The sequence below is a fragment of the Catharus ustulatus genome, chromosome 4, assembly GCF_009819885.2.
Source record: "Catharus ustulatus isolate bCatUst1 chromosome 4, bCatUst1.pri.v2, whole genome shotgun sequence".
Classification (NCBI taxonomy): Eukaryota; Metazoa; Chordata; class Aves; order Passeriformes; family Turdidae; genus Catharus; species Catharus ustulatus.
This window is the reverse complement of record NC_046224.1, coordinates 13,940,228-14,194,791: the sequence shown is the minus strand read 5'-3', so window position 1 is coordinate 14,194,791 and position 254,564 is coordinate 13,940,228. Positions and strand designations below refer to the sequence as shown.

Sequence of the window (254,564 nt, the reverse complement as noted above, 5' to 3'; positions counted from 1 at the left end):
GCAAATATGTATTTTTTTCAAGGAAAAAACTACTTTTAAAACAAAAATAGGAAATCCTGGAGGAGTTGGGGTGCTGCTGCTCTGTCATCCTTTGCTTTGTGAGCAAGGCAGGGACCTGAAAACAGCTGCCAAACAAATCCAGGGAGTGTGAGTCCAAGGCATGTGGCAACCACAGTTGGCACCATCTCAACCCCAAGGCTTTGTTCTCCTGGGACTGTAAATCCTTTGGGTGGGTGTCTCTGACTCTGGTCTCATATAAATCACTATAAATCAGACACAAATCAGACACACAGTGACATTAGTGCCATCTGTACCTCATTCCTCAGTGTCTCATATGCCATTTCCCAAGGATTCCCTAACTTCTTGCTGCAGATCTCCTTCTCCGCTCATTTTAAAGGAAGTGAATTAACCTGAGGCTGTTAATGTGTAAATCAAGTTGAAATATTTGCTGGTAAAGCACAGTGCTCAGGTTGATAAGGACAACTGGAAATGGAGTTAGAGCAAATTGTAGCATCTGGAAACACAACATGTGGGTATGCACACGAGGCTGAGTTGGTTTGATGGGGAACATTGATTTTCCCCTGCAGTCAATTGCTGCCACACGACTTCTCAAACACTCCCTGCTCCCACTTTGTTCCAAAGCTGAAAGCCACCTGCAGCCCTGGGGAAAGGATAGATTAAACAATATCTGTTTTTGTCTTTTCTGTTCTTGGCAACATGGGAAGAGCAAATTGTGAGGAAAAAAAGAAAAAACAAATACATGTCTGCCAATATGAGGTTTGTTCTTTTGGCCAGTGGGCTGAGCAGAGCTCATAGCATCTTCTTCAGAGGAATCATGACTGCAGTGAAAATTACAATGCTGGTGTCAGGAAATTCAAAGCTTTACCACATGAAATGACCAGAGGAGATTTTTTAGTCACTGAAGACTATTAGCTTCTTCCCCAAAGGCAACACAGGATTTAAAAGTGCAAGCAGATTTTCTCAAGTGACAGGACTATATAAATCTCTGTCTCAAGGGCAGTAGAAATGAAAGTACCTCAAGTGCAATTGGAACATCTCTCATTGTTTCTTACTGGGTACAACCAAACAGAATTAAATGTCTATTTTTTTCCTTACTCAGGGCTGTGCATCTTGTAGATAAAGGAAGATAAATGTACAGCCATCCACCTCGGGCAGCTTGTGTGGTTGCTACTCTGTGCACAGGGGCTGTAGAAAACCAACTTCCAGAGTGAACCAATGACTCATCTGTACTGAAATCAGGACCTGTTTTTTCTTTCAGCTAGGGAAGATCCAATATCAACATTGCTGTCATAGCAGCTGCACACGGAAATAAGTGATTTCCTGTCTGAGTGTGTTCCATCACTCAGCATTTTATTTTTGTGCTAAACCAAAGCCAGGCATGTCACCCCACCCTGTGCACTCTTCCCCATTCCCTGCCAGTGGAAGGGCACTGGGAAAACATCACAGGGGTAAAACCTGACACAAAATGCCCACTCAGTAGTTGTGTCAAATGTCTTTTCCAGAAGTGTGTAGCCAAGACATTTTTTTTTTACTTTTGGAATAGCCAAAGACTATTCTCTCAGCATATACCACTTTCTCCCAGAGCTGTCAACCTGGTCCTGGTTTTGACTGGCATAGAATTTTTTCTTAGTAGCTGGTACAGTGCTGTGTTTGGGATTTAGTGTGAGAGCAATGTTGATAACACACTGATGGTTCAGTTGTTGCTCAGTAGTGCTGACCCCTAAGTCAAGGATTCTCAGTGTCTCAAGGTCTGCCAGGGAGCAGGTGCACAGAAACCAGGAGTGGCCAGGACAGCTGACCCAAACTGGACAAAGGGATATTCCATACCATAGGATGTCGTTCCCAGTCTGTAAACTGGGGGGAGTTGGCTGGGAGGAGCCAATCACTCTTCAGGGACTGGTTGGACATCGGTCAGCAGGTGGTGAGAATCTTATTGGGCATCACATGTATTTTTCCCTTGGATTTTATTCCTTTCACTCTGCCTCTCTTTTGCTTTCTGCTCTCTTTTCCATTACAATTGGTGTTGCTAATATTATTATTATCTTTTACTTTATTTCAATTATTAAACTGCTCTTAACTCACAGGCTCTACTTTTTTCAGATTCTCTTCTTCATCCTAATGAAAGATTGGGAGGTGAGCAAGTGGCCATGTGGGGCTTAATTGCTGCCTGAGGTTAAACCATGACACCTTGGCACAACTTCCAGTCTGAACTTGCTCCAGAACCCAGGAGATAATGAAACCTTCTGTCTGGTTGTATAAATAATGGAGAAAAAAACTCAGATATTGTCTGCTCTTAGGTTGTTTTTTTTTTCCTTTCAGTAGTAATAATTCTTATAATAAGACAAAAGGGTTAACCTAAAAGCATCTTGCTTGGGCGCAGTGCCTCTGACGTCCATGAGAGGGCTATGGGCAAGCGCATTTGGGTGTTTCACACTAATACAGGAATACAGAAATACAGAAATACAGAAAAACGCGCTGCTAGCTGCTTGCAAAGTCCATGGGCACCCCCTGCTTCTCCACAGGCCTTTGCACAATCTCTGCTCACACCGAAGTGCCCTGGCACAGGCTGGAGCAGGAGGCAGCAGCTGGGTGCGATGTGACCTCCTGTGCCCACAGCAGCCCTGGCAGTGCAAATTCATTTAATGATTTGATGTGTCGAGGGGTTCTGCTCCCACCCTGGCTCCCCACAGGCTTCTGGGTAATTTTTTGCATTGTAAGAGTGTTTGAGACAAGTGCCAAAACTTTATTTTCTTAATATGGCAATTGAAAGAAACTTCATTTTTATCACACACAGCTGAAAGATTTTGGCAGGTCCAAAATGATAGGTTTTGTGCCTGATCAGGTTTGAATTTATTCTCATTAAATAAGGCACATTTCAGAATAAAATGTGCTTCCACTGTGGAAAAATGAGAGCACTTGAACTGAAAATATGTAAAAGTGGAATCTTGTCTCTAAATAAAAATATTTCATACTATTTTCTCCTCTGTATATATCATACCATTACCTTATTCCAAAAGATGCTTTCTAAATTAGATACAGTTTTTGGCCAACACCAGAGAGGTTTTCGGTGAGTAAGTGATCTAGAAGAAGTGGGAAGAAAAAAAACAAAACAAAAAGAAAACACAAAACCTTTTCTAGCTCTGAGATTTTGTTTCCATTCACTTTTGCAGTCATGAGAGCTGTTGGCTCTTCTGGGTGTATCTTGAGGGAAATTCGATCCAGTCCCGAGGTCAACATGAATGTCACCATTACTAGATGGACAGGTCCTGCTCCCTGCTTGGGAGGCGCATGATCTATGGACTTTGCTGGTTAATTGCAAAGGGCTGAATGTGCCCTTTAGATTGCTCCTTCATCTCATCTGAGACTTTGTACATTATTTTTGGGACATTAAGCACAGCAGGATGAGTCCTCCAGGGAAATGTTGCAGCGTTGCCAGCATTCTGATGGCTGGTCCCTTGGAACACGATGTGCTTCAATCTCCAGCTTCTGGAGTCATATGATTATGTGAGGATCTCAGCTTTCATGACAATGGAAAGAAGGTTTTTAGTCACTGAGACTGGAGAGAAAAGCTGGCAAATGTGACCTCCAAAAGGTAATGGAACAAAAAAACAAATAAAAGGAATCTCAGTATATCAAGTGCCTGAATTTTAAATGCACAGCTTTAAAACAGCATCATTTTGAGGACCAACTGTTGTATTTTGAATACTTGGAATTTTTGTGAAGACAGAAAAATTGCTTCTTGCTTTTTCCTTCTTCCCTCCTTGTGCTTCTTCCTTCCTTTCTAAGGCTCCATCCTGCTGCTTATGCTCCTTGATCGGTCTCAGTCTGGAGCTGCCCCAGTGCAGCAGTCAGACCGAGTGTGAGCACTGGGAATTTTCCAGGTTTACAAAACACTGTCCTTGCATCTGCCAGAGCCAACGCGGCCGTCACTGAGCACGTGCCGCTGGAAAATCCCGAGCAGGAGGGCTGCCAAGGATGCGGAGCTCTTTGGACCGAGGCACGGCAGGGTCTGGCGGGTGTGAGAGGGCGCGGAGCTGCCAGGGCAGCGCTGCCGGGCGGGCCGGGCACGGAACTGCACGGAACCTGCACGGAACCTTCACGGAACCTGCAGAGAACCTGCACTGAACCTGCACAGAACCTGCAGGAACCCACACAGAACCTGCAGGAACCTGCACAGAACCTGCACAGAACCTGCACAGAACCGGCACGGAATCTGCATGGAACTGCACGGAACCTGCAAGGAACCTGCACAGAACCCGCACAGAACCCACACAGAACCCGCACAGAACCCACAGGGAACCTGCACAAAACCCACACAAAACCCGCACAGAACCTGCACGGAACCTGCACAGAACCTGCACAGAACCCGCACAGAACCCGCACGGAACCTGCACAGAACCCGCACAGAACCCGCACGGAACCTGCACAGAACCGTGCCAGCCGGGCGGGCTGGGCTGGGTCAGGGCGGAGCGAGCCTGGTGCGAGGATGCTCCGCCGGCTCTGAAGTGAGCTTTACTTGTAATGGAACCGTCTGAGGGGAAGCAATGCCTTCTGTGTGGGCTAAACAGCCTCAGAGAATGGCTTGCTGACATTCAATCACAGTTCAGCAAGGGCATCTCCAGCACCCCTGGAACCTTGTGCCAAGCCATTTGTTGGAACCCAGAAATCTGGGATCTTTGAGCTTTCTTGCCTTCTGGCACTGACCCCCTGTAGAACACTGCTTTTGACCTGAGGCCTTGGAGAAGGCTTCCAAATTTGAATGATGGAGTTAAAATCACGAGTGTGTAGTTAAATAGAAGAGTGTGCCTTCACATGGTGAAGGATTTCAAATTTGAGGTTTTTATAATCAAGTAATAGGTATGGAACAAGATGGAGGATTTTGGGTGTTGTCTCCTTTCAGTGATTTTCCTTCTTCTTCATGGTTTCAGGTAGAAGTTTCTGGTTGGACAGTTTGTGCTGCACTGCAGGTCACAGGAGTTTGGTCATTGGGTCAAAAGTATAAACAATATAGGTGTTATTTCTCTATTGGACTGTTTATCTTTAAGAGACCGAGTAGCAGCTGGATGTCCCTCCATTTTGCCCACTTTTAGTTGGTGGCTAGAAGTGTTGCTGAACTCTCTGTACTTTAGATAAGATTTAATAAACAACCAAGCCCGAACATGAGAAAATTTGTCTCCTTGTTTTTTAATCCTGGCTCTGAGTGAAGACAGAAGAAACTTCAGCCAAGCCACTAATTAAGTGGTGCAAAACACCACCCTGTTACAGCCATTAAACCCTCTCACTTGGCAATGGGTGTTTGCAAAAAGAGGATAAAAAGGAAGCTACCAAGTAACCATATACACTGAGAGCACAAGAAGAAGAATGTCACCAGTGTGGTGTAGGTAATTTTAAATTTATATTGCCCATGTATGTCCATACCCTCTGGCAGTGCTCAAAACTGGGAGAAATAGATCTAAAAGTATGGAAGTTTTTGTCCCAGCCTTAAATGAGATGTGGCACACAGGATTTGGTTATTTGCTGTTCCATTTGTTATTTTTAATTTAGAGCAACTTAATGAAAAAAATCAAATGTATCTTACAGACAGTTTTGTCAAAACTTTTAGGGCCTAAATTCTGCCTTCCACTAACAATATGCATTTTGATCAAGTGCTTGAAATTCATATATTAATGTAGATTATGTGCACATATATTATGTGCCAAAGTCTATATATACCTGTTTGAGGAAGATCCTAAAAAACCCACACCGTCTGTTTCGCATGTTAAGCACGGAGAAAGTAGAAGTTTTAGGCACTATGTACAGCCAAGAACTGGTGCATGCTCAGGACAGAAGGGATGAAGAGAGGAAATACAAGTGGATTTACGGCTTTGCAGAGCCAGCCAAGCTGGGACAGCCTCGCAGTTTGCTGCCTGTGCCCTCAGAGCTTGTTGCAGCTTTATGTACTGAAATGCTGCCTGGGGCTGACAGGCTACCAGCAGGACTGATTAAACCAACTACTGGAAAAATCCCCAGGAAGCTGTCAAACACAGCCTTTCCAGTGCTGAAACACGAGCTGTGTTAGTGCCTGGAACTGACTCCTGGGTTTGGGGGTGTGGAGTTTGCTGGTCACACCCAGAGCAGCAGTGACAGGGAGGTGAGGTGGCAGCATGTCACTGGCGGTGCCCCCACAGCTGGGCACAGCTGGGGCACATCCCACAGCTGGGCACTACCACAGGCACCTGTTTGCTGAAGGACACATTGCAATGGCACCAGCTTGTGTAAACCACCCCAGAGTAACCACATAATTAAGAAACATAGATCTTCCTTCTAAGCTTTCTGTTCTTCAGAATTTTCTCTGGGTAAAGAACTCATTTACAAGTATGATGAATGGCTCATGAAATGGCTTGTACAGCAGGATGCTTACAATAAAATGGATTTGGAGCATAAAAGGCAGCATTATTATTATTATTATTCCTGTGCCTGGCTGGCTTCTTGCCAGCCTCCTGCTGCCTTCTATCTCCCATCACAGGAGGCTGGAAAAATTCCCCCAGGACTGATTAACATGAGAGACCTGTGAAAAATGGAGGCGGTATGAGGGAGGGAGGTGATGGCTGAAGGGAGAAACCAGGCTTGCCAGCACTGACACAAGAAGTTAAGTGCCTGGAGAGGTGGGAGAGTGATGAGAGTCTGCAAGGGAGAATGAGAAGGAAATCCCAGGCAGCTTCTCTCTCTGTGGGTGTTCCAGTCCTCCCACAAAAATGCTGCTTTGATATGAGAAAAATTCAAGAGTGGCAAGGGGAGGCACCTGCCCTCGAGTGCCGTCGGTCAGCAAATTGGTGAGGCACCAGGGCAGAAACTGGACACGTAGGCATGCTCCCAAATAATTCCCAGGCACGTTTCAGGCATGACAGTGTCCAGAGATGGTTACAGCCAGGACTCAGAGCCACCATGGTTTGGAGGCAGAGATTTTTTGAGCAGAAAGTCACATAACACCATGGCAGCTGGCTCAGAGTTCAGGAAGGCCCCTGGCCACATTTCAGTTGCTGCAGCTGAAACATCTTAGGAAATGAAGGTTTTCTGCTGCATTTTATACTACATCTCACTCTGCATTCATACTGCCACATGCCACATTAATAAGGTCTAGAAAGTTAAGAGAACTTTTTTTAAAAATTAGACAGGGAAAAGTCTTAAAACAACTTTTATAAGCGATTTCTAAATTCTTTGTATGCAGCCCAGCTTTTTACAGCTCTAGTACTTGAAAATCTGGACTTGTCAGGTCACATAAAGGAGATTATTTTTTTGTTTGGTTGTTTTCCCAGTGATATTGCTGTCCTAGGATAATTTGCCAACATTGTAAGATCTTCTTTCTCAAATGGTGTCCTCCTTTGCTCAGTTCTCCTGCCAGGAGTCATGCTCCTGTTGAAGCCTGCAGTGTGACCAGCAGGTACCAGCCCAATTCATTCCCTGACTCAAAGCAGCAAGAAAAGGCCAAGATCACTGTGTGCCTGCTTGATTTGCTTCTGCTGGGTGTCAAGTGCTGAAGCAGTCTTGAGGAAAGGTGTTAAACAAGCAGCTGCCAAATTGCAGTGCCAAGAGGACTTTTCTTGCTTTTTCTGTGACGATGATCTTGGCTTGCACCAGAATAGAGGTCACCCTTGCATTTGAAGGACTACGAACTTTTGGACTAAGGATTTATGAACTGAGTAACATTTGCATTTAATGACATTAAGAAAGGTGTTTTTCATTTATATAGGCTGCTTGGGGCTTGTTTAGTTTGTGTTTCATTTTAATAGAATTTAGTCAAGTCAGATAATAATGGAATTAACTAGAAAGCTAGTTTGTAGTTTTAGTTTTCACTTTACTTCTCATAGCTGTTTGCATTTTATTTAACCTGTACATATTTTTGCAATTTATGATCTGAACTGTATGACCTACCCAATGCCTTTCATTGCTTTCAATTTCTTAACAGACTCTGTAACAATATCTATTGTGTCTCATTTGGCAGACAAATATTACCTGTTTGACCATCTGCATTCATGTGCAGTTATTCCACCCAACTCCACAGACTTCCTTTCTCACCATTTAGAATAAGAAATACTTGTACTGTTAAATAGATTAATTTTTATTTTGTGGCCCTATGTCCATGACCTGGATTTTAGTTATAAACCTGACATTTGCCAGGAGTCATTACCCACTGATTGCATAAGCTATTGTTACCAGGATACATTTCAAATTTGTCTGAAAATCAGAATTAATCATTTGACCTGCTCTGCAAATAAGGTCAGCCAACATCTCCTGTCCTTAAGTTCAATAAGTTTGCTGCCAGACTATCTTCTGAGTTTTAGCTGCCTCAATTTCTGTTATAATCAGAAATATCTCATTTCAGATTCAAATTACAGCACTAACTCAAGTGTGTTGGCAAGTCTTTTAAAGACTCGCATATTCTAAATATGTGCATAGATGATAAAGTAGCAAGATCTGAAATAATTACTATTTATATCCTTCCATTGTTTTCTCCAAAAACAGTACTTTAGACTTAGATGGTGTTTTCAAAATGATTAAGCTGACTCCTAGAATGTTTTTCCTAAAATGTTTTTGTTTTTTCAAGTCCAATAATTCTTCACGACTATTTCCATCTGGTAGTAATAGTCCTGTTTATTCTGGAACATCTTGGTTTATATTATGCCTCTGTGTAACAAAATCTATTGAAATCATGCAAAACACCAATCTCTCTGCCAAAGTCAATAAAATTACTACTTGTTGAAGAAAACAGTAAACAACAGAACTTCATAATGGTGTCATTAGCACATACTTTGTCAACAGGGGAAATCTGGAACCTTCAAAAAAAAAAGAAGGAAAAAAAAGTAATGCATTCAGCTCAGTTGTATAATTAATTATACATAAACTTCTAATGAGATTTGGTTAAAAATGCAAACAATTTTATAGCAGCATTAGCTGCACAGCAGCATAGCAGCAGTGGTTCAGCAAATAGAGTGGGTGCTCTGTTTTATCCATCCATCAAATAAATGGGCACATTTTAAAACTTCTTTAGTACTGAGAGTCAGTGTGCTACAGCTGATGTTGAGTCCAGCTCAGGAGTCCAATTTGATACATTTGGGAGCTCCAAAGGCATTTTGTCCTGCCCTGCATTTTCTGCTGGGAGCAGAACTCTACCCTTTGTGTTCAGGTGCTCGTGGGATGTTCTCTCAAAGCACCTCCTGCTTTGTCCATGCACAAGGTTTTTTTGCATCCATTTGGTACAAAAAAGTACTATTTATGGGGTTTTTTTGTCCTGATCAGTTCAAATGTGTGACAGTATCCCCTTCTGCAGGAAAGAGCACAGTCATGGGCAGAGCAGGTTTATTTAGGTGTCAGTGTCAACCCAGCAACATAAAACGCCACAAAACCCAGGGCTAGGCTGAAGTATGAGGTGCAGACACTGCCTAAAGTGGCATGATATGGTCAAAACTTAATTTATTAGATTTGTACTCAGAGATTACTGCCAAGAAACGAAGAGGAGGAAAAGGGGGAGGGCTTTTCTGATTTCTAGATTCATCAAAAAGTAGATTAATAATAGCACTACAGAGTTGTGCTTTGCTGTAAGGTACAGATCATGTGCAGTACTAAATACAGTGAGGCCAGTGTATTTTCAGAGATGCTACACCAAACTTAAGTGGTCTGGCTGCAGCAGAGAATGTTTTCTACCCCCTTTCCACCATGTGGCAATCAACATCCCTGGCATTCTTAAGGGCTTCCCTTCATCCAGAAAATTCTGTGGGGTTTCAGAGATGACAAACATAAACTGGCAATAATTTATTCAATTAATAAAGGCCTGCTCATCCTGAAAATGTGCCATTTCCACTGTGTGCACTGTCTGAACACACCACTAGATGGTAGAACAGGACTCCACACAGCCCTGCAGCCGCCCTGCACGCACACACAAACCCTTCCAAAACACAGCTCCTGCCTCGAGATTCGTAACTCTACAGTACAACTTGGAATGCTTATTCCATCTGCATACATCATATTCTTTGTCCTTTATAGGTAATTGATATCTTCTAGAACTCTGTCTTCAGCCCTGGTTTTCCAAGGAATGCACAGAGAACAGGGCACACACCAGCATATTGCACAGGGGAGGTCCCATGGTACCCAACCAACATCCATTGAGTGATAAGATGTGGAAATCAAGCCACAGAATCCGTCTGTAAACTGTGATCCCATCTGTAAATCGCATTGCCCGGGAGGTAAGAGCAGCTATAAGAAGTTTCTGCTCAGAATCATCTTCCAGACAATCCACTGCCTCTCCGGGCAGGGCTGTGTTCCCTCTTGCCCTTTGGAAATGTGCACAGAAATGTGGGGGTAGGGGACACGACCCCCTGCTCTTCAGTGGCTTCTGCAGGTATCGAGGAGAATAAAGAGAACTTTTCCTCATGCAGCAATAGAAAATTTAAATTCAAGGTAGCAAGGATACAGTAATAGTTCAGAAATAACTAAGCTGCTATGAGTAAATGAGCAAGAGGCAGTGTAAAATTATTAGATTTTTTTTTTAATTATGTAATATCTAACTTGTATTAGCCACAGAACTTAGAACCTGTTTGTATAGGAAAGATGACTGGCACATGTGGTGAAATATGTTCCAGCACAGATCAAACACATTAAACAGTGATTTCCAAAGTCTTGGAGAAAAGGCAGAGGTGTGCTACAGAAGTCAGGGAAAAGGAATAATCTAACTTAATGTTGTTACTAGAGAGCTAACGAGAAATAAACTGAATAATAAATATACTTATGTCTAAAGAGGGGAGATTTAAAGCACCAGGGTGTACAAGCAAATAGAATTATACAGATACTTGAAAACATACAAACAAAATGCAGATCATTACATGACAAGGAACTCTCTACAGACAGTTATGTGGCAAGTATCTCTATTTACTATGGGAGAAAGAAAAGCACTTTCTTCACCTGGTGTTTCCAGCCCTGCTGAATAGACAGTGCTGTGGACAGAGCAGTCCTAAGCAATGGTTCCTCCCCTGACAGATAAGTATTAACTTAATCACCCACTCTTGCTTTATCTGTAAACAGAGCTCAGGACTTCCCTGAATTAATCCTTGTTTGCACTGCGTAGGGGATTGGATGGACAAAGAACACCACGAACTATCAAGGGTTTTTTCCACTGCTATCACAAACAACAATATTGCAAATATTCTGAACTCCCTATAAAACTACTTTCAGTGTTTGTCTTCTGTTGGAAGTTATTTTCAGAATCTCACACTTTATGTTCAATATAAGTTATATTCTTTGATTACATGCAGGATCCTTTTGGTAAAACTGTCTCTTAGTCTAAATCTCTGCCTTCCCTGTGTCTACTCCCTTGTGCAGTTCAAGCCAGCAGTAATACCCCTTAGTTACCCTTCATTTTGCTAAGAACTCAAGTCCTTTCAGTCTTAGAAAATGAGCTCTCTGTGACTCTTACTCTTCCAGGTAGTTTGACTTTATCTTCCACAGGCACAGACTGTTGCACAATGCTTCAGGACAAGCCCCCTCTCTCCTGGCTTGGGGACACAAGCACTCTGCTGTCTCTGTTGCACACACAACTCTGGGATGGACAGGAATCTCTCTGGTCTCCCCCACAGCTTTGTCAGACACCATGAGATCAGATATATAGATGCCACAGGTTTTTCCTTTTTTTTTAATCTACAAAGGATGGGATTAGGTAAACTGGCAAATTTTTTACACTAATAATACTGATTTTCAGTTGAAGTGCAGTCAGGTACCTTCTTTCTAATGAAATCAGTGATTACATGAGTTTTATATCCTTCTAGAGTCATCAAATACCAGGCCAAATACCTCACAGAACCTGAAACTACGTTACAGTGTCACATATTATCAGCCCAGTCTTTTGATCAGCTTAAGTATCAGCTAATCAGCCAAAAACTGATTCCCAAATGACTGTGCAGCTTGACATTAACTGTATTGTTCTATTTTAATTCTCCATCAAGAGGGTTCTGCATCAGTCACCTTATCTCTTTTCTTAGGAATAGAGATAAATGGACAGGCCTATATTGCCTCAGCAGTCAGACATCTGGATCTCAGTGGTTTAGAGATGACAGTCAGTCATTGTCCATATTGAGAGAACTTCTTTATCAGCCCTGTCCAAACTGGGGTTGCTGGGTATTGACAACTGATACAGAAGCTTTAGCAGATGTGACTCAGCACTCCCCTGAGCCCTACTGGAGTGGAAAGGATTTATTGTGTGATTAGCATATTAATATTGCCCTGCTTTTTTCCAAATACAGAATGCAATACTGACTGTTCCTGCTTAATCTTCTCCCCAGCTTTTTTGGGTGGGTTTTTTTTTTTTTGGGGGGGGGGGGGTTGGGGGATTTTTTGTTTGGGTTTTTTGGTTTTTTCTTTTTTTTTTTTTTTTTTTTTTTTTGGTAATGAACTTTTTCAGTACTTCTTACTAAGATTTTATCAGAATTGGCTTCAGATTATGAAATTAGCCATTTGGAAGGACCACTTGTATTTAAAATCTTTGGTAACACTTTGGAATTAAATCCACAAGCAGAAATGTTCCAAAATACTTTTAAACTAAGGGGAAAGATAAATTATATGGAGTGAAAAATTAAGAGCCTTTTGCAATTTTGAATTAACAAGTCCACAGCTAGGACACTGTATATACAGTAATTTCACGATTATAAGCGCACCATTTTGACTAAAATTTTGGTCCGAACCCAAAGTACGGCTTATAATCAGGTGCGGCTTATATACGGACAAAGAACAAAAAGTTGCTGTTTTAGTTTGGAGGACAGGTGTCTGCTGAGAAAGGCAGGAACTTCTCTTTGAAATGGAGAATGGAAACTCCCTCCCTCCAAATTATTATAATTTTGAAATCAAGGGGCTTTCAGGCAAAAATATGGGAATTAGGAATAACAGCTCTTTTCTAGGGAAATTAAAATAGAAATACAGTACTACAAAGAAACAAACTCCAAACCCTGACAAAGTCAGAGTACAACCTGACACCCCGTCAGGCAGGGTGTTGGTAGCAGTCCCATTAAATGGTGGCTGCATCCTCCTGCAGTGACAGATGTGATTCAGTTGAAGCAGTGCTCCTGTAGAAGGTGCAGTTTCCCTCTGGAGGTTCAGTGGTGATGTGGAGAAATCCCGTTTCCCTCTGGAGTCCAGTGGAGAAAGGGGCTCCCTTAGTGTCCCAAAACCTCTGTTTTTATCTTGGTAAGAAATGTTGGGCTCTTCCCCCTGGCTGGAGCAACTTCCAATGGGATGAAGTAATTTTATCAGTCCCACAGCGGGACTCAATGGGCCATTAGCAGAAAATGACTGGCTGGAGGAAGGATGGGTTGTGAAAAGATAAAGAACAATGCCCTGCCTGGTTTCAATGGATGGCCCATTAGCAGAATATCTCCCACAGAGATAAGGATCACTGCCCCCACCCTCAACAGATGGTGATAGAACAGATACCTTTTATCACACTCTGTATTGTAACATGTGGCTTATAATCAGGTACAGCTTATAATGAAAAGAATGAAAAGTTGCTGGCACCCGGAGGTGCAGCTTATACTCAGTGCGGCTTATAATCGTGAAATTACTGAGTACATCCATACTGGACATTTGACATCTGAAAAGGCTTGAGAAAGAAAAAGCATAGAAAGCAGGACTGAGAGCCTTTTTGAAAAATGCTTTAAATAATGAAATGGTTTTAATTAATTGACAAGTGGAAAAGCAGAATAATCAAACCAATGTCTATATGTATTTTTTAGGGAGATGCATTGCTTACAGGGTTTAAGGAGAATATGCAGAAGAAGGAAGACAGAAAAAATTACAGAGCCATATTGGATGAGAGGACCTGGAGTTACCTGATTCATTTAGGCTGAACTAAGATTTTACATGCCACCTTTATATGGAACAGATTTTCTTTGGCAGGGTGGATCTAAAGAAGATGAGCAAATAGACATTTCACCTTGGTCTGTCCCTGGTTTTGTACTCCTATTTTACTCCTTAAAGGCACTGGCTATCCAGGCAGCAAAGCTAGCCAAGGTGGCTTGAACCCTCAGCACTGCTTGTCTGGATCATGGTGGATTTTCTGTGAGATTTATGTGCTATTTAACAAAGCTGCAAAAGAAAGGAAAGCACCATCCTTTTCACAGCTTTAGCTTGGACTCTTTCCAGCATCTGTAGCAGCAGGCAGATGTCAGCACCTCTCTTGGTCATTGCACAGAAAACTGGGGTCAAAACTTCTCTCTGCGTTGTGTGAGAATGGCAGACCCTGTAGCCACTCGGGCAGTTTGCAGCAGGGCAGCCCCAGGCCAGCTGAGCACTGGCTTTGTTACCATTCTCAGAGGCAGTCCCCAGCCTGGAAGCTTCCTCCTGTATTCCCACCCTGGGCTGGCCTTCCATGACTCACAGCAATAACGTGTACAGAGCAAACTCAGTCAAGCCCCCAGCCTCCACAGCCCTGAGGAATCCTTCCTAACTGGTTGGTATCAGGTCCATAGAGCCACCTCAGCCTATCAGCCCCAGGACCAGAGAGCTGCAACCCCCTCAGCAGTTCCATCTGAGCCAAGGGAGAGCTGATCCCAGCAGTGCTGGCACTGAGACCCTCAGCACACCACTCACCACAGCTGAGCATGCATCTGCTGCCCTGTGGAGGCTGCTGGCTCCCTTTGACACAAGCTGCTGCACCTTGTAACTACACCCAGGAGCTGGACTCAAAGCCAGCTCTTCCACTGGCATCTCCTCAGCACCTCCAAGGCTGCCTGGCAGCAATAACAGTGCTCAGCTGGGACCCAGGACCTTTGGCCAGGATCTACTTACAGATCTTGCAGCTGCCAGATCAGGTGGATCCTGCTAGATGCAGCCACAGCCTCCCATAGCCATCCTTCCCAAGAGTAGCACCAGACATCCTGATGTTCCTCAAAAGCAATCCTAGAAGAAGCTCCTGCAGGATCTTGAACCAGAGCCAGGAAACTGTGGCAGTGAGTGCTGTGCCTGTGGCCACCTTGGCTGTCCATGGTCTCTGGCCAGGGAAGAGGGCAGCCCCTCTGACAGTCCTCAAATCTTCTTCAGCATGAGTTTTAGCTCTTCACTGTTACTGATGACCAGCATATCAACAACAAAGGGCAGTCACAGAAAACAATTCAAGCTTAAATGGTCTATGAGATTTTGGCAAGCACATGGATTGTCAGATGCCTATGCCTTGTTTGCCATCAAATCATCAAGCTCAAGGTACAGCACATACCTGTCCAAAGGTACACACGTGACTGTCCAAAGTGTGCTGGGTGGGGAGAGAGGAAGAGGCTGAGGAAGGGAGAGAGGAAGAAGTCGCTGCTGCATCATTGCCCCAAACGGCCAGCGCTGTTCCCCCTTGTGACAGCCCCTGCATCATTTCCCCAGACAAGGCCGGGGCTGAAGAGCCCCAGCTGAGCATCTGTGGGTGGGTCTATCCCCATCTCCAGGTGGGGGGTGTGGCAGGGGGTGCCCTTATAGGGAGGTGCTGGGGATGCTGCAGCAGTTCCCTGGGTTTGGCCTTGGTTCTTGCTGGCTGTCTTGGGCTCGCAGTGATGGTGGGCTTGAGAATGGATTTCAGCATGCTCCTGGAGCCTCTGGGCTTTGTTAAGGTCCTTGAATGGGTGAGTGGGGCTGAGGGGGTTGCTTCTCCTGCTGCCCCAGGCCTGGCTTTGCTCCTGTGCCTGGGCTGGCTGCCCTGGGGAGATGTGAGTCGCTGGGCTGACAGACCCTGCCCCGGGCTGCTGGTGTTGGGTGTCCAACACTGAGCTGCTCCTCAGCCACACCTTTGGACCACAGATATGTAAACATGTGCTGCTGGGTGTTGTGTGCTCTGATGGTTGGGGGTTTAGGGTCTGGATAGTGAAAAAAGGGAAAATAAGAGCTTTTTAGAGAGTCAAGTTGATGTGTGGTACTCTCAGCATGTACTTTCTAGTTATTTGAATTTATAGATGTGGATATGCAAGACTTGTAAAAATATTTCCTTTATCAACTGCAAGAAATACTATGCTGGCTGTTAGCATACAAAAAACCCCAACAAAATAAAAGCCCCCAAAAAATTTCTGTGCAGCTGTAAATAAAATAAGCAGAAAGCACTTTTAAATGGGCTGTGGTTAGCAGTGTTGCTTATGCTTTTGGATTTTAGAAATTCAGCATTTTCTTCTTGACATCAGTTCATACTTTAGCTTTTGCTAACTTTGTTGCTCTTTCTTGTCTTTAGCTATTTCAGCTAAATGTTGAGTTTGCTTCCTTTGAGCTCTAGTGGTGTGCACTAATTTATCTGTGTACCAATTCCTATAGGTTCTTGCCATCTTTGTTTTTGCCACATGTGGAGGCTTTCATGGTGAAACTGCTCTTCTAGTTTCCTGCAAAGATGTGGTAAACAAAACAATTACAGCTACTTTTGCTTATCCATTCAGGTGAGCATTAGCTCTTCAGTTATTACTTGATAATTACTTCCTATTTCCCTTTTCCCTATCTCCTCCTTATGAACTTACCGTGTAAGTAAAGATGCAAAACTTCTGGCTTCTCTGTAACAGTAATCAAAAAATATTTAGTTGTAATAGTTCATAGCACTGTAGTTGTTAGTGCCCTATAGAAAGAAGTAGGCAGAAATGGCAATAGGCTGTTATGCTCTGTATGGCTCTAGCTTAAGCTCTAGTCTAGCAGTGTGTGAATGCTGCAGAGAGTAATTAGTAAGCCAAAACACACAATCAATGTTAACAGCCTAATTCTTCATCAATTTATAGCTGCTTTGAAGGTCCAGGTAAGATTATTTTGAATGTGCCATTAGCCTATTTTTGTTCAAAGACTGAATGAAACCTCTTCTTCAGTTTATTCCAGTATTACCTTGGTGAGGATGGTGGGCACAAAATGCCTAAATACTTCAGTGCCATTGCAGTGCTCTTGCAGAGACAGGCCCGTTTCCTGAAGCAGGAGGAAGAAGTCTTCCTCTTTGCTCTTGCAACTGCACAACGACGATGGGTGCAGGGTTGATGTTTCATAAATGTTAATAAACATAATAACATAAATAAACATAAAATTTATTCAGTGGACAGCCAGTAAAAACCACTGCAACATTATAGAATTTGCTCACAAAACCCAGCACTGTAACAGCATTTGGAAGGGAGAATGGGGTCTGAAGTAACTCTGTGATGGTCACAGTGGTTGATGTTAGTCACAAAGCTTTATTTATTCAGCTTCAGTGCTTGTGGGTTTTTGTAGCTGTAATGCCTTTTAAGTCCTGATCACCTTGTTTAACTGCCAGTCTCTTAAGTAGTGTTGCTAAGTCTGCTTCCAACTTGGGAATTTTTTGTTCCACTGATCTAAAACGAGATTTGGATTATTCTCCTGAAGGTGCTGTTGTATATCTTACTGCAAGATTGGGCACAGTCTTCAGATAGCTTGACAGACCTTTGTGTTAGATAAGTGATTATTTACATATCTGTAGTGTATCTTTTGGAGTAAACGTGTACAATCAGAATTGACAAAACAACTGAAGTGTTGTTGCTGTGAAGCATGAAGTGTAATTTTGTGAAGCTCCCACTGTATAGCAGCTCTAACTATGTGGATATAATCTCCACAGGTTGAATACTGTTGTATTTAGTGCACCAGACCCAAAAGGCTGTGGTGGTACTTGGACTGATGTCCACCTCGTGGGCAACTTCTCCTCTCCTGCACAGTTCTTTGTTACACTGGCAGCGTTGGTGTTCCTCTACTGCATTGCTGCCCTGGTGGTGTATATTGGATATAACCATGTGTATCAGCAAAATAACAAGTTTCCACTCACTGTAAGTCTTACTGAGATATTTTAACACTTTGAAGCTACAAAGAGATGAGAGATGTTGCTAATAATTATTGGTGAATATTCAATAATTACAAAAGTTAAATGGAGTGTGAACACAGGTATGTCAGACTTGTATCCCTACAGCACTCAAGCAGAAAAGGGTCCCAAAGCCCTTGGCCATTCATGGAATCACAACTTATGCAGTTATTGAAGCAGTGGAATGAACTCCAGGTGAAGTGTATCTTCACCATAACTTCTCTTGTATCATGCATTTGAGTATGCAATTGTTCCGGAGGTGGGATCTCCTCTGTTAGTCTGAAAATTTTCTCTGTTTGGAGCACCTGCTGCAATTGGCAGAGGGGAATAGTTACCTTGTGAATTTTAGTCACCTTCAATATTGAAACTCTGAATGAGAAATTCCATAACATTCTCGAAAGTTGACTTAGTGATCTTTCAAGCCAAATTTTAGCCTGTCAGCCATCCAGATTTTAGTCCTCTGCCCTTCTCCCATCACCCTCACTTTACTGAATCTTGGCTTAAATTCTCATAGAATAGGTGTTAGATATCTTGGGTTAAGATTGTCTTTTGCATCTATCAAACACATAGTTTTGTAGCTGGTTATCAAAATTGAGTTGTGACTATAACATTGTTAGTGACTAAATTTGCTTGTGATCATTAGCACTGATGCAGTTATCTTGGTGATATAATTGATACTGTCTCTGCCTTGCTCTCATGTATATTCCTGCATTTTTTTAACCTATTAATGAGTATTTCTTTTGTGTAGGACCTGGCAATCAGTGTCTTGACAGCTTTTCTGTGGCTGGTCAGTACTTTTGTTTGGGCAAAGGTGCTTGCTGACATCAAGGTGTCCACAGGAGCCAGCATTATTCCTGCAATTGAACCCTGCAAAGCACCAGGAACAACTTGCCATTTTCTTTCTGTGACTAGCATGGGAACTCTGAATGTGTCTGTGGTAAGTATGCCTTCCGCCATATGGGTGCAATAAATGTGTTGGAAAACAGCAAATGCTACCTGGGAGTGCTGTTCTACTGATTGCATGTGTTGCTCTGTATTAAGATTTCTTTATGGGTTATTTGTCATTCAGGTCCATTAATACTGTGGTAAAACAGCAAATATTTCCTGGAGGGAACAAGTTTTCTTCTAAAGAAAATAGAGAAACAACTTGCAGGACCTACCTCTAGAGCTGTTACGTGCAGCATTTCCAGACACATTTAAGTGTCTATGCCTTTATCCAAGGCATAAATATCTTACTGAGCCACCAGTTGTTTTGATGATTGAAATAAATAAGGAGGTAATGCTGTGCTGAACCTGGATTTTTACTCAACTGTGAGCATTTTTACACATCAAACTGAGGTTCCTTGTAACATAATGGTATGAAGTTCATGTTCATACAAAGAACACTTCATAGCAGAGCAGATTAGGCTTATTGTGTGATCTTCCTTGTGAATCCTGCTTTTCAAAACTCAAGTTGTTATTCACTGCTCCTATAATAATCAGTCATTTGGTCTGAGAGTGCATATGCAGAGGTACTCAGTGACTGAAAATAATTTCTCTAGTTCTGCGCAAAGTATAGAGTAAGTCTGACTATCTGATCCACAAAGAACTCTGTTAAATAGCTTATATTACTCTGAAGAGTGTGGAAATGTCTTGTCAAAAGGGGTGCCAAAGATGGTGCTTGTTTCTGGTTTGCCTTGAAGAGACATTCTGGCTTTTTTTAAAAAGCAAAACTCAATCAAACAACAAATTTAATATTCTCTTCCCTCACCTTTTCTTTTCTTTACCCTACAGGTGTTTGGCTTGCTTAATATGATTTTATGGGCAGGAAATGTTTGGCTTTTATACAAGGACACCAACTTGCACAACCAATGGAACAGAATTTCTGATAGTCCAACTGAAGGAGTATAAAAACAAGTTGATATTTTGAAGCACTTTCACATCACACTACCAAGAGCCATTAGGATTCATTTCAATAATAACTGCTAACTCATAAAACTTCTATTCGGTGCTATGGTTTGATGTAAGGGGAGATGTCTGATATGACAAATTGTCCATTGATGTTGTTCAGCTCATTCAATGGGAACAATGTCTGGGTCTTTTCATGTGGACTTCTTTACTGAGGTGTCTGGCTCCCTGGGAACTGCCTAGAACAAATGTTTTGACAAATCTAATACAAAAGCTGTTCTGTTATTTTTGTTTTGTTCAAACTGTGATGAAAATAGACATAATAGTGTGTATATAATGCAAATTGTAATTGTTTGGTATGCTAGAGCTATTTATCTTATAGTAAACTGTAATCTCAGAATATTATAAAGTCAGTGTGACTGCTGCTGAAAGAGTGTGCCTTGGGTCCTTACTGCTGGAGCACTGGGTGCAAAGACATTGGCTTTGTAGCTTCTGGGGGAATGGCTTTTGCTATGACTGCCTGTGATGGCTGGAGGAGTTACCTGTGCTACAGGAGGGGCTTTTACACTGGGGCCCCGTGGTTTCTTTGTCTTTATTTAAGAGGCCTATGTATCACTCCTGCAGGCTACTGCTGCCCAGTGCTTCTTTGTGTCAGTTCAGAGTAGGAGCTTTTATTACTTACAACTATCTAGAATTTCATTGGAATTGCCTTTTGGGAGAGGTAATAAGTGCAATTTTCACTTGTTTGCATCACTAAGCAGGTTTATTTAAAAATACATATTTCATCCTAGAATCTAAAAATCCTATTTTCATACTGTCTAAGAGAAAAAAAAAAGGTAATTATACATGAATTAGGTTTTTCAATCTCTGGGATTTAAAGCTATGTATGATATGGCTAAAGTATATTTTTATTAACCTTTAATATTTTCAACAGAACTATGTTCCTGTCTATTTATCTGCTTCACTACTTTGTGACAAACAGACCTATTAGTCATTGGCATGGCCTGGTTATGAAATGGCAATAGTGTTTTTGCATACATGAGAGCAGTAATGGATTAGATCAATATAGGCCTTATTGATGGCTGAGGTCTGGCCAACAAGTGAAGCAGAGTTGGAAAGCTTAGCACACTGGGTTTTTTTCAACAAAAACTGAAATTTCATGCACACTCAAAAATACATCCCATGTTTCCTTAAAGCTGAAACTTACCCTTGTGCTTTTTGTAGAACAAGCAGGTGTGTCCCATCCCCAGAGTGCTTTCCTTTAAAAGACAAGGAGATGGAACATGACAGGCAGGATTAAAGCTGGTAAAACAGTCACAAACAAAGGATTGTTTTATAGGAATTCAGGCTGCATGTGTGCCTGTTCCACAGAGCTAAATACAGAGCCAGGTTGCTGTTAACAGGCCAAGGTAAGAGTGATGTATAGTCCACAGCAAGCATGATTTTAAAAAAGGAAAAGTAACCCCATGTGCACTTCTGGCTTGTTAGGATAAAGCTTGTTTCCCTTTGTAGGGAGGAGGGACTGATGCAGAACACTGCAGGCTTTGATGGCTGCTCGAGTCCTGCAGCTGAGATGAAATGGAAAGCATCATGCAGCAGGAGTAAGCAGCTGCTCTCATTTACCCTGGGCACCCACAAAGAGCTGAGCAGCCTTTGCCTTTGGATTAACATGGTATTTGTGCTGCCAGCACCAAAACATTCAGTGTCTTATTTACTCATGGCAGGGGAGGGGGGTGACTGTCTGATTTACCAGCTTTATCTTGACTGCACAAGAATCACCACTGCTATCAGGAGATGCAGTGTGCTTGATCCCTCTGTACTGAGGGAACAAAGGGTCTGGATCTCTGCCAGCTCTCTACAGGTTAGTAATCTTCAGCTGGCAGCAATTTTACTTGCAGCCATCAGTGGAGCAAGCTCATAAAAATTCTCATGCTGCAGGAATTATTCTGGTAGCAGGCTATAGTTATGCAGCCCTAGCAAATCAAGTGCTGTATGATCTCTGATCTGATGCTGTAGAGGGGGATTTTGATCAGAAACCCAGAGAGGGAAGAAAGGATTATAAGGTGATGGTGAAGGAAAATAGAGCTGAGGGTCAGCATGGGGCAACAGTAGAGAGCTCCTTAGTGAAGAATAGAATCCATTAGCATTAGGAGGTGTTTAAGGAAGCAAATACAGTGTGATTCAGGCTGCTGTGATCAGTGGTCTGGGAGTCAGGCCTCCATGACAATGCTGAGAAGTGCACATGCTAGCTCCCAGGAGAGTCCCTTCTGTGGGAGCTGGCATGGTGTCAGTGTTGGCTGAGAGCTTTGCCACCAGCCTGCAGGAAAAGCAGTAGGAAATTAAATCCAAGAGAGGTCTGGCAACATCAAATCCCCAAGAGCCAGTGCCAATAGTGCAGAATGGAGTCACTCTGGTGTCCATATGACTTTGGCCCTGTCGCCTCAGCAGGCAAATCCTTGTGCAGCACAGACTAGGGCTGGGACACTGCAGCACCAGCTGACAGCCCAGCACCCTTGCTAGAATGGAGCCAGACAGTGCCTTGTGATGGGTGGTGAATTCCTCAAGGCCCTGGCTCTGCTGCACACTTGGCTAGCAGTGGAAGATATGGGTGTGGAGTTCTCACTGAAGGTGAGAAAGAAGACAGATGCCACCTTAATGTGAAGGGCTGTGAGACTGTGGGTTCATCACCTGCCCATGGACATAGGATAGTTGCAACCTGTTTATTTTTTTTCCCCTATTGCCCAGAACTAACCAGTATGTAAAGCTGGGACCATGCTGTGCTGGTTTGGCTGCCTGCCCTCTGCCCTACTGCAAACTCCTGGGGAACTGGTCTGGTACCTCACTCTTGGAAACTGCCTGAAGACAGTCCCTCGTGTTTCTACAAAGACCCCACTCTTGAGCAAGTTATGACAGCACATCAAACATTCTGGATCATCATGGATCATCTACTTTTAGTCTTGTGGGAGTATTTAGTGTGTGTTCATTCCTAACAGATTTGCTGTATTGCCTAAAGCAAAGTTGTTGTCACAGAGACAAGAGTCAGAAGCCAGATTTTACTGCTTAATCACCTTGAAATACGAAGCTGAATAATTAATTAGTCAAAAGAATGGTACAGGATAGGAGTGCATCCCCATTACTTAGATACTAGGGAATGAGGGAGTTTTCTTCAAGTTTAAGATCTAGTCCCTGTGTATCAGCAATACTTCAGAGTTGCATTTTAGAGACTGACCCAAGTGTGGAATTCCCTTCTGTCATGTCAAGTGAATTCAAGTGTAGTTTTATAAACTGTTTTCCCACAGACTCTATGTATTTAGAGCAAGGAAAAGAAATTAAAATTTCAGCCTTGTTTTTTATCAATTTTCCTTTTAATTTTCAGTTGCAACTTCCAAAAGTTTGCCTGTACTCAGTAGCACTCTTCTTGCCTCGATATTTCATTCTTCATCCTGCATTAGGAAGGCAGCTGTGTTGTGCCATCCTTAAAATTTGTGCCCACACAGACATAGTCAGAAGGTTTGCCCTTTGTTTCAGGACAAGCACTCTAGGGGCTTGGGAAATACATGCCAACCCTGACCACGTTTTTCTTTCATTCTTTTCTTGAGGAAATCTGCCTCTGCCAGGTCTTATTCTCTGCTATCCATGTTTTCAGTTAATGTTTCACTGTGGGTTCTGCTTGATTGATACTGGAATTATCCCTCAGGGTTTTTTTTTCCCCTTACCTCAAGGACCAAACCCATAATACTCAATAAGAGTTTTCTTCTAGCTCTCTAAGTAGGTTCCCTCTCATTGTGCTACATTGGCATTTGTTGCAAATAGTAGGGGTGTATTTGGACAGCTGGTTCTCATAATCCATCAGGTCCGTGGAATCTGATTGATTACTGTTGCTGCCAGGAGATTGTACCTGCTGCTTGCAGGTACCTGTGCCCTGTCAGCAAAGGGTGGCTTGTACTTGCTATTACATCCTGTCAACAATTGAGCAACTCCTCATTTATTCATAAAACATGCTCTGTCTTTTCTTGGCTTGTGCCTTCATAGTATTGCTGCCAGCTGCTTTTCCTCCTTACCTGTCTGTGCAGCCATTTGGTTTAATGCAGTCCTGGAGGAGGCTGTATGCTGATACTTAACTCACAATCTGAGTAAAAACTGCTTAGCACAAGCTTTAATCAATTCATCCATTTTGTTTCAATTAAATTCAAAGTTTGAAGTAGCTTGTATTCAAGTCCAAAGCTGTTGCTTTCTGTGGTCCAAGATCAGCAGCTGAATCCCCTGGGTTATTTCTTGTCATGTAAATAATTAGTCATTTTATGTGCTTCTACCCCCCTGCCTTGGGATGGTATTCTATCTGTTGTTATACATGCTGATCTTCCCAGCTCCTTTTTATTTTCTCACTTATATCTAACATCCCCTAAATAATTTTCCTCTGGTGACTTCAAATCTAATTCTCTACTACTTTCTGCAGATACAGCAACTATTTTTAATTTTTGCATCCCAATCTGCTTTTGCAAGCATCTAATTTTAGCTTCACATTTAATATGATCAGTTTCCCTTGGAGCTCTCCTTTGCTCTGGGGTGAGTGGCTGCACTGTGCATGCTAATCCTTCTGCTGGATTCTCCTGCTTTGTGCTTCTATGGCTGTTCTTTTCCTTTTTCTGAATTGCAAATACTATATTTCACTATTACCTTTATGAGCCACTAGACTGTACTCCTTTTCAAGTTTTGTAGTATTTTCTTTTTAAACAGATTTTAGAGCAGAGAAATTATTTTCTGCTTTTATACTGGCTCTAGCAGAACAAAATGTTTTAGCTGCTCACTCAACAGCCACATTAATACAGGAATTGTATCCTCAGGTTTCATTTCATAATCACACTAAAATAGCTAGAGAACACTTATTCTATATTGTGCCTGATCCTATGAGCTGGAATAGCACACTTCTTTCTCAGAGGTGGCTGTAGCATGGGAGATCTTGGGGTGTTTTTTAATAGATTCTCTTATATTGCTTGGATTTTCAGTTGGCATTTGGGTGGCATTAATGGCTTGTTGAGGACTCTGCCTGCAGTGACATAAAGATTGCTGTCCAGCAAAGACTCAGAAGACTGGGCAAACTCTAAAGGATAGATGCAACAGCCTAGTCTGCACGCAGCAAAAGGAAGCTGTGATGCCTTGAGACTGAATCTGACCTACTCTTACACAAGGACTTTATGGAGTATTGCATCAGGAGCTTTCTCTCTCTTCAGAAGGGCCAGCTTTGGCTCTGGGCCCTTTACTGACATGGTGTGCTTCTACTGCCCTGGAGCAGGTCCTGTTTACACCATGGAAACGACCTCCAAGTCAGCTGGACATTTCACTGTGAGCTGACCAGCAAACAAAAGATCCCTGAGCAGAAGCAGAAGAGGAAAGGATATAATATTCTAATAATGAGTCCAAAGGAGAAAAATGGCAATAGAATCCTTCAAGCTGCAGCAGCTCAGAGCTGAATTTGGGGTTTTCAGAGGTTCCCAGTATAGACTGTGGACACAAGGTGTCTTTATGGCAGTGTGAAAGCGATGATCCCAGGCATAACAGCAGCAGTACCTCTGGAGAGGACTCATACAGAAATTGGTGTGATACGGGGGAGGTCTCTTCCTAGAAGATCATGAATGCAGGTAGATCAAGCAATTACAGTTAGAGAATAAAATAGTATGTGCCAGTGGAGGAGATGAGGGTGATTATTTTTAGCTTCAGTTTCCACAGAGACTGTGCATCAAAAGTAATGAGAAAGGACTGGGAGGCACAGGAGGCTTTTTGCATTCAGCTCCATGAAGAGCATCTCAAGAATGAAGATGGACCAAGAAATGAATTTGAGAAATGCTTTGCTAAAGTAAAAAAAGCCAAAGGGTCTGTATTTCCTTTTTTACCTGAGGCCCTGAGAGCTCTTAATCAAAGAAGTAATTTAATTTTGAACTTTACTGATTGTCTGGTTTAATATGTGGCCAATGTGAACATTTCAGAGCTTTCAACATTTTCTTGCTGGAAGTAGAGCAGGACTGCTGGAAACTTGGAAGATCTCTACTTTCTTCCTCAACACACCATGAACTTATTTTTGCATGAGCTGGACAGTTACCTGTATGGATTTACAGCAAGTGCAATAGGCTGGAGTGATGGAGTTTTACCGGTCTTGCATCTATGCTGGTGCTCCAAAATGGGCAGAAAGGATCAGTCCCTTCTGGATTAATCCCTTGAGCTACCATTCAATAGCAAGCACCTGTCATGACCTACAGCTAGCACAGCTGAAAAGAAAGTGATTCTTTCATGCAAGAAGAGCCAGTAGAGTGATCACAGCCAAGTTCTGGCTGGAGGCACCCTGGGGTTGGCTACTGCTTTATTTTGTTAAGAGGGTAAGTTCATGCCCTTTTAACTCTGTGGAAAAAGCTTCTGGTTCAGTGATGGGGCAGGATCTCTTCAGGAGCATGTAAGAGCATGGTATTGATTCAATGCTGGCTGTGCATGAGGAAATCCCTGTCCTGTGTGTCAGAACAACACTGAAATGCTGTCCTGAAATGTCTGTTACTTTAGTTCTTTGTTGGTCATCCAAACTGGCTTCCTCACTGCATGTGCAACAGTGGTGGGGAGGGGACAAAAGGGTATAAGGTACAAGCTGGAGCTCTGCTGGTCCTGGAGGGTGTCACGGGTGTGGGTTAGCTGTCAGCTGATCATCCACCCTGTGCAGACAGACAGGGAGAGCTGCACTAATGCTCTGTCACTTCCCCCTTGTTGACAGACCTTGTTGACAGAACAAGGTGTCAGACTTCTTCAGACACTTTCATAGCTGGGTAGCATCTGAATAGGTGAAGTTTTGTATCTGGATTTTAGTCCATGCCTTTTAATATTTTATAGCAAGCAAATACTGTTGTACTTTGGTATAGTGACTAGGAAATACCTTTTGGCAGAAGGTCACTGGCAGAAATTAGTGTCCATTTTGGTCTCTTTTGAATGCTGTCAATTTTCTAAACTGCTTTTTCTTCCCCTGGAATTTTGGGGGTGTCTGATCTCATAGACACCCTTCTCCCACAGGCTGCATGCTTTCACCTATGTAAGGACATTTCAGAGTAAGTGTATTAGACAGCTAGCTCTGATGCTGGTAGTTAACAGAGAAACCTCAGCCTCCTCTCTAGGTGTCAGTGTGGTTATACTGCTTGCATGAAGTGGGAAGATGTGATCAGACTGGATATTGCAGGGAGGAGCATTCAGAAATTCGGCGTGGAAATGGATTGAATATGGTTCCTCCTTGCTTTGGTGTCCGTGGCTGTGCAGAGAACTGCCAGAGCATCCTTCTCTGCCTGCCGGTTGCATCCAGTCTGCACGGATATGAAAGAGCAGGTGATGAAGTACAGGAGCATCTGTCCTGTGTCTCAGATAAACAGCAAGAACGGGCTCAATTCGATGTGGCGAAAGGAGGAGCTCAAAGCAAACAGAAAATAGGTCATTTGATCGTTCTTGGAGTGACCCAGTGTGCTCTACAGCAGATTAATCCTATAAGGGGATCATCTTCTCTGGATACGCCTGCATTGCTATGCTCCCCAACAGACCGGCTGTTTTCCCTTGTCTTCTCAAATTTACTTTTCTTTCTGCCTGACCCTCTCTCACGGGCCCTGCAGCCTCCGGAGCTGGGGCTGTGCGGGGCAGCCCGAGCGGAGCCCTGGGCCGGGCCGGGCTGGGCTGGGCTGGGCTGGGCTGGGGTCACCGCGGAGCTGCGGCGGCGCCGGGGCCGCTCCCGGGCCGGGGGAGCCCCGGGGAGGGCCGGGCAGGGCCGGGGGAGCCCCGGCAGCAGGAGCGGGCCCGGCGGGGCGATCCCGACTCCCGGCGCCTCCGCTCCCCGTCCCAGGCGCTGTCCGCCCCCGCCTCCCTCTGCCAGCAGCGCCTGGAGAGTTTCAGCTGTGCCGCTGAGGGGATGGCACAGAGCCCTTCTCTGGAAAGAAGGAATGGCTGGAGTGAGCTGGGACCAGGGCAGTGAAGGCGGCGCTGGGGCTTCTCCTCCGTCTGGGGCCGGTGGGGTGCTCCTGGTTTTACAGAATCATAGGAAAGGACTTTTGGGGAACATCTAGCCAAGGCAGGATCACCAGTATCAAGTGACACAGGAACGTGTCCGGGTGGGCTTGGAATGTCTCCAGAGAGGGAGACTCCTTGAAATCCCTGGGCAGCTGTTCCAGTGTTCTGACACCCTGACCATAAAGAAGCTCTTCCTAATGCTGAGGTGGGATTTCTTGTGGATTTTTGGCTTTTTTTATGGCCATTACTCCTCATCCTGTTGCCAACACCACTGAAAAGAACCTGGCACATCCTCTTGGCTTCAGCCTTTGAGATCTTTATGTTGAGATGCCCTCTCAGTCTTCTCTAGATTAAGAAACCCCAGCTCCTGCAGTCTATCCTCATAAGAGAGATGCTCCAGACTCCTCATTGTCCTTGTTGCCCTTTGCTGGACCCTGTCCAGCAACTCTCTTTCCACCCTGTCTCCTCACAGGGTGCTGTGCCCAGAGCTGTGCTTAATGTGCAGATACAGCAGCTTGTGAGTCCTCCAGCCCTGCTGGCCACATGGACAGGAGCCAGCCTGCAGCCCTCCCTGAGTGAGGTTCCTGTGCATGGGATACCCACAGCCCCTCTGGAAGCAGCTGGGTGTCACAGCTGCTCAACAGGCAGTGCTGGGCACAGAGGGGCCAATCCTGTGCAAACACAGAACTGCTGCTCCAGTCTGCATGGCCCCAACTGCTATCCACAGGAATAAAAAATGAAGCACAACTCCACGGCCAGACCAAGACATGCGTTGCCCATGTCATTCACCAGCTGCTCTTCTCAAGTTTCAAAAGTTAAGCATGGACCCTGCCCCAAAATCAAATCCCAGGCATCTATTGACCCACAGCAGCTGAAGTTTGGTACCAAATAACTGCAGCATGGAACCATTCTTGAATACAATTCAGAGTAAATGTATTTATCTATTTTGTTTGCAAATGTGTCTCTCATTCAGTAACACCAAGCCTGCTGCAAAAGCTTGCTGAAACTTGTATTTGACTTCTTTAATGTCCTGACCAGGCCCATGCTTTTCTACTGGGTTGCTTTGATGCACATCTCATGACATTTGCTTCCAGATGCAGAATTATCCTAAGACAGGTCCCAGAAAGCAGACCTGGGAGCACTGTAAAAGCATGGGATCTGAGCAGGCAGCAGCAGAGCCTGGCTGACCTCTGTGCTCTGTTTTCCACTCATTTTCAGCTTCCTTGGGCACTGGTGTGGTGGCACGGACCTGCCCTCACCTGAACAACCTGGGCTGAGACTCAGCTGATTTACCTTTGTGTGTACTCTGTAGGCATTGATATCTGATCTAGGCATGCAGAAAGAGCTTCTTCCAGGGCACAGTTCATCTGATGTCTGCTTTTCAATAAGTCACCCCCAGTGTCTCTTCCTCCTCTGTGACAAATAGGGAGCTTGCAGGGACTAGTTGAGATAAGGCATGTGCAGATGGAGCCCAGTGGGGGCTGAGCCTGTGCTCTGCCTTTCAGCTGGAGCTTTGCAAAGGGCCTGTTGTGGCTGGGGGTGTCAGACAGCTAACCAGCTGGGGCATGTGCAATATGCAGTTGTGGCTGCTTGCTGTTAAAATGTTAGTTACATTATGGTGTTGCAATCTGGCTCTCATGAAATAACCTAGCAGCCAGATTCTTTGCTCAGGAGGAGAAGGATTGCTCCCCTTGTCTGACCTGCCTTCTCTGAGGGGCTCCAAACGCCATCTCCTGCTCCTAGTGAGCAGTCACGAAGTGGTAGCCTCCTGGGCAGGCATTCTCCATCTCTGCAGCTGAACTTTTCTTGTGTGTAGGTCTCTTTCAGATCATGAAGGAATGTAGCATCGACACTTTTATATTCCTTGATATAAATGAAGTTACACTGCCAGAAGCTGAGACTTATGATATTTATTGCAAGTGCTATTTATAACACCAGCATAAAAGCAAAGCCTTTGGAGAAAAGCACAAAAACCCCAGTAACATGGTCACACATAAATTCCTTGGGGGAATTAGACCCTGTCAGGAAAAGTGACCTGTGCTCTTTCCTAATCACTCTTGAAACGTTCAGGGCAATGTCAATCCACAGATCTGGAAGCACTTCAGAGGTGTGTATTAGGGAGAGACACAGCAGTCAAAAGCTATGGCAGAACTCACACTGATTTTCGTAGACTTCAGACAAAATTATTGCATAACATGTAATAGGCAGCTGTAAGTCAGGAACTGCAGCCCCTAGCCAGTCTGCTTGAACCACCAGGTGCCTTTCCTCCTCTTCTAGTCTCAGTTTATAAGTATCATCACTCTAAAATAAATGGCACCAAAGTTCACATCTTGTATTTGTGTTCACAGAGACTAACAGAGCTGTTGACTAGAGAGGCTATTCTCATCATCTAGTCTGACCCTCTACAGCACACAGCAGCTGTTCTTGACTTCTGAAGGCTTCAAATGATGGAAAGGGCCCATGGTCTTGGCTAATTGTTCCAATAATCAAATGGTTTTATTGTGTAGAGCTGCACATATAATCTTTGCTCTCAGTCCATCTAGTGGCAGTTCCACACACTGACTCTGTGTTCTCGAAAGACTTCTGAATAAAAAAAAGCACAAAAGCTCCTCTGACAATTAGAAGAGGTTTCTAACATTTAAAGCTGCACTGCACAGTGTATTATAATCTCTATGTTATGATAAAATGTATGTTGCTTTCATATTCAAAGTATCTTTTCACATATTGTTTGATACAATAAGTAACAAACTGGGCCAACCAGTTCTACCTTCTCTGCTTTCATCCTACCAAAGACAAGCCAAAGCCATGACTGGATGTGCTTTGGCTCAATAAGACCAAGAATTCATTCTTGGTTCCTTCACAGGGAGGAACATCGATAGTAGAAGGGGCAGCTGATGGGAAAATGGTGCTGCTTTAGCATAAAGCCAGTGCTCGTATAAAACCTTGTTATTCCTTGATTTTGTAGATCCTAAGCAAGGGAAGTAGTCCTATGCATGTCTAAAATAAGGTTTTACAGAAAATATCAAGATGAAGAATGAGCTGAAGGTGAAGATCAGCATTTCATGTATGGAAGCAACAGTGTAAGGAAGGGTGAAGCTGTGCTTTGTGGCCAGCACACTTGTTTCCTCATGCAGAGAATTGCGTGGGACTTGCAGGATGCTTTATCTTGCTTAAACCTGCCCCCCAAATGCTGAGTACACCAGCTAAACCCACCTCAACTGGGTGCAGGCATTCTGGGCAGAGTTAGTGCTTGGATATGACATCTCTTACATGCATGGTTCCTCTTTGTTCAGCTGTCAGTTGTTCTGAGGCTGGAGTGTGAGAGCATCACTACAAGAGCAGCTGCTTTTCACCCAGCTGTGGGAGACCATGGCACCAGCAGTGCCGACTATGACATCGTGTTTGCGTAAATGAAGTTCAGAGCCTGCTGTGGTACCAGGTTATGCTGCTGTTGGGGTTTTTGCTAAGAGGGGAGGAAATAAGTTTGTGCAGTTCAGCAACAGGAACAGTAGTAAAGAAAGATGAGTATTCGTCTGCCTCTGCCAGTTTCCTGGCTGAAACTACAGCCTGTCTCTCCCTTGCCTTAAAAAAAATTATTTATCCATTAATCACTGAAGTAGAATGAGAATTATCAAGGAAGCAAAGTAGCTGTCCTAGAGAAATGCCCAGGAAAGTAAATACAAAAACCTGTGTGTCATCATGTCATGAAAATAATGCAGTTAACTTCTTCAGATAACAAAATTTAATGTCTTTAGGTGCCAGGTATGCCTATGGTAGTTTGGTGTCAGAGTGCCAGGAAACTGCAGTTTCTCTATGTCACTGGAAAACCACCTGAATAGAAATTGAATGTGCTGTATTTACAGCTAAAAAATGCAAACAATGGTGGGTTGGAGCACTGAAGGTGTGGCTGCCCCTGTTGGTGCTGGAGGGTCACACAATGTTGTGACAACTGCCATGGACACAGTAAAGTGATAACTTACTCAGAGAGTATAAATCACTCTTTCCTATCAGTATCACTGTGGTGTTCATTACACACCGGGTTTCTGATTGTGCAATGAAACAGCATTTGACTGATGATGACTTGTGTTTGTTAGGGAAGTTGCTTCTGAGCCAAGCCACTCCTTTGGAGCATAGCAAAGAGGTACAGCATCATAACAGGGATTTTTCTGAAGTGTAAGATCCTTGGTGAAATAACTGTGAATTTCTCCATCCAGGTCCTTCGTTGTATGACCAAAACAATGTATGTGAGAGACTGAATAAAATCTTCATTGACTGCCCTGCTCAACTTAAACTGAAATTTTCTTTTGCCATCTGATACCAGTCTCTCACTGTCAAAAAACTTTTTTTGCAATCAGGAAAGAAAACAAGCCAAGACATGGAGTATTAAGTCATCATTTATAATTATTTTTCTTCCAATTAAAATAATTTTTTAAAAATCTTGTTGAGTTTGTTTGTTTTATATAAGGTTTTTAGACAGTACTTACATTATACATGCTCATACTCAGAAAAGATTATTTCACCCCATGTGTTTATTGTCATTATTCTTCTGAGTATATTCCACTTGATTCTATAAAGCATTAAATGTGCCAGAGGAAATACCAAAAATGAAGAAATTGAATGCTCTTAGTGTTACAAAAGATAAATAAGCTGAAGGTGTTGACAGCCTGAGATACCACAAGAAGCTGTGGGTTTTCTCCACTCCAGAACTTCTTTCAAACCATGGTCTACCTACAGCAAGATGGGAGGGCAATGAAGGGCTGAAATAAAACTCTGAATGAAAAGAAAATATTTTTAGCTTTTACCAGCAAACCTTTCTACCCTGATGTGCTTTCACTCATCTGGTTGCTCAGTAGGGACAGGAGATCCCATCCCCTGCTGAGAAAGCACTTCTGTGTATGCTGCCATTCCCAAATGCAGTCAGAGGATGTGGCCGTGTCTGCCAGAGGTGGAAACTTTGCTGGAGGAAACTACCAGGGTCCGTAGGAGGCAGTGGGCACTGAATGCTTCTGTCCATGAGTCTGCTTTGTTTCCTCTTCTCTCCTGCTCCTACATGCACCTGCCAAAGGTACATCCAGATTCATCCTGCCTTTGGGTCCGGTTTACACACCTTATGCCCACCTTTTGTTTTACAGCTGAGAGAGAGAGAGAAAAATCACATCTGATTCTTTGGCTGTTCAGATTCTTTGGGGATCAGTTGGGAGGCGCCTTGGAGTCTCATGCACTCTGTCTTAATAGCAAAGCAGAGTTCATTTTGTGAGAGGAGGTCAGTTCCTGCCTTAAGGGGCTGGTGAGGATAACCCCCCATCCTCAGACTCCTCTTTCTTCTTTTGCAATCTCAGCCCAGCTTGGCCTGGTGATTCTGATTGCCCTGCTGAGGGCTTGGCAGCTGGCTTTGTTGCTGCAGTCAGCTCTTTCCTCTTCTCTGAAGGCTCTTTTTTGCTTGATGCCTCTGCTCTATCCATCCCTTGGCCACTGTTTTCTGTGGCACTGGGCATTGCCTGCATAGCCAGTACTGGCTGAAGGGGCTCATTGCTCTTCTTCCACCTGCGGGCCCCCGACCGGGTGTTGAACTCGTATATTCTGCCAGTAACTTGCAGGAACAAAAAGACAACAGATTAAAATCATTCTTGCTTTAGTAGATTAAGATATGACAGTACTCAGCATGGGATTGAAATGAGAAACGTGAAGTACTTGGAATTCAGCTGAGCTGGGGGGTGGCTCTGAGAGGGAAAGCTCCTTTTCTGTGGGGACCTGGGCATCACAGTGGCTGCTCAGAGATGTTGCCTGTTCTGCCACTATAAGAATTGTCTTTGCAGTTAGGGGAACAGAGATATTTAAAACATTGCCATTCCAAAAAAAATAACTTTCTTATCACCCTATAACTCTATCCAAGTTCCAGCTACCAGGGATTAACATGGACAGTGTAACAACACATCCTTAGTTGCAAAGACAAAACTTCTGTCTTTAACCACACTGAGCAAGACCACTGTATATATCTGTGCCTATTTTGTCATGTAGAGTTGCCTACCAGAGGAAGCAAAACCTGCTTAGGAGCAAAGTATGCTACATACATCATCCAGACCATGTCAGCTCATCTGGAGCTTGGAGATCCAGTGAGTCTTGGCTGTATGCATTCCTTCTCCATTTCTGTAAAATGCTTTCTTCAAGGCTTGATGTCCACTTTGCCATTAATAGAGTGAAGTACTGTGTGTTTCATACAAGTATATGATTCTCTCGTATATATAAAATGTTGATAAATTTGTTTTGCTTAGCACACATGGCTACCTTCCCTTGTCAGAAAGATTTCTGTCTCTATTCAGGTTTTATGAGTAGTTTCTACTTGTACATTAAAAGCAAATATCTTCTCTTTCAGTTCATTGCTACTTAGAGATAAGTAAAAATATTGCCATGTGTCCAGTGTGATCACCTCACAGTCTAACTCACTGTATGTTGCTAAACAGAGAATCAGGAGCTATAATGGCACTTTCTGTAATTAAACATTAGCAATAGGAGACAAACAAACGACCATTAAGGCTTGGGAAAAAACAATGGTTACGTGTTACTAAATGTTGCAGTTTGTATCAGAATTAATGGTTTGTGACACATTAACGCAATTTGAGCAACTCAAGATGAAACTGGATCTCTTTACAAGTAATTTTTTCTGACTGCTTACAAGGCGGGAGTATTAAAGCAGCCCAGATCAGGAAACAGCTTCTGACCATCCCCCTTAATCATATTCAACACATGATGTCCCAGGAATTATTAAATCCCATTTCCAAACCAGAAACCTTTGATACTCTGGGGTTTGTGATGAGCTGCAGAGAAGAGAGCGGGGGAGCGGGGAGCACACATTTCCCTGCTGGCACCACAGAGCTGTGTTAGAGCTCAATGTTTGTGTCAGGCATGACACATGCTGTGGCTCTGGATGACTGTTTGGATGGGCTCAGATATCCTGAAGTCCAGTATGGTCATGTTTGTTGAGAAAGGGAGCCCCAGCTGTCCTGCAAGAACACTGGAAAGCAGCTCTTGCAGTAGCCTAGAGACTACCCACATTTAATATACTAGAACTGCAGTTACACATGGGAAAAGCAGGGATTTTGGAGCCCATTCCTCCAGATCTCTTTATAAATAGCAGGTGAGCTTGGACCTGGATCAAACCAGCCTTGAGCAGCCTTGTGGATGGACTTAATTGCACAGTAGGGTCCCACTTGTTTGCCCAAATTGTACTGGAGTCTCCATGCCTAGTGTTTCCCATTAGCTCAACGCATCCAACAGCTCTGAACCAGCTAATAAGAAACACAAGTTACAGGCACTTGGGTGGAAATTGGCCAGATGAATCCAAGGCTTGAAACAACCCTGCCTTCTTCTGGTTGGTTTCTAGACCATTGTTTCAGATCTATTTTCAGATCTATTTGTTAAAAACTTATTTTGTCTGATTGTCACATTTTACCAGCCCTCCATCTCCATGCTGGGACTCTCAGCCATTAGGCACAGGGCTGGGCGCCCTAATTCCAGGCCAAGCATCAAAGTAAGGGGCTCAGGCAGGGGCTGTGTTTCAGGGGAATGAGGAAAGCCAGATCAACCCTCAATAAAGCAAAAATATTTTTTCCTGTAACGAGCCCTGCTGCAGAGCTGTGGCTGTCACTTGGGGAGCTGCCTGAGCTCCCCAGCTCATCCTGAGCTTTGTAGCTTTCAATTTATTCTCACTTTTCCCAGCTGGTGAATCAGATATGCTCAGAGTTTGCATAGCTGGAGCCTAGGGACACTGTAGCTGTTGCCAGCTGATGGCCTTTCCTTTTCTCCCCAACAAGCAATGCCTGAGCCTTGGATAAACAGTGGCAACACACTCTGTCTGTAAGGAAGGAGGTTTGTGCAGGAGCCAGCAGCTCACCCACCCACGTCTCCAGGGAGAAGTTTAGGAGATGAGGGCAGCACTTCTGCAGTGACCTTCATCTCCTGGACATGAGAAGGGTGAGACCAGGTAGCTATGACAGCACGAGAGCAGAAGACTTGCAACATTCCTCCTGCCCTCCCACCTTCCTACACCACATCTACACATTCCAGTTTAGCAGAGGAGCAGTGAACAGTCTGACCATCAGATGTGTGCTTCCAAGGGCTGTAAGAATATTCTACCATTACAAATGTTCTTGAAGCACAGTCTTGATTTTTGCTATTTGACATATAGCTCCCATTCTACTTGGAAACAGCTAACTAGAAATACAAAAAAACAATGCTAAACCATATTTAAATCAACTAATCCAGTTTGTTTCCAGGCTAATATTCATGTCCTCTGTTAATTGCTTTTTATTACCTGGGTCTCTGGCTTCTCCATCAAAGACAGTGTTTAGCTTTGTCATTGTCTGTGAAGAAACACAAAATGTGAAATGAAACCTGTGAATCAGTAAAGTCAGAAGGAGGAGCAGTGACTTGGAAATGGTGACCTATATTGCATTCCTTTAGGCTGGGTTTAATCTAAACTGGCAACAAGAGCGATTTGTGATGTAGGGTTGCGTCCCTAGATATTTAAAGGAGAATTAATAAGTTCTGACATGCTGAATGCCTTTATGTATGTAACCACAAGAGGGTCTTCTCCACCCAGAGCAGCCTTGGGAATCCCCTCTCTGAAAAATCTGGGCAGAGGAAGTTCACTAATCAAAGTGCCTTGCACAGATTCACAGAATATCCTGGGTTAGAAGGGACACACGAGGGTCATCAAAGTCCAGCTCCTGGACCTGCAAGGGACCACTCCAGGAACCACACACGTGCCTGAGAGCATTATGGCTATTTATGCAATTATGCAGCCTTTATGCAATTATGTCTATGAAAAGCAAGGAGCTCTGAGGTCCAGGAGCAAAGAAACATCTCCAACAGTGGAAACATCTATAACATTTTACTCCAAACAGCTTATCAAGGCCAAACTCTTTACAGCCTGGGCATACTGACAAACCTTACTGGTTGCACTCAGGTGGGTCAGAGTTGGCTGCACAGGTCAGTGGTGCCTCAGCAGTGCACTGCTGCCATCAGTGAGGCTGAGGCACTTGTCATCCCACCTCTGCAGAGCGTGTCCCTGTCATTGCTGTGGGCACAGCCTGTCTGACCTCCCAGGTGCAGCATTTTGGCAATGGGAAGCAAAGGGGCCCCAGTGCAGGTGAGCACCCCTCACACCCCATGTTGCTTCCAAACACAGAAGCCATGAAGTGTTTTGCACTTGAGGGCAATCATTTTTTCCTTGCCTATCATTTTTGTGTTTTCTTTGGAAAACAGACACCTTTCATATCATATTGTGTGATGGGGTTGGCTAAACTGGGGCTTCTTTTGCAGCCAGCAGTACTTACCACAACCACTTCTTTCTTAGGCTTCTTCTTTTCTACAGAAAGGAAAATGCACATTGTTAATAATCAAAATTTTCTGATAGTGACTGTAGACACTAAAGTCAAGATTTCCTCAAAGAAACAGACATTCTTTCTACTCAAATGCTAAGACATCTTAAATGAGTCTTATTTCTTTCCAAATATTGAATGAGAATTCACAGTTGCTGGTTACTAATCGAGACTAGCCTTAAAAAGTCAGTAATGAATGAATAAGAATGGTTATTAAACAAATTTCCTTTTCTAAATAATATGAACAAATACAGAAATTTACCTTTGGAAATATCTGTACTAGAAATGCACATTATTATTTTACATGAATGTTTGTGGTTGCAAAGCTTGTGTCAAATATCAGCTTGGAGACAAAACACGGAAGAGCTGCATTTTCAGTCAAGTAAAATTCAGATCAAGGAACAGTGTGGTTGTGTGTGAATTTACCACACTATTAACTCATCCCACATGCAAACAAATGCAGCAGCAGTGCCATGGGCATCTCGACAGCATGGATTTGTGCATGATACCCAAATAGTTGCTGTGATTTCTTCTTGCTCACTCCTTGCCAATTTGTTTAATGGCCTTTCTTTGGAGAACTGTGCCTGGCCACAAATGTGCTTTGCAGCCAGGTGTGCAAAACTCTGAAGTGCTGCAGGTGGAGCTCAACCTGAGCACTGATGGGAAACCTGCTCTCTCTGGCTTTTGCTGCCAGCATTTGGGAACCAGTTTTTCAGAAAGCAAAAAGCATTCACTTTTTGAAAACCAGCCAACACTGAAATGTCTCAAATTGGGCAACCAAGAGAACAGCTAATTTTGTGGGGTTTGTTAGTCCTGTGGTTTTTTTTCCAGTTGGGAGATACTGACTGAGGAAAGGGGAATTGCAAAAGCAGGGTCCTACTCAGCCCATATGAGCAATGCTTTCTAGCAGAAATGCAATGGCACTAAAAGGAGCAAGTCTGCCTAAAAAACCACACTTTTCAATGTGCAATTTATCTCCCTGCTAAGTTATACAAACCCCTTTAAAAGCACCAATGCTTCAAAATAAATCTTTATATATGTGAAGCAATGGTATCAAGGGAGCAAATGAAGTGACCAGAGAACAGGGAATTAGAGTGGAGAGGATTCCTGAAGGTGCTATAGATGGGCTGGGATTATTTTTTAACAGATAGCAAATAAATTGTGTGTGAAAAATAAAGTAATTCTTTAGCATCCATGCTAGAATACCAGACTACTCTGAATTTGGGTTTTGCCTAACAGTTAATAGATTTGAAGACTAAAAGGGCCATGAAATCACTTTGTCAGGCCTCTCATAATTATACAGGATTATCTAATCTCAGTACCCTTCATTGTGTCAAATTTACATCTAGAATTAATTTACATATTTTACACAGAATCATAAACAAAGTCTTGTTTTTAAACATTAAAATACAGAAAAGAGATACATACCTGTAGCATTTATCCTGTAATGAAAACAAGATTAAGAGTGTAGTTAACAAATGTCATGGTTTTCCCTATATTAAAAAAATCATGATTTTTATTCTCTTTCACTTGGCAAGAAGGGTGTGTTTCCTTGAGTTCTGAGATTTGTTTGATTTATTTGGTTTCTGATTTTGCTTTCACAGAAAGCCTGCATCACTTAATGCTGCTCTCAAACAGGAAAACACTCCTGAGCATTTCACAAACATTTCTTCAGGAAGGAATGCTCTTAAAACAATAAAGTCTAATTAATGATAGCATAATGGATTTATATAATCTGGAAAAATGCATTTTCAGATATTGTCATTTTGTTCCATCCTGGGAGGAAGGTCAATTTTTTGGATCTGATGTGCTCAGAGAATACCTTTTAAAATATTTGAAAGGTTGTAAATGTTTTTGAAAGCATAGAAATTGCTTTTTAATGGGAGACCCTGGTTCCAAATAAATTATTTGCCCAAATTATAAATAATAGCATAAATAATAAATAGTATCTTAGATTCATTTGTCATTTTTATCACAAGCTATTAATGTCTTGCACACACGATTTGAACTATAGTCACAGTCACATAGTAATTCTTTACATTTAATGTAACTTGTAAATTGATGTCCAAATCCTGAGAAAACTTGCAGAAATTATGTTGTTTTTTTTAAATCCCAGCCACTTAAAGGACTGCTTATCTTTGTTTTGTGAAGTACAAAGTCAATTTAGAGGCTGCCTGGCTCCAGCCCACTGAGAAGGCAGCCAGCAGGGATCTCTGCACTTCCCACAGTGACTCAGAGCTGGTCCCAGGTGCTTCCATGCCTTTTGCCAAGCATGAACATTTGAGGTAGGCTTTATGGGCCAGAGCCTTGTAACTGGCTTGGTAAAACTCCAGGAAACCTGCAGAAGTTTTGCCAGAACAATGAAATTGGCATGAGCACCAATATTTGCAAAGGACACTGGGATCTGTAGCTGAGAGGGAGGAAAATGCACCCAGTAATGACCTAGATGGGAGCTCCCTCAGAGTGGGGGTCAAATGCAAACCAAAATATTTGTGGTCAGCACAGTCTGGCACAGGGTCTGACTGAGCCTCATGAGCATAACTCACAGCATGGCTGCCTTTAGAGATTATAATTACTAATTCCATTTCTACCTTCTGCTAATGTTAATGTCCATTTCTACCTTCTGCTAACTAAACCCATAAAAAAAGTGCCATGGACACATTTCCTTGAGCTCGTATCATTAACACCCAATATCACTGTACCTGGTATTAGCATTTACCACAGCATGGGGCATGCCGCTCTAAAAGATTTAATACCTGAGCCACCTCTGTCATTGCCAGGTGCTGCTGGGGCCTTGCCAGGGTGCCTTTTGTGGGGGGACTCACCGAGGGGGGCAGTGGGTGCGGAGCCAGGTCAGCAGCAGGAGCCCCAGGTAGCCCAGCAGCCCGAGGAGCAGCAGACTGCCGAGGGTGATGACGAACGGCACGTACCACGCCGAGCCCGAGTACAGGTTCTCCTTTCGCGTCACAACAGTGAAGCCAGGCTTTTAAAACAAGATAACAGGAGTTCCTCAAAGCTGCATAGTGACACCAACATCACCTTTCATCTGGCTGAACTTCTGCACCCAGGCCCCAGGGCTATGCAGAGGACGGGCACAGGGTGGAGGGAGACGCTGATTCATCCCAAGGCAGCTCAGGTGGCTGGGATGGATCACTGAGCTCCTGGGGCAACCAAAGGCAGCTGAAATGGAGCCCACCCACAAGGAAAAGGGGAGGTTCCAGATCATGGTTCAATATCTTATATTAAAACAAGCAGGTCGTGGTAGAGTTTAAAAGCCTCAGGTTGCCCGAGAGGCTGTAAGCACACAGTTGGAGGGTGGGCAAGTTTGGGAATACTGCCATTACTGACATAATGTTTTCTTGTTACCTAAGGCAAAACTGGAAGTAGGTCATCTTCACTGCAGTGATCATTCAGCCTGCTTTGTAAGAGGAGTTGAACCCTAAGGAACTGGGTTATTGTATAAAAAGAAATGGAACTCCTTCTTTTTTACCCAGTGATTTGTTCCAGAAGGAAAAAACACACTTCCTGAGCAGTTGCAATCTCCCACATCTTCCTGAGTGTCAGGAGACACATCTCTGAGTTGGCACATCACTTGGTGCTAGCACCTCATTCATTAGGGTCCCACCATGAAACTATCCTCACACATTTCAGAAATCACTCATTTACTCTACTAGTTCATTACCTAGTGTGGTACTATTAGTTTTAGATCATCTTTTTATTTAATTTTCTATAAGACATTTGTAATCATATTGAGTATGAAATTGTGCAGGTACCTATTTCTTTCCAGTTTAAGGATAATTTTAAAATAACCTATTTAATCTTGTCAAAAAAAATACATCCAATCCTTAGAGATTGGATAATAATCTCAGTATCACCACCACCACTTTTATCCTCACCTGGACTGAAGTCACAAGTGACTTTTTGTGATGGGGCTTCTTTTCTACACTACCAGCTTTCCAGTTTGTGACTCATCTAGTTGCTGCACTGAACACATGTAAAGAGTAGTGATGGGAGAACTTGCTGTAATGGAAGTGTTCGTCTGGAAAATAGCCTGAAAGTGGAAGGCTGATATCTCTGGGGAGACAGATTTAATGCTGTGGTATGTGGTTGAAACTGTTTGTATTTGTGGTAAAGCACGGGAAAGAAATACAGAGTAAGTTTATTCAGCTTAACTTTTCATTTTCACATCAAATCCGGGGGGTAGAAGGCAGTGAAAAAATCATTTATTCCTTCCCAAAAGAGTACTAGATAAGAATAGAGTTATTAATCAGTCTGAAAATTTGGATCTAAGCATTTTCAGAGTAAAGAAACCAAACTTGTATGTGCTGTTTGCAGGATCCTTTGGTTCTGCTTCAGTTACCAGAAGCCTCTAGAAGATCTAGACCACTTTACAGCAAAGGCCCCTTTTACCACTTCACTTGGATACTCATGTTTCCATTCTTGCATGCAAGAGAGAAAAGGGTAATGCCATGTGCAGGCAGGCAGGGAATGGATGGACTGTGGGTGATGGAGGATGGTGCAGCAAGACACAAATGGATGACTGGTACAAGGATAGGGACAGAGTGGTCCCTTCCCTCAGGCTGTGTCACATCTACAGGCAAGACAAAAGAAAGCTTTCTGCACATCCTGCACCAGCCTGATGGAAATCAGCTTCAAAATTAAACTGGTAAGACTGAGCTCAACTGGGATGGCTGTGCAGAGGGGTGAGCAGTATTGCTGGGACACAGGGCCACTATTCCACAGGCTGTGCAAAGTTAGATCCCACCTGGGCTGCCAAAAGCTGTGCAGGCTTCCTCAGCTCAGATATGGACCATGACACGGGCATGGAGCTCAGGAAATACCCACCACACCCCTCTGGATTTGCTGTCTGAAACCTGCTGAAACCTCAGCAACACACTGAGGCTGTGCAACACTGATGCAGTTCCTGGCATGCTGCTCCAAATTTTACAGGACAATTACTTCAGGTGTGAAAAAGAGACCTTTTTAAGTGATGAGGATTTCTTCTTGTTGTTGTTATTGTCTATTTCAACTTTGATAGTCACAGATTAATGTGCTCCAATGATAAAGAAGCACACAAAACTGCAAGGCAGCTGGGGGAGTGAATAGTTATGAATAAAAAAAGAGGTAGTGCAAAATGCATGAGGTAATTTTAAGGTTCCAGGCAAAGGTTAATCCCTGCTCTTTCCTTATTAATAAAGCTGCCAAAATCTTTAACTTTCCAGTTGCATGGTAATGGCAGCATGCCCAGTTCTTTGGCTTCCTGCCCTTTTTGTTTTAGAAACTGGAATACAAAACACATGTTATGGCTCTGTACCTGGGACTAATCCTTCATGACACTAAGCACATCAACCACCTCTGGCTTCATTATAAGAGCAAAGGGCTCAGAACCCCCCAGAACTACATGCACTCAAGTTTTTTGCTTTCCTTTTGCATACATCTATCCTCCTTTCTTTACTCCCGTGGACATTACTCCATGAAAGAAATGCAGAACTGGACATAAGTTTTAATGAACTTACCGTAGTGGTTGTGGCAGTAGTTGGGTTTGGGATGACTCTGATGCTTAAAGTCACCGTTCCAGTTTTAATTAAGTGTGTGGTTTTGTCCCTGGCAGATACTAAATTGTCATCTGTTATGTGGACGTGCAAATTGTAAATCCACTTTGTATCAAGTCCACTCTCATAGTCAAACCTTGATGCTAGAATCAGACGAGATGTGTTGGAGCCAGCACTTGGTGAAAAGATGAAATGATTGTTCTCGTTGCCTGCAAACAGGTGAATGAAAAAAAAAATACTTTAATCCCACATTAAAGTAAATGTGTGTAACAAGTGGTAAGGTGTGGTGAAATGTCAATGGCAAGAAGGGCTCCTTGATCTTCCTTGTACCATCTAAAATAATTTAAAACAATACAGTCATAAAAGAATTGCAATCTAGAATAAGACCCTCTATGGGAACATAGCAGAGAGGAGGCTGTGGAAACACTTCAGAGCCATAGGGCACACAAGAATTCCTCTGAATGACCTGAACTTACAACCTGGGGAGCACCCAGCAACACCCAGCTGGGGTGAGGACCCTGCACTGTGGCAGGGCTCATTCTGCTACTGATGCTCCAGCCCCTCTATGTGACTTCTCCTTCTGCCCAGAGGCAGTGGCCTTTGAAGAGAGTTAATGACACTCGTTGCCTCCAGTGCTTTGTCAGCACCAAAGGGAGGGAGAGAGTTCAGAAATGCTGACTCCCCACCCCTTGCTTTCTGTCCATTGTAGATGGAGAGCTGCTCAGGGCCAGGGCTGCAGGCAGACCAGCCCCAGCAGTTAGGATCTGACCACATAGACATATACAGTAATTTCACGACCATAAGGCACACCGGACTATAAGGCGCACCCCCCGGGAGCCGGCACATTTTGCAACTTTGTACATCAGATAAGGTGCACCGGACTACAAGGCACACTTCCGGGTTCGAGGGAAAATTTTAATCAAAAGAGTGCGCCTTATAGTCGTGAAATTAATGTACATATACAGACATATAGACCACATATACAAGAAATCAGAGCCTTGAAAAGGCACCAAATGTGCTTTGGTTTTGCTCTTGTGGCCCACAGAGATCAAGGGTTGACATGTCCTTGAAAGCCATGCCTGTTCTAGAGCACAAAAAGGGCCATGAGCTGCTCTGTGGCTCAGAGGCCAATGCATGACACAGCCCAGTCTGTACCAGCAGACTGTGGTCAGTAATTTACTAACACAGCCACTGTATGGATTCATGTGTCAATACCATGTCTGCAGAGCTTCATCTGTGGCACCAAGGGGCTGCAGTAGGACAGAGATTCTCTCTTTAGACATTCACAGCTTTTTACTGGCACCTGGACAATCTGCTCCTGCCTTCACAGCAGCCACCTCAGCAGCTAAAGAAGGAATTGCCCCAAGAGAGTTGTTCCCATTTTTGTGAAGCTGATTGTCATCCCATAACACTGCAGTTCTCCAAGTGGATGCAGCTGATCATGATTTTTAAAATGAGGGTTTATTGCATACAGCATGGACCTACAACATGCAGGTTTGAGTAGTTGTTTTGAACGGTGCACCAGCGTCCATGTGATGATGAGATACACAGAGATTCAGAACTTTCCATTATCTCTCAAGATTTATTCAGCTGTAATTGGAAAGAAAATTTGACACTGAACACCATTCCAGCTCATTTTTGTGAAGTTCTTGTCTACTGTGTAATTAATAGCCAATTAATTATATGAGAGGCAATCCAGCCTTGCAAGGGAGTGGCTCTAGCTGCTAGCACCAGTAGCCAGCTTGTGGAGAGATGATCAACATAATGATGTGCAGAATTTGTGGATCACAGCTAGCTCACCATGAAAAGTAGTACACAAACCATGTTAGATTTTGTTTATAAATGTAAGTGAACTATCAGCATTCACCATATTTTTTTCACTGTCCCCAGCTTGCCCACTGTGACACATTACCTTCGTTAATGAAGTAACGGAAGGACCTGGGATCAGAATCACGATCTTGACATTCAATCCTGAAGCCATTAATATTGGTCCCAACAGCTAAATTGACTGGGATTTGAAGAGAGAAGAAATTGGGTGAACAAACTGGTTCTTCATCGTTTACTTCCAAAACATTCACAGTTACCTAGAAGAAAAGAGCAACAGCAAGCTGAATCTGCTTCAATGTGCTGAGACAGGATGTTGCTAATTTCAGAAACTGTTTGGTTTTGCCCATTTTGTTCTTTTGATCAACAACTGTTGAAGAGCACTGAAGTCCCCTTCCAACCTAGCTCCTGCCAGAAAATGTCTGTGATAATTTGTCCTTCAATTCTTCTTGTAATCAGCATTCTTCTGGGAACAGGTTCCATAACCTGAGCCATTTTCAAAAGTGAAGGGTTTTCAAGCTGATATGTCTATCTGAATTGTGTTATAGTTAAAATCAGAAATAATAACAGTACCATGCAATCATTAAACTCTCTTTCAAAACTCTCCATTTGCTTCACAATCATTAGTTAGGCTTCTTAGTGTATTTAATAACCATTTAGGGCATGAGCCATGGAAGGAAGAGTGTTTATAAACTGTTCCCAGTGAGAGAGAAATGCTGGTAATGGCCTCCTGTGTGGGTAGGAGCATCCTGAGTAGCACCAGATGTGTTTGATGTCATCTGGGATTAGCTAGCTAAAAGAAAAATGTTACCCTTCCCAAAATTCTTTCTTCTAATGTCTGTTAGTCAGGCAACAGATAAACTCGACATTGTTAAAAGCTTCTGATGCTAAATTGTCATTAATTGTCACCTTGAAACATTACAGATGCTCCTAGACAGCAGCTCTATGGGCGGTGCTTGGCTGGAATGAAAAGCAAGCCTAGTACCTGTGTCACCCCCAAGACAGGTGTAGAAAAAATGTAAAGCAGTCATGAGGGAGAAAGTGTGAAAAGAAGTCAAAAGGAGCCTGTCTGTGAAGGACACCGGGATTCTTTGAAAGAAAGTTCTTTGAGCTTTCAACTTCTTTGAAAGAAGTTACTACAAAATACCTTTGTGGGTATAGCATTTATACTTTTTCGTCTGAACCTTAGCCTAACCCTGCTGTTAAAGGTTATCTTGGTACCTGGCGTGGTCTTGGCTCCTGCCAGATAGCACCATCAGGAAAAAAGCAGATCATGGCCAGGGCAAGGCACAGCTCCAGCAGGGCAAGTAGACACAGCCACTGGGCTGGCCCTCTGACACTAACCCAAGAGCCCACCAAGCCCTCCTCCCATCAACATCCTCTCTGTACCACTCCATGAAAACACAACTCTGATATGCTGCAACACAACTCTCACATTACTTTGGACAGTTTGCAGGGAAAAAAATGACAAACAAAATCAAAAGTATGTTTGAAGGCCAAGGGACACTACACAGACTCCAAAAAGAATTTGCCACTAAGCATGGCTACAATTAGATTGTATTACCTGGCCTCAAGACCCTGTCCTTTTTCTGTTTTCTAGTACCTCTGTAGCCGTAAAGAATAACTTAAATTGTCTAGGGTACAGCAAACAATTTCACCCTCTGGATAAAATAATTAAAAAAAAGTCTGAGAAGCAAACACCACAGTTAAAAATATCAAAATATTATTTTATCCTTTTTGTGAGAATAAACCAACACTGAGTGAACAACACCTCTTTCATCTGAGAAATATATGACGGGCAGGGTTGCACTTGCCTTTTACAGACCAAAGTGCTTTGACCAATGTCTTACTGTTCTTGCTAGGAAGAAGAGAGAAAGATGTAGGTAAAGGTGAAGTAGTAGAGTGGATTTACTCACTGATGCTGTTGTAGACTTCTCTTGGTCTGAGGCCTGTACTGTGAAAATATGTTTCTGAGTTGTTTCGTAGTCTAATCTAGCTAAAATCCTCACATCTCCTTTCATTGGGCTGATCCAGAAGATATTTGTGTAATCCCTGGTGCCAGCTCCAGCTACAATGGAGTAAGTGATGACACTGGGTGGCCAGTCCTTGTCTGTGGCATGCACTCTTCCAATGCTAGATCCAACTGAGAAACAGAAAATCCATATTTCCTTAACATTTAAAGCAACAGAAGGTACAGATGAAACTGAACTAAAGGTTTGGTTTAGAGTTTTTCACACAAGACAATTAAAGCAAGGGTGTAAATAAGCACTATTTCCCTAGGGTGTGCTGTGGCTCCCCTGTGCATGGGCTGCTAGCAGTAAATACCAAAACCCAAGAGTGTGTAGAGAACCTCAGCAGAAGTGCTCTGTGTCTGGGCCAAGGGAGTCCTCACTCGTCTGTGTCAGTCTGTAAAGGTTTCTGTGCACCACCACAGTCCCTCTAAAAGGCTAATTTAGCAAGAGCAGAAAGATAGTCTAAAACTAGAGGCATCTGAGTTCAGTTCCTGGCACTGCCACAGATTTCTTGTGCAATTGCTGAATTTGTCTGTGTCTCAGCTCCATCTGTACAATTGGAGTTTTTGCCAGTTTAGTCTATTTAAGGGTAGTAGGTGGTTGTATGGTGAGACCCTAGTTGAACTAGAACTTTGAGCCATTTGCCTCATCTACGTATATGAAAATTCATCTGAGGCACAAAGGCACTTAGCAACATGACAACATTATTTCTACCATTTAGATGCTACTTACTGTACCTTTAGTAATTTCTGAAACACTAAATACATAAGATAAATTACGGAAGACTGGAAAAAATTCATTCACTGGCTTTATCCTGATATAAATGTAGATGATATCTGGAAATACAACAGAAGATTAAATCATAGTTAAGTATGGCTGTGAAATTTTCTCATGCATATATTCAAAATACACATGGTATTCCTCTCTCCATGCTGTTACAGCATAGAAAACTATCAAAAGAAATGTAAAAGGGATACTTGCTTGAGTAGTTAGGATGGGCAATATCTTGCACCCTGACAGTCAAAGTATAAACTTCAACTCCTGGATTGGCTGGGTTTTCAAAGTCAATAGTTCCAGTCATCTAAATAGAAGGGAACACAATCATATTTACACCTCCATATGTGAAATCACAGTATACATGGTGACAACTACACTTTTCAGCATTCTGTAAGTGTGATTCGTCCCTTGGGTTTATAGAACAGTTCTGTGGGAATAACACAGGCTAATACTCAATCCCAGGATTGAATTCCAGGCTTTTTCTACATGCTCACACTTCTGCCAACAAAATTTCTTCCCCGTAAGAGCAGAAAGTTTCATCATTTGGACGATAAGGCCTTGACCTTTTACCTAGTCAATTCAAAGCTTGTGTAATGAGCTGGTTATTTATGCTGCCCTTTCTTGGCTCAGCAAGGATCTGTGATTGCTGACAGTGATAGCTTGAGTTATTACTTGAGCTCATGCCTGCAGACATTAAAAAAAGGTATCAAGTCCAGCCAGTGTTTGCTCAGGAACCAAGCTGCTACTAAATGGTGACTTGCACAGATTTAAATCCTGATTTTCTGAGCTCTCTATCTCGCTGTGGAAGCCTCATAAATCTTGGGGCAGCAGGACTAACACACAGGCATCCACTGCTGGCTGTCTCTTCAGGGAGATTCCTGGAGGAACAGGTTACTCCATGTAGTGTGTTACGTTGTACATACACAGGAATCAAAGGCTTGACAACAATCATAGCCTGTGCAGCAAGGAAAACGCTTTTTATGTTGGCAGATGAAGCAGCTAAGAGTAGTTCTCATTGACAAGGAAACCTCAGTTCCAAAATTAAAGTAAACCATACAAAATCGTTTTACTGCTCCTGTAGCACTCTTGTCTTTTAGACAGAATGCCTATTTTTTGTTGTTTCCCTTTTTCTGTAGCTGCCCACAGTTCTTTTTAAAGTAAAGTAACAACCACCATTGCACGTGTCCAGGAACTGGTGGGGTTCTGGCCAATGCAAGTTTGCCAGCAGCTATCAGCAAAGAGATTCGTATTCTGACATGCAAAATCACAGAAGTGCAAATTCCACCATACTTATGTGAAAATTTGCCACTCAAAGTGGTTTTACAATTCTGACCAGTTACTGAGTTACTGAGTGTGAGATTTCTCAAGTATTTAAATTCTTCATGCTGAATAGCAAGGATCTTCCACAGTCTGTCATGAGTACATGAGTATGAAATGGCATCAAATTTCTCTGTTTATCCATATCAAAGTTGGTGCTTCACACTCCCTAAAAAAAGAATATTTTTTCAATCATATCTAGCACATTTATTTAAAGCTGAAGAAAACAGTCTCTGTTCACTAAATTCTGTAGAATCCTTAGAAAGCATCCTATCTAGGGGTATATAGTTCACAACCAGTCAAAACAGTCATTCTCCACATCATACCTACCGTGAAATGGATTACAGTAATTTTTTTTCTTGCACAATGAATTTAAAAGATCCCTTATAACATTTCATAAGTTAGCTTTTCTAATAGGGTAATCTAACATAAAACCACAAATGACTGACCACAAGTCTTCCAGACACAGTGGACTCCAGAGCAAAGTTATTGCTTCCAAAACCAGATAATCCAGTGAAATTAAATTGGTTGTTTGATGGATCAACATCAATATCTTCACAGTAATTTCTAAGATCAAGAAGAACTGTCCCAGGAGTTGTATTTTCATTTACTTCTCTCCTGTTTAAAACAAACACATTTCCTGTCAAAGCAACTTAAATTTCTCCTTTTGAACTCTTCATATATCACAGGCCAAAACATTGATTTATTCTTAAAGTGAAATCCTAGATCTAAATATGCAACAATGGAGGAAGCAACCCGGAATCTGCCCCAAGTGTGGTGATGGACAACAGCCCAGTACAACAGGCAGGCTGATGGTAAATGTGCACTTGAGCCTCCAGCTGTAGGTCTGGGCATGTGCCCTGGTCTGCACACTGGTCTGGGGCAGCAAGGCAAGGAAGAGACTCCATACCTGAAGGCAGAAGGGTTGCATTCTGGTGGGTTGTCATTGACATCTTCAACAATGATTGTGATCACCATTTCAGTGTCACGGCCGCTGCTGGGGCCGTCCTCCACCCGGACTGTGAGTGAGATGTTGGGATGCAGCCGCAGGGGAAGCGCGTCCCGGTCCACTCTCCTGGTCACCTGCAACACCCCAGTTCCTGCCAGAGAGCAGCCACAAGTCAGACATTCACCATTTGGGGAAGCAACAAGTGCTCATGGTGTATGTGCAAGAGGGCAGGGCAGCTCAACAGATGGGTAGCAGAATAAAAAGTCTTCTGTTCTGCACAAATCATGGTTGGTTTAGGTTGGTTTTTTTTAAGTGATACCAAATGGCTCTGAACATTCTGTGTAAGATTAATGGCTAGATACCATGAAAATTACGCCTTTGGAGGCATCAGCAGAGGGCTTGTAAAATTTAGGTTTCCCTGACTCTCAAGCTTAGTGCAAGCCAGAGTCGAGTGCATTCACAGAGCATCAAGGGCAACGAGCTGCTAATGCCTGTGCTGTCCTTGCTCCCTAGCTAGTAAGACAGCTTCACTTTCCACTGTTGTCCTTCAAGCATCTTTCAGCACCTCCAAATCTACTCACACATCAACAGAGCTGTGACAGACTGTGCCAAGTGCTCCGGTCAGCCACTCAATGCTTTTTTCACTTCTGTTAGCCTCTGTCAAAAATAGAAGATTTTTATGGCACACTACAAGTATTATTCCCAGAGCACAAAGGAGTTAAAAGAACGGTGCATACATCCTCTCCATTTTGGAGTGTAATTGAGGAGGAAGGTGGCAATACAAAGCCAAAGGGCATAGGGAATCCAAAGCATTTAAAGATCATCCTGATCACCCACAGCACTGTTTTGTGTGACACTTCTTACAACTGTGATAAACAGTTCTAAAGCAATAGCAGACAAGGAACAAAGCTGTCACTGAATGCCAGCCCCGGAGGAAAATCCCCTGGGGAACAGATGTACAGAGCCCAGAGAGCATGAAGAAGACAGGAACACCATGAGAAAGAGGACTCTTTTGGATGGTCTTGCCTGAGGAGGGTCGTGAATGGAACAATGAACTTGAGGTGTAGATTTGCTGTGCACCTCAGTGCTAGCGAGGATTTCAGACAGGAGGGAGGATATCACAGTCTAAATACCTGCAGCTGTTTCAAGTGCCCCAGAAGGGTCACTGCAGTCCTCAAAGATTAAAAATAAGCCAGCAATCTTACTTCCACCCAAGGAACCATTGCCCCCCAGCATATTTGTCAAGAAGTCACCTTTGGTCTACGTTCTTCAAGATAACTTCCCAAGTCTTGGTCAGCTGACTAAAGAATTTGACTCTAATAAGGGACTGAGCATTCCTTATTGTTACAGAGAGTCACTAAATAAAGTAAGTCTATTTAAAACTAAGGCAAAAATAATTTCTCCAAAGTAGACAAATTTTTTTTTTATTTTTAAGAAGTCACATTTTTATTTGTCTGACCTGGATTTATGGAAAAATGTCTGTCAGGTGACTGGATGCTGTAGAAAAGTCTGCTGGGAGAGCCTTCATCATCAGGATCTTCAGCTGTTATATTGGCAACAATGGTGCCTGGGCTTTGTTCCTCTGGAATCCTGTAGATTCTTTGTTTTCTACAAGATAAAATTCATCAAAGCATGTATCTTTTTTAAGGGCAGCTGATTACAGACTTAGCCAAGAAGCCAACAGTAGCAGCAGAGCCATGGCCATGCTGGGCTCAGAGATGGCTATTTGTATGTTTAGATAAATACCCCAGTCATTGGTTCTGCCTGCTGGACATGTAGCAGTAGCTGAGCTGGCATGTGTCCATAAAACATTACATGGCCACACAAGTAAGTGTTCTTCCTCTGCAACTTTTCCACAGTAAAAGCAATTTGACTTTCACAGAACCATGGAAGTTGAAGAGGTAGATGGTGATTAAGTCATGCCATCCATATCCCTACAGAGCCACCAGCTCATAAAGCCATTTGCTTTAATTCCTTCATTTTGCAAGAGAAAAGCAAAAGTTACATAAGTAGTGTAGTTAATTATCTTTTGGAATCAATGCTGGAGCCTTCTGGGGAGCCGCAGTATTACAGAAAAACTGAACTGTCGCTGCTGTAGGCGAAGGCAGGAAGGAGCACTCTTCTGGGTGCCTAACAGATGAACATGCCTCAAACTCCCAGCAGCATCTGTCATCTGATGCATTTTACATTGGGAAAATGGTTCTCTACCACTGCTCTTTGGTATGCCAGTGCTCCCAAATTTCCCATGAATTGAGTTTTATAGGTCAGATACAGCCTGGCAGGCAATTGTGCAGGACTGCTTACAGCTTGTACTCAGGTGGACAATTTTAGTACTTGAACAACATGCAAAAATAGGCATTGGCCAGGACACAAAAATGGTGCAAGGAATTTCAGAAGACTGATTTATATTACCCAAACACACATGAACACACACACATCTCCTGATTCTAGAACTCAAAGGGAGTTGAAGGTCCTCAAGAGCTCAAAAAAGCATTAGAAGTACTTTTAAAACACCCTATACCACCACTTAGGTAATTGACTGGTCTGTAGCTCCCAGCACAGGGAAACACGAGTCCTTTGTTGTTCTCTGAAGACAGACATCGTGAGGCACTTAACAATTGGAGCAGAGAATTGCAGAGACAGAACACAAGATCCCACATCTCAAGATCTCCACTTGCAGTTTTAAAAATGGTTATGAAGACACACTATCTTCAACTGCTCTGTCTGTTCATATGAAAAGAGGCAAGCATGCAGGAGAGAAATGACATAGGGTTTTCCCAGTAAAAACACCTAACTTACAGCCAGAATAGAACAAGGAGTTTATGAAGCCTGTTGTGTAAGTTATTTATGACGTGTCTATCTCTTGGCATTGAATCTCTTCCTTCCTTGTTCTCCTCTTGCTTCCAGAGTAATGCAGAAAGAAACAGATCTCATGAACTCCCACAGCTCTAACTGGTTTTGGTCTAAGGTAGGAAATTCCCTGGGTCCACTGGAACCCCAACTCCAACCTTTCTGTGAACAGCAAACTCACCATAGCTCCACCCTCACAGCCCTGCCAACCCTTCTACAATCGGGTTGTTATCCCATCCCCACGAGATATTTTGGGAAGAAGTGGAACATTATTGAGCACATCCCCATAGCACAAAGCACCAGTACAGTTGGCAGGCATGGGGGCCACTTCTTACACAGCTATGTCTGGGATGTGTCCTGCTGTCCATCTGTCTGCCACCTGCCAGTGGCTTTTTACAGGATGGTTCAGGCAGACCTTTTAGTCATTGCAATGTAATTGCAAAGGAAACATATGTTTGTTTTCTTGTCTTCTCCTTTGTTTTCCCGACTCCACAAGTTTTTCATTGATTTTAACAGCAACAATTTCAAAAGACTGAATGCCAAAGCAGTGTTGTGAACACCAAAACCAGATGTGCTTGCATATACTGTGGGAACAATTAAAAAGACCCTTTGAAATTCTGTTCTTGACAGCTATGATTGGGGTAAAATACAGGAGGTTTGCTAACTCCTCAAGTTCCCCCAGCACTAATTATTACAGCGTCAGGAAGTACTTAGCCCAGCATGCAGCTCACATTGTAGCAGGGCACAGGCCATACATGTGCATATTAAGGATAGATCATGAAGTGCAATTTAATCTAAAATTCTTTACAATCTGAGCTGCGCTTTTCGATCTGTGGTGTCATTCTAAGAAGGAGAAGATTCAAACAAATACCAGATTGTATTTGTGCCATACCAGTCTTAGAACTTAGGTGTTACAGATTCTCAAGTCACTGCAGCTTTCATTAATTCAAACAAGTAGATAAATATTTAAAAGAACTCTTTTAGCATTCCAGACACAAGGATAAATACACAGAAATAGCAACATTAGGAGAGAATAATCAGTCTAGGACACAATGTGCAGACATTGGCACTGGGAAGAGGATTTCTCCTGCTCACAGAAGTACAGTAACATGGAATGAGCTATTAATGTTCTTGTTTATTGCAGACGTGAGGTTCAGGTATTAACTAGGTAGTAAAAATAACATCATGAACAACAATAACAACACAACAATTCATGGCAATTTCTAACATTTAATTATTTTGTCTCTTCAGATTCTTCACCCCATTATCCATCAAGGTCCAGATTATTGGCCTCAGCCCAGGAGCCATGGGCTCTGGGTCAAGACAACACCCAGAAGATTGTTCTGAACAAGTGGCTGGAATCTCCTGGCATGGCCCCAGATGCTATCCTGTCTTCACTTTGGCAGAGATGGCAGGAGAAGAACCACCATAAATATTCTCAGCAGGGGCCTTGCAGAGTCTCACAAGCAGGAGACACAATGAGAGTACCTTGAATCCCATCAGTGTCTCATGCAAGTGACAAAGATAAATCAACAACAGAGTCAGATCAACTGTAATAATTGCCAAGCTCCTGCTTCAGAAACAACTGTCCATTGTGCTTTCTACAGCAAAACAGCCTGCTTGTAGCACATGCATACACGTTCCCATTTTTCCAAATTCTCAATATATCCTGACTCCATTAGTCTTCAAAAGCTATTTCTGACTTGTGTGTTATGACATAATTTCCTGCTTATGACACAGTAAGAGACAACAGTGTTTCAAAGATCTCCAGGATTGTTTACAAGTGTGTCTGGGAAGAGGAAGACTGATCAAAAGGGAGATCTTTTTATGTCTAGACATTTCTGCATGAATAAACACAATTATGGTGAAATGCACACCTACATAAGGAGCAAATTCTAAATGATTGTATTCACACCAGGTGAAATTAATCTCCTTGTCTGAACTTGTCCACAGATCTTTGCATAGCTTTAACCTCTGTAAATGCTAACAAGTAAAACAAGTTTGGCTGTTCTTAGCGTGAAGGTAGAGCCTGGAAAACTTTAAACTATTAAGAATACAAATTAGGAATATAATTAAGAATACTATTAAGAAAACTATTAAGAATACAAAGAGAATAAATGAGGGACATTAGGACAAAGCTTTCCAGTATAAGAATAGAAATCATAGCAAAATTAAAATACTTGTTCTCAGTATTATTTTGTTGTTATAGTTATTTGCTCTTATGTTAAACCCTCCCACTGGTGCCAAAGCAGTAAACCTGAGAAAACATCTACATTTTGAGTGCAATGGAAAATTTTTACTCACGTGGTAAAGTAAGGCCTTTCATCATTGGTGTTAATTATATTTATATTCACTGTTTTAGTTGAGTTGAGTCCATCTGGATCCGTCACTGTTACATTTAAAAAGTAACTGTTAAATAAGAAAAACAGAACAAGAATCATTCTGTGCATGTCAGAAAACATTTTTCTGAAAGCTAATAAGCCATGGGAATAAAATGCATTCTCACCAATGTGGATCTTTCTCATAATCAAATTCTTTTGTGGAAAAGATGTCTCCACTTTCCCTGACTGAGAATGGCACTGTTGCAGGATGCAGTGAATACTGAAATGAAGAGAACAAGTCTTTTTATCTTTAAACATCCCTCCATTCATTCATTTCTTGTCTTGTAGAAAAGAGCAAGTTACAGAGGGTCATGCACCATGCAAATAACCGGCAAAAGCCATGGAGCACATCTGTCCACGGATGTAACAGCACTTCTTTATTCATTCAGATGTGTCAGGGGTTAGAAGGCACATGGAACTCACTGCCATTGCTTTGCACACAAAGCAGAGCTAAACCCCCACAGCTCTGCTTCCCTTCTCTCCAGCTCAGTTTGATGGGCAAAGACTGAGGACAGACTTCAAGCTAATTGCTTTCTTGAATAGCACCAAACATCAAAGTAGCATCTTCGGGTTCAGTTCTTGAATGTACTGTATTTTATAAAGCCAAACTAAATAAAGCAAAGGTACAATATAATTCTTAACTAAGTGCAGTTACTTTTCTCCAGCTATAAACTTATCATTTTCTAAAACTTTTTCTGAATACCAAGAGTATTTTCGGATCAGCCAACACAATTTTCATAACTGAAGGTCACGGGATTGACCTTCAGCTTGACCTGAGTTTGCCCTCGGATTGTTGAAAACCTGATATTCATTTGCCTTGTAAGTGATTTCCTTACTGTCTCATTTAAAAGAATGTACATTTTAATACAAAAGGTTAAAAATTTTATTTAGTTTTAGTCACTCTCATCTACAAGAAACATTTTGTAAGCCTTTTTTAAATTTTAAATTCACAGTTTCTACTGTCTCTCTGATTAGCTATACCAAATTCTGCCTTCAATATCCCTTAATTTTGGAAGGCTGAGAACTTAAAATATAGTTTGTGTCCAAACATTAAGACTGGATTTTCTTAGTTTAGTATCGTGAATGCCTATTTTTTCCCAGATTAAAGCTTTTCCTGTGTTTCTGATAAGAAAGGAAGTTGTTGAAAGATGATGGCAATCCACATTTCAGACAGAGCAGATTGCATGATCTCTGGAGTTTTTTGTTTGATACGACTTACTTTGAGTTTCGCATTTTCAGGATCAGCTGCATCTACTCGGTAAATGCGTCCTGGAGGTGTCCCTTCCAACACATAGATGGTCACAGCTGCATGGATGTAAGTGTACTCAGTGTTATCTGGGTGAAAGTAAAGGGCACAGCAGCAAAGAGGCTGATGCACTGAAGCTGTCAGGATGTATTACTGCCTGCTGCAGCTTCTCACTCCACAAGTGTGATTCCAAAATCATCACAAAGATCACAAATACTCAAAAGATAAAAAGAAACCAACTACGTATCTGTAAACAGGCAACCACCACTGCAATATGGATTGTCCCTTCAGAGGAAAGACTGATCTTTCCTTATGGCCTATCTTGAGCTGTTCACAGTTTATCGAGTAAATTATGCATTTGGGCTACATCTGTGGGGTTTTTTACTATGCAGATGGGAACAACACAGTCCTGTGCTAGGTCCTCATGACCACCTCCTTCCTGTCCACAACCTGTGCCCTCCAGAAGAGCTCAGACCCCTTCCTCCACATTTCTGCTTTTCCTTTACACCTGTGGGGCAGATAAGTAGCAAATTGCACTGACTTAAATGTTTGCTTTTCTAGGGCTGATAATTCAGTGCAAGGTACGTTTCTCTCCATGCCAGTGATTCTCACAGCTGGGCTATCCCATACTGGACCACTGGCAACAGGCTTGTCTCTTCTTGGGCAGAGCAATTAACAGGACAACAGATCTTTAGATCACATTATTTGTTTTATGCTCTTTTGTGTCTGCTGGATCTGCTCTTTCTGGACTATTAATTTCCACTGTGACCCCTACTGACTGCTGCTCCTCAACAGAGCAGTGGGAATCCCAGAGCAGCATAATGACTTGCTCCCAGAGGACAACAATATGAATACAAAGTTTAATGAGAGGGAGATGCTTTTTCATAAACAGCAAATGCGCAATTAGTGTCTAATTGTGGCTGGTACTGTTAACTAAAGCCACACAGTTAGACAGATCAGACATCTGTGCTCACCAATTTATGGCAGCTCTAGCTGAGAGTTAAGCTGATGCCTTTATTTGTAACAAGCTCCCATGTAGTGTGCTTCATGCTGTGTCGATCCCTCCAAGTGTCAGATTTAATTACTATTAGATTCCAGTGGCACCCATGATATGCAAGACACCAGCTATACTGAGAAGACGACACAGCCTCTTCCCTGGAGAAAGATAATTTGCTTTACAAACTAAGTATTGTACAGAATCAGGGATGTCAATGTGCTCAGGAGGATCAGTGAGGAGGGCTGAATGTGAGCAGGCTGCTCTGAACCCATCCCTGTGCAGCAGGCAAAAGTCAGGCTACAGCTGGGTTTCACTGTTCCAGTGTTTTAGGTGTCCTGACCCGGGGGGCTAGCAGCCAGCTCCAAATACCTTCCACAAAGGGACCACAGTTCAGTATTTTCAGATTTTTCAAAACTGAATATTGAAGTATGTTTGGCCATACAGTGCCGTTAAGGCAGCAAATCTTCAAACACACTCTCAGTACTTTATGGAATGAACTGAACTGCTCTGTCTGCATCTGAGCACATAAAAAACAAATCATTATATTCTTATACATCTGGTACCATTTTTGTAGGTCTTCTTCATTAGTAAAGAAGCAAGATAAGATCTCTTAGAGAGTAAGGCAGTTATTTCCCATCCTATCTATTGATGGCAGGATCCCTAGCATCAGGTACAGCACGACATGCAAAGCCTACAGGTTCTCCAGCCTCATCCCTAAGGCTACTGCACATTCCTCCCCTTTGTATCTTTGCCCCTGGTTTAAAAGTAAACTTGGTTAATATCAACTGCCCCATGTAGGAGACAGAACTCTCTGCCTCTTTCCATTTGTGCCACCACAGATCACAATCTCTGAGGTCTTACTCCTAAAACTATTTTTAACTTAATTTCTTATGTGAAGGCACAAATGCAGTATGCAGATATAAAGCATCTGCCAAGAAAGGTTTTTATGGTTTTCCCACAGAAATTCTTGCACATACAATATGCACTTTTTGAAATTTATCTTGCTTGTCCAAATCAGTCCAGTTTCCAGCTAACTACAGAAATATGTGCAGTAATTTCATGATTATAAGCCGCACTGAGTATAAGCTGCACTTCCGGCTGCCAGCAACTTTTCATTCTTTGTCCACACATAAGCCGCACCTGATTATAAGCCACACGTTACAATACAGAGTGTGATAAAAGGTATCTATTCTATCACCATCTATTGAGGGTGGGGGCAGTGATCCTTATCTCAACGGCAGATATTCTGCTAATGGGCCATCCATTGAAACCAGGCAGGGCATTGTTCTTTATCTTTTCACAACCCATCCTTCCTCCAGCAAGTCATTTTCTGCTAATGGCCCATTGAGTCCCACTGTGGGACTGATAAAATTACTGCATCCCATTGGAAGTTGTTCCAGCCAGGGGAAAGAGCCCAACATTTCTTACCAAGATAAAAACAGAGGTTTTGGGACACTAAGGGAGCCCCTTTCTCCACTGGACTCCAGAGGAAAACTGGATTTCTCCACATCACCACTGGACCTCCGGCGGGAAACTGTACCTTGTACAGGAGCACTGCTCCAACTGAACCACATCTGTCACTGCAGGAGGATGCAGCCACCATTTAATGGGACTGCTACCAACACCCTGCCTGACAGGGTGTCAGGTTGTACTCTGACTTTGTCAGAGTTTGGAGTTTGTTTCTTTGTAGTACTGCATTTCTATTTTAATTTCCCTAGAAAAGAACTGTTATTCCTAATTCCCATATCTTTGCCTGAAAGCCCCTTGATTTCAAAATTATAGTAATTTGGAGGGAGGGGGTTTACATTCTCCATTTCAAAGAGAAGCTCCTGCCTTTCTCAGCAGACACCTGTCCTCCAAACTAAAACAGCAACTTTTCATTCTTTGTCCATATATAAGCCGCACCTGATTATAAGCCGCACTTTGGGTTCAGACCAAAATTTTAGTCAAAATGGTGCGGCTTATAATCATGAGATTACGGTACCCATATTCAATGGGTATAACCCCAGCAAACTTCAATTTTCCAATTAAAAAGAACATATGTATTTATTGGTATAATTTTTTTTCTTTTATTCTTCAGCTGTTTCAAAATGGTTAAATAATTTTTTAAAAAATTTCAAGCAAAATACAAGGGAATTTCCAGAGATGAAGCATACCAATTCTTTTTGTAAGACAAAGCTCTGATAAGAAGAGTGTCCTATTCCTTCCTTGTTTTCCTAAAGGAAAATGCCTAAACTATTTTAAATACAGAGCTTATTTTTTTAAGCTGATGTCATCTTTCCAAGTATTGTTCTTTTCAAATTCTACCATTATCTTACTTTGAATTGCCATATTTCCTCGAAATACAGGATGTTCATTTTTATCTTTTACTTGAATAGTCAATATGCTAAGGTCAGTTCTTCCAGCAGTATCTTCAACAAAAATCTGCAAATCAAAACTCTTTGGCATAGTTTCGTAATCTAGGACAGGGTTTCCAGTGGTAACAACCTGAAAATAAAAGATTATTATTAACACACAATGCAAGAGATGAAACTTACAGTCCAAGTGAGTGAGTACAAATAAAGGGACACTTTCAATCAGTAAAGAGTGAGTGTTTTAGATAATCTTTCACTTGTTGGCACATTTCTCATCACAAAATGTGGCAAAATGTGACAGAAACAGAGTGAAGAGACCAAAATGTTGTGTGGCTTCATGGAGTAACTCAAAGACCTTTTGTGTGAGGAGTATTTTGAGGAGATAGCCTGGAAGGAGCTGCTCTGCCTCACAGGCAATGCTTTGTCTTCAAGCTCAGGACTACATCTTGCAGGTACATGTCTGTGCCAAGAGTTTTCCTTTCTGCACCACACTCCAGGAGTGTTCAAGGTGTGATGAAAATGAGAATTCAGAGCAAGCCTCGCAAGACACAAGGGCAGCTTCACTTTGTCTGTGAATTAGGAACATGAGGAGAAAGATCTTTTACTTGAAACAAAGAGAGGCAGGAGACCATACAGTCTAGCAGCTACTAGAACCTTCCTTGTGTAACCTGTATTTGGAAGAAGACTTGCAGGAAAACCACAGAAGAAGGGAACTTCATGGGTACATTGTCCGAGAGACACACCAGAATTGCTTGGGGGAAATGCTGAACTAATTGAAAAAATAACTTCGGCCTTGAATTTTGCAAGATTGATGAGGCAAAAATTTGCTTTATTTTGTTTTGGGGATTTCAAAGGTTTCCAGCCTTGCACATTGCCTCTTGACACAGAATATGTACTAGCACAAGACTGACATTCTATGAAAAAAACACAAAATGCAATCATTCTGGATTTAGGATGATTTCAAAGCAACAAGAGGATGGTGAAAGTTGTATACCACAATCTTCACTGATGAAACCAATAATGAAACAAGATCTTTCCTTTCTTGGACAAGTTAAGTTTTTTGTGTGGCTAAAAAACTGAGACTTGAACTCAGTAGCAGGGTGTTGTGGAATTGGAGAAGGAGAAGAGTTGGGGCTCATGAGTGTATGTGACAAGTAGCATGTCAGTGTATTTACAAAACTGCAGAATAAAGGAGACTGAAGAGCATGCAGAAGGAGAATAATGAAGAAATCCTTGGGTGTAGTGATGCTGTGGGCCAGAGGACAAACATAAAAGTGATGTCAGCACAGTTAGAAGACAGAAGTCAAAAGAGAGACAATTAACAAAGAGTTGGAGGAGAGTGAACAGAAGAACAAATGTTTTGTGCCTTTTGGTACATAAGATAGCTGCTGTCTGGAACCTCACGGATTTTTTTCTTACAATACTGCAGGAGAAAATAACTGTTTCCTGGACATTCCCCTTTCCTCCTCTACTGTACAGATTCCCATAAAAGTGATGTTAACACAGAAGAAACATTCTAAAAAAGCTGGTCACAAAAGTGGAAAGCTTAATGTTTAAAATGAGTGTTTGATGGAGATCTAAACACTGTAAACACATACAATGAATTCAACGTTTTAAACTGTCCAGTTCTAAGCAGAAGTTATGTTTTCTGGATATTATCCCTCCAGTTCACAGCCAAATATATGTAACTACATGTATGTAGTACATATGTAATTGCAGCCAGACTAAATGTGTCTAAATACACATCTTCCACCCTCCTTTACAAAGCTCTTGGAAGTGTGGATCTAAATCTAGTGTGGATCTAAATGGTCTCTTTCTAGGTTGCTTTTGAACTTTTTTGAGAGTAACATGCCACTGGAATAAGCTGTGAGCCATTATTTGCCTTTCCTTCAGGTAGGAGCAAAGCTTACTGATAAAAGCAGAACTGCACAAACTTGAAGCAGCTACAGGCCTCATGAAAGGGGATCTAGAGTCACCCCTGAACTGTTTATGACTTGTTCCACATGAGAATTTCACTGCTTTCCGCTCCATCACCAGTATCTTCAGAGAGCACCACCAAGAGCACCCAGGTAGTTTCAGAGGGCAGCAGGTTTTCATCTTTTCATGCATTCCACACATCTTCTGCTCTTGAGAGCCTTCAAACAGAAGTAAGGTGAGGAGGAATGGACAGGACTGAGACCTCAAAAACTCTTATTTTCTCAGAAGTCTCAAAATATATCAAGAAACGTGATATTGCTTTCTGCTGCTGCAACAGGACTTAATGTGCTTCATAAGGACTGAAGAGCCTGTCCTAGCAGGTACTTAGCTAATCTCATAATTAATTCATGAAATATTGCCTTTTTCTATATTTTAGCAAAGATTTAATGGCAGTAGATAGAGCTGAGGTGTCTGGTTTTGGATCACATCATTTTTGTGAAATATTGTACAGATCCACTACAACATAGCATAAGTAATTAAAAGTAGCAATCCTCATCAAATAAATTAACTAAGAACACCCATGTATTTATCCTTGCTTTATGTCTTGTAATTAGCACTCATCTGCTAATTTGCAGAATTTTTATGTAGCTTGCTTATGATTTTTTCATGACTGGTACTCACTGGCTCAAACTCCTCCTTCTAGTCCTCTGAAAAGGAGGAAAGAAATGTTGAAAAAAGCAACAGTTCAGGCAAAATATAGAAAGGTTCATAGGCCATTCTGCTAATGTGGCTGTGGTATAAAATGGATACAAACTGGCACTTTGGAAGAAGCAGTCTCCAGTCTACAGCTTTTTTGGCCATCCATTTTCATCCTTGTGTCACCCTGCACTGTGCTAGAACAAGAATTTCTCCATCATCCCTGCCATGAAAAAAAACAAGAAGGACGTTTTGTCTATTATTTTTCTTTCAGTTTAATTTCCCAGTCCCACTCAACAAGCAGCAATATAAATTTTTATGTGTCATAACATAAAGATGACATGGGACAGGAGCAAGCAGGTGTGAAAAAGGACTATGTTTTGTTTTGCAGCAGAAGAGATCACTTTAATTCAAAATACCAAAACAAAGCTTAGGAAGGGAGACCTACATTATGGCTCTTCTGTCAGCAAAGCTGGTTTAACGGATGCATCCATTTCCTTCTGATTGTTACACAGGAGTGGAGGAAAGACCATGAAGCAGAGTTCAGGGAGGATTAGGTTAGATATCAGGCAAATTTTTTTCACCCAAGAAAGTGGCTGAACACTGGAACAGGCTCCCCAGAGAAGTGGTCACAGCACCAAGCCTGGCAGAGTTAAAGAAGTGATTGGACAATGCCCTCAGGCACAGGGTGTGATCCTTGGGGTGTCCTATACCAGGAACTGGACCAGATAATCCTGAAGGAACCCTTCCAATTCAGCATATTCTGTAATTCTATAAATCTATAATTCTATGATTCTGTGATCTCTTCAGCTGACTCAGTCCAGGCATTTGTAAAGTCCCACCCTGTTTCACAGGTGAAAGAGGGCTTTTTTGAGAGGTTTTCTGACCATATTACTGGCCTGGCTGAGGAGCAGTAAAGAGCCATCAGAGCTGGCACAAGTGAGCTTTGAAATCTGATGGGAGGCTGGAGCATGGGAGCCACAGCAGCTCCCCACAGGCACATCAAATCCATGAGCCAGTATCACCCTATCACCCAGGGCCACAGTCTTACTTTTCCAAATTTTCTCCCAGAGACACCAGCAAAGAGAAGAAGAAAAGAGCTGTTGTATCGATTCTGTGAAAATCCAAACTTCTTTGGAAACACACAGAAAAGGATATTCAAATCACCTTTTTAAGACTCTGCACCATTTCTATCTGTATCTATTAAAGCCGCTCTTCAGTGCCACTGTTCAGGCTCAGACACACAAGCAAGTGGCAATGGGATGACAAGTTATCACATATCTGAACACTCATTGCCCATGACAAATGTGAACTAATACTTGCTAATTTATTCAACAATGAAAATCAGCCTGAAGTAATTGAAATTGCTCTGCATTTGCCATAGAACAAGAACATACAGTGGATAGAGACAGGTCACAGATGTGTGGAAGGATGGTAACTTCTTACCTCAAGATAACTTCCTCACGTGTCACAGCCTTTGTTCAGAATTAAAAACTACTTTGATCTGATTCAGCTTCATTTATTTTGGAAGTGAGACAAATTAAAGTTAATTCTTGGTGAGAGTGGACAAACAGAAGCTGTATGTGGCTTAACTAAGGCACTTTAATTTCACAGTGACTTCATACATATTACTCTGGAAAACTACAGATAAAATCTCAAAACAGAAGCAAATCCTCCACATTCTTCTTCACTTCTTATTTTCTAAAAAGCACATTTTTTTCTGTCACAGAATTAAAGGAATTATTGTGATGACTGATTTTTCTTAGATGCAATTAAAAAGCATAATTACTATTGCTATTCATCTGTCATATCTATTACAGCACTTTTGAATACTACCACAGCCTGCATTTAAAATTCTTTTCTGATTAAAAGATGAGACACTCTGCACTGTCAGTGCTCAGTTATCCAGGAAACATCAGCTTACAACTGAAAATTACTCAAACTTAAAACTCACCCTGAATTCAAGACCTCCTTTTGATTCAATGTCAAAAGCTTCTGTGAGTGGATTCGAATTTACTATGGTAGGAAGAATTGCAACACCTTCAGAAGCCAATGGAGAAACAGTCACAGTAAAGTTATAGACTGAAACACCAGATGCTGAGTTTTCTTCAACAGTGCTTGTTGCAGGTAAGCCCTTCAGCAACTGGGTTCTTCTTCCTGCAAGATGAAAACGAAAGTAGAATTACTTCTGGGAATCTTGAGCTAACAAGGACACAGCTTTTGTCAAGAGCTGCCATAAAGGAACAGAAAATGCTCTGACTCTCTTTTTACCTATGAATGGGGGCATTGCAGGGTAGTAAATGCAGTGCTAATGGCAAAAGTGGTTATTGTTAAAGTATTATTTTACTGCATCATTTGCCTTCATATATGTCTTTATACAGAAGCAAAGAAGCCAAAAATGTTTCTAGTTTTTCATTTTGCCCCTGTACTAATTAGTACCTCTGTTCACTGTTACATGAAAAAGTATCTTGAATCATACAGACACAGATACTAAAGAAGTAATTTTTTTTGTGGACTACACTATCTGCAACACCTATTTCCTTCATTTTCCCTCCTCTAATTCTTTCTACTGCAGCTGTGTGCAAGCCTGGCTCTTGAGTAGTGTGAGTTGGTAACAATTTCAGGGGTGGTACTGTCGTGTCTCCTGCTTTGAGTACGGAAGAGCAACCTGGAGCCTTTGGAGAAGATGCAGGCCCACAAAAGCACACTCTGCATGGAAGCAGCTCACACTGGTGAGGCATCCAACAGATTTACACAAACTCCTTGTTTGTCCAGACCTCTGGACTCCCCAGACCAAACTTTGTGCTTTCTCTGGCATTTAGCTTCTAGTTTTCGGTATTTTTGACAAAGGCCTGTTGTGCTTCATCTTACAGAGTGTCTAGAAAACATAAATCAGGACTGATTTTGATGCCCTGAAACAGCACTTCAGTAATCTCACATCCCTGAGCCAGCAATGCACCTCGACCCCAGACTACAGCAGGGCTGACTTGGGGATGCTTCAGTGGCTCGTCCAAAACACCCTCCAAGAAAGCCAGCTGTGTTCAGCCAAACTTCCTAAGCACTCTGTTCCAAGAGGGAGAGAAATACTGCCCACTCTGGGTCTGGACAGGTTCTTCATACACCAGCAATTACTATAGCAAAAGCCCCATGATGTAGCAAAAGCTTCATGAAGTTTTGTTGGGTTGGTTTTTTTGTTTTTTATTTCTGCAGAGCTGCAAGGTGAAAAGCTGCTACAGGAACGAGTCTGAGACCACTAGAGCTGCAGTCTAAGGGTCCCTCTACAGCTGCATGGAGATTCTCATGATCCCACTCTGCAGATACAGCAGGTCCATGGGTCACTGATCCAGCTGGGATTACTATGGCATTTATGGAAAAAATGGCATTGGAGATACCCTGCAGGTACAGGCAGGGATGTGGGACACTCAGAGGTGGGAAGTGCTGAAAGAGTTAATCCGAACAGGTCAATCTGACACCCTGGTAGTTCATCTGAGCTGTTACTGATTTATGTCAGCAGGAGCAGGATCCAGTGAAGGACTAAGTTTTTATCACTGTTATTACAGATTCTGGAAAACATCATCAACAAAAATCACCCATGCAAATGAAGCTGGGCTGAAACGGGCTTCTGGAGATACATTTCCATATAAGTGGAGCTGAACATCAAATGTAATCTCCTGTGGACAGTACTTGATGAATTCAGCTCACTCATCAAGCCACAGTTCATTAATGGAAACCATTTATAAGAACAATAAAATAATTTACAGTATTTAGAAACGTAAAAAGCAGTTGTTATTTTTGTATTATCTCCAAAGATTTCATTGGCTGTTTATTCAGAATTTGTCTTTCTAAATCAAAAGTTTTTACCTCTCGCTCTTTATTTTTAACTGAAATTTTAGGTGCTGCATCTAAATGGCTTCTTCTTTTTCCAACCAATTTTACAAAAACTCTCTTTCCATATTCACAAATCCTTGCTTACTTTTTTACTTTACAGAATGAAATATTTCTGAAGAAATTCAACACATTATTTATCAGAATTATCAATGACAGTCATTGACAAATGATGAGTCCAAGACAAAGCAATAATGAGATTAGTTTGGAGAAGTTTATGCATATTTAAGGCTTATTTATCTGTGATGTACCAGTACATAGGGTGCTTGAGTAACACCTTCAAGATTTACTCTATCCACAACCATGCAGGTTAGAAAAACGCTTTTTTTCAAAGAAAGCTGAAAGTGGCAGCGAATATCCTAATCACAGCTTTGGGAACATCAGGAAAACTACCAAATACTGGCAGGCTCCTGAGGGATAGCAGAACTCTTACAGTTCCTTGAGAGCAAAATGGACCTACCTGAGCAAGTAGCTTACAGCAATGCCAGTGCTTTGTGTGCCATGCAGACTTCAGACAGTTTGAAGATCTACTAAGCTGCTAATGGGAAAATGCTCATATTGGCAAATCTCCCACATATTTACACTGATCAAAGTTAGTGATGTTATACTACTAATGCCGTCCACAAATTTCACAGAATCACAGAATCACTGGATTGGAAGAGACCTCCAAGATCATAGAGCCCAACCCATGCCCTAACACCTCAACTAAACCATGGCACTGAGTGCCACATCCAGTCTTTTTTTAAACACATCCAGGGATGCTGACTCCACCATCTCCCCTGGCAATTCCAGTACTTGATCACTCTTTCCATTAAAAAAATAGCGTTTATTTCTGTTTGGTCCTGTTTGGTTGCTTGTTTTACTTTATCAAAGAGAAATGTTATCAACATTTGAAAGGAGGATAGTGGAATATAACTACTAGTTATTGTTTCTTGGAGAGCTGACCTCCTTTCCCACTCCAGCGCTGTCACACTGAGCAGTGGTTATTAGAATTGAAGTGCCTCATCCAACAAAGTGTTTTAGCAAAGAGTCATATTCTCTTCATTATAGTGCTGTAACCACAGAGCTCAATCTATTTCAGTAGGAAAATAATTGTTACTTGATTTTTCCCATCTGTGTCTGATCCCTAAATATGTATTATAAAGTTCCCCAGAGAAAGTATAACAACCAACAGTGTTCTAATTTTAGCAGCATAATGAAATCATGTTCTTACCAGACACTGCTCCCAGCAAAATTAGGAAAAGGAGCATGCTCTTCATTGTCTTTACGACCCTGTCCTTCATGTTCCCAGGATGCAAACTGAAGGAAGATCACAGTATATTTTCCCCAGTTTACATCAGCTCCACCTAAATTCTTCCTCTTTTTCATGTTGTGCAGCGAGAAATGAAACAAAGGACCCATGTCTCTAAGGGAGTTTCCAAACACCGTCAGCTTGTTTGCTTGTCAGGGAACTGCTCCTTGCTGACACTTCATTCACAGCCCTGGTCTGTACTTGGGAAAACAGTCATTAATTGTCCTTTCACTATAATTGTCTTATTCAATGAAGCATTATGAAGAGAATCTAGTATGTTTTAAATCTGGAAATACCATGCTGCTTTCACCACTCTGGCCATGAGGTGTTCTCTTCACACACCAAAATCAAATACTCATGGTTTTTTACCCAAACCAAGAACCTGAAGATTTCTTATTTTTCTGACTACTAGAAAATCACTCTGACAAACACACTACATACTTGGAGGTGAGGCATGTGTACATGATGAAGTTTGTACCTGACACAGCTCTGGTGTAGCTGTCTCAGGAACAATGGACCCCCCCAGAAGTGCACTGGTTCCCTTAGATTAGGCATTCAACTTGCTAGCCCACAATACAACCAACTTTTCTTTAACTACGGGCAGTCCTAGTGTTATTTCATGGAGCATAGGAGAGAAGTGACACTAATACTGGAACTGGATGCAGCATAGGTGCATTAGAACGGACTCATAGAATAATTTAGCCTGGAAGGGACCTCTGGAGGTCACCTAGTCAAATATCCTGCTCAAAGCAGGCTTAATTAAATCAGGTTGCTCAGGGATTCATCTAGTTGATTCTCAACATCTCTGCACAAACTTAGCAGCTCTGCTAACAGGCAGAATTTTGAGATTCAGGTTTAACACAGCTGTGGAGAACCCGGACTGATTTGTGATCTAAGCTGGCATCTCTAGATGTCTCTGCATGATCATCTGTGGTTGTTCCCACTGAAAGCTAACAGTAGCTCAGAAAGTTCTGTTCCATGCTCCTTTGTTTTGTGCAGCATGAATATGTTAATGGAACATGCTGAACATGAGCAGCCAGTTTAACAGAAGGGATGGCATTGCCTATGCTTGCTGCATTCACACCTTAGGCTATGGTACCTCTGTGGCCTGGAGAATTCTGCTGACACAACGGACCTGGACAGGATGCATCAGTAAAGCCTGCTGATTGGAACTGAACCATACCTACATATCAGGTACTGATTTCAGGGATCATGAGAAATATTCATTTGATGGCTAATCTGCATCCATTTTAAACTGCTTCTAGGATCTTGTAATGGTTTAAAGTGGATGTGGCCACACTGTATCATCTGGGAACACAACCTGTAGCACCAAGGAAGCTGATCTTCCTTTGTCCCAGGAAACGTGCACCTAGATTTCATGTTAGTAAAAAAAAGTGTATGGCAAAGCTGACTCTCAAATCTGACCTAGTTATGCTGATAATAATGTAAACATATTTTTATGGTAAAAAAAAAATAAATTTTAACCTGTCCCTTTACCTACCAGACCTTTGTCCATCCCTCCATATGCATTTCTGAGTTCCCAATTTTTGATCTGACTGGACACCACACAAAGATGAGGTCTGTGTGCACAGGCATGAACCAGGCTTGTACAATGTGGTGTCTTGCACAGTGATCTTCTACTGATTACCAGAACACTGTAAAACTGCTGCTACATTTGTTCTCTCTTTTTAGTTGCAATGTATAATCTATCCCATTATAAGCCTGTTTCTTCAAGTCTTGAAAAAACTATAGAAACATCTGTGATAAGTTTTAAAGTCTTTCAGATACATTTCTAAATTTGTTTAATATCTACTTTGAGTGATAGGACTGATTCTGTCCTATACTCTGAATAGCCAAGCCTTCTCCAGAACTCAGAGGTCACAATTCCATTCTTTATTTTCTTTCTTTTTTGTCTCAGGCTGGGGTTTGGTGAGGAGGAGGAGGGATCATTTTTGGTGTGGCCTGAGGTGGTTTTTTCTTCCTATAAATACATTTCTCAGCTTCTTTGTTTTGACCCTCCTTCTGACAACATACACATATCTACTTTCAGCAAGGATTCCAAGTCCATAAACATAAACCAGATATTATTTATGATATAGACACTACAGAGAGATATGAGAGATATGTATGGGAAAGGCATCCGGAATATACACATGCTTGAAATGTTAGCCTGTCCCCAGCTTCACCTGGAAATGCAATGGGTAATTGTTTCAGGTACTAAGTGAATACCCACGGAGTAGTTAATAACTGCTTTCCCTCTAAATATGTCTCCAGGGCTTTCAAGTATTTCCTGTTAAGCCTCATGGTTCAGGCATGTTGTGAGGAGACTGTAAAGGTGACCATGGAGATGAGGGGAGAGCCAAGCACAGCATGCAGGAAGGAGAGTGTGGAGAGCAGCTCATATGGGTGGAGTAAGGGTGAGCAGAAAGAGTTCTGGTTCTTTCTTCTTCTTTGAATCACTTCCAGTTGTCTCATTATTTTACTTAGATCCCTCATTTCTTATATTCCTCCAAGTGGATTTCTGTGTTTCTCTGATTCAACCTGTCAGGCTGTGAGATATGAACTGAAATGGCAGCCAGAATTAAAAGAGAGCCAGAAGAGGTTGAAAATCAAGTAAAAAAAAGCACATGAGGAACAGGTGAATTAGGAAAAGCTGAGCAAGGCAGAAATACACTGGCAAGTCTAGCAACAGCAGCACTTACACTGCAAGGAGGTCAGGAATGAGCTTCCTGGGAATATAAAGCAACTAGACGAAGAGGGGTTAAGGCAACACAAGCAAGAACACAACTAGGGAGTTTTCAGGCAAAATACAGGGAAGATTAATTTTGGAGCAAATGAAGAGGTAAAATTAAAAAAGGGGAGGTGTAATTGTTTGGTTTCAAGATGATTTGCAACTTTATTTGGGTGCTTTGGAACAAAAAAAATTCACTTCTGAAAAAAATGTCTTCTGGATAATCAGATAAAGTGAAGAATATGATGAAGATGCAACATCTTTCAAGAGATTAAAGAATCCTGGTTCCAAGGAAAAGATCACCAGATGGGAGTATGATAGAGTGCATTGGTGTTAGGTTGGGATACAAACAGAAAAAACATAGGAATTGAGGATTATGAGGTGGGAGAGAGCAGAACTTGACACGCAAGCTTCCAGTTGCCTGTCCTCAGGAAAGTGAGAGATATCAACAGAGGCCATCTTCAGAGAAGTAATCTACTTACATAACAAAATGTGCAGGTTCAGGATGTTCAATTGTCTTCTATGCATTTAATTCTCAATTGACTTCCAGTCTGTCAACATGCAGAAAATGTTCTCTTACTTTTCAAACACATCAGAGGCTCAAGACATAATTTTCCCATTAATGGTTATTTCAGCCAGAGTAGTGGCTCTCCACTCTTTAGCCAACTCAGGAAAGCAGACGTTTTGCTACTATTGTGGTAATTACTCACCAAAAATGAAGCAGCCTAAGGAGAATTTTCATACACCTGATTCAACCTCAGTTTATGATTATTTATTATTGTTGTTTCATGAATTATAATACTGAAACTGTCATGTTTTATTTTCATTTGCTTTCTCTTTAAACATTACAGCTTCTCCATCCTCTGCCATGGTAATCTTTCCTGAAATATTAAACCAGTACCTTAGCATCCTACACCAGAAACTTATGCACCATTTCCTTCAATCTCTCAGCTAAAAACTCCCTCTGTACCATTTCTGAGTGGAAAGAACAAACTAAAAGTCATAGAGTACTACCCATGCTGCCTTAATCTCACCTAATGCAATCCCATTCTAGCTAGGTCAGTAGCCTATACAATTATGAAAAATAGTCCCAGGCAGGTATTTTTCTAGCACTGACTTGTAAACACATAACCCCCATTAGTCACTCCCTTGACAATTAAATTGAAGTGTTCGTTAACAAGAAGAGATTCCATCACACCTAGCTGTCTTTTGGGGATCCAGATTTAAGTAAAGAACAGCCTAAATATCTGGGTGAGTACACACAGAAGGCTGAATATGATGCTGTTGTCTGTGCTGAAAAGTCCTCCCATTACTCCAGCAGTTACACACTCAAGAGATGAAAGCATTTGCCAGAGAAGATAGAATCCTGAGAGTTTGTCTTTTATAACAAAGAATTTGAGCTCTTATTTTAGGACCATTGGGAATACAAAAGGCATTAAGTTAGCAGAGACTGTTCTGATACTTCCCATTCTCTCCACTCCATCGAGACAAATGTGAACTGAAGCAGACAGATGATTACAAGGACATGAATTCAAGAAAGCTCCAGAGGTACTTGAATGCTCCCTACATAAAGATCAAGTGATATCAGCAAGGCCACACAGAAACTCCAGAAAAGCCAGAGGTCTTAGTCCCACTCCAAAGTTCAATCATGGCAATTGTAAAACACAATGACTGTAAAAAACACGTTGTTGCTACTAGTTTTGCTCTTTAAGAAGTTACTTGGCTGCTTAAAAATATTACATTTTCTTCTGCCTTAAAAAATATGGAAGTCAGTGATAACAAGTTTTAATATTCATTGACCCAAACAAAAGTAGATGTTACCAGCAAGTATTTAGTGTTTTGTGATTTAAGATAATGTGTTGTGACATAGAACATTTGGTGTCTGCAAGAAATTATACCACTTATCCATACCAGATATGTATAACACTTGAATTTTAACAATTTCTTCCAAACTAATTTCTAGTGCCACTAAAGATGAAAAATGTGTTGAGGCCAATGAAGTCTTCCTTCTGTATTACTGGTTATTGGATGAGGGCCTGACCCCATGCAGCAATACTTTGTACCTCATGATACAGAATTTACTGCATATTACACATTTGTTATTGTAATTGCTCGGCCACCTAAGCTGTTTGGTAAATATACAAACCAGGCTGTGAATAGAAAAAGATGCAAATGCAACAAGAAAGAATGCTCTGGGAAAATATAGGTACACAAATTCTAAGGTTTCTATGTACACAGAGTGATACACCTCATTTAGTCAAGTGTTATATCTTCAAGAATTACTTTAACAGGCCTTTGCATGATGAAACATGAAATACTTTGCCTTTTATCAGCAAAAGGCATTTGATTATTTTTGCAAAAGTAACCTTGCATCTTAGCACACATGAAATATGTTCTATTGACTTTGAAAAAACAACCCACAGAAAAGTGTGCAACTAGCAGAAAAGGCTGGGCATGGGGTGAGAGCTGAGGTGGTGGAGTTTCACATGGAGATAGATGGGTTTTTACACAGAAGTTCCTCCATCCTTTGAACAAGAGGAGTGAGAATAATTCACTACTTCCTGACAGTGTGAAATTTTGTTTGTTTGTTTGAAGGACTTTGAGATCTTCAGCTGGGCTCTGGGGCTCTCTAGCAGACCAGAAGAGGAGTGTGGTATGTAAGGAGGGGCGTTTCACTCTCCACTTTTGTTTCAGAGTACTTAATTATTGGAAAATCATTATGATGATCATGATCTCACAAAAATCAATGACAAGCCTGATTTTGAAAGGAGCAATTTCAGTAGACCTGAACTTCAATAAAGTGGTACAAAGGCAAAAAATCCTAATCATGCAAAGGGATAGGCAATATTCATTGCTGGCCCTGTTCCTTTCTGTCTATGAGCTCTTTGACTGGAGAAAACCTTTAGAAACATCACACAGGGATAGGGTTAAATCCGTCTGGGTACAGACACAGAATTACTTTTTTACAGTTGCTGACTTTAGATTATGCTGATTTTATATAAGAACAAACATGAGTGGAAAAAATAATCCACTTATAATTGACATTATATCTGAGTAATGACTTGACTGAATCTGCCACCACATTAATACACAAAAGGCAGCAGGAAACCAGTGCAATATTCTAGATGTATACATTTCTTGCTTGTGGATTTGAGCATCAACATCATAGAACAGCCTGAGACCGTAAGAGTTTCCTTAATGAAACAGAAGATCCCACACAGTAAACCTAGTGTCCAATAAATGTTTTGACAGAGAACTGTGAAGCTGTAAAGGTAGGTGGATGAACGCACAGAGATTTTAAAAAGCCCTGCAGCCCAGACTGAGTTTAGTCACATAAAACCTGGCTGTTATAATATGAGCTATGTGGGTGATAACAAGGAAACAAGGCCAGGATGTGCCCCTTTGCTGTGTATGGCTCCCCTGACCATTGCAGGAGCTGAGGGAATATTGCCATCTAGTGCCACACAGAAATCCAGCTGTCTAAACAGAAAAGAGTAATTTAATTCATGCAGGCAATGGTTACAAAGCATCCTAAAACCCAGGGATATTATGTGTCAGGGATACCATTTTGGTCACTGTTTTTGCCAGGCTTGTTATTAAAAATGGTACATTTCCTCCTTTAAAAAAATGACTGTGATGTGGGAGCTGAGTCATAACACTTTGGAGGACAGACCTGTTCAGTTGTTCTGAGGATGTGAAAAAAGTGCAAAATATTTGCACAGCAGTTCAGCAAGTAGCTGCCAGAATGATGGGATGTTATTGAGAATGAGATTTATCTTGCCTGCCTTAAATTTACTAAAACATGGCCTGTATTTGTTGTATATGTTATGTATATGTTATTGTTCTCTGGTCACCCTAGGCTTCTTTTGGAAACAAAGAGGTGCTGCCAGGGCACAACTGGTGTGGCCAGCTTTAGCTATGTAATGCACTTCTGAAACATCTGTTTCTCTGCAGAGACAACAAGGGGGGTTTGGGATGTCTGGTTCTGATGTTTGCAGCCTTTGAACCTTCAGTGCCTGTCTCTCTGTACCATTTTTTAACCATTTTTTAAGATAGGCAATATAATTTTGAGGATCTGTTGGCAGAAAAAATACATACCACTTTTAGACTTCTAAATCCCATGATGTCAGTGGTGTGATTCTCATTCAGGTTGTGGGGACACATGTACTCACACAGGAGCTCCTGCTGGCCTGTGCCAGGGTGCTCTTGCTGCTGGGCAGGCACACTGGGCCATGACACATTTCATATTCACCTCTGTGCAGCAGCATTACGAAGTTCCTCCTGTTATCATGCCTGAAAGTGCCCTTAGGGGCGACAGAGCAGTTCAGTTCTCTTCAGCCAAAACCCTGCTGAGCCTGAGATGAGGGGGTTTTTAATCAGCACATATGTTTGAGATACTTTTAATGAGGCCATCAACTCACTTATCTACACTACCAAATACGTGCCAGATCATAACAATTTTCAGTCCTTGCCCATCTGGAGCAGATTCAAAACAGTGGTTGATTTTCAAAAGCAGTTTGAAAATCAAAATCAGTTAAGTAATCAAATCTTCCAAAGCTGCAAATAATGTCCAGATTTTAAAGCCAACAATACCATGTTTATAAATGTTGACTTAAAATTACTAAAATGTCCCACCAGTACCTCTGAGTTAATTGCCATGTTATTGCTTGTGGCTGTGACTTTCCCACTATTTCTGCCCCTTACACATGTAGAGGAAAGGATTAAATCACACAGAGAATCAGAGTCAATAATGTAAAAGAATATTGTTTTTCAACCTGAGAAAGTTTAAGACACTCACCACTCTTTTTCTTTCAAATAGCAGGAGTGCCAATTAAGCAAAAGGTTGCTAAATTGATTGGTTAATATTTTAAAAACACATCATTACATATAAATCCCTACATCAAATATAAATCCTTTCCTTTTCTACACTGATTTTAAATTTGCTGCAAAAAAAAAGTGTATCCAAAATTCCTCCAAATGAGGAATTGTTTAGATAATAAAATTACTCACAATAATAATAATAGTACTCACAATAATAATAATAGTACTCTATAAAGTTACTGACTTCAAACTCTGCCAGGATTTTTTGGGTTATTTTCTCTGCTTTTGCTCATTTGGCAAAGTTCTTAAACGTGGTATTAGAAAAGAAATAGGACACTCTCCTGAGTGTTCATAATGTGAATTAAAATTCAATCTAAAGAGGAACCTGAAAAGCAAGAGTTGTAGATTTATAAACACATTTTAAAGCACTTAGAAATGTGATTGTCCAAAGCCTTCACTCTTATCATCTCAGTTCCCCATAAATTAGTTTAGCTAAAGAAAATCTAAGCCAACAGTTTCTAGAAATAAATAGCAAGAAACTGGCAGCAAATTCTGGAACTTCCCCATACCTCTTGGTTCATGGGGGCACAGACTGACTTTTCAGGTGCAACACAAACCAAATTGATTTCCTCGAGCTTTTGCATGGAATGAAGCCTGATTCAGAAGTTTGGGTCTTCTAGGCAGGCAGGAAAGGATTACTAACATTAGCTCAATATCTTAAATGCTGTACTTCAGAGGCTGCATACTGCTGGATCCAGCACAGAGAGAAAGCTCTCATGGACTTCACTGGGATCTGGATCAGTCTTTTACAGTTTGAAAGAGCTGGGGAAGTGGCAGGAAAAATGGATGGTAGATTTTACCTGCTGGTACAAACTGCCAGGACTACGCTGATGTTTGCACAACATGAGCCTTTACACCAGGACATGCAATCTTATGAAGCTGTGATGTAAAATAGATTCACAAATTGTTTTCCTGTGCTAAGGAGCAGCAGCAAGATGACATGTCAAATCTCTTTAAGAATCAAGAGGTGAACACCCCAAAATGTTCACACACCCAGCAGTCCAGTTGGATGAAGTCTTAAAGCAAAGAAGGGTGATGTCCATTTCAATTGAACATCAGCACCTACTTACCTTTGGTTTCAATCAACATTAATGGCAAGCAGCAAGGCTTGCCTATTTTGCTTTACTGATATTTGCAAACATCTGAGACTATTTCCTTGAATAAAGCATTTTTCTGGGCATGGACATTTTTCTTGATGAAACCAGACTAAGCTGCAGAGTTCATTCAGTTGTGCCATATCAACCTGAGCTGTCTCAGGCTAATGCACCTGCACAAGTGCTGGTGTTGCTGCACAGGGAACAGGATCCATGAATTGAGGCTGGATAACTGAACATGATATGTACAGGAACAAATGGCCAGGAAATAGAGGTCTGGGGAAAAAAATCCTGTGGAGTACAGCCTGAAACATGTCCTTTGTTTATATTCAGAGATGTGGAGTAATGCTGGTCCAGTTTGTGGGACATACCTAGAATGGGTTTTAAAGGCTCTGAAGCCCCTAGTAGTGTTGTTGTTGCTGTTGGTTGTGACTACAGAAATTTAGCCTTCTGTTTAAAAAAAAAAAAAAAAAAGAGTGCTAAACATTATACTGCTAGCTTTTTTCTGTTGAATTAAATGCTCTGTGAAGTAGCAGAGGGACAGTCATCACATCCCAGCTAAATGGCTTGTTTGTAGTAAATTATTTTCTATTCTTAAAGAAAAAAAATTTAATCAAGTGTCAGAAACAAACTACATTTTGACAGATTAGCAGGATTGCTGCTGTTAAAATAAATTTGTTGCCAGATTTGTTTACAAAACTTATTTTTTCAGGGATGGGTGAACTTCCCGGAATTTGCCAGTCTTTTGAATAAATATTGTGGAGGATTTGTAAAATGAGAATTAATTAAAACTTTTCCTGTGAGTGCAAACCAGACATTTTGCTCAGTGTAAATAAATTGCTTGAAAGCTAAAGGGAAGATGTTGAGGGAGGTGGGTGGAGAGGCAAAGAAATTTGAGCACTGTCTTTCCTTTTCCAAACAAAATTTGGGGTATAACAACTATGACTAATACAGGAATTGTAATTTATATATTAGATTTGATATATCCATTTTTAACTTTCTTCGCAGTTCTGAACTGACCTCAAGGCATTTAACTTCAGCTTTCAAGCTCCTCAGAGATTTGTTTATTTTTCTACAAATCTTTTTGGTTTGGCTGCTTCTGTACAATACGTGGCAGATGTGCTCATTTCTGGATGTAGAGCTTTTCGATACTGGCTCCTATATATGATTTGTGTTGAATATACGATATGAATATATGATTTGTCTAAGAAGGCCTTTCAGTGTTAGCTCGGGTGGTATCACCAGCTCAGAGAAAGAGATAAGCTTACTGTCATCATCCACTCATTCTGCTGGGGAAAGGGAAAGAATCAGATAATGAATGCTTATCCTGGCCAGGGAGAAAACAAGGACAAGTATTTGCATTCCACTTTTTCATTCACTGCAAGTTGGTTTTATTGGTGGGATTTCAGGTGTTTTACTATTTTTGTAAGTGATTATGACAAAAATATTCTTCATCCATGAAACAGCAGACAGCAAACCTTCTACTCCGTCATGCACAAAGTCTAGGAAGTATCACTAAAGATCCTTAGAATGATTTTTCAGCCTTTGGAAAGGAAATCCAAAGACAAATTTCTAATAAAAATGCAAACATTCCCATTTAGACTAAGATTGTTTTGTTTTTTTTTCCTGGCAGAATGTCCCAAACTGGAGAAATTAGTCCTGGACAGATACCTTCAGCGCTACAATTTGGAATACATTGTTTCTGACAAAGCCAGGCACAGATACCAGCCTGGCAATGGACAGTCTGCAAACAGCAGAAACAACTCGAGGGACAGCCTCACTACCCAGGTGAATGAAGTACAAGGGCCATCAGTAAGTCCTACAAACAATTACAAAACAGTCCATGGATTTCACAGAACACACAGGATTTTAAACCATGCAGTAATCAGACAAACAGTCTTTGATTCTTTAGGCATCAAACCAGAAGGATTGATTCTTCCCAGACACCTTTCCCTAAACAATTTCCAGCTTTTAAAATTACCATGACTGGTCTTAAAGGTTTGATTAGTTAGAGCTACCACACACTGCTGCAGTACTAATTAAATTAAACTCCACTGGGTCCATCCTTCCAGAGCCTTGTGCATTTGAGCAGTGTTTCCCACGGTCATATGTATGAAGCTGCGTGTTGGCAGCATGGATAAGCATCTCTGCTTTAAAGACAGCCTCAAGCTTTTGCTTAAAGAGGCTAACACTGCCACTAACAACTAGGAAATCCTGGCAGATAGTCCACATGAATATCTCTTTCTATATTTGCACAATGTCAAGCACACTATCAGCACTGAATAAATAATAATCATAGAAACCTGGAGTCAGCCAGGAAATAGCTGTGAATGAGACATTCATATTTTAAAACCTGAAACTGCAATATTATCTTGTTATGATTCTGGGAAAACTATTCTTTTCCTTTTCCCCTCTTGTTTTCTTTTCCTAAAAAAAGAAGAAATGCTAACACTGCGGCTAAAGGTGCTAAAAAAACCCAACTTTATTTGGTCCTGTATTACAGAATTAAACATCTGAAGTGTTCTGCCTGTTAAATACACAAAATCCCATTAAAGAGCAAAATGGAGAACAGTGTTGATTTTAAATCCACAGAATTTATTTCTAAGTGAAAAAAAAAATAGAGGTGGAATACAACTGCATTACACGAGAGAAAAAGGAAGAGTAGCTGAAAAACAGTTTCACAAGACAATCTTGCTTTTGATAATGTCTTGGCAAAGCTGATTTTTTCCCTAAATTTAATTGAAACTCTCTGTTTAAAAGGATTTATATTAGTCACAAATCTTTAAAACGATGAGCAAAATTCATGAGGAATTCAGACTCCATTTCTATAGAAATAATGAAGGGCAACTCCCTGTAATAAAACTAGTTGTAATTGGTAACTCATATTTAATTCAGACTCTTGACAAACATTCAGGATTATTCCTTCTCCACAAAAGAATCATTTATTTCTCCTTTTCTGTTCAATTGAAGGGCTCCTATGGCAGACTAAGCATGTTTCAAGACTGTTATTTTTATGGTTACACATGAGAAGAAACAGATTCTTACTTTAAAATCTGGTTTTATAATTGCTGACAGGGAAACACACACAGGGGTTTTTTTGCATATATTGGTCACCTTGAACAGAAATACAAAAAGATGTGAGATCTGAGGGCTGTCTCAGTATAATCAAATTGCAATTAAGTTAGTCCAGAAGCATTTGTCAGAAGATATAATGGCAAGGATTATAAAGGAGAAGAATAAACTGAAAACACAGAATGCCAAAAATCACCATCTGCTGAGATGATGGGAGTATCATGCTCAAAGCTGTTAAGGTGTTACTAGAGCTGTTGTCTGTTACAACATTAAACAGTTAATTGCAGTTCATGGGTTTTAAGTAAAAGGACTGGGGACTGCTTTTTACCATAGCAACCACAAAAAAGAAATCTCTTCCAGCATGTGTGCAACACACGCCAACAAAAAAGCAAAGAAAATAAATATATTTGGAATTCAGCATTTAAACTATAATTATTTGGAGAAATTCCTCTTTCCAAATTTACATTCAGAGCATCCTGGAGAGAATTAGATGCTCATTCCAAATTTACCAAATGTCTTTCCTGAGGGACATGAAGATGTATAACATTCTGTATCTCTTCCCACAAACAACTGTTAGGATGACTCTTAGGTAAACAGAGCAGGGAAGTGAAAGGATACAAGAAAGGAAAACTTTATCATCTCACTAATGTGCTGCAGGCAGGGCATGGGTATAAATGCACCTGTCAGGATCACATGTGTACCATCACTTACCTTCTGCCACTCCAGCCATTTCTGCTGTGTGCTGAGGTCAGCCTACTTGCGATCTTCGAGCATGAGAAACATGTTATGGTGACAACACTTCTGATTGTTTAATCCCAGGTCAGGTCAAGTTTGAGAGAAGGACAGGACAAAAGGAAAGTCACAGTTACATCATCATCATGCCTTAAATACTAACACATAATATTTTGGTGCCAATGGAACTTCTTATCCACGTTACATTTTGAAATAAAATGTTGATGAATTCAACCATCTTTCCAGACATGGCTCCATTTTGATGGAATAGTTATTTTGAGACATTTTTCTGAAGCCTTTGCAAAGTCCAGACAGTTGCAGAGGCAGCAGATCAGAGAGGCACCCCAGCAAACTACCTGGAGCAGTGACCTAAAAGGTGAGCCAGGTAGGTGAAAAGCAATGAGCAGCTAGAAACAGGGAGGTCCTGCTGGCTGCTATCCCTAGAGGATGTCCTGAGGGCAGAAGAAAATAGGAAGGACTGCATTTCACTAGCCCTGAACTAACTAAAGGTTTGAATATGGAAATGTTTTTAAAACATCTATTGTAGCTGCTGAAAACAATTATGTCTGTGGCATCTGCCAACTCTCATAATTATCTGCTGTTGTTTTAAAAATGTGTATGGGAAATTTTGCAAAATCTAGGACCAATAATCCCATGGCTGACACAGCATGCTCTTAGACTCTTACACCACAAATGTAGTGTGAGAACAGAACAGAACAGTTGGCTACATTAAGATTCAGATTGACAAAGACAGACTGAGGGGGTTTTGTCAGATGATGTAAAAATTTCCATAGGCAAAAACATTAAACCCTGAGTAAATGGAGGAATTCACCCACATATGAGCACTTTCAGAACCCAGAGATGCCATTCAAGTTTTCCCTCTACAAATCCAGAAGACACAAGTTCATGGCTCAATGCACTTGTACGTTCTCTATACAAGACCATTTCTGACCCCTCCAATGTAGACTTACCTCTCAACTTCAACTCCTATTGTACTGCTATTATATATTGTGTTTATCAAGGCATTCTTGTTAGGTCTTGTCACCACCAAAACTCACTCTGTTTTCATACAACCTCCAACACTATTCTTTTTAAGAGTACAACATAAGTTTTGCTCCATTGGTTACAAACAGCTTTAGAAGTATTCAGAAGTGCCCAACTCTACTGTGACATGAACACATAATTTAATAAAATGCCACTAATTATGCTACTAACAGATTCCAGTGAGTTGTATCAATTGTGCTAATTACAATGATGTGTGAGGGTACAGAACAAAGGCTCCACTTCTCCTATAAACAAAAAAGTGGACCCTTCTTTTTATAGAGAACTGACAGTCAATATATGCTTGGACAAATAATCTACTGCAAAAATTTTCAGCACACTATACATAAAGAATTCCCATTTTGCCAGCTTTTCTATATCACAGTTCACAATTGTAATATTTTGAAGTCACCAGTAGCTGCAGTGCCAATACTCTTCTAAGTGCCGAAGGAAAAACAGGCATTGTATTATCAGATTACTACAGAAACCTTGAATTAATATGAATGCAAGTAAAATTGTAAGAGCTCAGATCTAATATACAGAGAAAAAGTTTCCAATTCCATACAAGGAGGAGTTCATGCTTAGTTAATGGTTTGAATTTGAGTATTTTCAAATCACATATTATTATTGTTATATATTATTCGGAGAATTAAACACAGACAGGGAATCCACAGATGTCTCCTAAAGAAAAAGCACTTTTTTATCTGTCAATTAGAAGATTTGGGAAACAACAGCCAGTTCTGTTTATAATCTTGGATCAAATGGGCATCCAAAGTTGAAATACAAGAGTCTTAAATGCTAATTTTGTAATGATCTTTAATTAATTTTTTCCCCCTAAACCACTTCACTTTTCATTGGTCTTGTAACTTTTGCATATACCAGACGTCACATGCTGAGTATCTACAAAACAAGATTTGATTCAATGCACAGATCTGTACCACTGGATGTTATTAGCCAGTTAAAATGTTTGATGGCCATAGATGTACAAAGATTCTCTTAATCTGAGCCTGCAAGGTTGCAGTCTTAGCTCATAGGCTTTTCAGAAGTATACACCCTTGATAAGTAACATGGCATATTTTTAATGATGTCTGAACTTTTGTCTTCTTTACCAGCTATGGTTTCCATTTACACCCAAAGTATTATTAGTACCATGCTTTTACTTGGATTGTTTAAAGGAAATAGTGCCTCAGGAACACTCACCAAAACACAGCAAAGAACAATGTATTTTTATCACTAAGAGGAGGATTTATTTTAAAAATTCACTTGATCTGTAACTGAGGTCCGTCCACATCAGGTCTCTGCAATCACATTGCCTTTGTAAAAGGTCAGATGAAGTCTGATGACAGAAGTTCAGGGTGGCCCATGAGAGGTTTACACATGTAAGTCAATGCTGAAACAGAAGTTCAGGGTGGCCCATGAGAGGTTTACACATGTAAGTCAATGCTGAAACATCACACATAGTTTTTACGTTTTGGTAAAACTGCATTTAGTAGTCAAACACATCACTAACTATACCCCAATTCCTGCTAAGGTGTTTGAGATCCATTTTTACTGAGTGCAGAACTTGCAGTGCTACATTTGACTCTGAAGTCTGCAGTGCTGAAGATTCTACATGTGACTCTTCGGGCTGTAATGGGAATCTTACTAGGACAAAGCTCCTTGCAAAGTTAGCACAACGATGCAAAGAGCTACAAGAGAATTCCCTGTATAATAGATGAGACACAATTGATTTCTGGCACTCCACTTCCAGCCTCAGCCAGAAATACAAGATGAACAGGCTTGCTTTCTTCTGTGATTTCAACATGTCTGCTTCCTGTACAAGCTGGAAGTAGGACATACCATAACAACTGTCAAAACATTTCAGAACCTCGAGCAAGATGTGATTGGATCCAGCTTCTAGAAGCAGAGAGGGCTCAGGGGCCTCATTTCCACTGATCCAGGGACCAAGTGTGACCTTACCAAAGGTGTAGCAGTGTGACTCTCACTCAAACCTCTTTTCTGGCTGACCCCAAACTTTCACAGCCAGGCTGAAGGACACCCAAGTAACTCCCAAACACTGAGGGACATCCCTCCCAGGCAGAAATCTTCTGGCAGCCTGTGGTTTCCTCCCCTCACTCACACATGGCACCTGACCTGGCAGAGATGAGTCCCTGTTTACAGTGGGGATCAGCAGGCTGCTGAGAGAGGGGGACAGCCAGGGCACCAGCACTTGTGGAAAATGATGGGAGAGGAGGCAGAACCCTGTGCTGAGGCCAAGGAGCTCCAGCCAGGGCCAGGGGAAAGCTGAGAAGGACTGCTGGCTTCCCAGGGAGAAGCAAAGGACAGCTGGCTGCTGAGAGGAGGGGAGAAGGAAAGGGGACATGGCCCAAAAGAGGAGGAATCATTTAGAGAGGAAAAGAGAGCAACTCCAAACAGCTTTGTGATGGAAGAGGCAGCTCACTGGTGAGAGGGGGAGAGGTGACTCAGGACTGGGAAAGAAAGGAGAGGAAAGTCTCCTAACTGTGAAGCAGGGGATAAAAACCAAGGCAGTGTACATTAAAATACATGGTCACCTCTGGTGAGGCAGCTGGACTCACGTGGGAGGGTGGGGTGAGAGAGCTGAGAGTGCAAAACAGGCCCCAAATTGGTGTTTTGAAAACACACCAAGCAGGGTTAGGGTAAAGGGGCAGAAAAGTGGGAATAAAATTCAGAAATGGGAAGCATTTGGGAGAAGGAGGGATAGAAACAGGACAAATATGGCATCTATGTTAAGAAGGAACAGGAGAAAGTTGGCTACAATGCAATGAGGGAAAGGCAGAAATCTGCTGTTGTGTGCTGCCAACACATGCAAACATACTGGTGAATGGAAAGTTATAATATACATTATTCATTAGGGTAAAGTTAATTTTTAATGAAAGAATATTTCTATGCCTACCTCACGAGAAATGTGTGAAGATCTTTGGGGACTCCTGTTTTGTGGATTTGGTTATTCACACGGGCATTGTGGGAGGGCAAAGCACAGAAAAGCAGCACGCTATCTGAAAGCAGACTTCATACTGAGGCAAGGTAACTCGCCATTCCCAAGAGGTTTTATATCTCAAAATCTAAAGAATTTTGCTCTGTCTTTCAAAAATGCAGGGAACTCCTACAGGTTCCTTCCTTTCTGTCCCAACTGGATAGTTAAGAGCCTTCCTCTAAAACCTGGATATGGCCTTTGAGAATATTATTGTTACTATTATTTACCAAAACTCCTGAGTACCTGTCAATACAGACATACTGAATTTGAGCCTGCCAAGTGCTCTTTGACTTGTCATTCACGTCTTCCAATTTCCAAAACATATGCATTAGTCGTCACTCTTCTTCAGGGAATGCACTCCTCTGATCTGGTCTAACCCTCAATTTCTTGCCACAAGAGCAGCTGATGAAGTGTTTGACCAGGGAGTCTGGGTAGTGTGTTTTAAGAAGGGAGGTTGACATTCATGTTTCATACAGGTTACACTACAGCATGGAGACTGGATGTTCAGGCGTTTGGTGGAGGTCTGGACACAGAGAATGTTTTCAAAGGAGAGAAAATACTGGCATCTGACATGGCTCAGAAACTGAATTCTCAGAGGCTTCTGGCTGAAACCTGAAACTGCTGCAGAAAAAAAAAAAAAAAGCAACTGTTTTTCTTCTCTGAAAAATTGTTAAGTCCTCAAGTTCAGTGAGGATACATGCCTGCACTGCACAAAGACGGCCAACAATACACTGATAGTTACCATTGCAAGCTTTGGTATCAGAAATACTCCAGCAATGGTAATAAAGTAGAGAAGAAAACTTATCCTCTGGAAAAGACAGTACAGTAGAAGGTTAATGCATTTAGATGACAACCAACACATAAGAAAAATTGTTTAGTGGCTGGAGCAAAAGGATGTGCAATTTCTTTCACACTGCTTGCATAACTCTCTTGGGTTTGAAATGTGCAGTTCATAGCCTTATTTTCAGTATCAGTTTTTCTTCAAACTTCCCAAAGTCCAATGTAATAAATTACCTAATTGTGCACTGTCTGTTCATAAACCTGTATGGTGCACCTCTCTTTAGATCTCCCATTTCACCTGATTAGTGCTGCTGTAGTGTTTCAAGCATTGCTTTGTTTTGTGTGAAGCAATTTGCAACCCCTTTTTTAAGAAACATGTTTTTGTTGGGATACAAGAGTATCTCACTTTGAAATTCTTTTTCAGTTCTCCATTTTTTCTGACTGTTTCTTTTTTAAGTGCTAGTTTCTTTGGCTAAGATGGAACCAAAAGCATAATTCAGATTTTTTTTCTTGTGTTTTTTCAAAGGACATTAAAATAGATTTCTCTGCTATATATGTCTATTTAATACAGTTTTCTAGCTCAAGTCTGCTATGATCGTACTCACATAGAGTTTGAGACACCTGAAATTACAGAGAGATCAGAAATAGTACAGGGACCACACTTTTGGCCAGAGTGGCTCTAGGGAGACTGGTTCATAGTGGCTTCTACATGTGGCTTGCTAAGTCCTGAGTTGTTTCAATGGGCATCCTGTACACATCTTTTTGCAGAAACCTAGATATAGGACTTTAAAGTACACAGTTTATTTAATGAATTCAGCTACTCTAATTATAACATAGTATGCTAGAATGTTACATTGTATTTTCGAAAAGTTTCAGAATCTGTTTTGATGGAGAAATGCAGAACTACCCATTTGGTGGATTTTGCACCTTCTCAGTACAAACTTCTCTGGTAACCTGAGGTGTTGCTGTAGCATGAAATAGAAACTTCATTTATCCACTGTGGAATGAGAGACTGCAAATGGATGACCACAAACAGATAATCTACAGGTTTAAAACCAGCCAAGGTGTAAAAGTCCACCATAAAAACAGTTTGCACACAAGTAAACATACAAGTTAGTTTTGCACTCCTTAAAATGCTGAAGGATTAAAAATTCTGCATCCCTATAACTGACAGCCAGTTACTTTGCTGGTGCTTTTCTTATACAAACTCCATCACCATCTGTAAGAAAATCTTGTGATTCATTTACTGCTCCATTTCCACCAAAGTAGATACCTGGGTTCATAAAACTGACTGCTGTGTAATAATTTCTGCAATATAAGACAAAACTGCCAATGTGGTAAATCCATTGCAAAACAGGATCCTGGGAAGTGTTTATGAATCTCCTGCCAAACTGCTAAATCATGACTTTGTCACAGGCATCATATGTTTATAATCTTGTTATGATACTGAGGCCTTATACAGCTGTTTTTTAATAGTATTTTCGTAGCCAGTTTAAAGCCATCTGGTGCACGTATTGCCAGGTATACGTGATTTTGCTGTTGTTGTGACTACACATGCACTCTCCAGCACTCTCATGGTATTTTCTCAGTGTATGACAGTACGGTAGAAATTAAATCATGTCATTATTTATTTGTACATGGTGACTACATATGATGTTCCTGACAGCCACATGTAAGAATTGCTGTTTTAATTTGTCGTGTCTTCACATCAGATCCTGAAAATTATACAAAAATGTTGTACTGGTCTCCAAACAAGCCAAAGATTGATATGCAGCTTTGGATCTCTTCTAATACCATAACTTTTACTGTTCTTTTATAAAGTCTTTAACTATAATTCTAATAAGTAGGTACAGGAACATATGACTTTAATCTTCTGGTTACTTGTCAAAACCTTGCATTTGGAGATCATCTTATTAGAAGACCAATGATACATGGATTAAAAAGATTAGAGTTGAGGTTTTATCTGTATTTTGCCATTTATTAATTAAAGGCCATAATTTGCTTATAGTTTACTTTTTTAATACCATGTTATGATTGGATCACTGTAGTATTTAGAAGTTGCAACCAAAATCAAGACCATATTACCCTGAATTCTGAAAAACTGCACAGAAAAAGGAAGCTTCTGCTTGTCAATTGAAATGTAAAAAATCCTCAGGTACTGGGGAGGGAAAGAAGGACTTTTTCTGACTGAATTAATTATTTTTCTGTGGCAGAGTAACTTGTTCAAGGTCATAGAAGAATTAAATTTCTGTATTGGTGAGCAGGTGGAAAAAAATCAGAGGATGTTTAATCTGCACTTTCATGTGCAGTTTTTTCTCCTGATGTCCTAAGAAAAAAGTCTTCTGTGACCATGTTTGTGACTTTCCCTCACCTTTTTTCTTCTCCACCCATAAATTTTGGCCACCTTATTAATGAAAAAAACCTGAAAGAGGAATGAAAGTCTTAAATAGTTTTGTTTTTCTATTAATTTTGTGGAAGCAGATGCCAGGAGAAGGGAAGAAGAACCCATCTGGTCATGCTAAAGTAAAGCTGCAGCTCGAGTTCACATTCACAAGACAGAGCTACACATATTCCCAACAATGGGAAAACTTTCAGGATGTCAGATCAGCTCTCTTCCTATTTTGCTATAAGGCTCTGGAGCACAATCACATATGTCCATGCAACATACACTAGTTTATTTGACATCAATGTGGAGTGAAACAAGAGGTGTTCTTGGGGAAGAGTCCTGGTGCAGAAATGAGGATACTTTTCTGCATCTTCAAGACTTGCACCCAACAAGACAATGGAGACAAACTGACAGCTGGTTTGCTCAGGGATGGCGTTATTTCTTCCTGCAGCTCATAAAGGCGGCATAGATGTAATCAAAGCAGAACTCACACTCTTTAAACAAAAGATGCTGAAGCTAGGCATACGTGTCAGTTAGGGACATGTTTTAGTATGGAATTAGGGTTAATGGTTGGACTCAGTCTTAAAGGTCTTTTCCAACATAAATGATCCTATGATTCTGATTGTGGAACCATTTGTTTAATGATAATGTTGTTCATGTATACATATGGTAGGGAGGAGAAATTCCTTGGGGAGGGCTTTGGAAACCTTTCTCTCAAACTGTAAGTCACTGGATTGTTTTTTAGGAAGGAATTGGTACATCTTGAATCTTTGATTTTATGCTAATTTTCCTTCATATGGTCTGTTTCTGTTAAGAACCTAGACTGTAGTTCTGCAGTGTGTCATAGTAAGCAGCATGTAGATCAGTGCCATGTGTTAAAGTTGGAAAGTTTCTTCACTTTTGTTTTTTTTCTTTAATTTTTTTTCCTCTTTGAGGCAGCTTGTATTAAATACTTTAACCTATCCCTTTTTTCTCAGCTGTATGTTTAGGAATTGCTTTACTACTTGTGTATCCTGTGGCAGTGTTTAATATTAGTTAGACGTTTGGCCATCCATACTTGGCTGAAATCTAATAATGGTTTTTGTCGATGGGGATTTCCTGGGTGCTCATATGCCTTTCTCTCCAGATACACATCTTGGGTAATCACCCCAGCATTATGGTATAAACTGTGCAGTTAACTTCTCTAATTATGACACTATTTGGCCACTGTCAAGACACTTGTTCAATTATCTTGCAGTGAATTTGAACACAAGTGTCAAATGTGGTAGACTATTAAGTTCATGTCATTTATCATTGCTCCTAAGGAATTCCATACTGCTACTCCTGACCAAAGAGATTTTCAGTATAGTGGGCAGTTTTCAACCTCAACATAATCAATTTATGTCTATTCTTTATTTTTTCTTTCTCATTGACGATTAGATGTCCTTATAATTAAAAACATCAAACATATGCGCTACCAGCTGAATTTTGTTAGACTTAGTAAAACTCTTCTCAAAAGATCAAATCTTAATTCCTCTGATCTTTCTCCTAACCCTTTCCACACTGGTTTTGTTGGGTTTTTTGGGTTTTTTGTGTAGGAAGATTAATTTTAACTGGTGGATAAAACTGCACATAATATTCCTGAATAAGTCTTGCCAGGACTTTGTATTACATCACAACTACTCTTCCTGCTTCTGGAAATTCCACATGTAGTCTAGGAAAGGTCATGCACCCTATATCTGCTTCACGATGGTTGCTAACAGACCTGGTGATTGCCTGGTTTTATTTCAAAGGTATTTTGGTGAGTTTTCTGCTCCTTTGACAACGTTACTGATGTTTCTTGTTGCTAATGTTTACTTGACTGGAGGGACTCTGGCTAGGCCATACGGAATGAAAGCTTTTAGTCTCACCTCTCAGCGTTAGGGATGGCACTCACACGTTGCAGCTACTTTTTGAAAGGTGGAGTGTGTTGACAGTGTACATAAGGCAAAGAGTGTCTGCCCTTTGCCCCAAATCTTTAACCATTTTAGCACTGTAAAGAGCTTAGTCCTAATGAAGTTGTGGGAAATTTACTTAAATCCATCCTAGACTGCAGCACCGTGCACCTTTTGACAGGCAGAAGTGCTGACTTCAGCAACTCCTGTCCTGCTCTTCTGGCCACAGCTCCTACTTTTGAGCAGGCCTGAAATGTTTTGGTTTATTGTGGGGTTTGTTTTGGGGTTTTTTGTTGTTGCGGGTTTTTTTGGGGGGTGGAGGTTGTTGGTTTTGGGGTTTTTGAGTCCACAATAATTCTATGCTCCACTTCAGTATTGCCTCACAGTGGTTTGAACTAGCAAAAAGTGAACGAGTGTCTGGGAAAAGATGCAGGACAGGGATAGGACCACAGAAAGCTCACATCACTACTCTGAGAAGTGTCTGCTGAACCATTAACTTCAGTCATCACCACCCCTAATGGGGCTGCAGAGCTGTATGAAAGACACTACATGAGAATATGTGAGGCTGCTTAAATGAAACCAAGTCCTTCATTGGGAGCATTTATATTTGACTTAGGAGATGTGAGCTGAAGCAACAGGCTTATGCTGAAACTCCTAATCCATAGCAGGTCTATTGAGTATAAAAATTTTCACGGTTATTTTCTATTCTTACCTCAACGGTGAAATAAACAGAAATTGCACTATCCTAAATTAAAAGCATGTACGTCTCATAGGTTATGTAGAGCGAGATGAAAACCTCGGTATTGTTTGAGAGCAGCCGGACTTGCGAGTTTAAAGCTGCTGTACCTTAGCTTAGAACACCAAAACGAGAAAAATCCCATTTGCAAACAGACGAAGCCTACTACAGATCAGGCAGTATTTGGACAACAAAATGGCTGTGGTTGTGGCTATAGGTGATCCACAGGAGCGCAGCTGGAAGCAGGGGAGCGGGGAGCCCCGAGCCCGCACTCCGGGTCCGGCTGGCGGCCGCGCTGGGGCGCGGAGGGGCCGTGCCGCAGCTACCGAGAGCCCGTCCCAGGCACTTACTGCGGGGCGCTGCGAGACGCGGGGCGCGCAGCCCGGAGGCGCACACGGCCGGCGGCTGCGCCTTCCCGGCGGGGCTCCTGGGCCGCGGGCCCCGCTCCGCCGGGCCGGGCCGGGCCGGTGCCGGAGGGGCAGCGCGGGGGCTGCGCGGGTCCGGCGCCCCTCGGGGCGGGCGCGGGCCCGGTGCCGGCGGCGCGGGGCGCAGGCGCGGGGGGCGCGGGCATGCGCGCTGTGCGGCGGGGAGCCCGATCTGATAGGGAGCAGGGGCTGACACTACCCCCGTGTGGGCGGCGGAACGTCCCGAGGATGACGTGCGGCGTTCTCGAATCCCGTGTCTCGCTCGCTCGCTCGCCGCCGCCGCCGCCGAAGGAAACGGGAAAAGCAACAAGGAGGCAGGAGCAGGCGCGGCGCCATGGCGGCCCTGGAGCGGCCCGTGCCCAGTCCCGAGGCGTTCCTGGGCCAGCCCTGGGCCGCCTGGGTGCGGGAGGCCGCCCCCCCGCACGCGCACGGCGCCGCCCCCCCGCACAGTAAGGGCAGGGACCGGCCGCGGTCCGGCTCCGCACGCCGCTCCCCCCGGAGCGGGGCCGGGGTCCGGCCGGGCCGCCCCCCCCTCCGCTCCCCTCCCTCCTCCCGCCGGGCCCGGGAGGTGCCGCCCCCCCGGGCGCTCAGCTGACGCTCGGCCGAGCCCCCGTGCCATGTGTGCGGGAGGCGCACGCCGCGCCGCGCCTGCCGTGCCGCTGCCCCGCGGCGCTGGGCCGGCGCCGCGGTGGGGGAAGGGGGCGAGGGGGAGGATGCGCGGAGGGGCCGGAGGATGCCGCGGGCGGGGAGGGGGGGGCGAGGGTGCTGCCGCGGGGGGCCCGGCGGTTCCGCTCCCTGGCAGATGCTCCGACCATTGTGCTTTTGCTGTTGCAAATAGAAACACTGCTCACCTCCTCACCTCTCCTCCTCCCCTCGCCAAACAATAAATGCACACCTCAGGGCCCTCGGCGCTTCCTGACTCTGCTTCTCTTCTGCAGGTGTGGATCTGGAAGAGACTGGAAAGGAGGGTGGAAAAAGCAGAGAGGTTATGAGGCTTAATAAAGAAGGTAAGTGGCTAGTGCTGGCACACCTCTCTACCTGTCTGTGTCTTGGTGGTTGTGAATGACTGTGGTTTGGCCTTGACAGGGTTGTTTGATAGCATATGGATTTCCCTGCCGTGAAGAGCGTTTCAGGGTTGGATACATGCAGATGACTGTCACTGTGTCAACTTCTTTTGAAGTGCGGGTATAACAGGTGTATACATGAAACTGGCAGACGTGGTAAAAGATAACACAATTTTGAGGCAAAAGACAACTACACATCAGTGGCCATATTGGATTTTTTTGTGAACCCTGTCCCTTGGTGCAACGTTCCAGTTGCTCATGTGAAGATAAGCATATAAACTTTAAACATTATATTATTATTAGCAACTTAGTGGAGATCTTTTCCCTTGCAGTGAGAAAGGGCTTGTTAAAATCTTTGATTCAATCACTTTAGCTCAAATTGCATTTTATTCTTCGTTGGCACGGCTGAGTGTGACCTACAAGTCAACTGAGCAGCCAGCATCAAATACTATCTGAAGTTACACTAACCCATGCGTATTATGCAAAAACAAATAAAATTAGTCATTGGGATCATAAGTTCTTCTGGTACCATCAGTGTGAACAGGCAAATTCCAGGTTAGTGATATTTGCCAATATGCCAGGCCTGTCACAGCTCTGTCAGCTGTGAGAGGAGAAACGTTTTGTTTGTGATGTATGTCATTAACATCATGCTGAGGTAACACCTAGTGCAACTAGTGAAATGGTTCAGGACGCTTTTTCAAGTAGCTTTCTGTTTCTGTTTCCTTAAGAAAGTGCTTTACATACACAACCTTCTGTCTTGGGAAATACTTCTTGGGAAGTCAGTTAATAATGAACGATACCATTATAGTTAAACTTTGGTGTGACTTATTCATACTGAGAGAAACCCCGTTATTACCTGTAATGTCATAATATATATTCTGAAATGATGTTAAGTTTCTCATTACATTACAGTTGTCATTACACATGCGTTCGATTTTGAGCATTTTGGCAGCTCAAAGGAATCTTATGTTTTCTAAACAAGCTCTTGAAAAAAGAATGAATTAATGAGTAATGTAGATTTGTGTGATAAACTACAAAAATTGTATGGAGTACGCATTAAAGTTATTTAAAATACCATAAAACTTCTTTTTGAAAGACCTTTACAGAGATGCCAAGCTTAATGATTGTGTTCCTATCTTGATTCTTACGTGCCTGAACCTCTCTATTTTGTCAGCCAAAGATAAGTTAGCAGCAGAACTGGGATTTTCATGTAGTTATTTATATGTAAAAGGTTCAACGCTCTGTACGTCTATCAGTAATGGTGATTCAAAAATAATTGAGCAAAAATTTTACCACTTCAGCTGTGCCTTCATAAGGAGCTTAATTTGTTGAGATGAAATGTTTTGTGCGCAGAAGTACTTGAACACAAATTCCTATTATAAGCTTGGGACATAAAGATTGAGGCGTCTCTACTCCTTAGTTATACATAATATGTAAATTGTTTCCTAGAAAGATTCAGTTTAAATTATCAGTTCTAGTCTTGTTTGGTTTTTTGGGGGGTCAGAACCATCAAAGGAGCTCTATTTAAACTCACTATCCAGAAAAATTACTTCCAAACAAAGCGTAATGTCATTGCTGACATTATGATCATGACAGGTGTGAAGCACTTACTGGCTTTTATAGTACTTGTGTCATAATACCGTGTTAAAAATCCCAAAATTGACTGTTATATTTAGAAAATAATAAGCCTTAGGGACGTTATTGCTTTCAAGTAGTAACTTAAGTTAGATCACTTAGAAATAACTTCCATGAAGTTTGAATAAATTAGTATGTATCGAAATACTTCTACTATATCCACTTAGGCAGTCTGTTAATACAGGTGTTTTCACCACACCCTTCTGTGTCTGAGCACCCACTGTAAATCTTCCTTGGGACTCACAGTCCTTATTAATAAAGGTGATAAAGGTAGGGGAAATTTCAAGAATTTGATTGGTCTGCAGGAAACATTTCTCATGTATTTGGCAGAAATGCTTGTGTTTATACTCTGACCTTGCTCGCGTGTTGTGTGACATGTTGAATTTTTTTGCCTACTTTATTCATAGAGGAGGGTTGTGGTTATGATCGGTCTGAATACAAAACCCAACACCTTTATTTTTTACAATCTTACCAACTGGAGTAGACCTTCTTAATGGCATCTGTGATGCCAGGAGATTGTAAGTGGTGTCTTAGAAAAATCAAATGTTATTTGTAACCTACTTGTATCAAGTAATGAGGGGGGTGGGGGTGCAACAGATAGACAGGATTTTAAGTATCAAAAATTACTGACTGTTTGATAAAGACAGTGTAAAACCTGGTCTCTCTGCACTTACTTCTTCTCATATTTGTCTACACTTCATCATCTTTAGTTGATGGGACCAGGTTTATGCAGCCATTCTTTTGTAAGCAGTTTAGCAAGAAGAATGAAACTGTGCTGAGCGTGGTGGGAGCTAAAGAGTGGGAATATGTTGAACTTCAGACCACAAGGTGTTTCACTTTGGTTTTGTAGAAAAACAATGGTTTTAGGTGGCAGAAAGTGCTTCCAGTTAGCTTGATCTCTGCTTTGCTGCCTCCTTTCTTGTTGAGTACCGTGTGTTTAAAGTGATAGGCTGCTCTTCTTCCTCACTTTGGGCCAGGAGGGGATGTGGAAGGCAGCATTTCCTGGAGGTGGGGGGCAGGAGCACTGCCTGCCAAGTCTCTGCGTGGCTGAGGGGTTGGTACGTGCATCCCTGGGCAGAGGGGTCACAGTCTGACTGTGCTGTTCATTTCTGTAATGCAAGAGATGCACCGTGTGCCCCATCTTAAGGGTAAAAGTAAAGACACAGAAGTATTGCTCACTGCTTTCCTTTATTCTGCAGTGTATATGTAGGCATAGAGGGAGAGAAATTTCCTGAATGTTTGTTCAGTTTTCTAGACAGAATTGCTTTTTCCATGCTGATACTTACTTGGAGTTTTCCTATAGCAAATGCAGTCTGCCCATGATTGACTTTTACTGGCATGTGGACTTTTAGAGAGGGGATTTCAAACTTCCAAGTGTTCACAGAAAATGAGAAATTTTATACATAAATGTTTGTGCCAGACAAAAACCCCAAAAACTTATCTGCTTATCTAATCAGGAAACTGAAACAGTATTGTGTAACTTATCTGACAAATCACTACCAAGCAACCGGCTTAGCTAAAAGAGGGGTTATCAGAATTAGGGCAGCATTTAGAATTTATGTTGAATTTTAAAAGGTTGAATGGCATATTTGAAGAATTGATTATTTTCTTGCAGATAGGAAGCAGAGTAAAAGAAGTCTGTATTTGAGAGTTTGTGTTCTGTAATACACCACAGTTATTGTGTGCCTGAGGCAGGTACAGTGTTCTGTTATTATCAGCCATAACCTGTAAATGATTATAGATTGATTTTGGAGGGTTGTGTTTTACGTTATACAATATTTGGGAAAATAATGAAGAATGGGATTTTTTTGGTTTCACCTACAGAACTTTTATTAATTATAGGTTTAGTAAAGTGCAAGCATTGAGTGTTTGTAGATAGACACAGGCTGTAAAGGAGCAAAAGATACCGTGTGTATCTTTGTGAATCACAGCAGAGTTAAATATGACCTATGGGCTTTAGATCTGTGTCTGGGTACTTGGTGTCATAGTCAACTTCAGTTTCCCAGTTCAGTGGGTTTGTATTATTGAAGTTTCAATCTGATGATGTGTGTGTTTTATCTTAGATAATCTTTTCACTAACCATACTGATTCATTATTGTTTGATGTTACAAATGTTATGTAAAAAATTCTAATTGTTTTTCTGATTTTGTGTTGAGATTTTTACTGTTCCACCCTAAACTTGACCATTTTACTTTATGATTACAGGTGCAAACTGGAGTTTTGAATCTATGGGATAATTGTTTGCAATAGATTTTTTCCTATTTTCACATCCCACACAAATATCTGGTGGAAGGTTTTTTGATAAATCCTTTGGCAACATTACTACAAAATTAGAGGGATACTGATTAGTTTTGCTTTCAGTATCTTTTTAATTCCTCAGAAATATATGTTGTTGATTTTGTCATTCTTCTTAGAAAAATAAGAAGTTAAGGAGGTTAGGTGGCAGTAGGGAACACTTCTGTAGGGGGGAAAAGGATGTGACATACAACATTCTACTTTATGAAAAGTAAGAGGAAGAGAACTGAAGTTATTATGGGGAGATTGTGAAAGAAGAGAAGACAAAAACAGCTGGTTAACCTAAACATAGAGATTGGAGTTAACTTTAGTTATTATTTATTTCTTTTGTTTACTAGTGGTATGCCCGTGGTGCTATTTGTCTCCTTTAAAAACATACAAAACAAAAAAAAGTAAAACTATTCTTGTTTTACTTACCACCTTCATCTTCCACCTTTTTGTGGTAGTAGAGAATGTTAGGGCTGAGAGGGAAAGAAAATTATAACAAGGTTTTAAACACATACTTCTAAAGAAAGAAGTGAGATTATTGAATTTAGACCACCATAGTTGGTGATTTGGGATTGGTTTTGGTTTTGCAGTGAGCAAAAGAGAGGGTTGAATGTTGTATAATTTTCTGTCTCTTCTCTCTAAGGTAATACAGTCTTTCAGAGATATTGATTCTTAAACACATGTAATGTTCTGTGGTGTTTGATGAGTGAAAGAACTGAGAATTGGCAGGGCACAAAACTCGCTGTTTTCAAGAGAAACTTTTTCTTACCATTCTTATATTTACACTGGGAATAAGGACCCCGTAGGGTCTTTGTTTAGGGTGAGAAATGACAGTGGGATTGAATTCTGGTATGTGTGTTCTGGTGTGTGACTGATCAGTTCTATATATGATATCTGGTTCTGATATTTTTATTTTTTTACATGGATGGCTTCTGCAAGGGGGTGGCATGTCTCCTGGTTATGGCTGTCACCTCATTTAATGTGTTTCAAGGAATGATGACAGAGGAAGAATGAAACATTATGTATGATAGTGCCCAGAAAATTTAGTCAGAATTGTAGTTTATCTTCATAGTTGCATAGTTATTTTCTGAAACCTGTCCTTTAGTTCTTCATCCCACACAGTGGATAAAAGGAGTGGAGTAATGGTAAGGCTCTCTGATCAGACGTTCTGTGTTTTGAATCAAGATTTTGATGTTTCTGAATATGCATCTAAAACTCTTGTGCTGTAAATTACTTCATTTAAAAACCTGGTTTTGTTAGGTGCACGTATCTTGATGAAGTGCGTTATTTGTGCATCAGTTCTTCTGAAGTGGTTAGATCTCCTGTTGTTTAAGGTACTTTTTTTTGATTGTGTGTGGGGAAGCCATGTGTGATTCCCTGTCAACTGCCAGCACTGTCACTAAGGATCTGTCTCTGACATTTCTTCTACTAGTTGTAATTTATAAGCAGACTTGAGAAAGAGGAAAATTTATGTGTTTACTAGAGGGTACCCCAAGCCCTGCTGTCACTTCAGAAAGTAAATGACTTTGTATATCTGATTTTGATTTAGATATAAAAACACGTGTGTGTCTTCATGTTGATCTGCTTCTGTATGTAGTTAATAGTTTATAGATGAAATGTAGATTACTGTGTGTTAAAAAGAGACTACACAAGACCTGAACCATTTCCACTGTAAAGTGGAGTAATTTCTTTTAAATAGACCTTTTTTTCTAGTTAATTAAAAATTAGGACATTATCAGGTTCTGTTTTACCTTTGGGCAAGAAAATACTAGCCATTTAACCAAGGCTGAGGTGTATGAACAAGGTGAAAGCAGTGGAAAATCCTGTAGAAAACATTTCAAATTACATTTTAAGCTGTGAATCACAGGAGTCCTGTAGGCAGAAAGCATAAATTTCTCATAGTTAAAGTGAAAGTTTCTGGTAGTCACTGCATGCATTACTAAGAAAGATCACCTTCAGTAAAAATAATATTGTTGCTATGAGTGTTTCTTAGAGTTAACTCCAATATAAGTTTATCTGAATGCCATGACTACTCATTATTAAGAGTGATTTTGGAACAACTAGCAAGAAAGATTTTCCATTTCTATGGGCACAGATTAAATTACTGGAAGTTTCTGTATTCCAAGTTCGACTTGGTACAGAAGTTCCTCACCTTGTCTTTCAAAAAGCTGATTCAGGAGTTAATGGTACAGGATGCCAGGTGAAGCTGGTATCTTTAAGTAATTAATATGAAGCAAAAACCCTTGGCAAATGCTGTCATGACACAGTAAGGGTGTTTGACAGAGGTCTATCAGCAAGTCTATAGCAAGAAATCTTCGCTGGTTCTCTTGCTGGATTAGATGTTATGAGAGTAAAAATGTCCCAGTTTTTTATCGCAGAGCTATGCAGCTGACTAAGCTGACTCAAATTGAAGGAAGACTCCAGCACAGCTACTTGAAACTGGTATGGAACAGAGGAAAACCAACTATGGCATGAATAATTTCTCTCTTTTTCTTTTCTGTGCCACTTTCTATCATTGATTTTAAGGGACTGGTTTTGTCATAACTTTTTGTATGGCTTATTAAAAATCATGCCTGATAGCCACTGATGTTGCTGGGGAAGTGAGCTTTCTGATTGCTCTTGGTCTTGTACTCATAGAAATGTCTTCCTTATTTCTGAAATGTTTAGCTTATTATTTAGTAATTCCATTTCATATTTTACTAAGTTGTATAATAATACAGTGCTTAAGCCCAACACTATTCCTATCTCTCTGTTTACTTGACATTTACAGTTTACTTGACTAGAATTTACAATTATTTGGTCTTCCAGCTTTTTGATTTCTGTGTTCATGTATTTGCAAAAAAGTGTGTGTTCTTTGGCAAAAAAGAAGGGGAGATTTCCTGGATCAGAAGGAACATCAGCCAGAAGTAGCGAAGAACTTGCTGACAGAAGTTCCAGGTTCTGCACAACTTCTGGTTCCAGTATCTGTCTAGTGCAGTTTCACTTAGTGGGCCCCTCCTGAATCATCTGTAAAACGGAAGCAGTTGTGTTGTGACAGAGCTGTGCGTGGTACACAGGGGGTTAGGCTGGCTTCCCTTTCCGTTCCCTGGGAGCAGGTGTGCAGCAGAAGAGACAGAAGAGTAACTGATGAAGTAGCATCAAGACATAAGAATGACTGGCAAAGGGCAAGAGTTCGTGGGGTTTGATTCTGTGTGATCTTCTTTATTTTGTTTATATTTGTTTCTATTATACAGTGTTTTATGTTTTCTGTCCAGTCATTCTTTCTCTTCCTACTGCAGGGGACTAGACCTAGGGGGCAGGCAGAGTCTGGGAATTTGAAATTATATTTGGATTGAACACTGCTAATGTCGTATCAGTAGTTGTTGAGAAGGTTGCTGGATCAAAATTCTGTTCTCTAGCAAGACAGAAGAGGATGGGACTGGACCTCTTCAGTAATAGAATAAGGTGACTTGAGCTTGTCATCATTTTGAGCTGAAATGGTCAGAATGGAAGCTGAGCTTCAAGGAAATGTAAATCACTATGTGTATTTACTTTTTAATCTCTGATAAGTACCCTGTCCTCAGGTGGCTTTCAGACTGCCCACTTGTGATTGTCTAGATTAGGTAGGTTATCATGTGATAGCATATTCTTAGTTGTCTTACTGAGACAGGATGATACAATGATGTACATCTGAAAAGTTTGTTGGACCATGCCACCACAGCAAGCACTGACAGAGCCAAAACCTTGTTTGTTTGGGTCTGATAATGGAGATAGTCAGAGGACAATGATCTGGAAGAATATAAGTAATTGATCTGTTACTGCAATGACTGGGAAGGCAGTATTATTATTTGCATAGCAAATAATAGTCCTAATGCCTAGCAGCCCCATCAGGCACTCGATGCTACTGTGCAGGGTACCAACAAAGGGAGGAAGGGTGTGTGCTTGTGTGTGTTGTGAAACTGTGCCGCAGAGAACTAATTTTTTAATGCATGACAAAGCAGGAGTTTTAATATTGACAAACAAAAGCACTTAGTTGCTCAATGTGATAGATGGCTGACTTTAGCCTAAACTAAAGTGACTTTCTTAGAACAGTAGCAAGGAAAGCTTTAAGGTGATATTTGGATGGCAGTGAAGTAATTTTGCAAGAGCTTGGAAGGTATTCTTGCTCAGGTGTGGAAATTGGCCTGAATGAAAATACAGGCTGGTTGTTGAAAGCTTTGTAAGTGGATACTGATGTCATGAACCAACTAGAAATGTGAACAAATGGTGTGACAGCAAGTAGGATGTGGACAGGTGAGTGCTCATAACACAGAGGAGCCTGGAAAGCGAAGATGGCTTGTTCCCAATATTTAAATTTGGAATGGAGGATTGTGCATAGAAGGATGCAGAGAGTAAAGCAGCATGGCAATATTGAAGAAAGAACTTTTGGAATAGTGTGAACAAGCAGAATAATATTTGTCAACATGAAAACTAAGAAAATGTGTGGTGAAGGCCCACGCAAACGTTTAGCACTGAAGATGGTCAGAGCAGACTGTGTCCTAGGCATGCAAGGCAGGAAGAAGCATTTAGATGTAGATGTAACCTGAATAAATGGTTTAAGAGAGAAGCTACTGGCAAAGATGACATAGGAGTTTATCATAGTATTTTATATCCGAATGATGGACAAGTTGATTATACTGTCCAGGGTGATCAAGAGAGGAGGTGGAGAAAAGAGGGTAGGAGTGGTGAGATCTAAATTCTGTTCTGGCTGTACTGAGCTGAAGCAAACAGCTGCTCAGTGGCAAGAGGTGTCAGATGGAATGAGTTCTTTTGTTTAGACGTATCTGCTGTATTTGAGACGTGTTCTCAGGAATTGAATGCAAAATTCTCAGACATAAAAGTAACAGCAAAAGATGCAACTCAATGGAGACCTGCTAGAAGACTAAGGAAGAATAAGGAGCCTGCCAGTGCTCTCTGAAGAGCTTGGTACAGGGAGGATGGGCGGTAGGAGAGGGGAGAGTCACGGGAAGTCAGAAACTGAGAGTGAATGCTTCAAAAGGATAAAAACATTTAATTTTTCTGAAGAATGCACAAGGGTAACGGGTGATGGAAATGATTAATTTGTGATGTTGCAATAGTAAAAGAGTTTTAGACATTTTAGTGGGAATAGTTTCACTGTATTGCAAGGGACAGATGAAGGAAACTCATGCTGAAGTTAGAGAAAAAAGTGTAATTTTTTTGTCAAACAGAGCATAATAAGCTTGGAGATAAAAGAAGGACTGGAAGGGTAATGTAGTTGGAGAATCAAGGGGTCAGAAGCAGATTACAAACTCAGAAAAGACTGACAGGCTGTCCTGCTGTCCTGTCAGAGTGGGAGTAGATGGGAGATGTGAGGTATGGGCTGATGTGAGTGAGGCAAGGAAGGAGTGGGACAGATGTGTTTTACATCTATTGTATGAGGGAAGAAGGGAGAGCTACAAGGGAGAGGAAGAGAGTGGGAAGGAAGAATGTGAAATGGTTATTATGTTTTCTCACTTTCTCTTGGAATAAATATTTGCATTCTATTGCAGAGAAAGAAATAGATACAAAAGAAAAGGTTTGAGGAGTGAGTCAAAAGTAGGAAGAAAAAAAGGCTGAAATTGCAGGTGTGGGTTCAGCTCAACTGGAGGAATGGCACAGATTAGTAAGCAGCAGGAGAGAGAGAGAGAGAAAATGTGCGATAACCTCATTTTCAGACTGGTTCTCTTTTTCCACTGCAAATTCTAGGACAGGCGAGAATATAGCAAAGAAAATGGATATTAAAGACAAATGTGAGTTCAGGATTGGTGGAGTTGGACCTAGTACTGGCAAGCAGAGCAAAAACCAAAAAACAAAACAAAAAAAGCTCTTAGAGGAGAGAGAAGAGTGTCTGGTCATATCTATCACATAGCATGATAGACATGAAAGTAGTAGTTCTATTCCTTGCAGTGCATCATAAGTAGATAATATGTCTATGTGATTTGTTACATACTGATACTGACTTGTCCTTCCTGCTTCCAGAGCTGAGACAAGGCCATGGGATTGCATTATCGTGGACTGGGCCCCCGGTAATGTCGTACTGCTCAGGGTGTATCGTGAGAGCTTGGGCGCGGTGCTGCGGGAACCATGGTTGTATGGCTTTTGCTTGTCTTGCAGGGCAAAGCAGCTTGTTCCTGTCTACATGCTACAGGCAGGCATGCTTTATGATACAGCACTTTTTTTTTTTCTCTGAGAAAGCAGGACTTAGTAATTTTAGAGGGGTTACACAGAATGGCTGTCATTCATGTCATTCAGTGTGTAAGAAGTTAATCTCAGGTTTTCACATCTCTTGAGTAGATCTAAACAACTGTTTAAAGAAGAGGAAAATGCTGTGGGAGAGATTTGTTCCTTCACGCGCAGAGCATTGAGCTGATCCTTTGACTTGGAAGGCTTTATTCATTACCTTGCCTGCCTTTCCTAAGCAACTTTCTGCATGTCCCTGTATGTTATCAATGTTCAGTCATCCCAGCAGCTTATAGACGTCACCATGCAGAGGTGCTGAGAAAACAGGGAAAGAAAAACTCTTCAGATTTTCTCTTCAGGGTCTCTCAGGTGTTTTTTTGTGCACTATCATGAACTTTTGTGGTTCTGATTGTATTCATGCTTTTGCTGTATTTTTGGCTTTTTAGAAGACTTGGAGAACCTTGGGCAAATATATTAAGAAACTGAATGCATGGCATGGAAAAACATGAGGAGAAATGGGAGGAAAAATGTTTCAGCTCTTGATATTATGGTGAGCTGTGTGTATAGTGCTTTTAATAGAGTCTTCGAACATTCTGTGCTTGGTGTAAGTTTTCTTGAGCTTCTCTCATAGCTCACAACACACTGGGTGTGAATATTACCAAGCCTTCTAGGTATTTAAATTTTGAAAGAGGTAATGCAGCTTTACATATTTTTGGGTTTCTTGCTCATCAAGAAAAATTATTCTTGACTGCATTGCCCAAGGAGGGAATGCTACGAGTTTTATTTTGTGGCATTTATTATTCTTTCCAGCTTTTCAAGATACCTGTTACTATTCTGACTGTTTGTTTTCCAAGCTCCTTGGCAAATCAAAGGTATTGTAAACTTTTATTGCTTTCCTGGAAGGTAAGAGTGTATCCTCTGTGGGAGTTCTAGTAGGCTTTTAATTTGTTTTGAGGGTTTTTTTTAATTCCTTGTAATTAAGCATGTATTTGGAAAAGTTCTAAAGAGTTGTGGCATATATGTGTTCAAATGATGTAAAATATAGAACTGTTAGCTTTAAAACAACCAGATACGGTCTGTATTTCTGGGAGCTTCCAATACATTTCAGGCAAAACCATAAGTAGTGTATGTTGTAAAGACAAAAATCAGTCTATGAATGTTGAACAATTTTGTGCAGTAAGCTATTTTAAGGAGGAATTTGAAGGAGGTAGAGAATAATTAGTTGATGTGGAGGAAGGAGGCATCAAAGCTGATAGTATAGCACACAGGAAAGTAGCATACAGAACAGATTTCTAGTGAAAGCAGTTCATTTGTAAAAATAAACTCTCCCAGTTTGGTTAATATTGTCTTACTGTCTCGGCACTGGAAAGCAAAACTAATTGTAATTGCCAGACTGCAAAAATAACATAAATATTGAAAGATAAATCTTAATCTTTCTTAGCTCTGTTCCCTAAACATGTCCTCTGTTCTCCAAATACGTAAACATTCCCTTTATTATTAGGCTTCAGCTTCATCTGTTCTCTTGAATAGTGCCTTAGTTTTGCTAATGGCAAAAAGTGAAGAGAAACTAACACATTGTGCATGCAACATTTGTTGTTCTTTTACACTCTTTTGCATTCTTTTGCACTCTTTCTTCTGTATTAGTGTTTTTTCTGCCTATTTGTATATTGCAGGCTTGAAGCGTGACATGCAAAATTCTGAACAGTTTTGACTCTTGTTCTTGACTATCAACCTTAGAATGAGCCTGTTGTGTCCAAATTTCTGAAGTTTAAATTTTTTTTAGGAGAACCCCTTAGATGTGGGCTTTCCATGGCAAATTTCTGACGTACCATGTGTAAGCATAATTGTGCCATGGAAATAATACACAGAACAAGTGCTTTTGAAAACTTGCTCATTTTAGTACTGTGAGCTTATGAGAGAGACTTTCCCTGTGTTCAAAATCATTATATTGAAACTACTTTGAGTAATAATCAGGACAATGTGTATATATCCAGAGGAAGGGTATGAAATAGGATTCACATCAATGTGAGGAAATGCAGAGGGAATGAGTGGATGGGAAGAAGTCATGAGAAGAAACAAGTTGACTACTGATGTTTATAGATCACCTCTCTTTGTAAAAAGGCCCAAGGTGTCCTACCAGCCAGGTGTAGAATTTTTTTGTCACTGAAAGTGGATGGGCAGACATGGCTGCTGCTGCTGAAAGACCAATCATACCTGCACTGGAATTAACTGAAAGAGCACTGAAAGCCTACTCTCCACTGATGGGGTATACTCCAGTCCTCACTGAAGTATGTAATTGCATAACAATTTCAAAAGGAAAGGAACAATGCCTTATTTCTAGATTACAAAGAGAATACAGATACAGAGAATATATTTATTTTATGGGGGGTAAAAGAAAAAGCAAAGTACCAGAGCACATTACCTTTCCCTGTGACAGGTTGTGGCAGGCTTTATTGACTAGCACTCTGTTTACTGTTTTTCAAAAGTTGATGCTACCATTGGCACCAAATTTTGCTTGTATTACATTTACTTACATTAAAGTAAGGACTGACATGCTTCAAAATACATTGCTAGAGTTTATCTTTCTCTTAAAGAACGGTTACCCAAGCCACACTTAGAAGAATAAGTCAGTTCTTACTACAGCAAAAACTTGCAGTACTTCGCTGTGTTTTAGTAAGTCACCACATATTCTAGTATGATGTTTTTCAATAATTTTTAAATTTCTTAAAGGCAGAATTTGATGTTACTACTCCAAAAGCTAGATTGCTTGCTCCTTTTCTGTGCAAGCATTACCATCATATTTTCTGCACCTGCTCTACCAGTGAGGACCAAATATGCTAGGATATGGTTTTATAATCTCTAATCGGATTTTTTTGGCAATTTTTCTTTTTGTTGTGTTATGAAAATGGTCATCCTAGATAGTTCATGATTTTACTCTGCTTTCTTTTTCATCCAGGATAGGAAGGGGAACTAGCTGGTGATACAGTAATAATTGAAGATTATAACTGGCAATTAATTTTCACTACATGGGTAGATTTATAACATTAGCAAATCCTCCATGACTAGCCTGCAGCTCTGCCTTTTGTCTGGAAGAACACTGGCTTTAGCCTGAAGCAATTTTTTGTTGTGCCCGCCAGATTTTGCTGGGAATAAAACCTGCTGTGACCACCCAAGCACCTCAAGAGGTGAATATATAAATGAGCATCAGAGCCATAGTGCAAAATACACTGGGAATGTTGAGTTTATTGAATGAAATAGTAGTTTAAATAGGGAGCTTTAAATTGTGTAACTATTACATGATTGCAGTGTAATCTTTCTCTCTGCAGTTTTCTCTTGTAAAATGCAGACACTGAATTTATATGTTTCATCATACTTGGAACTTATGCAGTTGGGATTAGGAATACATGTATTTTTCTTTACTACAAACAAGTAAATTTGGTCATTCTGAATTTTTTGTATTTAACAAAGCTAGATCAAATATAAGTAGAGTTGGAAGAATTGCTTTTGAGGGTTGATTAATTGAAGTATTACTCCTTGTGCAAAGCAGTCTTGAAGGAGGCTAAAAGTGCATGACTGGGAGACTAGGGGGAGGTGAGTAGTGCTATATTTTATACAGTTTTACTGAAGTGTTGTATCCCAATTCTCATATCCACATCTGGTGTTGGAAAAACTGGAAGGAGTTCAGAAAAAAATCTATGTTAATTTGAGGCCTGGATAATCAGCTTTAGAATGGAAGATTTAAGAAGCTCAATCTATTTAGTTTATCAACAGACAGTAGAGGCTACCTGCTAAGTCTGTAAGTACTTAGACAGGGTAAAGGTATCTGACAGTTAGATGGTACTTTGTGAGGTAGATTAAGGGGATTCTCATGGCAGAAAGCTGAAGCTAGATCAGTTCAGACTGGAAATAAGACGCAGTTTTCTAATGATACAATTAAATAAGAACAGCTTATCAAGGGGTGTACTAGACTGTCACACAAAATCCTCACACAAGGCCCTGGTTTTTTCAGTGGAATCACACAGTGCTTTAGCCAACCTTTGGGTTTGAGGCTAAAATAGCATGATTAATTTCTATGACCTGTTTTAACATAGAAAGTCGGTACAGATGAAAGGAAGATTTTTGTTCTAACTCCCTAAAATTTCATACATTGCTACTGCTACTTTTATTTAAAAAAAGAAATTCCATGTGAAAGATGAGGTGATAAAAGCAAAAGGAAGCCTTCTAATCTCATGAGTGAGAAAAGACTCTCCTTTAACAACAGGTAGAAGGAAGTAACACTTTCCAATCTTGTTTTGTGTTTTTCTGGTAATCAAAACCAGTACTGTCCTTCCAGTCATTAATTCTAAGCATAACTTCATTTACCAATGTAATTGTTGGCTTTTTCAGAAGCATTGCAGATAATTTGTGTCTTCTTATTGTAAGGTCAGGTAATTGACAGCTGGACTTAAACACTTTCTTCAACTTTGTGAAGCAAAGCAATCTTTTTCAGCAGGTTTTCCTGGTGCTGCCTTCTTGGCCATGGATTTATGAGAATATAGCAGGGCAGTCTTTGTGGTAGAGTAAAAGACTCTGTAATTTCTAATGAATTGTATGAGAACTCATTTTATCCTACTTTTTCCAAAGAGACAGTAGGAGTTTTTTGAAGGATATTATTATTTGTATCATTTAGTTTGCCTCTTTTTTTGTAAAATCACCACCAGTATGAGTGAAAGTGTCACATTTTTCTTGCTGACAGCAAGGCCAGTCAGTGCTGATTTAAGGTAGATTCAACTTAGTTGGGAAATGTATGTGGGGTTAAAAGAAGCACATAACCTTCTTTTAAAGGTTTTCCAGCACCAGTCGTCCTATAACTCTTGTAAGCACTGTATACAAAATAAGTGGAGAGCAAATGTGCTGCATCTCAATTTATAAATTCTTCACCCTCATCCCCTTACCAGTATTGCTGCCTCCAAAAACTGTAAAAAAAAGGCAATGTGAAATGATGTTCTAAAAAAAGAAAATAGGCAATATTGAATTTCTTTCTATTAAATATCAGGGTTTGGGGCTTACACACCCAACAAAAACTAAAGAATTGGAATAGAATTTGTGGTTGGTTTTGCTGCAGTTGGAAGGGCTGACACAAACTGTGAATTGGACAATGAAGTTTGCTCCAAATATGTGTTAGTGTGTGTTCTGTTGTAGAGCCATGTGAACTTTGAAGCTCCATGTGGACTTTTTCTGTTTGGGAGTGTACAGGGTCACACATATCCTATGCTACCTTGTAGTGATTCCATGAGATTCTAAAGGTTTAAGAAATCTGAATCTTCCTCAGTTCCTTATTATTGCCTCTGATAGTGTTGCACAGCTTGATGGGTATCTGATCCATCCGTTTTTGGCTGAGTAATTGCAAAATATTTAAAAGTTTATATTTGGAGTCACCTTTAATATGACTTTATAGTGAGGTGGACTGAATGTTTGGGCCTTGTCGTGGTCTCCTCAATAGGTATATCCTGTTATCCAGTAAATGTTAGATTAGGTCAGGATCTGCTGTAAGGCTGTGGAATACTAACAGCCATGATCATCAATCAGATGATTTGTCTACTTAGTCTTCCCAGCATCATTTAATCCATACCTGCATTTAGGTAAATTGTATTTGAGACTGTGGCAAATATGACAACAAAAGATGATATTTGTTTTGACATAAGGCACTAAAAAGGGTAATTTCTAATATGGAAGCAAGAATTCAAGAAAGACTTGAAAACCTGCAGGAAGGAGAGATTCATTAAAAATTGGAGGAAATAGTCACATGAAGTTTTCTGGCACAGTGTGTACAACCGAGGCAGTGGTTTGCTGGGCAGTGCATTAGGCAGATCTGTATCACTGTTGCTGTTGGATAATGATCTTTAAAATGTGTGGAACCTTGGTGGTACTGTAGAAAGCTCAAGGCTTCACCTTCCTGTGAGGTGCTGTTTCTCATGGCTGTTACTCAAGGTGGAGGTTAAGAGCACCAAAGTTCTTTTCATTTGCTTTCTAGAGGAACAGAATAGTTGTTGAAAAAAATCATGCTCTACCTTGTCATGCCACAGTCTCAAAGTTTAAATGGATTAGGACTGTCATCTTACAAAAGTTGTGCTTGCTTCAGAAGAAACAAGATGCAGAGCTTCAGAACCTCATGTAGCTCATGACAGCACCAAATTATTCAGGGCATTTTCTTGGCTCTTTTTATCAGTGTCCTACCTACAAAAAGGCAAGGCATCTTGAGCCATGTGTTTCCATCTGATGTCTATTGATTACAAAAAAGCCCTTCCTCTCTTCCCCACTCCCCTTGTCAAAATGTCACTGCGTGCTTCTGCAAGAAGACAAATGGCAGCAGTCTTGCCAGAAGAGTTTCTGTCCTGAAATGTGCAGAAGCCTGCTAACTTGCTAAACACTATATTCTTGATATGGCACATAGATCAGGTGCTGGCTCCAGAAGGGAAGTTTGTCCATCTCTGTGCATCTGATGGAACTGAAACTCTGCTTTCTTACTGCCAGTCACCTGCTGAGAGAGAGCCACACTGACCTGCAGGAGGAAAAAAATGTTATTTTTACCATAGTGACTCCTCAGGATGCTACAGACAGGATAGGTTCTGCAGCGTGGACGTGCAAGTGTGTGATTGGAATAGTTTGAGCTGATGTGGGAGCTTGAGGATGCAGAGGGCTAGTGTAGAATCCTGACAGTTGCATCAGGCCATCTTTGAAATTGTGCACTGGATACACCAGCAGCAAAATGTGGTACAAATATACATTTGCAGTCTGAAAAAGAAATAAAGCACACAACAAAACTGGATTAAGATGCTGAAAATCTGCAGGCAGATTTCCTAAAAATACATGCATATGTGTACACATACATTCATATATCTAGAAAATTGTCTGGAATCATGTTTGCTCTTGGGTTTCAAAATTTTTGTTAAGTGTCTGGTGATTTAAAATTACCCTCTTTCAAGGTATCGCTTATGTTCCTTGTTCTAACATTGCAACTTTTATACAGTGTGCTGGGGCTCTTTTGCCTAAATGAAAACAGGTTTTAATCTGTGATGCATTTGAGACTGTTTGTCTTATTTGGCTAGTCATATTTTAATAATTTTTAAAATTACAAGAAATTGTACTATTATTTATTTGCTTCTCTTTTGAGTTTCTTATTTTGCTCCAGCTGCCTCTTTTAGCTGGTTTTAGCTATAAAAATATATATTAAGTACCCTTAAGTGGAGCTAGTTTTTGTGAGTTGCTTAGTATGTATCTGTATTTGATATAGCTGGTATTTTAAGACAATCTTTTCCATTTTCAGTATTTTTAGGTGAACTGTTTTGCTTGCTGGAAATGGCTTCCTGAGAATTCTTTCAGTCATATTGCAGTAAAAACAATTGAAAAAGAGCAAAAGCCTATACCTGGGGTTTATAGAGATACAAAACTTTCACATGAGATACTGGTTTGAAAGAGTCTAAGGCTTAAATATGTTTGCTGTCAGTATTTAGCATGTTGTCTTGCAGGTGTTGGGAGCAATTTGCCCTTGTCTTTATTGACATCTGAACTGTTTCCTGCCCTGATCATGCGACCTGTAGCTGACATCTGCTGTCAGTTAAACACTGTTGATTCCTTAGCAGAGATCTTTCCCTGTGGCCTCTGGACAGTGAGTCTGACTGGGCATGTGTCACTTTTATTGGCATTGTTGTTCTGTTTCTCTCTGCTTATCACCTCCTTTGGGAGTGTAACAGTAAATGGATGGAAAGGGGGTTCAGAAGAAAATCAGATCTCCTATATCATAATGTAATAAAATACCTAAAGTCTGGAGGCTTTTTTTCTATAAAGGCAAATAAAGTAAACATGATGCTTCTGCATTTAAAAAGTATAGCCACCTTTTAAGGATATTGTTGGTTTCATTTTGGTTTGGTTAACGATTTACCTTTTCAGAACCAACAAACACAGTTTAAATGCTTTAGTAACACACTTCTCTAAAGCACTTGGCAGGCTGCATAATAAATTAAGCTTCTCAAGCTTACTGTGAAACCTCACAGATGGAGAAACCGAGAAACATGGAGAGGCCAAGTGACTAGCTCCAGACGCAAGATAGATCTCTAACTGTGTTGCTGGAGTGCTATGGTTAGATGCACCTGCATATGGAGATTGTGTGAGGCTGAGGTGAATAAAAATAAAGTAATTGCTGCATATAATTGCAGCACATGACATACTTTCACCTTAGACATAGATCTTGTTATTTACACAGCATAGCTAGTTATATCTGCATAGAAGCTGCATCCTCCTTACCACTGATATTTTTATGAAAGGTGCTGGAGGACCAGGTATGTATGTGGGAACTTGAAGACTGACCAGCCACAGCTTTATACTGCTGCTGTCAAGTTAAGTTTTAATTTTCTTTTATTTGAGGAGAGAAAACCTGCTTTTTGGTCTCTCCAGAAAGTCTCTGTCTTAAGGACTGTCTTATAGAAGAGATTTTGTGATCAAATATGTTCGCTTTATTTCTTGTTCTTATTGTTCTTGTTTTGTTTAATTGTTTTTTAAAATGTCCTGTACTTGGCAGTCAAATGTAGGTATTTAGCAAAATCCAGGTCTCTTGTCAGACAGCACTGGCAAAGCTTGCCTTGGAGTATACAATATGTACAGGAATATCTGTGACCTGCACTCCAGTAACTTGCGTACTGAAATCTCAGCTAACTTTGAAATGTGGGATTCTTTTTCTTCAGAATTTGCATTTGGATCAAAGGAGTTGGCAGAGCAGCAATTTGTTGCTGCAGTGTATGTTCCATAGCTTGAAGGAGGCTTTCCTTCTCTTTAGTAGGTATCAGTTAATTATTTTCTTTTTAAGAAAACAAATTGACTTAGAGTGCTCCTATGGCATTGATTCATTCAGAGACATGTTACAGCAAGGATCTTGCTTGTTGTGTTGTATGTGAGATCTTCTTTTACGTAGTTTTGAGTTGCTCCTGGCCTTTTTTGGTTTTTTGGCAATAGCTTTTTTTTAATTAGAGAGGTTTGAGCACGTGAAAGGTTGGAGGGGGCTAGAGGTGAGTGGAAGTTGCCATGGAGTAGGACAGACAAGAGGAGCCGGGGGAGTTCATACCGCAGCAGGGTCTGGGAATGTATAATCTGAGGTTTCAGGGGTTGTGTCCTGCCTAGTAGTGTGACCTCTTGCCTAATTTGCTTTGTCCAAGTGCTTCAGATATGCCTAATGTGAAGATGATGGGAGCTTGCAAATCATCAGAATCTGTTTGAAGGAGTCCAGAAGTGTGGTAAATGATTAAGGTTTTGTTTGTTTAAAGTGTCCTGAGTTTTGATGTGTCTGGGCTACTGGCTGCTTTGGTATGTGTGTTCAGCACTCTGCATGGGCAGATGTAGGGCAAAGTTTTCATTAACAGCAGTATAGCTCTCATTATGAATGGTCTTGCTCACCTTACATGTCCAAAATCTTTCTTAAAATTTCAGAATATCGACCGTTTTGAAAACAGGAACATTTATTTTTCATGTAAGTCTGGAGGTTGTAAATCCAGAAGTCTTCTGAATGTAACTGAGAGCCTTGCAGTCAAAACTGTGTATGTCACCTGAGGAGATCCTTATATTCTTGTATGCAGATGTCATGGTGATAATACAGTAATTCAGCTATTGAAATGTACTTTCTTCTGTAACTTTTAATAAAGTGAAATGCAATTCAAGTGTGTGAAATAAGTTGATAATAGAACTGGGGGGGTTGTTGTTTTTTATTTGTTTGGTTTTTGTTGTTGGGGTTTTTTTCAAAGAAGAAATATTCACCTGGAAGGAATGCTTTAGGTTTTTTTTGGTTTGTTTTTTTTTTGTTTTTTTTTTTTTTTTTGTATAACATATCCTTTTGGGTAATTTTAGTAGACATGATTTTATTCACAATTTCATCAGCGGTTTTGCAACAAGTTTGACATTTTGTAATGCTCTATTTCCACAGAGGAATAAGTCCTTGTAAGGTTATTGAAACATGCAGTTGTAAAGCACTTGGAATGTAAACAGTGATTGTAAGCTAGCTGTGGGTATGTTATTTTAATAAGAATTAGGGCATGTTTTGATAATTACTGGGCATGAATGATTACTAGCGATTTTTATGGTATTAAAATTTATTTTTCATGATTGCTTTATTTTTTTCTCCTTTTTTGACAAGAGGAGTCATCTGTTAATTTCTGGTAGCTATCCTGTTGATATTAAACCAAAACAAATTAATTGAGAATGGCCAAGTGGTCAGTGTCTAAACGGTAAGTGGTAAATAGTTGTAATATGCTCCTTGCTGTAAAATGTAATTCTGAGATGGAACTCAATATTCCTATTTTATGTATGTGGAGATATAGACAAAAATTTTGAATCCAGGGTTAAATCTTAGTTATGCCTGTGTTTTCTACTGAAAATGTTAGTGTATTGCTGTTGAATTTAATAGCTGATGACTTTGGTAGGGCTAGCTGTAAAATTCAGCTGGTGCATGAAAAAAAAACTGCTTTCACTTAAGCGATGAAAGAATAGTAAAGTAGTGATTAGCAAATTCTAATTTGTGTTCATGAAGAGTTTAAGATGGTACAATCAGGAAGAAAAAAACAACTGTCTTTTTTACTAACATGAAACCATGTTGAAAAAAATGTAATAATATAAGGTTTTTAATAGTTAAAATGCTGTTGCAAGTATCCTTCAAGTATTGCAAATATGGGTAGGATAACTAAGTTAAAAAATAAATTTTCAGATATTAAAAAACGTATCAAATCAGTAAAAAAATGTATAGGTGAGGTGTCCAAAATGCCTTAATTCTATTGTATCATCATGTAACTATGCAGTAACTATGTATCCTTAGTAACTTACTCCGGATGTGCTTCTTCCTAGTTGATGCTTTCTTTTTCACAGACCTTGCAGGCTTTTTGCATTGCAGAAACATGTTATAATCAAAATAAAAATAGTCCAGTTTTATGAACTACAAGGATTCTCTAAACTTTAACACTTGCAATTGAGAGACAAGTTTTAAACAGAGTCAAATGACCACATTTTAGATAATAAATAATGTACTGCTCTTGAATGTGGAGACTTAAAATAACAAATGTGGAATGAAACTGATTTAAGAAGCTTTGAAGGTGATTTGTATTTTAACATTCTAGAAGAAAGTGTATTTGGGACTTAAGAGTTCTCCTTAGGCAGAGGCTTCCTATGATGAATGCTTGAAAAAAATATGCACTGTTCAACCTTCCTGCTCAGAATATCCTTTCTTTTGGAGAGTTGTTGGAAAAAATATTTATGATCTTCTTGGGAGCAAGATGGTATTTAATTGTAGAGTAGGTGGATAGATCATTTACAGAAGCTTCATTAACAGGGAGTTTACATTAACAAGTTGTGTCTGGCATTCAGATACATGGTTCAGCAAAACTCACATGTCTGTCCAAGACGAGATTGTTGAAGAAGTGCACATCACTAACTTGGAGGTTTTGTGAATGATACTCCAAAAGTGTACTTTACAGACATGTATGGTCATTCTTTGTGCTGTGCTGAGTGGGGTGTTAGTGCTAGTTAATGTTAGAGTTAGTTTTTTCTTTACTCAGGTATTTAGACTCTTTAACGGAGACTTTTACAGGCTCTTTTAATTAGAATAATGATTCTGTCTGGTGTTGTATTACCCTTCATTACCTTTCATTAAGTCTACGCACCACATTAATCTCACACCAACCTGCTGGCAAGATTCCTGAGGCTGGTACCTACAACTGTGGTGCTGCAATAGCACACACAGTGCAGTCCTCTGCTGAGATGTGTTGCATCCCTCAAAATGTGTGTGTACCTCTTCACACTGAAGCAGCTTCAGCTCATGCAAGCTCAGGCTACTTTCTGTTGTTTTTTGGTTTTTTATTTCAGAAGCTGAATTTTGTTGAGTTCAGTCTTTTGGAAAAATAGTAATACCAGTGGTTTTTTTCCAGATGAAATGCTGTGATAGGAATTAGCTGTCACTTATGCCATTGTAATTATCACATAAAGTTGCAGATGAGTTGTTAGCATTTATTCAAATGTGCATAATAATGGATATGCTTCTTTTCTCGTGTGATGCTTTTCGTTCGTAAATTTGGAAGTATTTAATTATAAGTTACAAATGTACATAATTCCTCTTGATGTACAGCAAAAGACACTGAGCATTCAAGAAGTTTGTCTAAAAGCTTTCCCCATAGGGGATGAAGGAATGCAGAGTTTGAGTCTTCCTTTGTCCACTGTCCTGTCTGTTGGATTATGCAGTAATTAGTAACAGCCCTCCAAGGACCTGTGCTGCTAAAGTAAATGGGGGTAAGGTTTGTTCCTTGTGATAATGTGGAAGATATTTTTGTTAAATGGGATTGGTGAAAAAGTCTCCTAAGTGGTCTCTGTCCATGCATCTTGATGACTTTTTATTGCTTTATGGTGCTGGAGTGTACTTCAAATCCATGAGACATGACAGTGTATTTTTGCTCCTCTATCTCCTTTTTCTTCTGTGGCACTATCACTGCTGAAGCCAGATATGTGCCAGAGAACTGAGTGTATCTGAAAAACTGTGTCTTGAACTTTATCTAGGAAACCACTTGTTCCAATGACCCTACAATTAGATAAATTATGGAGTACTAGGGGGCACAGCGGACTTAAGGAAAAAGATGTGGATTCTAAACATGTGAAGAATCAGTCTTTAAACAGAACTGGTTGGTTAATATTTTTTAGTTGGTGAAGAGCACAACACTCTCAATACTGGATGAAATAAATTAGCAGCTGCTTCCCTACACCCCAGTCCTCAGAAATAAATGAATAATTGCTTTGCTACACCCAAATGCTCAGAAGAGTATAATGCTGGAAGGGAGATTGCTTCTAAGCAAAGTTGACAGGCATCAGATTGCAGCATAAGAAGTGTTAAGTGTCTGCTCATATCAGTGAGCTGTGAGGTGGATGAGATGAATGCGGGAAGCTGGGTGCTGGTGAAAGCATCGCTTTGGGACCAGGTCGTGTCAGCAAAGGGTGCTACCTTTTGTACGTTTGTGCCAAGAACCTGAGACAGAGCCATTTCCAGCAGCTTGCTTTAATCTTGGTGAAGTTTTCTTTGTGTGTGTTCTTAGGATTTTCTTAGCAGCCCAGTAAAAACGTCTGAGCCTTATATCCTAATTTCAGTCAGGTACCAGCAGCAATGAAGCTGCAGTGTACCTCCTGCAAGGGGTGGCGACTCGGGGGCTGCACTGAGGAGGAGGCTCGCTACCTTCCTGGTCAAATAGATCTGAAACATTCTTGGTTTTTTGTCAGTGTAGCACATCTCAACTCAGCCTGCTGATACTTGATCACCTGCAATGTTCTTCCTTTAAAGAGAAAGACTTCTGAAGTCTTAGAAATGCTACTTTGTGGTACTTTAACCCTTGAAGTACCAATCAAGTACTAGTAAGTCATTTTGCTGCCAGGTGGTGGAAAGGGATCTACTGTTGTGAAGAACCATGAGTTGGAAAGATTCTTTTAATAGCCATGTCTTTAAAATTAGAAAAAACTGTTCTCTCCATATTTTGAGTAGTTTATTTTACAAAAACCACCTTTTCTCTTATCCAGGAAACAAAAGAGCTCCAGAGACATCTGAAGCTTTCCCAAGTCTCTGTTTGAGAACATGAAAACAAAATTGTTGCATTTTTTTTTTTTAGTTTGTTAGGGAGTATTACATATGTGCAGGTGAGAATATGACTTGTGCAGTTATTCAGTGTAGCAGAAATTGAAACACAACAATAACATGATTGAGCTAATAAACTGCTTCTTTCTTTCATTAAAAGGAAAGATTCCCTCATTAATAGCTTTTATTGTATTAATCAACGGCATACATGCCTTTGAGTGACAATATTAAACCAATGGTTTGTCTCAGGAGTAGGTACTGTGCAACATAACAAGTTGATGACAGAAACAAGTAGTAAGTGTACCTTCCATTGCTTTTCATTTCTTTCTTTTGCTTTTTCACTACTACAAGATGGGCAGGTTACTTTAGACTTGCCCTGTAAATGTTTTAAAAATATCTTGATATTTCAGACGGAAAATACTTGAAGTTTCTTCTGCTCATTCTTTAATTGGTAAAATCTCCTCAAGTTTCTTAAGGCCTTTTTTTGCTTGATGTAGCAACAAAAACCTTATTTTTACTCTCATTTAATAGCAGCAAATCTCATGAGCTTGTCTTGCTAGTGGAGTTTGCTCCTTTACAGGGTAATCACTTTAACTGCAAATCTTTATTTTGTGGCTTTAAATTGTGGTTGATTCTGTACCTTTGAGAAACTGTTAGTAGCACTCCTGGAGGAAGGAGGGAGGCAGAAGGAATGAAACACCTGGAGGCAGAAGGAATGAAACACCTCTGAATGCAATGTGTATGTATTCTTTAATATGTTCATACTGAAGATTTGATGGTCACTGTAGTGGCATACAGACTTGTATTGACCTGAGCCCTTCATGTCCATGTTCTTTTTGGGTTGTGTCTGTTAGAGGTAAGAACACTGCCTAAGGTGAGCAGCAGGCTCTCGTCCTGGACTTGGTTAGTCCAGCAAAACTGTGCTTTTACCTCCTGCAATAAGGATGAGACTACTGGACCAGCACAGAGTGCTGCATTGCCTGACTTGTTTGAACTGTGTAGGGCCATGTTCCTATTCCTATTCTGGGAAATGCTCGTTGTGTGCATGAAAGTGTACTGTATAAATCTCAGTGTAAGACTTGTTGATGTATGTATGCTTTTTCAGACAGTACAAGTATCTGACTGATTGCACTTGCAAAGATAATTATTCCCTTGAGACCAGAATTCTTAGAATGAGAGCTGTTTTCTGGAGTTGTATGATAGTGGAACTATAGGCTGCTCTTCAATTTGAAGGTTTTTTTTTTCTGTTTTGTCTAAGTGGCCTTGGGGTAGATATTTTGTATGTTTGGACTTTGGTTAGAAAGTTTCTCATTCATCTTTCCACCTCCTGTTATTCATTAATATTTTTTCTCATGTATTTTTCTTTGGCATAACGTCCTCTAACTGAAAAAACCCCACAGCTGAACACTTTAAGCAGTAGTTTGATGTGTATGCCAACAAGAAAGAGAACTAAAACTATTTCATTTGGAACTGTGTGAAGGAAAAAGATGATGTTATTGGAAGTCTATCTGAAAATAACTTTCTTCAGAGAATTGAGTTACATAAGAGACAATATTCCTAAAAAGAGGTGCTGTTATAGGTGTAGGAGGCAATACAGAAAGAGCTCAGAGAATTGGCTTAAGAACGATTTGTGTCCTTTTAGACAGTACATTCAGACAATACATTTCCTTTTAATATCCAACTGTTGATTAAAAATGAGCAGACGCTTCCTGTCTTGGGTGAGAAGAGAGTTGAATTGAAAGATGTACTTAGCCTTGACTCCTTGTTGTAGGGAGAAGTGAAGATCAATGAAATACTTAGCATTTTGTAAAATTACATAGGTGAGATTAAAGATTTTATTTTTTCAATGTTTATTTGGTCATTTACTCATAATTTTCCCTGCTATAAAAATTAGTCATTTTCTGAGAGATATTTTTCTAATAATGCTGTTTTATTTTTAATAATAATAATAGTAATGTTATTAAAGTGGTAGCCTAGAAAGCTGTGAAAATTTCATTTTTATTAGACTTTCTTTAATCCTTAATAACTGATGTTCTTAAAAACCAACAGAATTTCTGTCAAGATTGTGACACACTGCTTCTAAAACACACTGCAAGTTATCTTATTTGTTGCTTGTTCTATTGTCATAGTGAAGTCTCAGCCAAAATGAAGGGCTCCATTGTGGTCCCAGTGTATGGACAAATAGTAAGAGAATACTGAAAGGCTGCAATCTAAACAGACAGGGCAGACAAAGAGCATATTATCCTGATTTTAGAGATGGGATACTGAGGCACAGAAAAATCTAATCAGGGTCATGCAAGAATGTTGTTTGGGAGCCAGGAATTAAGCCAGCTCTCTCCTTCAGTCCAGTTGTACTGCCTTAAACCAGAGTCACTCTTCTGCAGAAGATAATACAGCTTTCCAGGCAAGCGTGTGAGTGCCAGTTGTGTCTTGCTGAGTGCTTATGAAGGAAACACCACTTGGAGGATTAAAGTCTGTTTCATGGCAGTCTGCACAGAAGAAATAGGAATGAAAGAGGTTTTTTGGCCATGGGATTTTTCTCCATAGGACTGCACAGATAACTTTTTCTTAGTGTGCATTGACAAGAAAATGAAAGAAAAGCTGCTATCCTTGTGGTATTTCATTAGTAGCACTCCAAATGTTGGAATTAGTAAAAGTATTGCAAACTAATTGCATTTAAAACATTTATCCTTTTACTTCAAATTCAGTAATCGCTAATATGACTATTAGTAGTCCCTAATATGACATACTCAACAATTCCTTAAAACAAAAAAAGAAAATGTCAATAAATGTCAGAGAAGTTATTTTCCTTTCCTTTATTTTTCAGATCACTAGTATTTGTTCAATTAATAAAAGATCATTGAAGCTATGAGGGAAATGGGGAGAAATAAGGGAAAACCACTTTAGTACTCACTCCAAAGATGTGTAGTACAGAAGTACTGTTGTGAAGTTTACAGATGGGTCATTAAATTGTTTTGATTCTTTGTCAACCAGCATTTGGTATCTCCAGATCTTCATCCTTACTGCTTCTGCAGGACCAATATGTTCATGATGTTTTCATACCTGTTTGGTTTATTTGGCTGTATATCAGGAAGCTTAATCATCTTCATGCAGAAAAATCAAAAGCTGAAACACTGTATTTCTATGAGTTATTGTAGTTAAGTTGCAGATGACATCTCTTTCTGTGTCAGGGTGTGTTTTCTCAGCATAGAAGTTGTCAGAGTCCACCTGCTGCAGAAAGTATGGATGTGCTGCAACCCTCTAACTGTTGCTAAAGGTCAAATATCTGATTCCAGAGAGCTGTACATCAATCTGAGCTGAAATTTAGTGCCATCATCCATAAATGGTACTACTTGTGCTGACAAGTCTCATTTGACAGTGAGACTCTTCTTGATACATACTTGAAAAAGAATTGTTCTGTTGCTATATTGTTTGTGGAGACTGCCCAGTCAAGGTGCATGATGTCTGCTTTGAATTAGGAGGGAAATTAAGATGATTTCCAGCCATTCCTCCCCTTATGTCTGCCTGTGGGATGCTAAGAAATCAGAATTCTAATGTAGAGATTGATGATTCTCCTGCACATTCCCTATCCCTTGTATGCACACTTGAGTCACTTTCTGAGGTTTTTGATAGTGATATGTGTGAGATCTAAGAGAAATCCACTGTATCTGCAGGGTTAGCTCTTTGCCATGCTTTCCATACTCAGGAGTCTGGGGACAGTTACGCTGTATGTTTTACAGAGGGAATGTCACCTCTTCTTCTGGATTTGGAGCACATAGTCTTGATCCTTATAAATAATGTCTTTTTTTTTTTTTTCCTTGCCCTCAGTAATTTAATTTTTCCTGTCATTTGATAATACTGTTGTTGTCCTGAAGATTTCCAGACATAAGCAAGATGAAATTTGTAGCTGGAGGTGATATCTTTAATTAGACTAGATGTATCTGGTTGGGAAAATAGAGATATTTGGTGGCACACATCTCCTTAAATCCCAAAAGCCATATCTAAATATTAGCCTGTTGTTTGAAGATACTGTTTACCTTTACATTACTCTTCTAGCTTGCTTTTGAACACATTAAATGCCTATTTCTTCCTTGTACTTTGCTCACCTGGATTTTTGAGTCATATTTAGTAACTGATCTGTGAAACAATTGGTTTTGTTTTGGGGTTTTTGTTTGTGGATTTTTTTTTTATTTGTATGTCTTTGGATCTTAATATGTTTAACTGGTATATGTTTTACAATATAGCACGATTTTCTTCTGGGTATTGACTTTGTACAGTTTTATAATAAAAACTTCATAAGCAGTTGCTGTAGTTCCTGAAATATGTTGTTGTATGCAAAAGAGAAGACAATTCAAATTACAGGTTCCTGAGGAAGAAGCTCTTTTAGATTGTTTCCCTGAAGTAGAATCTAATAATTAAAGAAAAATGTAAGAATAGTTAACAATTTTGTAGATGTTACCAGAGTTGTTACAATTGCCTTGTGTGCTTATGTTATCATTACACTTACCTTACTGAAAACTAGATACTGTGTAATTGATATCCATTTCAATTACAAACGTTGGTTTTATTGTCTTTCACCCTGCTAAACTATGTTTTGTCCTGCTTTGCAGCCTTGTTCCACTCTCCAAATTCTTCCATGCAGACTTACAGGAGAAGGGTCAGTGCAGAGTATTGCCAAGTTGGTGAATGGGCTGTCTTTGCTCTAACTGATCCTTTTCAGTGCCATCCCCTGTCACTCCAGCTCTGAGCTGCACTGTCCAAATGCAAATGTTCACTAGTATTTATTAATATATTTTAGCAACTTTTGTTGTTGTATTTGCCCTTAGTTTAAGCTTTGATGGTAAAAAAAGTAAAAAGAAAGTGTTAACCAAATTTCTTCTCATAGTCATCCAAACAGAACTCAGTGGTTTATAACCTCCTCTCTTAAAAGTACATTGGTTTCTGAGTACCTGCACCCTTTATGTGTCTGAAATGGGGAGATTCTCTAACTGAAGGGCAAGCAGGAAAACCACTGTGTTCAGAAACTGGTAAGGTAAAAGTTACCATCTGGTTGCTTTCTACGAAATATCTGAAAAGTTAAATGGCAAAAATGGGAATCTGGTTTTAAAGATTAGTTCAATAACAGAAAGTATTAGAAACATTAGTAATTATGTCAAAGGAGGTGATAGGCTTGTGGTGATTGGACCCTAGCTGGAAGCAGGTACCCACCAAAGCTCCCCTATTACCCTTCTCAACTAGACAGGGGAGAGAAAATACAACCAAAGGCTCATGGGTTGAGATAAGGGCAGAGAAAGGTCACTCACCAATTACTGTTGCAGTCAAAAGAGACTTGACTTAGGGAAATTAGCTGAATTTATTACCAGTCAAAATCAGAGCAGAATAGTGAGAAGTAAAACAAATCCTAAAATCACCTTCCCCCCACTTGTCCCTACTTCCCAGGCTTAACTTTCTACCCAATTCTCTACCTCCTCTCCACCCAACAGCACAGGGAGACCAGGAATGGGGGTTATGATTCATTACATGTTGCTTCTTCCTCAAGTAGAGGAGTCCTTCCCCTGCTCCAGTGTAGGTCCCTCCCATTGGGAACAGTCTTCCACAGCCTTCTCCAACTTGAGTCCTTCCTGCAGGCTACAGTTCTTTATGAACTGCTCCAGTGTGGGTACCTTTCCATAGGGTGCAGTCCTTCAAGAACTTGATGCTCCAGTGTGGGTCCAGCCAGCAAACCTGCTGTAGCATAGCCCCTCTTTCCATGGGGACACAGATCCTGCCAGGAGCCTGCTGCAGCTCAGGCTTTCCATGGAGTCACAGCCTCCTTTTGGGCATCCTGCTCCAGTGTGGGGTCCTCCATGGGCTGCAGTTGGATCTCTGTGGATCCCAATGGACTTCTGTGGTGAAACAGGCTGGTCTTCAACATGGACTGCAGAGGAATCTCAGCTCCAGTGCCTGGTGCACCTCTTCCTCTTCCTTCACTAACTGATGCAGGGCCATTTCTCTCATATATTCTCTACATCTCTATTCTCTGTCTACAATTACCTCTGCACAGTAACTTTTGTTTTTCTTCTTAAATGTATTATTGCAGGGGCATTGATGTGCTGATGGGCTCAGCCTTGGCCAGTGGCAGGTCTGATGTGGAGCTGGCTGGCACTGGCTCTGTCAGACATGGGTGAAGCTTTTGGCAACTGCTCAGAGAAGTCACCTCTCTAGCTGCCCCCACTACCAAAACCTTGCCCCACAAGCACAATGCAATGTTTTTGCATCTTTTTATATGTTACAAATTAATAAATACCTTTACTGCTATTTTTAACTGAGAGGCAAGTATTTTTACAAAGCTTCTTTTGGAGACAAGTGTCTTCCTTTAATATTGCACAGATAACTGTGTGACAGATTTCAGCATAATTTAGAGAGGCACCACTGCTCCACTGCAGGTTGTACTGATTTTGGTCCTGTTGGCCCTCCTGCTGTCCAGTTCTGGGCTCTGCATTTCATTCCACTCATGCTGATGAGGGAAATTCTGCATTCACGAGGTTCTGCAGTGGGACAACTTATGTCAGAAAACCTTTTCCTGTTTAGTTCTGTCCTTCATATTGCTTTGTGTCTGATTCAGAGTTGACTTGAATTTGACTCCTTGTGTAATCAGTTAATTGATGGTACAAGCACATGGGAGGGGCAGGAACATGAAGCTGGGAGTCCAAAAGGACTGTAGCAGTGCCAAGCGTTGATCAGTTTGAATTCTGGGTTGTACAGAGAGTGAAATATCTTCTGCCTGCCCCAGGAGGTAAGGGGCCCTGTGCCTCCATGTAAGGAAGTTTTGAAAATTAGGTTTTTCAAGGAGGAAAAACTTACTTTAGGTCTTATCTTCTAGATGTGTTAAGGCATGAAAAACTGAGGTTTGGTGTCACAGGTATGCAGCATACTTTTTGAAGTGTGAGTTTTGTGTTTTCCAGTATTCTTGTGATGTGTTAATCTGGTAGCCCAGGCAATTCAGGTCCTTTATTGCCAAATTACCTTAGATTGGGGTGGCAAATAGCCTGCAAAAATTACACTAAAGCCTTCAGAATTATGGAAGAACCACATTCTCAAATTTTCCCGTGCTTATTTCATTCTTCTCTTTATTGATATGTAGTGTCTTATGCAAAATAGTAATGTCAGTGTGGTGTAGTTTACTTTATAATCCCTTCCAAACAGAGGTTTTTACAAAAGATGTGCAGATATGGTTAATCCACAATATTTATTTAGATCTATGGTTCCCAATTATGAACTTTTGTTTTTTCTTTTGTTATGGATCTTTGGGAATGGAAGGCATCGTTTCCATCTTCATTACCATTTCATAATGCCTAGATAAGGCAGTGGAGTACAAAGTCTTTCTGCGTCATTGGGGTTGGTATTTATTGTTTACACTATAATTAATGAACTATTCCCAGCATTCTTTAGGATTGCCACTGTCCTCATAATTGCTCTAACCTGGGAGGCAGCATACCATTCAACCATACTGGACTGGTTTAAAGGTGTCATGACCTTGGCTCTTTACCACATTGACACTTAAGTCTATTTGCTGCTTTTTCCATGCTTTTTTTTTTTTCCTTCATCACATTCATGTTTCATTTATTATTACTGTTTCAGAGAAGGCCAGTATTTCTGTTTTCTTCTCATAGATTTTCTTTCTCACTTGATTTTTTAGCATGCAGAATCTTAAGTTCCGTGTATTAGCACCCGAAGAGCATCAGTCAGGACTTTGGACAGTTGTGTTTGGTCCTGTGTTAGTTCTGTCATTAATTTTATTTTTTCCTCAACTTTATGATTTCTTTAACCATGACCTGCATTTTTCCATCAGAAAACAAATGTTCTTGAGCATTACTTTGTGGCTCTGACCCCAAAGTTAGCCACAATTCCAGCAGGATCTTGGAGTAAATGACATCCAGCTATCTCTTTCAGCTTAAATCATTCCGTGATTAATTTGCAGCTGTGACTGACATTTTCAGGGGTAAAATGCAATTTATACTGGTGAACTAATTACTGAAGTGACTTACTGGTTTTTGTGTAAGAAAGAAAAACTGCACTCAGGGGAGAATAAGCTCCTGTTAAATGGAAAGAGTGTGACATTTATTTCTATGATAAGACCAACCTATCTATGCAAGCGTGTTTCACTGCTGTCTGAATAACGTCCTGAAGATTGTCTTTTTATTGTTTCAGATTTCAATTCACCATTCAAATTACTTAGTTTTTTAAATTAATCTCAAAGGTAGAAGTAATCTACCGCACTGAAACATTCTGTATGTTACTCCAGTTCTTGAATGATGTACAGATTTGCTGCTCCGGTGGAACAAGAGGGAAATATTTGGTAAAATTCTAGACATAGAGTTTAAAAATTAGTAGCTACAGGAGCTGGAAGAATCACATGTGTTTAGTTTTGTCCATTGCCATTTTTGCCATTGCTTTTTGGGTTTTTTCTAGCTTTTCTTTTTTCGTTTTAAACCAGTGTACTGTGTGTCTTGAATAGTCTTTTTCTTCCCCTCCTCGCTCCCCTGCTCTCTCTTGGCACATAAACATCACTAATATTTTTCAAAGCAGGCTATAAGCAGATATATAAGTGAACATTTAAAGTGTTTGTAATTTATAGCAAAAGATCATCATTAAAACTTGATTTCCCACGCAATACTGTGAGGTCTTACTGTTTGACAACCTTAATTCTGCAGTGGAAGAATGTTTTAGATTATTTCTAGCTTGTGTTTATTATACAGTGGGATGTAAATTATTCTGAATTATATAATAATAGGGGAGGAACTTCATAGAACTCATCTGCCTTTGATTGTTACTAAAAATAATTCCTTTCTGTGTATTATTGGAGAAGATAAAAAGTTGTATCTGACACCTGCATTTTTGTGTTTGGGCCACAATTTGCAGAAGCAACATTTTCTATTTTTTCTATGGTATTTGTGTTCCTAATACACATTTCACCAAATTGGTGTCTTACAAAACTATGTCATATGACTACAGCTCTCTTTTTATTTGCAAATGTTAGTAATATAAAACCTACAGGCAGAAGTTGTAATCATTTTTCAAGTACCATAGCAAAGTATACACAAAGTAATATTTTAAGATTTTAATCTATGAAAGTAATTTCGAGCAGTCAGCATTCACTGTCTCAGATTTCCACCTATATAGAATATCTTTCCCATGATATGGGCTGCTTTTGCATCCTGTTAGTTGAGTAGCTCATTTTCAAGCAAGCTTTTGTCATTGTCCGGTATCAATGGGCACAACCGTGTCAGTTGTGTCTCATTTTGAGGGGATGGCGATTCAGCACTGCAAGGAGTGAGGTATGTGTGGATGGTCCTTTTGGAAAGTGTGGGTACTGAAAAATAAGTTGCCACTTCTTTTTGCCATCGAGAGTCTACTTTGAATCTGCTGGAAGTATTTTCTAGTAAAATGAGGTGACTGTGGTGGGGGCTGTGAATGCTTTTACCTTGTGGAAGGGCTGGGCTGCCCTTTCTGTCTCTCACTTGTGGCTGTCTGTATTGACACTGGGAGCAAACAGGTCGCCCTGCCAGTGTGCAGTGAGTCATGCACACTGCAGTCACCTTGTTTCACTTTTAGGGGTAGGCAGTTTTTGCTAGAAAATAAATACCCTTTACAGTTGCTTTTCTGACCCTCCTTATTCTTTTTGTACCTTGGTAATGATTTCAGTACCATTTGATAGTACTCACCTTATTCAATAATTACTGCCTGTCTTTTTCAGTGGTCTTGCCTCTTTCCATGAAAAAGTTTTTCCTAAGCTGACTTCAGAGACATGTTTTCTTGCTTCAAAGTAATCTTTTCTGAAAAGCTGATCACCATTGCTGCTGACTAAGCAGGCAGAGAGATGTGATTATTGCCTTTAGAAGGCAGTTTTTTGTTTGGAGAGGCTATTGTCTTCTTTTGTTGCACACAGAAGGTCTAAATTGTCAAATGGCTGCAATCTGATCTAAGAATGATACCAGTGTCTAAAATAATCTTTCAGTCTTGGTTACTTTGAGTAGGACATGCTAGCATTGAACTGCTCTTATTAAAAGCAGAACAACCTTTATGAAAAGATATATAGCTGTTTATCTTTTCTACTTCTTTTAAATTTCAAATGTTCCTTGCTTTGTTCATTGTAAATTCTCTGATCTGGATTGCATTAGTAGTATTATTAGATCTAATAAAGTGTATCCCCAGTTGGACTTTGTAGTGAGGCAATATTAATATGTTGTGCAATTTCAATTGAAAAGTAATTTATATAATTAGAAATCATGAATTTAATAACGAAAACAGATTTGTGCCAATCTGGTTAACATGAATAAACTAAGAGAGGTAGTTGAACCTGCTTGTACTTAAAGAATTTTCCTTTCTTAAAAACTCCTGCACAGTGAAGAGTTTTAAGGAGTCTTAAAAGCCTGAAGGATGGTATTTAATTTAAGTTTTTTATCTATTCTGATTCAATACTGACAGTATATTTGTGTGCTGAGATTCTTATTTTCACTATGCCGTCTTGTGTCCTCAAGAGTCTTGGATCATTTTAAATGGACTTTTGAGAGGAGGCTGATAACTTCATACAGAAGACTCACATTTACAATGGACACTTGCACCTCCACTGGGTTATTTCTAGGCACCTGCAAAATGAAAAAAATTCCAAAATACTGCTTCAGGATGTCACTTACTCTGCATCTGTGCATCCTTGTGTATCTCACAGCAGCATTTTGGTGTGTTCTCCTACATGTCTGTGCGGTTTCTTTGTATATCAACCCATATGGAGTATGGGAAAAAAAAAAAAAACTCAAATGGTGCTGTTTACCTGTTAGGTGCAGTGGTGTTTGTCAGGGTAGTGGAGCAAGCTTGCAGGACTTTTCCTTCACTGCTCTGTCTCCTTGCTAGTGCCTGATGCAAAGGTAGCTGATTTTGTGATCCTGTGAAATAATGATTCCTTTTCCCACCTATGTCCTTGAATGGTTTTCACCAATATTAATACCTTATGTTTTTTATAAGTTACTCCCTGCGCCAGAAATCATAAAAACTTAGACCCAGCCAAACTTTAGATACTTTGAGCTGGATGTGTTTTAAAGGTTAGGACACAGATCTGTGAAGGTTAAATGAGCTGTAGGAGTTTAAACTGGAAAACAGTTGTAACTTTTCTGTTTGTGAAAGGCAAAGTCCCTATGTTTTCATAAGAAGATTGTCACCATACCTTTGGAACAATAGAAAAAATATTCTGAGATATTTTAAACATTTTAAATCTATTTCATAACTGTAATTAAAAGCATGTTTTTGAGCTGAGACTTTGTGTCAAATCATACCCAGTTCTGTGGAACTTACTTCTGTTATTGGGAATCTGTAGGTTCTGATCAAAACTATCCAGCTAAGAATTGCTAATGTAAAATAATTATTAAGGTCAGAGAATTATCATATTAAAACAACAAATAGAATAAAAGGACCTGTTTTAATGCCTGCTTAGGGTTTTGTTTATTTGTTTTACCAGTAAGGAGGATTTGATTGAACCTAACTTTGCACTTCTGGCTTTACCAGTACTAACACCAGTACTCACCACTGGCATTCTTTTAAATTTAGGCTGAATGTATTGATTGCATTCATCTGGCCTTACTGCATTTGAAGGCTTGGTTAGTGCAAGACCAGCACTGCAAAGGTGTCATGTCTAGTTACTTTTCAACTGGATTTCATAGCCTGGTACATAACGTGGTAGCAGTAACAGAAGGAAAGGCTTTTGGTTTTCAGTGGATATAGGAGCAGTGTACATCATATCATACTGTGAAATACCTGCAGGATGATGGGGCTGGTTTGTGCCCAAGAAATCTTGAATGAGCCTCTTTGGATTTACTTGTACTACTGCCTGTATTACCATGAGAGTGATGCCCCATTCCCCTGAGCTTTTTGGGAACTGAAGACATTGTACATGTCATCGTGCCAGCACTGCCATCATAAGCAGTGATGTTACCTACAATGCCAGAGGCCAGGGCAGAATTACTTATGGAAGTAGTTCTAGGACCAGAATAATTACTTTAATTAAGAAGTAGTGAACTAAGGTACCTGCTTGAATCAGTTTTTGAAAGAAATCACTATTTTTTAGAAATACATGACTTACTGGAGAAGTAGGATTTAGTTGTTGATGTTTATCAATTACAACTGCTGTTGTATATTTGTCCTCTTGATTGTCCTCCTGTTTAAAAGGTGCCAGACTATTATTTCAGTCTACATTTGTAAATTCTGTGCTAGATTTGAGATGCTCCTGAATAATACTGAAATTTGTAAGGTTTTTATTTTTATAATCTGAGAGGTAATGTGATCTGTGGGGCCACTACTTGGCATGGGGTTGTTAATGCAGCAACGCATTCATTAGCAACACTGGGTATGGTGACATGATCCCACTGAAATGTGGTAAAGTGACTGGAGTTTCTGTCCTCCAAGCTGAGCTGTGGTGGATGAGTGTGTGTGCTTGTTCTTAAGTTATAGCAATGAAGAGTAGAACAAGCTACCTCACTTGTAATGTTAGAGTTCTGAGGTCTTCAGTTGGTAATTTAAGCCCATTTTACTCTGTTTGTAATGGCTTAAGAATGCAGGTATTGCATTATGTGTTTCATCTGAGAGGGACAAGTGCCTGTCATCTTCTGACTGTACCTGTCTGGATTTCATTGAATTCCTCATACCATCACCAAGAAATACCTCATTAATGAACTTTGTCTCTTCCTACAGTATTTGTTGGGAACAAATAGCAGGAACTAGGAAAGGGCATTTGCACAGAATCAGAAATTTCATATGGCATGGCATTCCTGGTTGTATTTTAAGCTGTGGGATCCTTGGTTACTATAACTAGCTTTTAAGCAGGAGCTTTTCTCAAGCAACTTATAGTCAAACTTAGACTATTGTAACATAGAGTGTAACCTATGCAACGTGTTTTCTATAAGGATCTTTAGGCAGATATTTAAAAAAAAAAAATTCCTTTATTGTTTCAACATTTGACCAGTACAGAAATGCTTATTCCACTTCTTGGCAGTGAGTGTTAAGAAAAGGTGAAGTTTGTGTTCTGACTCAGACTGAGGGGTGAGACTGCAGCATTAGTACAGGACTTTGAAGCTCAAAAGAGGGAAAAAAATCTCTTTAACATAGCAAGAAGCTCTTGTGGAGCAATGTATACCTTTGCTTTATGTAAATTAATAACAGTAATGGCCCTACAGTATTTTAAATTTTTTTTTCTTAATATATATTTAAAGCATAACTTCTAATTCTTGTATATATTTTTAACTTTCCCACAGATATGCACTTATTTGGCCATTATCCAGCTCATGATGATTTCTATCTTGTAGTGTGCAATATCTGCAATCAGGTAGTCAAGCCACAGGTTTTCCAGTCACACTGCGGTAAGTGAATGTTTTCTTTCCTGAATTACAGTGCCAAACTGGTGTATGGCTCTCATAAGAATCATTGCATACAATCATAACAGAGGCATTGCAAATAGACTTTTCTGGTTTTCTTGTGTTTTTCCACAGAAAATACCAGAAATGCCTTCAAATAAGCATATTTCCTGTAGAGGAAGTTAAATTAGTTGTTCTGGAAGCTGAGCTTTTCAAGTTGAACTTGTTTAACTAAATTAACCTGTTACAACAAATAAATCCTGTTAGCTAGAGACCAGCTAGGCTAAAACTATTATGACCTAACATTGGATTGTCTTTTATCAAAGGTGCAATGTGAGGTCGATGGTACTGATCTACATTAACTAGAAGTTGGATGTTATGGATTGTTTTCTGATGGGATTCATGTGAAACTATATATAGGGTATATTTTTATATTTATCATATGGTTTAATTTTTTTTACTAAACTGGCATTTTGAAACATATTTCTTAAATTAACTTTTTTCAAGAGAGTCTTGAGAAGCATATGCATATATTCTCAGTTAGTATGAGAAGACAAGATGATGATTTTTATATAGACTATTTGAAAGCAGAATTACTCCAGTTAGAAATTTTTGGTATGGATTAACGAACTACTTTCAATTATTTCTGAAAAATTTCATCCCAAGGTCTGGTTTATTTATTGCCTATCTAGTGGTTTATTTGTTATTTGTCCTGTGATTTGCTTCTGTGGTGATGTTTTTTTGTTGTTTTATTATTTTTTTTTAGACGTGCAAAGAGTGACTGGAATAGCTAACTTTATATGAGGTTTAATAAAATTTAGTTTAATCAAAATAATGTGAAGGTGGCTGCATAATAATGAAAGGCAGCTACGACTGAGGATGGAATCAATTAAATACACTAAGAAAAAGAATAGCCCAGCAAGATTTTACTTGTCTGGATACGAGGAAACTACACAAATCCTGTACCTCTTTTAGTCTTTTTGGCAACAAAGCAGCTCAGTAATGGAAAAATCAAAGCGGGATGGACAGAAAAATAGTTTCTTTACTTTTAAAGACATATTACCAAAATACTATGTTGTGTTTGTATGGATAGACTGCTAACAGCAAACCAGGAGCAACTGCAATTCTTATTGGGAGGCAGTTGTAAGGCTTGCCACCAGCTTTGACCTAGATTTAAATCATTGTGAAAAAATGGTTATAGTGAAATATAGCTTTCTATCCAGTGAATGAGAAAAGATCTAGAAGTGTTTTCTAGAGTGAAAAGAGCTTATTAATTTAATTGTGGGAGCAGGTGTTGATTTTAATGTGTTAACAAGCTATCCTACTGTTTTATTTTTTTTTTTTCAAAATTTCTTACTTGCCCTTAGTCTTGTGTGGTTCCTTTCTGCCCGGCTCAGGTATCTTATGATTCTTTCAGTGAGTAACTGAAAAGCTTTTCTGAATGTGGTTGTAGGTACAGTGGGTACATAAACATTGAACTTGTGCACGGATAAAATGTGCTTCAGGAGACAAGAACCTGTGGGAGGCCTTGCTGTAGCCTTCCATAGCTCTGGTCTTTGCTGGGCATTAACCTGGTTTGGTGAGCAGTGTGAAAATTGGTCCTGTTTTCAGGCAGTAGGCACACAGAATGGTGTTAGTTCTAGATTAATTTCCTCCATGTTAGAAAGAATTTTTGAGCTCTCTGTAAGTAATGCATTACCATCAATGTTAGTGTAATGCATGTAAACTATAAAGATCCCATGAGTTACTGTCTGTTTTCTCTTTTCTCCGTCACTCCATTATTATTACTATTCCCTTCATTATAGCAGTCCTTTTACACTGGATGATTGAATGTTAAGTTCTGAATTGCTTGATTTAAGAGCCTAAGGTCAATAAAGACTTGGGACAAAAACTGGACTGTGTTAAAAAAACCTCAAGAGAACACTGAAAATAATTGACCAAAGGTCTTGAAGATTGTATGTAATCTAATCGGACTTGTTTCAGGAAAGGTATACTGGAATATTGTTGAAAGGCTTGTGAAGGGGCTTTAAATATAAAAATAAATTATTTTGTTTTAAAGAAGAGACAGCAAAGACAATGTGCTAAAACCATATAAATGATGTTTTAGAAGATAAAAGGTTTCTTCACAGTCTCGATAATTGTTGTAAAATACTAATAATTTATTTTCAAAAAATTACTCCATATTTTGTATGTGAAATGCATCTACTAATTTATTGTTGTTTTCATTAGAAATGAGTAAGATTTAAAAAAGAGCTACACAGATGTTTCTAATTGATCTGTAGTTTCATTGTCTGGTTAGAAAATTATAGAAATCTCCCATCAGAAAATGATAGAAAGCTCCCATTAGAAAACGCATCAACCATGAACTGCTTGTGGTTGAATAATTTTTTTCTGGATGTTATGGTTCCAGTAGTCCATTGAGAAAGGTCTGGACAAGGCCTCATTTGAGACATTGATTCTGGCTGTGCAGAGTGAAGCAGGAATATTTAATTTTCTGTTCTTTTTAGAGTTTTATCACCTACAGACACATTCATTTTGGTGGATCAGTCTTTCTTTAATTAGAGGTTGCAGCAGGATGCTTGTAAATTCAGTGATGCCAGGCATGTCTGTCAGTAGACTTTGAGGTGTTTTAGACTATCATATTTACCACAAAATGCATTATTATACAGGTATTGAATTGCAGCTTCAAAGTTAAAACACACAATGGAATGAGAAGGCATTAGAAGGCAGTACTGCTTTTTTGGCTCTTGTAGATTGTATCATGGGGTGTCTTTATTGCTGCTGACAAGGGCTTGTAGAGATCTATCCCAGAATCTCCCACAAAGTATGGTTTGTTACTAGTATCCCTAGTAAGATCCAATCCATATCCTCTCAGTAAGGAATCAGGTCCATGCCAAGCACATGCTTTATGTTCCTAGATTGCCTGCTTTGTAACTTGAGGGTCTTGGCTTCGGAGCAGCGCTGGAATGCTTTAGTTCAGCAAAGGTTTTTGTAACACTTCTCTTGAGCCCTTGCTGGCATCTGCCTTTCTCCAGTGTGAGAAGACCCACTGTTTTATTTGCATCTGATTTCAGATAAGTGGCAGCCATCCTTGTGGATGGCTCTGGGAAGTTGTGAAGATTTACAGAGGCAGTTGTTGTTTAGCTTTTAAGGGTTTTGATTCCTGAAATATCAAGCAGGAAAAAAAGAAAAATCTGGTTGTGGTTCAAGCTATTTTTAATGGCAGTGCATCATAGAACCTTAGGCAGTAGAAATCAGGAAGGTAAAAGAAGAGATCTGGCTAATTAGAGAACCAGCTTGCTGGGCTTGAGAGTATTTGTAATGAACACAACATAAAACTTGGTGTTGCAAGGTAACAGATCTGTTCTAGCCTGTAAGTCAGAGAAATACTGAGCTGTTTTTAAGAGCAGTTTCACATCCTTGCATCTGCAGGATAAACATATCCATTTGTAAGCATTAAACCATTCATTTACATATGATGTAAACCTACCTGGAAGAGACATGCTGTTATAGGCTGCTTGATAAACCATGTAAATAAAATGATTTCTTGAGGTTGTTTGGTATTATTGTGCACTTAGAAAATAGTACATCATAATGACATCAACAATAGGTTTGAAATAGTGGTGTTTGCTTCTGAAACCATTTCTTTTGAGTAACTTTTTGTAGTGGTACAGTATCTTGGATTTGCTTTCTTTTTAATGTGTTAACATGTAATTGTGTTTATTCATCCACAAAGTAGTTTGAAGTAAGAAGTCAGTCTGGATATGCAGTTTGTAGCACTCCTAAGTGTACTTGGCATGTGAGGAATTATAGTTTTGATTTTTAGAAAATTTTAGTTTGTTCTAAAATGCTAACCTCAATGAAGATCACTGCAGTAGAATACTGAAGTATGATCATGTTCTTCCTGTTTGTTTAGGGTTTTCTGTCCATCTGTTTCTAGGAGACTTTCAGGCTGGCAGTCTATGCTTAACTTTGTCCCTTTGACTTCTGTAAACTCCAGTTCTGTGTCATTGTTTAACACTGGTGAAGATGGCACCCTCTGCCATTTCCCAGGAAATATTGCCATTTTTCTTTTGCACCAGAAAGATTAAAGCTTCATGTTCTTGTACTGCATTGTCCTTTACTAGACTGAAGAGCATCAGATACAGTTCTGGTTATTTTTTAAAATGTTTTAAATGTTTTGTACATTAATTGTCTTGTTAACTTTGGTCTTTCCCAGTTAAAAGGAAAACCTCTTATAAAAGGTAGCTCTGGCACAGTGAGGGTCAAGCAGTGTACATTTAGAGAGCTTGTCAAGACATCTTGACTTCTACTTGTATTGTGAGGAAGCTAATTAATGATGGGAAAGTGTTAAAAAAGAAAAAGTTGAGGGGTTGGTGGTGGAGGGGGAAGAGGTGAATTAGCACAGCTGAATAATGCAGCTTGGATAAACAATAGCAGCAGTGAGTATAACCATCAAAGAAATCTTCCACACATGCTCTGGAGCAGTTTCCAAAGCTGTGGATGGTGTCTTAATGAATTGAATAGTTAAGATCCCCATTTGATGAAGTTGTAGCATACAGAGGAAACCCATTTTGCTTCATCATGAAAAATTACCAAAAAGACCTCTTTTTTTGCTAATTTATTTACTTGGAGGCTCATCGATATCTATCCTGCCTGCCTATAAGGTTTTTCTAACAGGCTTCAAATTAAGAAGTAGAAATTCTTATTCCTTAAAAAAAGAAAAAACCCACACTTTGTTTTCATTACTTCTAAGTTACAAATCTTTGGGTTGGTATGTTCATGTCCTCATGAAAGTTGCAAAAGGATATTTTGGTTTTATCCTTCTATTTGGCTGTATAAGTGTCATTTAAAAGAAAAGCAAACTGAAAAGTTAGGGAGCACTGAGGAATATAAATAAATTATTTTGCCTTCCATATCATAATTATTTTCCTAAGAGAGGTTATATATTTTGAATTAGTCAGACTAGCTATTTTATGTTGTGCTAGTAGTGCGTTACAATTTAATGAACCATGATTAAAGACAAGAAGGCTGAACTTAAAGTATTAATAAGAATGATTGGCTTTTTTAACACTGGCTTGAGCATTACTAGTTGGTACCTTTCTTGCATAGGGACTTTGATCCAGGTGTCAGTGTCACATTTGATGGATTATTCTGGTTTTATATTTTTGATTATTCAGTGCCTTGTGTTTTATTAAACACAACTTCTGGGGGTTTGTAATTGTTAATATTTTATTCCTGTGTTAGACCTTTTATCAGGAGGCACTTTTGTGCCCTTGAAGGGCAATGACTTTTTGAGTGGTTCTCCTATTACTGTAATCTTCTTTATTCGTAGCCTTGTCAAAACTTGTTCTATGATATCATTATTGATTAAATAACTTTCTATTTGTCACGTGTTTGTTTCACTGCATAAAATAATTAAAATGATAAAAATTGGCCTAATCTCTATGGCTTCTTTTTTCAAAAGGGGAACAGTAGCAGACTAACAAGATTCAAGTTTTTCTTTTGGTAGGTGTAGGGATGGAAGAAAGATGGATTTAAATGTTTTATGTATATTATGTGTATTTTTATTTATGTGACTGCCTAGGATACACTGATTTTGTCTGACACTCTGATTTCCATTGCTCTAAATCAGAAACCCATTGTTTCCAAAAAAAGTTTTGGTAGCTTTGCAGTCTTTCTGTGAGAAATCTTGTTCTCAAGACAGAAGTATAGCCAGTAGCATAAACCTCTGTCTTCTGTCAGTGATGAAAAATCTCAGCCCAGTAGTTCCTGCAGTGGTACATGTGGATCTGTCATGTCCATGTCAGATTTCTAAACCCAGCATAATGGCAGACACTGTAAAACTGGAGTCACCAGCCATCTTTTGCACCATTCCTGGAGTAGTTAAATACGTATCTGCATGGACCATCCAGGTCAAGCAAGTATTACCCTTGAAGAGGAAAAACTAAACCAGCACTCCTTTGAATTCATTTTTTTCCTTACATATTCTTGGAGTGACATATTTTTAGACTGTCAGCAATTCTTAGGCTATGAATAGGTACAAAAATGCCAATTTCTGGCTTTGTTTATTCTGTTACAAAATCTTACTTTGTTTATATGCTAACTGCTGATAGAGTCTGGCCAGAAAAGCACTTAGCTGCATAAAAGGCAATCAACTGACATTTCAATACTTGATTCAAATGATAAAATAAAGAAAAGTCCCCCATAGCTGCTTGTATATGTGGGAGTGTTGGTCACCTCTGTGTTGGCTACTGTCTCATTCAGGACTGCCAACACTCCTGGGCTTTTTTTATATTTTCACTGAAAGGTGCATTGACAAGACCATGTTCATTCAAAAAAAATGACAACAAAATACTATCTTCTCTGTACTTACTTGTCCAGGAAGCAAGAGATTTGGATTTAGTAACCTTACCACCTGGGAGCTATTCTCTCACCTTCCACCTCCTAAGAGAGGAAAACACACCCACCATAACGCAGGCTAAAGCAAGACAACACATGCTTTTTGCAGCAGAGATGTATCAGACAAATGTAGAGAGTAACACCCAGATCAAAGGGAAGGACTGTGATGGGAGTGAAAAATGTGCATCTGATGTTCAGAACAACAGCAACATAATGTATCTTCACCTGGCAGGTTGCTGAGACCTGCTCAAGGCTTGGGGGAGTTTGCTGTGCTTTCTTTACTTAGTATGTGAAAAGTGGAGCTGTGTTCAGACCTGCTGACCTTAGAAGCAAGTAGCATAATATTGGATAGGGTTGGCATTTTTTGGTATTTTCTACTATTATCTGTTGCTTAAACTATTTTCTTTCTTGTTACTAATTCATCATCAATGACAGAGCCTAAAACAGGGAATTTCAGGTATAGAATCAGATATGATACATAGTTACAAGGTCAATGAGTAGTGTAAGTAGGAAGCCAACAACTTCCCACAGATAACTTGGCCTTAGGTTGATGTGTCAATAATTAAAAATTTCTTCATTCTAAAGATTGTTTGAATGAGAAAGCAGGAACGCTATGGAGCGTTGAATCTCGAAGGACTGTGCATTGGAGAGCAGTAAGTATTCAACAGGAGAAAATATTCAGCAGTGAACAGAATGCCACACATGTATGCAGTTGCTATTCAGCATACTAACCTACACACACCCTCCCCATATTTCTGGTCCTGTACATGAAATTGAAGTCTGGAAGTGAAACATCAATTAATTGTCTTTTCCCTTGATGTTTTCTATTAAGTTCTTTATGGTGCCTTGACTGTGCTGAAATTTTACAATGCCAATCTTAAGTAAATCCACATAGGAATGAGATTGAAAGAATAATAATGACACTGGGCTTTTCAGTGCACTGGAAGTCTTATTATTCTAGTTTGCACATAATCCCTACCATTATAAATTAACTTATCTCTTTCACATTGTGTATTCATCGATAGTATTTAATTAGTCAACCCTTTTGTGTTTTTTTACTTTGGATAAATAAACAATGCAGTTCATACTTGAACTGGGTGTTGTCGTGGCAGTGATGGGCAGTATGTATAACATGTAATTTCTTTCAGTCAGGATTTTAATAGAGTTGTAGTTTTAAATAGTAACCAATAAGGATTTCTTTTAAGGAGTGTCCATTAATAGAACTCAGCTGTTGAAGGTTGACTGTAGTATTAGGCTTAAGTTTAATCTCCTACATACTATAATTTACAGGGCTGTGTTTAGTGCATTAGTCCTTTAGCTGCTTCATTGATGGAGGGATGGGGGTTGTATTAGTGGGAGAGAGGGGAGAAGTGTAGTGAAAAATTTTCTGTCATAATCTGTAAAAACCTGACAAAGTCAGAATTTGGAGTATTTGACTTGAAATTTTCCATAGCATGTCTTACTGAATAAGGTGGATGCTTTCTATCTTAAAGAATGAATTTTTAAAAAATAATTTTTAAAAGACTTTGTGATCCTATTCCTAGACAAAGTCCAAAACAGAATTAAGAGCTTTTGAAGTCACTGTTTGGAAGGGTTTTGGTGAGTAAAAGATAAGCAAGATCAAATTCCTTCTTATACCAAATAGTGGTGTTTCTCTAAGGAAAGAAAATTTGAAGTAGAACCTGAATTTGCCAAATACCCAAATAAGAAGCCATTGCTTCTTCACTGCATTCAGAAGTACAGAAGTATTAAGAGCAAGTCTTGTCTCTCTGTTATCTCTTTATACTTCCTGCATGTGAGTAGACAAAGAAGACATGGTGGAGTTTTTTGTGTTGGTAGGATTTTTTCGTAATAGTGTTTCACTGTACATGTGTTACAGAAGGTAATTAACATTTGAATTAGTTACTATTAAATACTGTAAGTTCTATTTCAAGTCTGTAGAAGTCATGTCTGCATATAGCCCTCCCCATTCACCATGACTTTTAGTAGTTGAATATTTTGGGTTTAGTTAATTTTCTGAATGTAGCGATTTCTACTGTTATCATTTAGCATTTTCTTGCAAAGCATATCACAAGTCTAGTAATTTCTTACTGTCCTTGTATTAAACTTTTTCTGTAAGCTGGCTTATAAAGTTAGATTCCTGTCTCTTAATTGCTGGGCTTTTCCTTGCATAAACGGTAGCACTTTTCTGGGGTAGTGTCTCCCCTGGCAGCTGAACATCTCCTGTGCCATGAGTTGTGGTTGCTGAGCCTGCAGGTGAGCTGGCAGGTGGGGCTGGAGTTTGCAACCTGTCTTGGGTGTTTAAAGGCTTCCTTCCGAGCTGGAGAACTGGGCCTGGGAGGAGGTTGGATGACCCCAGAATACAGAATATAGCTGTGGCCCTCACAGCTGCCTTGTTATGCACACTGGTGGGTGGACAGAACACTGGGATGGCAGTGTATTAGGTCCTGGAAGCTCTGCTTCTGAGAGGCAGAAGTGCTTCTTTCCAGCAATGGTTGCATTGCCTTTTTAACATCTACAGTTCACTTGGGGTGGAGTGAGGAATACAAAAATTCCATTGGCATGTAGGCAGAGGACAGGGTAGTCTTATGTCCTTGTTCATAGATGAGCAATGGAGAGCAATTAAATTAAATATTGGGCTGTATTTCAAGAGTTTGTTTGTTTGGTTTTTTTTCCAAGCTGGAAGTAGTTACATTAAATGCCTTTCATGAATAATCTTTTTTTATTTGGGTTTTAAAAAAACCCTTATTTTTGGTAGAGGGAAATCTCAGCTGTGATAAACTCACTAGTACAAGGCTTGCAAATTACTTTTCCCACAGTTTTCAGTAGTAACATTTATCCTATATTTTGTATACCTGTGTAATTTTAAAAAATATTTCTTCTTGTTTATTTTAATATTATTTTTTCATCTAGTATGCAAACATGTTTGTCACATCCCTGTGTTTAAAATCTATTGAGTTCTTTTTATTTCATTGTAGTAATAGTCCTCAACCTCTTGGTACCTGACTAGTGCCAAATCTATTCAAAACATTTTATTTGTGGGTATACAAGACTGTACTTAAAGTTCTCATTATTTCAAATATATCTGAAACTCCTTGTGTTTCCCATTTCATACTCCTGTAGTGATTCATGTAATTATCTTAATGGCTTATTACTATTATCTTTAACTGGTGATATTAATGTAATAATTGTCACATTAAAATGTAAAATATTGAATTAGGTCTTGTTCTATTACTACAGGTAGGTTAGACACACTGTAGGCTTCTGTTTTCAAAATAATTTTTTTTCCCTCATTTAGCAGGATTAAAAAATTGTATTACACATGATACAGTGAAATAAATGTTTAAAATGTTACACAAATGATGATGGACAACTGGTTCACTTTAATGTGTGCATATTTTCATTATGATCAATTTTCAAATATTTGATTTAGCTTTCTGCACCAAAACTTACCTATTGTTAAGATGCCTAAAAAAAATTTGGAAAACTTGCCTCGTTAGCTATTTATATTTGTGAGATTAGTGATGCTGTTAACAAGGAACATTTTCTTTGACTAGTGTCCTGGGAAATAACATCTTTTTCCACTTGCTTTTTTTGGGCAGGCTTCTTGTTTCTGTGAAATGCTCTTTTATCATGCCTAGCATCTGCTCTGCAACTAGTGAAGTATAACTAATAGCATATTTACTTAAAATATCAAAGCATTGCATGTGAGAAATGTGTTTAAGGCAAGCATTAATGTATCATTATTTGATATACGTGCTTTCAGTTTATTCTCTCTGTCGTATAAGGTATTCTTTTCATGAGTATGTCATCAATGTTGTGCTTTACTAATTGGGCAAGTAGAGAATTTTAATTTTAATTTTTTTAAATTAAATGTAGTTTAATGCTTTAGGTTTGAGATTGGTACCAGTAATTGGCCAACAATGCTATAAAAGTCTACATTGATTATAGATATTTCAGAGAGATTTCGTTTGTATGTGATGATGACAGGACTGCAGAAACTGTGGAGACCAGCGCATCCGTGTGTGTTCTTTAAGTTTTCTCTGTGGAAGTATCTTGTGGAAGTATTGTGCTTGTCCTAATGAGTCTGAAAACAAGTGTTTCTCATTCTGTGATTCTAGATAGATGAAGACAGTAAAACGTGAGTGGAAATAATGCTTTTGAATCTGGCTAGGACAACAAAGGATTCATTTATAGTTTAAATAAATCTTTTTGCCACTGTCTTAATACCAGATGTACATAGCAAGAATGTTGAAACAAGCAGTAAAAGTTTCAGCATTTTTCACTTGAGCAGGAAAGGCATAGTCAAGACCATACAGATAAGCCTGTGAAGAAAAGCACAGTACAGAACTGTGTGTTTAGTTAAATGAGTATAGAAATAGTGCAGCAAAAAAGGAAATGTTGAAAAGAAAAATCTGGTATTTGTCACTGTGCTGCTAAACAACTCCATTGACACAGTGGGTTTTTTGAAGTTAATGGAAACTTGAGAGCTATGTGGTCCCTTGGAAAGGATTCCTAAACTTAGCTGTACACTATGTGAAGAAATACCTTGCTTTTTTGCTTTGTTTTTCAACCAGCAACAAATGATCATTTCCTGTCCATGTTCATAATAAATGTACATCATAACCCTCCTCTGTCATCACTCATCCAGTTTGACAAGTCCAAATTGGTCTAATTGTCACTTGTGGAAACTCCCAGTGTCTTTCCTATGTGTTTTTATATCTTGCCTAACCCTTCTAAATCATTTTGAAGGGAGGGAAGCAGGGGCATGACATGCTGTATTCCTTGCCCAACATTTGTTTTGCCTTTGCCACAGATCATTGAGATGATCATTTAATAAAACTGTTACAAGACCAGAGTTTCATTACTGTGTAATAATAATTGAAATACCTTCATTTTATATATAAAGTGAAGATAATTTTGTTCTTCAATGTCTGTCACTTTACATTTCTCTACATTGGATTTACTATTTTATTACACTGGTCAGTATTAGGTGTTTCTGCAATTTGTTGATTTTCATCTTCTAAATAATTATGTACCAAAAATCTTGTACTCTCACTAACCACCACCTTTTTTCAATCATTTCTGGATATGCTGGATAGTTCAGGCACTAATACAGGCTCTTGCTGCATGCCATTGCTAAATTCTTTCTTTGAGGACCATTTTTACCCTCTTTTCCTTGGCCTGTCAGTAGTTCTATAGCCTTTGGGTTGCAACCCGCCATTCTGTTTCAACAGCAGGTATCTTTTCTTCAAGAAATGTGTATACATGGCCTCATTTCACTCAGAGGTTTAGTAGACTGTGTCAGTTGGATTTCCCTTGTGTCAAGTCACTAGTTCAGTTGGAGATGGGTTTTCTAAGTCCTTTGGTGCATCTGGACCATAAAGATAATTTTTGTCATGACTATAAATGAATTCAAGTTTTATTTGTGCGTATCTGTGTATGCATTTCTGTATGTATTCTCATATATTGCCTGACCTGTCCATTGGTCTGCAAATGCAGTTGTAGCCTTAATTCTGTAATAACTACTAGAGAGTGGTTTATTGCCACTTCCTGAGTAGATGCAATTGGTTAAAAGAATAGGTTTTTTTCCCTATAGCTTGCTGAAGAAGAAAACACAGAGGTTTTTCACATTAAAAAACAGCTTGAGCGTAACTGATCTTTCTCTCATTTTCTTACCAAAATAATTTCCGTGCCCATAGAGGTGAAGTGTTGCACTTGGCCTGAGGTAAAATCTCTTTTAAGGGACTGGAAAAAAAAAAACCCAGAGGAAATTAAATTCTAAGTCTGCAAAATTATTTCTATTCCTTTAGCCACTAGCATGGTGATTATAACAGTTAATGTACAATTTGGGACATTCTTTTTACACTTGTCTTCCCTAATCTGAGGGGAGTTGAATCAAGCACACCTTAACTGGGCTACCTGGTGTTGACAGGTGTTTTTTCTCCTTTCCATAAAGAAATGCTAATGAGGATTGGGGTATCTCATCTGCCAAGGTGTAGTGGAACAATTCAGCTTGTGAGGCTTTGCCTTCTTCTCCTGTTGCATGTTTTGTATGGAAAAGGAATTCATATGATTGAGAGGAACAGAATTACCTGCAAACTGAGGGCTTCTAAAACACCACAAACAGAATTACCCTTCTGAGGGCTATTGGGAAACACAAGTTCCAGTCCACATGGATTTCTTCTTTCCTTTTGGTGTTTTTATTTTGCATAAAATAACAGCGGTTGAACAGTGTACGAGGGGGAATTTTTCTCTAACTTTGACAAGTAAGATACTTGGCATCCAATCTGTCGTTCAGAAAAGGTGTTCATAAGAGGCTGAAATAATTTCAGCAGGATGGAGGGAGACAACTCCTTAACACCCTTCACAAGGCTTTATCCTTGTCAGAGACCTTTTATAAAGAGGGGAAGATTTGTGTTCAGACAGATTGCAGAAAGGTGAGTGCTTTAATCAGGGAAGTAGTCATCTCCATTTCACCAACTTTATCTTGTTTAAAGACCTAGCACTAAATGGCTTTCTAATAAAAAATATATTTAGAAATACTTATTATTCTGCCAGAATTTTAGATACACATCCACTCTCTCAACCAAGCCAAAGTAGCTGATTGTAAAGTAGAAATAAAGGCAGTTACAGAATTGTGAGAGGATCAGGAGCATATTGATATTTGAGGGGAAAAGCCAAATTATATCAGGTGCTGTGTTTGCTGGTCCAGTGATAACTACTGATGTGTTGTGAATATAAAGTAATTTTGAGGACAGGCCGAATGCTCAGGCAGCAGTTACCAGCAGTGAGTTGGCTGACAAAGCCTGAGGATTCCCTTTCAATTCCATGACATCGTTCATGTCCATTTGGTCCAGTGGAGAGCTGTAGTCTCTACATACATGGACTTAAATATTCTCTAATGTATGGCATGATAATACTACAGGTACCCTCTAATATTTGCCCTGTTGAGGTCAGAGTCTTTTTCTTGCAGAGGTGGAAAGGGTGGGGAGGTAGGTAAAAAACAAACCACAACAAAAACCTAAAAACGCTTTATATTGTCTCCCAAAAGCAGAAGGATGAGGTTGTTACACACAATCCCAGTATCAGAGTTCACATGTTCTAGCTTGGAATCCTAGGAGTCATGAAAACTTCAACTAGTGCTTGTTAGACAGCCATGGGAAAAACTGGATTATTTCAGCCTTTCTTCTCTTCCATATCCCAGATCCCTACTGCTCCATAAACATTACCTGGAAGACTGGAAATAAAGTAGCTCAAAATTAACCTGTCTTTGCATTTGAAAAGAGGCAAGAATGAAAGGTCAATGGCAATCCTGCAGCAAGGAACTCTTAGCTTAGCAGGGTTTGGGGGTTTTTTGTTGGAACTAGGAAGAGGGACAGGTCAGGATATTTGCATATCCAGTCCATGTTACATTCACAGCTTTCACTCTAGTTTATTTTCATAAATTAGAGAAACAAAAACCACATAGACTGAACTACCATGTCTCACAGACATCAGTAGTTTTGAGATCACTATGATACTTATTCAGCCATCCTCCAATTTAGGAGTTCTTAGAAATAGACAATTGTGAAGATTTTATCTTACAGTTAGCATGGGTCAAGTGAAGATACTTGCCTATGCACGCTCTGAGGTTGTTCCTCTTCAACACTTCATGCCAGTATTTATCCATGTGTTTTCCTGCCTCCTCATGGTGATTCTCTAAGCACTCAGAGCGCAAATAGGTGGAGGGAGGCATAAGGGAACAAAGCTGAATTTTTGCTTCTGCCCTAATTTAAAGATGCCCAGTCATCTTGAACTTGTGAGTGACCTATTCACTCTGTGTGATGAAGAGTCAAAGTACAAAGGTAGGTTTTGGAAATGCAGGCAGGAAGGAGTGAATTGTCTTTCTTCTTTGCATGTTCAGATCTGTGTCAGTGAAAGCTGGCAAAGCTGACTTCAGCCTCTGCTTTGCTTTCATCTGCAGAGGGATCCGAGGTACTCAGTCCTCTGTGCTAGAACAGTTGCTTATCATGTGATGCAGTAGTATGAAGAAATGATAAAGTTGTTGCCATTTGTACCACAAGCACTCTGTAAGAAAATAACTCATACTTAATTTTTAGTTTTAACTCACAGGTTTGAAAGTGACAATCCTAGCAAGACAGTATTGCTAAATGAAACAAGGTTCAAATAAATGATAAATAGAGCTTCAAGTACCACACTTTAAAAAGAGAGCTATAGAAACAAGTTCGTTCCACTGAACACTAAAAGCCAGCTAGTTTAATGCAAGACTTTGTTTTAACTGTTATTCATTGACATTTTGCTCCATAGTTGCATTTTATAAAACAGAAATGTTTTCCCTTTTTAAACTTAGTTTAATGTTATTTTGGAATTGCCTAATGTCTTTATTTTGTTCAGGACTTCAATGTTTAATTTAGGGTTAGACTGATTTTTTTTTTTTTTTTTTTGCTTCCCCAAAACATATGTATAACACAAAAAAGAAAATACAGTGTAATTATTTTCTTTAACACTAAAAGTTAGAATTATCTGTTGTAAAACTCTGACTAATCGGAAGAGAATATATGAGTGCCAGCTGACTTTCTGCTGTCAGAGTTGCATAATATCAACTGTTAAACAGGTAAAACAGGTGGTGTTTTTATGTATGATCTAACACAGCTGTCTCCCCTGCTGCAGCAGTACATCATACCTTCACTTTGCAGCCTTTTCTGCTTTAGCTTTGGCAGATTGCAAGCTGTGCTTCACTTGGATCTGTCCAGACAGGATTTTGAGGGTCCACTGCTACTTTCATTTTTTGCAAAAGTATTGCAACCTTCATAGCTTCAATTAACATAATCATCTGAAACTTGTGAGTGGCTGTGTAAGAGTCAGCTAGCTGCAGATCTAACCTGGGCATTTTGTGTCTATGAAGGAAATGAATGCATAAAGTGTAGCTTAACTCAGCATTATAAGGTGTACTGTGGAGTTGCATGAGTTGCCAAAGTACCATTTTCTCCATGATCTTCTTGTGTCTTTCTTGTAAATTTTGTAGCAGTTATTTTGTGTTCTTAGGTTATTACAGTATCTGCTTTAAAAACTGAAGGTAATATTGATTTATGAAGTCCAGGTTATGAGCTGTTTCATCCCAAGTAATGTTATGGAGCAGTTCAGACAGCAAAGATCTGAAGATGCTCATTCAAATACATATTCCATCTCTTCTAAAACTGGATGGAATACAGTATGGTGTCTTTTTTGATGCATACATCTGTAAAGCTGATAGAATTGACGTTTATTTTACTGCCAGTAGAAAACATATTAAATAAGTGCAGGGACTTGTGACACAGGAAGGGGTCAGACCTTTGCTTCATTCAAAGAGGAAGCTGCTTGCTCCTCACTATTTGTGTTGCAAATTGTTCTGGGCTTTTAAAGGCTCTGTTTCACCCTGCCTGACCCTTTGGGGTTTTTTCCCCCTTCTTTCCCTTTCAAGTAGGATTCTTTTTTTAGTGCAATTCACGTAAGACATTTGCACTAGATGAAACAGCATCATTGTTGACCTAAGCTGGTTTTACTTGTTACGCTTTGCCTTTCTCATTTTTCTGATATGTTTCACTTTAAAGCTCAGCTTCAGCTGAACCACGCAGATCAGTCGAATTGTGTTTTAACATACTCCATTTAATGGTTAGTTTGAGAAATGTCAGTTTATTCCTAAATAATTGAACCACCCAAGTGGAAGCAGAACCATGTTATATTTTGCAGGTATAGCTGACTTCTTTGAGATCCCCTTGGTTAGCAGGATGTATAGTGATCTTATTTGGGAGAAATGACTTGGGGATTCCAAGCATGCAAAGCTTCTGCCAAGAGCATCCCTGTAACTTCTATAAAATTTGAGAGAATAAAGCATGGTCAATGTAACATTAACTAATTCTACTTTTTGTGCAATTAGAAACTGCAGTAGGATGTATTAAGTGTATCATTCAGATCACCTGAAGATATTCCTGGAAATTTTGAAACAGTCTCTTTTTATTGTTGTTTTTTTTTTTTTAAGTATACCTATTTAAAATAAATTCTGTTTTTTAAACTAAGAACGAGATGTTTCTTTACATCATCAAGAAATATTCATGAGAAGTGTTGCTGGGTGAAGCTGTAATAATTGAATTGAATTATTTGAATTGAAGAATGATAGCAATGGTAACTGTTATATAGGAAGCTGTACTGTGACCTAAAATATTTTTTTTTCATGTAAAAAGGAAGAATGGTGAAAGTTTGAGAATCAGTATTATTACAAAATCTAAGATTTTATCATATGGACTTTGCACATATTGTCATGGGCAATGGACATGGAGACCTGGGTTTAATTTTCTTTAGGGGAATACAGCATAGACATCTATATGTAAGAAACCCATTCTGTATTAGCTTTACATATGCAAATAGAAGGAATTTTCATAACAGTACACTGACATTTAGCAGTTTATTTTAACTATATTTTAAAAATACTACAGGAGGAAAGGCTGAGCAGCTTTATTTGTCTTTCTGCCCTGTTTATTTGCCTGCAATACAAGAGTATCTGCTTCACATTCCCTGCAAGCGTTCCCTGGTATGCAGTGCCTCCCCCACACTGTGGGACTGAGCTGGCCGAGCAGCGCCTCTCCCCATTAGTCATCACTGCCGTCCCTGATGCTGTGTGCAGAAAGTAATTCTTTAAAGCACTTGCTCCTAGTTCATTTTTTTCAAAGATTATTTCATAATACATCATTGCAGTAGTATCTTCTTGTAAGTATGGACCAAATCTTGGTCACTAAGCACAAGCATTTTCATGTGGAATGAAAAGTCACACTGCAAATATATCACTACTTATTTCTTTTAATCTAGTTTCCAAATTGTTTGACTTCTGCCATTCAAACACAGCTTCCATTCATGTGTTCGGGAAGCTTTTGAAAGCATATGAATGGTAATTTTCCCAGTTTTTCTGGAACTTTAGTTCCAGCAATGTCTGCAGCTGGCTGCCTAATAAAAATGACTTGCATTCCTAGAAACATTGCATTGTGCTGATGGTTAAAATGACTAAACTGTTTTAAAATGTAACCCATGCTGTTACATTAAAATAGGTTTTGGCTTAAGTGATATAAATCTAAAGTAAATTGTTACCTGCAGTGATGTTTAGTAGTGGTTTTATTAATGTGGATTAGCCATTTTGCAGAAAAGGTCTCATCTTTTCTAGCGGTTTTCTTTCATAACACTGATTGTAATCCATCTAGTCTTACATTATCGAAAGACTTCCTCATGTCTCTTTCATTATTTTTCTTTTCCTGATGTGTGGAATGTTCAGTGTGTTGTAAGAAATGCAGTAATCACTTTGTGCTGCATGTGAACATTACTAACAGTTTTATACCATCTTGCACCCTGGTTTTGCTCTTGATGGGCAACCTATGTTTTGTTTATTACATGTAGTCAATTTTGGTATTGTGAAACTTTGTTTTAATGTAGAACTTAATTTTAATGTAGTAAGATTATTTTTCTTCATTGTTTTCTTTTTTAAATTATTTTCTTTTAAAAAGTATTTAAACTAAAAAACGTAGTTAAGTAACTAAGAGAGAAAATAAATAGTAAAACAGTTGTATTTCTAGTTCATATTTTATTTGAAAACTTTGGGGCAAATAAAATATGCAAAATGCTTTTATTTACAATGTAAAGAATTTTCTTTGTCAGGATTAGATTATTTTTAAAATGAACTGTATTACTCTCTCAAGGAAGGTACTAATATTTTATTAGTGTTGAGTCCTAAGTCATGGAGAACCGTTACAACAAATTCCTCATACTCTGTAATAATTCTCTAATAATTAATTAATTATCTCTAATTAATTCTCTTTTCTTAGATATGCAGAAGTCACTGATGAAATAGGTCTGTGGTGTCCAGTAGACTCAGGTCTAAGTTCTTCTCATGTTTTGTTCTTGAAAATACAGTGTACTTTTTCTTGATGATACACAAAGGTAGTGAGTGAAGTTTCTCTCGGTTTTTTATCCAGTTCTTTACAGACCCCTGATCACATTTCTCAAAATATTAGAGTTAGTTACTCATTCTTATTGTATTTGTCATGTCCTCTCTGCTGCCATAACTGAAGGCAGATAGGTTAACTAAGACCAGTCAGTGTGGTACAAGTATCACCTGATTGATCCCAGACTATCACACTTGCCATTGTTTCCCAGAATAACAGTTTGAAATAGGACGGTGGTCAGTGATGTTTTGTAAGAAAAAACTCTAACCTTGATTGGTAGAGACTGGAGGAAGAGAAGATGGGTTGGAGACTCAGCTGTGAGAGCAGCCACAGGTCACAAGGTGCAGCAAGTGCTCTTTTACAGCAAGTACTGATAACCAAGTGGCAACTGTGGACCTTGTAAAATAAGCAATAACTTGTTTCAACAGAGCAAAACCTCCCGTAGCTTTAAAACATGACATCTCTCTGGGGTATTTTCTCTGTTGGTGACATCAGTGCCCTTTCTACGGCTCTGTTGACTATCACTATGGCAGGGTGTCCCAAATGGATCTGAAGACCCCTGCTGCAGAGAGCAGAGGACGCTTCACACCTCACCCTTTCTCCCAGTCCAGGGACCCTTGTCCTTTCCTGCAGCTCCTCTCACCCTGTAGTGACACTATTCAACTTATTATCAAATAATAGGAGAAAGCTATTCACTTTGATTTATTTGTGGTTTAGGAAGTTTTCCTCCTTTCTTTGGTTACTCTTCTGCTGGTTTAGCATGCTAACCTCATCCATCAATGTTGCAGGTGAATGCAAGAGATGGTGCAAAGCAAAAGCAGGGAGAATGCATGGTTCAGAGGGGCAGTTGCACAGGGAACAGCAACCTCAATTAATTATTAATTCAGCTCTGCCTGTCTTCTCTAAACTACTATCTTAAAAGCATATCTTTTGAAAAGGACACCTGACCTTGAAGATTTGCCATTTGAATTTATCTTTAAGTGGTCTTTTTTTGGGCTGTGTCTGTTCAGATTTGAGGGCTGTTTTTTTTTTTTTTTAAAGTTGCTGTCTACAGACTGTTGACATAACTAGATTGATATATTGCCAACCATATCCTTGGCTGCATCAAAAGCAGCATGGGCAGCTGGTTAAGGAAGGTGATTCTCCCCATTTATGCTGCTTTCAGGAGACCCCACCTGGAGTACTGTATCCAGATATGAGTCCCTCAATATAGTAAGGACATGGACCTCTAGGGGTAAATCCAGAGGAGGACCACAAAGAATGGTCACAAGGCTGAGGTGCCTCTGCTGTGTAGACAGACGGAGAAAGCAAGGGTTGTTCAGCCTGGAGAACAAAAGATTCTGGCAGCACCCTGGAGCACTTTCCAATACCAAGGGGGGCTACAGGAAAGCTGGAGAGGGACTTTTTACAAGATCATGTAGAACAGAACAGAGGGGAATGGCTTCAACCTGAAAGAGAAGAAATTCTGTACTGTGAGAGTACCTGGCACAGGTTGTCCGGAGAAGCTGTGGCTGCCCCATCCCTGGAGGTGTTCAAGGTCAGGTTGGGTGGGGCTTTGAACAACCTGGTCTAGTGAAAGGTGTCGCTGCCCATGTCAAGTGAGCTGGAACTGGATGACACTTAAGGTTCTTCCAACCCAAACCATTCTGTGATTCTGTGCTCTAAGAATTGGTGGCAATGTGCTTTTAAAATTTTTTTTCCCCAAAAGCGCTCTTAAAGGAATTCACAATTCACAGCCCTAAAGAGGGATGTGATGGTGAAGAGTAGGTTTTAATGTGTGAAGTCAGCCTGTTAAAATTACTAAAAGACATAGAAAGTCTAGAAGACAACTCTAAAACTTTACTGACTGCTTAGGATTAAAGTAAAAATTGTAAATTACAGAAAATGAGATTTAAGTAAAGAAAAAGTGGTGAGGACTGCTGGACTTCATGTCCAGAATATTGCCTTCTGCAGCACCAAATTCGGGAGAGAAGAGATAACAGATTGAAAACAAGTGTCTGCAAAAACTTTGTGAACTTTACACATTGCTTGTGGATTGCTTTTCTTGTACATTATCTGAGCAAATATATTTAATCAGACTGCACAGATGTTACAGTTTTTCAAAGGCTGGGGATCAGAATAAAAAGTGTAAGGAAATTTTTATGTTTAAAACTTTTTTTAAATATTTGTTTAATTTTGGAAGTATTATTTTATAATATCCATTATATGGAAAAAAGAACTCTCAGAGTCCAAGGTGATGCATGTAGTCACAGAGCAAATGACAGGCAAAAGCTGTAGTGTTTGATTCAGGAATTAAAAAGGTAGCAATAAAACCTGTATTTCTCTAATGCATGGACTTTAAAATGTGTTTTCTGCATGTTCTTTTGTATGTTCAGATAAATCCACTCTGGACTATTTTTGAGGTACATGTCAGCAAGCAATTAAATACTGGTTTGACAGTTTCAATCAACTTCTATGCAACTTGCAGCACATTTCTGCAGTACTGTCAAAACATGCATACCCACAGGACGTGAAAATGATGTGAATTTAATTTAAATCTAAATCATTGATTCTAATGTGAGACTAATTGAAGTAAACCCTTTATTGTCAGTTGAATTAAGTCAGAGTTACCAATAGTACCTGTGATTGCAGAATTTCACAGCTAAGAATTACAATGTTGGGGGTGTGTAAAGCATTGCACACATCAAGCAACAGATTGTTCTTGTTTGCTATAGGTAGTTAAAGGATACATTTGAGGGCCTGTAACATCTTAAGGAAGCACTGTGTGTATGAGGACAAAAGTAATAAACCTGAGAAACCACTTCAAGGTACAGCAGCATTGCCCCTATAAGAAATACTATTTTTGTGTATTTTACTTGTGAATTCATTAACTCTTTGTGTATCATTTAGCATTATTGTCAATAAATTATATTAGTAGATATTATTTTAAAAACTCAAAAACTTCTAGAGACATAGAGCAGTGGAAGAATTTGTGTGACAGAAATACTGAAAAAAGTGTTGCCTCCATGAGCTCACTTGAAGAATTCAGGTTTAATATAGGAGGAAGGGAGGGGTGTTCCTTGTTAGGTTGGTTTCACTGGTTATCCTAGAAGTATTTAAGGATGATGTGTACGTAAACAAAGTACCTGAGCCACCTGCAGTGGTTCTGCTGAACCCATGGCACTGGTGAGGTGCCCAAGGGTTTGAAGTAATTAATAAGCAATTGAGAACAAAGACTGGGCTTTACATGATTGTACAGTATTAACTCTAACTGTTTTGAAAAGACAGTGGGATCATATCTTGGTACTTCAACTTGCCTAGATGTTTAGGTTTAAAGGTTTAAAGCTGTGTCCAACTCCAAATGGAAACAAAACTTGTTCTTAATTTTGTTGTTATGATAGTTCATCTTTAATAAGACAAACTGGTCTTTAGGAACCCCTAGGAGATCTGACCAAGAAAGAAGAAATCCTGTGCTAGACATTACATAAACACTTTCTGAAAAGATTATGTTTTCCTAAGAAAGCAGAGGGTAGGTTGTCTTTTCTTATGCTGTTAGAAGCTGTTTTTAAAACATGATTTGCATACATTTTGACACCTATATGGACAACACCTTCTTGGCCTGGCTAGAGAATTAGAAGGGAGAGAACCTTGTTTGTCATAAATCTCTGTATGAGTAGAATGGAGCAAATTTCATGCAAGGACTAACTGAAATCAAGTGAAAGGGAGTGGAGTAGCTGTTCCCTGCCTCAAATATGGACAAATTCTGATACATGGAAAGGATAAGCAGGGGAAAAAAAGGCACTATCCCAGGATATGGATATATCTCAGTCCTTCTAGGATTTTCCAAAAATAACAGTCTAATTTATGGATTTAGTAGCAGATTGTGTAGGACTAAGGCACTCCTCAAGTAAACCAGTGTTCCTCATTTTTCCAAGAATTAAACAAGAATCCAGAATCCCATGGGGTTTTCTGGAGGAGCTGCTGTGAAAAGTTGGGATTAGTCTCACCTGTAAGGCAATGTAAGCACAACTGAGTGTCTGTCAAGCTCCACTTGTTAGTTGGAGCTTTGTACTCTTCCTCAGTACAACAGTTTGATTTGTTTATTAAGGTCTAATGCTTTAAGAGTAAAAGGATTATCTTACAGGTCACAAACAGTTTTGTCGAGTGTGGGTCTGATAATGGATCAGATGCTTCATTTGTTGGAGGAGTTGAGTCAGGATAATTGCAGTTCATAGAAATCCGAGTCCCCTGTTTTCTTTTCTGCTAAATGCGGTTTAGATAAGATGTCTGCAGAAATAATCAGCTAGAGGTTCAGAGATTCTTCTGAAATAATCTCCACATGCAAAATCAGTACAATTTTGGCTTTCTCAAGCAGTCTGACTTGCATTTCTCTAACACCCCTCTTCTGTCCTTCGGTGCTGAAATATCCATGGTACTGAAACATAAGAAACCTGATTTGGGGTTCAGAGTGACGTTAATGTACAGATACAGAAAAACCTGAAACGCTTCATACAGCTGCCACTCAAACATACATGCTGTTGTTTTACTGGGTTGAAGTTTTTTTGTCTGAAGTCCCTTCTGGTTTTGCTGGTGCTGAATTGCCAAAGCTGTAGCCTTGTTTCTAGGTGGGAAAAAAATCCTGCATGTTGACCTACCTAGCAATGCAAGGAAACAAAATTAATTTTAGCACTATTTTAGGCCCGCACAGCTTTAGCAAGAAACATGTACACTCCCAACAGATTGGACTCTTGTTTCTGCATTTTAAAGTTTTAGTCCCAATGCACATTCCAGACTAGGCAGCCTCCGTGTGCTGGGTACTAAGAAATGTTTCTGGGTTCAAGTAGCTTAAATGTGCAAGCTGTCTGATAATGCCAGTGTCCATCAGAAAAGCACTTAATATTTAAATTTTGGGCCTCATGTTGAAAATTCTATGGGAGTATTCCAATGTACAGCATAAAAGAGTTACCCTAAGTGCTACTGGCATATCACTTTTTTTCTTCTATAGACACAAACCAGATTTTGTCAGTCCACTAACTACAGAGATTAGATGTTTTCTTTTCAAGATAGGCATAAAAACACCCTGATATCCTAACTTCATGCTGACATCAGGCAAGTTAACATCTATATCTAGGCTTTTGTAAGTAGGCAGTCTTATTAATGGTTTTATATGTAGTATTACTATAACCAGAAAAACATTTATAACCTGAAAACAAGTTACAAAAGAATCATTCTTAGCTACTTCTTATTTCATAGCTACTTAATTAAAGCTGACAAGATAAGCAAAGAAAGTGATCCTTCACCCCAAAAAAATCCTTTCCCCCATATTACCTACAGTTAATAGTTATTTTAATTATTGACTAATTTTTTTCTCAGCCTTTCTGCAGATTGTGGGTTCTGTGCAGAAATTTCTGTATTAAGATTCTAGAGTTAGAAAATAATTATTTCCTGTGCACTATTTTCTCAATATGATAGAATGTAGAACTTGTCAATTAGCACAAACTGTCTCTGTTAGTATCATGTTGTATAATTATTTACAGAAGTTAATCTATAAGGTAAATGTCTGTGGTCTTCAGCTCAACTGTACAAGTCCTTTCCTATTTAAATATGTGTGTTAACACTGCTGACAAATTTCCCTTTTTAGATAGAAAACTAAAGCATTGGTCATCACTTCCTGAAACCTTTGGTTTAGGTGATCTATTGATGGATCACTTGAGATGCTCAATATTAAGATACAGAAAACTGACAACATCTTGATTATATCTTAAACAAAAGCTGACATCAGCCTTGGTTTTCAGAAGATGGATTTTTATTTTCAGATAGTGAAAGCATTGCTTTGAATTTACTTCTAGATTCTTTGCATGGTTACTATGCATATTCCTCATCTCCCCCCTTCACCCCCCAAATTCTGATGCATTGTTTTGTTTCTTTATAGAAGTTAACCCTCCCTTAGTGTTACCCTGTGTTATATTCTAAATATTCATGATGATTCAATGCCTTACTGGCCATTCGAGACCTCTGATATGACCTTTATCACGTGCTGGCGTGAGGCAGCAATCACCATTCACTTTGCAGCAGCCTTGCAGCCCTGTGGTTCCCCAGAAATATTTGTTACAGCATGCTTTGACAGCTGCTCCACAGGCATAAATGTGAGATATACAAATAGGTGTTAGCAGTGTGTAATGTCCTCGTCATAAAGTGATGGAGGTATACAAAACAACCAGTAGTTCCTTTCAACCTTCTATTTCTCAGCTTAGCTGGAGCTTTTTACAAGCATACATTTTTCCTGGCTTTTTTTTTTTCCAGTCAGTTTTAAACATTTTACCTATTTGTCTTATTATTTATTTGCATGTTGACATTACTTGCCTATTATTTCTATACCTATTATTGCTTCTTCTGCTTATTTATACTTCCATGTTTTGTTGTGTCTCATTATTCCTTGACTGTAGTGATTGCCTCTTCTGTGAGGCATGTACAGCTGCAGTGAATGATTTCCTAAACAGAAATCGCAGAAGCATTCAGGGCTATTTTGTTTAGGTAGGCTTATGCCTCAAAAATATAGCGTTTTAATTTTACTACAAGTCTCATGCTCAAAATAAATTAAAAACCAAGCGATCAAACAAAGCCACAAACCAACTGGTTATGCACCTTCAAAGATCTGTTGGCTAAATTTCTGGGTTCCATTTTTGGGTCCAGTGGGTCAGGATGTCTTGAATCCTGTTCTCTCTTTGGTCCAACTGAAGTCACTGCCAGAGGGACCCACACTACACACTGCCTTCTGAAGAGCTTACTGTAATCTTTGTGAGTTCTGGTTCTGTTTTCGCACTCCCCATCTTCTTCCAAGGCCTCAGGCAGAAGATTCTGTGATTAAGACAGAAAATTGGGGCCATTCCTGCTCCTGCTCCACTGGGATTCCTGCATAGTCAGGAGGCTGTGCAGCCAGGGAATGCAACACTCCAGAGAACATCCTCCAGCTTAATTTCCTAGGGAATACCACTCCATGTATGTGTTCAAATATATGGAATTTAATCTTGAAACCTTGTAAAATGCCTTGTGGTGTGAGCTTGCATTTGTTGGTATGTTTCATGGTGGATACAGCTGGGATTTGCAGTTAAACTGAGGTCCCATGCTGGTCTGCTGCAAATTGCTGGGTTTGGCTGGGTTTAGTGGACAAGCCAACAACTCCTTGGCTGCAAGAGTTGCATGTACGTGAGAAGAGCTGAGTAGCTGCCCATTTAAATATAGTTGAAACAAATTACTTGTAATGGTACCAGGTAAACATTAAATATACTGCTATTCCAAATCTTGAGAGTTATGCCAAAGGAAGTATTTCTGGTTAATGGGGAACCCACCATTTCCAGCAGCAGTCAGCCGGCCGAGGGTTTGGCACAGGGCTGCCTTAACACGCAGAGCTGTGCCACAGCAAAGCTCAGCTTGTTGACTGAACTTTTTATTTTGGGTGGTGACACCATAGCTCTGATATCTGCATACTTGTGAGTATGGAGTACTTGTAAGAAGAAAAATAGGTGATAAAGACCTTTGTGTTTATCCAGCAGCTGACTGTAACAGGATCTTGATCCTTGGTTCGCTTGTAAAAATCGAAGATAATCAGATCCTCAGAAGCTTATTTTTTTTATTACCACCTACCATACCTTACTGTGTGAAGCTCAGAACCTGGATTTGGAGTTAATGTGGACAGTGTGTATATTCTTGCCGGCAGTGGCTGAAGCTGTGGCGCTGTTGGTCGAAGGACTGACTTTCTCTAAGCCTTCCAAAACTAAATTAGAAGTTTGACGAGTTTTCAGGAGAAAAATCGTGCGATAAGTGAAACGAGTTTTGCATTTAGCTCTGCTGATCCTGACCTTTCGCTGCTGGGGCTTTCCGTCCGTGGACAGGGAGCCGAAGGACGGCTGTCGGGAGCGGGCGGCGGCTCCGGGAGGGGGAGCTCCGGGCGCGCCGCTCTCCGGCCCGGCTCTGCGCTCGCCGCCTCCCGGCCCTGCGCTCCCGGCAGCCTCCGGCCGCTGACGGCGCCTGCGGCCCGGCGGGCCCCGCCGAAGGACGGCCCGGAGCCCGCAGGCGGAGCTGTCAGCGCGCCGGGAAAGGTGCTGCTGCTGGGCTTTGCAGCGGCGGGCTGAATGTGAGTGAGGGTCGCGACAGATCCTGCCTTGCTTTGTTGCGGCTGTGGTCCGAGCGGCGTGAGAAACCTGGTGTAGGAGCCGCACGAGGTTGTAGTACACAGCTGTTGCTGGGGGAAAACATCCCCAGCCTGCCATTCCTGCGCGGTGCGGAGGGAGGTGACACGTGTTGAAGGGCTGTGGGCAGCACCTGCGGTCTCCGAGGGAGCTGCGGCGTTCCAGGGTGCGAGGATGGCTCCGGCCCCCGCCCCGCGCCGGGAGGGCGCTCCTGGCTCTGCAGGAAGCCGAGCGCAGCCCGGCCTGCGCGACCGAGGGTGGCAGTGCCTCTTGGGCATTTGAAAACTGGCCTAATGGCTCACAGTAATGTAAGTGAGCAAAAGGTATAGATCTGTGAAGGAGGGGAGAGAACAGCAGTTCATTACTTTAGCAAACAAGGACAAAATAGATTAAATTAGGAGAATTTTAGACTGAGAACAGGAAGTGCCAATACTGAAACTTCATGCATAACCAGAACTTTGACCCTTGGTTATCTGTACTGTGATTATTTTTACTTCTTTTCCCAACTACATCAGCATGCTGTTGTGCAGATATGATAGTTCGTGTTGCTTACAGTCTTGGAATCTAATATAGTCTGTGATTTTTATTTTTATCTGCACAAATCTACACAAATTATTGCAAAGATTTTTAGCTTGAGAGCAGACACTAAGCTCAATTTGCTGCAGCCTCAGAAAGGTTAAAGATAAGTGGATGCAGGTAACTAGAATCTTAACAAGACCCATATTTTCAAGAAGTCACCTTGATTTCTCTCTTAAGTATGTGTTTCTATGTTCTGTGTTTTGTTTTGCCATTTTTTGGGTATATTTCACATGTGGCAATGTGGTTAAAAAAGTGTTGCAAACTGTGATGGGTAGTGTTTTAAAAATACGTAATTCATGGAGGGTTTTTTAAAAAATTGATTAATAACATGACAGTGGTACTAAAGTAGTTTAAACAAAATATGCCAGTGAGGAACTGCTGACACTTGAATTGGCAGCTGCCAAGTTTTTTATGCTGTTTTGTATTTATTCCATAGAGCTTTTTAAATGAAGAACAAGGCAGTTGCTGAGTGTTTGCTTTTGGAAGCCTCGATATGGCTCAAGATGTCCAATTTAAATTATTTCATTTAAAACTTTCATTATACTGAACTATTTTTTAAAAATATCTGATTTCTCTCAGTGTGCAGTTCTTGGAAAGAGAGGGATTACCTGCAAGCTTTAGGGGCTAAATTGTATCAGGTTTAATGTCGGCATTACCGCTTTACCTCTGCTATGGTGTGGTATGAATTACAGCTGGATTACTTGCTGTGTGCATGGATTACATTCTCCCTCTATTTGTTCTAATGAACTTAAAAGAAGAAAAACATAAAGTTCTATATCTCTGCTACATTTTTCTAAATGGTTATAAATCTAAGTGACACTAGAAAACTTCATTACACTTTTCAGGGGAAAAAATAAAACCTACTTGTTTACTTTGAAACTAGTGTTATCTGATAGAGGTGTCTGAGTCTGTGAAATATATGGCTGTTAAGTGAGCTCTGATTTCTGTAAAGTGAGACGTGTCCTGAGGTATCTAACCAGAGTTGCTTTATATTTAATTAAAATACAAAGCCAGCATCAAATGATTTCTTTAAAACTCACTGTATACCAGATTTTGACAGGTAATTATAGAGAGGAAGACATAAGTCCTACAAAAGTAGTCCATGTAACTCTGGTGTTTAATAATTTTACAGTTAGCCAGGAAGGGATGGGAGAACATGTAATAATTGTAATTCCTAAATTGACATAAAATTACTAACAAGAGAGAGGTCCCTGATAGAGGATGAATCAAGATAGCTTGTCAAAGAGAGCTCAGCAGGCCTTTTTCAGTATATTGACTCTGAGACTACATCTGGAGACAACAATACCCACTGTACTTGCAGGGTGAGAGCAGCCTGTTTTAGGAAGCAAACGCTAAAAGACTCAAGGTTGTGTTATACAATGCACTCAGTCTCCGTCCATACACTGTAATTCAGCCATGGATTAGTGCCAGATTAAAGCCAAAGGTGTGCCAGGAATGTTTTGAAAGGGAAGAAGAGCAGAAAAAGAAAATGCACCTCTTTTTGATTCGTGGTACAACTGCAGTTGTAACATGTGATGCCCAATGCCAACTGCCACACTTTGCTTTGGGGCCTTCAGGCCATAAAAGTTCACTGTCCTTTTGTAAGTGCCACTTCTGATGTTCTCTGAAAGTGTTTCATAGTCTGTTGCTAATCAAGTTCTTGGCTAGAATTGATATATTGGAGTGGGAGGAGCAGTAAGGGAGCGGAAGGTTTATTGTAAGTGTGGTTTGCATGTATGTGCTTGACAGATATGCAGGTGATTAGCTGGAAGTTGCAGGCTGAGATTTACTGTGGCAGTAGCCCCTGATACTTTGGTATCTTTCCAATGCTTTGGACAGGACAGTGAGTTTTTTCAGTGACTTAGTGCAGCGGTTTTGTTTTCATGGTCTTCCCTAGTTTGATGAGGCTCAGAGGCAGAGGAGAGAGTTGACCTAATCTTTTTGCAGTAAACAAGAGGTAAAGACTTCTGAACCTTCTGTTGATGTGATTGTTGAATGTTTAACAGTCTTTTGTTCCCAGTTGTTTACGGTAATTGAGTCCTTCCCCTTCTAGTGCTTGTGCTGCTGTCCTCATTAGTATGTATTCCAGGATAAATACCATACATGAGACTTGCAAATACTGTACAGCAGAAGATCTGTTCTCTGGTTTTGTTTGCTGAATATTACACCTTCCAAAATATGTTAGTCCCTAATACTGAGAATAGGCCTCATGTTCTTAGGTAAAACAGCAAAGACAGACAGCAGACTTTTTATAAGTGCCACTGCTATCACCTTTTAGGCAGTAGGCATTTAAGGATCTGAAATGTAAGGAGAAATAAGAACAAATAAAACTGGTAGAGTTCTCTTATAAGTAATTTCTATCATAGTGAATGTGCTTTTGAACTTTTTTTTTCCCCTTGAATTCCTTTTTTTTCCAGACCTTAAACAACTTGGAAAGTCAAGGAATTTGGGAATAGTGAGGAGGAAAGGAAGGGGTAATAAGGTTGTAGATGTAGGACCTGCAGATTTCTTCAAGTGTTGCAATGATCTGATGGGATAGATAACCCTCTTCCTCTAGCTATCCTTTGAAACTACTTGAGCAGTTCAGTGTAAATAAACCTTTTTTCTCTCAGTATTTAGATACAGTAGGTAAATCCCAGGGATGATAGTTGAGGCATGGTTAGTTTTGGTTCACTTGTTAGCCATTGCTGGTTAAATCTGCTGTACGGTCTAGCTGACAATTGGCAGACTCAGCAAAAAGCTTTAGAAAAAACTTGCTCTGTGATCCATTTGCCAAATACAGAGTTTAGTTCCTCCTCTGTAATCAAGCTGGAGTCAGTTGATTATAGCTGAGATTTATCATGCCAGTATCCTGCTTGTTGTCCTTTCCCTGTCTCTTTGGGCAAGTGACTCCCATTGCTTTAAAAAAATAAATTGAATCTCAAATTTAGAAGTATCTCTTGTTATCTCTAAACAGTAGGATTTCTTTCAACTATAGAACATGAATTTGATGAGAAGGGACAACTTCCAGAAGACTGTAGTCTCTTCTGGAGTTTGCTGTCTCCTGACAGATGGAGAAAGGTTTCAGTCCTTGAGCAAGAGCACAAATAGTCTGATTCAGAGGAAGCAATTGGTAGGTAAGAAATGTCATTTTGGATTTTTTCCATTTCCTTCCCCTTTTTTAATCTACCTTTGTATTTGTCAATTACACTTTTGGCATTGTGGCCAGGAAAACAGTTTCAAGCTGGTTGATGTTGCTGTGGCTGTGTTTTTCTTGAAGTTAGAAAAGTACTTGTTTTAATTTTTCCCTCATTTAGAATATCTGGTTTAAATTACTTAACTTTAAAGTGTAATCTCAAGTGGTCTCACAGCTCAGTTCCTCTGCACAGAGGCCACCCCAGCTGTATTTGAGGTGCCTCCTGTTTGCCATGCTGGCTGGTGCCTGGCTCTTGCCTTGTCACAAGTATCTGGTGCTTGTCTGCACCCAGCTCCCTGGCGGAGGCTGCAGCCCTGACACAGAATGCAGGAATGCACACAGCCAGCTCGGGCTTGACGCTGTGCCTGAGTTAATAAAATTTCTTGGGACCCAGAGCATGGGGGTAACACTGCCAGGCGGTGGCTTTGAAGTCTTTGCCATTTTCCCCAGTGCTCTTGCCTTTGGAAATGCTAAACAGAAACAAGCAAAGTGACTCACTTTAGATTGAATAAAGGACTTCAGTCTTATGCTGAAAAAAAAAAGATGCTGTGTAATTTTTGAACCCACAATGTCCCTAGAAGTGTAGGGACATTTGCACTGAGCTGCACCTCTGCTAATGAGCCCAGCTGGAGCTGATTTGGTTCTGCATCTCTGGTACAGATAATCTGTCCATGGATAATTGAGTGTTGACTATAAATAACCCACTTTGAAATCCTTGTCTTAAAATTGTTTTCTCTTCTTCCTGTTAGCTTCCAAGGTTACTCTCTTTTAGTCATTTCTTGGCTGACCAAGGGTTACTCTCATCTATTGGCAAACATATAACCTATTCATCTCTTCCCACCTGAAACGAAATGTTACACCATGCATGGGTGAAACCAGGTTCTAGCACTATAAAAAGCCAACTAAGTTCTAGTAGGAAATAATCATCCTAATGTTTTACATATGCTCCAAGTGACTCTTGTGGTTTAAACCAAAAATGCCTGACACACGTGAAACATTTGATACCTTGGAAATACGCTTATTGCACGCTTCTTCTCAGAGACATCCTGTTACATATACAACAGTAAATGTCTTCAGGTAAAACTAGTTCATTTGTATGGACTTGCTTCAAGTTGGCTTTCTAATCATCTTGGTTTGTTTGCTTACTGTCCTTGTTAAAACTCACAAGAATTGTTCTGAGTTGGGCTATGCCTTGCTTTAATGATATTGTTTTCCTATTAGCTTATAGAAGTTGTTATAGAAAGTAATTAGAATGCCTCATAGGAAAAATATCCTGTATCTTCAGCTAGTGAGCACCTACACAATTTTTTTTTTACCAAAAGTTTTTCTAAAATATCGTATGTGTGTGCTTCTGAGAAGATCCATGGAAAGCTGGAACCACCTGCATTGGGTGACAGGTTGTTCAGGACATTGGAAGTGGGAGAAGAGAAAACAGAATTGCACAACTGTGCTGTCACAGCAGTTCGTGCACCTTGGTACATAGTTGCACTGGAAATCACCTATCTCTTTTCCATGTGTCATTCCTGCCCATTATTCTGTAAGAGAGGCAACAGCAGTGGGTGAATAAACTTGGAATGCTTTAAATATATATGTGTATGTATATATATATATATAGCAGACATTTCATATTGTAGACGTAAAAAACTCTAATTACAAGAGCAATGATGGGAAATTTTTTTAATTATGAATGGAGAAATAGTTTATCCAAAAGGACTAATTTGCAGTATAAGAAGTTCATTGCAATGATGAATGGTCAAGAGGTGCATGAAGAGTCTGAATATGAAGTAGCTGTCAGTTGGACTCTCAGAAGTTGATTTGCATTTATTTCATCCATGTGCAGTTAGGTCTGAGTTTCCTTAGTTTGCACAGTTAGAAGTCATAAATTATGCAAGTTAAAGTGAAAACCAACTTTAGAATTAAGAAGCTGTAGGTAAATACAGAAGTAAAGAGTTTTTTAAAGGGAGAAGGACAGATTAAAAATGCCCTACAAACCCACTTTTGTATTTGGGTGTGTTTTTCAGTGTTGTCTCTTGAGTTTTTTTCTGTAGGAAGGTTAAGAATTTGGTTTCTTGTTTGTAAGAGCTATCGTATGTAATGAGCGAAACATGAGCAAGTGACCTCTTCAGGAATTGTTTTGCACATTCACTTCAGAGGCTGTGTGCTAAGGGGTTATCACTTGTGGTTATTCTAAATGCAGCATTATAAATAATGTATTTTCTTACCTCTGGCAAGTAACGTGCTTGAGAAATGAGTGAACTGATTTATCTCAAATATCTGGAATGAGGAAATACACTGAACTGACAGTTATGTGCTTTTGTAGTAGGTTTTGATAAAGCTGGTTGAAACGTAAACGTAGGCTCATTCAATTTTCAAAACAAAACAGTGTCCCTAGCTGGGCAGATCTGTATGGTTACCTGGATTTTTAAATGATGTCAGAACATTCCAAGGGAATTTATTTGATGCCTGGCAATACCCATGAGGAGTGGCAAACACAGAAGAGCAAGTAAAAAAAAATATATAAAGATTTTAGCTTGGATTTCCTAAAATATAATTATTGTAACAATGCTACTAGTAATAAAAATAATAATAGCAATAAACCTTATGTGGTCATATATATTTTCTATTTTGTCTGAGAATTTTTAGCTCTTTACTGATTTGGTTCAAAAATCCAAAGTTTCAGCAGTCTTGTGAAAATCAGCATCTGTGTGGAGACAGCTTAAATAATGTGGCCCAGAGAACAGTATTCCATGTGGCAGTAGCACATTTGCAGCTTGTACTGACAGCTGGCACATATTTACCTGCAGACCAAACAGAGCTTATCCCATCTCTTTGGGGAGAGGGACAAAGGACCGTGGATACAGGGTGAAATGATGAGGCTGCTGGGAGGCAAAGAAGTTCAGGGTAATAGAGATTCACCATTCAAACCGGCGTATTTTTAGGGAAAAAAATCCATTATTTCTGTGCTTAAGAAACAGCTTGTTAAGAAATACATCAATTCACTAGGTCCTGGGTTTGGATCCCAAGTAACAGAAAAAGCCAGAAGGTTTAAACAACAGATTCTATGCAAGTCCTGCAAAGATGTTATTCTGGGATAATTTCAGTGAAGTTACTGTTTCTCTGCAAGTTATTTGTATGGAATGATAAAATGAGATAATGATATGTGATCTTGATATTGAATAAAATCTGGCATCATGTTTTTCACAGAACCAGATGAAGAACATGTCACCTAAAAATGATAACCTGTTTTCTCAGAGTCATAGTACAGCATAGTTTTTTTCCCAAACCACCTCAATAGTCTCATCTCACTCTACAATGGCTTAACAGTATAAAGAAATGACATTATATATTTTTGGATTAAGTAAAACATTAAAGAAACGTTGAACATTTCTGATTTATGAATGATTAGGGGAAACATTTAATTAGTTCTTAAAGCAATAATGTACATAAATTACTTTATTTTATTATTGTTATGTAAATATAATTAAAGATGGAAATAGAGATACAGTGAAATATTTTACCTCATAAGTATAAATAAATAAAAATGTGTCATTACACGACCTTGAATGTGAAAGATCTGCCTGAGGAAACAGGTCTGTTACATGGTACAAAGCATGAGAGGATCATAATACTAAGTTTTCCTGTCTTTTGCAACAATCTGGAGTCTAGTTATATAGGTCAGGTGTTGGAATAAATGAATAGGTGATTTGATTATAAAATTTGTACTTTTAGCCAAATAAAAGATTTCACTTCACATACGAAATCTCCCACAAAATTCTAATTTGTTGGCAATATTTACCTTTGAGAGTATGGTGGCTTGATTGCTAGAAATATTTTAGCATTTCACCTGATGTGTCTGTCCTAAGTTTAGGGCTGAAAATGCATTTCTGTGCTCTGAGTACAAAAATGGTGAGAATATGGGTTAACAGGTCGTAAGATAGCAGTGCAAAAGGATGTTGAGGGCTGTCCTTGTGATGTAAGCACTGGACACAAAGTTTGAGGTGATATTTAGCTCAGATTCTCATTTCATGATGGACTTATATGAGCATCTCCTCCAGCAGAACGTGAAATTTCCGTGCATAAGCTTTCCTTGCGTTTCTTAGGTAGGCTGTCACTCAGAAAAGCGATTCACTTGCTCCATTACTTCTTTTTTGCCTGGGGATTTTTGGCCTTGCTGAGCTGAGAAATACAGAGTTGAAAATTGTCATTTTTTCTGCAATAGCAATGCAGATTGTCAGGTGGCAAATGCTGGTTACACGTGTGGAATCGTGTCATTACAGGAGTGATGAATTCCTACTTAAGTCTTCAGTTGTTTCTTCAATCAAATTAATATCCTAAATCATTAATATTCCCTTCTGTAGCTGTAGAAACAGGACTTGATGCTACAGTTTAATCTAGGTCTTCCTGCTCAATGATGTGAAGAGTAACATTGTCACCAGGGCAGGGTATTCACACTTCTGTTGTTTTCTTGTCTGCCTGATACTTCAGTGATACCTTGGAGCTTCATATTTATATTCAAAATCCTTATAAAAGAAGCAGGCAGGTACCCAGAAGCTTCAATTTACATTTAGGATAATAAATTGCACTATTTGAGGCATTTTTTGGAGTTCCATTTTGACCCCTCTTTCTTTTCATGCCGTTTACTCAAGAGGAATAATAGTGCTCTGGGAAGTGCTGTGTGTGGCTCTCTATGGAATTTTGCCATTTTGAAGATATTTGACCATGGAAATGTAAAATAGTGATAGTCTAGAGATTATTACTCATGTCTTCTGTAATAATCCTGACAAATGCCAGATTATCTGATAAATAAAGGAATTTCCAGGGAAACATTAGGTTCATCTTCCTGTGTTATACACAAACACTTGCCTACTTTCCTGCATCAAGGAAGTAAAAATTCAGTGTCTTCTTCTAAATATACACTTGTGGATTTTGCTGCTTTTAGCTTTGCACTTTGGTTCATTTCTGCAGTTACTTGAGTTGTATCGTTGTATCAACAATTATGAAAAAGAAAAAAAAAAAGGAAAAAAAACCCCTGCAGCCGTTTTCAGCTCATGTTGTTCTTGGCACGGGTTCAGTTCTGGTGTCCAACTGGTAGGACCGAAACTTGGTGCTTAACAAGTGCCTGTAGTCAAAACAGTTGGTGTGTGCGAGCACAGATCTGGTATTTGCTGCGGCAGGTCATCTGCCGGATTTTTCCCCGTGTGCAGAATACCTAATCACGTTGCTGTGTTTCTCTGACGGCATCTGTGGCAATGTGAATCGCTTCACGTTCCAAAAGTACATGTTTACAGTCGTCGTAGAATCAGATTAAGTTGGCAGCCTGCTCCTCTCTGTAAGTGGCTCAGTTTACATTTCTTCTTCTAGCAGGATGTTTTGCATAATTTTGCTGATCCTACTCACTTGTAGACTTTGTGAAATGGAGAATCGTTTTAGTGGGTTTCTGTCAGAAAGCGAAGCCTGTGTTTATTGTAAATAAACACCAGCGGAATGGTGGTTATTTTAGCACTTGATAATTTCCCAATTATGTCATTTGACCTGGAATGAAGCTTGTGATTGTTGAGCAGTGTTTTATGCAGCAGATCAGTCCGGGGGTTGGAGCTGGCAGTTTATTTCCTTTGTCAGTTTACAAGAAGTATCAAAATGAAACCGACTGTGCTGTTTCCTTTCCAGTGCGCAGTGCAAGAAGGGTGGAACGGTTTGCGGATATTATTTCCAAACTTTTTCAGCTGGACTTGGAATAGTGTTTTGTCAAAAAAGCTGGTAAAGTTATCCTTCAATCTTGCAACATTATGCTGTAGTTTGCTAACATCAAATACGATTTTATTTTTATTTAACCTCACGTACTGGGTTTTGCTAGTGTTTTTTCAGACTGTGGCTGCAAAATGAAAGTGCTTACAAGGTGTTTATGAATTCTTGTTATGAACCAGCTGCCAGTTCCTGCAGGATGACACATTTCTGCAAGAGTCTAGGTTGTTCATTTTCTGGTTGCTGGCTGTTGCTTTTTGGGCATGTGTGGGTTTTTTTCTGTTTTGGTTTTATTAGGATTAATGCCAAGTACATTTGCAAACTTTGAGCTGGGCTCAGTACAATGTGGTAGGTTTCATTTACTGTTTATTGAAATTGTAAGTATACATTGCTCAACTTTGCACAGTGAAAGGCTGTGCAACAAAGCACCTCAGGGTATAATGTAAATAGAAGAACTGTAATTTGTGCATAGGTGGTATATGAGTTACCACGAGTAACATCTTCATCAGTGAGATACTAAATTTCATTACTATCTGCTTAAATATTGTAAATGGGGCATAACATTATTCATATTGTTAGGGGCAGTTGGATCAGTTACTTTATGCTATTCCAAGTAAAAGGACTATGATCTCAAGTGTTGTGATAAATACAAGCTTAAAAAGGAGTTTTATTATTCCATAAATGTTTACTAGCAGTAAATAGCTTTCTTACCTTTCTGAGTTTTAGCAATTAAATTGTTTGTTTTTACTAAGTGTTATACCAAGTTATAATCCATAATACTGGGTCTCTGAGTTATTCATAGGTCAACCTAAAATCGATTTTTGCTTGAGGCCTCTTGCACACAGGAAGTCAGATCATGCTAAACAAGAGTAATGTTTCAAAATTACTCTGCTGACAAAGTTTTAGTATCTGTCGTCTGACAACATGAAGGGATAGGGGTTTTTTCTTGCTATGTTTCAAGTATCTGAGAAAAAAAAGCTCTGAAGGAAAAATTACATTTTTGCTCCATGGTTGTCTGTCATATTGATGGAGAAGGCACTAACTGGGCAAAAACTTTTCACTTGATTTGATTAATTTTGAGTAGCACACGTTGGGTGAGAATGTGGATGCAGGTGGGGTATACTAAGAAATGAGTTTTTGTTTTTAGTCCAGATTAGAGATAGCTGCAGTTTCAGGATCGCATAAAGATCTTTTTTGGTAGGAAACTGCAATGTTTGACATATTTTACCGGCATCATATTTGCAGTTGTGTCATTGTAAGGTTTACTGTGAGCTAAGTGAGTGCTTGATCTTGTGTATAAGATTTGAGGCAAAAATTTGAAAAGATACTTTCTACTCAGAATGTGGTTTTGCCTCATTTTCCCACAAGCTGTGCTTGTGGCTCTGAAGCTCATGTTGCCCCTCTATTGCTTTGGTTTTTTTGCTTATGATTAGAAGGAGATGTGGCGTTTCCTGCAAAACAGCTGCTAGTATTCCCTGGTGACCCATCAGAAAGGATCCAGTGGAATTACAGATTTAAAGGCAGACCTAGAGGACTTTGGCAGCTGCAGCAGAGATCTGGGGAAAGGCAGGGCGTTGCATTGTGCAGGAGGCAGGAAGGAGGATTAAAAATGGAGTATAAGGGCATAGGAGAGGAGCTCTGGAGATTCAGGCAGGGACAGTTAGGTCTCCAACAACATAAGGGCTTCACTTCTACAAACAATTCAGATTTGACTGAGAAAGTTGGACTATATCCATGTTTCCATAGGACAGGGAGAATCTCCTGGAATAGTTTAGGATCATTTGCAATGCTACTAATGCAGAGTTTGCAATACGCCTCAGAACTTTATGGAGTGCTGGCCCTTCAGACACTTGTACTGAATAGAAAAAGTAACAGATATTGATCAGAAATAGACTCTATAGAAAGTGAGGTAATTCAGTGAGAGTATTAAACTTTCCTCTGAGATTAATGCCATTAATACATTAACTGTTTGACAGCAGAAGTCACATGTTGCTTGTCACTTGCTTGCAGTGGCTGTGCTGAGACAGCTGAAGGTTTGTAGAAGGATTACGTGGTAAATAGGATTGTAACTTTGATTGTGTTCCTATGCTCTTGGATCTGACAGCATTTGGTATTTAGAAACAAAACAGGACATATGTTGTTATTTATGGAGAACGTAAGCATCTGTTTGGAAGTATTTAAATGAATCAGAAAAATTATCTTTCGAACTGGAGCACATATTCATTACATTGCTGAAAAGTGTGCAGAATTTAGGTTAGTATCTTATCAGTGATGATAACTGATTTTCTAGTTGACTTGCTTCATTTTATCATTTCTAGGGTCAAAAACTTTCGTTCTTCTTTACTTTCATCAACATCCACTGTATCACTGGTGTATGTGAACAGGGACAGCCATGCCCACAGCTGTGTGAATACAAGTTCACCTGCTCTACTAGATCTAATCTGTCTACATGTGAACTGCAAATGAGCATAGGAAGTGTTACAGTTGATTGTCTCCTGAATGTGTTAGTATGTGAATATTTGATTTTATCACAACTGTTTGATGTGCAAATGTCTTTTATTTTCACATTAATTTCTTGCATAGGCTGTATAATAGTAATTTGTACATTATGTGTCATTCCTTGTATATATTTAAAATAGGAACAGACAAATTGGTAAGAAAAATTTTAAAACAGATTTGATCACAAAAGTCAATTTGATAGAGTAGGCCACCACCACCCTGGTTTAAGCAGTTGATTCTGACAGCTAATGACCTTTTTTTGTCATATACTCCCATTATTTCTCTGAAACATATTACCAGTATCTAAGGGTGATTGACTACAACATACATTGTAAGGAATGAAGACTCAGGAGGCAACTTGATAGTTCTTGAAAAGGAATATACCAATATTTAGTTACAACTGATGCCCTCACCATTGAGATTTGTCTGGGAATTCTCACCTTTGTCAAATACAGCCTCTTGCAACCATGCTCAAACTGGGGATTTTCTGCCCCTTTGGAGGGAATTGCTCTTCCAGCTCTCCACTGCCATACATGCAAGGTGTTGCTGCCATCTTCTTCTGCTGACACTGAAGTGTCATTAACTTTTGTGAGGAAATGTGCTGATTTTACCCATCCACACAATGTTTCAGAAGACCTCTGGTTGTGTGGCACTGGCTATTTACTTTTTTCTCCTGTATGACTTTACTGAGGTCACAGTTTCCATTTCCATTCTAAGAAATTTTAAGAAAAAGTGGGTAATGATGATACTCAAATGTGCATTGGTGTCTCTCTAAAAGGTGGAAGACTTTCAGTAGGTTGGTTCTGATCACAAGAATGACCACCAAGCTGACACACTCAACTAAAATAAGCATTTTTTCCTTTCTGTATCTTTTAAGTAAACATCTACTGCCTAAAGAAGTGGGATGCATTTTATTATATTGTCTAATTACGACAGTACCTCTTCCACCATATTCTATGTTAGAGTAAAAAATCCAAGGTTAATGTACTGGTTTGCTTTTGGGAACTAATAAATTGAGAAAGTTGTCTTGGGAAAAGCACCAAACATGTAGCTTGACTAAAAATCCAGTACAAAAAGACTATTATAAAATAACTTTCTATGGCATGTGATACTTAATGACTTTAAAATATAAATTTAGATAATCAGTATCTTGAATGTTCATCTTTACAGAAGATTAATTTTAATAAGAGTAATATATTTAATTTCCAAACATATCCATAGGGCTGATACTGATGACACAGTTTGCTAGAAAGCAGTCAGGCTTAGGAAAATCAGTAGCTGTGGTGGAAATTGGAGTAATTAATCTTAAGTTTGTGTAGTATGCATGTGGAAAACGTTTTCTCCCAGGTTTTACTTTATATATGGTTTGATTTTGTTGGTAGCATAGCAGTTCCTTTTCATCAGTCCTCAAGTAATTAATGGGAAAATTGCAAATTTTGATTAGCCTACTTAAAATTGATTAAATAGATGCTGAGAAGATTGGTAAATCTTGAAACAATAACTATTATTTAATAAAATAAATAGTCTGTGAATGGAACTGTGCATTTCAGAATCAGATGTGTGGCTTACACACATATTACCACAAATGTTAGGTGAAATTAATGTAAATCCACTGCATCCTGCAAAGGACTTTTAAAGGCAGAGGCTGTGCACTGAAGTGTGTGGTGGGGTGAAAATTGGCAAGTGATAGGGAACATTTTGGGAGTGAGGACAGATACTTTTGTATTTGAAAAAAATTGAGATTGTTTGGTTCTTCAGTTGCAGGAGAATCAGGAGAGAATTCCAGCATTGGTAATTAAAGTTGTGAATGGAAGATATGGAAATGCTTGATCTTAAATAAAAAATGTCTTTATTTAGTCATTTGAGATCTAATAGAAACATTTTGGATTTTTTTTTAAGCATTTCTCTTTGTTCTTGAGGTATTTGCCTATTGCAAGTTAATCATGGTTGAATCCTTCTGCTACTGGCAAGTTTTTACTTGTGAGGATGCCAGACAAATTGTCATGTTTTGATTCTCTCTGGGAAAATTTTTCTTATTTGTTCTTGAAATGTCAAACTAGCGAGTGCAGGGTTGATGACGCAAATTTAAAGCCTTCCCTTTACCTGATCTTGGTTGACTGGGTGATGCTGGTGAAGCTCAAAGAGTAGCATCCACTTGGATTCTTCAGGTTAAGTGCTGAAGGCTTTAGACAAGGAAAAATTGCAGCATGTCGAATGAGAAACTCTATCTTGTCCAAAGTACTTGATCTGTGGTTACATTTGATTACTGTGTTGGTTGTGGGGGTACCTGCCTGATCCCTGCTGTGATCAGGCTCTTGGTGTATGGGCACCAGCAAACTGGGCTCAGTGCCAATGAGCCAGACTCTGCTGCTGGGACATTTCCTCTTTCCCCAGCCCGTCCCTGCCACCCGCTGCTGCCTTTGGCTAGGGAGCACCGGGGCTGGCTCGCTGCAGGGTCAGTGGACTGGGGAAAGGGTTTCACAAATGGGGCCAACAGGGCTGTTCAAGGTTTATAGCACTCCTCAAAAACCTTGAGGCAAAGATCAGCTCCTGTCTGTTGTAGTATTTTATAGTTGTGTTGAAGTTCACAGCACAAGCCTGTTGCTTGCTGCACACTGATGCAGCCAGCTGGCCAAGCATTGGCACTTCTGCCCTGAAGAAAAATACGATTTGTAAAGAATGGCCAAAGCAGTCTTTTTGCTTAACAGTATGATGGCTAGGACATTTATATTTTAGAACATACTAATTTCCAAACAAAATAATTTCACTGAAACCTGTCTGTCTTCTGTGGGGTAAGCCAGGTATTGCTTTTTTGCAGTGCTTGAGAGGCCTCTGGTGTGAGCGTGAGCAGTGCTGACCTCCAGATGCCGTGTTTATTACTGAGAGATAAGCTTCCTGGGTTTTTGCACATGCCATTTACTCTGTGGGGAAAAAAACACAACTTTTATCTTGAATGTTGCTTGGAAATAACCAAGTGAACCAGGCAGAGCCTGCCTCTCTGGAAGGGCCAGGAGTAGTAGACCTTTTGCTGCTTTTCAGTCTTCCTGTTGTTTTCCTTACACTTTCTCATTAAAATTGAAACAAGATAGTCATAAAGTAAACTGCCCACTAACCAGGTCAGATGAATTAATAATAAACCATTATAGGAGCAATTGCATATCTGTCACAGAGCATTTTACTGATCATCTTAGCTGTTACATACTCTCCTTTCTTCTTGGCACAAAAGAGCTGGGACAACAAGTATACCTCACACAGATTTTCTGGTATTGCCATTTATTTTACTATTTTTTACTTTTTTTTCAGAGCACTTCATGAAGCTGATTTTGTCTAATTATCATTTGGCTTGATTGCATTCACAACAGTAATGAACTAGTGTTCTTTGGAGTGATGAAAATCATTGTAACTAGCATAGAGAAGAACAATTTCCTCTTTCCTGACTTGTACTTTTAATTTTAGCCTATGACATGTTGTAAAATTCATTTCTTTTCTGTTACAGAACGAAGACACAGTTCAATGTGTAAACCTTCCCCTTCTCCAGCTTCTCCAGCCTGTAATTCCAGGACATCCCTAGTACAGATGAAACCGAAATCCTGTATCAGCGGCCATACCCCTGTCAGCAGCAACTCAAAGCCATTCAAAACGCCCAAAGACAATCTACTTACCTCCAGTAGCAAACAGCACACAGTCTTTCCTTCAAAAGTGTCACGAGATAAACCATGGTAAGTACCAAAGTAATAGTTACCAAAGATCACATTCAGATGGCATTCAAGTATCACAATCATCAAAAAAACCTGTATTCTCATTTTACCTAAGTTTACAGTTTAAGCCTCTGTATTTCGAAGGAAGGAAACTGGGATATTTTTAAATGAAGAAAAAAAATATATAGGAAGAGCAGGAAGGACTGGATTACTTTTTCAATGTTCCATCAAATGTGTTTTTCTAAGATGCATATAGCAAGTGAGGTATTGACCCAGTTTGCTATCTTTAGGGTCCATCTTCCATTACACTATCAGCCCTTAGAACTGATGCTTTTAAACAGTTTTACAGGATAATTTTTGCGGAGTTCTTAATATTGGCTTAACTGATGTTCATGAAAACTTACTGGCTGTAGTTAATTATCTGCAATAGCAGCTGCTGTTGTAGTTCATTTTGTATTTTGATAATGTTTGATGCCTTTTAAGATGACAAGAAAATTCTGGCTGCAAAATCACTATTTTGGGGATGTCTTACATCATGTGCTGTGATATATGTACACATACAGGCTTTGGGACTGCTGTGCCCATCCTCCCGTGACTGTGATGATAGCAGCAGAGCTGCAAAAAATATAAATGACAGCAGAACTGGGTCACTATTTTATCCCTTAAGAAACTGTTTTGTCTTCATTATCTACAGAAAAGATGCTTTGTGATTAGGCCATTAGGTTGGTGACTTGAGGTCTGGGTTCAGTTCCTGGTTCTGTTGTGCCTTGGTCTCTTCAGCTTCAGGTCTCCAACTGCAAATTGGAAATAATGAGACTTTTTTAAGATTTATCTACTTACTTTATAAAGATCCTTCCCTTTTATATGTGATACCTAGCATAAGAAGGTCATGATTTTAGGTAGGGTTTCTGGACACAACTGCCTTAAAACAGTAAATCATTTATTGCAAACCGTTCACTCATGAGACAAAGAATAAGCTCAAATTATGTTAAAGGCATTACTCATGCTGTCTGCCTGAAACGTGCACAAGTTGGCATGATTTCAAAGACAGCAGCTTCTGCCTAGCTGTAGAATTTACCTTGCCCTGGAAAAATACATTCTTCCTATAACTCTGGACCCACCATCTTTTTAAGCATGATGAGCATTATGGGCAATTATGGGATAGAATTCTGAAAATAGGAAATCTGATTGTTTAGACTATACACTCACACGTTAACTAGAATAGCAGAATAGCCTCTGTCTCATCTGTGTGTAAGTAACTCATTTACTACTTGAAACCAAATATTATTGACTGTATAGTGGCTTTTTCTTCTGTATGTTGGGGTGGAATTTTATACAAGAGAGAATTCTTTTATAGGTCTAATTAAAAGAAAATCAGAAAGGACTTCAGAGTATAACACTATTGACTATAAACCTATTTCTCCTCCTGTTGCAGACAGCAACTTACATATCCACATTTCAACAGACTCACTGAATCTATAAACAATATCTTCCGTTCTGGCTACAGATGTCATTCTGGCAGTCAGTAAAAGCTGGAAGGGAACAAAATAACTGAGCATTTCCACCAATCACTTTTCCCTTTAATGGGAACATCCTAAATATTAACTGATGATTAACAAGGTAGATTTAACCATTTGAAAGTATTGTACTGCTCTGTTGATTTGGCAATAAATATGACAGTAGTTGTACCCATGAATTATGTAATTCTTGCTGCCATGCTGGGAGATCATACTGCAGTTTTGTTTTGTTTTGGAGAAAAATGAGGCATATAGTAGTTAAAGATAATGTAATTACCACAAAGCAAATCACAAAGCATCTGAAGTGGAGATCAGTGAAATTCTCTTGCAAAATACAGTGTTAAGTGCCTTAGATTACATGACTTGTTAAAGAATAAAATCTGTCTGCTAATCATTGCAGGTTATAGAGAGCTGACAGCTAGCTGTTACAGAAGAAAATATTTGTTCCTATTCCATTAGAGGATTATAATATTTGTTTAGAATACCAGAAAATATTCAGCAGATCTTATTTAAGGTGAAATTATTCATAAAATGTATTGTTTTTTAAGATTCTGTCTTCCATTCAGCTGCTGCACAAGCCATAGAATTTCTTGTCTTAACTTTTATGAAGAAATACTCAATTGACACAGAAACATTTGTCTCAAAAATGCAAATAGTATTCATGGTGTAGCCAAGCGTGTTGTGGTTTATCATCCTCAAAAGCTTCCAGGTCTTCAGTGCTGTTACATTGTAATTTCATACCAAGCATTTATTTGACCTAAGTTCTTCCAGACAGTTGTCAAATCAGCTTATTTCAGGAATTATATCACTTTCATGATTGCTTGGAGCAACCATTGTTGGACTGGAGCAACCATTGTTGGACTTACCTCATTCTTTTGTACTGTATCTCCTTTAAATTTCAGTTGTTACAATTAGAATTTTGGGAATGGTGTCTGCAACAACATAGCCCAGGTCTGTCTGTTGCTGTGCCCGCCTTTGTGTAGATCCACCTTCTGACGTTAAATTTGTTGCAGTTTTGGTTGAGGCATCATTTTACCCATTGACCAAGTAGGTCTTCCTCTTGTTCATGTCCTGTGTTTTTCTAAGATGTGCTCCAGAGGTTCAGGTTGCTCCATGGTTAATGCTTTAAAAATCACAATTGGAATGATCAGATAAAAGAGATCTGAAACTGTTCCATTTTTTAGCTGCTGTTTTAATACTTCCCTTCTTGTAGTTGGAATATAAAGTATTTGTGAATACATCATCCAGAAATATCTGTCAGTTCTGTTTTTTTCCCCTGTATCTCTACCATTGTTGCTATTAATACAGCAGTGCTTAGAGATGGAGTAGAGCTGGAGCACCACTGCACTGTGCACAAGAGAAGTGCAAACCATCATTTTCTGCAACTTGCAGTCAAGGTACTAAGAGGTATAGCAGAGGGTAGAAAGTGGAGAGAAAAAGGCAAAGAATTGGTATTAATAATAATGAACAAGTGATCATAATTAGTTAGCGTAGTTCAGATGCTTACCCTTTATAAAAGGCATTCCTGCAGCCAGGAGCTCTCTTCCTCATTGCTGACCTGCCCAAAGGATGCTGCTTTGCTTGCTGTGCCTCAGCACAGCTTCTGGGTGCTGCCATGGAGGGTTTAGGTGCTGTGATGCTACAGGGTGCTCATTTCCACATACCCATGGTCCTAAGGCAGCATAAAATTGAGGTAAAGTGTTGAAGTAAGCTGGCACTGAGAAACCAGCTGAAGCAGATCTCCTTGGCCTTCCTCCACAGTTTAGCCTGCCAGAAGTTCTGAAAATGAAAAAGCAAGATGGAAATTATGTGGTTTTTCATCAACACAGAGAAAACTGACTCTTTCTGTAAACAGAAAAAGGATCCCAAAGGTTTACCTGTGGAAAATCCTTTAAAATTTATGACGTCACTTTTCAAAGTATTTTTTAATCATCTCTTGGCCTTTATTTGTTTGTATTAGGAAATAACGATTGTTCATACTGAGGCTGCAAAAGTGAAGATAGTCATGATTTAAGGATGTTCCTATTGCAACCATGGAAGCAAAACTCAGCAGGGTTAACATAGACCATATAATCTAGCATTAAATCACAAACATTTTGTACATTATAGTGGCAGTCCCAGCAATGTAGAATAGAGCAATGTTTTATGTTTGTAAATGTTAGTGAATTTCTTTTCTCACAAATTTGAAGAGTTGAATGAGTGGCTGAGCTTTTAGAATGCATGTTATTACAAATGATGAAAACATAAACCCAGCAAAATTACATGATAGGAAGGAGTAATAATTTTTAAAAGCCAAGAGAAAGGAAAACAGAAGTAAAATGAGCTACAGATATGAAAAGTGTTGTGATATACTACAGTTATTTTTCTTCCTTGCTGGAAGGGACCTACAATGATCATCTACTCCAACTACCTGACAAAGCGTGGGAAAACAGAAGGAAATGTTACCTTATTTGAAAAAGAGAATGAGCTTCTAAAGCCTGTTGTGACCATGCACTTTGTGTAGTCCTCATATTTGAGCCTTTTTCTGGTTCCCTTCTAATTCATCAACATTGGTATTGTACTGCTGGTCAGCAACGCTGGGAGCCATATTCCAGTATTAGTATAACCAGGGACGTGTGAAAACTTTTTCTTACTTGCCATATCCCATTTTTGATACAAGCACTACAATACAATAAAACCTCATATCGCTTATTCACTGTAACCACTAAATATTTGTCACTGTTTTCCAGTGTGTTGTTTCCCTGTATTTCACTGCATACCGAACAGCTTGTTATTCCATGCGTAACTTTACATTCATTTGTATTAGAATGTCTCTTTGAGTTAATGAATTTTACCAAACACTCCATACTGCTTTTTATAACTTTGTGTCTTCATTATTTAGTTCCCCTCAATCCTGATTTCATCAGCAAATGTTATCACCAGTAATCTCAACTTTATTTCTCAAGTCCACTGAAGTTTTTGGTCATGTCAGACTTGGTAATGATTGCTAAAAATGCCCCTAGCAAAAGTCCCCTAATGAATCATCAATCTCTGAAAAACTAGATTTGAATTTCATATTGTTTAACATTTGCTTTTAGATCATTCTTATTTGTGTTTTGTAATGCCTTTCAAAAACTGTAACGTTTTCCTAGTTATCTTTGTCAGCTTAACTGGTAACCTCATCAAAAAATGAAACCATATCTCTTTGCCAGAATCTGATCCTCAGCAAAATCATGTTTATCAGTTTATTTTTATTAGCTTTTCTAGTATTTATTCCAAGACACTTTGGATTGGGTTTTCAGCATGGATGCAAGCACAGCACTCAGCTAGCTTCTCTGAGATTCCAAGATTCAATTAGAAATCAATATGCTGAGACCCAATATTGCTCCAACTCTTTTGGAACCCTTGGCCACATTATGCAGATTCCCCTATGTAAAAAGAAAACAAGCAACCATTGCTTTTCAACTGGCACTTTGCACTTACTGAAGGGATCAAAAAGCATTTTTATCTGACTGGAGAGAGTTATCCCATTTCTTCTTAGTACAGAGAAATAATGAATGTTTCTGATGTGTTTGCTTTGGTAGTAAGCAAACTTATTGCCTTTTAGGTAGATGCTGCTATTCTTGCTAGAGTTTCTTTTGTCAAGTAAACTTGTCTTTATCGAATAGATTTTTTTTCCTTGCTTTTTATATTTGCTGCATGTTGTTTTTCTAACTGTCCCTTTCAACAGCTGTCTTTAAAAATCTAAACAAGCTTATTGTTTAAAAACTCCTTTTAAAATACAGTAAATAAGATAAAAAACCTGGATTTTCTTTTTCTAACAAACTTTTGAAATAAATCCTCAATTTTTTACTCAAAAAAGTCTGTTTGGGAAAAGAATTCTTTATAACCATCAGATATAAATATAAATACTTGTGATTTATTTACTTTTTAAGACTGAGTAGTTGATTCCAGTCACTGCTCCTGTGGACCTTCCAATTTGCTGTTTGGTTATAAATTCATCTATGCTAAGACTAAACTAGAGATTCTCACTGTTGAATACAGTAAAAAAAAAAAGTGAAATTATAATCTGTAGCTTCTGAAATCATAAATATATTACTATAGAGTACCAGGAATCCTATAGAATGTGTATGTCCACAAATACTGGAGTGGTTTTTTTTTCTGCTCCTACACTACAATGAAACACATAATGAAGGTTGACTTGTTGATCTGTAACAAAATGAAACAAAAATATTCCCTCCCCTGGGCATTTTTCATTATCACAGTGATCCATCCATATGTGCCCTAGGATCTGAGATTCTGAGCACTGCAAAACAGAGAAACCCTGTTCATTTTTATTAACAATATTTCACTACTAAACCAGATCATACATTTGATTTTTTCACTGAATATTAGTATTTTGAATTAAGGTAGTTCTTAGAAACTGGGCATGAAGATTTGCTCCTGTGATTTAATATAGTTTATGTAGAGTCAAACTACTTAATGTAAAATTCTTCTATTTTCAGAAAATGTCATTGCCATCTGATTAAAAACAAAACCACAATAATTCGTATGCTGAGATGTTACAGTTTTTGCCTGCCATTTAACTTAATAAATTCAGAGCAGTTTGAAAAAGGAGAAGATCAAATCCTCTCTTTCATAGCTACATATTTGCATTCACTGAAATACTTAATACAGTTCTGATTTTGTAAGGTGCAGTTTTTGCTTAATTACTGGCCAGTGCTCTACACTTCACTGCAGTTGTATCTGTATTCTGACTAACTGCTGCATTTATAGTACCGCTGGAGATACAAGGTTTATGTTATTTAATTCCAACTCCAGAAGATGTCTTGATGTCTAAAACTTCTTCATAATTGTGCATACTTATTGTTTATATCAATGTTTGTACATTTTCCTATGTTAAAATACCCTTAGAATAAGGCTTATTGTCTTCAGCAGCTACAGAGAAACAGAGTTTGGTAGGAGCCCAGGAAATTCAAGACTTGAATTATTTTGGACCCTGCCTCGATGTTTCCAAAGTGTGTCCCATGGAGAATGCCATCTCAAAGTCATCTTTTTCTGATTGTGAAAACTCCACACCTGTTAAACATTCCTTCTGTAGAGAGATGCAGCAAAGGTGCCATTTTTCAGACACAAAAGAGTGAAATGATGTGCGAGTTGTGAATGGGGGGATGTCCCTAACCATACTTGCATTCTGTTATATTTTTTATTTGGGTCTGTTTCAGTAGGGAGGGGTTTGTAATTTATGTATTAACTGGTAGTCACAAGATATCCAGCTTTGGAGTTGTTGAGTAGATAAAAAGCTATCACTGGTTATTTCCTCATGCAGATAGAACCCAGAAATATTAAAATACTGTTGCAGCTGAAAATCACTTATCTCAATCTTTTTTGCTGCCAAATTAAGAAGGTAACATTTTTTAGTGTCAGAAATATGCAGTGGTGGTAGTTAAGTTAGTTACTGCAAACTTTACTCTGAAAAAGGCCAACTAAGTTAATAATTATATTGAGAATTTTTATTTTTAACTCCCTAAGATTTTATTAAAATGCATTGTAGTAATGTTCAAGTCATCAAGGATTTTAGTACTTTTAAAGGGACAGCTGTTAAGATTTCCGTGCTTAAAATCTCTTTTCTCCTTGTTTCCAGAACTTGTATGTCATTCAGACACATCTGAGCAAATGAATTATTTTTGTGTTTGTTTAAAAATATTAATATTATTAGCAAACTGCTTCGTTATCATGGTGAGTTTAGTACAGCATACACATATCTGGTATGTGCTTATGTTAAAGGCATGAGTCCATATTTGTAAGGGGTATGTTTTGCTTAGTACCAAATACTGATTTTGTTTATGAATAATAGGGGAGTGGATCTTAAAAAAATATGAAAGTTCATTTTCATAATTCTCTACATTGCCAGGCTTTACAGATACCTGGCTTTGTAAATGCTTGATTAATAAAAATAGTCAATACTGGTGCCAAGTATTTCATTTTAGTCTACTCTTAAGATACTGTGTCACTTGCTCTGAAATTCTTGTATCTGTGGAAAGGGATTAAGTAACCATAAATCTTTGGTGCAGAAAATACCACATGAATATTTTTCTTTGATTTTGCAGCGTTCCTGTTCCAGTAGTCAGTCTAGAGAAAATTCCTAACCTAGTGAAGGCAGATGGTGCCAATGTTAAAATGAATTCTGCAACCACTACCACCATCACTTCCTCCTCAGCTTCTTCATCCACCATACCTGCTCCAACGTTGGTTAAATCTGGTTTGACATCCAAGTCAGTGCCACCATCACCAGAAAAAATTCTGAATGGCAAAGGAATTGTAGCTCCATCAATAGACAAGAAACACCAAAATGGCACTAAAAGCAGTAACAAGCCTTACAAAAGACTTTCAGGTAAGTGATGTTGTAATTCACCTTTTGTGGTAGTCTATTTTTCTTTGTTAATGCTTCTATAGCTCATAATGCAGCTAATAAAATGCTGGGTTTGGTTTGATTTTTTGCTGTAAGATACCAGGTTGCATGTATGAAAATGGAAGCTTTCACACTCTTAGCATGTGTAAAGTATTTTCAAAGTACACATTCTGTTTAGCTTGAAATTGCTGATCAACTGGCCAAATACAAATTTTTAAGGAAGTAAATTCATTAAAACAGAAAGGCAGAAGACTTCATGCTGTTATGGGATTTGAGTCTGTTTACAACAAAGGAAAATGTGCCTTGGTTGGGTGACCTTAGTTCAGTCACGATCAAGTTGAACAGGTTTAAGACACTGGTTTATCCTCCAAGTCATGATTTTTTAATGACTTTTATTTTTTGTTTGTTTTAGATTTGAAAAAAATTATTTAGTAGATATGGGAAATGCTGGAGAAGTGTTAAAAGTCATTATTTCCCTTAAGCCCTCTCACCCTGCAATTCACACGAGAATCTTGATCTTTCTCAGGAAGATAGGACAGCAGAGTTGAGAAAATTACATTAAATGGGAAATGCTTTGCATGGCCTTAGGCAGGATAATTTTGAGGATGTAGGTCCCTGTCCAAAGCTGCCACCAAAGCAGAGAACACCACATTGTGGGAGGGCAGAGGCTCTGGTAGAAAGATTGTCATCCACTGGGAGGAAGAATTCTTTTCCGTGGTGTTCCCTAGAGGTGACCCATGCCAGCTGTTGGGCAGCGAGGAGAGAATTTGCTCCTGAAAGCAGAAAACAGATTTTTGCTCTGAGTGAAAGGAAACAAAGTGTTTTGAGGGTTTTTATTTTATGGGTTTTTTTAAGTAAAGTAACTGACTCAAGTTTACGGCTGAAGAAGCTGTGCAGGGTCTATTCATCAGCTGGCAGTACTTTGTGACTCGGGCAGGAACTTCTTGTGTGTACTGAAAGGCTAATTTTGCTAATGGCAGCATGAGCCGCATTAGATCGTCGCTTTGGCACAAAGTTAGTTCACATGATTTCTGAATGTGCACTATGAACCAGTGTAAGTTGTACAAGATAAATGCTTTCATTTCCAGATAATGAGTGTGTCCTATTTTTTGCCTGAATATCAGGTTTATTTTTTTCATTTTCTCAGATTTGGTAGCTGGCCTGTGGTACTGCTACTTTGGCTGGTTTTCAGACCAGTGTGAGGTGTTTGCTAGGGCTGTGTGGGGCATGGAACAATGCCATTGCCTGAAAGGATTCAGTACACTGATTGCTTTCTTAACTAGTTAAAGGTGGCATATGAGAAAACAGAGCTGTTGTTCATTTATAGCTTTTCACACCATGAAAAAATGTTACAAGAGAGTAGCTTAAGATTGTGCTTTAACCCTTACGTTTTACTTTTTAAGATCCAGTATATTATTCTAATAAAAACTGTATTTTACACTTAATTTAGAATATTGCTTCTTTTTAACCTGTTATTTCCTGCAATGGTTTAGATGCTGAATTTAGCTAATTTAGTTAATCAATTCAAAATTCCTCCTTGCGCAATTGAAACTGTTAGTGGTTTTCATCATGTCACTACTTAGCACTGCAGGGCTGTGGATGATACTTGTACAATTTTGTGCAAGTGCTTGCAGAAATGTGTTCATGAAGGAGAATCAGTTCTGTAAGGCCTTCCTAAAGCTTGTTGACTTTTTTTGTGGAGGTGGCTGTGGCAGTGTTCTTTCTCTAAGATCTGACTTGCAGTGTCTTCTAGGCTAGGAAACATGGTAGGAATTTCTGCACAGGACTGATTGAGTACCTGGATAGGCATATGTTTACTTTTATATGGTTAACAAATACTCAGAACTGAGACCTTTTTTTACAGCTCCTCTGTCATGAGCAGACTTGTGATCTGTTCAGTCTTACTCCCATTGCCTTGAGTATTGGTGCAGCAACACAATAATTTAGGGATTATGCAAATCATGGAAGTCCTGAGAGCATTGGAGATGAATTGACTGTAGATTGTGTGTCACTATGATGTATTCCTCTCCATTATTATACAGGATTGTGCAAAGGCTGAGAAGAGATCTTGGAAGGTCAACGAGATGATTATTTGAGATATCCCGTATTTTCATTCATTTCGTATGAAAAGGATGAAACTGCAGCTAAGGGATTGAGGTTTCCCTCAGTCTGCCTCCCTAGAGCTGTACGGATGTTAATTTTTGAAGCTCCGTAATAAGTTTGGCCAGTTTGCATCTGTTTCCTTCCCTTTTTAGCAACCTCTGCTGTCTCTCACACCATTTCCCTGACTGTGATTGAAGTTTGTTTTTTTCTTTGCTGAGAGCTGGTGGTTCTTTGTATGATGAATGAACCTGCCCTCTTTTCAGGAGCTCTGTCCTTGTTGAGAGAGAGGAAACAGCTTGTGGAACCACAAAAGACAGTCTGTAGCTGCCCAGCATAAGTGGATCAGTGTTTTCTAGTAGCAACTGAAAAAAAAAATAAATTTTTTCCTAAATCTTCCTTAGTTCTTGTTCTCTTTGGGATAACATTAAAGAATGCAGATGCCCAGCTTATGCCAAGAAAAAATGTTCTGTTGCAAACAGAGGTTTATGACGGTTCAGTTTTGGCCCTTGCTCTTCTCTTGGTGAAGTTACAGCAAATGCTCTTCACTTTGTCCACTGAATATGAAGAAGTGGAATCCATTCCAGAAAAAGAACTTTGTCAAGCTGTGCCTGTGCACAGGGGCACACACACTCCACATTTCCTAACACAATAGTCAGAAGCTGCATTTTGTTATTGATTAGAAGGTGGAAAGTTCATGTAGTGTGTTGCCCAAACAAGGCGTGTCTGTAGCTGGCAATTAGATGTTCATGATTTCTCTGGAGCAGTCGTAAATGCTTCAGCCAGGAGAAGTGGTTTCCTCTTTGTTCAGTATTTTCTGTTTCTCAAATTCTCTATTCCCAAAATAATAAGGGATAGCCTTATTATTTTGTTGTTCAGTCAATGGCAGAGGCTTCCACTCTTTCCTCTTACAACTCTTTATGTTGATTTTATCTGTATATGTTTTCCTAATAGCTGGCTTTGCTATAATCAGTCCTACAAGTCTTGGTTGGGCCACTTACTGACAAGTACCCATCTGGAGCACTTTTGATTTTTGAAGTGTTTCCCTGTTGGTCCAAAACAGTCCTTGCTTGGTGATGTGACTTTCAGAACACATTCCATAGCCTTATAATTGCCTTCAGGACTTTTCATTTGAAGGCATATTTATTAGTCCATGTTGTCTCTTTATTTGTATTGAAGGTTTTAGGTGGGTCACTCAGGAAACTATAATAGGAACATCTTACACTCAGACCCCAGGAGTAACTAACTCCTTTAATTCATGAACACGTGCTTTCATCTATTAAGTAGAAAAAAACAGTTATTATATTGAGTCATACACAGCTACTTTTGTACTGTGTTATAAATACCAAAGAAACTATAACTACCTATAACATATTTCAGTCCCTTTGTAGATGTCACCAAAAAAACCTGGACCACCTGGTTTTTCCAAGCTCACTTTTTGTATGGCTCTGCTAATAGGTTATAAGTTATAACCTATAACCATTTGATGTTTGCATAAGTGTTTTTAAGTCTGGATAGCAGAATACACAAAATTGCTAGAAATTGTGATATCTGGAGGCTAGTTGCTATCGAACATAAGCTACTTATTTTCTTATTCCAGCTGTTCTGCTTGCTGTGATGCTGTCATAACATTGTAACACAGCTGTGAATCACTGTCTTCCTCATAGCTACCATTTGTTTGTTTACAAAGAATTTTTAAATTCTCTTATTAAATGTTGTATTTGAGTATAGGATGTTTATGTTTATTGTATCTGAATGTAACAGCACTGTTAAAATAGGATTTGGCAAATAGTTTATATTCCCCTACCAAACAACAGCAAACCAGTCTGCCAGTTACACCATAATTTGTCAAGGTTTATGAAGGTAATGGTAGAGGGTTTTGATGGCATAAACTAAAAAGTGTATATCCATAGTTTTGTTACAGCTCTTAGTGCAAAGCCTAAAATTAAATTAATATAACCTAAAGGAGGTGATGCTATCTGTGGTATAGAAACGCTAAAATATTAATGAAATTAAATATGCAGATACAGCATATTAAATATTAATGGCATTTTAATGTTAATCATGAGTAGAACTCATGCAAATGCCTTTTTTCATAATCTCAGCAAACTTGAAAATCCATCCCTCCCTTCATGTGGGGAAATAAAAACTAACATATATATTTTTATAAATATTTGGGGAACAGATTTGGATAAATTTTGTTTTTAAAATACCATCACTAATCAACCATGGGTTGTTTTCTAGAGTTTCTAAGTATGTCAGAGAAATGATGTTTAAAGCACTTGTGATACCATTTGTGTCTTAGCCCAGCTCTGGAGCCAGACCTGCAAATGCTGTATTTTATGGCCTTGGAGGTAGCCAGAATTAGAGAGGGAACTGAAGTCACAAGGATTTGGCTTGGCCCTTTGTTTGGGTCACTCTACTGTAAGCAGACTTATTTCCATGAAGTCTTTGACCAAAACCCTGCTCTAAATGGTTTTAAGCATGCAAGGACAAAAAAAATGCACATCTATATAAGTGATGCACATAGCAGTTATGGGATGCTGGGGTTGGGATCAGTGGTTCAGATTGAACCTGATTAAATTAAATTCTAACACTATAAGCTACTCTGGTTAAAACTTCTGTAATAATCTTTTTCTTATTTCCCATTCTCCCATCAAACAGAAAGAGAATTTGACCCAAATAAGCACTGTGGAGTACTGGATCCTGAAACAAAGAAACCTTGCACAAGATCACTCACCTGCAAGGTATTTTTCTTAGAAGATAAAATATCAGATGCTTTGTTATAGTTTAAATCCTACCACAGTAGTTTGAGAGGTCATACCTGCTCCTGTCTTACAGACAATGGGTATGGTATTCAGGCGCTGTCTTCAGGTAATTCTTTTGTGTAATTCTGTTTCTTTGAATCAGAGCATCTGCATTATTCCACTGATATTTCTAAAAAGATTTTTTTCTTGTCATTTTATTATGCAAAAAGCATTAACGTTTCATGTAGAAGCCCAAGTGTTATTTTAAATGCTTCTTTTTTGGTTCATGTGTGCAAGAATGTTGAAGTATAGTCAGTTTTTAGTAAAAAAAATTACCATATTTTTGTATAATAAATTACTTGGGGGCTGCCCTTGTAACAGTAATAACTTCTGTGTCAAAAAGTAGCTGCAAAGTGAGACATTTCTAATGAACATTTGTATGTGTATGTTCTGCCTGTCAGTAGAGATGATCAGCTAAATTTACTTTAAAATGTCTTCGTGTTTTTCAATCCAGTGAAATCAGCTTTTCATTGTAAGTTAAAAACTACAATTATTTTCCTAATATCTTAAAATTACTAGAATTCTATTTTCCATCTTTGAAAAGGTAAGTCAATAGTCTCAATTATATAAAAATAGTTGCAAAAAGTAATTTTAGCTGTGATGTTGGCATTTCTTAAGGATGACTTTATAAATTATCAAAGATAATGTGGAATAGCAGCTTTATTTCCATAACTGTGGCTAAAGTCGTTTGAAGTAGATTTTATCTTTTAGAGTAGTAGTGTATCAGAAGTATAGAGGACTCATAAACAATGTCATGCACACACAAATGCTTTTTAACCACCCTATTTTTAGACTCATTCACTTAATCATCGACGAGCAGTTCCAGGCCGTAAAAAACAGTTTGACATCCTTCTAGCTGAACACAAAGCTCGATCCAGGGAAAAAGAAGTTGCAAAAGACAAAGAGCATCCACCATCTGCAAGGGAAAGCTATCAGAGCCAGCCCACACCAGCACAAGACTCTCTATCAGGATCCTCAGTGAACTCTGGGCAAGAATCTAAAGTAACATCTCCTGCAAAATCTAGACCACCAAATTCTGTACTTCCAAGGTAAGCAGTTCTCCAGTGTGGGATGTTGTGTTCTGAGGGTGCTCTAAGAAATTTATTAGACTGTCATACAGCTCATTTTGTAAGCATTGAATGCTTCCTTAGGCTATTGCACAATAAAACATGTTAATATAAGAATTTCTGCTAGCTGATGTTAACTGAACTCTGTCCATGGTAGCCTCTGATCTAATTTGGAATGAGGAAAGGAATAGTGTCCACCTTTGACTCGGAATCTCAGACTAACAGCATTTTTTTGCTAAAATGGTCAGTAATAATTAGGAAAGATTATATTCAAATCATTCAGTCACATTTGAGAATAAAAGTCTGCTTACATGGATCAGTGTAGGTAGTACTGGTAAAATTCTGCACATTCATATAGAATTTTTCTCCAGAAATACTTTGCCAGTTGCATCAATGGAATTGTTGTAAAAAAAGATGTAATTTAGTGTTGATTTAAAACTACTGATATGAAACCGTCCATAGCATATCTTCCCTTGTTTTGGAGATTTTTCTTAGGACAAAAACAGTCTTCAGAAGGACAATGAACACTTCTGAAGGCATCCTTTTGCAAAAAGCAGTGTGAGGTATTTGATCTACTGAATTCTAATTATCCTCTGGAAAACTTCACATACGTTTTGTTTATTTGTGGGATTTCTGGGTACTAATTTTGTCTGGAGTGCATAGAACTAAATTAGTTGGCTTTGTTCATATTTATATTTTCTCATAATTTGTTTGCAGAAACCTTAGTCTGGATTGGGTGCTCATTTTGGGACTTTCCTACTACAATAGTCCCTGTTTCAAATAGATATTTCTTGTATTTGCTGTCTTACAGAGATAGCTATTTTCAGTGTTTTCTGTGTGGCCACCAAGCCTGAATGAAGTTTCATTCCTACAGTGGCAGAGGTGGGAGGGTTTGAGTGAAAAGACAATGAAAGAATAGCCACAGATCGACTGGTGCTTCTCTGCCTAATTCTTGTAAAAGCAGTGACCTTACAGTCCTTCCATAGAGAGGAGCACAGACAGACAGGTAGAGATGGGGTTTAGTGGGTGTTACAGTCAAAGTAGCAAAACTGGAGTGCAATTCCCTGAGAGTCAGCTGCAGGAGTTGCAGAGGTAGTAGTACTGGAGGAGGGGGTTTGGGCAGTCAGACACAGTGTGAGTCCTGCGCTGATGCCATCGGTGAGCAATCCCTGCGCAGGTCAGGAGAGGGCTCCTGTCTGCAGGCCTGGGGACTGCTCTGTCCTGAGAGCATGAACTTGTGAGGCTGAAGATCATCTACAGATTCTGCCCAGTGTGGACATCTCCAGCCTCAGAGCTCTCCAAACATGTTGTTGTACGTGTTGTACAGACTGTAATTGAGAGCCTTTTCCACCCCCACTTCTAATCTAATCTGTTTTCAAACTACTTTTGAAAGGCAAAGCACATACTCTGTGATGCAAAGACATTCCTACTTTGTTTTATGGCATTTTAGACAAAGGTAAAGAAAACCAACATGCTGTGAGGAGTTCTCTCAGTTACTTCACTCACTAATTACCCATAGAAGGGGGTCAGATAAACACCTTTTATTTAGTACAGTAATTTTAGTAGGATTTTTGTAATTGGACCCTTAGGATTAATCAAGCAGCAGAGTAATGGTTCAGTGTAAGAGGATTTTATATAGCTGATTTTTATTTGTGTTTTAAATATATTTTGTCTCTCTCAAGATCTGAAATCCAACTTCATGACAAATTTAAAATTTCAGGCAATAGAAGGGTGCTTCTGTTAACATGAACTTGATGACAACTCCACAATGTATTTCTGACAAGACCAAATGTCAGCTATTCAGTGTTTTTTACTGTCCTTGTTTACACTGATAATTTCTGGTATCATTTGCTTTGATGCGTGATGCCAGCAGGTAGGTTTATAGAGCCTTTGAATGCTGGTGATTTAAATGTATATTCTCCTTCTAGACCTTCATCTGCAAATAGCATAAACAGCAACAGTTCTTCAAACCACAGTGGGTACGTACCAGAACTGCCACTGCCTTCCATGGGAGGAGATATCACAAGCAGATTGTCCAGTGATGAAGGAGAAGCGGATGGAGCTGAAGAATCTGAGAAATTAGACTGTCATTTTTCTGGACACCATCCCAGACCTCTTGGGGTATGTGTCAGTCTCTGGCATGCCTTGTCATTGTTCTTGAATAATTAGGGAGGGGAGAACAAATAACTAATTTAAGAAGATGATAAGGAATGGAGACCTCACATTCTGAGAACTGTTCTAAAGAGAAAAAATACATTCAACAGAAAAAGGTAAGGATGGGATAAGGTAGGAGGAGACCACTGGACAGTACACATGATACATGGATGCAGGACAAGATGCTCAGCAGAAAATCAGACATTCTGTTTTTAGATTGTCCTCTCAGTAGACCTCAAATTAGGTATAGTTCTGCTAAACTGAGGAAAGTTGCATTGCTTTAAATGTGACATGAGCAGATACTGTCTTGCTTGTTGCAGTTCTTACAAAACTGTACCTTGCAGTTGGTGGCAGAAGGCTATACAGTCCTCCATTCATTTCTGTAGTCTGATTTAAAGCTCTAATTAAATGTCATTTATGTGAATGTATGTGGACTTAGAAACTATTGCTTTGTTCGTCTCAAAATGTGAAGGCTCTAGTGGTGGCTCAAGTAGGTTTGAGCAGCTAATTGTGTCTTTCTCCTGTGTTAGTGAGAAATTTCATTATAACTAGTAAAAGCCGCTTTGTGGCATTGTATCTGCAGTGTGAATTTGTTTACACTGTTCAAACCAAGAAGCAGTGGAAGAACTCTTGAAGTTCTTAGGAGTTGGTTCTCATAAAAATTGAACCAAGGAATACACTTACATATTTTCCATATAATACGCAGAATAAAACAAACATTGTAATAACTGGTAGCATTGTTTGTGTTCCCTAGAGCTAAGGAGAACTTGTTACTGTCAGACCAGGAAAAAGTATGACCCAAACATAAAACATTAAATGACTGTCAGATGAAATCCTGCATTTGGCTCTTACAGAGAAAATGAGAATTACCATAGTGCACATAATACTGTGATATGCAGAAACCTTCTATTTCCTTGGTACTATTGTATACTAATTTGGTTTTACTGACTGCTTCTCTACGAATTAAAAACTAAAGGTGTGCTGCATGGGTGCCCACATAGCTCAAAAATAATCTAAGTGCAGCCAGTTCTTGTACATGCTTCAGCAGTGAGGCGTGGCTGTCAATAGCCATTTTGGTTTAGGATCCTAGTTCTGTTCAAGGCAAACCCACTGACTCATCTGTTCTCTGAAATCTTAGCATCTCCCAACTGAAGCAGTTACTGGTAGCAAAACCAGTTCTTAGTCCATATCGGTGTGAAGTCAGAAAAGATAGTGTAAATCACCTCCAGTTCATGCTAAATTGCTGAATTTCATATTCAAGTAGACTGTTTTCCTTACAAAGTCCCTCTCCTGGCCAGGTGGTAATAATTGATCAGGGGAAAGAAAGTCAGTAGCTACTTACATTGCCTCTTGGTGGTACTTGGTGTTGGTGGTAGCTCACTGAGAGATGAAGTTTATCAACCTTGGTGGTGTTTTTAATTAACCTGTTTAATATGTCATGAAACAGACTTAAAATGAACAGTTGCAGTCACCGCTTGCTGTCCACTGAGCTGACAAGTACTTTGGGTGGATGCTCTTCTACCACATCAGTGCTTCTGCTGTCAGCCAGAATTGGTGTGACTGAGTCCCTTGTATGGTGTGGAGAGTTGCCTTGTTTTTTGAGGATGATTTGTAACAGATTTGTCTCCTACAAACAGGCATTGCAGCAGTTCTCTGCATCAGGTAGATGAGTAAGGCTGAGCTGAAGCAAAAGAGCAGATTCCTGATTGTAACATTTCAGTGTAGTAAGACTTTTCAGGAAGTTCTCCAGAGGAAGTGGTGCAAGTACTCCTGAGCTCTGCAGAATTCTCTAAATACTACTCCTACAGTTGATTTTCCTGCACTGTGAAGAGTGTATCCCATGTTCTGTTGTAGCACAGATGCCATGGATGATAATTTACTTTTTTTACTGAAATGTCAGGGATTTGTTTATTAAGTAGATACTAAAGATGTTCCTTTGCACTTTTTTTTCTCTTCAGTTGTGTTTTTATTGCTGTCGTGCAATTATGAAATTCAAGGCACATAGAACAGTGTAACTTGTCTTTTTGAGGCAGTAAGATTTTTTTCTTTTAAAGTACCTCAGCAGTTGCATTCTTTTTCTGGCACTGATTTGTTAATGAAGTATGAAATATACTTTAAGCTGAAATATTATGCACATCTTTCATAATTCTTAATAAAACCTATTTATACTGTAGATAATGAAAACCACACTTTAAAACTTTAAAAGAAGTTTTATATGCATGATGCAAATTACAGCAGTGTTCCTTGATCTATCAAGAAATATTTCAATATGTAGAAATACATTTTTATAAGCAACATTGAAATGCCTTTTCTTTCAGTTCTGTTCGTATGGCAGTCGCTTAATGGGAAGAGGGTACTATGTCTTCGACAGAAGATGGGACCATTTTCGATTCGCACTGAACTCCATGGTAGAAAAACACTTGAACTCACAGATGTGGAAGTAAGTAGGATTTTTATATTTGGTGGGTAATTTGCATTTTTTAATCTGTAAAATTTCTAAATGAACCACTCCATGGCCAGTGTTTGTAAAATGACCTCTGTATTAAGATATTGCAATAACATGTGTACAAATTCTCTCTGTTGAGGAATATACAGCCCAACAGAACGTTGTCCTAGTCCGATGTAAATGTCTGCAGAGATTTTTGCTTAGAATGTTGTGCCTTTATCATGTCCCTGTATTACCCATTCAGGCTTTGCTGTGCAAGACTTTTTAGTTGTAAGATGAGGAACTTGGTGCACATCTTCTGTGTGTAAGATGGAATATGATAGGTTTTTAATCCATAGTGCCCTTACTGCCTTTGGGAGCATAAAATACTGATTGTTACTCACTATTGAACCATCTCTCTATCACATATGCAGGTTCCAAGCACTATAGGCTTTGACTACACAGATCCGTTGAAAAAAACTGCACTTCTAAAATAGATGTTAATTCTTTTTTTTAAGAAAAGTAGTTATAAGTTCATGGCATCTGCAGATAGGATGGATTTTTGGGGTGTTCTGCTGCAGAATATGCATTCTTCTTCCAATGTAATGATGCTAAAGTGCAGTGTTTCATGTCACTGTTTATTATCAGGACTGTGTTATATTCATTGGATGCCAGCCATTAGATAAACAAGGTTTGATTTTTATTTAAATATATATTTTTAAGCACTAAAGCTTGGCTTGTCTGACTAACCTGATAACTTAATGATAACGGTGCCATTGTGCTAGGAGATACAGTTTGGAAATGATTGGTTCTGCCATAAAAGGGCCAGTTTCATGTCTGTTCAGAGACTGATCAATCTGCTTTGTAAGTTCATAAACTATTGTCTATCACGTTCCACAAATAAAAATATTTTAGTTTCCTTATATAGGGAGATTAAAATTTGTTACCCATTGGCTTTATTTGTCAGGAGAAAACATGCTTGGATATCTGGAAAAAATAGTACAAACTAGTACAGAAAACAAAACCACTATAGTAGTTACTTGATACCAGAAGTAAACAGGCCTTATGCTACTCCCACTAAATCTAATTTTAAAAGTTTTCCTAAATTTTAACTGTTTATGTAGTCTCTAATACTTTAATGAGCTCCAGCCATACTCACTTGTCTGTATAACAGAGGCAGCTGACAGTGCCTAACCCCTGTTTTATTCCTCTCGTCTGGACTGACCTTTCCCTGTGCTCCCCAAGCAGAGCTGGGTGTGAGGCTGCTGTGCTGTAGCTCTGCAGCTGTGGCCAGAGGTACAGGGGTGCAGGGCCATGTGCTCAGAGCTGTAACATTAACAAGGTACTTTCATCCCTAGTTCTCAAAGTACCTTGCAAAGGTGGGTATAAATTGTTGGCCCTTCTCTAAAAGAAACCTGGAGGACAGCTCTGATAAGCAGCTTTGTTTGCCTTGCAAGTGGCAGGCAGTAGGACTTCATAATTTCTGGTGGCATGGACTGTATGTAATCCCTTATGTAATTGTGCCATAAACAGTGTTCTGTCCAACAGTCTCCATAGGAGGAATACCTGGAGAGAGCACTTGTAATTAGGATTTCATTTATGATAAAACAGCACACCCAGGGCTGCTCTTTTATCTGTGAGGGCAAGAGTATGCCTTTAAAAATGGGAAAAGTGTCAGTAGTGAGGATAACAAGGGCAGAGTTATGGGGCTGTACAGCTTCTTGGAAAAGAGAGATCGGATTAAACTGTGCATTAAATTTAAGTCTAAATAATGGGAATAGCTCACATTATAGTTTTTCAAGAGACATTATGAAGGTCTGGTTCTTTGATAATACCACATTAGATAAAATAATAGATGATGACTGAATGGAAAGGAATTTGGATACATCCTGCTAATTTAACAGGTAATATTATTATACTTTCTTCTCAAAAGAATATTCAGCTGTTTATAAAGCTTGTCAAGCTGTGCTGAATATTTTGTCAATTTTTCAATATCAGTGAAAATTAATCAATAACTTACCTGTTTAATCCAATCTAACCAGCTCTTAAATGAGCTGTTGGGAATAGCACTGCAATTGGAAAGATATTATCTTTCCTCTTTATACTCAATGATTAAATGCTTCACAACCCCCCAGACTGGCTCACTTACTACCTTAATGAAATCTAACCTGTGAGTTTAGGTTGATATTGAAACTGTTCTACAACTTGAACTTCGAAGCAAAACATATACAATTAATGAAACTTAGTGACTAGCATAAGTATAGGTGCCAATGTCAGGCATTTTATTTGCCTTTTTTAATTGTTTGGTAAAATAAGAAAAGGAGAAAGGCCATGAAATTTGTAATAATGTGTTTTAATTTTAATACTGTGCTCTTAATTGCTGTATGTGATTAATAGAATACAATAGGAATCAAAATTATAATGAACTAGGTTTGCCTTTTTGAATAAGTTAATGGAAATTATTTCCTATCTGCATTGTTTGGATGGAATTTTTAATGTATCTCTCTTCTTATTTTTTTCCTTTCCTTTTCTATTTAGGAAAATTCCTCCTGCAGCAGACAGTCCCATGCCTTCTCCAGCAGCACATGTCTCCACTCCTTTCCCAGCATCAGTCTTACAGCCCTTCAGCAACCCCAGTGCGGTGTATATTCCTTCAACACCTATCAGTTCAAGGATCACTTCTTCTTACATAATGACATCAGCCATGTTATCAAATGCAGCCTTTGTGACAACGGCAGAGACAAATTCCATTGTGTCACACACCACAGCTTTTCCTCACGTGGCTGCAAGCCTGAGTATCATGGACTCAACTTTTAAGGCGCCATCAGCTGTGTCACCAGTGCCAGCAGTCATCCCTTCCCCATCCCACAAGCCATCCAAAACAAAAACCAGCAAATCCTCAAAAGTGAAAGACCTGTCATCTCGGAGTGATGAGTCTTCAAGTAACAAAAAGAAAAAGCCGCAGTCGTCGTCTTCATCGTCGTCATCATCCTCATTATCTTTGCAGACATCTTCCTCATCTTCATTTTCAGGGTCCCACAAAAAGAACTGTGTCCTGAACCCCAGTTCAACGTTGAACTCCTATCAGGCGACATCCTCCTATAACAGTGTGTCTGTGCACAATACCAATAATGGAACAAGCCCACTCAGTGCCAAATCGGAGCCCTCAGGACGGACTTCATTGTCAAGTAGTTCAACAGACTCAGTGAAACACATGAGCATGGTAGTGAGCAGTATTGACTCTTCTAATCTGTCTGTATCTTCTCTCGTGCACCACTCAGGGGACCACTCCCTGGGAGCACATAATGCAGTGTCTTCTCTACCCCTTTCTTTTGACAAATCAGAAGGAAAAAAACGTAAAAACTCTAGTTCTAGTAGCAAAGCCTGTAAAATCACTAAAATGCCTGGTATGAATAGTGTTCATAGAAAGAGCACTGCCAACCTTATTTCTGCGGTGCCAGATCCTACAAGCAGCTCCATCTCTCGGCAGGTAAGGGACTCTTCCTGTTATTTTTTTGCAGATCATGTCTGACTTCCTTGAAATATTTCATGCTGAAAAGAAAATATCACATTTGCTTCAGATGGGTTTTCATCACACAACTTACTTTCTAGGTTTGTACAGAAACGTATTTGTATTTGTTTTGTACCAGTCATAGAAAGATGTTTTGAGAGTTAAAAAAAATTATATATATACATATATATACTTTCTCAAAATATTTTTATGAGATTTTTTTTATTCAATTATTAAAGTAGCTATTTGTATCTCTGAAAGTAAAACTGAATGTCCAGAATGGATACATAATTTTTAGAATTTTTTTTTCTTAGTTCTCATCTCTCTGAAATAAATTGTGTTATTGAAACAGGAAGATGAGAGTCAGAATTTCTGTTTATTTCTTTCCCCAAACTTGTTGCTGGTTCATTTCCTAATGTTATGCAAGTCTCTTGATATTTCTTCTTTAAAACACCTCTACCTTTCTCCTGGGGAGAGTCTGAGGTGCCTAACCTCAGATGCTGTTTCCTGCTTGAAACTGGAAAAATTAAGAAATTAGGGTCTTAATCAGATGACCTTTAGTGGACATTTGGTTACCTTTTTCAGTGTACATGTGTTCAAGAATATTAAAGTCAGTGCAGCAGATAAGGTTTGACACGCTTGCTTCATTGATAGCAGCAGAGCTTTGGCTCCTCTTTCAGTAGTGCTACATAAGGACAAAAGTGTATGTGGAGGAAGATCTGGTGGGAAAACTGCCAATGCAATCTTTATAATGACCTACTGTTCCATTCTGCTACTGTGCGCAGTGCACACAGAGCAGCGCTTGGCCCTGGCCTCTGGAAGACAAAGCCATAGAAATTAGGATACTTCAGAGAATCCAGAGAAGGTAGCTTAGGAATATTTTTTTTTTTTGGTGACACTCTCATTTCCTGAGGATATTGCACATAAAAACAGGTGGAATTTGGAAAAGAAGATGGCAAGGGCAAAGCAATCTATAAGTAATAATGGCAGAAAGGGGAGAGGAAAAAAGGAATAAATGAATCCTAAAGCTGGTATAGGAGGCAGAATGAAGGTCTCAAAGAATGGCCTAGCAGGTATATTTTCTCTTTCCTACTTCCAGCAGAGGTGCAACAGAGATGACTTGTTTGGCTTTTTAAAATGGGGAGTGGCATTGCCTTTCTATTGTAAGCCTCTTAAATGTGTCCTGCAATCAGAACTGATCTTCAAGAGCTGAAGTCAGCAGAGGTTGCTGTAAATTCTTCCTTCTGTCACACAATCTGAATTTTGAAACGTGTGCCCTAAAAAGATTAAATTGCCCGGAGGTTTAAGGTGTCAAATGGAAAGAAAAAGTAAGTACGTGCAAATTGGTACTTTGGTACAAAGATGGGTAATAGGAGATGGATTGTATAATCTTTTCACAGTACATAGACTGTATCTGGAGCTAGTGCAGTGTGAGGAAACCTTACAGACGAGGTTCTGAGTTCAGGTTCTGAGTTCAGATTCTGAGCTCCCTTGGGATCAGATCTGCTCCTGTGTGCCGGTCCCGTTTCAGTTTGTGATGTATTTCATCGTGCTGCACAGTAAATAAACTGTAAGAAATCAATCTGAGGTCTTTGCTAAATATTTGTAAAAATGTAATTCTGACTAATATTTTTTTCTTAAGATGCTAAATATTTGTAATGAGTGTTACAATATAGAGATATTTAAATGTTATATATATATATGTATACATGCATATATGTGTTTGTACAGTTGGTCACACTTTCCTCTTATACTGCTGGTTTTTGGAGCTACAACAGAAGTCAAAAATAGGAGGTAAAATGGAATTAATTGTATTTCAGAAGTCAGTCTGGCAGCTCATTGTCTTTGGGACAAGGATACTGTATGCAGTACAACATAAATGGAATTTGTACCTATTTAAGCATATGGGTCAAATATACATACTCTACATGTGTTTATTGAAGCTCTGGAGAATACAATACTTAAATTCCCTTTTAAGCTGTGCTGGTTGACTTGCTGTGTTCTAGTAATGCAATTACAGTAAAAATCCTGCCCCAAAAAATGGTGTGGCTTAAAATCTTGCTCCTGTTCCTTCATATAATAGGGCAAATTGAAGAAACTAGGAACATAGCAATGGGTGATAGGCTCAGGTACAGTTTTCGTACTTAATTCAACTCTAGACTGGATAGATAGTAACTGAAAGTGTTAACCATTGGGTTTTGAAGTACATTTTATTTTTAAAAGAGAAAAAAAGGGGAAAAAAAGGGGAAAAAAAGGGGAAAAAAAGGATTTGAGTTTTGGCCTCACACTTACACTTTTGAAATGGTTTCCCGTCATTAAAGACCCAGGATATCTGGGAACCTTTCTTTAGTTTGAGTGCTGTACCTGTTCAGCCTGTGTGACTATTTCTCCATTTAAGAGGAGGAGATATATTTATTATGAAGGGGTTTATGAATGCTGTAAAGATGTATACAGAGGAGAAAGATTTGCAGGTGTGTCCCAATATTCTGAAGGACCAAGAAAGATACAAGGTTGCGTATCTTTAGTCAAGATTTGTGCTTAAAGAATGTTATGCTCCAAAGAACAGCTGTGACAGGCAAAACAAGCTGAAGGGAGCAGGACAGGAAAAGACCCATCCTTTTAATCTTCATGCACCATGGGAGCACCTTCAAAACTGGTTGTAAATAAAAACTTTGAAGATTTATTCTGGATAGAATGTGAGCAGAGAACACAGTTTCAAACAATCTCTGTGTGAGAAAGGGCAGGTGTGGAAAGGAAGAGAGAGGCTGCCTTTCACTCTGTACATGAAATGGCAGAGTAACAAACAATGCTGCAGAAGGGAAGAAAAAAACTGCCCTTGTGAAGGCCCTGCCAGCCAGTGCCACAGCCCCACCAAGTCAGTAAGAAACTGTCTACTGCATTTCTGACTGTCCAGGAGACAGCTCCTTGCTACCTGTCCATTAAAGGATTAATATGATGTTACTTGAAGTCAGTGACTTTGTAAACAGCTATTCACACTGCAGTCATCTGCCATTTGCAGACAGGTGTCCATGGTTAATTTTTATCAGTCTTGTAACCCCTGAGGAACTACTCCTCTAACTCAACAGCTGAGTCCCTTCTTGTGTCACAACAGAAATGTCTACACCATGTTTACAGGTCATTGTAGAAAAACCTATGACAGGCTGCTCTTGCAGAGTGCTGTAAACTCACAAACATTGAAACAAGCAGTTGGAATATTGCAGTATTATAACTAAGTACTTTTAAAATGTATGTATGTGTACTACAATTTACACTTACTCCCAAAGAAATTCTCCGATGCAGTAAATGCAAATTCGAATCTCTGGAGTTTGGCTCTTATGATTAAAATTTGCTTTATTGATTAATGATATATGGAAAAAAGTGGAATAACTTAGAGCATGCTCTAGTGCTTGGCCACTTGGTTTAAGCTCCCCAGGAGTGGGGAAGGTCTCCTGGGGAGGATCCCATGACCTGGAACACTGTGCTCTCTGAATAGCTGCTCTAAGTAACTAGAGAAACCAGTATTACAGTTTAGAGAAGTGGGGGGGGTGTTGTAGTTTATATTCCCTCAGCAACTGTTTTGTATGTTATTTTCTGACCTGTAACAGTATTTGTGTGCCTTTTAAGACTATTTAAAGTATACAGGCTCTGAGAGATAATGATGCTTCTATCTGAAGCATATCTTTTGCAATCACAAAATACCTGTGTTCCTAATGCAATGCGATTAGTACCATGTTACACAGGGAGGGGAGGCCATCACCAGCTTCTGAATTCAGCTGACAAATATGCATCTCAATACTGCTCAATTAATGTTTTTCAGATTGGAAAAAATAGCAGTGTAGCTTTGTCACAATCCAGTCCTTCGAGTACATCAAACCCAGTACACAACAGACAAGTAAGTTGCTTTTAAAAAAGTGTACTTAAGTAGTCTGTAAGCAGTTTTGAAGCATTTTATACTATAAAACCTTAAAATACAATTTCTTTATTAATAGAGTTCTTTATAGAAACTGTCATTTGGTGTAGTAATACTAGATTTCTCCTCTCATGTATTTTTTTCCAGCTATTTTCCCCTTCAAGAATTATGAATTACAAATTTTTGCTTGTTTTTCACCACCTGTATTACAGCTGTAATACAGCTCAGGTTGGCTCATGGCTTAGCCAGCTGCTCACTGGCTGTTGCTTTGGTGATAGAGGCTCAGCAGCAGCAGCAGCAGGTCTCTTTTGGTTTTTCTATCCAACTTCTGCTGAGCAAGATGGCACAGCAGAGTCCCCAGACTGGCACAGGAGGGTCAGCATTTAAAAATAGGCCAGAAGTGAAGCAGCAAAGGAGGAGCAGAAACAGGACAGAGAAGATGAGGCACTTGACTATTCAGAGAAACTAATCTGAAAGCATAACTAACCCATGTGTAATACGAGCTCATCTTCAATAGGCTGTAATAAATGCTGTAACTCAGCTTTTTTGATCCAACCCTCATCTGTCTGGAGGACTGCTACACTGATTCATTTTAATATAGCCCCTACTATTGACTCTCCAAGTTGAGTACTTTATCAAGAATTAAATATCAAATTCTTTAGTGTGAAAAAGTTTCCCACCTCAGCAAGGTATAATCACAAGTAATCCAGAGGATTTTTCTGTACAGCCAGTGTCTTAGAATTCTGTTATGTATTCTGGCTAAATTATGCATGGATAGTTGTTCCAAATGGTTGTGCTGCTTAGTTTCTGCACTGTAGACACAGGAAAAGAATAGTAATGATAACCCACCACTGTATGCCCATTCAAAATACTCCGAATTACTCATATCTAGAGATTAACTGGCAAACAGTTGGGGCTTTTTTTCTCTCACTGCTGGATGCAAAGCAATATATGTATAGAAGAACTACTCTGAAGGGAAAAAAGTGGAAAGTTTCTTCATACTTCTAGGGAGTGGCATTTTCCTGTATGACACTCATCCAACTGCCAGTGACAAACTGTTCTGAAGTGCAAAATTGTTTTTGTTTTAACATCTTGCTCCTGTGTTATTATAAGATACACACTACCCAGGGAGCAGAACTTGTTGGGATCTGTTGCCTAGATCCCATGGGGAAAACCTGAGAGTACAAAACATTAATTTTGTGTCAGCTCTATGTAAACTGAGATTATTGCAGAGCTTTTCAACTGCCTGTTTTCATAACTTTATCAAAAATAGAAGTGTTTGCTTATCTTTATTTTAAAAAATGTGTTTCTATTGGTTTGGTAGTTGAATGTGGAGCTCAAAGTACAAATACAAAAAAAATCAACCTGATACTAAGTTTTATTATACTTTTTTTTCCCCTAAACTTACACAGGATTTAGTATTTGGAACCATGAATAATGATTCCTTATTAAATAAATGCTTGTCACTGTCAAATCTGAACTGCTTTGTTGGCAGCTTTTATCTCCAATCTAGCAATTGAAGAGTCTCTAAATAAAATTTCAGTCTTAAATTATGCTGTAATATTTCATTATAAAGGTGCCAATAATTAGGTAACAATAAGTGGATCTACAAGTATGCTGTGTCAGTAAAGGTGTTACTGTGGAAGCTGAGCTCTCTTGTTTTGAATGGTAGTGTTGCTATAGCCATGGTAATCAGGGAGTCCAAGTGAAGCAAGATCTGTAGGCAATCTCTGCTATACACCAGGGTTTATAGTTGGAAAAATCTGGCAAGTTTTCATGAATACATCACAACAACAGACTTCTAACAATGCAGTTGGAAGCAGAGTTGCAGCTGCCGAGCTAAATGTGCATATGGAGCTGTTCCTCTGGACTGCCTCCGCTGTGTTCCCTGGCCAGGCAACCTGGCGGAGCTGTCTGCTGCTGCAGAGGGAGAGCCAAAGGGAGGAGAAGATTGCTGTTCTCAAGAGAAGGGAGAGGGGTCCATAACTCATCACAGGGCTGAGTGCCTGGGTGAGAATGTGGCATTTGGAAAATTGTGTTGGGCTGTAAACCCAGTCTTGTGTGCACCTGTGGCTGCCCAGGCTGGGAGAGCTTCCCGCTGGCCTTCCCAAAGCAGCTGGTCAGAGTGACATGGCAGTGCTGTGAAAATCACCTGCCACCCATAACTGAGTGTTTCTCTTTATTGAGCTGTGAGCTGAAGGTGGCCTGTAGTTGTTTTGATGTCACAGGAGTAGCTCCTTTTGATCATTTGCTCCCTGTGTTAAGTTCACTCGGGTACTCCCATGGGACTGATCATGAGAATTGTTGTGGGCCTGTCAGTTCTCTCCCTTTGCACTAAACTCCATCAGGCTACACTCACATAGATCCTTCTTAATTAATGTGTAATATGAATATTGCTGCCCGTTTTGGGGGGGCATTGTATACATAAAAGCATGCCTGTTTTTCCAACTATTGTTGCTTTAGTAAAAGAAATACTACTTTCCCCTACAAAAACTACTTGATCTTTAACAAAAATTAATGGAATGGTAGTTTTACAGTCAAATTATTTGTGCCTGTATGTATTAAAAGTGTATTTTCTCCAGATTTTATTCTTGTTCTAGGTTTTTAACTAATCAAGTCTTTTTGTCTTCATAGTGCTTTTAGGTGCCTGAAAGTGTTAACACTTCAAGACCTCAGTATGCGGTGGTTTTTAAATACTGAATAACTAGATCATTTTATTAAGGGAAGGTGACAACGTGTATGCTGTGTGAGGATTCCTTGTGCATGAAAACATGCTGTGTAGAGGAAAAGATTCTTCAGAGTTGTCGTCTAATTGCTGCTCTTTATTTGTAATGATAACCAAGTTAATGAACATGAGATTCACCAAAGCTTGCTAAAATCAGACCGTCCCAAAAGGAAATATGCCATTTATTCAAAGCAGTTCCTTTTCTTAAAGGTCTAATGTAGTCAGTAAACAGGGAGGAAATTTAGTTCAGGGACTTGAAATAAATCCCTGCTTTGAGTACTGTCAGCCACAGACATTATTGAAGTGTTTTATACCAAAAGACATTGTGTGATTTTGAACCTGGCTCTGGTTTCTCTTTTAGAAGACATCAAACCGGACTGGTAGAATAAGGACTCTTCCATAACAAGGAAAAGGAACCAGCCTATAATCTCTAGCTCTCAGCAGCCCTACTCCACAGGGTTTTTCTTTTCTATGTCCTGCAGATGGATTTAATCTTTTATGAATTTGTGGTTTTAAAAAGAATTAAATTTACAGAAAACTGTAATAGTGATTTGTTTAGTTTTTCCACTTGTATTTGCCACTGATCTGTGCGTTCTGCTTGGTTATGTTTCATGCCTTTTAAAGCTGTTAGCGTTGCAATGCTCCCTTTGTTTCCTAACCAGAACACAATGGACATTCCAAAAAAATATCCAGATCATGATTTGAATTTATTTAAAGGATCTCCAAATTTTTTCATTAAATAAAAATTACAGTAATTCTGTATTTAAGCTTGTCCTATGGATAAAAATTGAGTGCATTTCTTAGTAATTTGCAAACAGCTGGGGCACTGCAACTTTAGGGACTAATCCTGATTGGTGCTCTGTACCTACAGCATTTAATAATTTCAGTGGGAATTCTGAGTGTTCAGCCTCTTCCAGGATCAGGCTCTTAAGGAATCTATACTTCAATCAATGCATAGCAGAATTTTGCACCAAACTGTAATTACTGTTTATCAGGGGCCCAATGTGTAAAATCCCCGTATCTTGGGGGATTTCCAGACCCTTAAGAACACAGCACTTGGTAACTTCAGTGAGCAGTTTGGGTTTGCAAGGACAGGAGTTGAGCAGATTGGCTTGCATTAATAGAATTGCACTGACAGTGTTTCTTATAGGATTACTGAATAATTTTTTAATAAAATATAGATTTTATAATCAGGAAGCCAATACTAGGTACTGGAACAATAGTACAGAGGAGTTAATTTTTATTTCTACAGTGTTAAAAGTGCACTTATATGCTGGTTTATTTACATCTTGGGGAAAGGCAAGAGACTGCAAATAGGGAGATTATTACTACTTTCTTTTTTAAAAAAAGAAGGGTTAAGGCAAATTTTAAGACTAAAAATGTTTAAGCAATTATAAACAAGGCTAGACCCTTTGAAAAAAAAGTTTAGAAATATTCTTAAAATAAATTTTTATAGTGTTAATTTTGTAATAATTTATGTTTTGCTATACTTCAGAGCTAACTGACCGGTATAGTTTCAGAAACAGTATGAAACTTAGGAAAGTTTAAGCAATGTTTATATTTTTAAAATGTTCTTTGAATTATGTTTTTATTGTACATTTCTTCAGACTGAAAAATGTGTACATATCTTTGTTATTTTTGCACAATTTTTGTCTTGTTCAGTTTTAGGAGCAGTACTATGTTGATTTTTTTTTATTTATTTTGAGTTATAAAACTGCAGGATTTTAAAAATCTCAGTAACAAAGTCATCCTCTGTAATCAATGAACTGCTATTTCTAGTTGTTGAGGGAGAACAGTGGTTGTGAGATTCAGTGGTTGCTTCTGAGAAATAATGCTAATCAGTGACTGAAGGAGCAATTTTGTAGTTTTAGGAAGCTTTAGCTGTTTCCATGCATCTTTTAATTGGAAAGCTGAATTATGGAGCCTGTCCTTTGAATGCTGCTTAAATTTTATTTTCAACTGGCTTACACCTGACAGCATTTCAGGAAAGTTAAGCACGAAGTAAAATCCCGTGGTGTTCATTCATCAGCAAAGAATCATTATTTAATTAAATGTATTGGAAATTTTAGCCTGCAAAATGAAATGGAAGTAAACTTTTGGAAAAAAAGTGGATACAAACTGGACCAGCCTATAATGCATTCTTGGTGTAGCATTCACTCGTAGTTCTTTTTCTTCCCCATTTGCCTGAAAACCTTGTGATTTGTTTCCAGCAATAGAGGCTCAGAAGCTTTGGTTGTTACACATACGCAATGCATAGGCCTGTCAGCCATAAAAAGCGACTTGGATAACTTGTATGCCTTCTTTTGTATCGATGTAACAATTGTAAATAGTGCTGATCGACCTTTGTAGAGAATAGTTTATACAGCATATTCTATAATTGCTGATTCTCAGTGAACTATTGTTTTAAAAAAAAAGAAGAAAAAAAGAAATTTTTCTATTTACACCTTATATTTTGTTATGCTGTTGACCCATGGCACTTTAACAAAACTCTGTGGGTTTTGCATAGCTGGTCAGTCATGGGATATATTAAATAACTGTTGTTGCACAGAAATGAATTTGCACCTGCTATATTGTGCTTTCCTACTACAGATTTTAGAACCTTTTCCAGAAGACTTTTGAAGAAAGCATGTCCAATCATTCTAAGAAAAAAAAATGCCATACTTGTACAGCCAATTTCTTTTCTACAATCCATATTTTGTAACACTAAGTATTTTCATTCTTTGTCCTGCACCTTTATGTATTAGCAGTATCAAATAGAATTCATTCCATGCTTGTGATAATTGTAAGCAGAATAAATGTCTAAAGTAGGTGTAAATAGTAAATTCTATGGCTTACAGTTTAAAAAAGGAAAACCAGAACAAACATGTATCTGATTGATACTGCCATGGTTCAACACCGGGCCTGGAGATATTCTCTAGTGAGCGATTGTATTTTTTGTTTTTTGCTTTATTATTATTTTTTTTTGTAACATGGCTTTGTAAATAAAATAATTTATATGTTTGTAAGAAACAGATGGGGTTTGTCATTATTTCTCTTTGCAAAGCAAAAATGGTGTGCAATGCAAGACTGCAAGACTGCCCTTTCTCTTCCCAGAGGCTGAAATACATTTTGCAGATGCCCTGCACTGAGAATTCCACGGTAGTTCAAAAGATCTGCCCAGCTTTCTGTACAGGGCTGAATTGCCCTGGGATTATTTTTGGCATTCATGTCTAAAATATTTCTGTATTTACATGTCAAGACACGTGCAGCGATCAGCTACTGAGGTTTTTTGCACTGATAAACCATTTTAAAATTCCTTTGCTTAGCTGAATGCATTTTCTCATTCCTTATCAGTGTAAGAATTAACTTTGTTACAGCTGCTAGATTTAGGAATTCTCACTTCAATGGGCAGTACAAATTTATAACCAGTCTTTTTATCGTCGTTAATACTAAAACTGCGGCTCTTATCTGGGCGTTAAGATTCTTGTTCTGTGCAAAGCCTGTTCCAATTACAGATCAAATGAGACTTAAATTGTTCATTGGCTCGGCAGCTCTGCAGAGAGGATTGCAGTTTTTTCTCTTGCAGCCACCCTCTTCTGCAAATCTAGGGAAGATGTACATTTTCATGCTCCTTTTATGACGTATCTGGAAAATGTTTTGGAGATACTGTAGGGAAGATGCTCACAATTACAGTACCGTTTTTAAAAGCAAGCAATTTGGACTGTAAACTGCATTTTTGTGTGCATACAGAGGAGATGGGAAGCTGGGCTGCCTTGCAGGAAAAGGGAATTGAAGGAGGGAAATTTTACCTTCAAGGTAAACAGCTTTTTCTGTGATGTCTTGGACTTTCTGATACCTGTCATGACAGCAAATCCTGAATTTCCTCTTTACTGTCTCATTAATGCCTTGATCTGAGATACTCTGAGATACTTGTATTTTGAAAGCTTTTTTTTAATCTTTAGTTTATCATTTCCACTACAGAAGTAATGAGTATCATGAAGTAGCAATAGATGCTGAATTTTCATCTGATAAAAGTGGTCCCCATGTATGGTTAAAGAGTAACATTCTGTTCATAAGATGCTTTGCTATTTCTTGGAGCTATTAGAAATCAAAACTACAGTCAAGAAAACAGAATATGGCTGATAAATTAGTTACTTGCCATCATTGCCTGTGGCCAGCAAAGGTTGAAGACCACTGACTTTACTTCCCAAAAATGAATCAGTACTTTTTTAGCTCTTGTGGGTTTGTTGCAATGATCTGTAAGCTGTTCCCGTCTTTGGAGTTGGATTTTCCCTCCATTTTTTGATTATGCACAAGTATTTTTCTTGTAGCACTTCTCTCCTGCTCGTATTCTCTAACATGCTCTAAATACCAGCAATTTTAGATGGAAGCAGATCACACTGTAACTTCTTTATTCATTGCACTCTGGATTTTATGCTTCTGTTTTTACCATGGAACTATTTGTTTTACAAGAAAGTCATTGCTGTGTGCAACCAGGATCTGTTTTATTCTTCCAAATCTGTCAGGATTCACAATTGGAAAAAATGCCAAATACTGATTTGGAGGAGAGTCATACAACATATTCAGACTTCAGAACACAAGAATGTTTATTTCATGCAAATTTTTCTATACTGTTTTTGCTCCTTGAATACTTCCTCAAAGCAACTATTCAAAGCAAATGCAGATCTCTTTTAAAAGATTCTTTCCTAAGTAGAAGAAAGCTAAAGCTGATCATTCAGCAGCAGTCCCAGTCTGCCCATGGAGGATCCATGGCAGACAGTACTGAGCTCTTGTTCTCATTTTGTGATGCACCACAAATGACACAAGCTGGATTCTTTTGTGTGGGGGTTTTGTTGTTTATGCCTGACCCAAAAATATTTAACTCTAATCTGTGATCTGTTGTCCCTCCAGAAAGGAGAAGAGAAGCTTTAGAGGAAGTTTGCCAGCAGTAATAATCAGGATCCAGAACTTGATTTGAGGGTAAGGACACCAGCAGGGATTTGAGGTGGGGCACTATCTTCAGCTGTGCCCTTTGCTGATTTCCCAAACATGACATATTAAGCTCTGAAATTCAATCTGGGTTTGATTAACTTGGAGCAGTTGCTAACATGGTTGATGTGACACCACAAGGGTAGTTTTTTAGAAAAGCTGTCTTTCGTGGACAAAGTGCATTTACAGAATCCACAGGTGTGAAGGCCCTTTGGTGTGAGTACAAAGAATGGCCTAATGAACACAAGTGTAGTCCTGGGAGTCCCCTGTCCATTTCCAGCCTGGCCCTACTGGGGCAGCAAGTGAAATAGGGATGGAGAAGACATCACTGCAGAAGAGAAACCATCATCCCTTCCCAGTGGGAAATTTCCTCGGTGCTGATTTGGAGAGCTGTGGCACAGGTGGGTGAGATAGGTCACTACTGGGAAATGACTACACAGGCTCAACCTCTTTGCCTTTCCTACCACAGGTGGGAAAAAAAAATAATAATATATATATAATATATTTATATAAATATATATCTTCCTTCAGTTCTAAGCTGTTCTCAACAGCCTGCACAAGAAACCTTCCTCTCTGGTCAGCTCTGCTCTTAAATTGCAATTATTTGCCTTCCTTTTTCTTTAGTTTTCTCTTGTTTTGACCCATAATCAGTTGGAGGATTTTCTGCTATTTTTTCTTGAGCATTTGGAGTTTTTGTTGTTTTTATAATCTTGCCCTCAGCTACTCCTTCCATGTTACTTTTCTTTAGGACTTGTGTTTGTAACACCAACAAGGGCTCTTCCTGGTAACTGTTCTTACAAAGAACTGACTGAAGTGACTACAGTTAGAGTAGATGTGTGGATTTGCAATCAAGTACAGGAAAAGACAGGCATTACTCTTCAGAAACACAAACCTTTGGAGATGCACAAGCCATACTTCTGCTTCCTAACTGCATGCCACGTTTTTGTTGCTCAAAATGTCTGTTTGAACTGTGGGCTGTCAGAGACACCGAGGCGATGGAGATGGACCTGTGATCCCTCCCATCCTGTGTAGTGTGAACTCATTCTACAGATACTGCTGAAATAAAAGCATCTGTGCTTTGAAGAGCTATGGGCTCAGAGCAATACTTAAACAGGAAAATATACTGTGTATCTCAAAGAATGGAGGCTCCTGCTCAAGTAACTTTTATTCCCTTTGCCTTCAGCAGGAGTACACCATAGTTCCAGGAAAGCAGTTTCACGGCTTTTCAGCCAACTGAGAGTGGACAGTTCTGTGACAGTGAAGTCTTCTGATATCAAACTAGGCATTTGTGACTTCTTACTTCTCTTTGACCCAGAAACAAGAAGTATTTTTGTAATTCCTGATTTATTTTTCTCACTATGTGATTTCTGATGACAGGTTTAGCCTTTATTTTGCAGCTGACTGGGGGAAAGGAAAAAACCAGTCAGCATTCACAGCTTAGACTGCTGACTATGATGACTACTTTTTCTTGTGGAGAGGACTGGGATGGCACAAGTGGTGATCCAGCTACTTCTGTAGTACATCAGGGACAATTTTTTGACAGAAGGGCTCAACAAAGTGAGTGGGGCTATGCTAGACATGCTGCTCACACATAAGGAAGGGCTGCTGGGAGCACTGACACTGGTGGCAGCCTTGGCAGCAGTGACACAATATAGCAAAGCTTTATATTCTGAGGGAAGTGAGGAAGATAAATAGTTGAATTGCAACCCTGGGATTTAGGAGAGCAGACATTTATGTAGAGTCCCAAAGAAGACTGACCTAAAGGGCCCAGGAGAGCTAGCTGAATCACAGGAACAGTCTGTTCTGATCTGCAGGAAGCTGAGCAGACATGGGAGAAGGCCAGCATGGCTGAATGGAGAGCTCCTGACTAAGTCACAGGCAAAAGGCAAGTACACAGGCTGTGGAAGCAGGGGTGGACTACCCTGGAGGAATAAACACTGCCTAGGCATGCTGAAACAGACCCAGGAAAGCCAAAGCTCAGCTGGAGTTGGAATTAGTGAGGGATGTGAAGGACACTTCCAGAATATTAAAATGGATGGGAAAGTAAGTAAAATGTGGGCCCCACTACATGTGGAGATAACCTGGTGACAGAGGACAGGGAAGTGATGGAAGTACACTCATGGCTTCCTTTGCTTCAGGTTTTAACTGGAGAGGTCTGTGCTCAGCTTTGGGTATGTTTTGGGCACTGAGGTGCTATCCCCAGGACGTCTGAGTGAAGGACTGTATATCCTGCATCTCTAGAAGCCTGTGGGAAAAGCTGGGCTTGATTCAGGGATACAGGCTGATAGCATTCCCACAGTGTAGCTGAGCACTGGAACACAGAGCAAATGATGTTGTGGAGTCTCCATTCTGGAGACAGTAAAAACTTAACAAAGCTGTGAACAACCTGAGCTGGTCTTTGAAATTAGCCCAGTTTGAGGAGGAAAGGGAATTCACCACATGATCTCCAGAGGACAATTTTAACTTAATTATTCTGCTGTTCTGTACAGTAAAAACAACAGAAAAAAAAAGTGGTTCTGGCTGTTGGGATAATTAATACTCAGAAGCTCAGTATTTCTGTAGTTAAACACTTTCCTATGTAAATGTATACCATAAAATCCCCTGATGAGGAACTCACCTGTATCTTGGAAATCCCTGGGGAAGGTGGTGGAGCTCTTCCAAAGCAGTTACAGGAATGGCAGGACCAATCCCTGCAGCTCACCCTTTGCTCCCTAGCAGAGTGCTTCCCAATGTCCATGCTGAGGAGCAGCAGAGGCAGGTAAAGCCTTAAAGGAGCTGCTCTCAGCAGCTGTGTGCACAGGAAGCCTGTGGCACATCTAAGGATCTTTCCCAGCCCGTATCACTGCTGTCTTTTCCCACAGCCTTAGAGCTCAGTCTGCTGACACTCCCATTGACAGAATGTGTCCATTTGCCTGTTTTCCCCTGCAAGACAAATGGTTGTTCTGGAACCAGCTGCATATCTGACCTGCAGTCCTTGTTTCTCTTCATTACAACTCTTAAAGGCTTATTGTAGTCTATTTAGCCCTATTAAATTAAAGGCTTAAATTACTAGTGATATTCTGTAGAAGGCTCAGCTTCTGTCACAACAGGTATTAAGCCTTTTAAACAAATCTAATTTATATAACCACTTTAAACAGATGAAAATAATTTGGTCCTTTAGTTCTTTATTAAAACTCATTTAGCAGCATCTCTATAATGGAACCAGAATACTTTCAGATGTTTACCAAATCCTGTTTTTCTCAGGCCACCAGAAGTTCCATTTCCCTTACAATAGCCCATGCAAGCTCCTTATAAATTATCTTGAACTATCATACTTTCAGGATCCATATATATAACTGGTACTATCATTATATGAACTGAGGATAATAATTAATTACATAAATAATAAGCATACTATTCATTATCAGAATATTTTTTCAAGTAAATAAATTATGCTTCCTTAACCGTGAAATAGAATTTTAAAAAATACATACATTTCTAATTGTAAATAAAATTGGGATTTGTTCTGTTTAGTGATTTTTTTTTAAACATTCCTCAGGGAGACACAATTAAATCTGTAATTCCTGGTCTTATTCTTAAAATTTTAGCCTTAAAGTGTATTTCATACTGGTTATCTTTGTTGACTACGATACATCCTTTGCCAAATGCTGGTTTCCCTGACCCAAACACTGACATACCTACCAGTATTTCACTTACTTCTTTTCCTGTCAATCTTCCTATCCTTAGGTTCTCATTTTCAAGAACATATTTTCCACATCTTTTTTTCTCCTCTGCTGACCAGCTCTTCTCCTGTTTGTACTTCTCCACATTTCAATCTACACTTTCTCCTATGGCTCTTTTTTAGGAAAAAAATTTGCTAATCCTTTGTGAACTCTGCAGAAAGACATGCAGGAACGGATTGAGTAACTATGGAATGTTTTACTTAGAAAAAGGAGCTTTCCATCACTGCCTGGCCACTGTCATAAGAGGCAACTGTTAGAAACCTACAGTTCCTGTAGCCCTAATGGAGACTCAAACCAGGTAGCATAGCCAGTTTAAAATAACAGAGAATACAGACAGCACATGGCTGTATAATCTCTGCAGCTTTGGATCCTACCTTTCTTCCACTTTATCAAAGAAAAAATAAGTGAATTCTATTAATGTCTTGTGATATTTTCGTTTTGGCAAATAATTAAACAAAATTAGTGCTAGACCTTTCACGGGAATACTGTTCTTAACTGTATGCTCATTTATTTGATGGCAGATAGTTACATCTTTGTAGATTTCCTTTATTCTTTTTGTGGGGGATGCTCTGCTTGAGTATGGGTCTCCTATTGGCAGTGGGTAGTACAGTCAAAAGCTTCTTTGATGTCTCTTCTCTGTTTGCACAGGCTATGCTGCAAGACTCAATGATGGTTTTAAAATGTAAGCACTCTCAGTTGCTGGGCCAATGGTTTTATACCTCGTACGGGTGTGGAGCACTGGGAACATCCTGGCAGCACCTCACTCTGTGGGGATGAACCAGGGAACGGTGGGAGGTGAAGAAGGTGGTACCGCCGGTGGAAGGAGACGTGGCTGTAGGTGAGAACACAGAATCACAGAATCCTTAGGGTTGGGAGGGATTCCAGGACATCGCCCTGTCCAACCTGCCTGGGACACCTGCACGGGGACACGGGAGCACGTCCAGGGGGGTTTGGAATGTCCCCAGAGAGGGAGACTCGGCCACCGCCCCGGGCAGCTGTTCCAGTGGTCCGCCGCCCTCACGTAAAGAAGTTCTTCCTCATGCTGAGGTGGAACTTCTTGTGTTTCAGTTCATGGCCAGTGCTCCTCTTCCTGTAGCCGGCACCACTGAAAAGAGTCTGGCACATCCTTTTGGCAGCGGTCTTTGAGATATTTATAGGCATTGAGGGGATATCATTAGTCTTCTCCAGACTAACAGGCGCTCAGCACCTGCATACCTGTTAAAATGTACCGCGTGTAATTTGCTTTCCCCACGAACCAACGCAGAGCCGGGATCCAGCCGGGAGCGAGGCGTGTCTGTTCCGGTGCTAACGTGACGACTTCCAGGAAAGTCCATTTTTCCTTCCCCCTTCCCGCTCGCCCCAGCGGAGCGTCCCGCGGCAGGAGCCGCTGAGGGCTCGGCTCCCCTGCCCGCGCTCCTCCGGCCCGGCCCGCACAGCTCCCGCTGCCGCCTCTCGCCGCCCGGCCCCGCGGGATGGCGGCGGGCGAGGAGCAGAGCCGCGAGTACCTGCAGCGGCACCGGCTGCCCGAGCTGCTGCACCGCCTCGGAGCGCTGCTGCTCTTCCACCGCCCCGGTGCGCGCAGCCCCGGCCCCGCCGAGAGCGGGGCTGCTGAGGGGACAGCAGGGCTGCTGAGGGGACAGCGGGGCTGCTGAGGGGACAGCGGGGCTGCTGAGGGGGCAGCAGGGCTGCTGAGGGAACAGCGGGGCTGCTGAGGGGGCGGCGGGGCTGCTGAGGGGGCGGCGGGGCTGCTGAGAGAGCAGTGGGGCTGCTGAGGGGACAGCGGGGCTGCTGAGAGAGCAGTGGGGCTGCTGAGGGGGCGGCGGGGCTGCTGAGGGGACAGCGGGGCTGCTGAGGGGGCGGCGGGACTGCTGAGGGGGCAATGGTGCTGCTGAGGGGACAGCAGGGCTGCTGAGGGGGCAATGGTGCTGCTGAGGGGGCGGCGAGGCTGCGCGGCCTCCGCTCCCCGGCTGAGGGCTCGGTGCCCGCCGGCACTCTTGACGCTCTGACCTCGTTGCAGAAAGGCCCCGCGAGTTCCTGATCCAGGTGCTGGAGAGGGTAAAGGCTGGGAGACGAGCCGAGGGCGAGTACCCGTTCCTCTTGGACGAGGCCAACGTGGACGCCATGTTCAGCCTGCTGGATGTCCTGGGCCAGGGCTTCATCAGGCCAGCGCAGTACAGGGAAGGTGCGTTCACCTGCACCCTGGCTCACACCGAACTGTTTGCTTGCACAGAATTATTAAAATATTTTCAAAGTTATCTGTATACTTTAGAATTATCCACACACCTGTTCAAACGACCGGAAACTTGGAAAGTTGAAAAAAGTTGCGTGTGGTTAAGTTTCCTACTTTTTGTTACATGTTGTTACGCTACACACGTTTACCTTCTGTTAGATTTAGGCACCTTTAAATTTAAATTTGCCTTTCCAAAGACTCGCTATGATATTCTCTTTTGTTAACTTTAGCTCTTAAAACTTTGGGACTGAGCACTGAGGATTTGGAGCTAGAAGATGATGATGCTATCACACTGGATGTATTCAAGGAAGGAATGTAAGTTTAATTGAAATTGTGGGGTTTTTGGTTTTTTGGTGTTTTTTTGTTTTTGTTTTTTTTTTTTTGGAGGGGTGCATAGGAGGTATTTCACTGAGATTTATTTTTATGTACAAAGCTACATAATTAAAGCTAAAACTTGCTAGTTTTAGCTTAACCTTGCATTGCAAGACTAAAAAAAGTTCAATTACTGCCTGACCTTCTTGCCTTGCTGTAAGGTGAACCAAGCTCCATGCCCTCCACCACCTCAGTTTCAGGGTCCTCTCATGGTACCTGCCCCTCAGGTCAGAGCACAGGTCAGCAGGCAGCTCAGGGGTTAAAATACTGATCTAGGAACATGGATCAGCGAGGCCCTGTTGCCTTCTTTGCCAGGGTGGTACCACAGCTGGAGATTACATAGGTTCAGAATTCAAGTAATTCCCCAGTCAAGGTATGGTTCTAGGAGCAATTTTTTTCTTAACAGTTGCAATCACTGAAATGTAATGAACTGATTATCCTCATTATCTAACTAGATATTTTATTTTTCTGTTTTAGGAAGAAAAAGATGCTGGAGAGCTGGTCTGTGTATTAGTTTGGGCAGTGGTCTGCTATATATATTAAAAACAGGCATCTTCCCCAATTTTTCTTCTGGCTTGTCAGCTGTGAAGAGTCAATTTTAAGCAACACTTTTTCTCATCTTCCCTGCCCTTCAGAGGAGCAATCAGCTGAAAAGGACAAACGACAAGAACGTGCTCATGTCTAGCAGGCACTGGAGGGAGCATCGTTAGGAATTGCTGTTCTTAATACAATTAGATGGTTAAAAAAAGAAGTAGAGATCTCTTATGCAGCTGAAATAGTATTCTGGAGGTTCTTCCTTCAGGTTATAGTTTACAGTAAAGGATTGTTACCTGTTGGCTCATTATCAGTGAATAAAATTAAGTTGGTTTTTGGGCTTCTTCTGGGTTTTGGTTTTTTGGGTATTTTTATGGAAAAAACAACTTCAACAAGTTATGACAAATGTCCACAGGTAAAGGTCAAACTTAACACACTATACAATTTATAAGGAGAAACTTTTTGGAAAAAATTAGGAGATAGTCTTGTACAGAAAAAAACAATCTTCATTTCTGTGAAGAAATCAGTGACATATTCCTCCCTTCTGCATTGATTATATACATTTTAATACAGAACATCCATTACCTGGAATTTGGAGATTTAAAAGATCTTTGTTTAACTGAAAACTGACAGTTCATAGGGAACATTAGCCCACGGAGAAAAATCCATTTACACTGTAAATACTCTGTGTTCCTTAGAATTAAATGGCAAACACTGACAAGGCAGACTGTTCATTAGAGATGAACACAGTTTTAGCTTCCAAATGCAGTGGAAAGGTGGCCATGGAAAATAAGATCTGCACAGTTCAACACCAAATCTGTAGCATTTTTGAATTATTTTTGAACTGTGTAGAATAAGGTGAAAGATTAGATTAAAGCAATCTCTCAGCACACAGAAATGAAAGAAGTAAGTATATTACAAGATATTTGCTTTGCTTTTCCTTGGAGTAAGTAATCTAGACCAAGTTATTAACCATTTCTGAAGAAGTCTTTATTTTCCTGTATTTGGCCAACTAGCTCTCAAATTGAGAAGAATCTCAACATCTCTTTGAGCCAGTTTATAAACTCCAAGTTCATTTAGTGCTGCTGTTGCGGATGGCTGGCTTGGCTTTAATGATTCATTTTCTGAAGCTGACTGTAGGACATCCTTCAGAAGCAAGGCAGAGCCAATATTCAGGTTCAGGATAATGCAGGCTTCTTTTATGCTAAAAGAAATGTTACATGGATTAATGTAAGCAGCACAAATTTAAATGTAACAAAAAACCTTCCATGCTCTATGCTGGCTTAAAAAATATTCAGATTTCAGCCCCAATTACATGAGGATTTTGATGCTGGACTCTTCACAAAACTGTGGGCTAGTGAAAAAGACTAACCAGAAAGCAGCTTCTCATCCCTGATAGCAAGTAGACTGCCACACAAGGCAATCCTGAGGAGGAGCATAGTTTGAAGTAGTCCTTCAAACAATAAAGTTTGTTGTGTTGTAACTGTATCTTTGACTAGTTTATTTGGCCCAAGTTTCAGAGGTTTGTGCTTCTTAATATTCCTTCCATAATTTTATCTAGACACCCTGACAGCACAAAATACTCAGAGACACATGCCACAGTCTGTTGCTGCAGAATCACCTCCCTGGCTGAAGGATGTATCATCAGATGCATGAATGATCCACACATTTAAAGTGTGGATCAAAACTAACTGTGAAAAAATCTTGGTTTGAAGTAGAACACTTTTATGTCTCTGGACACTCATTTCTGAAATACCAATAGAGCAGAAGTTTGCCTACTTACTGCTTGAAGTAGTTTTCTGGCCTCTTGCAGTAGTGTGAAAATAAGGGGAACAAATTCCGACTCATGTCAAACTGGAGTTGTGCTGCTCCTCCTTCATTGAAATGATTTGCCATAATGATCTACAAACACAAAGAGGTGCACCTGCTGTTTAAGCCAGTCACTGACACCTACATGGCACTGCACAGGTCACACTGATACCCACTTCCTGATAGATGTACAGATCCACTTTCTCTGCAAGCATTTGCCAGAAGATTTTAAACAGTGAGTGGCAGAGCTGCTGCTCCAGTTGTAGCAAGCGGTCTCGAAGTGTCTGCAACATCGGGCACGCCGTGCTCGACAGAGACATCACTGCTTGCTCTGCTTGCGAGGGTAAAGACAACCACCTGAAAGAACCCATTGCACTGCAGTCATTAGAATGAAATAATTCATTTTACAACAACTGAAGTTAAAGTTACTCTTTAAAAAAGTTACCCATTTACAATATGTCAGAGACAATTCTTTCCCATTTCTAATCTAAAAGTTATCAGTCTAATGCTGTGTTTGAATTTCATTTAATATTAAACTCATGTTTTAGTTATAAATCTCTGAACATGTTATTCTAGGGAACCCCATCTAATCTGAAAATCACTGAGATCTATTCCTTTTATGAAGTACTTCAAAAATTCTACTCAGGAAAAAATATTCAAGAAGCCCTAGGAGTCTCTGAAGGCAGAACAGTCATGACAGGTAATTTTGCATAAAATCTTCAATACTACTATGAAGAAAATAAGTCCTCCTCAAAATAGAATAACTACAACAATGCAGAATCTTTCCCAGGGTTTTTAACTAATCCATCCACTAACTGCGGAACTACTTTAGAAAACACAGCATGACAATGGTCCCAATGCAAGAATACAGAGAATTTTCCAGAACTTTCCTGCAGCTTTCCTATTCCAGAAAAAAATCCCTATTATTACTCTTGCCTTTACTTACCCTAATATTTTAAACAGAAAATAACACCGTGATTTGTGAAGAGATTAAATAAACAGAATCACCTCTCTTTTTTGTACAGCTTTGCAGCATCTTTGACCTCTCTGAAGACATGATCTACTTGTCGCGTCAGCATGTCGTGCTTCAGGCGCTCCAGGAGGTTGATCATGTCATCAAAGACAGAGCTCTCCATGGATGCCAGCTGTCCCAGCTGGAGCTGGCTCACCGTGTCACTTTCTGCACAAACCTCTAGCTCGGCCTGCTGCAGCTGCAAGAAGAACTAGGCAAACAAAACCAGAGAGGAACACCACAGAAAACAATCTTAACCCTTGAGCTTTTCATTGGTACTTTGTTAGGCACAGTTCTAGAAAACACTCTCCTCTGGCACATTTATAAAATTAAAAATTTAAGATTTTAAAAACACTTATTTTTTCCTGTGGTTGTGATTTAGTGAAAAACAAAATATGGTCGTTTAATCCTAGTGATGGAACTCATACAGGTTTCAGATACAACAGCAGATAGGTAAAGGGAACAGATCTAAAGAAATACCAAGAAGATATTTTAAGATTGACAGCAGCATGCTTTTAAAAAACCCTTCCTTGGCCTCTTTAAGATTTGCAAAAGTAAACTTTAATTGTAATTTCTTTTAGCAATGATTATTCACTCAATCATAAATTTACTGTGCTGACAGGAGCAAGAAAATGCATTGAGTTTATTGAGATCAATGTGACATTGTGGTAACAGCTTGTTGGTTTTGCTTTTAAGCAGATCAGGACACTGTAATAGGCGCAGTTATACAACATGAAGGCTGCTGTCCAATCAAGTCAAGATTATCCCCTGCTAGAGCAGGATTCTTACTGTGAAGACAGTGAGAATTTAGAGGCTGCTCACAGCTCACACAATGCTTTCTTCTGCCCACTCCATGTGCAACAGGTTTTCTGCCCTTTAGCACCAAGAGCCATAGAAAAGCTGAAATTCTGCACTAGGCCAGGCTGCCATCAGGCTGTTGCACAGCAGGCACTAATTCCCAGTTATCAGTGAGTGGCTCTTCTGGGCTACACCTGAACCGTGTTGGAACACAGATACCCACATGGGATCTGTCTAAGTTCTCCTACCATGGCAGAAGTTCAAGCACCAGGCAAAGGTTGCTGCTCTGGTTCAGAGATCTCCAAAATCAATTCACTTTTTTCACAATAAAAAGCATGTAAAAGACACTACTCTTTTTTGGTCACTTCAGATTATTCCATTTCCCAGGCTGTCTCTGCATTTCCCTAGAAAGTTTATAATTGGCAGTTTAGGCCTCAAACAATAACCTGTCTTTATTTATATATTGTTTACTAAATCCAAATTTATATCTCATTCTAGTTTTTCAGTAATTAATTCTCCTGAATACACCTAAAAACTGATGAAAATAAAATGTTTATTACAAAACAATCATCCAAAGTCCATTTAAAATTTTTTTTTCCTAAAGAAGAATAATTACTTACTACATTGTCAGCCCAGTCTGCCAACACTGTTGCTATATAGTTAACAGCATTAAGGATTGCACAGTATCGGAATCCTAAGGAAGCTCTTGTCTCTTCCTTCATTACTTGAGTTAATCGTATCCTGAAATCATCAATTAACTCCTTCTGTAGGCCCAGGAACTGGAGTTTTCTGGAAGCTGTTGGAAGATTCTTATACCTGTCTGGAAAGACATTAATAAAATGTTTTTAAGCTTTCCAACACTAAATAAAAAGCTTTTCAAGAAGAAACATTACAGGCATCTTACTGTAGCACCTCACACTGATGAGAACATCATAGAGTCAGTATTTAAATGTCAGTATTTAAAACAGGTGATATTTCAATGTTTTCTGGGTAACTGCCCATGCAAAAGCTAAACATGCAATGACTTTCTTCCCCCTCCTGATTCCACAAGCAGTTTGTATTCTAACACTTGAAGCAATGTGTGGCAATACCACACCCTCCAGTGGGGCTCCTCTAGCATTCTCACACAGTGACAAAGCCATTGAAGATGTGATTGTCTCCTGAAAACACACTTGCTCTTATGTACTGTTGCAAAAAAACCCAGTCATTAACACCTTCTGAATTGTCTCAGATTCTTAAGGACTATTAGGATTTATTACTGCATTGCATAAAATTATATTCTGCTAACTATGAGAGACTATGGTAAATATCCAATGTATATTTTTAATTATTATTTTGCAAACATGTCGCTAGGTCAAGATTATTCATGCATGAGTTAGCGTCCAAAATACAAAATGAACCAGGGAGCTTTTATTAAACTGAAAACATCACAACTTTGCAAGATTTGGTGACTACTGCTGACAATGAATATTTAGTAAACTATTTAGTAAAGAAATCTGTTGGCTGAAGGTTTCTTACTGTTCATTACAAACAAGAGCAATGCCATAAACATAATTACCTGTTATAACTAATAAGAGAGTCATAAAAGTTTCAGCACAGTCTGGAACTTTCATTTCATCCGCATCAGTGATATCTTTGTACTGTGATATCCATGCAGCCTCTGATGAAAGCATAGAGTCCATTTTCTGAAGAGCAACTGAGATACAAAACACTTGTAAGTTTTTAATTTAAAAAAAATTCTAACTAAAGTCCCTCTAACATATATTAACATAAAAGCCTTATCTCTAACAAATGTTGCATTTTCAGGTTATAAAAACTATTGACAACTTGTTTCATACAAAACCTGCTTCAATGTATTTGCACTTGCAATGTTGTTAATAGAGTTAAATGTCAGAATTATTTGGGGGCTGGTTTTGTTTTTAAAAGTTGGCTTGCTCCTTCCCAATACATTTCTTCTTCATTTCTCAAAAATTAATACCTCACTCTTATTTCAATTTAAGGTCCATCTCTGTCTGCACACACAAAACATTTGCCTAAAAATAAGCCCACTTGATTGCATACAGCTTAGGGGCAAGAGTCCCACAAAATACAGAAGTACTGTTGAAGCCTAATCAATTTTTATTCAGAGTAATTCCAGAGCATAAAAACACATATGTTTTTGGTAGTAGCCCTGTCCAAGTGACTTATCCTATTTCAGATGGGTAGCTGTGTACGTAGACACATACTTTCTGACTGTGCAATATAAAGGCCAACAAAATGAACTGGAAGTCTTACATTTTTTTTCCACTGTTAGCCACCTTTGGAAGCAGGATTCTTCTGAGAGAATATGCATGCAGCTGGGAAAGCTGCTGAGATAACCATGAACGCTGTATAACTCTCTCTCAAATAGAAGTACCTCATCCACAAGGTGACAAAAGAGTGTGTCATCATACAACAGGCAGGGAATATCAGCAGCCAGCTTCTCCAAAATCAGCATTACTAGAGCACGAGAGAACTCAAGCTTTGGAAAGGAAAGAAGTGAATGTCAGAGACAGAAGTACTGACATGTGCAAATGTATACACAAGAAACTGCTACTAGACTAAGTCTCACCACGTACAAGTTGCAATGGAAATGGGCCTACACAAATATCTATCAGAAGCTGACTTAGGTGTTTATATTCACATTTACAAACCATTTAATTACTTACCCCAGCATTCACTGATGATCCTGCCTTGTCCAGTATTGGCTGGATTTTGTCATCAAGGAACTTTGAATGATTTCCAATCCACATAAGTACTTGTGTTAAATACCACTCAGGCTTATTTTAAAAAGAAAAGAAATTATTAAACGCATCCAAACATTTATTCAAGTGCTACTAGTATTTTAGGACAAAATTCTGAAAATACAGCTCTCTTTCCTGCCTTCTCTTGATCTCAGGTCACACAAGTCTTTCACTCGCTTTTACTTAACTTTCAATTATATAAAAGCATTGTCAGAAAAATATTTCTGGATTTTTATTGTCGTAAATGTACCAAATATTGTGTTTCTCGAGCAAAAATTCAATTTTTATTTCCCCTTTCGCTACAGCTCTCTCACTCATGAGAGCCTTGTTTCTGCTTCACATACTTCTTCCTGTTCTCCTGTGTGGCCCTTATCTCTTGGTATTAAAAAAAGGATGCACTCCCAAGAAAAGCTCTGCTCTTATTGTTATTGTACCTAAGCTCAGCCCCACGTTCCTCCTAGAACTGGGGAATCTATCACCTTCTCTTTTCACATTTTAATGCCTTTAAGCTTTTTCAGTTTCCACACCTAAAAATATGGTCTGCAGGTTTTGATGAACACTTCAGTGTTAGTGCAACTGGAAGCAGTTCCAGTTTCCTCACTCTCAACAGATAAAGAACCTTCTGCTGAAGTGCCTCACATTTTGTGTGTCTGTTTCTCACTTCTGTATTCATTTTCACTTGTCTCATTAATTTTATCATGCTTGGGTTGTTGAGTTCTTTTGACACTCCTTCCCCAGCTGGGCAAGGTGATTGAGAACTTTGAGCCTCTCCTCTGAAATACTGTTAATCCTGATCAGGTTGCTGTCTTTAAAATATTTTACATTGTTTTTTTCTTTATTGCATTATCCAAGCAATTACTAAACAAAAAGCAAAACAAAACTAGAACAAACAAACAAACAAAAAAACCCTCACCAAAACCAAAACCAAACCAATCCAAAAAACCCAACCCAAATTTCAGCAAGGTCCTGTTGAAATATCTTTCTTACCTGACACTGGATTCCCTGTAAACTTTTCTTAACAAGTTCTTCTTTTTAAAATAGCTGTTCACCTATTGCTGTTTGCAAATTCAATGTCTTGAACATAATTTTTCCATTTGCTTTTAAAATAATTTTGTTAATATCTAAAATACCTCTTTCCCACTAACATACGTAACAGCATTTAAAAGGTTCTGTAGCAGCATCTGTCAAGATTGCAAATGTATTTAGATTTACACAAGATGGTGATCATAAGCAAACTTGTGCTACAGGACTGTTACAAAACAGCTCTCAAACTATGCTCCAGCTGTGTTACAGTGGCATTAATGCAATGAAACCCATTCTAATGGTAATTCTCAGATAAAAATCCTCAGTCTTTGAAGGAAATTCACACAAGTGAGTCAGTTTTCAACTGGTAAACTCAGCATCTCTTGTTTTATGTCAATTAAAAAATTCAACCCATTAAAAAAAAGAATTCTTTAACAGTACCTTTAGACTAATCACATTTCATATCCTAACGGCAGAATCCAACATTTTCAGTTACATAAAGGTAGCAAAACACAATGCCAAAAATCAAAGTCACAGCCTTTCAGCTCAAGAAAGACAGAAAAGTGCAAAACCATTTGCAATAAGACAGAGGAAATTAATCAAAACCTTTGAACAGACAGAAGTCAGTCTAAGATTGTAATAACGCTTTCTGAAGGATCTGGGCAGGAAAAAATATTGCCTTGCCCAGAGAAAATGCCTGTGCCTCTGAAAGGTCTCCAGGTGCTGTCTTGATGTCTCTGTCCACACTTAGGTAGGCACAAGAACTGCAGAGTTTTGAAGAATCCTAATTTTGGAAAGTGTGAAATCGATACAATTTAAACACAACAATCTAGAGCTTGGTTACTAAGCAATTTAGAAATGTCAAAGCACTTTCTCCCATACCTTGTTAAGAACATTGGTTTGTTTATTTCCAGTGAAATGATACTTGAATCTTTTCTGAAGAGGGTTCAGCATGATCTGTATCGGAAGGACAATTGGTGGTGAAGGGGGCAAAGGGTACTTTTCTGGCAATTGTTTAGGTTTGGTTAACAGCTCATCTCTAAGTTTGACAGTCAAGGATGGATGCAATTAAATGCTGAGTTACTCCAGCATCATCATTTCAATCAAATGGGCTTACAAAAATGAACACTGCTTAGTTCTACACCATTGACTGAAGGCACTATTATGAAAACAATACAGTTCTTCAAATAGAAAAGATACTCCAAATATTCCACTTTATGTAATTTTAAATATAACTCAGGCCTTCAGGGATTATTTATTCAATAATAATACACGTCCCTTAAGTCTGTTTGATTTAGGAAACTTATAAGAACCCAGCAAACCACCATTGTCAGAAACAAACACAGTGGCTGTCCAAGAAATATGCTTATTCATATTTGTCAAAGGAGGATAAAGACTCCTGGAATTAATAAATGCAACACACGATTTCCCAGTTTCATGTAATGGATTTAAGCGAGCCACTATGCCAAACCAAAATTGTTACCAACTCAGGATTGTGTACAGTGGCCTTGCATCTTTCCACTACATGATTTAAAAAAAAAAGGGCAGCCACAGTCACACACACAAAAAGGTTTAGTTGAACTTTAGTTTTAACCAATTTTTGGTGGTGAATCATTTAATTCATAAAAATCAGGGACAGAATGAGTGGCAGTGCCCTCTGAGTAACCTCAAAGGGTTCACTATGACTGTTGCACAACAGAAATCCTGCAGTCTGCTCCTTTTTGTAGTCTCTTTCCAAGACATGTATACCTAGTTTTCTGTCTTTTCCTTCTGGGGTGGGACAAATTAAAGTGATTAAAGCTGATTTCACATAAGGCTATAAAAGGAAAAGCATTAACTGTGTCTAATAAAACACACATCACCATTTTTTCATTAACATGCATGGGTAATGGTACTAAACAGTGTAAGGCCAAACCCTCATGCAACCTGAACTATCAGTTACCATGAGAGGAGTGGATCTGATGACTTGGAGTTAAAATGTTGCTACTTGAAAGGACAACTACAAAAAGGACAACTTTGGCACTCGGCATTTTTCAAATGCCAAAAAAACCCCAAACAAATCCCCCACTCCAACCCCCACAACACTGTAATGTTAATACAAAAATTATCTTCTGTCTTTAGGGAGAACAAAATTTTAAAGAATTCTACTTGAAATTGTGCATCTCTAACAGTTTTTTTTCTTGCTAACCACAAGAATTGAAAAGGATACGAGGTTTGCAGTTTCAGAAGCTGACAGAACAGTGTCTCCAGGTTGTTGTACACCTCAGGAGCGTTGGCTGGTGCAGCAAGGCCAAATGCCTGGGACTGAGGTGGTCCCACAAAGGGCCAGCGGAGCTGCGTCAGCACCTCCTCAAAGTCACTGCAACACAAAATAGGCACTTGGACATCAACTTACAATACAGTGTAAAGATGAAGGAGTCACAGTATCTCTCTTACCTTGTCAATTTGTCCTTAAGGATTTTATGCCAGAATTTAACAGTGGATCTAATAAAAGCAAGAAGATGAGAGCAAGACGACTCCTGAAGTTTAATATCCAGTTCTGCCATGAATGCTAGAGTACTGGCTGCCTCTGGAACATTGTTGGTCATCAGATATTGCTGAATGCTATCACTGTAAAACAAAAAAAGTCAAGGCCAAATACCCATTAACAATAACAGAAAAGAATCATTCATATATTGAAAAGTAACAACAAAACTTTCTTGAATTTAAAAGATTTTAACAATGGCTAAACCAGGTCACCAGTCTCAGAAACTACCTCAGCTCCTCTATGCGAGAAATCCACTTGAGGTAGGCCAGGTGCCGCTCGATCTCCTCTACCTGACCGATCACTACATCCAGCTCCTCCATCCATGGCTGAGCTTTCAGCAAGTGGCTATTGATGGACTCAGACAGAACAGTTTCTTCCTCTAGAAGCTGACTCAGAGACTTTTTGGAATCTTCTGCATTCTTTAAGGCATTCTGAATTCTTTTAGGGACTTCTGACGAAACTGTTAGTACCTGCATTGACAGAGAAGTGTTAAGGCAGACACACAACCACTGCACTGTGTAGAGCAGTACCATCTGACATACTGACACATTTCGTTTAGTTTCATATTCTTAATTAGTCATACAGCATATTCAGAAAAGGAAAAAAAAATAAAACAGAAAGATGTTTACCTGTTCTTCTAAGTGCTTTTTGTTTTCAGATAGCTTTTCAATCAGGCTATCTAGCTTCCCCAGGGAATCATAGTCATTTCCAAGTTCTCTTTCCACAAATTCAGAAACATAGTATGGAATATCACAGTGATCTAAATCTCTAGTGACTTCTTTCTTTTCAATAGCAGTGCTTGCCATGTTTTCTTTCTCTGCAATACTAAGGATACAATTTCTAATTAGCTGACACTAAGCACAAATATAATCTACTGAGGAACAAAACTCCGTGAAAAGCTGGGCAGTTCAATTCCAGCTGAGACTGAAATACCATATTCATGAATTATACTGCTTTAAGTGAGATCATTTGTTGCCTTAAGTCTAATCTGAGGTCTGATAAAACCTTGCTTATACATCCAACTGGTGATTTATTATTCATTAACTACAGAAGAGAAACGTATCTGTTAATTTCTTCCTTCCCCAAAAGCATAAATATTATTAAAAACAGTTCAATAAATATGTACTTCCTACATATATAATATAGAAAACTTTATGAAAATCACCAAAAAAAAAAGTGTAAAATGCAAAGGAAGATAATGTTCTACTTCCCCTTTTCACAAGTTTAGGATATTTCAGAGATACCAACTCATGATTAATGTGTTACTAGCAAAGTATCCATGTGGGCCTTACAATAATCACGGAAATATTTAGCAAAAAACCCCCACACATAAAAGACACTTGCTGATCCACACATTTGGCAGCATCCAGAGAAACCTGACATTGAGAGGATGTCCACAGCGAAACAAAAAGGCAACAATGACAACTGTTCGGCTAGCTCAATCCTCAACTTTCAAAACAGTATTTAAAAATAAAAACCTATACACTTGCACTTCATCTGCTACAAGCTTTAACTGAGTTAAAAGCCCCATTAAACTGACAACAGGAGTGAGGCAGCGGTGCAGTCGATGAGCCAGTTGCAGAGGCAATAGAGAGCACCAAGAACAACCGGGGTGACCAAGGGTGCTGCATTGGAAGAAGCGAATAAAGAAAACAGTAGTAAAACTCCTGTTTGCAGCAATGTAGACAAAATACGGCAGGAAGAAACTAAGCAAGCGGTGCTCTTTCCATACTTAGTTAAAGGATCGGGTTACAGGAGAGAGGAACAGGACTCCGGGAGCATCCCACCCAGCAGCAGCGTGCTCAGCCCCGCGGCTCAGCACCCACCTCGGCCCGAGGGCCGGGCCCTTCCCAGGGCCGGCTGAAGGCTCTGCGGGCTCCGGGAGGCTGCGGCCGAAGCGCCGCCGACCACGGCCGGGCTGGGGGCCAAGCAGCTCCTGAGCGTCTCGGCGAGCCCCTCCTCCCCCGCCACGGGCGCCGGCCGACGAGTCGCCGCTTCCCCTCGCAGGACGGTGCCGCGGGCACGGGAGGGCCGCGGCTGCCGCCACCCGGAGCCCTCAGCGCTCCCCGCGCGTCCCGGCGGCCGCAGCGCCGCCCCCGCCGCGTCAGCGCCGCAGCCGGGTGAGGAGCGCGGGGCGCAGGCGCGGCCCCGCTCCCGTGGGCCCCGGAGAGACAGAGAAAGAGAGAGAGAGAGAGCCGTGTCCGCCGGCCCGGGGGCTGTCCCTGCCCTGCTCCAAGGGACACGGCCCGGGGGCTGTCGCTGCCCTGTTCCGAGGGACACGGCCCGGGGGCTGTCCCTGCCCTGTTCCGAGGGACTCAGCCTTGCACCTCACGGCCTCCCCGCCCTCTCCGCACGCAGCGACAGGAGTAGCACCACAAGCTTTTAGCGTTTGGCTCGGAAGGCCAGGGTGCAGTAGAACAGCTCCACAGTATTTTTATTTCCCCAACAATGGGCAAGGGACAGGCGCAAAGGAAGCACGTACACGCTCAGAGTTTCAGGTTAGTTTATTTATAGTACCTGTTCCTTAGTTCGGGGTAGTAGTTGGAAAATACAAGTATTTTCTCAATGAAAAGTCGAACTATTTAAAAGAGCTGTACAGCTTTACAGCACACTAAAGCCTTGCTAACAGGATCTGCTATGGCATCAGTGCAAATGCTACCAGCAAAACTCCAGCAATACATATGTTCATCAGTATCTTCATTTTGTTGTAACTCATCTTTCTTTGTATAATTAATTGTATTTGAAAAGACTTCAAGGTCGGCTGAACTCCTTCAGTTCAGAAAACATTCAGTGCTTGCCCAAAGAAAGCAAGCTAAACATTCTTCCAAGTCTGATGCCATTATAAGCTCAATTCTAAAAATGTGCCCATGTTACAGCTCAAGCAACATACTCATTCAGTAAAAAGCACCAGTCACTAAAATCTGTATTATATTATAGTCACCATATTGCAAAGACTACTGAAGTTAAATGCTAGCACTAAAAAAACTTAAAAAAATACAAATTTCTTACTGTAACTCTTTAAAGATTTGTACAGACCATGTAAATAGGAAAACACTTTGTTAAAATTAAGTCATTTTGCAGTTCATTCAGCGCAACCAGGTGGTATTCAGTTGTGTCTGGTTTTTTATGCTTGTGTCCATTTTCAAAACTTCTCGAATCGCCATAGTAGCATAAGTGGATGGGGGAAGGGAGAACTCCATCTTTAGTGCCCTGAATTTGCCATCTATCAGAAGGTGTAAGAGACAAAAAGCAAGAACAAATGGTTAAGGGCATATATGATGCTTATCCTGGATGCCACCTGAACTGGACTAACAGCTTCCCCAGCCCATCAAGCAAAACAACCACCACCACCACACTCCTGTTTATAATCCACAGGGAAAAAATTAATGAAACAATTTTTTTAACATTTTCCCTCAGCACAAAGTGGTGGTTTCAGAGTTTTCTTCTAAAAGCAAACATTTGTTCTTTCAGACTGAATTCCTAGCCTGTCTTCACTTTTCTGGAAAGCAGTGTCAAAACACTTTGTGACCAGAGTTAAGTATTTGTGTTAAGTGTTCAGCACTAATAATACAAGTCAATATAGACAATTTGTGACTTAATTCCACCTTTGTCAGTCACAGACATTTACTACTAAACATCTACTTGATTTTAGATGCCTGTAAGAAAATGTAACAGTCAATACAAATGCTGGAGGAATGGCTTGCACCCTTGAGAAATTAGGGTCCTTATTCAGATACCTGGCTTTAGATATTTAGATACTGGCTTAACAGTCAATAGTTAAATGAAAGCTCTTCCTTAAAGAAGCTTTAAATATGTAGCAGTTAAGAGCAACAGCCAGATCAAACTTCCATTTAGCAAACCAGCAGAAAAAATTAACTTACCTGTAGGGAGAACTGGTAATGGTTTTCCTTCCAGTTTATCCAAATCCGTAGTAAATAATGGGATTTTAGGATCATCATATGCAACAACTTCCCTTTATAATATACATGAAATTTATTATTATTATTTTAAAATATTTAGGTTAACACATTTTATATAAATGTGTATTTATTATAATGCTATTTTTATTATTATTATTATTATTATTATTGCAATTTGGCATTTACAACTGAAATTTAATTAAGCAAAATAATGGGTAAAGCTTTATGTAGAAGACTCGCCTTGGCTTTATTAAGATTATTAAAGAACAATTGTAAGTTAGTGAAGTTTCTTTGCATAACTTATCTGTTTGCTCTTGTGTGGTCTCAGAATTTCCAACTACACAAGAAGCATAGCTCATGAAATTAAGGGAAAAATGGGATCAACTCTAAGAGTACCTTAGGAATGAATGAAGAGGAATGAAGCCTTTCAGTACAGACATCCAAACTTTGAAAGGGCTTAAAAACAGTCTACAGTTTCTGCTGTTCATTACCACATGTAACCATGAGACTGAAAAACTAACTCAGAAGTAGATAAGCTTAATATGAATTAGTGCTGATGTTTTAAGTGTATAAGTATTTCTATTTTTGTGCTCCCTCCTAAACCCTCTATATTTTATTCTATGCACCAGTGATCATGTCTTTCTGCACATTTGTACAGTTCCCTGTTTAAAAGGGATTGTTGCCATATGAAAACCAGGCTGTATCTCTAACAACAGTGATTTAGTAGGCTTAAGTGATACAAATTTTTCTGATTGACAGGTAACTGGAGATCAACTTTCTCATAGCAAGACTATAAAAAAACCCGTTTTGAATTCATGCATGAAACATGAGAGATTCCTCTCTACCTATGTTCCAGTTTGTGTGGATGTCCCATGGATCAGCCTCATGTTGTTTTGTACTTAAATAAACTCTATGCTGTCAATTCAAATGTAATTTCCTTTATGCTCCCACTCACCAATTGACATTCTGAGGCCGAATTATTATCTTTCTGTACGCTCCAGAAAGTGAGTAATCTCTGATTTTATGCCTCATGTTGTTGATATCAAGGTTGTCAGCTACCAGCATCTCCTTGTAGGCCTCACCAACTGCAAGAGAGAAAAATATTTAATAGCAGAGAATGTAGTGTGGCCAATTTAAACAGCCTGTTTTCATGGATTTTTCCCTTCCCTTACATTTAGTAGTTTTCAGCATATATGGGATAAATGCTACACAGAAGTTTAAAATTACTGCAAATCTTATTACCTGTTTACTTCTACACCCTGATTAGAAGAGGCAGTAACAAAGAATGCATCAAATCAAATTTCAGCTGAAAAAAAAATTTACAAAATATTTTACTGACATTTAAATGCCCCTCATATATGCTTTCCAATTTTCTAGACTTCACAGGACTAATCTCAGGTATATGGAAAAAAACCCTAAAAATGAAGGGCCAGACTACCCATTACTCTCTCATTAAAAAGCAGCAGCAATCTGACAACCAAGTATAAGAACAGTTCAATCCAATATTGAGGAAAACATGCAGGAACTCATGATTAACCTAATCTATAAGAATACACAGAGCAGGTGAAACTTAGGGCCAGCTACAAAGAGGGACTATACCAGTGTTGTCCAGGCACACAGAAATGGTGTTAGGAAAGCTAAAGCTCAGCTACAGTTGAAAGCAGCAAATAACATCAAGACCAACAAGAGTTCAGCTGCAACATCAGGAATGAAAAAATACAAGGAAAGCAATGGTCTGGTGCTAAACAGGGCAGCTGGTCTAGTGACAGACATAAGGCTGATGGTCTCAGAGCCTCTTTTGCCTTGGCCTTGACCAGCAAAGTGCCCCAGGCCTCTCTTCTTAGAGGCAGGGTTAAGAAAGAGAGGGACTACCAGTACTGAGAGAACATACAGGCCAAGAGAGCTGGTGAAGGTTTTCTCTACCATCTCAGAGATGGTGGAGATCTAGGGATGCCCCAGACAACTGCAGAAAACCAAGTGTTGCACCCAGCTTCAGGAAAGCAGGAAAGATAATTAGGGAATTATAGACCTGTCAGGCTCAGTGTGGTCCCTGGGAAAAATAATGGAGTTAATCCTCTTTGGGCACACAATAACTGTGGTTTTAATATGGAGGAGAAAAAGGAAGAGAAAAAGCAAAAAACCCACCAACCTTACTGTCTTGTATGATGAAATTATATTACACCTGTGGATGAGGGGAGAGCAGGGACTGTTGCCTGCCTTGCCTTTAGCAAGGCTGTCAATGTATTCCCACAGCTGCTTTGTGTCCCAGGTTACAGTGGGTGGACTGCTAAGTGGGTAACAGCTGTCTGGCTCAGCATCTCAAAGTATAGTTACTAATGGTTGCAGCTCTACCTAGAAGCAGATTTCCTCAAGGAACCGAGATGTGTGCTGTGAAATAGTAGGGTAAATTCCAGCTCTTTCTCCAACCAATATGTGGGCTTGGTTTAGCATTCAATACATGCAAGGACAGGACTGCTATTCAGAGGGACTAAGGCACATTAGGGAATGGGCCAAGAGAAATCTCATGAAATTAATCAAGGACAAAATCCTGTACCTGATTAACTCCTTGCAGTGGGTACAGATTAGTACCTGCTCTGCTGTCATCTGGGATTCCCAGTGGGAAGGAGACTGAGCAGAGCACCCTGGCAGCAACAAAAGGCTAACATTAATGTTTTAGAGATTTGAAGTGATGTATTGCTTTAAAAGTCACCAAGGTTGAGTAGGTCCAATCTTCCTTTTAAGAACAATCTCAAAGCAGACTTTTGTTTTCAGAGTAAATATTTCAGTTAACAGTCAGACTTACTTTTATGCTTTGGATAAATAACATCAAATCCAGGCAATGGCATCACTACATCATGGATAGTGTAGTTATCAACATCTCCTTCTTCAATGTGAACCGCTGTGGCTACAGTCAGGACAGAAAAATGAAGTTACCAATATGGATGGCTGTGACAGTTAACTTCAGCTAAATTTAAAATGAAGCCTTTGATTGAAATAATCTTACTCTGAGAAAGATAACGACCATGTTTTATCTCCACTTAACAGACAACATTTCTAAGAAAAGAAGTAACAGCCTCCAAGGCTGTCACAGTTACTGGCAGAATCACAGCCTGGCTTCCAGTGACTTAAAGCTATATGAAGTAAGCACTGCTAGAAGAACAGCCTCCTTCCATGCATCATGCATACATAAAGGAGAAATACTGTAGGAAATGCCAAAGCAAATACAAGAGAACAAAGTTTTAATTGAGTGGAGCTTTTGCTTTACATGATACTAATGCAATCAAAACCTTCTTTGGTTAAAACTTCGTAATGTCTCTCCACAGTTCTTCATAGCTCAACTAGGTTTGAGGCCATTCTTGAGAAAAAAAAAAAATCAGTCCTCCATAGTCTCTCTTCCCTATCCAGTTATTTGAAAACACAGGCTAACAAACAGCTCATGGAAGTGTAATACCTAACTTCTAATTCCTTGCACAATTTGTCTAAAACAGGCCAATGGATTCAGGTATCACTAGGCCAAAATGGGTGTGGGAAAAGAAACTCTGTAAGCAGTATCAGACAAAAAACTACATGCCTTGCTTTCCTAGGAATCTGAACTATACAGCATCACTGGCTTTGTCTGATTTTACCTCCTTTAAGTATGAGATCTCCTGGTACAGCTCTAAGCCCATATTCTTCTATTCTCTTGCTCACCATATTATTCCACACATAACTCTGGTAGCTATGAATATACATTAAACGATTATTTCTTGGTATCTAGAGGTAAAGAAAAAAAAATAACACTAGAAAGATGTATTTTTCATTTTTTTCTGACAATCATAACCAAAAAGGTGTATATTTGAAACGTTACCTTATTCAGAAAAAACTTACACAATTTCTTAGTATATATATGATTTTTGTTCATTGTTTGAGAAAAGGGTATGTGAAGAAATAATGCTTTTACACATTTGAAATTTGCACAAAAAATAACTGTGCTTAAATTTATAAGAAAAAACAATTTTTTAAATTCTACAGGTCAAACATATGGGTCTACTATAAAACACTGAATTCATATTCACCCTCCTGAAATCTTAAGTAAACTTTGCAGCTGTGAAAGCACAGTGTTATTCTAATTATCTTCTTCATAAACAAGAAATTATCCTCCAGATCCTACAATGGGCCCAGTAGCTTGCTAATGATGAGGTATTTTCTCCAAAGACTTGATCTTGATTACAGCATTTGAAAATGACAAGTGGATCCATCACCTCTGTATCAGGCTGATTCATTAGCCCACCATCAGTTTGATTTATACTTTTAAAGCAACAGGAAAACACTGAAACAGAACATTTGCACAATTCTCAGATTTGTATTATACACAGCTACTAAGTATAACTGTATTACTTCCCACATACCAGAAAGATTGTTGTATAAATTGGAAAGCTCATTATGCAAATGTTAATTAGAGATGTCATCAGTTACTATGCAGCAGTACTTCCAGCAAAAAGGCAGGATAAATGTAAAGCTTTTTAAACTTAACCTTCTACTCATCAAGCATCAATGAGTCTATTTTAAATTCATCCTGACACCATCAAAAGAATGTTTATTCAAGTAAATACCACCCAGCTTTTACACTCACTATGCCAAATGCAGAGATTATGTTCTTCATTCCATACTTTAAGAGTCCACGTAGAAGCTGTCCTTCCACGCACCTTTTTACAGGTAGTTTCTTGAGAGCTGCTGCTGGATCTTTAGTCTTTGCCCATTCTTCTCTGCATTTGACTAAGTATCCCTTTTCAGCTAGAACAAGGATGTAAAATAAAAATATTTTAACTATACACCAAAAAAAGCATCCATCTCACCTTTTGTTAAAACAGTTGAAAAATTAAAGTTTCAGTCATAGTAATTAGAGATGAAGAGAATCACAGAACACTTGAGGTTGGAAGGCTTCACATGCAGCTTGAGCAGACACTAAGTTTTCAGGGCCCTTTTCAGCCCCACTGCAAGAAACTGCACAGCAAGGGAAGTGAGGCAGAAAGTCTGAAGATTGCTTCTCCTCTGCTAAACTGGTTTAAGTTTTTCCTAAACATACACTTATTGGAGAAGAGGGAGAAACAAATGATGTATCATTTTTCAGTTCTCACCTCCTGGTCGTGGTTTTAATATCAAATCCATTACTTCATTCCAGTTGTTCTGTAGAATAGCTCTAGGATTCAAACAGGAAAGTGTATTAAAAACTGACTAAATATTTTAAAGGCATTTAGCCAACTTATCAAAAAATAAGTATTAGTGTTTAGACTTATGCAATATTAGAAGGATTCCTATTATGCAAGTTAACTGCTGAAGCAAGTTCAGAAACAAGATCTTTCTTGAATCTAAATTTAAAACCAGTACAGGCAATATGTTAGAAAAATGTTCCCAAAAATACATTAAGTTACATGGTGATAAGAATAAAATTAAAAAAAAAAAGAGTGGGGGGAGGATGAAAGCAACACATACCTGCCAATTTGATAAGTAGGAACAGCTGTGGTTCCAAATCTTTGCATTCCATAGTAATTAATGAATCCAATTTCCCTGAGTGAATGCATTGCTTGCTCTATCTGGTCATCAGTTCCTGTTATGTTTCTAGTATCAAAAAAAAAAAGTTATAGGCAGATTAAGGATTTATGCTATTTTGAGATGCCCATTATATTAAAGCTAAACATCAATATTATATAGCATGCATCAAATCAAATTCAACAGTCTCCTGCCAATGGGACTTCTTTTTTGTAACACAAGTTGCACTGATATTGCATATCTACTTAAAGAAAAAAAAATTCTAACAGAACCATCTAAATACCTACTAACGTATTACCTGAGAACAACAGTGAAATGGTTCCCTTGCAGTTCTCCCAATTTCAGTGGATGGTTCTTGTAACTGAAATTTCCTAACTTGAAGTTCATCAAACATTTATTCAAATGAGCAAGTCTTTGTGCAGTGATTCTAAAAAGAAACAGATAACAGTAACGAACCTGTGCTTAGAAAAGTACATAAATACAGAAATGCTGCCATTACAAAATCAAAAACAGTGAGTCCAGTTTCCCCAATTTTCTACTGTTGCCTTTTCAAAATACTTTAATGAAATAGCTAAAGGAAGATAATACTTAATTCTTAAGGATACTTACAAAAGAAAATGTATACTGTGACAGACTGTTAGCACTCTTTTCATATCTATGTTAAAACACGTACTCCAAAAAAAGCATATTGCAGTTATTGATGTATACTGTTCCCCACAAGTTGAACTCTGTATTATTTGAGTAACTACTTCATGAATACACCCCAGTTAGCACAGTCAAAAATACAGAGTTAAGTAAAATTAGCTTCTGTGTATGCCTAGTGCAGATGAAGGAACATGGAATCCAACGTGTCACTGATACTGCCATTTTTGTTGCTAGTATTTTTGGAAGCATACCCTGTTCTTTGCATCACCAAGCTGCTCTTGGACACTTTGCTAAAATTTTACCAGGATAGTGAAGTTTATGAACCAGCATGTTCAGCTTATAGCAGGCTGGCAATGGCTATGCCCCCTCTCCTGTGCAGGAGAGTTGGGGGCTGTGGCACCACTGAGCAGACACCACACAACACTTAGAGCACTCTGGAGTCCTGAGACACAACATTGAGTGTGATGTTAAAAAGTAAATGGAACAGCACCTGAGACAGCTACACCACACATTTGGTTAACTGTTACCTCTTTGCAAAGCATCCTTGCAGCAACACAAATCTGGGGCTTCTCACAATTCACAAATCAATATTTCCTTTTATATGTGCTAATGCACACACATACAGAACATTGGGAGAAAATACATCAACAGTTCAGTAGTGGATGCCCTCCTTTTAACAAGGATTTGATCAAACTTGTGGCTTTCAAGCTGTGAATTCCTCACTCAAGGAGTGTGGTTTTCAAGTTGCTGTAAAAAGTAGTGCAGGCAGGATACTCCAGCCAGCTAAATAACACTGTTATACATGACTAGGAGATGTCTGTCATTCTCAGTTATGGATCTAACACTAATTTAAAGTACCCAGTGCTATATAATTGCCTTAGAGCATGACAAAGCAAATTTTATTGTCTCTTAGAAGACAATTTATGGGAGTAGGTTAAGGCAGGAAAAATTCCTCAGCATTTTTCCCCCTTCTGGCTACTCACAGATGAGCAAGGGTAGTGTTAGCCTTCTCTGGCACTGTTCAGAGAGTGCAGTGAGAAAGAAAATAGGATTCTAGCTCAAAGAGGGAAACAAAAGCCAGGAAGGAAGTGGGACATTATTTTCACCATGTCATTTTGCTTTTCTGCTGTTGTATGAGATCCAAGCAGCCTAAGAGCACACGGGCAATCTGTCCCTCTGCCTCGGCCAAGTACACGTAACCAGCCTGTGACTCAGAGCACCACTGACTCAAAATATCAGCAGTAATCACAGAATACAAAAGGATTGTGGCATCTTCATTAACACCTGTGCTTCACAAGGTCAGGACCTGAACCTGCCATTGTGTCACTAAGTCTTTTAGGTATTAGTGAGATATTCAGGCTACCATGGCAGAAGTGCAAATACTTCAGACTGTACTTTTACTCACCTGAGAACAGCAATCTCTTGAACTGTTATAGCCCTTTTATCTTTAGTTCCCATGTAGGAAAATATGTTTGGCTTCACTCTTAAAAGCAACAGTAACAGATATTATGTATATTAAAATAACGACAGATCAAGCATAATTTTCAGCATAATTGTCTAGAATTATTATTAATTCCTCAGAACTGGGTTACAATTTTATGTGTGTGACATTTTCTGACCTCATCCATGAGTACATAAAACACAAGGAAACGTTCTGTTTTAATCATATGTACACAATTCACTTTTAACAAAAGAACACTTTCAAAATATGAACTTTGAAGTACTTCTTTATATACATTTACTCAATACACAAATGCACAGCCACCACCACCATCACAAAAAAAAAATCATGTCCACTTCTTCCTTAAACTTCAAACATGTCTTTTTGAATAGCACGCCTGCACATTATGAGAGAGTATGAGAAATTAATTTAAAATTTTATCCACTCCTTTCCCTGAGAGGAAAACTTCCTTTCCTTTTCACTTTGTACTTTACAGCCTGTGTTAGATGGAGTATTTCCAGTTATTCCAGTTAAGGGCTCCAGGGGTAGCACAATTGCCATTACATACAGTTCTTCACCTAACTATATTCTTGCCATTCTGTTCTCAATACTAAGTAGTTCACTAGTTACAGTCTAGATTACAAATATTTTTTTGGACAAGAGGGGCAAAGGGAAAAGAAGGGGAGAAGTGTGAAAGTTTCCCTATGAGTAGATCACTGAACTGACCCAATTTTAAAACTTCTCTTCCTCTGCAATTCACTGTGCTCATGTCACGCCTTGGCAAATCTTTTTGTTTCTGCACTTGATGGGGTGAAAGGAACTAAGCCTGGGTTGCCATGGAGAAATTAATACATGGAACAACAGTTTATCAACTGTAACTGCTTAGGAACCAATCAGCATAGTATCACAACAATATCTGACAAGTTCAAAACATACTTGCATATATTCACACATTGGGGGAAAAATGGCTTTTAATTCAGGTTATGCACATTGAGACTTTCAGCTGCCAAGTCTCTCAGATCACCCACTGTCAATTGTGGAATTTTTCTACTGAAGCAGTAGTCTTTAAAATTTCTTAGGCTCATTTTGTTCCATTCTCACCTCCTCACAAAACTTTCAAGTTTTAAATTTGATGTTCTAAACTAACTTTTTATTTTAAACTGTCTACAAATTGGAGAATAGCAATCATTTGTGCTGCTCTTACATAATTCCGAAGCATAACATTTACAGTAACAAGAAACACGGAGAGGGAGAGCTGCATGCCAGCCAGGATGGCAGAAACAACAGTCTTACCTTAAAAACTTGGATAGGACATTAATGGCATCCATAGTGTCCTTGTTCTCCTTGTACAGTACAAAATGGCAGTAGCTTCCCCTAGATTTTGGCCAAGAGTGCTTTCTTGGATCTTTAAAAGCAAAAAGGTTAAAGTGTCACTTTAAAAAAATTTAATATATTTGCCATTGCAGCTACATTTATTTTAAATATGCAAGATTCAATTTCTGCTAATTTCCATCTGCTTTTAAAATAATGTAAAGGAAAGAGTTAATTACTGACAGCAAAAGCTGTAAAGCACATTGAAGAAGACCTCCCCTTCCACTGGACTGTAAACTTCTCTTTAATCAGTTCTGTCACCTAGAAAATCCTGAATGAAATAGCGACAGTTCCTTTGTCATGAAATTATCTGAAAATATATCCTAGTCATTTAATTGCTGTATCACCTGATTAAATTCTCAAAAACATTATCATTATACTGACTCTCAGCAACAGAAGCTACACCACATTTCTTCTAACTCCTCCTATAATTAACAGTTGAGGACCACTGGAGTCCTGTTTGTGGGAAAACTACCATTATTATTTATAATAGAGACATATTCTTTATTTCTGTAGTATTTTTTCTGTGTGTCATGCAAAAGAATGAATCGTATCATTATAAAACCCTAAAAAATCATGCTCAAAAAATTGCTTTAAGATGGTTATTTTTAAAAATCCAATGGGAGCAAGAAATCTGGTAGAAGAAAGACATTAACATACAATCCATGGCCGGTATGGTGCCATGCCTAGAGAAGGCCTTAGGTTGAAATAACTTCAGATCCCACAGACTAACAACTGATTTACAATTCTGTGCTACTATCTGACATTTTCTGGAGAAGGAAGGAAACTGTCAATGACTTGTTAAACTTTATTTTGCACATAAAAACCCCCAGAGATAAAACTTTCCATTTCCAATAACCCACTGTCAATGGCATTAATTGGGAGACTGATTCTACAGAGGTTCAGCAATCAACTGTGAGGTTCCTTCAATTCTGTAGCTTATCAATTCCTTGTTATTTAAGAACAAAACTAAGAATTCATTTTCTATTAAATAAGAAGTCCTTTATCTCCTGCTAGCCTCTAAGCAGACATACCTGGTTTTGTAAAAAAAGGCATAAGCATCTTTCATAACAGCAAAAGCTAACTGAAAAAACCAGCCTTATTTCAATATACAAACACCAATAAAGAAAGGAAGTTCTTGGGAAATACTGCTATTTCACATTGGTTTTATAAAGTCCAGATATCCCACACAGATAGTAAGTATGTTTAATTTTTGCTTTTTTTCGAGAAGCTGCCATTCGTGCACACACTTCTGCAAAGATAATTTTGGATGCTACAGTATAAAACACTATTTTCAGAGGTTTTATTTAGAATTATTGTATCACTTGCCTTGCACCATCAGTTTCCAAGCACAGCCCCCCTCCCACAGAGTTTTGCAGGACCTGAACTGGCGACCTCATCCGCCTCCTGGTTTCCCCTTCTTAGCCATCACTACTCAATGAAACAATGAAACCCTGTATTCAGCTGAACAGCAAAGTTCTGCATGAAGGTCTCAGAAATTAGAAGGGAAGAGAGCAAGACAGAGCTCAACTCACAAAGGAGAACCTTCTCCAGCTGGAACCATTCTTTATATTTAATTAACACACCTTGCATGTGGTCATTTCAACACACTTCAAGAAGTGAGCCCTAATGTGATCTACACTAAAAGGACTCTGTAGGTACCGTACAGACCAATGGGCTCCTCATGCTTTGGGCATCACAGCCATGACCTATCCAAAAGGGACTGCTGTCACAGTCCTAATACTCAACCACTCCTCACCCAATACCTCTAAGCATTTGACTGGGTAGATGGAGCAGTGGGACAATTCACAGTCCTTACTGCTGTGTTTCAGAGTCATGTTATATTTTTGACAATAAAATTGTATTTCCAAGCCATTTTTTCAAACCTTTTGCTGAAACTTGAAGCTTGGAAGCTCTTTTAAATAGCAGGGTGTGTGATAAATGCTTTTAAAGTTGTATAAAGACAGATAGTAGTGTCTGAAATACAGGCTGAGGGGCAAAAGTTTGGCTAACTGAAATCAATGGAAAATTTACCATAGTTCTCAATATGTACTGTCAAAATTGGTAACTCATATCACTTATTACTAGCAGACTTTCTCCGCACCAAATGAATACTGCCTATACTGCACCATGAAAAAGAGGCAGAACAAGCCTAATTCTTGGCTGTTTCAGGGCATTTTATGTAATACTTATGTGTAGGGATTTTTAAGAAATTGTTGTAAGTCTGGCCAGTCTTGTTGCTATTGAGGAGGTCATAATGGTTGGCATTTCATTTTTGTTAGTATGAAATGTCAACGTCTCTTACCTGTTGCAGTTCTGACCTCTGTCCCAATGCAGAGCATAAAGAGTACAAAAGAGTAGCATTTAATTTTTAGACTGTCAAAGGGTTTTTAGAGGTGAACATGCAGGTTTATGGTTATGGGATTGTTTATGCTTCAGGGAGCATCCAACAGCTAGGTGGTGGATAACAGCAATTTAGACAATTATGGAATGGAATCGTGCAGAGGCAAACAGTGAACATATGGAAAGCTTCAACTGGAGATGCAACAAACTTAATTTGTGGACAATGATGAAACAACAGTTTACTGAAAATTTAGTAAGACAGTATTTTAAGTATTTGGAGGGCACACTGACTATAGACACAAAGCACTTTTAGATTTTAAATTGTAAGAAGCTTGTTTGGTAATGTTTTATGTCATCAACAAAAGTAATCAGGTATCTCAGCTAATAATCCAATATTCTACACTTCTGAAATGTTTCTTGCCTGGGGAGCCCATTCATAACTAAGACATATTTATGGCTATATAAACAAGAGAGGTAAATATAATCCTGACTAAAAAGAACTTCAATCTTACATTCATAAGCATTTGCACACACTCACAGAAACACATCTCCACCAACAAATGCACAGGTGCCTGCAGCATCACAGCTGGGGAATCCAAGTCTAAATAGATGATCCTTCTCTGCATCACAAGATGGTGCTCCACAATGTTTTAATCCCAGAGACACACCACTAAATTCTTTTCAGCATATTTCAAGTACTTAAATTACTTTATATAGTATCCCTTAAATCAGCTTAACAACATCCACTTGACTGCAACGGTGGTAAAAGAACAGAAGCAGCAGAAGGAAAAGGTGGAGGAAAAACCATCACAAACCAACAGAGAACAAAACTGGCTGAGAAAATTTTGTGCTGGTAAGTATACATACTCCATGCATAAAACAAGCAAACATACACATTTTCTAAAGGTGACTAAATAAGATACATAAACACATTATAATTGGACCAATAAAACCACAACATTCCCATATTTGCTTACAATAAACCTTAAACAAACAACTAAATTAAGAGGGAAAATATTTTATTTCCCATTTTAAATTACTGTATTTCCTTATCCTTCCTCCATCTCCTTTGTCTTTAAAGGATTAGGTTTACATACCATCATTTGTAGTAGGTTAAAATGACAGAGGAATGCAACCAATTTAAACCAAATCTTAGTATCTTTAGTTAAACATGCACCATAATCCTCTAAACTTAGAGGAGCAACAAATTTTTAGTCACATTAAAAGATGTAAAACACATCAATTTATTCCCAGTATCCAGAATAGTATTTTGCAAGATTAAAGTAGATAACACTTCATTTTGAATATCCTTCATTACTGTGACTTTTTTTAAAGATTAACTGTGATCTATAATAAATAAAGATAATTTTCTGCAAATATAATTATCGATGGAAGCAGAAGTAATGATCGTGGTTAATAAATTATGTTTATATGAAACTATAACTCTGAGAACACAAAAAGATGCTTGTCTCTATTCAAGTAATAGAGAATTTTGTCATAACTATTCAAGACAATCAAGATTACATCATCTATCAATCTAATGTACATTTTCTAACTACAGCCTCTTACATCCATCAAAGCACACTTACACAGTTAAGACCATGAAAGTTAAATTCAAAAAAATACTGAAAATAAAGCCTCTATTCCCACTGAAGATGCTGTTCTCTCTTTCAATATGGCTGTACTAGATGAATTATTTGGAAAGAAAAACAAGTAGAAACTTAAATTTAAAACACTTCATGTTGTCCTAATCATTTCAGACACACTGCACCACTGACATGAGGAAAAAATGAAGCATGATTACATTAGGAAGCACACTCACTTGAAGTACTTACTAACAATTCTAACTTTGGGGACAATTTTAGCATTTACTTTACCCATCTGCTGTGATACTGAAACTCACTTGCCAATGCTTTTTTCCCAGCAGCATGATAAGCAATAATGTATTTCTTTCCATCTCGATCTTCTGTTTTAGTCTCCAGCCCTGGAAACAAGGACTTCACAGCCTGATGGATGATGGTTCTTTTTTCTTTGGTGTCTTCAATTACCTGTGTTAACACACATACATGCAGAAACCAAATAAATTAATACAAAAGGGGAGGGTGCCTTAAAGGAAAAAAAAATTAGCTAGATAAGATTATGTGATGTGTGAATACTTATTTGAAACTACCAGATATAATCCATCTGCATCTGTGTCCCAAAATTTACCTCAATAGTTATTCTTTGAATATGTGGAATATCTTAATGTTTAAAAATATCAAGGTTTGAATTCCATTTTCTTTCTTGTTACAGAAGACCATACTTATCTTCTTTTCTATTAAATCACTAAACATTGACCTTGAAAGTAGCATTCCATCATGATAAGATATTTTCTGTAAATCTCCTTATTCTTTAAAACAATACTAGACTGGAAACCAAAATACTGCAAGGTAATTTTAACACCACAGGAATTAAAAACTGTATTTAAGTTCTTGTGTACAATCTCACCAAAATTAAAGTGACAACTCATACATGCATGAATCTGAGTACATCTGTAAGGCTTTACAGAATTAAACCCTAAATGGACAGTTTGGTGTTATCTGTCACATCATGTTCAAATTGCTCTTATACCTTACATGCATTAGAAAGCATGTACCTTCTACTCACTCCCTCCCTCAGCCTCTCTCTGCCCCCATCCCAAACTTCATATAATTTATTAATTTTACCTCTATGGCAACACTAGTTTCCTTATTCTTAAAAAGCTGGAGCTCCTCTAAACGCTGCTTGTCTTCGTCTGACAAAACCGTAAATGTTTCTTCTGATGGGTCCTAATAATATTTGGGGATAAAAAACATCGAATAACCCTCATGAAGCAATTTCCAGTCTTTTAATGATCTTGCTTAAGGAGCTTTAAGAAGCATAGCCATTACCGAATCTTTACCTCAAAATTTACCTCATCATCCACTGGAACAGAAAAGTCATCTAAATGGCTCACACGTCCATCCTTGCCTATTTCATGGACAACAAAGTCTGAGTATCTGATAGAAAGAAACATCCATTACATTTGTAATAAAAATCCCACATCACATAAAATTCTTTCCTAAAAAGCTGTTTGTTAGCAGAATTCACTGAAGAATTTTGAGTTCATGTCATTCAATTAATGTAAAACAAACTTAACCATGAAAAAGCTGTACCTATACCCTCTCCCCAGAAGGATACCACAGGAACACATATCCAAATACAGCAAACTTCCTTGCAGACCACCAAACACCTACTGTAGTTATTCTGAATCATTCTCTCAGCTTGAAGAGAACAGTAATGCTTATCCTCAGTCATTACTGGCAATTAAGACTCTACTGCATTGCCACAATGTGCAATGCATTAACTACTGCATTATCTCTGTCACTTCAAATAACCTGCAAAATAAAGTGCATTTTAGCCACTCTACAAAAGGCAGGACAAATTTAGCCTTGTTCATTTATTCAGTTGTAGAGACTATCATTCAAATAAAGTTATACTGCATAGTCTATGACATCCAGAAAATTTTACTGTGACACTTTCCATCCAGTCACTCATGTCTAATAATAAAAACAGCCCAACTAGAACAGAGCACAGTTGGTTTGTGTTGCAACTGCTGAATGATTTAAAACTAGCATTTGCTAGCAAGGTGGGGGAAAAAAAAAAGAAAATAACTCCTATCACTGTTGAAAGATGAACCATGGGAAGCTTTCTTTTGCCATCCCTCTGTGCAGATATACATCACACTGGCAGAATTCCCTCCTGAGGAGTGTTATGTGTCCTCTCTTGTATTATCTGTAGCTGTCTAGACATGCCAGTGATGGTACCACAAAAATGTCAAGAATGAATTAATAATAGCTGTTAAAAACTAGGATCCAAAATCCCCCACAAACCCACGAATTTTCTACCTTTGGGCAATCAAAACTGGCAGATTTCCCAGAAGAAAGTTCAGCACAGACTATGTTTCCCAGAGAAGGATTACACTAGCTGCTTAATGCTGCACATAAGGATTAAATACATACATAATATGTATATATCATTTTATTATGTAAATTTATCTATAGATGAAGTATTTAAACACAGGGACTTTTTAGTGTGTAAACAAAGCAACCTTAACTGCTTTGCTAAGTCAGGGAAACAGTGATTCTTCAGAATGCAAATACAAAAGTTCACTGTTTTATTCAAAGCTATTCTTTAATTTTAAAAACCTAGAAGTTTCATTTTAGAAAGCGACTGAAACCCAAACATCTTATTAAATATATACTGTGTACATATAATAAATTCCACATGCTGAATTTTAAATCTCCCTTCTATGTAAATGACATTACAACTAAGCAGACAATAATTTAAAGCCTAACTATACTTGTTTACAGACATTAGGACAAAAAAGTCAGAGCAAAGCAAAGAACCAAAGAAGGATGGTTTCAATGCCAGTTTTCAGTGCATCTCACATCAGCACTGAGGTACAAAAGGTGGCTGTACTGCATAAGGTTTTAAGTCTCTGCTGCTGCCAGAGAGCAAAGGAAACAGCAAAGGCCAGTGTATACATGCACCTCTACTCATACACAGCTTCTTTCTTCAGAGCTCCATTTGGCAGGAAAAGAAATTAAAAACACAAAACAAACAAACACAAAAAACCCCCACAAAAAAAATCTAAACCAAAAAGCCAACCAAAACCAAAAACCAACCCACAATCTAGAGAAGTCACAAATTAAACCTTTCTTTCAGTCTCAGCAGTAAAAAAAAGTAATCAACCTCACTTAATCCAGCTGCAATCTGCAAGTCCAAAAAGGAAAGTGGAGTACAGCTGTGTTACAAAAAGAATTAACATACACAAAGAGTTACCTCTCTTTTAAGATTCCAGAAAATCCTTTATGAGAGCTAACAAATTTAGTTATGCCAACATCGCTTTCTGTCAGTCCATGCTTCATCATGTCTGCAAAGCTCTCTGCATCTCCATCTTCATCACTGTCCTCTAGTTCCTCTTCTTCCTGCTCCTCACTTTCCTCATTGGGGATTATTTCACTTTTCGTGTCCTCAGTTTGTTCTGCTGGATTCTCAATACTCTGCCCAGAGTCATTCCCTGCCTTAGGCTTCTCCAAGATCTTCTGTCTTTTAATTTCGTCTGCATTGGCCACATCATCCTCAGAACGAGGACGTTTCAAGGATACACTATTCATTTCCACAGTTTCCATGTTTAAGGCACAGGGTAGGATAGAAAGCCCTGAGAAAGAAGAAGAAGAAAGGCTTATTTTCTGTCTGCTAAGAGCAAAATCAATACACAGTCACTTCACTCCAAGGATTCTGCACCTTGCAATTTTTCAGAAAAAGCATAAACTTTCTGCATTTAAGTTAAACATCTAGTAAACATTTTGACCACCTAGAAACAATATGTACTCGGGGAGAAAGAAGGAAGATATTATGAGGGCTTAATATCCATCCAGGGCAGCATGCATGCAGGACTACAGCAGAGCAGGACCATTTAACACCATCAGTCTTGCCCACCTTCACCATAGCTGCCTCCAGACCTGTGTACACACAGGCTCTGCTCTCAGCAGCAGTCTGGTGCCTAAGAAATTGTTTGTTTCCAAGCCTTCTCTTAAACATGACTACCCTCAATTATTCCCTTTTCTAGCAAGATTCCATCTTGCAAAGACTGAGAGAATGGCTGAGTTCTCCCAAACCTGAAATGTCATGTCTTTCATTTTCTGTGTTCTTCCAACACACACAATACCACACAGAACTCAAGGTGGCATCAATTCAGTTCAAAACATAAGAGGGATGAGATACCAAAATCATTGAATAAGTGACACAAACAAAACAACATGAACATTAAACAATCTCTGAGGAGAATGTGAATACTCACACTGGAAGAATACGACTCAGAGTTGCCACCTTTGTGTTAGCAGAACCACTGCCTTCAGATCTGAAAAAAAGAGGAAAACTAACTCTTTGAGATAGTTTTATGAAAAAAAAAAGATTATGAAAACATATATAAATGCAATCAAGCAGCTGCCCCTGACCCAGGTATCAGCAGTTGCACAGAAGCAAACACAACTGCTCAGATGGACACGTTAATCAACATAATTGCAAAAGTACTCCCATCCTAGTGACACAACACATCACTACCATTTAGCAAGCTATAGGAGAGAACTTTGTTTTTATTTTTCAGTGTACAAAAGGAAACTGGATTTCCTATGATAAGGCATGGACAGGGCCTTTCTTCCAGCATCACCCAATTGGCACAGGACTGTACTGGGGATAAAGTTCAGGTTTTGGTAGCAGGGACTGCATGGGAGGAAGCCACAAACAGCCCTGTACGGGCCACAGCCAATTCCAGCTGGCTCCATAAACCTGCTGCCTGCCATCCTCCAACTCACCCAGTTTATCTGACAAAGGGAGAAGCTGCCAGCAGCAGCAAATGCAAAAGAAAGCACAGGAGACTTGTCACAGGGTGCTCAAAAAGGCACAGGGAAGCATGGAGAAGGGACAGCTGTTGCAGATACAGCTGGAGATGCATTCTTGGAAGGAGACTCCACACTGGAGCAGGGACACCCCTGAAGGGACTGCAGCCTGCAGAGGTGCCCACGCTGGGACAGGAACAGCCTTGAGAGGCACATGGAGAGGACCCACATGGGAGCAGAATAAATGAGTAGAAAGAAACCTCCATGTACCAACCCCAACCTCCTGCACTACCACTGCCTTGTCCAAGGGACACATAACCTGAGAGGCCAAAGAGAAAAGAAGAAAGGAGTTTTCCCCAAGTCTGTGCTTATGTAGTGTCTTCATTGTATGTCACTAGCCAAATGGTAAATTAAACTTAACTGGTAATAAACTAAATTCCCCATGTTGAGTCAATTTTGTCCACAACAACCAAGTTTCTAAATTAATAGGATACAGCTGATACTGAGAAATTAATCTACGCAGGGAGTAGTATTTTAGAGCTACATATATCACCCTGTATTATTTCTCCAGCTACTAAATAGGATAATCTATCCAATTTTAAAGGGTATGTTTTTAAGGGAAGTCCCACTACTACCTTGATAATCAGCACGTCTGGGTTGGTAACTAATTGTTACCAGTTAGCTGTTAGCCACTGCTGACTCCATGGCCTGGACTCCCACTGAATAGATCACCAGCTTAGGCTAAAGAGCCAGGAACAACTGTTTTAGAAACACCTAAAATGTTTTGCTGAAATGAAGTGAAAATGGATGCTACAAAAATAAATTAACAAAAGGGAACTTATAAAATTAAGTATATGTATGGCCTGAAGAGTGGTAAGACACACACAAAAGAAAGCAGAACAATTAGCAAAACAATGTACCTTCAAGCTGAAAGCACCAATTTTAGCCTGTCTTCAAATAAAAGTTCATCAAATCCTTCTTTCAAGAGGAACAAAAAATGAAAGTCATAGCCAAGTGAAGTAATTCAGCACTGTTTCCAGATTCTCTTCCCATGTACCAGGATTTACAGAGGCTGGGTTATAAAGCACTGAAGTGGAAAAGGCTTTTAGATGGCTTGTATCTTCACCTAGCGAACAAAACACCACTCAGCACAGTGAAATCCTCTGAGACACCTGCCAAAGGTGATAACAAGAGAAATCTCATACTTCTTAAATAAAACTGTAATACCGAGCTATTGAATTATACAAATGTTAGAAGAATTCAATGCTGGGCGCACTCTGAAGTTGTCACACACAGCCTATGCTCACAGCAGAAGAGTGACTCATATACTACAAAGTACTATTGTGCACCCAGGAGCAGCCATCACCGGGGGTGATTGCTTGCAGGAGCACGATGAAGCGAGCGGGGCACACACTGCCTCACTTGTGCACATTGCTAGCGAGAAGCGCCCATTATGTTTTTGACAGCTGCTCAACTGTCTCGGCCCTTCTCCCAACAGGTGTTTCCATAAAAGCCAGAATCTGCATAAACATCAACTCCGCAGCAATTTCGATGGTTTAACAGAGACTGAGTTTACTACCACCAGTAAAACGCTTGACTGTCCGCGCCAAGAGAAGCCGAGCCATTGCTCCTGGCGCGGTCCCTGCCAAGCAGGCACGGCGGGGCCGCAGGGCACGGAGTTAACAGAGCCGGAGCGCGGCAGCGCTGGCTACGGAGCCGCCCTCTCATGAGGCGAGGCACGTGGGATTAAAGGCGGCCGAGGAGAGGGACATGGTGCAGCAGCAGCAGCGCCCCGAGAGCAACCCCTGCGGCGGGGGCAGCGCGGAGGGCGCGGGCAGGGAGGGCAGCGGCGCTCGGAGCCCTCGGGCCGAGCCGGGCCGGGCCGGGCCGACCCGAGCCCCCACAGCGCCCCGGGCACTGCCGGGCCGGGCCGGAAGAGCCGCTGCCAGCGCCGAGGCTGCCGGGGCAGGGCGGGAGGACGCGCTGGGGCCGGGGCCGGCGGGGCACGGGGGCGAGGTAGGAGGAAGGGCTCTGCCACGGGGGCCCCGGCAACACGCGGAGCCGCCGGGGAGCGGCAGGGGAAAGCCCGGCGCCAGAGAGGGGGAAGTTGCCCCGAGGCGGAGCCCCCCTGGCCCCGCGCCCGGGCGGGGAGCGGAGAGCTGAGAGCGAAGAGCCGGCCCCGCCGCGGAGCCCTGCGGGGCTGCCGGGGGAGGGCGCGGCTCCGCCCGCCGCTAGGCAGGAGCCGCCGAGGGGGAGCCACTTACCCGCACGCCGGCACGGGAGGACGGCCCGGGCGTCAGCGCGGCGGGCGGGAGGCGGAGGCGGCTCGGGAACGAGCCCGCCCCAGCCCCGGCCCCGGCCCCAGCTCCGCGCCGGCGGAGGCGGCCCCAGGCCGCGCCCGCCCCCGGCCGGCCCCGCCGCGCTGACGCCGCGCGGGGAGCGGAGCCGGGCCGGCAGGAGAGGTGGTACCTGCCAGGGGCTGCTCCTGCCCACGCTTCCGCCGCCGCCGGCCTGCTCAGGCTTCCTGGGAAGCGTCTAGGGCAGGCAGGCGATGATCTACTGAACTGCAACTGTGCAGAACTGAAGTTTAATTTCCACGGCTCCAGCCAAAGCAGGGAATCGTACACACGAGATGGTGGCCGTCCTGAGCCTCCTGGCATCTGAAACACATTGCGCTAATTGAACATTAGTCCCAGGACAAGGCAATGTTGGAGTACCTCAAAACCTCCACTGTATCTATACAAATCACTTTTAAAATCAGGCCAGATCTGTGCTATCAGTCTTTTCTGACATAGTCAGAATGTCATCTTCTACCCTCTTTTCTATTTTAAGCAGTGGTGCAAGGAAGATATTTTCATTAACTTCAACACGTAGATTTGTCCTTATTTTTAAGACCGTGTGTCATGTCCAAATCCCAGCCTGTCTCAGACTTCCTCTTAGCCAGGCTATTAATACCAATATTTAGTGTCTCATACTTCTCATTCTCTAGCTGTATTGTATTCACAGTCTTCTTATGTGATGAGACTTAACAACTGGTATATGTACATGGGTAACTTATTTTCTCATCTCTTGTATTTACCTTCCTCCTTGGAGTAGAATACCGAAGTAACACAATAGAGTACTTTGCTTGGGATTTAGAAAATCCCAGGTATGCATGCTTTGCTCATTGACTAGCATATAAAAGACCCCATCAAGGAAAAATGGAAGGAGCAAAGATGCGGCTCTCCTTAGTTGTGAGCAGAGATGGATCCATAGGGATTTATTTTATAAAGCCCTAGGGGATCAAATCTTTGTCTTTTATACAGAGCTTTAGTTTAGCCCCTGTCCAGCATTCACACTTGGAATTTAATTAACCTACTAGATACCAGTAGGGATATCAGGAATGGGTTCAGGGCACTTCTGAGGAGTGGTGAACAGCGGACTGGAAACAGCAGTGGAGGTTAGTGGCTGACAAGGCAGATTGTGGCACTTCTGACAGCTGTAGTGACAAGGAGGAAGCCATTGCTAGGACTATCAGCAACTCCAGGCTGTCTGAGCGGTAGAGGCAACACAGAAAGATGTGTCATTTTAACATTGCTGTCATTTGGCCATTGGCTATGGCTGTGGTAGGTTGAAAAGTTGTTTCTTCACCTCTCCCAGGCAAAAACATCTAGCTGAAAATACCTGGTGGGGGGGAAACCTTTAGCAAGACTTCTACCATGCATTGGTCCAACTTCTTCTGTCATGCTACTTCTTTCTTCTATCTTGTGCAGGAGAGCTTCCCTAAAATTTTTCCTCCTCCAAATTCCTACATTACCTCCTTGTCTTCAAAATCCTTGTCATTAATTAAGTAGTAATCTTACATCTGGGCTCAGTATGATAATTACCCTTTTCTTAGTTCTCCCTGTTGACTGTGTGTTCATCTATCTTCTACTACCACCAGCTCAGATAGAGTTTGGAGTGATATGAAGTATCTCATACACTGAAGAACCGGAATTTTGAAGGACCTGCAGGTGCTACCACAAGGTAAAGAGCTTGATAAGACCATTCCTATGTGTTTCCCAAGTCTTCTAATACATTCAGAAAAGTTCACCACTCCTTTCTCAATACCAACAAGCACTCTCTGACGTACTAAAGAACTGTCTGCCTGTGTCTGAGAATACACAGACAAAATCCTTGAGATCACCCTTCCTGTGGTTCAGGGGCTGGAAGGAGAGAAATGCTAGATCTGCTTCAGAGATAAAACTGATCCACCGTGGCAAGAAGAGACCATCAGTAGAGACCACTGAAGATGGCTCAATCACCTTCTGTTATGATCTACCTTTAACATGGTTTCCAAGTGTAAGCTGGCAGAGGGCTTGCAGTCATGACCCCTTTCTCTTCCCATTAGTCAAGTGCTCCTTTTACATACAGACTTATAATGCAAAATATAGAAAAAAAAAAATATGGCTGCAATTTGAGCTTGATTTTTTTTCCTCTGGGTGGTTTAACAATTAAAAACCCTTATATTATAAAGGATTTAATATATCCATGGGGTGGTATAATTAAAAAATTATTTTAATCTATTACAATGTGTCAGTACATTCCCAAAGAAACTTTGTTTAATGTAACCTAAAGAAGGTTTGGTTTTGGAAAAAAAATATGACCAACCATTACCAAACTATAATAAATTTGTAATGTCTTCCTACTCTCAGGCTCCCCAGGAGGGAAATCAGGATAGCACATCTCAGCAGATGGAAGCATAAATCTGGCTAGGAAGAGAACGCAAGTGAGAAGCATCTTGAGTCAATCTCCTCCAAAGATGCTCGCTGAAAATCTTAAGGTACAAAGTTGAGATGTTCCTGGTTGATAGGAAAAGCTAATAAAATAGAGCAACAATAATTGCTCTCACTCTTTTTCAGTTTTATGCCTCCCAGGGGCACAGACAATCAGGCAGATAAGTTGTAATTTTACACCCCTTTGCACCAGGAGCATTTAATTGATCTGATTTTTACCTGTCACTATTACACCACAGAGAACTAAAACGAAAGAACTATTAAAAGCCTAAAGTATTTTTCATATGTAGGTTGTTTGCATTTTACATGCTTATTTTGAGGCCTTGCATGAAGCAAAAAGTGGGGGTGATAACTCATTACCATGCAAAATTTAAAGATAGAATATTATGAAAAAGGGATTTTTTTGAAAATACAGAATTTTATTCACAACGCAATTTCAGTGAGAAGGTTCTTTGAGGAATTTTGAACACAGTCCAAAATGAATCATACAGATTTCCAAAATAATGACAAAAAAGAGTTTTCTGAGAACACAAATTGTCAAAGTTTATAGCACTTCAAGAGGCCATCACCTTTAAGACGATTTTTCCCCTATTCCCTTCACCTATTATTTTTTTAAATAAAAAGCTGCTTATTTCTCAAATTCATCTCTAAATCCTTTTGTAGATAAATTGGCAATAGAAGAAAGGTGGAAAAGCATCTTATCTAGACAGACAATTTTAGGCAGAGAGGGTTTTTTTCACCAAGTCTGTTCATCTCTAAAAAGATTAATGTGCTCTACAGAGTGATTTTAAATCAAGAATGTATATGACTACAGAAAATCAACCTTAAGCATAGGATTGGGAGGCAACTATGAAATATCTTTTCTCTTTTTACCTTAATTTCAATTTCACCATTAGACAATTGATTTGGGGTGCTGTAAAGCTTTGCAGCAGTGAAGACAAAACAGGATGCAATCACCCACAGATCAGCTCTCTGAGTGGCAGTGTTCAGTTTTTGCAAAGATAGTAAAGAGCAAATATAATATGCAATAGTGATCTGAGCTGGAGGAATAATTATTTATTTCTGCCCCTATTCACAATTCTCTCAGAAGGCCTTTAAGGGGTGAAAGACCTTCCTGTGTATTTGTGCAGAGGAGGAGGAGAACAGCTGGGACAGGACAGAGGCTGAAGTGTGAGCTGCCCACAGGGCTGATGAGGGCCATGGAAGAGTGAGGGTGGGGAGTGATGCTGGGTGGGACCCTCTCTTGCAGCAAAGCTGCTGCTTCCCACGCAGCAGGAAAAGCCAAGGCTACAAAGGTAGAGGGAGAAAATGAGCTCTCCTGTCAGCTCATGCTGCTTGAGTGCTGGCCTGCAGGGTAGCAGAGTATGCTCTTTACATGCCTGCCTGCCTTGCCTGTGCCTGCTGTCACACTGGGTTTTCCAGGAATTATTTTAACTGCCTTTGATCACTGTTATTGCTGTGAAATTTTGTACCCTATTAAGTTCCTGGTAAAATGCCTGTTTTTCTCAGTGCAACTGGATCTGGCCACTAAAAATTGTTTAGAAGTCACAGCATTCATATCAAAGATTCACAGATGTGAAACTGAAATAGATTATGGGAATACTTGGGGTATTTTTTATTCAGAGATATGAATGACTTTAAAATCTCTTTCCTCATCATCCATACAGAAAATCCTGGTACCTGATTTTGATAAACTTCCAGATTATAGCCACAAAGTAGTACTCCTTCTTTACATGCCTGATTCTGCATGTAGACAATAAAATCCAGAATACAAGTAATCCAGTAATCCTTCACCTTTCTATCACCCATCACTTTCCCACTGTCTGAAGATACTGGGATATATGAAGGAGACCTCTGGCTTTCATCATTCACATATGGAGTTGTTCAAACTGATTAGCACTGGCAAAAGTAATCCCTGGGCGCTCAAAAAGAGAACTGACTTCAGGCTTCTCTGTAGAAGCAGTACAGAAAACATTCATGATTTCAAACAGGAAATAGGTAATATTAAGCGTGTCATTTCACAGCAGCTTGTTTTATCTGAGCATTCACTGGGCCAGTGCATCCATACTTATGAGCACACAAATAAGGCATCCTATGCAGGCAAGGACCTCTCAGATACCTGCTAGGTGGTCAGCTGGGAACATGGAATATGTTCTGAGAGCAACCACCTTCATTGTATTTTTCAGTGTACAAAATTACCCTGTAGCTATGAAATAAGTGCAGTGTTAGGGATAACACTAAGTTTGGCTGTGGGGCACAGTGGAAGCCAGATAGTGGGCTGATTCTGTTTCTTCTGTTGGACACTTGCCAATGTTGCTGATGAATAGCAGGGAGGAAATAAATCTGAAAAAGCCCTAAACCAAGTGATCAGATTCATATTTCTGCTGCCAGTTTGTCAGACCATCCATGGAGTTACTACACAAGGTTTAAAAAGAAGAGAGAGAATTTAAATATAATTTTTAGAATCCGTATAACCTCTGAATCTAATAAAGCTTTCACCAAATGAGACATTATATGCAGACTGTTTTGTTACATTTACTTCTCCAGAAAGGCACCCAAAACCTGTGCTATTTGTGCTCTCTGTTTCTGTGGAAACTGTGTGTTGAAGTGGAATAGAAAAAATAGGGAAAAGAGAATGAGAGGTGAAGTGTTTTGGCTGAAGTCCCGTTGGCCAGTCACAGTTTGAGCTGGGCTAAGTCAGACAAGCAAGCCCTCAATACTGAAGTCCAGAGTTTTCTTTCTTCCTCTTCTTGTGGTGAGGGAGGAGCCTGATTCAACAGACACCATTCAGAAAGTGGTTGCTTAACAATTTATCTGGGTTTTCCCCTGTTTTTACTCATATTAAAGAAGTAATATTTACAGATATTTTATGCAGCAATAATTTTAATCAATCAGGAATATTAGAGAATATCTACCTAAAGCGGTAGAGAGAGATTTGCTCAGAAAGGAGCTTTCCATTGATGCACAAGTTTCACAGTCACTGCTTTTTTGAAAAGCACCATTGTGTCCTTGAAAGGACAGTCTCCTCTTCCAGGACTAAAAAGATACCTTTTCATCTTTCTAGGGCTTCCAATACATGCATGTTTTTGATGAATTGCTATGAAAGACAGATAACCTTGACTAATAAACTCAGCTCCTTATTTTCTGTTCCCTAATAATTGGTTCACTGGCAGTCATACTTCTTTTTCCAAGAATAAAAACTTTTCTTTAAAATAATATTTAAATTAACATCTTAATATATTATGATTTTTTTCTGTTATTGACCAGTATTTGCCTGCTGCTTATGGATGTGGGTCCAGGTATAAATTCTACAATTATAAAGTTGGGGTTGATGGCTTTATTCTCCAGAAATAAAAGCAAGAGTGGATCTGTTTCTACCATAGGTACACAAAAAAATGACCAGATTATCATTGCAGTCTGGTGCTCCAGGTTGGAAAGTCTGGGGATTTTCCTGTCTAGCCTCAGTAAATGCTGCTACAGAAAATGAAATGGAAATATGCAGCACATAACATTATGTCCAAAGTAATTCTGAAACTACTGCTGGAACAGATAAAGCAGTTTGGAAGAATGCAGATCCTGGAGGAAAAATTAACTAAGAAACCGACATTATCTTTTCAAATTCAGATATAAGTGTGTGCAGACCCAAAAATTTCAGAATAATTGCTTACAGATAGAAGGTGAAAGGAAAGGCCAAACAGGGAAAGTGCCTATACATTTTCAGGCTTCTGCATGGAGCAATGAACACCACCTACTTCTTGCTCTGCTGCTGCTTCAGCTTCTTCATAGACTCTAAAGTCTATTCCAGTCTCCCTCTAATCTCTATGCATGGGAGTTAGCAGTCAAACATGAAGAGAGTTGACTGGAACAATTCAGGGAACCCTGCAGCCCTTTCCTTTTGTATGCTTGTAGTGTGTTACACTGTGCATGAAAGCAACAGAAAGAGAAAAGAGAAAAAAGCAGAAAAGCAGACAGTTTTTACCAGGCACTGGTGCTGCCTTCATTCTTTTGTGTATTAATGTTTCCATAAACTACAGCTGCGTTGCAAGTCAACCTAACTCTCCAGTTTCACTTTATTTGTAAGCCATTTTAGAACAGTGTTTACAGTTGGCAGGTCTGATTGCACTTCTCCTTAGGTTTTTCAGGCTTTGAGTTTGACAGCTTAAGAAATATCTGTTTGTTGAACTGCTTACTGCTGTTCACTGATTTGTAATGAATAGGAAGTTCAAGCCACACAAAGACATTATAGATACAGTCAGAACATGCCAAAAACACAATACATTGAAGCAACACTTCATTAACCCAAGTTAGGTAGTGCAGAGAAGTGATTACATTTATATCAATATATGCTTTAGGAGACAAATTAGCCTTTTATTCACTGTAATCCATAAAATTCTCCAGGCACAGAACAGAAGGCATTAATCAGCAGCTATCTGGCTCTACACACCTCCTTACAATAGGGTCTGGAACTGCCTTTTACAAACTGAGAAAGTGTGAAAAACTCTTTCCAGTGCAGTATGAAGGTCCCGTTTGAAAACCAGGATGCTGAGCTAGGTAAACAGCCTCCACAGAAACACTGTGCTCTCTGCTGCACTGTAACAGCACACAGCAGCCCTGTGTGGGCAGTTTCTGCACAGAGACTTTCCTATGGACAACACACTCCTCTGCAGACAGAGTGTTCTTTCATAGGTCCATTAAGTTTTCATGCCACTGTTAGTCACTGCAGTTCTATAAATAATAATTCCACTCATTTTCTTGGTGTTACTTTTCCCATTACAGAAATACAGTTGAGGATAGTGTGGCAATTACAATAATCATGTACAAATACATTGTATTTCCAATGCTTTCTCTCTTGCTGACAACTATACTGTCTAATAAACCACCAAAGCTTCTTAAAGCATTTTGAAGCATTCCTCTACAGAGCTGTTCAATTCCATACTTCCTTAGATACATTCAGTCCCTTAAAAAACCTTCCTAAGTGTGTATTTTTATAAAATGCATTTACATAGTGTGTGAACAGTATCTGCATCCTCTAGCAGCACACAGTTCAATTTGTCATTGAATTGATACTTAGAAAAAATGCCCCACAACACACTGCAGACAGATTTTCAGAAGGGTTTATCTCCTGGTATCTAGATCAGCTCCAGGTAGCTCAAGGTAACCAGCTAACAGTGCTGTACCCAAGTTAAAGGAATTTAGGTTCAGGATTTTTCATAACTTTAAAAAAAAATGTGCAAAAATTACAAGGGCAAGTAGCTCGAATCCCCCCATGCTCAATAACAGCATATTGATAAAGGCATGCTCAGTTTTTCTCAGCAAGGTTTGCCATATAAACACACAAGCAGGCAGCTTGAGTCACTGCATGGCTGCAGCTGAAACCATGTGCCTTAAACAAAGCTGCAGCTCAGACTATCAAATACATTATTTGCTTTAATGTACAAGATGGTAGATTCTGATTTTTCTGCTTTAAGTCTAGATAGTTCACATAACTGACCTAGATGCAGGCATACTTTCTGATCTATGAATACTCACAAAAGATCTCTATTCATTTGACTTCAGATATATTTGTACACACTGGTAAAAATATTAACAGATTTAGACATTGGGAAGAATGCAGTTCAGCTAGTCCATGAGAGAGTAAATGAGAAGATCTTGAACTTGGTGCAAATTAGAAAGTATTATCTTAAAATCGTAACTTTGCAATTTTTCTTGCATCTCTCAATTAGAATGAAGGCATAGGATTCAATGTCCCTTTTAAAATTTCTCTTACATATAAATCATAATGTGTTCATTAGCGAAAAATACTTTCTCTTCAGATAAGTTCCATTAAAAATAAGACAGTGCTGAACTATGAAACCACTACTGTGTTTCATTAGTAGTAAAATCATTGTAGGTTGTTTTTTGATAAATTTGTATTCTGTGTTCATTACGAATTCCCACCATGATGCCATCAAAATAGTCTTCCAGTCTTTCCCTTTGCTTCCTGCACTTCCTTCCAATACCCTCAGCTCCCTTCTGTATCTCAGATGCCTTCCTCCCACCTTGTAATTCTAGTAATTTGTACATTATTTTAGTCATTTGTACATCATTTGTGCCCCCTCTGCTTGCCTTTTTCCAGCTTGTTGCTGGGACCACAGTAGGAGAATGGGTTGACTCATTCAAATCCTGCCAAATAGAGTAGAAGGCTTCTCAGTTCTCCTTCATTTGCTGTCAAGAGACACATTAGTAGTGGCTATCCCTAGTGTCCTCACAGTAACTTGGAGACTTAATAACTGGCAGGGAAACCCACTGCCAGCTTCATTTGAAATCAGGCAATTAATTAAAAATATATCAGAGGGAGACCAACTCTTCAGACAAATTTTGTTTTCTTGAAAAATATGCTAAGAAAATACTAATAAAAATCCCACTAGTGAAAAAACAACTAAGATAGCTTTATGGATGTTTCATGTAGATGTTTTAATTAACTTAGAGTATGGGATTGCTTGCACTTAGTAGAAACAAATAATTTTCCACTTCAGAAAAAGAAATTAAGAAGGAGATTAAATGAGTTATGAGATGAATAAGTTACTTAGCGTGAAAACTCTAAAACCTTAACTAAAAATTTCTGGCATTTAAAATGTTCTGGTGCTAATGTTTCTTGACATTTTAAAATTACTGTATTGCAAGCTGTAGTACTTATTCAAAGAAGAGCAATTTGACATATATCTCTGTTTAGGTTCCACACTTTGGGCCCTACAAAAGGATGATTTTCCAATTTAATTAAATGCTGCTTGATTTAAAAACTGTGTCTGTGGTTAACTGAGTGTTGTTCTTCATTAACAGATGTCTTTGTTGTATTGCTTAGGAAACAAACATAAATGCAGCATGACAACAAACATGATACTTTTCAGACAGCTTTTTTGCAAAGTTTTTGGGCATTGCAAACAGAAGTTGGGAGTTAAGGTACCATGACCTTGTTAATTAAAATAAACCTTCATTAAAATATGAGTGTAGTAAAAATAGAGATGTTTAAAGTCTAACTGCATAAATATATGGGGTGAAATATTGCTGTATACAAAGAGGGATGATTATCCAGAGGTCAAGCCTAGAAACCCCTCAAAATAACTCTTAAGAAACAGGAAATTAATGGTACACTATTTTAAGGAAAAAGGGGAAAGAATCTAAAGTGTTTATGCTCTTTTACTGTCTGCTGGGGAAGCATGATTAAGCAGTGATTAAATTTAGAAAAAAGAAGGTTTTTATACACACACTATTCAACACATTATTAATCTGAAACAGTCCAAACTTTCTCAAGTCCAATCTAAAATGCAAAGCGTTGTGCTGCTCAGTGTAACCAAACCCTAGTTCCTTAGTTCTTCCAGATCAGAGACCATATCAGAGCACAGCATTGCTGCTTTCTGGCCTCATGCCCAATTCTTATTCCAC

At 39.6% G+C, this 254,564-nt stretch overlaps 6 protein-coding genes and 1 long non-coding RNA gene across 21 annotated transcripts; 4 read left to right on the top strand and 3 right to left on the bottom strand.

Moving 5' to 3' along the window:
• The first annotated feature begins 15,572 nt into the window (after positions 1-15,572).
• On the top strand, positions 15,573-19,818 carry SYPL1 (synaptophysin like 1). Its single transcript, XM_033058967.1, has 5 exons — positions 15,573-15,641; positions 16,318-16,436; positions 17,603-17,807; positions 18,588-18,776; positions 19,613-19,818. The coding sequence occupies exons 1-5, from the start codon at positions 15,573-15,575 to the stop codon at positions 19,727-19,729; spliced, it is 699 nt and encodes a 232-aa protein (XP_032914858.1). The 3' UTR covers positions 19,730-19,818.
• Positions 19,819-32,571: 12,753 nt separating this feature from the next.
• Positions 32,572-79,684, bottom strand: CDHR3 (cadherin related family member 3). Its single transcript, XM_033057571.1, has 19 exons — positions 79,666-79,684; positions 63,955-64,157; positions 59,352-59,520; positions 56,010-56,095; positions 54,916-55,010; positions 54,714-54,818; positions 51,019-51,167; positions 49,521-49,710; positions 49,060-49,228; positions 47,498-47,597; positions 47,254-47,352; positions 46,421-46,647; positions 44,593-44,764; positions 42,645-42,889; positions 39,954-40,111; positions 38,557-38,570; positions 37,084-37,115; positions 36,060-36,108; positions 32,572-33,338 (listed from the first exon to the last, which is right to left on the bottom strand). The coding sequence occupies exons 1-19, from the start codon at positions 79,682-79,684 to the stop codon at positions 33,025-33,027; spliced, it is 2,595 nt and encodes an 864-aa protein (XP_032913462.1). The 3' UTR covers positions 32,572-33,024.
• Positions 79,685-90,226: 10,542 nt separating this feature from the next.
• On the top strand, positions 90,227-201,986 carry ATXN7L1 (ataxin 7 like 1). 8 transcript variants are annotated; one of them, XM_033057816.2, is made up of 12 exons: positions 90,227-90,411; positions 90,901-90,969; positions 128,044-128,148; positions 170,173-170,395; positions 177,981-178,264; positions 183,047-183,129; positions 183,982-184,238; positions 186,185-186,377; positions 188,729-188,850; positions 191,374-192,325; positions 196,164-196,238; positions 199,343-201,986. In XM_033057816.2, exons 1-12 carry the CDS (start codon positions 90,297-90,299, stop codon positions 199,382-199,384), a joined length of 2,520 nt encoding a protein of 839 aa, XP_032913707.1. In that variant the 5' UTR covers positions 90,227-90,296; the 3' UTR covers positions 199,385-201,986. The 8 variants fall into 8 exon arrangements, with proteins under 8 accessions (XP_032913707.1, XP_032913708.1, XP_032913706.1 ...); XM_033057815.1 differs by lacking the exon at positions 90,227-90,411 and having other exon boundaries at positions 198,891-201,986; XM_033057818.1 differs by lacking the exons at positions 90,227-90,411; positions 90,901-90,969 and adding an exon at positions 164,103-164,192 and having other exon boundaries at positions 128,078-128,148.
• Positions 201,987-202,526: 540 nt separating this feature from the next.
• On the top strand, positions 202,527-208,610 carry LOC116995503. The gene is made up of 3 exons (XR_004417748.1): positions 202,527-202,776; positions 203,872-204,350; positions 208,320-208,610. It is a non-coding gene; the product is annotated as an uncharacterized LOC116995503 (long non-coding RNA).
• A 120-nt stretch (positions 208,611-208,730) lies between these two features.
• EFCAB10 (EF-hand calcium binding domain 10) lies at positions 208,731-211,151 on the top strand. The gene is made up of 4 exons (XM_033058288.2): positions 208,731-209,243; positions 209,689-209,853; positions 210,132-210,216; positions 210,751-211,151. The coding sequence occupies exons 1-4, from the start codon at positions 209,144-209,146 to the stop codon at positions 210,785-210,787; spliced, it is 387 nt and encodes a 128-aa protein (XP_032914179.1). The 5' UTR covers positions 208,731-209,143; the 3' UTR covers positions 210,788-211,151.
• A 621-nt stretch (positions 211,152-211,772) lies between these two features.
• Positions 211,773-222,748, bottom strand: RINT1 (RAD50 interactor 1). Its single transcript, XM_033058287.2, has 14 exons — positions 222,565-222,748; positions 221,368-221,563; positions 220,967-221,208; positions 220,648-220,821; positions 220,421-220,570; positions 219,094-219,250; positions 217,114-217,224; positions 216,701-216,926; positions 215,985-216,122; positions 215,047-215,246; positions 213,625-213,839; positions 212,793-212,973; positions 212,591-212,709; positions 211,773-212,011 (listed from the first exon to the last, which is right to left on the bottom strand). Exons 2-14 carry the CDS (start codon positions 221,542-221,544, stop codon positions 211,798-211,800), a joined length of 2,304 nt encoding a protein of 767 aa, XP_032914178.1. The 5' UTR covers positions 221,545-221,563; positions 222,565-222,748; the 3' UTR covers positions 211,773-211,797.
• Positions 222,749-223,227: 479 nt separating this feature from the next.
• On the bottom strand, positions 223,228-244,728 carry PUS7 (pseudouridine synthase 7). 8 transcript variants are annotated; one of them, XM_033058514.2, is made up of 19 exons: positions 244,653-244,728; positions 243,309-243,560; positions 241,851-241,910; positions 240,830-241,208; positions 238,908-239,004; positions 238,693-238,794; positions 237,891-238,035; positions 235,950-235,967; positions 233,567-233,678; positions 232,238-232,315; positions 230,486-230,614; positions 230,131-230,256; positions 229,776-229,837; positions 229,271-229,431; positions 228,285-228,411; positions 227,462-227,563; positions 225,614-225,743; positions 224,620-224,711; positions 223,228-223,961 (listed from the first exon to the last, which is right to left on the bottom strand). In XM_033058514.2, the coding sequence occupies exons 4-19, from the start codon at positions 241,177-241,179 to the stop codon at positions 223,825-223,827; spliced, it is 1,968 nt and encodes a 655-aa protein (XP_032914405.1). In that variant the 5' UTR covers positions 241,180-241,208; positions 241,851-241,910; positions 243,309-243,560; positions 244,653-244,728; the 3' UTR covers positions 223,228-223,824. The 8 variants fall into 8 exon arrangements, with proteins under 8 accessions (XP_032914405.1, XP_032914411.1, XP_032914407.1 ...); XM_033058520.2 differs by having other exon boundaries at positions 238,920-239,004; XM_033058516.2 differs by having other exon boundaries at positions 243,309-243,514; positions 244,653-244,709.
• Between the last annotated feature and the right edge of the window lie 9,836 nt (positions 244,729-254,564).

What these genes read in the sequence shown, in the direction of transcription:
- SYPL1 (XM_033058967.1), top strand. Translation starts at nt 15,573, where the DNA reads ATGGTGGGCTTGAGAATGGATTTCAGCATGCTCCTGGAGCCTCTGGGC. An exon ending in ACTTTTGCTTATCCATTCAG is followed by an intron (nt 16,437 to 17,602) that starts GTGAGCATTAGC and finishes TAATCTCCACAG; the next exon opens with GTTGAATACTGTTGTATTTA. An exon ending in GAACTCTGAATGTGTCTGTG is followed by an intron (nt 18,777 to 19,612) that starts GTAAGTATGCCT and finishes TTTACCCTACAG; the next exon opens with GTGTTTGGCTTGCTTAATAT.
- CDHR3 (XM_033057571.1), bottom strand. An exon ending in TATGAGAAAGATCCACATTG is followed by an intron (nt 54,819 to 54,915) that starts GTGAGAATGCAT and finishes CTTATTTAACAG; the next exon opens with TTACTTTTTAAATGTAACAG. An exon ending in GAAAGGCCTTACTTTACCAC is followed by an intron (nt 51,168 to 54,713) that starts GTGAGTAAAAAT and finishes TTTATCTTGTAG; the next exon opens with AAAACAAAGAATCTACAGGA.
- ATXN7L1 (XM_033057816.2), top strand. Translation starts at nt 90,297, where the DNA reads ATGGCGGCCCTGGAGCGGCCCGTGCCCAGTCCCGAGGCGTTCCTGGGC. An exon ending in CAAGATCACTCACCTGCAAG is followed by an intron (nt 183,130 to 183,981) that starts GTATTTTTCTTA and finishes CCCTATTTTTAG; the next exon opens with ACTCATTCACTTAATCATCG. An exon ending in ACCCAGTACACAACAGACAA is followed by an intron (nt 196,239 to 199,342) that starts GTAAGTTGCTTT and finishes TTTCTCTTTTAG; the next exon opens with AAGACATCAAACCGGACTGG.
- EFCAB10 (XM_033058288.2), top strand. Translation starts at nt 209,144, where the DNA reads ATGGCGGCGGGCGAGGAGCAGAGCCGCGAGTACCTGCAGCGGCACCGG. An exon ending in GCTGCTCTTCCACCGCCCCG is followed by an intron (nt 209,244 to 209,688) that starts GTGCGCGCAGCC and finishes ACCTCGTTGCAG; the next exon opens with AAAGGCCCCGCGAGTTCCTG. An exon ending in GCCAGCGCAGTACAGGGAAG is followed by an intron (nt 209,854 to 210,131) that starts GTGCGTTCACCT and finishes TGTTAACTTTAG; the next exon opens with CTCTTAAAACTTTGGGACTG.
- RINT1 (XM_033058287.2), bottom strand. Translation starts at nt 221,544, where the DNA reads ATGGCAAGCACTGCTATTGAAAAGAAAGAAGTCACTAGAGATTTAGAT. An exon ending in TCTCGCATAGAGGAGCTGAG is followed by an intron (nt 220,822 to 220,966) that starts GTAGTTTCTGAG and finishes TTTGTTTTACAG; the next exon opens with TGATAGCATTCAGCAATATC. An exon ending in CTTAAGGACAAATTGACAAG is followed by an intron (nt 220,571 to 220,647) that starts GTAAGAGAGATA and finishes TTTGTGTTGCAG; the next exon opens with TGACTTTGAGGAGGTGCTGA.
- PUS7 (XM_033058514.2), bottom strand. Translation starts at nt 241,179, where the DNA reads ATGGAAACTGTGGAAATGAATAGTGTATCCTTGAAACGTCCTCGTTCT. An exon ending in AAACTAGTGTTGCCATAGAG is followed by an intron (nt 238,036 to 238,692) that starts GTAAAATTAATA and finishes GTGTTAACACAG; the next exon opens with GTAATTGAAGACACCAAAGA. An exon ending in CATTTCACTGTTGTTCTCAG is followed by an intron (nt 230,257 to 230,485) that starts GTAATACGTTAG and finishes TTTTGATACTAG; the next exon opens with AAACATAACAGGAACTGATG.